At 46.4% G+C, this 288358-nt stretch overlaps 1 protein-coding gene and 1 non-coding gene across 2 annotated transcripts; one reads left to right on the plus strand and one right to left on the minus strand.

Moving 5' to 3' along the window:
• The first annotated feature begins 25718 nt into the window (after window positions 1-25718).
• Window positions 25719-25797, plus strand: LOC147715145 (small nucleolar RNA Z195/SNORD33/SNORD32 family). Its single transcript, XR_015296209.1, has one exon. It is a non-coding gene; the product is annotated as a small nucleolar RNA Z195/SNORD33/SNORD32 family (small nucleolar RNA).
• Window positions 25798-121805: 96008 nt separating this feature from the next.
• LOC147715146 (leukotriene B4 receptor 1-like) lies at window positions 121806-240864 on the minus strand. The gene is made up of 2 exons (XM_086923628.1): window positions 240295-240864; window positions 121806-124122 (listed from the first exon to the last, which is right to left on the minus strand). The coding sequence occupies exon 2, from the start codon at window positions 124094-124096 to the stop codon at window positions 123014-123016; it is 1083 nt and encodes a 360-aa protein (XP_086779754.1). The 5' UTR covers window positions 124097-124122; window positions 240295-240864; the 3' UTR covers window positions 121806-123013.
• Window positions 240865-288358: the final 47494 nt, after the last annotated feature.

Genomic DNA, 288358 nt, shown 5'->3' on the forward strand with positions numbered 1-288358 from the left:
TAAATGTATTACAGTGAAATGTATCTATTATTTGAATCTGAGTGCTAAAGTCCTGTATTTGTTTTCCACTCAACAGACCCCTGACGAAGGGTCACTGTATGAGACCCGAAATGCATTGGATATGGTGAACCATCAGATTAACATGATGAAGTTACATATGATGTGAAGGAAACATATTTGGATGATAAAACCTTTTGCTAAATTAAAGAAGGTATCGAAGAAAAAACAGATCATGTGTTGTTTTTGAAAAATTTCAAATTAAGAGAAGAAATTATTCAGTTTCAAGTTGAATGCACGCATCCTTTAGTGATAAGAATATCACACAATTCTACACTCTTGATTCAACGAAACATTGGTAACAACTTGGAGCGCTTTAAGTTTGGCTCACTGCTTTTACAATAGAAGCTGAAATTGGGATGTAGAGAATGCGTAGGTGCCATTCATTTCACGCCGTCAATAGTCACAGAGTTTGGGAGCAACACCTTGCATCGATCCAAGTCACTCTGCAAGAATTACGTGGCCCCTTTTCCTTTCGTTTCAGATCTCCTTTGGTGTATCATCAGTTCGTAACAACCAGGGGGGTAACAAAGGCCCCCGCAGCCCCCGCGGTGCGGGGGGGGCAAGCTCCAGGGGGCACCTTCAGCCTAGTACCCTGTCAGCAGAGCTCCTGAGTGTGGTCGGAGGGGGCCCCCTTCATGTACTGCACAGGTGGGCCCCCTCAAGTTTCGTTACGCCGCTGATAGGAGATCAGGCCCACGGACATGCCAATGTGCAAGATTGCCTTTGTACAAGGATATAAGTGTTGCAATGCTGCGCTTTCACAGATGAAATGGTGCAAGACTGTATTTGCACATGGATATAAGCCGATATTGTCCTTAGAGATGCCAAGGTGTAAGGCTGCCTTTCGACATGGAAATAAATGCATCCTCGATCAAGGATTTGTAGAGCAAAACAAATCACCCATGAGGGTTTCAAGACGCTGATGCTGCCCTTACACAGAAATGCTGATGTGCAAGACCGCCTTTTCACAAGAATGATGGTGTACAAAGACGACCTTACCCAGTGATGCCAATGTGCAAAACTGACTCAGCCGTGGTCTGTGCAGGTAACAGTGGTGGGGCAGTGGGGCTGGGTAAGGGGGGATTTCGCAGGACGATGCAGATGGAAAATTAAATAAATAAATAATTGTTCCTCTGCATCGTCCTTTGAAATCTCCCCTTACACGGCCCCACCACTGTTACCTGCACAGACCGCAGCTGACTTTACTCAATGCTGCTAGCTCATGTTACTGCCTGTGCTCTGGATGGCTTGTAGGCAGAACTATTTGTGTACAGATCTGCTCCTGCTGAAAGCTGCCTGTGAAAGGTCTGGCAGTATGCATGACATTCATGCAGAGAGCTGTCAGTGTGCATGGCTTCCTGCATACACCTATCTGCTTTTCTGCAGTTTTCAGAGGGCATAGAAAGGTACACAGTGCTACTAGGGCAGTTCATGCATGGAAAGGTTTTTGTCTTTGGACATGGCTGAGTAGGTGCAGCCAGGAAGGACAACCTGTGCACAGGAACGGTAGAGTATAATGCTGTTAGTGTACAGGGAGCCTGTGCACAGACTGCAAGTGTCGGGGTGAGGGGTTTGGGGAGAAAGAGGTGGAGGAGGAGAAGGAGGAGGGGGAGGAGGAGGAGTAGAAGGTGGGAGAAGGAGGAGGAGAGGAAGAGATAGGAGGAGGAGGGGAGGGAGGAGGGAGGAGGGAGGAGGTGAAGGAGTGAGGAGAAGCAGAACGACTACTAGACTGGAAGGCAGACAGAGAAGACCTAGACATATGCAGAAAGCATGGAGAGTGTATTAAACATCCAAGGGCCTGATTACGATGCAGGCTGAAACGGCTCGAACCATCGGTCGGAGCCCTTCACACCGCATTGTAATCAGCTGGTCGGATTCCTTTCCGACTGACCCATTTTGATGGAGTCCATTGAAAGGGAATCCGAATCGGATTTGCGAATTGCCTCCGATGGGCTCAACCCGTCCGCCACTCAGAAAGCCTTCAGTAATCCCCCAGCCAGCTCATTCCGGATGAGGGATTGCAATGGAAAGATTCCCACAGCCTTTCTGTGCTAGCCTTTCAGACACAGAAGGACTTTGGGAATCTGTCTTTGGGGGCCCACAGCAGGGCTGCCATGGGTGTAAGGCCGCCGAATGGCAGCCTAGGGGGCACCTATGATGCCTTACTGTTGAACCCTGCATCCGGTGGCAGGCAGCTTAGGGTGCCTGTCACCGGGTACAGGGATGAACTACACATCTGCTCTTTACAATGAGAGCATGCATTCTGATCGGAATGCATGCTCCCATTGTAAAGTATAGGATTGCGACAAACAGGGTTCCGTCGCATCCCACTTGCTGGGCTGGAACCGACGACAGGAGGTCATTCGATTCCAGTTCCCAAAGGATGTTGGACAGACTCCGGTCAGTCCGACATTTTAATCGGCCCCTAAGTGTTAACAGTGGCATAAAGCAAAATTGTGGGCTCCCTGTGGAATGTAAGGAGTGGCCCATGAGTCTCCCATGTCTCATAGATATTGATTGACCTTGGGCTGAATTGGGGCCCCTTGAAGTGCTGAGCCCCAGCTGCGCGGCTGGGTTTGCAGGGGCCTGTGTTTCGCCCCTGAGTGTTAAGGAAGAGTAATACTGATGCCAGATTAAAGTGCTCAAGCGTTATTTCTCCTTTTCTCCAGTACCACAAATGCCACCAGTTTTAAAAAGGCCATGAAGAGTAGAGAAACAACCACCGTTCTCTTTGCCCAGTCCAGTCTAAAACAGCTAATAACAACAGACATTTCAGAAAGTTCCTCTTTTGATGATATCTGCCTGGGCTTTGAGACCACTTGTGGCATCAGCACTGGTGGCCCTTTTATTAACCTCTCCACTCCCAACTGCTGAAGAGTGGAGCACTCCTGGGTGAACATTTCAAGAAACTCTCAGGTGAGCAACAAGACTCACTAGAAAAAACCGGGGCAGCGGGTGTTCAAGGGGAGAAGACTGATACACAGAGAACATTACAACACTAACAGCTAGATGTATCAAACAAAAATCCGCTCGCAAAGGGGCAGATTCGCAAAATCAGCACCTTTGCTACCGGTATTTTTGCATTTGGGATGCATCATCCCAAATGCAAAAATCGCAAATTGAGAATTCGCTAAATTGTAATTATTTGCATTTAAGGAATCTCAAATTGCATTTTTCAAAGTTTCATGTTGCGCACACACATGCCCTAAGTGTCTGTTTGACTCAGCTATACATTTTGCTGACGTTCTGCCCCACCTACACGTGAAGCCCTTGGTTGTGTGTTTCTGCTGGCGGAACCAGCGGACACTACCAGAAGAAACATGAGTTCCCCCCCCCGACTCTGAATGGACTGGGTGGGGCGTCAGTTGGTGGACAGGGTACTCCACCTGTTAGCCAAACTCACATCAGGGCCTAAGCAGGAGAGGATTGCATATAGGGGACATGTAAATTACACAGGGCGAGACTAGTGACGTGAGAAAGTGATGGGTGAGAAGAAAGAGAAGGATTAAAGAGACAATGGGAGGGGCAAACAAGGGATGAAGTTACACAAACAGGATGGCAATACATAGGGAGTAGAGGAAACTGCATAATAAGCAAAAAAGTGCATTGTGCTTGATTAATTAAAATTATTACAGATTAAATAAACATTAACGGACGCTGTTACTATGTCAGGCAAACTATAACACTCACAGACAAGTAATTACCACATTTCGTAAATAAAATGCACTCCTCTAAATTACATGCTGTTTCTCAAAATTAGTTTACAGATGTTTTTGTTGGCGATTGCTTCCTGTATATTGCAAGCATTGGCAAAGCCACTAAGATTTGAGATGTTGGCTACCGGCCTATTGGTAATGCCAGTGCACTTGTGTGTATTTATTTTTGAGTTTTTCAATAAAGACTTCCCGTTCTGCATAGCAGACATTTAACAAGGTCAAAGCCCTTCCTTACTGACTGGACCAGCCAGCACTGTGGGCATATCTAGCACATTACCTCAGCGCAGCAGTAAACGAAGAATAGTTCCAGGGGTCCCCTCCATCCTCGTGTTTATCTTTAGTTTTATAAACGCTGCTAGATGCAATGGTTAATAGTTTAGCACCGATACAACGCTGAGCATGCAGTTGCAAAACAGTTTTTGTTGCAATCACCTTCCATTAGTGACAACAACCCACTGCAGCAGCCAAGCATGTCTTTATGCGAACGATACGTTTTATACTCTGAATTAAACAACCTGGCATTGCTGACGGATTTGTTGAACGCGCTTTGACAAAGTGTCGCAGTATTAGATGTCAGTTCAGGAATAGCAAGGGGGGCCGGGACAGGTGAGGGGCACTGATAGAGCTCGGAGTGAGTTCCACTGCGGGAATAGCACGCTGCCACAGGCGCGTGAACCCCCGTGCTGTGAGCCGGACAGCAGGCGGTGCGTGTCAGACCCGAGGTGCTCACGCAGAGCTCTGCCGAGTCCCGGGCCAGGTACAGCAGGTGTGTTACACGCCAAGCCAGGAGTGCATTAGCAGAGCTGTGTACTCGTTGAATCATCAGTGTAAACATTCTTGCCGAGGGGTGTGCAGGTTTCCTAACAGGAAGTTGCACAAGCAGACCTGCTGCGTGACACAACCTGTCTTCGTAACAACCACAGATTGCGGAATCGGTCCTTCCGACCCTGTTGCCGGCTCACAGTACACAAATTGGGCATTTCCGCAACAGAGAAATAACCCTCTTGCTAAGAAGCTCTGTCGTGCTTGAAATGTGTCCATGGACTGTTTTTTTCTTCTCGCAACAAGCTGTACCAAGGCCTGGATATTCCCCGAAGATACCGCCCTCGCGCGCATTGCTTGTCTCTCTGTACATTGCTAGTGCGGGTATATTGCAGCTCTGAGCGTTAATGTCCCTACTGCAGGGATCTGCGTGTCTGTGGACTGCAGGACACACTCACAGGCCCATGTCACTAGAGGGTTCACTCATCCCTCGGGGGCGTAATGCAAGCCCCTGCCCCCGATGCCGCGCAGAGGGGCTCTCAGCCATTTAGGGGGCCCCTCAACCCTACAGAGGGGCCTCACTCGATCCCTCCCCAAGACAAATGAATATCTGAGACATGTGGGAGACCCAGGGGCCCCTCTGCACATGCTACAGGGGCCAGCATCATTATACCTTACGCCTTTGTTATTCTTCCAGTGAGGAGGACTGTTCCAAACACTATACTAAAACAAGCATTGGCAATGCCAATAGGGATGGCTTATAAACTAAAGTGCCTTTTGTGACACTGTTGGGTTTAGGCATTCAACAAGTCATCTATGCATGCATTCCGTCACTTATGTTTACATATATGTGCCCAGTCATCCATCCACTGACTCATTCTTGCATTCAACCTGAATACCACAATAAAACAAACTCAAACTCAACAACATATGCCAGATAAATTTGAAAGAATGCAAGTGGAAAAACGAAAAAGATGCTGATGTCTCGAGACGTCGAACATATACTTCCAATGGAAAAACTAAACATAGCATTGGGTGTCCATCTCGCAATGGTGTTGTCCGGAGTCTACCGTTTTTAAAGTTCCAGCATGGATGCCACCTTCAGAACCAATGTTCTGACCATCTTGGAATAGTAAATTAATAATACACACTGGCTAACAGCTTTTCATAATGGTCACCTGGTTGGGTGGAAGTGGCCCGCCCAAAGCATCATACTGTAGATGCAATGAGCGGCGAGCAAGGAGCATGTTATCACTGCCTAGGGAACTGTAGTATTTTCTTAACAAAATGTAAGATAAAACAAGAGAAGGAAAGAAATGAAAGGGCGATTATATTAGGAGAACGTTTTTAACTACAGAACTCACCAAACAAGCCTGACACTGAAGCACAGTCATAGTCAAGTGGTGGTGCACATATAACAATAAAATATCATCATTCACAGGGCACATATAGTAACTGATATGACTGAGCCATTACACCAAACAGTATGCTGTCATGGATTTAAGCAGAGTGTAAATAGCACTCAGACCTACTAATGGCAGAAGAAGTCTGACCCTATCTGTACCTATATGTATATATTAATTAATGTATTATTTAATTATTTTTTAGCACAAGATCCTGGTAAATTATGCGGCCTATCTGGTCTTCAGAAGAGAGTCTAGCAAGAATAATAACACTGCAAATCTTTTACTTCTAAGTTATGCCAATGGGAGTAAGCAACATCAAAAACCTGACATTCAAAGGTAATCTATGAGATGTAATGTAATAAAATATATGACTGTAGGCTTTAAAATGGGGCAAAAACAAGGGCTATTGGCTGTAACATATCTGTCACATAGTAAATAAATCTGCCCTATTGCAGTTGCTGTAACTGCTGTAAACAGATCAGACCTAAGTGAGTCTCAAGAACCTTTTGCTGGTGAACCAATCAGGCCTAACGCGGTTATCACTGGCTTGTCACCATAACCAATTCAGGCTTCCTGTTATGAGCTTATTGCTTCCCACAAGGCAGCCATCAGGTATACAGTATTAACATTACAAGATAATACAAAATTACACAAAAATCCTTGCCTACTATGGTAATCTGTGTAATTCCATGTGACAAACTACCTATCTGTAACCTTTAATACAAACTGACAACAATCCACCCTTAAATGCCTAGACTTTGACAAATGTTTTTCCCAATTAATTCATTAGGCCTACTGCCTTTATCCCAACTTTTCATACAAAAAATCAGACTTCTTTTCTTTTTTATTGGCTTGTCACCATAACTAACTCAAACCAATGGTGTTTCCCACAAGGCAACCATCAGGTATACCATAATAAATTACAGATATGTACAACACTTGGGTTGACAAAACGAGACAGAATTCCTCCTTAGACAGGCTAATAATGATTTTTGTAGTCCACATAATCTATCCTCATGGTATGTTTGTGTAAGTCATCAAAAGCAAAACCCTACTATGAGGGCCTAACAAGGATTCTCAAGGGTTAACCTTCTATATCCACAGTTTATCACAGGGAATAACCAACACCAAAGCCCTTGCCTACTACAGTAACCTATGAGGTTCCATGTAACAATATCCTCTGTGGGGGCTTTCATACAGAGTAATAGAATTATGCCCTTAAATGAATTAATGTTAACCTGTAGTATTCACAATCATTACATAAGGCTTACTGCCTTCAAAGTAACATTTCATAATAATTATATATCACCCCTATAGCCATGATCATTGGCTTGCCACCATAAACAACTCGTTCCTGTTGTATTGAGTATAAGCTTTGCCACAAGCTAAAAAGTACAGTGCAAGCACTCAGGGCCCAATTATATCCTCAGTGAAACCATTTTGTGACTGAAGCCAAGGCCTCTCTCTCAGCAGTACTCTGAACGTTATTTTTTGTTGATCAGAAGGCCTGGCAACAGCCGTGCTGTCAAACTAGACCTAAACAGTCTGCATCCTTATTCTATATGTGGGAGTCCAAAAACAAAAGCCCGCGGAGGATCACACAAATACAACTGGTGAAAGATTTGGTTGAGGGCATTAGTAGGGGGCGCTACGTGGTTTTAGAGACTTCAGAATTTGCCATTTTGACAGAGAATAGTCAGGTATAGCCAGGAACACAGAACACCAGGCTCCTGTACTGAGACCCCTCCTCACTTACATGTAGGTTATCATTAGAGCTGATCGTCAGTAAAAGGGAAAGAGCACCATATGTGAGAAGACACTTGGGATCGAGGGGTCAAAATATAGTGAGGTTAAATATAAAATGGGGGCACTGCAATTATGAGGCAATGGAGGACCACATTATGCAACTGGGTTGACTAAATAATGTGCCAAGAAAAGGTCAACTATGTGATATAATACAGCACAGCGCGTGATGATGCGACCGCACAGCGGACGCGCACAACGGACGCGCACAGCAGGCGCGCCGCTGGTGCGTCTAAGGCAAGCCCATCTGCGCCCGTCCGTGCCCGACCGGGTCCAGGGGCCAGAAACCCTGCATCTTCCTCTCCCAATCAGTACCACTATTCCATCTCCCAGCTGAAACAGTTTAATCGATTCCCTGGAACTGCTTGTATCCATTCCATCTCACCGGAAAACGTTCCTGAACGCTGCTCACACTGCCTACACAAATTTACACCCAACAGCTCAGAGTCCTCCCCTCTACCAGAGCAATTTAGAATTCTTCTACTAAACTGCAGATCCCTCCCTAAACATACAATAGAGATCTGGATGCTTCACAGTGATTCAGATCCAGATGTGCTGTTTCTCACAGAAACATGGCTTAACACCTGTTCCGAACCCGACATCATTCAAGCTCTTCCCCAAGGCTTTGTAATGCAGAGGGTTGATAGCACATCAGGCAGAGGGAGTGGGATTGCCATTATCCATAAGGATCCATTCACCTGCTGTCTGCTAGGGAAAGCAGTCGCAGACAGCGAGAATGCCCACTTTGATCTAGAATTCTTGTCCCTCCTATCATTCACAGGCATCCTCACCCTTGAGCGATAGGATCCTTCAACCAATCACTACTGGAGGCAGTTGCCAATTTAGCAAGCTCAGTGCCTAATTTAACGCTCCTTGGAGACTTTAATCTCCACTTCAACGACACACAAGCAACTTGCGCAGACAAGGGACATCCTAGCGCTCTAATTGACGCAAAAAATCATACAAGACACCCATGTGAAAGGTCACCTCCTAGATCAGGTGTTCTAGAGTCTAGAGGACCTCCAAGGGTCTGACCCCACCCCCCTCCCATGGTCGGACCCATTCTTGGTCGCCCTCTCCTGGTCCCCTCAACGTATCAAACTGCCCTCTCAACCCAATTGGACCCTAGGCTGCCCCTAGTCCAAGCTCCCCTTAGAGAAATGGATTCAAGAACTAGAAAGAACTAAACCTAGACCCAACCCTTGCCCAGCTACAGCCATGGAAGACTTCTCAAACTGGATAGAACAAATACTCGACTTGGTCCTTCCAAAGACCAGAATAAGAAAGTCTGAAGGATCCCACAACTCACCTTGGTTTTCCCTCGATTTGGGCTCAATAAAACAGCAATGTAAGATTAAGGAAAGGCAATGGAAGAAAGAATTCCTCCCCTCAAAAAAATCAGACTACAGAGCTGCTATTCGCACATATAAGGCAGAAACTAAAAAAGCTCAAGCCTCATACTATGAGGACAAGATTCTATCAGCTTCCAATTCGCCAGTGGCAGCTGGTGACCTTTGATAGTGGGGGGGTGTAACATTATTGTCGTACTGCATCGCTCGCACAGTACCGCATGTAGAAAAGGCCTCACTGCGCAGGCACAGTTGCAATTGGCACATATGACCATTGGTTTGTGTGAGATACAGAGAGACCAAGGATTGGATGAGCAGGTATTCTAAAATGTTTATGACACACTGACAGTGTGAGAAACTCGCACTGCCTCCCTTCAGCCTCAACTCCAGGTCTCAGTTTTGGGTCTGTTATAAACATCCTCCAGCAAACTGCTCTCATTCAGACACCTAGAGGCGACTCAGATCACAATTTCAAGAATAAAACGGTGCACGAAAAAAAAAAAACCGACACAAACACAACATCCTGGAAAAAGCCATTATCTATACACACACACAATCAGTATATTTGCACTCGGGTATCCATATAATTTGCAATAATGAGAGATCTCATGACACAAATTTTTGCCATTGCACCGTCCAGTCAACTTGGATGAATACAGTACAAAAAATGAACATACATTTCAGAGGCAATTATTTTTTTCATCTAGGCATTCAATTATATAAAGTTGGCAGGTGTCTTGTTAACCATGTTCTCTATTGAAGGCTTGATACAACTTAGGATATGCCAAATAAGCATTTCTCTGACAAAATAAAGTATGTACTATAGTATCCGACTCATGTGAGCTTAAACATGCCCTCTGAAACACAAATTCAGAGTATGCTTTTTATTACAGTTTTCAAGTAAACAGTTTTACATAAATATACAAGTGAAAGGCAGGTGTGTGCGGTTGGGGTAATAGTTGCCGCCTTAGGTGCCAAAATGGGAGAAAAAACAGTGAAAGAAGGGACACCAAAGCACCAAGCCGGAACATTAAAATAAAGCTGATGCAGCAGCTCTCGATATTGCCCTGGCTCAGGGGTGTGAAACTGAGGCTATGAGCCTGGGGCAAGCCACAGTGGCCCTCCACCACATCGAACACCTAGACTCGCAGCAAGCAAGCAAATAACACTCGCTCAGCAGAGACTTACCCACCTGAATATAGGCAGGAGGGGAAGGGGGACAGCGGCGTTACAGCTTTGGTGAGAGCATCACAGAGTCCACCACCTCAGGCAATAACTGCCCCACGCATCCAGTCTTGGGCAAGCCACCTGTATCACATCACAGGAGGGTAAAATTGGGACTCTACGCACTCGCCTAGTCTCCTACTTCCAAAGCTCCTCACAGTCTTCCCATGTAGCCAATTCCTTCCCCCATTTACCCAGGTCAAGACGTTGGTGGATTTCCAGCTCATCGCCAATTGTCATCGGGCAAGTACAAGCGCCAATTCCGTAAACATTTCTGCAGTCTTCTGGGCGTCACTGCGAGCATGGAGACCCAGTAAACAAAGCTGCAGAGAAGTGTCTGTGGTTTGGCAAATAACTTCCAGTACAGTGGCCTAGTACAGAGCCAGCACCAGCTAAGTCGGGGTACTGAATCTCAGCCTGGTGAACAGGACTCGCTGCGCTGGTATATATCCATGAGACATGGTTCCATAGCGGGTTCAGATCAGATTTCAAGGCGCTGTACAGGCGCACCGAGTTTCAACCATCTCAGTATGATCTCTGTTACACATAGTCCAGCTCCAGAAATGACCTTTAATAGTCTGGCTAAGAGTCGAATTAAAGGCCAGGGCTGCTTAAAAATCAAGGAAACCCAGAATATTACACACCCGACTGTTCACCGTCTCCCCACCCCATGTGCCAGAAAGACATACATTTTAGAACAAACAGGCCACAAATATACATCAAATAAAAACAAATGAACTTATCGTCCGGAGACTCGTCCCGACTCCCGCCTTCCTCGTTTTCAACTTCTTCAACATCCCAGTGCAGCACGTCATCAGGAAGGCGGCGCGGCAGGCAGCCTCCCTCCCCTCCACTCCACCGCCGCGTTTTTCATTGGTGCAGCCGGCTGCCCCAGGCTACATCATTTTTTTCTCTGTATGCTGCTGCTGCAGCATACAGGGAACAGGGAGAGTGAGTGGGTGCGTTACTAGAGGGCAGGGGGGAGTGGCTTGGGGGAGTGGCTTTGCCACTGTTGTTAATACTGTCTGTTTGGGCGGCCTCAGGCTGCCCAAACAGTCAGTATTAACAACAGTGGGCAAGCCACTCCCCCAAGCCACTCCCCCTGCCCTCGAGTAACGCACCCACTCACTCTAAACCAGTAAGTGTTCTGCTTTCTCACCGTGCGAGAAGGCAGAAACAAATCACAAATGGTAGTTATATAACTACCATTTGTTTCTGCCTTCTCGCACGGCGAGAAAGCAGGGGGGGCGGTGCCCAAACGCCCCCCATGGAGGAACCGCCACTGCAATTCGCCCAGAGAAACCTTTACCGTTATTAAAAAATTACTGAAAACACCCCCCCCCTCTCATTGCGGCTGACCCCTCTGGCCAACGGTGCAATAAATTAGCAAGTTTTTTGAACACCAAGGTACAAATAATTCTTGAATCACTACGACAGAGGAATGAAGAATTGGAAATTCTGGTCAATCCAGACCCACGAAATACCGAACTCACTCTAGAGACCTTCCCCCCGTTGTCCCCGGAAACTTTGCTCACCTTGCTGTCCTCCGTCAAGAGCGGATGTCCAACAGACCTAGCACCACTTAATCTCCTGAAACAAGCAGCTGCCACCCTAGTCCCTAACATAATGAACCTGATTAACGTATCATCAGCTACAGAATGGGTCCCCACTAGTTAGAAAAGGGCCATGGTCAAGGCCCTACTTAAGAAACCTAACCTAGACCCAGCAGAACCGGGCAACTACCGCCCAATATCTCTTCTGCCAATAATAAGTAAAGTGGCAGAAAAGTACGGTAATCAAATACTTTCGGGATTCCTCGAAACCCACAATCTGCTCCATTCCTCCCAAACAGGGTTTCGACCCCTTCAGAGTACCGAAACAACCCTGCTGGCAGTGGTAGAGGAAGGCAGAAAAATCCTTGATTCAGGAGGCTCCACAGCTATCATTCTCCTGGACCTAAGCGCAGCGTTTGATACGGTAAACCACAAGACCCTAATTTACCATCTGAGGAATATAGGAGTCACAGGCACCGTACTTCAATCGCTGTGCTCCTTCCTAGTGGGAAGAACCTTTCAGGTTTTTGAGGAGAATGTCCTATCTGAACTCACCCCATTAACAAGCGGGGTCTATCAGGGCTCCTCACTTAGCCCTACCCTTTGTAACATATATAGGGCCCCTCTGGCAGCCACTGTAGCCCCCTCAGGAATCCACATAGTGACCTATGCCGACGATACGCAATTGGTGGTCGCACTCAACCAGGCGGACCATAAAACCAACAATCTCCATACCTGCCTAGTAGACATCTTGAAGAGTATGGACACATCCCAGCTCAAACTTAATGGTGGAAAAACGGAGATCATGGTGCTGGGTAACCCACTCAGCTTCAATCCCAGTCTGATGTGGCCTACGGATATGGGTCCCCCTCCTGCCCCTAAAACTGAGATCAAGAGCCTGGACATTTGGCTGGATCAGGACCTGAATTTCAGAGCACAGGCCAGGAAGACAGCAGCTACCTGTTTCGGCCTGCTTAGAATGGCTCACAAAATCCTCTCTCTTCTCCCCCCTCTAGCAAAAAAGGTATTGATACAATCCCTTATACTCGCTAGGCTGGATTACGGGAATGCACTATGCCTGGTTTCCCCCTCCTCAGTTATTTCCAAACTCCAGCTACTCCAGAACAGCTCAGCCAGACTTCAAGATAATCAGCAAAACCGTCAATAAGCTCCCTTCACTGGCTCCCAGTGCAAGAACGCATTAGATTCACGACCCTGTGTATTGCTCATCAGACATTGTCAGGGACAGGCCCTTCTATTAACTCAGCCCTGATCCACCCCTACAAAGCTAATAGAAAACTTCAGTCAGATGAATTGCGTCTGGCCGAGGTCCCTAGAATAAAGAAGGCCAGAAGTGGTGGGCGGCTCTTCTCCTACAACGCCGCCAAGGTATGGAACCCCTTACCACTCCACCTGCGCACGATTCCCAATCACCAGAACTTCCACAAACAACTCAAGACTCTTCTGTTTCCTTAGCTTCACTCTCCTTCGTGTTGGTTCTTAGCGCTGAGACAATCCCGGGTAGCCATGCGCTCTATAAATGTCTTTTCATTTCATTTCACTTTTCATTTCCTTATGTGATAGGATTATTTTGCTGGTTTGCCATTTTAGCACACATTATTTCAGTCCGGAAAACGTCCCACCTCAATATTAGCAGTTTAACTTCTAAGTAAGCAATCGGCAACTGAAAGATGATAAACTGACCTTTGCCAAAGGTGGCACCTTTTAGTAATTTCTTATCTGTTCTAACTAGCAAAGTCTGTTTCTTATTGAAGACTCCCAATAATGCAGTAGATGGTGGGTTATGTGGCAAGTGTGGTAACTCCCTAATTATGCAGAAAAGGCAGCAGCTGCAGTCAGAATCACATAATTCCAGTGACACTGATATAAGAACAGCTACAGAAGCGAGGAGGAGAACTGTAAAATATAATGAGCTCCATTCCCAGATCTTCATACAGTGATTGCTAACTGAAAATGAATGGGAGTAATATGTCATGGTTCTTGAGAGGTGGCAGAAGTGGAACGCTCGAGGAGAATTTTGGGAAAGGAAGGCTAACATTGACTCCAAAGATGACAAACATTAGCGTCTTGTTTAATGGAGGCAAGCAACTACTCTTTCAAAAAGTAACAGCCAACTCTCTCTACCTCCTCCTACTCCCTCTTTCCAACAACTCCACCTAGAAGCAATGCTTTAAGGTGTTGCACATATTTAGTAAGAACTAAGGATAATCTGGTTCATTTCATGATTGTCAGAATCCCATTCATGTGTATATCGGAAGCTACACCTACTGCTTTTGTGAAACATGTTTGGTACCCATAGACTCCACGGGAAAGGTAGTTCTCAAACGTCTTGTGTTGGGTAGCGAGGAACCACACCTCCAATTATTCCTATATAACTTGTCTTTCTTTTGGGTTCCCATTCTTCATACCGAATAGAGTGCACATCATTTGTCGCCACATTTTTTATCTTGATGTTTGTGTGATGCCTTGTGGATTTGTGTTGTCTAAAGCCTCCTGAATATGGCCAACCTCTTCTGACGGGTTGATTCTGGACTGCACGAGAGCCCTTCACTTCCGGGTTTTGGACGCCAGTAGCGCGAGGGCGATTCTGCCGCAGGATCCCGTAACACACGCACCCGTGGTTACGTTCTTTGCAAATCGGGAACTGTTATTTATTGGAAATACACGGATTCAAGCTATACTTTTGATTCTAAGGATTGGATATTGGCATTCCAGAGTGTTAATTTTTAGAAAACCTGTGGCGGCTGATTTCGTGTTCATACTACATAAGGTTACCCTTCTGGGTTGGAATTATCACCGGAAATGGGCCTATGGATTTACATCTCAGCAATTAAGCCCTGAAGAGTTGTAGTTTCTGTTTATGTACAGGCCTACAACGAAACACGTGTCGGCTGGCTGTATTTAAACTATCCGATCTGCTGATCAAATAAAAGGAGAGACACACGAACCTCCAATGAAAACGACGTTGGACAAGACTTTTTCTTCTGTGCTTATTTGAATTTACTTATACATTGATGTTGTGATTCCCTTTGAGTGCGTAGGATTCTGTACTTAGCACGAGAGCCCTGCCCGTGGCCTATTTAATCTCAAAAAGAATATAATTTAAAACGTATGCAAGGGTGGGACATGGCCATAGAATATGTGTGATATTACCCGTACCCTCCAGCATGCTCTCATCTGTGATACATAGATAGTGTGGAGATGCTGTGGACACCTGCACACTATCGTGAGGGGTATTTCTCGTCCTTGAGCATGCACAGCAAAATTATAAATTGCTGGATAATTCCGTCCCACAGTTGATCCTCTAGCTGGATCCTTAATTCCCTCCCCTATGGTATTTAGACATTATGCTTCCTCTTGTGATCAGCCATATTCAATATCTTATATACAGCAGAAAGTATGTGCTTAAACCACCTGGTTTGTAATACATCCTAAAAGGGTGTCATGCACCTTATGTCGCAGCCTTGTACTTGGGAAGTAGAACCCATCGATGTATGTGAAGATAGTGGGGCATTTTGTTTCAAGCGAGCTCTGATTTGAGGGAAATATTTGATCACCCCTTTCTCATTAGGTCCCCTAATGAGACTCATCACATTTCCTTAACTGGCAGAGTTGCCTTCAGTGGAAAAATGATGGGACCCCCCATGCAGAATGGGAGAAAGGATGTAAAGAGGCTGGGGATGGAATGACATCAAATAAGAAGCAAGAAAATGATAGTGACACTAAAAGCACCCAGTGGGAATGGGCGGGCACTAAACCCACTGTAACTTTTTGGTATGATCCACTGTTGCCTTTCGCCTACAGGCATCTAAAACCTGTCTAGGAGGTAAGACCTAAACAACGGCGGCTTCACTGACGTAAGAGTGATGGGAGTACTCTTGCGTTCCAAAATGGCATTTGGGTTCCATATTGAAGGCTCTTTTAGTAAGTTAAGTCAGTTACGGTGCCAAGTGATGAACTGAGTAAGTAACTGGCTTAGTCAATATTCAGTGAAGCTCAAGAGAAGGGGTGCATTTGAAACTGAAAACACCAGGGAGCATTGCAGGCTTGGCAGAGGCCATTTGATAGGAGAGCAGAACAGGTAAATAACCCACAGGTGCATATAGAGGTGAACATAGTGCAGTTCATCGATCTATAGCTCTTGTTCAGTGGGTGGGAAGATAGAATATATTGATGGAAGCCCCAGATCGACAAATGCATGGTCCTATCTTCTAACAGGAGCAAGGGGGCAAAACCAGCAACAGAAGAGAAAGGCGGGGCGGTATCGGCCCTCCGCAGGTATAGCAGGGCACCGGCCCCCCTCCCCCTTGCCTACAATCCATGGTGTGGCACGCCTGCCTTGTCATCATGACACGGTGGGCGCGCCTCACCATCGATTGGTGCAGAGAGCTCCCAATTGACCTGGAAGCGATTAGATCGCTTCAGGTCAAGGTGGGAGCTGGGGTCAGGCCAGTTAGAACTGGTCTGGCCAGACAGGGGTTTAAAAGGCCGTGGAGCGCAGGAAGCGTTCTCTTGTTCCCGCGCTCCCAGGCATGCCCTTACCCCAGCCTTCTAGGAGGCTGTCATCTTTTTCTTTGTGCTTTGTTTTTCAGGTTGCCAAGGTGCAGGGAGTAACGACATGCGGCAGCGGAATCGAGGAGGATTGTTTCTCTTTGTCTACTGCAGGTTTTTTGTGCGGCAGTCTGGTGAGCGTGCGGGAAGAGGAGAAGAGCGACGGTGCCGGGAGGCGGATTTTCTCATTCCTGTGGACTGCGAGGGAGCTTTATTGTGTCGCACTGTGCAGCGTCTCGCCGTGAGGAGAACAGCGTGGCGCACCCCTGGGACCGGCGTTAATGGGCGTAATAGAGGTACGGTAAGGGGCGCTTCCACTGCAGCGCCGCTGTGCTGCTGGTGGCGGATTCATTGCGGGAGTGAGCTCCAGTGGAGCAATCAGTTAGCGCGATGTACTTACACTGAGCCATGCTGAGGATATGGGTTCGTGGCTCACCTGGAGTAGTTGATTAGTTTAAAAGGCAGGGAATTCCCTCATCAAGTGCAAGCGCTGGGTTCATAATTGTTTCAGGGTGGCATCGCGGCTGGCTCCAGCACGTCGACGCGGGCAGGCAGGGTTCTGTTCCCGGGGGGCGATCTGTTTTTTTAAAAAGAGATTGTGCTTTTGAACCTTAGGAATCCGTTATTAGGTTTTGACTAGCCAATGCGTACAAAGTACGCATGTGCTAGAAAAAACCGAATGAGAATAGTATATGGGGCTTGGAATCCGCCCCGTCTTCTATTGGCTAGCTCCATAAATGGAGGCTAGCCATTGGAAGACGGGCCTGTCCGTCAATGCCGGACCAGATTCGGGGGCGTTCCCGAGAATTTTTGGCTTTTGGCTACGTAACGCTACGTCAGCCAAAAGCCGGGAACGCCCCTGAATCTGGTCCGGCATTGCCGGCACCTGCCTACTTATTTGGCCGGTAGCGCTTTACTTTCTGATTTTCGAGTATTTTGTCCGCTGGCAGGAGCCCACCCTGCCAGGGACCTTGCCGCTGTTGTGGTACCCCGAGCGAGTGCCCACCTCGCTTAATATTTAGATTTAAGGCCGGTGCCCACCCGGCATTGCTCCGTGTATTCACCGCCGCGGCCCCGAGTGAGAGGAGGAAGCAGCGCCCGCCTTCAAGCCCGGGCCGCGCTGGGATTGGCCCAGCCGGCCGAGCCCCCTTCCGCGTCATCGCAGGAGGAGGAGGAGAGAGCCGGAAGGAGGAAGCAGCCTGCACCGACCGTCCCGAGGCTCCCGAGCACAGGAGGAGCCCCGGGGAAAGAGAACGTCCCTCCGCAGCCCCGGAGAGTCCCGAGGAGCGGGAGCTCTCCTCCAGCAGCCGCCGGACCCAGTGAGTGCCTGCAAGGGGAGAGGGGCGTCGGGACACATTGTCGGTGTCTGCCCCTCCCCCCGTAGTGCGATCTCGCACCCATTGTTGTTTAGAGCCTGAGAGGGCATGGAAATGTCACTTATCCGGCAGAGGAATATTTCTGGGTGGGGGTCACCGGCTTTCTTGTTTTCGTTCCTTCTCTTCTCAGAAAGTATTTTTATCAGAGTTGTTTGTCTCTCTCTGCTTCCGGCAGCTGATTCGTTCAGTCTGGGCTGGAAACAGCCACCACCCAATCAGCAAGCAGTACAATTTCATTGTTCAAATCAGCGTACAGCTGTGGTCCGCTTAGCCAATCGGCAATGAGCCGTGTTTATGCCTTTCAGACTGAGATGAATAAAAGAGGATCGGAATAAAGAGCCCAAGGAAAGGTGCGGACGGGCGCAAGACGCGGAAGCCGGTCCGAGGGGCAGAGGGTGCCCGGCAAGGAACACCGGCTAGGGAGAGGGTTAGCCCGGCCAGGAAGGAACAAAGGGAGCAGGACCAACAGCTCCATCACAGCCAAAGGTAAAGAGAGAGCAGTTAAAGGAGAACAGAGGGCAATTAGATGGGCATGACAGGGGCTGGGATATTACGAAGATAGATACCAAATATGGAAACATTGGTGTGCTGGCAATAAAAATAGCAAGTGGGCAAATGGATGACAGGGGCAATTAAACAAAGCAATTGCTGGTTTTAGGATGAGGACTGCGTGGACTTAGGACTAATGGGTGGAACATCTGTGCACTAGGATGATCGATAACTGCGCAAATGTGGCAAATGGCAGGGGCACTTATGCAATAATCCGGAGCCACGGGCAGCTACGGAGGTACTGGGGACGCGGGACGACGAGGACATCAAGGATAGTTTGGGAGATAGCAATGCTACTGGAGCGATAACGGGCTCAGGGGAAATACATTGTGGAAATAACTTTGTGACAGTCGCACGGGCACTGGGGCAATAAAATCCTAACTGGTAGGGCGGCAGGACCACGACGGCAGTAGAACGTTTGCCACAGAAGCATTGGTGCTGGTCCAATAACTGGGGTTGAGAGTATTATGATTAATAGGGGGTTATAGGAGGTAGTTCATACGTGGATATTATGAGCATTGGCAATACGTGAGAGGTGCACGGGGGTACAAATAGTTGATTGTTTTAATGTATTGAACACCATGTTAGTAGCACAGAATCTACATAATAGCAGTGAGACTTGGAACAGTAACTGTTGCTCTGTGTACGAGAGGGATGTGGTTAATAGTGTGGGACTATCACATTGACAGGAGTACTAGGGCACCAGCTCTTTCCTGCCAGGTTCACTGGGGCGCCCTGGGCAAATAGCCTGGGCTTTTGAAATAATAGCACAAGAACTAGGGCAATAATGAGTCTAGTGAGCCTTGATGGGGTGCGGCGACAATAAAAAACACACTGGGGACAAAAACTGTGGAACTGGTGAAAAAACAGATTAATGACAATTATTGAGATAATAGGCAGGGGGCACTGGGGCATTAGCTGGGCCAACGTGTACCAAAGCAGCTGTAGTGACATTAACTATAGCAGTGGAGAGAAAGGTTACAGAACCGTGGCAATATCTGACGATTGGCTATAATACAGGGGATATTCTGCGTTATGACAGACAATAAGGAACAACAGCAGGCATAATGAGTATCCCGCACCAGGGGCGGCTGGTCCATAGGGGCGTCGGATCAGCGCCCCACTAGGCAGATTCAACAAGCAAAACTGCCCACGGACAGCAAGAAATGTCAACAGACGGCAAACGAAATTCGTCTGTTTACATTTCCTGCCTGTGCTGGCAGCTGCGTCACAGATTCAGCTGCGCATGAGCACAGTCAGTCGTCATTCCACTACAAACGTGCACCAGGCGAGAGCAGCAGGAGTCCAGCAGACTCCGACTGCGCAACTGCAAGGGGCGCTCTTAATTTCAGCCCCCCGCTCCATTGACATTACATTAGGCATGCTGCGCATGCCTAATGTAGTACAGGAGCCTGAAGATAGCATCCTGCACGGGCGGTGACGTATGGCCGCCACATGCCCTGTCAACAGGCAGGATACAGTTGAGTAGCTGCCCTTGAGTCACATCCAGTCTCATGATTTGCCACTTGCCATGAGAGGACTCGGAGACAGGATGCGCGGCGGGACCGGCAGAGGAGATTCCTCACCCTGGTAAGTTTATTTGTTTGTAAAAATGTAATTAAATACACCCCCCCCCCCTCGCGCGTACCACCCGCATTCATGCCGGCCGTGACTCTCTACACATTTGTGGTGACTGAAAGAAACACGTCAGAAATATTTTGAAGTTATCTACTCTGCCACCAGATCCATTATTTTAATCCTGCCATAATGTTTTCAAAAATAACTACTGCAGAAGTAATGTGTGCTGTGTTTACACTTCGTGAAGTTCTTGTATTGGAATCGCCGGAGGGTCTTCCTTATCGTGACAGAATCTCAGTGTGATGGATTCAGCGTCCTAGAGTGTGTTCAGTTGAACAAACGTCTAGATGTTTTTACAATGTTTACAGGAATGTTATTTACGTGCCTGAAAACTAAATCAAGTCCCCCTAAGTCAGTTGTTTTGGGGGACTTGTTGGATGGATGGGTGGATGGATGGATGGATGCCTGAATGATGTATGGATGGATGCTTGCATGATGGGTGGATGCATGATGGATGGATGGATGGATGCATGAATGAATGATGTATGGATGCAGGATGGGTGGGTGGATGGATGGGTGGATGCATGAATGATGTATGGATGGATGCATGCATGATGGGTGGATGCATGATGGATGATGGATGGGTGGATGGATGGGTGGGTGCATGAATGAATGATGTATGGAGGCAGGATGGTTGGGTGGATGGATGGGTGGATGCATGAATGATGTATGGATGCATGCATACATGATGGGCGGATGCATGATGGATGGATGGGTGGATGCATGAATGAATGATGTATGCAGGGTGGGTGGGTGGATTGATGGGTGGATGCATGGATGCATGCATGATGGGTGGATGCATGATGCATGATGGATGGATGGATGCATGAATGATGTATGGATGCAGGATGGGTGGGTGGATGTATGGGTGGATGTATGAATGATGTATGGATGCATGCATGCATGATGGGTGGATGCATGATGGATGGATGGGTGGATGCATGAATGATGTATGGATGGATGCAAGGTGGTTCGGGCTCGCTCGCTGCGCTCAATCGCTGCGGTGCAATATGCAAATTAGTTTACGCCACACCACTTTCAAATGTCACCAGCCGCCCCTGTCCCGCACAAAAGCAGGAGCAATCGGCAACAAGATAAATGTTGCCGACACTACTGGTGGTAATGGTATTAATTTGGGCAGTGACAGCTCAACAGCTATCAAATTAAGCATCGGGGACAGTTGCAAGCCTGCTAGGAATAAAATGTGGAGTTGGGAGAATATAACGCACACGGGGACAGTGACTGGAGAATGGGGGCAATAACCAAGCAAATTGTATGATCCCAGCATGGGCGCTGGAGCAGGAACTTCGGCACTGGGTCGTACAGCTCGCGCTCAGGCTCGTGCACTGCCGGCCAGGCTCGTGCGCCGCTGTACCCTTGTCCCGCAGGATGAGCTCAGTCTGCAAGGCGCGCGCCGCCCGGGCACCTGCGCAGTGTCTCCCTTCCGCGTGCACCGGTTGTTCTGCGGCTCCCCTCTCTCATGCCTGCCGGTTCGAACCGGCTCCAGCTGAACAGGCGTGGGAGTCGCAGCCTAGCGACCGTCCAGCACACCAATGAGAAGCTCCGAGGCTGAGTGTATCAGCCTATGAGGCTGCAGAGGCCGATCCACTGATCTCAGGAATGCGCGTCATTGTATAGGTTTAGCTAATAGGAAAGTGAAGAAAGTAGCGCGGTGGGGCAGTAGGGATGGTAGATGTTAATATAGATAACATAGTATATTGTTGCCACCATTCCTTTCGAGGAGCATAATAACAGTCCCTATTTTTTGGTAAGAATGTTGACAATTTCGCATGCCTTTCCTTCAATACTTTTCAAACCTTTCCAACTCTGCCTTTTTAGACTGTCGCTCAAAATAATTGTATTACAACTCATTCGCTTACTCATCAAAGGGATCCCCCACCCCGTGCAGAACATATTTTGTAGAGTTATTGACTTTGGTCGTATACCTTTTCTTTGGTTTAAATGCCTATGTTTTTACTGTTTTACAAGTTATAAGGCCTGGTTTGTCATCTCTTTCCTCGCCCCTCGCCTTCTCCTCTGTATCCCATTCTTCCCATGCATGCTAATGTTTTAACACTCCAGGGTGAATTTGCATGGCATGAGAGTTTTATTTATCAACTGACATTAATGCGACTCCTGGGTACCGTTGATGTCAAATTATAAATAGGCTGAATATATCAACATATTTTAAGCAATAAAAGAGAAAAATGGCTCCCCTATTTCTGGCTAGTTCACATTTCTGGTTTCCACAGACCCGTTTAAGCCAAGAACGTAACTCATTGTGCCGAGTTGCCCTTTTATTTCTATTCTCTCATAGCTCCAATTCCCAACAGAATGGCTCTAAGTAGACTTCTACTGAAAGTGTGGAAAGTCGGAAGATTTGTAGCTGTTTACGGGAATAATACAAACAGCGACACACCCAAATGTCTATTAGTGTTGAATCACCCTAAAAAATAAAAAGTTAAAACACATGAATACCTTATTTACAAGAATGCAAACTGACTAGTTACACAGAAAAAAACTTGCAATGTTAAGGGGTTGCTTTGTTATCGTCTGGAGGTACTGTAAGGGCTTGTGGCCCAAATGAGAAGCCATACTTTGGACGTAGAGCTGATAATGGCTGCATCAGAGAGATCAGCCTTCTCACATTTGGCTTCTGATTGACTTTATTCCTGGAGGAGTCTACCATGAATAATTTGAATTAATCTTCCTTTCTGATGATAGCCTCACCTTTGTTTCATTGTCAAGTCCACACGGTTGAAATATGAAACCAGTGGACTTCATGGTGATTGGCTCATAAAAGCAGAATTCGCTTGCATAAGAAGCCCCTTCTTCTTATGCAAGCATATTAAAACATAACCTATTACATGGGAATGCCACACTCCCAGGGTACCTGTGGTATTACGTTCTTTTTTTCCTTAACAGTCAGATATGGATGGCAGATATTCCTGCAATATTCTGCTGTTTTGGTTCTATATATTTCCGGTAAAGAATATGCACATCTCTACCCCCTGTGTCTCCCTTAACATTAAGTCAGTCCACTCCATCAGCCTAACACCTTAGTCATTGTGTATTGACTCCATGAGCTGCCCAGTGATGAAGGGCGAGAGTGGGGTTTGTCATTGATGGACACAGTTACTTAGTTGGGTAGAAAACAGGCGCGTGCCTGCTCTTGAGACTCGTTGCCTTCAGCAAAGTGAGGAAACATTCCAGGGGAGGTTGAGGAACGACTATATTGTTTGCCCCTGAGGTGACCATATAATACAAAAGAGCTGTGTGCACCTACCGCCCCTCCCCCACCATCAGTAGAATTGCATTTTGAATGTCAGGTTTTGTCCGGATCTATCTGTTTTCTCTTTCTACCCATACAACTCCTGACCCTCTCTCCCACCCTGCTCCTGCAGAGGCATTCATTTTGAATTGAAGGGGTTAATAAAGGTCTTTTGTCACCTGCAGGAAGTATTGTACATCTCTTCTTGACTGTGGTGTGTGTCATAGTAAGAGTGATCAGTGGTGCTGTAGTCAATAGTGGCAGGATGAGTGGCAGTGCAATAAGGGTTTGAAGAGCAACCCTATTAAGGCTGATCTATTCTTTGTTTTTCAGAGCTACGCTGTGAAGAAAGACCCCTCTCCAAACATTCAACATGGCTCCCACACTAGCAACAGCCCACCAGCGCCGATGGTGGATGGCCTCCACCGCCGTAATCGAGAACCTCCTCTTTTCAGCTGCGCTGCTGGGTTGGGGCTGCTTGCTCATTATGCTGAAGTCAGAGGGCTTTTACTCCTGTGCCACTATCCAGGTAAGCAGGGCATCGGCAGAGCAAGCCTATGCCTGGTCAGAGCATTCTTGGGGTCATTGAGGTCACTGGAAGGGGAAGCATTTCCATAAGCAGAACACACCTGAATTTGCAGGCCCAGGAGGGAACCCAGTGACAACTGGTCATGGCGGAAAGGTCCAAGGTCTCTGCTTAGGGAGTCGGGTGCCTGGCATATTTGAGATAAGCATCTCCTCCCCTCTGAAGTGACACTGTGCCGCACTCTTCTTCTTTGTTGCTAGCCTTCCCTGTACTTTTCATGCACTGGACTCACGACCCCCCTTTTTAGGTTTTGACTAGCCAATGCGTACGAAGTACGCATGTGCTAGAAAAAACCTAATGAGAATAGTATATGGGGCTTGGAATCCGCCCCGTCTTCTATTGGCTAGCTCCATAAATGGAGGCTAGCCATTGGAAGACGGGCCTGTCCGTCAATGCCGGACCAGATTCGGGGGCGTTCCCGAGAATTTTTGGCTTTTGGCTACATAACGCTACGTCAGCCAAAAGCCGGGAACGCCCCTGAATCTGGTCCGGCATTGCCGGCACCTGCCTACTTATTTGGCCGGTAGCGCTTTACTTTCTGATTTTCGAGTATTTTGTCCGCTGGCAGGTGCCCACCCTGCCAGGGACCTTGCCGCTGTTGTGGTACCCCGAGCGAGTACCCACCTCGCTTAATATTTAGATTTAAGGCCGGTGCCCACCCGGCATTGCTCCGTGTATTCACAGCCGCGGCCCCGAGTGAGAGGAGGAAGCAGCGCCTGCCTTCAAGCCCGGGCCGCGCTGGGATTGGCCCAGCCGGCCGAGCCCCCTTCCGCGTCATCGCAGGAGGAGGAGGAGAGAGCCGGAAGGAGGAAGCAGCCTGCACCGACCGTCCCGAGCACAGGAGGAGCCCCGGGGGAAAGAGAACGTCCCTCCGCGGCCCCGGAGAGTCCAGAGGAGCGGGAGCTCTCCTCCAGCAGCCGCCAGACCCGGTGAGTGCCTGCAAGGGGAGAGGGGCGTCGGGATACATTGTCGGTGTCCGCCCCTCCCCCCGTAGTACGATCTCGCACCCATTGTTGTTTAGAGACTGAGAGGGCTCTGGGGGCAGTTCGGTACTGAGAGCCTTGCGAGGCTCAGGGGGCCACCTTGTTCTCGAGTTCGTGAAGGACTCCAACGTTACCAGCATTCTTGTGGTAGAGCCCCCGAAGGGCTCCGACGCCCAGTTATTGTTTAGAGCCCTGAGAGGGCTCGGGGGCCATTCTGAGATTCTGTACATGCACTACCATCTGAGACTTGTCCGTCTTTTCCTTGCTTCTCTCCTTAGTATCTGGGTGATTTGCATTGTTTATTTTGTTCCTTCTTCCTTGCAAGCTACCTCCATCCTCCCGCTCTCCGTGTTGTGACCTGAGGAGAAGATGTACTTTATTCTATCCATAGCGCCGTCTGGTTACAATGTAGCCACAGAAATACGGATCGTTTTTTGCACTATTTCCCCTGCCAGACAGTTCAGTGTACACGGTCCGGACTCCTCCAGCTCAGGCGGCGGCGGCGGGTGTCAGAGATGCCTAGCCCTTCTAGTCACTGTGGCTCCTCCGGCAGGTCACCGTGTGCTCCTGCATTGACCAAGCCCCGTCTGAGGTGGGTGTATGACACTTAGTGTCAGGCGTTTGTCGTTTGCCTAGGCTTCCACAATTTCGGGGGCTTATTCCTCCTGTTAAGTCTGGCTATGGTATTCTCAATTGGGAGGTTGGTGTAGTAACTGCCAAATTTACACTTGAGTGTCAGTCTTCTACATTTTATAAACATATTTGCGATTTGTTCTTTGAAGTTTGCTGTTGGCCAGTGCAGTTTCTTACAGCCATGCGAACTCTGCCATACTGGTAAGTTTAAAACTGTGTCCATCTCTTGCGACTGCACTGGTCTGTGATGGGATATTGTCAGTTTTCGAGTCTTGCGACCATGAGATTCTGTACATGCACTACCATCTGAGACTTGTCCGTCTTTTCCTTGCTTCTCTCCTTAGTATCTGGGTGATTTGCATTGTTTATTTTGTTCCTTCTTCCTTGCAAGCTACCTCCATCCTCCCGCTCTCCGTGTTGTGACCTGAGGAGAAGATGTACTTTATTCTATCTATAGCGCCATCTGGTTACAATGTAGCCACAGAAATACGGGACATTTTTTGCACTATTTCCCCTGCCAGACAGTTCAGTGTACACGGTCCGGACTCCTCCAGCTCAGGCGGTGGCGGCGGGTGTCAGAGATGCCTAGCCCTTGTAGTCACTGTGGCTCCTTTGGCAGGTCACCGTGTGCTTCTGCATTGACCGAGCCCCGTCTGAGGTGGGTGTATGACACTTAGTGTCAGGCGTGTTGTGTACTGATTCACACATGTATTGACCCCACTGATGCCGAGGCTGCAGGCATCTACACTTGTAATATGTCTAGCATGGCCACTCAAATGTACAGAAACCTGCTGTCATCACCGGGACCAACGAGCAAGAAGTACGCCCCCCTCCCACCAATCCCTGTTAGGTAGTGGAAACTGTCCAAACTGGGGTGCAGACAGCCCCTCTCACCTTTCGGCCTGGTACCACTGCACCAGCCGCACTACTTCCCTACTGACCGTTCTCCACTTCAGCCCCGTCTAAATTACAATTCATGCTTGTGACCCTTTTGCCTGCTTGTGCTTGTTTTCATGACCCTGTTGCCTGCTTGTGCCTCCGTGTGCCCCTGTTGCCTGCTTGTGCCTCCGTGTGCCCCTGGTGCCTGCTTGTGCCTCCGTGTGCCCCTGTTGCCTGCTTGGGCCTCCGTGTGCCCCTGTTGCCTGCTTGTGCCTCCGTGTGCCCCTGTTGCCTGCTTGTGCCTCTGTGTGCCCCTGTTGCCTGCTTGTGCCTCCGTGTGCCCCTGTTGCCTGCTTGTACTTCCGTGTGCCCCTGTTGCCTGCTTGTGCTTCCGTGTGCCCCTGTTGCCTGCTTGTGCTTCCGTGTGCCCCTGTTGCCTGCTTGTGCTTCCGTGTGCCCCTGTTGCCTACTTGTGCTTCCGTGTGCCCCTGTTGCCAGCTTGTGCCTCCGTGTGCCCCTGTTGCCTGCTTGTGCTGTGTGGGTGTCTGTGGAAGGCTCTGTGTGGCTGTGTGTGTGGGGGGGGCTCTGTGTGGGTGTGTGTGTGGGGGGACTCTGTGTGTGTTTGTGCGTGTCATTTGCGAGAGATATAGCTAGTGGCATTGTAAATGACAATGCCATTTATTTATGTTAAAAAAAACATAAATAAAAATAATGTCAAGAGCAATGCCAATAGCTCTAACTTTAACAAAGGCAAAACCATTGCATTGTAAATGCTTGTTTGGATTTCAATTGAAGAAAACCTATTTAGAGTGCAGGGGGCAGCAAGAGGACTAGGAATTTCAACGCATCTGAAGCTAATAAATGACTGTTCAGATCTGTACATGAAGGTTGTCACAGATTGAAAAAGCACTCCATCTATAAAAACAAGCATTGGAAATGCAATAGGTCTCGCATTAGGAAAGTTTGAGCTATTGGTATTGTAAATGACACTTTTTGTATTTATGTGTTGGTTTTGAAAGTAGCAAAATTAATAGCTTTGTCAGTTACAATGTCAATAGTTTTAACTTTTGCAAATGTGACACCTATAGCATTTGTAATGCAATGTGTTGTATTTACGTGACTTAGATGTATTGATATTACAAATAACAATGGCTTTTAATTTTGTAAATAATTAATACTTAAATAAAAGTTATTGTAATTTATAATGGCAATAGCTTAAACGTTTTTAAATAACTTTTGTGAAGATTATGTTCAGTGTATTTTATTGTGACGAAAATCCAAGAACATTGCATATGCACCTACACACACACAGAGCCACACACATATAGATGTGGTGGTGGTGGATCTGGGGGATATGGTGGGGTGGATGTGGTGGATGTGGGGGTGGATGTGGTGGTGGATGTGGTGGTGGTGGAGGTGGTGGATGTGGTGGATGTGGATGTGGTGAAAGTGGTGGTGGATGTGGTGGTGGAAGTGATGGTGGTGGGTATGGTGGATGTGGTGGTGGTGGATGCGGTGGTGGATGAGGTGGTGGATGTGGTGGTGATGGTGGATGCGGTGGTGGATGCGGTGGATGGGGTGGTGGTTGTAGTGGATGGGGTGGTGGTTGTAGTGGATGTGGTGGTGGATGTAGTGGTGGTGGATGCGGTGGTGGTGTATGCGGTGGATGTGGCGGTGGATGTGCTGGTGGATGTAGTGGTGGATGTAGCGGTGGATGTAGTGGTGGATGTAGTGGTGGTGGATGCGGTGGTGGTGGTGGATGCGGTGGTGGTGGATGTGGCTGTGGAGGTGATGGTGGATGTGGCTGTGGAGGTGATGGTGGATGTGGTGGTGGTGGTGGTGGATGTGGTGGTGGATGTAGTGGTGGTGGATGGGGTGGTGGTGGTGGATGTAGTGGTGGTGGGTGTGGTGGTGGTGGTGGATGTGGTGGTGGTGGATGCGGTGGTGTTGGATGTGGTGGTGGTGGATGTCATGGTGGATGTGGAGGTGATGTTGGATGTGGTGGTGGATGTGATGGTGGATGTGGTGGTGGTGGTGGATGGGCTGGTGGTTGTGGTGGATGTGGTGGTGGATATAGTGGTGGTGGGTGTGGTGGTGGTGGTGGATGTGGTGGTGGTGGTGGTGGATGCGGTGGTGGATGCAGTGGTGTTGGATGTGGTGGTGGTGGTGGATGTGGCGGTGGATGTCATGGTGGAGGTGATGGTGGATGTGGTGGTGATGGTGTATGTGGTGGATGCGGTGGTGGATGGGGTGGTGGGTGTAGTGGTGGTGGTGGTGGTGGTGGATGTGGTGGTGGAAGTGGTGGTGGATGTGGTGGTGGAAGTGGTGGTGGATGTGGTGGATGTGGTGGTGAAAGTGGTGGTGGATGTGGTGGTGAAAGTGGTGGTGGATGTGGTGGTGAAAGTGGTGGTGGATGTGGCGGCGGTGGATGTGGTGGTGGATGTGGCGGTGGATGTCATGGTGGATGTGGAGGTGATGGTGGATGTGGTGGTGGATGTGGTGGTGAAAGTGGTGGTGGATGTGGCGGCGGCGGATGTGGTGGTGGATGTGGCGGTGGATGTGGAGGTGATGGTGGATGTGGTGGTGGATGTGGTGGTGGATGTGATGGTGGATGTGGTGGTGGATGCGGTGGATGTGGTGGATGCGGTGGATGTGGTGGATGCGGTGGTGGTGGTAGTGGTGGATGGGGTGGTGGTTGTAGTGGATGTAGTGGTGGTGGGGGTGGTGGGGGTGGATGTGGTGGATGCGGTGGTGGTGGTGGTGGATGTCATGGTGGAGGTGATGGTCGATGTGGTGGTGGTGGATGTGATGGTGGATGCGGTGGTGGTGGATGCGGTGGATGTGGTGATGGTGGATGCGGTGGTGGATGTGGTGGTTGTGGTGGATGGGGTGGTGGATGTGGTGGTGGATGTAGTGGTGGTGGGTGTGGTGGTGGTGGTGGATGCGGTGGTGGTGGATGTGGTGGATGTGGTGGTGGTGGATGTCATGGTGGATGTGGAGGTGATGGTGGATGTGAAGGTGATGGTGGATGTGGTGGTGGTGGTGATGGTGGTGGTGGTGGAGGTGATGGTGGATGTGATGGATGTGGTGGTGGATGCGGTGGTGGTGATGGGGTGGTGGTTGTGGTGGATGTGGTGGTGGATGTAGTGGTGGTGGGGGTGGATGCGGTGGTGAAAGTGGTGGTGGATGTGGTGGTGGTGATGGATGTGGCAGTGGTGGATGTGATGGTGGTGGATGTGGAGGTGATGGTGGATGTGGTGGTGGATGGGGTGGTGGATGGGGTGGTTGTGGTGGATGTGGTGGTGGTGGTGGATGCGGTGGTGGTGGATGCGGTGGAAGTGGTGGTGGATGTGGTGGTGGATGTGGTGGTGGATGTGGCGGTGGATGTCATGGTGGATGTGGTGGTGGTGGTGGATGTGGTGGTGGTGGTGGATGTGGTGGTGGATGTGGTGGTGGATGCGGTGGTGGATGCGGTGGTGGATGCGGTGGTGGATGGGGTGGTGGTTGTAGTGGATGTGGTGGTAGATGTAGTGGTGGTGGGTGTGGTGGTGGTGGTGGATGCGGTGGTGGTGGATGCGGTGGATGTCATGTTTTTGTAGGCTCACAGCCAATTGATGAATATATCTACTCGGCAATAACTGCTTTAAATGGGTCTGGCACTCTTTTCTCATTAAAGAGAAAAATGATTCTTCCCATCAAACTGCATTAAATCAAAATTAGCAACTGGAAAAATGTGGTATTCTTCAGGATATGAGACACGACCAGAAAGCTTAAAAAAAAATACTGGACTCAGGTAAAAAAAAAAATTAAAATAAACTTCAAAGCAGCAGATGTACTTTATCGAAAGTTAATACTAAAGGTTAGTATCTGCTCGGTTCCTGGAACTTATACCCAACTACGGCCTGGAATCGTAAATATAAATAAATATGTCCTAACGGCATAAAAGAAAACACTTGCAGAAATAATGCAAATTCATTTTCAGTGGCTGTGCATACAGTAAAACACTGAATTTAAAAGACTGACAATGAAACGTGTATGCCTAATTTAATGCAAGTAGCCAACCGCTACCACACTAACAATTATTACTAACTTGTAGCTGCGATAATGGTTAGACTTTGATAAAGATGCTGGGACTAAGTGCACGAATGTTATCTAGAGCTGCCAACAGCCCACACTGGCACAACTCTTTTATATGGTAATAACATCTGCATTTGTAGTACACAGCACAGAAACTGCAACGCTAGAGCACAGCTCTTGGGTATAAATATTGCATAGTGTTGAGGTCAACGCTCTATAAACAAGAAAAGTAAAAAAAAAAGGAGAAACACGAGAGACGGCCTGTGGCCGTCAAAGTGAAAGTACAAGGAGAAATGCGACACGGCGGGCAGGGGAGGGGGCGGAGCGGGGAAAGTGGCATGAGGGTGTGAAGCAGCAGGGGCCTGAGACGCGGCCGAGAAGTTATGATGCAGGTTAGGACGGAGGTCCCAGTACAGGCACTAAAGTGTATGTCAACAGTTTGGACAGGTCCTAGTACTACAATAGGTGGGGGGTGTGCATGTCAGATCAGCTTTGGGACAGAGCTGCGTGTGCTCAAATGACTTTATCAGCATCGTTGAAGGAATGCCCACCGAGACGTACCTGTACTAAGGATGAAGAGACGACGGTTAAAAGGTGCGCATCCTTCTTTTAAAAGACCAGAGCGGGAGGCAAAGTGTGTGCGCGAGCAGGGGGTAGAATGCATATAAATGCACCCGCCCTGACAAGTAAAACGCTGCGCCAAAGGGAAGCAATTTGTGGCTCGAATGGGTGCAGGGCCGCCGGCGTATGGTTAAGGGGATGGAGACGAGAAGGGGGAGATTGAAAATATGCACGACACCGTAGAAAGAAAGGATGGAGGCTTAAGGCACGCTGAAGGGCGAGGAAGGCGAGGGAGGGAGGAGAAATGTCAACAGTTTGGACAGGTCCTAGTACTACAATAGGTGGGGGGTGTGCATGTCAGATCAGTTTTGGGACAGAGCTGCGTGTGCTCAAATGACTTTATCAGCATCGTTCAAGGAACGCCCACCGAGACGTACCTGTACTAAGGATGAAGAGACGACGGTTAAAAGGTGCGCATCCTTCTTTTAAAAGACCAGAGCGGGAGGCAAAGTGTGTGCGCGAGCAGGGGGTAGAATGCATATAAATGCACCCGCCCTGACAAGTAAAATGCTGCGCCAAAGGGAAGCAATTTGTGGCTCGAATGGGTGCAGGGCCGCCGGCGTATGGTTAAGGGGATGGAGACGAGAAGGGGGAGATTGAAAATATGCACGACACTGTAGAAAGAAAGGATGGAGGCTTAAGGCACGCTGAAGTGCGAGGAAGGCGAGGGAGGGAGGAGAAATGTCAACAGTTTGGACAGGTCCTAGTACTACAATAGGTGGGGGGTGTGCATGTCAGATCAGTTTTGGGACAGAGCTGCGTGTGCTCAAATGACTTTATCAGCATCGTTCAAGGAACGCCCACCGAGACGTACCTGTACTAAGGATGAAGAGACGACGGTTAAAAGGTGCGCATCCTTCTTTTAAAAGACCAGAGCGGGAGGCAAAGTGTGTGCGCGAGCAGGGGGTAGAATGCATATAAATGCACCCGCCCTGACAAGTAAAACGCTGCGCCAAAGGGAAGCAATTTGTGGCTCGAATGGGTGCAGGCGGGCCGCCGGCGTATGGTTAAGGGGATGGAGACGAGAAGGGGGAGATTGAAAATATGCACGACACCGTAGAAAGAAAGGATGGAGGCTTGAGGCACGCTGAAGGGCGAGGAAGGCGAGGGAGGGAGGAGAAATGCGAGAAACGTGTGAAGCAGGGGGGGGGGTAGCGGATACCTTTGAAGTGCACTTCAAAGGCTTGTTTGCAGAGCGCACGCTGGGGGATGACTGTGGGAGGGAGGCTGGTGTCTGTGCACGCGCTTTTAATGGCAATGCACATGCGCATTGAGCGAGCTTTCACGGGCACTTCATGGAATCGCCCGATCTCGGTAAGCTCTGTATAAGCCCCTTTATATCGAGCTCCCGCTCTCAATGCGCATGTGCGCATTGAGATAGGTCGCTCGACCTAACTAGTACTGTTGGGTAACAATAAACATGTTTTTCAGATTGATTTCAAGTGCAGGGGGCGGCCAAGGGACTAGGAAGTCCAACGAACTAATAAGACTTGTGTGTGACCTCCTGGCAGCAAGCCCTTCATCCTTCTGAGGTTTCAAAAAATGAGAATGGTTCTGTAATAATAAACTATTCAAGGAATTGAACACTGGTGAGGGCTCATATCTGTGCATGAGGGTTGTCAGTGATTAAGGTTGTTAGTGATTCGAAAGCACTGGGGATATTTTTACCTATTCAATTTTCTTTACAGAAGGGCGGCCAGGGGTACTCATTCACGTTGGGTCGGCGAAAAGGCGAGACAAGAACATCGCTGTAAGGGGACAGAGGCGGACCTGCTTCTGGTGGACTGCCGGGCTAGATTTTACTCGCCCAACACCCAGGCTAGCTGATGTGGCGCGGTCCCAGTTGCATGGTGCTTACGGCCCGTTTGTGTACCCCCAACTTGTCCAGGTAAGGGCCTGAGGAGGTCCTTGAGGTAACAAATAACATTGTGCTCAGGGTGTTATCACAGGTCAGGGTGTAAGTTACCTGGCAGTTGTTGGCTTAGAAAGTATGGCCAGTAAACGTGGCGCAAAGTGTTCCCGCATGGAACATATGTTGGAAGGAATGATGCATAGGATGGCGACAATGGATAGGAGATGGGGAAAGGTGGAACAGTTAGGACAGAGCGTTGCTGAGCTCAGGCAGAGGTTGGATGAACAGACTGGGCCAGCAGGCAGGTCCAAGCGAACAATAGTGCCCCCGCAACCCAGGGGGGAATTGGACCCACTCCCCAAGCGGGCTAGAGCCAGGAAGGGGAAGGCTCAAGATCCAAAGCGGCCCTTGGGGGAGGGTCCTTCAGGGGAGAGTGCCTCCAGGAGCCTAGTGCCACCAGCGATCCCTATTCCTATTCCTCAGACACCGGCAAGTATACCTGTGATCCGTGCGCCTGCCACGCCGGTGCCTACACCGAGTTCAGTGCTTTCAACCACAATCCCCCTGGTCCCATGTTCAATCCCAGTGGTGCCCCCACCTAGCCCCACGCCATTCCCGGGGATTCCTGTCTCAAGCGCAGCGGCCCCCACCCCGGTCTTGGCACCATCAGAGGTTAGTCAGGTCCCGCCGGAGCTAGCGGCTCAGATAGTGGCAGTTCTCCCTTCTCTAGGAAAGGGGGGGATTTTACTGCCCTCAGTGGGCGCCAAAGAAGTAGGGGAGGATCCTTTAGCAGAGGCGCATAGAATGGTGGCGAAGATTATGGCGGAGTGGGGCCAAGTTCTCCCAGTCTTCCCCAAGCAGCGCAACCAGAAAGCAACACCGGAAAAGACAAGATGGTAGAGCCAGCGGGTACTTGGGAAATAGGTAAGGAGGTGACATTACCATTGCTAGGGGCGGGCACACTACCCTCTAGGAGGGAGCATTTGGCAAGGCATGTAACACAGGAAGTGAAGGAATTGATTTGGGCTGGTGCTTATGCCAATATGTTTTCTTTGCTTGTGGATAACAGGGAAATGGAGTATGCTAGGAAGCAGAAGGATTGGATGTTGTCTATTGAATGGCGGGTGGAAATGGCGAGATTTAGGGTTGAAGAGACTTTGAACAATTGGATTAGGGCCTTCTTTGTATTTATGGCTATTATAGCTGAGCGTTTGCCTAACCTGCAAGCAGAAATGGTGTTTTACCAGAGCAGGATCACAATGATGCATGATAAATATGGGGGTGTAGGATGGAAGGATTATAATGTGAGTTTTAGGAAAGCTAAAGAATTTAACCCATCATTTACCTGGGACCCGGTTGACTCGATATCATTATTTAATCAGTTTACACCAGGACAGCTTGGTAATCCCGTGCAAAGCTTGAACAAAGGTTACACCCCCAAATCACCTCAGCCCTTTCAGCGCACAGGTCGGGGGCACGGCCCCTAGTGCAGGGAGAAGTGTGGGGCAAAAAGGAGTCTGCTGGGATTTTAATAAACGATCATGCACCAGGGCACAAGGCACGTGCAAATTTAGATGCGCATGCTCCATATTTAATCAACCTTCCCACCCAGAAACTATATGCCGCAGAAAAGATAACACCTTTAGGGGGAGAAAGAAACAGGACTAAGGAAAATGTACGACTGGAGTTGCATTCACCCATTGACGTTCTGGCCATGACTCCTTGGCTAAACAAGTACCCAGACCATGCCTCTGCTTGGATATTACAAGAAGGTTTTTTGTATAGTTTTAGGATCCCGGCGGTAGACTACTCAGGGACACCAAAATGTAGAAATCAGATGCCTGTTAGGACCAATCCGGAGGTAGCAGCGGCCAAAATTGCAAAAGAACTACGCCTGGGCAAAATAGCTGGCCCTTTTCATCACATACCTGTGCACAATTTTGTTTGCTCACCCCTGGGCGTGGTCCCGAAGAAAGAGGAAAGCGAGTTCCGGCTGATTCATAATCTGTCAGCGCCTAGAGGCACATCACCAAATGACGCCATCAATGAAGAAATCTGTAGCGTGAAATATGCCTCTTTTGACCAGGCAGTGGATATGCTAGGGGTTCTGGGACCAGGGGACCTGTTGGCCAAATCAGACATTGAATCTACTTTCCGGCTACTGCCTTTACATCCTCTAGATCACCACCTTCTAGGTTTTTCATTTCAGGGCAAATTCTATATGGATATGTGTATGCCCATGGGTTGTTATGTTTCCTGCGCCTAGTTTGAGAAATTCAGTTCATTTTTGGAATGGGTTTTAAGACAGGCAACTGGGCACCAATATGTCATGCACTATCTGGATGACTTTCTCTTTCGCGGGTCGGAGGGCTCCCGGGAGTGCGCGTGGGCATTGCAGGAATTTTGCGTGCTCATGCGGGCTTTTGGGGTCCCGCTGGCGCCAGGAAAGACGGTGGGTCCAGCGACAACAATAGAATTCTTGGGCATTGAATTGGACTCTGTAGAGGGTTGTTGTAGGTTACCTAAAGAAATAATATTGACATTTAGAGCAGCATTCCAGCAATGTTTGGCAAAAGACAAGGTAACACTACATCAGCTCCAACAGACTGTGGGCCAGTTGAACTTCGCACTGAGAGTAATACCCATGGCACAACCATTTTCCCGTTCCATCTCACAGGCCATGAAAGGTCTGCAGGAGAAACACCATCACACAAGACTGTTGTCTGAGTTCCGCCAGGACATGCGGATTTGGATCGCATATCTGGAGGGTTTCAATGGCAGGGTAGTGTTACTCGGTCCCCCCACTACGTCTTCGGAGTTAGGTTTATGGACTGATGCTGCGGGCAGTGTAGGATTTGGTGCCATACTCTGGAACGAATGGGTGGCTCAGCAGCAGTCGGCTTGGTGGGAGGAGAATGGTCTGACAGCCAATATAGGTTTCCTGGAACTATTTCCAATCTGGGTTGACCTGACCATTTGGCCTTAACAGTTGTGTAATCAATCTGTAATTTTCTGGTCAGACAACATGACAGTAGTGGAATTTATCAATCAACAGGCGGCAAGGTGCAAAATGATACTCCGCCTGTTGAAGGAGATAGTGCTAGTGTGTATGAAGCTGAACATGCAGTTTGAGGCTAAACATGTCCATGGGGTGCTAAATAATGCAGCTGATGCACTCTCATCTCTTCAAGATGCAGGTTTTCAGGGAACATCTACCACCTGCAGAGGCGACGCCAACACACTTCCCGGAAGCACTCTGGCAGATTGGTGCCCCCAGCTACAGAACCTCGTGGCAGCAAGCCTAGCGCCCAGGACAAGAAGCGCTTACGAAGGGGCTTTTTGGTCTTACTAAGCTTTTTTGGGGCAATATTGGGCGGAGAACTGGGATAAGTCAGGGAATTTCCTCCAGTACTTAGACACTTTGAACAAGGAGGGGCGCTCTGCCGCGACAGCTAGGCGGCATGCGGCAGCAGTTTCTTTCTTTGCACAGATCAGGGATACCAAGGACCCCACAAATAGTTTTATTGTGAGGAAGGCTCTGAAGGGGTGGCGGGACTGCCCCAGACACGAGACAACCGATCGGTTTAGAATGGCTGGCATCACTATTAACTGCCCTGGGTGGCATTTGCAGTTCGACAGGAGAGTCATTACTGTTTAGCGCTGCCTTTGCACTAGCTTTTTATGGGGCATTTAGGGTGGGGGAACTGGTGGCACGCAATAAGCAGGACGTGCTAGGTGGGCTCCAGCTCAAGCACGCAAGGGTACAGGGCGATGAACTGTTGATTACCATTAAAAAATCTAAAACTGATCAGGTAGCCCGTGGTGAAGGGCTGGTAAAATCTGGCGCAAAACAACCCATGCTGCCCAGTGATGCACCTAGCGGCCTTCCTCCGCCAGAGGGTGGGTGCAGTGGGGAGGACACTATTAATGCATGCCGACAGTACCCCGCTTAACAGGTTCCAATTTAAAAGGGCGTTGGCCATGGCAATTGATAGGACTGCTTCAAATCCAAAGGACTTTGGGACACATTTGTTCGGAATAGGGGCTGCCACAGAGGCAACTGCTAGAGGGTTGCACAACAGCAGTGTGAAAAGAATTGGAAGATGGTCGTCTAATTGTTACAAGCGTTATGTGCGGCTGCATATGTTGTGAAGGTGGCAAGACAATTAGACTGATGCCTGTCCTGTTTGTTTGCTTATATTTCAGTTTCTCGAACATGTCACACAGGGGGGAAACTGCCGTCACATCACCAGCAGGATTCTTCACGACGGCGGGCACATTCACAGTACAAGTGTGCTCATGTTGTATGGGTTATTGGTCATTCTTATGTACAGCTGTGTGAAATCGGTTTTTCTTTCAGGTAACTACAGACAGAGAGCTGAGCAAGGTTCTTTCAAGGTTTCCTTCCATGGTAAAGGGGGTCTCTGCCTCAGTCAGTTTAGGGGGTTTGTTACAGATCTGTTGAACAGACACACTCTGCCACCCACAGTTGTTATCTTGCATTTGGGCGGGAACGATCGGGTAAAATTGGGGAGAGGGGTCCCGATAGAAGAGATCATCTCTGAAGTAGGCTGGTTAGCTAAGACATGCCAGGGCTGCACTATAGTTTGGTCCCAGATGATACCCAGATCCAAATGACGGGGGGGGGATTCTGTGAAAGCGTTGAATCACTCCGTAAAGAGGATCAACAATAAATGGAGAAATTGTTTAGGTCACCTCAGCTGCAAAACATAGAGCATGGGTGTGTCAGGGGAGAACCATGCTTCTTAAAAGACGGGGTTCTCCTGACTAGAAAAGGTAACAAGATCGTTTTGGAAAACATCATGGCTTGGCTAGGGGGTGTCAGGGCAGGGCATGACCTTTCAGTGTAGGAGGGTGGGGGGCCAGAGAGTCGGGCAACTACTCTGGCCTGTGGTGGTAAGGCCATGATTGGTGAGCAGTCAATTTAAGGTCCTTAGGGGGCGGCTCGATTGTTGAATGGGGTCGCCCAGGGGGAGGGACAAGTGGTCATTCCTAGAACTCCAGGGGCGGTACATCCAGTTGGCTGGATGGGTGCAGGGTAGGGGGGAGTCACGCTTTCTTTAGGCTGGTTGGCCAACCCGCACGGGGACAATGACGCCACTAAATGGTGCAGAGTGCAAGGGTCCCCCTTGTTAATGGAGTTCATAGAGCGTACAGTGGTAACCAGGGGGGGAAAGTACCCTCTTGGTAAACGATACAGGTTAGCAACCTTGCCGTAGGCTCAAATAGGATATGCAGAAAAGTTATTAATGTGTGATTATGATTCAAATATTAGTCCCGGATAGGAAATACTTTGTATTAGAAGTATTTTAAGGTTAGCCATTTGATATCTGTCTACATGAATTGTAATCTAATGTCAAGTACGTTTTCCGTATAAATAAATGTGTAAATATTGTTTATTTCAATTTTATTTGATTTTTATGTTTTAATAAATACAGCCGGGGGGGGGGGGGGGTGTACGACCCCCCGCCTCCAAATAAAATCCTCTCTCATGTCCATTTTAATAATTGTTGGTGAAACACAAGGCGGGGAGGGGGATGGTCGGTAGTCCTTGGCCATATAAAAATAAGCACAGAAAAGCACAGAAAACACACACGCACCAGAAAAGTCAGAGAAACGTTCTAATGTGTTTCTTATCTTCCCTCAATGCCTGTGTTTCTATGGATATCGCTCCAACGAGTTGGTGTTTGTGCTGCTAATGGTCTTCTCAGTTTGTTTAGCGTAATTTGTAAGGCAGTGGTTAATTTGTAAAATAGTAAGTGCTTGTGCGCAAAGAAGCTGACAGCCCGCACTGACTCATGTGTGGATTGCTGAATACAGAGGCTGTGTGTAGTTCTGGTTGCAAATCATGTCTCTCATCTGCCTCCAGACACTCCCTGCATTTTTATCTCTCTCACGCAGGTTCGTTCCATCTCTGCTTTCTCCTCTTGCCCCTGTTTTTCCATCTTCGTCTCCGTCTTTCTTTTCTCTTTCCTTTTTTTTCTCTCTCTTGCTCCGGGTCAAAGTCTGATGAGGAAAAATAAGTGCAAGTCCCCGACAATGGGTGCTGATAGGCCCCAGCTGCAACCACAGGCTTTGCTGATTATGAAATCAGCTATTGCACGGCATTACAACATCTTTTGTGCATGGCATTACAACATCTTTTGTGTACTGTTATTTGTATTCTTTTTGCCGTTTGGCTTACATTTTTACTATTCTTATATTGAAATAGTACTAACGTGTTGTATCACAATAAAAACTCACAACTTTGGCTGGACATTCACATCTATATTGAAATTGTGTTAATTATGCTGTGCTGCACCTAGACTGCACCCTATGCCATCTCCTTTGAGGTTCGTCTTGATGGCTCATTTCTTCCCAGAGACTCAAAAGCTCTTGAAGGCCACCTCTGTTGTACTCTTAGGGAATTACTTAGACTTCGGTAGACGGGTTACTCCATCACCAACGTATTACAAGGGTCACTGAATATAATTCACGTGTAATAAGGCAGACGGGATATCCATCATGTTTGTGATGGTGTAACCAGTCCACCGAAGTCTAAATCAGGCCCTAAGTGTTCTAGATAGTTGGGAAAACTAGCGCTCTTCGTATGGTGAAATGTTTTTTCGCAAACGGTCACTGGTGTACAACAGAGGTTCTATTTGGCAGCAGTTCACAGGACACACACGCACACCCTGCAACACATAGCAGCAGAGGAATCTCCACTGCCCATGTGCTGTCTTCTTTGTATCAATCAAGCCAAATAATATCTTTTCAATACACCAAAACAGATGGCATTGCTAATGCTTTTTTTTGGATTTAACTCTCTCTATTCAACTTCTGCAGGTCAGCATGATTTGCCTCCTAGATATTATGACACAAAGGCGCGGGTGCATATTCCTGGTGGCTTACAAGTCAAATGCAATAACAATTCACTTGTTTGCTTGAGTTCATACCCCTGGTGGTATAGTGCATAGGAATTCATTCTTAAACTCTCGTGCTTGACCAGGGTGGACTTGGTACAGTCTTTCTACCGCAAACAGAGAGAGATGCCTTCAGCATTCAGCTGCAGTCGCTAGAGGCCATGGGGGTGGCCAGGTGCAACCCGCATCAGTCTCACACGTGCCCGTCCGGATTGATCTGCTGCCCCATTGCGATCTGTGTATTTCTGCAGTCATAAGTCCAGCAGCCGCGGTTCTGACCAACCGATGCAGTTGAGGCAAACCTGGTTGGGCTAATATGAGTACCTAAGCAGCTTGACTCGGCCTAGGTGAACCCCACAGCATTTGTGTCTCCGATGTGGAACGAGGAACCTCAAAGCAGTTTTATCCTAATTGGGCCAGACAAAACTTAAAGCAGTTGTAGCCACTATTGAGCCCAGAAAACCTCAAAGTAGTGGTAACTTCGATTGGGCCAGGCAAAACTCATAGCAATTATAGCAGTTCCCCCCATACATGTTATGTAACTGGGCCAGACAAAAAATACGAGCAGTTGTAGCCACTATTGGGCCTAGAACACCTCACAGTAGTGGTAGCTTTGATTAGGCCAGACAAAACTCAATGCAGTTACAGCAGTTCCCCCACAGACACTCCATAGAGATCTGGTACCTCCTGCTAACCAGGGCCCCAGGCTATCTGCTCTCTCTGTAAAATAGACTCCATGTACCTTAGGTACATCTCCAATTGGATATTGGGTCACCTTATGAGCCCCTGTAGTGTGTACTATAGGTACCCAGGGCATAGGTGCATCCAAGGCCTACCATGGGCTGCAGCATATTTTTGCCACCCCTGGCTGGCCATCCAAATTGACACAACTGGCTGATCACTCAGCTGGGGTAAGGTTGTGTAATCACCCCTTGCTTAGATATAGTATACCTATGTCTAACCTTATATCTGGACACATATACACCTATAAATCACTCCTATGGCAGGCTTTAACAATCCTGGAGGCAGAGTGCTTGGTTTTATGAGAGATGGTGCTTTAGCATGAGCTGAGCCTGTCTGCAGCTTTCGGAACCATGTCTTTTACGCATCATTGACTTCTATTGGTGCACGTGTGTGCCTGTAGACACTGCACCCACATCCTGTGGGCCTCCCACGTCCTAACTTCTGTTAGCACAGTGAAGCCCCAGCGATGCTCAAGGCCCTAGGCCTTACCATTGTTCGTGACGTGGTCCTTATACCACTATTTTAGTATATGGTTTTAGGGGCCACCCGGGCCTATCCATATTTGTGCAACTTTTGTATGTTATATGAAGTTCTTTGTTTAACGCTTGTGCTTCTGCCCTCATAAAGAGTACAGAGGATTATTCTAGTAATAAATACATATATTTTATAATATATAACTTGTGTGGTGTCCTTTCATTTGTTATTAAAGGGATTGCATATGGTAAAACAGCTGGCTTCACATGCCCTCTTTAGTTTAGCCTAAGACTGCTTTTGTCCATGCTACCAATAGGATAGCTGGTCTATAAGGTTGACTTACAACCAATCACTATAAGGATCGTTTGGACTGATACAAGGTGCTCACTAGAATAGTGAACATCACATACCAGGCCAACTTCTCGCAAACTTCAACAAGCAGAGTTCTGTCTCCGAAACCACTCTCTCCTCCGGCAATGCCAGCCAGCCCACCATCTCCTCCTGGACCCCAGTCACCACCAAAGACACTGCAACAACCATAAAAGTTATCCACTCTGGAGCCCCACGGACCCTTGTCCCCCGCACATCTTCCACAGAGCCACCGCCATCGCTCCGAAACTTTGACTCACCATCAACACCACATTCAAAACCGGCATCTTTCTCGACGAATGGAAACGCTTAGAAGTCAGACCTCTACTCAAGAAGCCCTCAGCAGATCCCAGAGACCTCAAGAACCACCGACCAATCTGCCTCCACCCCCTTCTCGGCCAAAGTCACAGAAAACACCGTCTCACAAAATTTGTCGAAGAGAACTCCATTCTCGAACCCTCCCAATCCGGATTCCGCAACAACCACAGCACCAAGACCGCTCTACTCACTGCCACAGACAACATCTACACCCTCCTCGACAAAGGACACACCGCGACCCTGATCCTATTCAACCTCTCTGCAGCGCTCAACATCGTCTCCCACCGCACACTCACCGCCAGACTCCAGGACGCCGGCATACAGGGAACTGCCCATGACTGGCTCTGCTCCTTCCCCACCGGCAGAACCCAAAGAATCAGTTTGCCACCCTTCCTCTCAGAACCAATAGAAATCAACTGCGAAGTACCCCAAGGATCGTCACTCAGCCCCCTGATCTTATACATCTACATTCCCCCCCCCTACAGACAGCACAGACTCAGAATTGTATCCTATTCTGACGACACCCAGCTCCTCCTCTCCCTCGGACCCCATCACCACCAGACTCAACTTCCAGGAAGGAATGAAGAACGTCGCATCCTGGATGAGCAGCAGCTGCCTGAATCTAAACTCAGAGAAGACAGAGATCCTTGTCCTTAGACCTTCACCCTCTGCATGGGAAAACACCAGGTGACCCACTGCACTAAGCAGCCCCCCCACCCCAACGGACCACCCCTGAAACCTCAGCATCCTACTTAACTCCTCCCTCTTCATGACCCAACAGGTCAATGCTGTCTCCTCCACCTGCTTCAACAACCTCAGCATCCTCCGTAAGACCTTCAAATGCATTTCCCCCACATCAAGGAAGACCGTCACCCACGCACTCATAACTAGCAGACTGGACTACGGAAACGCCCTGCACGCTGGGATCAAGAAGTCTCTGCTCTGCAGACTACAGACCATACAGAACACCGCAGCCAGACTCGTCCTCGGCATCCCTTAACACAAACACATCACCCAACACCTCTGTAACCTCCACTGGCTCCCCGTTGAGAAGAGAGTGACCTTCAAGATACTCACCCACGCCTGCAATTGCCTCAACAACACCGGACCTCAATATCTCAACGATAGACTCTTCTTCCACGTACCCAAGAGGATCCTATAATTCATCACCCTTGCCGAACCCTTGAGCATCTGCAGAGCAAGAACAGGTGGAAAAACCTTCTCCTACATTGCGGCCAAGACCTGTTACAAGCTCCCTAACAACATCAGATGTGCCCCCACCCTTCACATTTTCAGGAAAACCCTCAAGACCTGGCTCTTTGACTGACCATACCTGCTACCCCGTCGCCACCACCAGCTCCTTCAGACCCTCACGGGCGAGTAGCTCGCTTCAAAAATTCCCTGATTTGTAGATTGTGAAGAGCCTGGGAAACCGGTTTCAACATGGTTGGCTACTGGCTTCCCTCTTGAACCATTTCCTTTCACTGGGTGTCCCTTTGACTAGGAACATACTGAGCTTCTCCTCCTGGATATCCTCCTCTCCTGATTGTCTATCAGAGAGAGAAAAACCCTGGTCACACAGCAGTTGTTTGAGTAGTCAGTGGAGCACTTCATTTCCTGGTCATGAAGAACTGGAAATAAATGTGGGGAGATTTAGGTTCTAGTTTTATACACACTTTCTAGACAGGGGATGTGGATCAACAGTCTCAAACTTACCAATTTGTGATGATTTTTACTCAAGTGTCCTTCTTAGTCTGCTGTCCAGACACAGTCTTTCAGTAAAGTGATTCTTCTCACAACAGGCAGCACTGGGCCTGTCACCAAACTGGAGAAATCACAAGATTACAACGAAATGTCAGATTTCTGCATCTGGCTGTCATTAGCCTCTCTAAAGCAGTAGTCAAGGAATTGCAGGCCTTCACAAAGAAACGGGAGTGCCTCCATCAACCCCAACGATCTACCGAATGGCAGTACTCAGGAAGAACTAATCAGCAGTCCCTGGGTAATAAAGTCCTTATGAGCTTTCTTAAAGTAGCTTTGTCTCCACCCTTCTCACATACGTGTCCTGATTTCCTCCCTCCAGCCACAGGAATGCAGTCAATACACATTCACTGTCTGTGGAAACTGTCCTAATCCTCCATCTTGTGCCAGGGCTAACCAGGGGCAACCAAAATGGAACCCACTGGTTTCAGTACTCAGACTCATTCATGCACAGGGTCCTACTAATGCACATCAGCTATTTGCACACTACACATGCACTTAACATACACGCAGGATGTCAGGGCAAGGTTCTGGGCATTCACATAATAGCAGACATATATAATAGAGGGCAAGTACAACACACTCTCACTGACTCAGCAAAAAGTTTTGTTCACACTATCAATCTCAAAACATGGGAAGCCCATGACAGGGACTGTAGTCGTCTGTTCCTCATGAGGGTATACTTGCTGTGCCACGTTGCATCATAGAACAGTCCCTGAGCCTCACAGAGTCAAGGACAGGCGTAGGGCTGTGTGCATATGCTGGATTAGTATGACAACAGGGCCCAACATGTTTCTACTTGTGTTATTATAGGCCTGTTTCTCCCTTTCCAATCCTACTTGATCAGACATAGCAGGATCCCATCCAACCGGGACGCTAAGATCTTAGTGAAAATCTCTGCATTGAAATTGATTAGTGCAAAACTACTTTAAGATGAACACCTCTCTTTGTCATGTCTCGGTTTCAGGAGGTTCGTAATCATGGCCTCCGGCATGGAGGTAATACTCTCAGTTTCGAGAAATGAGCTCAAAAGTTAACCGCCATAATTTTATAGAAGTAACCTATATCAGAAATTGGGTTATTAATTTTGGAGGGGGTAACCCTTACAAGTTAAACACAATCTGATCAGGTCATAACTCAATTTCTGAGAAAATCTCTGCTCAATTCGTGATAGCTATTTCATAAAGGTCAGGTAATGCCAGGGTGTTAAGTTCATGCTGTACCAACAATTTGAAAGTAAAGATCACAACACAATAAAATTCCCAAACCTATTTAGAATAATAGGGAATATTTAATGAGCAAAAAGACACCAATTTTTCGAAATTGGGTACAGGTAACTGGAGCTAAGATTTTTAATAAGATTTAAGGTAAAAAAGGACATACAAAGTTAAACACCGTTTGACAATAGCACATTGCAGTTCACAACAAATAGGTATGATTTGATCCGGACTGCAATGGAATAGAGGACAAATACACCAAGCAGGCCATCCTGATCAAAGTTTGAACCTCAGGACCTGATTTATATCTTGGAGGTATTCATACTCCTTAGAAATGGCGATGGAGTAAATATAAAACCAAGGTTATGGTCCGCTCGCCAAATTTTAAAGCTTACTGGCCTTAGGTTTAATCACAGCATAGACTACTCCTTCTCCACTCTGATTAAACTCCTCCAATGTCCCTGCGTAGTAAGGGCCATCGGAGGCAGACCTCTAATTCTAAAATGGACTTTAACGAAAAGCACCTCACAACTGTGCTACAATCTTATTAGGTGGGTGGTTCGTGCACACTTCTCAGCACGTTTGCCTTTTGGTGCCACTGATCACAGATTCCAAAATATTTTCCATATAGAGCGGTGCACGTAAACAAAAATAACTTATTCAGTCTTTTCACATTTCTTTCAGTCCTTTATTTTCAAATTCAAACGAGGTTTCACCAAAAAGCAGCCAACGTGTTTCGTGATGCTCGGCACATATCCAAGAGAACTTCTTGAGGGCTCTTTGAATCACACAAACCGACCTAATAGTCCTCTGCATTAGTCAATTCACATGCTGAGCCAAATAATCATTCACCCGCAGTCTATCTTCAAACCAGCATCAAGTCAAATCAATAAGTAACAGTAGATTATTAAAGATCAAAAAGGATAAATGCCTTCAATCCCCAGTTTGTTGATCTCCGCCTTAATAAGCGGTCGTCTACGCCTTCCTGCCAGCACCATCCTTCTAAAGTAGTCTTCTTGTAGCTATCTCCTTCCTTTCTTCTCTACTCTCTTTCCTTCTCTTTCAGCTGTTCTTAATCTTCTAGCAAGTCATTAGAAAGGGGTACAGTATAACATGTAGACCATCTACCTTTAATCATGACAAGACCTGTGCAAACAGTGAACCTACACCAGAGTAAGCCATCCTATACACAATTGCTGTAGTGTTGCTGACAGTGGGGTGTACCACTGCAGCACACGCCCCCTCCCACTGTTCCTGCATAGTTTACCCCTAGAGCGTAAGGGGTCTTTGGTTCAGTCCAGTCGTAAACGTCGACACGCAAGTTAAGCAATAAAAGGCCCAAGGCTCTGGGCGTGGTCAGGTGAGTTACCGCCACCAACAGTACAACACGTGTCCTGTGTCCTTCAATTCATAGGCCCCGACTGGGACACTACAATTGCCATCACGATTCCTCAAAACTGGAGTCACAATAGCATACATTTCTATCTTGACAGGTAGCATAATTAGAAAATTCTCTTTGTCTAAATGTGACTCTTCCCAGCAGAACGTTCCTCGTTGTAGCAATGAAGGGACAGCGCACTTAAAATCAATTGGGAAACCCAGAGGGAATGTTTTATTTTTGTCTGTCTTTGTGCAAGCCACGTTATTTTCAACGGATATTATAATGCTGAAAATGTACTTTTGGGATCTAAATCACGAATTAGCCTGGAAAGGAAAACGTGCTGTAGGGTCCATGCAATGTATTTTCTCTTTAATCTGATTGAAAGATTATCCTTCGCATAGCTATGGGAAGTCTAATACCCGCATCTCCATCTTTCCTGCTAGTAAATTTGAGCTTTGTGCAAAGCCATTGCCTTTTGTTTCTGAGGTCCGACACCTCGCCTTCATATCCCTGTAAGCTTCTCTGTATTAAATAAATTCAGAACAGGACAACATAAAATAAAAAAAAAGACTGAAAGAAATATAAAAATACTGAATAAGTTCTTTTTGTTCACGTGCACCGCTCTATATGTAAAAAAAAAAGACAGCTAATTCTGCCCACCTAATCTAGATGGGCAGAATTAGATGTCAGTTTTTACTGCCCTTTACCGCCAAGAAAAAACCCAAAACCCTGGCAGTAAGGGGCAGTGAAAACTGATAAATGCCCCCCTCGCCATGGAAGAGAACTCCCATGGCAAGGGGAGCATTTTCTTTTTTATTTTAAAATCCAGTGTGAGGATTTCCTTTTTGAAAATAAAAAAGAAAACTGTTTAGTGCAGGACTCTGGCATGCAACAAACTATAAACAGCACTGACAGGAACCGCAATTACAGCAGTTCCTGCCCATGCACTGTCAGCTTGGTAGTCATTTCTAAATTTGGCAGGGGGAACCTCTGTCAGGGTGACACTGTAATTTACTCCACATTCCTGGAAATGAAACGGGCCATCCTCCATTATGTAAATTAGGCCCTTAGTTTCTGCAATGGATGCTAAAATCTTTATTTTGGGCGAATTTCAATGAGTTGCCTAACAAAGGTCTTTGAGCTCCTGCTAAAGCTGTTGGTTTTGCACTGAGTGGAACAGTCGAACAAAGTCAGATTCCAGGGTGCAGAGGGTGCTTTGATGAGCTGATAGATGTGCAGCTGCATCCTGGTCCAAGTGCCTTCAGACTTCAGGTGGAGGGCCTGATTTAGAGTTAGGCAGTCAGGATGCTCTGCCATAAATGTGGCAGAGTTAGTTCCCTGCTCGTCAAACTGGTGGTCTGCCATCTTTATTTTGAGATAGGCGAATTGCTGTGTTTCCCACAGATAGAGTCCCAGCAGGCTCTGTCATCTGACACCTCCCCCTACAGCTGACAGTGTTGGGCTGTTGGTTTAGGAGCATCACACCCTCTGCAATAGTTAAACTGAACATTCTGAGGTTCCTTAATAAATATGATCCCCACACCTGGGAAGAAAATTCCCAGGGTGGGAGGACCATTAGTTTTTTGTTTTCCCAAAAACATCCTTGCTTGAAAAGCAGAAAGGTTTTCTGAGCTGCTGCCTAAAAGTTGGCAGCCCCTCTGCAAACTTTTTTTAAAAAAACTTTATTTAGCATTTTGCGAAAAGTAAAGCAGAGCACAGAGTTCAATTGCAGTATAGATAAGGTACAGTCTTAACATAGTCATCCTGGCAAAGGTCTTTAAAGCACAGTAGGTCAATCAAGTGTTAACAATATCATATCTGTTACATACGAAAAACCCTATCAAGCGGTTCTCCATTGCGCCGATCCATGGGTTCCCTCCCCGGATTCCCACCAAACCATATATACAAAAACAACAACGGGTCCGCTTATTACATGTAGGTAGAATATGTCAAGGAGCATTTATGTGTGTATCGCATCCCTTTAGCTCACCCCAGTCGGCACTATGCCCTGTTCCTGTTGCGTGGGGGGTCTTGCTGCTGTAGTGCAAGTAAGGATTGGAAGGTGCCCCAGATGTCCTTAGGCCTGGAGGAAGGCGGGACAGTGCTAGCATACAGGTCTCTCCTCATAGAGCAGGTCGCTAGGCTTTGGATCCAACCAAGTGTCGTCGGAGCCCTCTTACCACCCCAGTAAATTGCGACTTCTCTTTTAGCCAGGAGTAGGGAGATGGCAGCGAATCTGCGAATGTTCAGGGGGAGCTGGACTACATATCCCCGGAGGGCTATCTCGGGCAAGGACTCCATCGGAACCTGTATCATTTTGCGGATTCGCTGGCAAGTCCAGGCAAGATGTGAAAAGTCAGCTTGCGGGTCTTGGCAGCGATGTCAGCTTTGCGGCCTAGTGGGATCCATCTTGTGTGCTCGGGCAGGTGTAACATAAATTCGACGTAAAAACTTAGTGTTTCAATTTATGTCTGCTGTTGAGAGACCCTGTTTTAGTAACCTTACAGCAGGCCGCCCATTGTTCGTCAGTGATTGGGTTGCCTAAGTCTGACTCCCATCCGTTACGTATTCTTTCATCATCCACTGGGACCAGGTCAGCACAATCTTTATACAAGTGAGATATAAGATTGGTCCCCTTGCTGCTACCTATCACCAATGTAAGGGGGGGAAACGAGGGAGGTTCTAGTGGGTAGTCAGGGAACCGAGCCCGCAGGGCAGAGTGTAATCTGGCTAACACAAATCTATCCATGAATGTGGCATCCGAGAAGGTAAACACATCCTCTGGGTCAAAAACCGTGCCAGCAGGAAAGAGATCTCCCATCGTGCTAATGTTAAATTTAGTGTGGGTCCTTTGAACCAGCTTTTTGCCAGTTATAGATAGCAAGTTGGCGTTGGGGAGTGGAAGGGAGGAAGAGTACAATGTCTGGATGCGGGCAATACGGCTCAGCTCAGCCCATGCCCAACTGGTGGTGGAAACTGGTTGTATATTTTTGGGATCCTTAGGGATACCAGTGGGTAAAACAGTGGCAAGTGTGTTAGGTAAAACAAAGTCTGACTCTGGGCGCAGGTATGGAACCCTGGTGTCCGGATGGTACCATGTCTGTGCAAAACTACATTGTGCAGCCAGAAAGTACAATTGAAGATCAGGGACCCCATATCCTCCTCTGGCACAGGGGAATGTCATTACCTTCCAAATCACCCTGGGTGTCTTGTTGCCCTATACTAGCCTGATTAAGTGTGACCACAGAGTTCTGAAGAATTTGTTAGTGGGTGGGATTGGTATATTGTGAAACAAATATAAAAACTTCGGGAGTACGATCATTTTTACCATGGCAACTCGCCCTGCCATGGAGAGAGGGAGTTTGAACCAGGAGTTAATTTGTGCCTCCATTTGGGAGATTGCCACTCCGTAGTTACGGCGTATGATCTGGTCTGTATCGAGATGGATGTGCATCCCCAAGTATTTTACTAAATCAGTGCACCAGCCCAATGGGAATTCCGGGACCCAATGGGTCGTTCCAGTCGTGAGGGGAAAGATAACTGATTTACGCTAGTTTATCCCCAGCCCAGAGAATGTGCCAAATCGGAGGATCTCTCGGAGTAGTGGGTCCAGGTTGGTTTAGGGGTCTCTGACATACAGGATCGTGTCTTCCGCATATAGGGAAACTAGTAGTGGGCCTGTGTTGAATTGCAGGCCTCGGTGTAGGTGTTTTTCCTGAAAGTGCCTAATCAGTGGGTCCATCGCTAAAATAAACAATAAAGGGGAAAGGGGACATCCCTGCCTCGTGCCACGTGATAAGGTAAAGGGAGCTGATAGGGTACCATTCAGTCAGAGCCTAGCTGTATGCTGTGTGTATAGCAGTGCTGTTGTGGCAATGAATCCCTGTGGCATTCCCATGCGTTGCATTATGGAAAGAAAAAAGGGCCATTCTAGGGAGTCAAAGGCCTTTTCGGTGTCTATCAGAATTGCTGCTGCTGGAACCTCTGGGTTTATTCTGTGCAAAGTGTTAAACAGGGTGCGGAGGTTGAAGGCAGTGGATCGGTGCGGGACAAAACGTGATTGAGCAGGGGATATTATAGACTCCATAAGCAGTAAGAGGTGGCATGCCAAAGTCTTAGCGAGGATTTTATAGTCTAAGTTTAGCAATGACAGGGGTCGATACGAGCCACACTGTAGGGGGTCCTTGCCGGATTTGGGGAGCAGAATAATAACTGCTTCTCGTAGGGTAGGAGGGAGCAGCTGTCTCTCTAGAGCTTCAGCATAGACATCTAATAATCGGGGGATCAGAAGGTATTTGTAGGCTTTGTAAAATTTGTCTGTAAATCCATCCAACCCGGGGGCTGTGGATGAGTTCAGAGCCGTAATGGCTTCATTTATGCTATCTGCCGAAATGGGCTCTGCTAAAAAATCTTGCATGAATCTCTCCAAGTATACCAATGCTATCTCGGAAAGATACGACTCCTTCTGACCGGTACGGTCGCGTCCCAGTTTGGTAGTGTACAGTGTCTCGAAATAAGATAAAAACTCTTTCTGGATCAACAGTGGGTCTGTGAGTGTGTTCTCTGATGTGGAATGCAACTCTGTGATGTATGATTTTGTGTAAGGAGGTCGGAGCATTTGCTCTAGTACTCGCCCCGGGCGATCTCCTTCCCCATAAACTTTAGCTTTGTGATTTTTCCCCATGTAAAGTATTTTCCTGTCAGCTACCCCCCTGTATTCCAAGAGCAGAGCTGCTCTCTTCATGTTGTATCCAGGGTCAGCAGTTGCCCTCTGCTCAGTGTCCAATGTGTTCAGCACGTTCTCTAGCCGGGAGAGTGTGCTGCGTAGGTCGCGAAGTACCCCGGAGCTCTTTGCGCTACACACTCCCCTCATGTAGGCTTTACATCCCTCCCATAACACTGCCTTAGTGTCTACAGACCCTGTGTTTATTTCAAAGTAATCGTCTATGGCTTCATGAAGTTCTTGTCTGAACACCTCGTCATCTAGTGCGCGGTACGGGAACCTCCACTGTCTTTCAAACCCTTCAGGGCAGGGGATCATCACCCACAATAAAACTGGGGAATGGTCAGAGTATGATCTGGGCAATGTTTGTATCTTGTGGAACAATCTAGAAATTTAAGGGGAGGCTAACCAATAGTCAAGTCGCGCTGAAGTGTCATGTGCGCCGGTATAGTGTGTATATGTGGTGTGATCTGAGTTGCGGACCCATCCCAAGTCTAGCAGTGAGAAGTGATCGCACATAGAGTGCAAGGCTTTATGTGCTCTCGGTTTAGGGTCTGGGGCTGTAGATGTGCTGTCGGAGACAGGATTGAAGGTGATGTTAAAATCGCCCCACCCCAAAAGAAGAGGCATGGAGCCCAGTTGCAGCAGTTTTGAGTGGAGAGCGTGGAAAAAATCAGGAGAATCGATGTTAGGACCATATATGCATCCCATCACAATTTTATAGTTAAGAAGTGTGCCCTCCACAATCACAAACCTACCGGCATCATCATAGGTGATAGAGTGGCATTTGAAGGGGAGTCGTTTATGAATGAGAATGACTGTACCCCTGGCGTAGTTGCTATATTTGGCGAAGAAACAGTTTGGGCCCCATGAGGATGCAAATCTGGACCGATCACCAAAAGGGAGCTGCATCTCTCGTAAGAAGGCAATGTCTACCCTATGCCAGATCAAATAATGCACCACCTGCCTCCTTTTGTGGGAGTCATTCAAACCCCGAACATTCCATGTAGCTAACTTGAAGGGCCAGAGTCGTGACCTATGTATGCCATAACATTATAGTGCCTGAAATATTAAAGAATAACCAAAGCTTGTACCCAGCAAAAGCTTCCGTGAACAAACATAACATAAACTCAGTGCAAAGCATGAACTTCAATACCCCTCCCACCACGCCCCACCCAGCCTTCCCGCCCAGTTGGAGAGGCAATACCAATTTTCCGGAAGCAGTGCATGATACCAGTAAACCTCGGAACATATTGAAAACCATACTATTGGGGTACATGCTGTCTTAATCAAAACAATCTCTAGGTGTACACCAAAGGTGGGGACGTACACTATCCAACGATCCAGTAATCAATACCATATGATACTTTTTATCAGTTAAATCTCAGTATTAACTATGAACAAACAAATGTGAACCAATATATAAGCAAATTGAACAGTCAGCCATGGCCCGAGTTTGAAAACAAGTCTGCGCTGGCATTCGACCCACTATGGGGGGGGAGGAGTCAGTGGCGTCTGAGGGGCGTTTGTTGTTAAGTTCGTAGGTGTGGCAGAGTTCTTGCACCTCTGTCGGGTTTTCAAATATTCGGGAGCGGCCAATGACTTTCACCCATAACCTGGCAGGATACAACATGCCATATTTTAACCCCAAGTTCTTAAGCATTGTCTTAACTCCCAGGAACTTTCTTCTGGCGTCTTGCTCCACGGCCGTGAAGTCAGGGTTTAATGACAGCTTGGAGCCTTGTCAAGAGAGTTCACCCTTTTCACGCGCCAGTCGCAATGCAATATCCCTGTCTCTAAAGTTCATTATTATGGAAATAATGGGTCTGGGTGGGCAGCCGGGGTTGGGTCTCGGACAAAGTTATCTGTGGGCGCGTTCCACCACAAAGCCAGGGATGAACACCTCTTTGCCAAAGGGATCGATCAGAATAGTTTCCACCATATTGTCCATGCGCCCAGTGGCTGTGGATTTGCGGCGACTCCTCGCTTCCAAATCCTCATTTTTTATTGCGACTTCTTTCAGCATTCGTTCCATACGATCAACCCTTTTCAGTGATTGGCCATCCCGTCCTACAGGTCGGACGTACAGGACTCCACCATGTCTAGGCGCCTGTTGTGTACCTGGATCTTTGCCCCTAGGTCTGCCATGTGTTTATCTAAGGAAGAAGACCCGGTCACTCGTTTGATGGTTCTGCTCAATTTTTATTTAGGGCAGAATCTTGCACTCAGGTATTCAATCCTTCTGTGCAATCTATATGTTTTTTTGGATATTCAAGAAAAGTAAATGCAGTGATTTTTACAAATACTGTGACTGTCCGAAGAGTTACTTACTGTCCTGCACAAGGACACATATATTTACATGTATTTACAAGCACAATTTACACATCACTTAGAAAAACACAAAAAAGAATTTGTACATTTAAATAATATATACAAGACAAACATTTGAGAGAATGTGACTCATTGAGATTAACAGTACCCTGTCCATATACTTTCTGTCAGGCCACTAAGGCTGAATATTTTTTCTTTTTCTTATGGCCTGATAGCGCAAGAGGCTGTTAGTGCAATCAATGTTCTATGTATTTATCAAAACATAAAAAGAGCCTTATGCGCCAAAAAACATTCGGACTTAAGACGAATGAAGGTCAAGAGCCTGTAAGCCGACGCGTTTCTGAGCCTGTCTGTGTACTTGGCAGGCTCGTCTTCAGGGCTTTTTACCCACATTGTGGAAATTAGATCCGGTCAAAGGACACCACAAGTGTGGTAACTGCATCTCGTGCACAAATACCATTGAAGGCACCACATTTGAACATCACAATGTGAAATGGACCCACGTGGAATTCACAAACTGCAAGAGCAAAAATGTGGTTTATGTAATCATCTGTCCTTGCGACAAACTCTACATAGGGAAAACCACACAAACAGTGTCACAAAGACTGACCCAACACAGATCTAGGATTAAACAAAAAGTTCTAAATGCCCCAATGGTCCAACATTGTATCGATTCAGGCCACACTGAGAAAGAATTAAAGTGGTCAGTATTATCAAAGATCCAAGTCCCTGCAAGAGGAGGTAGTGTAGAAGCAATGTTAGCAAAAAGGGAGGCATATCTGATTCTGAAATACGACTGCGTGAATGATGGACTGAATGAACACACAGAAAGCCAAAATCAATAACTGGGCCGCAGGCGGTACAGACCACCCCTCAAATAATCAATCTTGAAACTTCAGGACTACATGTCCCAGAAGCACTGGGTGATATAAAAAAACTCCAAACCCTCGCGTTTTTTTCAGCCTTTCTCCTATCTGAGGAACTCTGGAGTAAACAGCAGTGCCTAGCGACTCATCCACAGGTAAACGAGCATACGCGCTAAATATCAAATGGTCTAACACTCGTTAAAACGCAATCCTAAATCTCCGCTTTATCAATTGATTACAGCGCTAACTGCATCCACCGTAAACAAACTAGAAGTTGAGCAACGCCCCCTCCGATATAGACTCGACGTCTACACCGTACAAGTAGGTGTTTCACCTTTGTTTCGTGGAAATTGAATACCCATAACAGTGAAAATCCAGTACTATAACACCGCATTCGCTTAAACTTACAGCGCCGAGTGTTAAAGAGCAACAAGAGGTGTCGTCCCCACAAAAAGAAATACGGCGCCTCGCGCCCGCTAAAAGTAAGTGCCCAATGATCGGCTGTTAGTGTCATAGCGCTAAAATGTTTGTAGCGATAAACAGGATAGTGTTTGATTACTAAAAACGTCCCCGTTGACTTTGTAGCGCCAGCGTTAATTACTGCTCATATCGGAGACCGACAACCTGCTGGAAAACATCCTGGCTGTTAAACACGTGAGTGCTAAAAAAGGTTGAGTATAAATCACTAGCAGAAAAATAAGACCTTGGGAAACATACCATGTTATTGTTTCCATTACAGAAGTTAAAGAGTCCCCCATAAAAGAAATCGATCAGAAGATCAGATAATAGAGACTGCACAACAAAAAGGTAACAATAACGTCAGTTGAATAGTTTTTGGTGACGCATAAAAGAGGGTCAAAAACTCATTATGCCCTATATTTGTACTCACATAGGTACCCAGCCCCAAAGCCCTGAAGACGAGCCTGCCAAGTACACAGACAGGCTCAGAAACGCGTCGGCTTACAGGCTCTTGACCTTCATTCGTCTTAAGTCCGAATGTTTTTTGGCGCATAAGGCTCTTTTTATGTTTTGATAAATACATAGAACATTGATTGCACTAACAGCCTCTTGCGCTATCAGGCCATAAGAAAAAGAAAAAATATTCAGCCTTAGTGGCCTGACAGAAAGTATATGGACAGGGTACTGTTAATCTCAATGAGTCACATTCTCTCAAATGTTTGTCTTGTATATATTATTTAAATGTACAAATTCTTTTTTGTGTTTTTCTAAGTGATGTGTAAATTGTGCTTGTAAATACATGTAAATATATGTGTCCTTGTGCAGGACAGTAAGTAACTCTTCGGACAGTCACAGTATTTGTAAAAATCACTGCATTTACTTTTCTTGAATATCCAAAAAAAACATATAGATTGCACAGAAGGATTGAATACCTGAGTGCAAGATTCTGCCCTAAATAAAAATTGAGCAGAACCATCAAACGAGTGACCGGGTCTTCTTCCTTCTTATAATTATAATTGTCCTACCCGGCCACACCCCTTGGACAGAACCCCCTTTGATAACATGTGTTTATCTAAGGCATCGAAGTGAACATCCAGTGTTTTGAATCCTGCCCTAATCTCTAGCAGCAATGGGCCCAGCTGGCTGGAATCTTCCACCGGAGGGGTTGGCGTCTGCCCTCCTACCGCCATGTCTCTTGGCAGGGCTCGATTTGCGTCCACTATTTTTTCAAAAGGGAGTTGGCGCTGTTTCAGATCTCTGCGGGCCATGCCGCGCTAATCTTGGAGGGTATATATAGCAGGCTACTATGGGGAGTGGTTCAGAGTAGCCCATAAATTGAAGTCGGGCCGCCGATGATGTTGCCCCAGCAGTGACTCTGTGCACACCTCCGGTGTAGACTGGACCGCGCCGTCAGTGGCAGTCCGTGATATTATACATGCAAAACAGCACACGTCAGAGATTCTATGTGTTCAGCAGTTCTTTACTGTATCTGGATGGGCCGCTAACACTCTGTAAAAATGTCACCTCAGTAGTGCAGTTGTTGTGCCCTCTGAGTTAATCCATTGTTAATAGGTGGGACAGGGTTCCTGTGTAGGTCTTTGTGTTGGTGGAGGGTTCCTTATCAGAGCAGTTGAGGCGGGCGGCCCAGGGCAGTGCCAGGATGCTGCGTGGCATGGGAGAGCTCCTCTATGTCAGGGGCGCCGGGGGGGGGGGGGGGGGGGGGGGTGCGGGGAAATGGGGCCCAGCACGCGTCCAGCCGTCGGACCCAACAGCACCCCAGTCTCCAGGAGCGCCGGAGGGGCTGGTCACGCGATGCCGTGGTCCGGGGCTAGTTGGCATATACTGGCGTTAGGGTAAAGGCCCCCGCCGCTACTGCCTCTCGCAGCTCCCGGCTGCAGACGTGTACCTCGAGCCGGAGGCCCAGTGACTCTCTCGGGCCGCAGGATGCCAACCGCCGATCCGAGCGCAGTCTAGTCTTTACAGAGCTGCCGCCCCCACTCACCGCACCGCACACTCCTGGGCACCGCTCAGCTTCCCCCTTCGCTGCTAGGATTGATATCGGGAGCTCCCGTCAGGCTGCCATCTTGTGGAGCGTGATTGTGCGCTACGGTGCTTCTTCCTTCAATATTTTTGCCTCCAGGCTTCCTTGTTAGTCCTTAACTCCGCCAGATTGTGACACACTATTCCGCTAGCTGTCCTCCGATTATGGGCCGCGTTGGAGACTGGAAAATGCACAGAGGGGTTACTCCGACCGGAAGAGCTTCAGCTCAACGCGGCCATTCCAGTTGTTGGCTAAGCCACACCCCAGCCCCTCTGCAAACTTTAGGCCTGATTTAGAGTATTGTGAGCATCATGAGCAGTACACCAGTGTGGCAGAGGTCATTATCTTAGCCACGCTGGCCGTACTATCCCCCAGCATATATTGTGACCCCTGTCAGCCCTCTCTGTGCCTTCAGAAAAGCTGTCACCATGTTTTTGATTGCTGCCCAGCAAACGTTTGCATTGAAACAGGTTTCCCTGATGGTCCTGAGCCGAAAAGAAAGAACATCAGAGTGTTCGCTCCAAATAGACTAAATAGGTAATGAACTCTGCCACCATGACAAGCAGCAGGCTCCCCACCATAAAAGTCAGTCAAAAGTCAAAAAATTGATATAGCGCACTACATACCCAGAGGGTCTCAAGGCGCTTGGGGATGGGTGGGGAATTACTTCTCGAATATCCAAGTTTTAAGTTGCTTTCTGAATGCTAGGTGGTTTTGAGTGAGGCGAAGGTGCAAGGGAAGTGAGTTCCAGGTTTTGGCCGCTAGGTAGGAGAATGATCTTCCTATGAAAGAGATGACTAAAGGAAGGGGGCAGGATGAGTGCTACGTGCACTCCACTCCCTAAGTTCTCATGTGTGTTGGGCCGGCCATCTCAGGCCAACCAAAACACACATGCGCACTTCGGTTTCTCCAGCCCCCACAGACTCCATGGCTTGAGTGGAGGGTCTTTCTAGCTCTGCCAGGCCAATCCCGGCGCTGCCCTGCAGCACTAGGATTGGATGAGAGTCTGTCCCAGGCGCTGCTGGGACCAAGGAAGGGGAGAGGCGGCGCAAAGCGACGCTGGAGGGAGCTGGTAGCCTAAGGTAAGTTTTCCAAAAATCTATTATTTCTACATTACTAACACAACCACCCCCCTGCATGACCACTCCCGACCCCGTACCCTCCACCCATCCCACCACCCTTTATGTATGGCACCCACCATTGCATGGTACACTTTGTGTGTGACATTCATATAAAACATACGTTTTTCTACACGCAAAGGCACTTTTCCTTAATATGTGTTACTGCAGGCCATTTAAACTGCAGCTTGGCTAGAGGAGGTGGTGCTCCTAGCAGATGTATTTTTGTCATATGTGTGGATGGTTTATAAATTCACTATCACTCACATATGCCATTTAATTTCCACCTCAAACATGCATTTTCTGTGCCATTCACCATGGTCTTACAGAAAAGTGAAATAGACCACTTGGGTGAAAGCAATTTGTGCAGGAATATGTAGGCAACATTCAGTTCTCACATAAGCACCAACACCACATTTAGTAGCAAGAACAACATTGAGGATATTCTGTTCTGTAAAGTGACAGTTCTCTGTGCAGTTAGCTCAATGTTAATACCTCTTCTAATACATTAGCCACACTTCAAATCTCTCTGATCGAGAGTTTCGCCCCACAGTTCAGAAAAGCTCAGAAATACTACTGCAAAGCACTAGGCAGTCTGTGAAATCTTCCTCCTGCTCTTTATTTTCCTTTAACAGATGTACACACTGAGGGCTAGATGGTGGGAGGCATATAACATGATAATAAGACCAATATTTGGGTAATCATATCTAAGCTTTATTTTGACATATTCAAATAGTAATTTCCACTTTGGACTTACGATCCTTCAGATGAAAAGGACAATTTAAGCAAACAGGTTTCTGGCGATTCCACTTGTGAGTGACTAAAAGTAAACAAGACATACTTTATTAACCATCCCACATGGTGCAAGCATATATTGTGAACAAATAAACCTATGAAATGGGATTGTGAACTTCGAGTCAGAGAAAGGATAGAGTACATTGTTTCAAGATGAAATATGTTAACAGTGGACCCCGTCTTGGGGAAAGTTCTGTTTTTAATTACTTGAAGGACTTCCCAGATCCAAATATCTGGGTAGAATTGGTTAAATAATACTAGGATTCAATCATATATAGTATTTAAAGGTTTTAAGCATAATGTGAAGTTAAGAGAAGAACATGATTTATACACTACAGTCAGTCTTATGTTACTCTCAATCTCATTTATTTTTAGAGAGTCCTTTATTTCTAATGCCTTGCTATATGTTTTTGAGAACATTGATTTTTAAATATGGCAATTATTCTCAACAAAATGCCCTGTTGTTCATCCCTCAAACAAAATGTTTCTACACTGTAGTAGCTTTAAACAACTTTCCTAATATTAACAAATTTGCAACATGTTATTTTCAATGATTAATTGTACAATTCTTAATTGTATAATTTAATATTTGTTTAACTGGATTGCGCCTAAATAAATTTGAAGGTTAATGTAGAACCTTGAAAATCGAGTAGTGAGAACACAGAGAAAGGGATCATGGGCTAGATATACAACCCTTTTTTGCGCTCGCAAATTAGAGATTGGCCCCTTTTGGAATCGCAAATAAATAGTCATGGCATGTACAAATGCTATTTTGCTAGTCACTGTCTTGCAAAATAGTGTTTGCGGCTCTCACTATTAGAAAGGGGCGTCCCTTCATAATAGCGAGACTCACTGCTATGTTTAGCGACCGCATTTGCAGCCGCAAAACACTTGTAGTTTACCACCTACATTAAGTAGGTGGTAAACCACTCGTAAATGGGAGGGGGTCCCTATGGGACCCCTTCTCCTTTATGAGTGTGTGAGAAAATGTTTTTCAAGAGTAGGCTGTGATCCCAGGGACCACTCCCTGCCCTTAAAAAATGAAACTGAAAAGTTTCATTTTTCTTTTTGAAATGCACCCAGTTTTCCTTTAAGGAAAACAATCTGCATTTAAAAAACAATAAAAAATACAGTTTTATTTAAAAAGCAGTTTCAGACATGGTGGTCTGCTGACCCCAGCAGGCCACCATCCCTGGGAGTGCTAGCCATTCCCAATGGGGTCGCAAATTGTGCTTGCCTAATGAATATTGATGAGACATGCAATGTGGGACCCCATTGGCAATCGTTAACAGTGTCTATGACACTGTTGTACATTGCATTTTGCGAGTCGCAAAATGTAAGGGTCGTCCATCTGGCCCTATGTCCTTTCACTGGCAGGCAATTGCTGGCAACCACATAGCTGCTGCCATTACTTTCCTCAGCAACCATAACTTGGGTAGCAGCTGCTAGGTGAGAGCTTGGGTCTGGGTCTTGATCTGCAAGAGTACAACATGCCAACTTTTTTTACAATAAAATGGCCTAGCAGATGAAAGTCAGTGCATTATTCTCCCCTTTCAAAAGTAATCTGGCCCACAGGTACACCCCCATTGGAATAATGGGTATGTAAGAAAATAGACATTATGAAGAAAAACAACTGACAAACGCCAGAGAGGAATGAAGTCTGAGGGAGCTTCTTACTAGCAGGGTAACAGGAAGTAATCATGGACAGGAAGAGGGACTGCAGAAGCTTTATCTCCTTGGGTCTCAGCAACAGGGATGTAGTGTCCTTGCTCAGTGGGTTTCCCCAGCCCTGGAAGGTTCTGTTGATCTTTTGCAGTGCATGGTGTGGGTCTAGTAAGGCAGCCCCAAGCAGTCCACAGCTGCACGGTTCGATGAGTAGCGCCTGGAATGGTCCATGGTACCTTGCTGAAGCAGTGACTTGCGCTGATGGACTTTTGCAAAATCCCTTGTTCATTGGTTGTGACAGGCCTTGGTTGCTTCTTGAACCTGAGAATGGAAGCATTTGAGACAGCAAGTCAGTTGCTTATAATAATTCAATGCCATGTGTATACATAGTAAAACTGGAGACACTGGATGAGTGGAAGGGCGATGTATGGGTCTGCCCAGTAGCAATTTAAGTGCACACAACTCAGCTCACTGGTTAGTGATGGCTCATTAGCATTAAGACTACGGGTAAGGTGTCAGGCCACTTCAGTCCTGTTACATGTTTCAATATCTTGTTTTACAGAGTTTCGCTGCCATGCTCTACCCTGCTTATCGATTTATGGAGTAAGTACTATGAAATTGTTTTTTGATACGTAGAACTTTCATAATTCTTGAAGTAAAGATGACATAAAGTGACTCTCGTTATCACTCTCATTCTTGAGGGAAATCCCCAAACTTTGAATAACGTAGCAGATCAGTTTGTAGGCTAGTGTAGTGGCATCGGCTCTTAGTACAGAGAAAAGCTTCAACCCACACTGAAAATATACAAACCAAAATCAATGCATATTAAGAGGAAGAACTGCAGGGCCACCATGGTAGCATCGGCTTTAGCTCCAGGGAAAGCTTTCACCCTATTCAGAAACCATGCAAAAGTTTAACTAGCATAGGCAAATGAGAACTATAGCAGGGCAACTAAATAAAAATCATCTAGAATTGTACATAGTGGCCCGATGGGTTAGGGCAAGCCACTTTGGTAGTCTTAACTCATTTTCCAACTTGGTATGCTTCAGAGATAGCACATATATAGCACTACTGTTGAGCCCTAGATGGAAAAGGAGGGACAAACCATTGCGAATTAGTAGCAAGTAGAATTCTATCTCTATTAGTATACCAAATGGCATCACACAGATGGGGAAGGGTTGGTAACAAATTTCTAGGGGCCTTCTTTAACCAACCTTGTTCATTCAGAGATTATCCGGTTGCAAGAGGTACCCGTACCTTCTCCATACTCGCCTGCTCACTCTCAGTTGTATGATCCTGTAAGACATCAAGGTCATGCAGACTGGCCATCATTATTTCTCAGGCATGATCCATCAACATTTATTTTCATTCATTCATTATTGGAATATTTTTTAGATCAACGTCATACCTTGTAAGGTGGACAGTAATCATGAAACACTCCTGGATTTTGCTGTTTTAGGAAGGAGGAAACAACTTGCTTAACACAAGGTAACTTAAAAGAATGATATGTGAGATACACAAGAGTTGTATTTATATTTCAACATTTCTTTTTTTTTTTGTGTGGATTTTCCTCATATACCATGATGGACATTCTTGACGGGAAGCAACACATCCTTTCATAATTGGTCATCCTATTCCGGCCCTGGTGTTGTAGACCAATATATAGAAAAGGGTTAGATCCCTCAAGTCACTACTGTTTTCTAAGTCCACTCCATTTCACACCACAACAGGGGGCCCTGTGTTACTGTGCAGAAAAAGAACCAACAGTGCCCGGGAGAATCATTGGAAAACCAATTACCTGTTGCGCCAAGCCACAAGGGCTGCCCAGATCTTATCATAACTTGTACTGTCACACGCCATATCAGATTCGCTTATAGAGATTATGTATTTTAGACATTCTGAAAAGGTTGGAGGATTTGCATCTTTCCAGGCTCTATATATGTCGCGCCTTGCCAGGATGATAACATAGAAAATGAATTTTGTAGAAAGTTCTTTGAGAGAGATGGTAATTTGTCCTCAGTCCAGAGAAGATAGTCCTCGAGTTGACTTCCAATTGTTGTTGGAGGACATCTTCCAGGAATTCCTGTATCTTAATCCAATAATTTCCTATCTCAGGACAATCGACGAACATATGGAGATCATCCGCGGCCGGGAGCCTACACCTTGGGCAATGATATTCTATGCTAGTGATCTTAACTAGTTTTTTTGGAGTTATGTATACCCTATGCATGGTGTATAGATGGTTTCTTTTTAGAGCAGCAGGCTTAACCACTGCCTGTAAAATGGTAAAGGGATCGCTCCATAAGTCCTTAATGTTATCAGTGTTTAAACTAGTGACATTACCCCAAAGTTTTTTTAACTCAGTATCTGTAATACGCTCAGCCTCTAATATAGCCCAATACCAAAAAGAGACCTTGCGCTTTCATCGCGCTTGCATCTGCCCCTCCTTAATACTGAGTCAAATTTTGAGTTCATTTCTTCCCAAGATAGAGTTGCCCACCATTCTGATAGTTGGTAATACTTAAATCTTGTGAGTGTCCCACCAGTCAAACTAGAAAGCGACTCCCAACTTAAATGTTGCGAGTCTTTTTGAAGATCCCCTAAAGAGGCCACCAACCACCTCCCAGAGTGATCTGTCTCAAACTTCTCCACTCTGATCCCAGCACTCCTCTTGTATTACCACTCTGGTCAGAGCAGAGAAGATCCTGGACCCACCGGAGTTTACTAAATGCTAGCTTGCACTCTTGCGTTTCTGAGTGAGTTTCCTCAAGCAAGCAAATATGGGCCCCAGAATTATTCAAGAATTCACTCACTCTAGACATCTTTCTCCTGTCCCTCAATCCATTGACATTCCAGCTAATGATCTTAATCTTATTAGAAATTCTACTCATCTTAATATTTCTTTGAATAGACCAAATTCAACTCCCGCCCAAAAAAGATTGCTTTCTTTTTTTTCATGGTTATATGAGGATTGATTGTTTCCTTTTTTAACCCTCCCACCCAAAAGAATCACCCATCTCCCTCGAGGAACCCCCCACCCCTACCTGTTCTGGCGATCTTGTCGCCAATCGAGAACTCGCTTGATCCGGTCAGGATCACCCCCACTGTGGATAATAGACTACTATATGTACTATGAAGTATATTATTATTATTATTTTTTTAATTCTTTTATTTCTTTCCCTTCACCCACGCTTTGTGATATTTTCCCCATTTGAGTGTGGTTTTTTTTATACGTGTATTCATTATAAGTCAATCAGACCCCCCCCACTAATATCTACATATAGACAGCCCTATATGTGATGAGGCCTTATATCGCTATAGATTGCAAGATTCTGCTAAATCGAGTAAAGAAAGGGAGGGAAAGAAGAAAACTCTCTACTGCGAGCTTTCTTTCATTTGAATTAGAAAAGTATCGACTTCTTGGGGTGAGAAAAAGTTGTACGTTTTATTCCTCCACATTACCTTTAAAAAAGCCGGGAACTTCATTTGTACCTGTGCACCCATGCTCCTCAAGTCAGGCATCCTAGTCCCTAACTCCCACTGTCTTTGTGCTGTGACTTTACCTACATCAGAGCGAATTGAATATTTTGTTGATCTGCAATGTAGTATCAGTCAATGCTCTTCCTAATATCAGCTCCTTAATAGCATAGGTGTGAAAGTTAACTAGAACTTTTCTGGGAGCTTTCCTGTCAGGGTGCTGCCTAAAAGGATCTCTATGGGCCCTCTGAATTTCCATTTCAAGATCTATGTTCAGCCTGTCCTTTAAGACTCCTTCTCTTAGAAGTTTGCATACAAGTGATTTAACATCCCCATTCTCAGCCCCCTCTGGGATCTTCAGAAATTTTAAATTATTTCTTCTGGACTGAATCTCCAATCTTTCAAAGTCCATCTGAAGCATTCTGTTCTGAGCTTTAGGAGCTTTTATATCCCTCGCATGTATTCGTGTTACATCTGAGAGTGTGGCCACCTCCTCTTCCAGTACCCCTGTCCGTTTGCAGACATCGTCAAGTTTGGCTTCCAAATTGGAACATTTCTCATGGATTCCCCTTTGATTGGCCTCAGAGATCTCAAATTTAGATAATAGATCACCTCTAATGGACTGTAGGAGTGACCCTAACTGCAGGAGGCCACTGCCTGAATCACCCGATCCTGTCTCTACGGGGCTGTGATTATCCCTTTCCTCTGCTTCAGCATCAATAGAGGATGAAGGGCAGGAAGCTGGTAAGGGGAAGGCGACTGTGCAGATTTCATGTCTTGCCTCAGCTGCCAGATCTAGATCTAGATCTAGATGCTGCATTGAAGCTGAGATATTAGGCTCAAGCTCAATCGCTGATAAAGGTGAGGAATGGATATCTCTAAATCAAGAGAGGCCAGGTGCTCTACATCAGGTTCACAGACTAAGGAAGAGTATCTGTTTTCAACAGGGACAGGAGGAGCTACATGCGCTGTGGCCGTGGCCTGTAGAGTGAGAGATGGTGAAGGAAGCTTTCCCCCCTTGGAAACCGTCACTTGCTCCATAATTTTAAAATAAGATTTTAATGAGAGAGTAAGTTTTAACGAGGGGGGACAATTTTTTGGTAACTTACGCTTTTTGGTCTCCCCTGTCTTTGTGATTTTCTCCTTCCTCTCTTTCTTTTCCTTTTTTCTCTGCCGAGGGGTAAGTGGAATCACCACCTCAGGACCTATAGAAACCTGTGGTGGAAATAGACCAGTCTTTTGAAGGTCGGAATTAGAACGCAGCTGATATCTGTTCTTGGTAAACGGTGCTGGTGCCGACAGCACAGGCAAGTGTATAGTTTTCTCACTTTCTCCTTCTCTGCCCCCTAACACCTGAGGTTCCCCCTCAATTCTAGAGCAGGCACAGTGGTACGCATTAAGACCCCGTTCTGGGGCAATGTCCATTCCTCCACAACACAATGGCGAAAAGGGCACTACTTTTGACCGCAAGGTCTGGGGAAAACCTACCACGCTCCAATCTACTACAGCACAATTCTGAGAGCACTGCTGCAAAGAGCCCCGCTTTTCCGCTACTGACTGTATGTATATGCCTCCTCCAACCACGGAGGTTCGAAAGCTGACTCTAGCTGCAGCCGACCTTATCTGACACCATAACCTCGCCCGGCGTTCTCCACAGCCTTCCCTCTTCGTGCTGACAACTCCCTCGGCCTCTGCTTCCACCTCCAGGTTCTCCTTAGACTCAGCTCCCATTGGATAAACCGGTTACTTCAGAGTCCTAACGCCAGCCTCTCGCCTCCCGCAGCTCCCAATACAAACAGGGAAAAGAAAGCGAGCACATTTTTTGAAAAATAGCGCAGAGTGAGCAAAATATGCCGCTCTTAATTGCTCACCATTAAGAAAGTGTCATGTCATCTGATAAAGATCGAATTACACCGGGCGTTCTCCCGACCGGATCGGAGCTCTCACGGCCGGCATCAGCCCGCCGCCATGTTCCTCATCACGTGACCGAGCCCGGTGCTCCTCAGCCTTGAAAAGGTATTTCAACATTTCTCACATCAGAGAAGTGTGGCTCACTGGTTAGAGGAGGCAGACCCTGATGCAGAGGTCAGACCCTGGACCAGGCTTCCATTCTCGACGCGGCAGGGTCTTGAGCTCAAATGTCCACAGACTTGATAATTCTCACCTCTGTGCCTACTTGAATCATGGGTTCACACTCTGCAACTCTGGACAATAGCTTGCTTAATCTCCACTATGGCCCCACCGCGATGGGATGCCTGGTCTTCACCTTGGGTATTGCCCAGTAGGGGTTATCTCACAGGGAAAGCCAGGACGGGTTCCCAAAGCAAGCGCTAAGAGACCTGTTGGTGATTTGGTGCTATATAAATCGAAATTAACATAACATCAACAAGGGCTGCATTCTACTGGCAAACATCAGTGCAACAATTAAGTGAAGCATGGCAGCTGGAAGTGGTGATCCCAGGGCAAGGTTGTTTGGGATATTTAGCCAGGTGGACTTCAGCCCTTTCAATATATGTAAACATGGGGGCATCCCAACTGCAACTGAGTCCTGAACAAACGAAAACTATGCAATGTGTTTCTATTTGTTATTGTCCAGAAGGTAGATTCCATATTTCATGGCAATATAATATGAAAGGCTTTAAATAATCAAGTAGTCCTAATTGGGCTTTAAAGATACAAAAGCAGTTTCTACTTCTTAGGACCAATGAAAAACTCATGGGTGTTTCTTTTAGTGAGATCCTCTAGTGAATTTACAAAATCAGCATATCCTAAAATCCATGGTCTGCAATAACCGCCTATTCCTAAATGGATGTGCATCTTCACAACTGTAATGAAAATGAACCATAAGGATGACTTGATGAAGGTCTGCTGCTGAAATATCTTGACGTATACATTGTACACAGAGACAGAAAAATTAGCAGTTTCTACTTCACCAAGCTGTAAATTCATTACTATACCTTTATCCTCAACAAGGCTTAGTGCCCCCGTTTGGATAATACAGTGAACTAATATATTTAATTTGAAATTTAATTTGAAAGGTTTTCTAAAGCGCTCGTACACCCAGCGGTTTCTTGGCGCTACCTGTCTACTGCTACTCGGGGGGTTGAAAGGATGGGGAGTCTGACCTTTTTAAGATGGGAAGGATTGGGTGAAAAGGAAGGTCTTGAGGCCTTTGCGGAATAATGGGTACTGGGTGCAGGTTCTCAAGGAGGATGGAAGGGAGTTCCAAAAGGTTGGACCAGTGGTCGAGAACTTGGAGCCCCTCCACTTCTTCCGTTTGAAGCGGGGGACCACGAGGAGGTGGTGGGAAGAAGATCGGAGGTTTCTCGAAGGAATGTAGTTTTGGACAGCTGCGTTGATGAAGGCAGGGGCAGCGCCTGTCCGGGCTTTAAAGATGGTACAGCCTAGCTTGAATAAGGCACGTTGCTGGACAGGGAGCCACTGCAGTGAGTGAAGAAGCGGTGTGACGTGCTGTGATTTTGGTAAGTTGAAAACCAGCCGAGCGGCTTGGTTTTGTACCAATTGCAGGCGCTTCATAAGGTAGTCGGGCATGCCATTATAGAGGGCATTTCCGTAATCCAGGCGGGAAGTTACCATGGCCAAAAGTATGAGCTTGAGCGCCTCGGAGGAGAAGAACCGTGAGACTCTGCGTATTGTCCTGAGGGAGAGGAAGGCTGAAGATACTACGGCCGAGACTTGAGAGTGTAGGGAAAGTTTGTTGTTGATTTTAAACCGAAGAGTTTTAACGGAAGGAACAGGAGTAGGTGGGGAGCCTAGGGAGAGGGGCCAAAAGGAAGGTGACCAAGGACTGGAGCAACCATCTGTCAACACCAACTCCGTTTTATCGGGATTGAGTTTCAGGTGGTTGAAATGCATCCAGTCCTGGATGAAGGTCATGACGAACTGAAAATTAGTTATTGAGTCAGGGGAAGAAGAGATTTGAATTGGTTGACGGGATAAGGGATAACCAACAGGTCATTCCCATGCTAGATCAAAAATGAGCAAACATGAAGGTGAGGGAATCGAAGTCTATCTTGATGGTGAGGGTGCTACACCATACACTTACGGAGCCGGGTCCATTTTAGTTGTCTCTATTCAAATGTAAAGGGGAATAGCAATTGCCATTCAGATGTATTGTGCCTGGGAAGAGCAGAACATAAATTAACAATGGTGAAATAGGTAGTGGCATATAGTATGCAATACAAAATGATTGCAGGATGTGGAACAAGATGGGAACTGGGACACACATTAGAATTCACAGCGCTCAAATACTATACAAAGTGATATGTATTGTTTCCACATAGGAACGACAGGGTGTTACATGCCTTGGTCTAATAAAGCAGATATAACAGTGCAAATGCATTCAATAGCTGCAGAAAGGGGAATGGGGGGGGGGGTCTGGGATACATATGGGAGATTTAATGAGGTTCAACTGAATCTGAATAGGGTCATCATGGGATTCTTTAATGAGGTTCATCTGAATAAGGTCAGCATGGGAGTTTTTTTTTTTAATATTTTTTTTATTATTGTTGCAAGAAAAGAAAATTTACAGACAAACATTTCATATGCCTAACAAAAATAACTGTAAGTCATTCTGCCTTTAACTAAAACAGAAGGAACAAATACATAATTGAACAAATTTAAAAAATAGAAAGACATAAATGAAAGAGGAGAAATATCTTAAAAATAAACAATTAATTATCGAATAGATATGAGTAAATCTAGAGCTGGTCTCAGAAATTCCATTATTTGTATCACATACATTTTCCCAAAATCTTTTCGCTTTTTAACAGTGATCTACATCCTCTTAGATTGGCTAATGCAATTTCCATTGTATGTATTTCCATGACCAGAGCCCACCATTCCATGACATGTGGAGGCTGAGAGAAAATCCAAGACCTAGTTACCACCAACCTTGCACAGGCATATAGTACAGATATCAAATCTTTATGTAAACTATTAATGTCCTGTATATCTAAAAGAATCAAATGGGCTGAAAGTGGTGGAGAGATAATTTGTTTTGTCCTTAGCGCTTCAGTTATTCCTTCCCAAAAGGGGGCAAGTGTAGGACAAGAAAAAAGCATATGTTCTATACCAGCGGCTTCCATATTGCATTTAGGACATTTAGCATGTTCGTTAGATTGATTGCCTGGTAACCAACTAGAGATTCTTTGGGGAGTATAGTACAATTGGCAAATGGTTCTATATAATTGTAACCTTAAGTTTGAAGAATGAACTACCTTGTTTATTTGACAGAGAGAAGTAGATATCTGGTTAGCACTAATATTGATTCCCAATCTATTAGACCATTTAACATCCATATTTCCACATTCATCACTCTTGCTTAGTATTAGATAGCCATAACTCTCACTGATGAGTGACTTAGTACGATCTGAGTAAAAACATTTTAATAAATCTGAGTATCTAATTTCAACAATTTTCATTTTTCGAACTAAAAAGTCCCTTATTTGAATATATTTAAAGTACATGCCATCATTTAAGTTATACAAAAGCTTTAATGAAGTAAATCCTAGTAGGCCGTCAGGCCCATAGAGATCACCAAGAGTGTTTATACCGTGACCTGTCCAAAGAATCCCCGCTCCATCTGAAAAAATACCAGGCAATCAAGGATGTCCCCATATTTGTAATTCAGAATTAAAAAAGGATATCTTATCTATTATCATGATTTGATTCCAAATCTTTATAATGTCTTTTGCAGTTTTGAACTTAACTCTTTTAAAGTAGTTCGGGTCATGGACCCGCAACAGAAATTGTTTGCAATCTAATCCCAGCATGAATTGGTGGAAGAATAGCGAATTTTCATTTTTCATAAGACTACGTATTCTCCGAAAAAGTTGCAAATAAATAAAGTCTGAAATCTGGAAAGTTTAAACCTCATTTTTCAATCGGTAATTTCAAAAGCTTGATTAATCTACGTGCTTTATTATAGCCCATACAAAATTACTACAAATCCTTCTAGTGTTAAAAAAAAAAGAATTTTAGGTTGCAATGGAATAGCTCTAAATAGATAGAGAAATTTGGGCACAATTTTCATTTTGATCAGGTTAATACGCCCTGTCAAGCTAAGTGGTATCTTATGCCAGTTTTTCAAGTAGCGCGTTACTTCCTTTAGCAACGAATCGTAATTCAGTGTTAGAATTCCCTCAATACTCGCCGTCAATTTGATTCCTAGATAAACAGCATTTGAGCATAGCCCAAAAACCGGGGCCGCAGGTTTATGGTTAGCGGTTACTTGAGTCTTGCTTGTATTTAATCTATAACCTGAAATGTCCTCACATTTTTTTGCTTCATCAATAATCGCAGGGACTGCCTTAACTGCATCAGTGGTAAAGATCGCGATATCATCCGCAAATGCGGTTATTTTTAAGCTTTTCCCACCGTGTTGAATAGGGATGATATCATCTTGGGCCTCCAGTGAGTTTAAAAAGGGCTCCATAGAAAGAGAAAAGAGCAAGGGAGACAAAGGGCAACCTTGCCTTGTTCCCCTTTCTATCGGAAAATTAGAAGAGTCAGTACCTGCATAGCTGATCTTAGCTGTTGGATTATCATAGAGAGAGCAGATCCAACCTAAATATTGCCCGTGTATACCATAAGCCCTAAGTACTGCCCAAAGATATTCCCATCCCACCCGGTCAAATGCTTTTTCAGCATCGAGCATGACCATTCCGAGCTGGGTGAGATTAGTTGAAGCTACGTCAAACGCTGTAATAGCCATGTTAATGTGAGCCGTGGTATCTCTCCCTAGTACGAACCCATGCTGCTGGCTACTGACTAAATCAGGCATAAGAGGTGCTAACCGATTGGCAAGAATTTCTGCTAAAGCTTTGGTGTCTAAGTTTATCAGCGGAATCGGTCTGTATGACCCACATTGTTCTGGCGGTTTATTTTTTTTAAGAAAGAATACAATTTTCGCAGTTTTCCATGACTTAGGGGCTATTCAAGTTTCTCCGATATAATCTATTACTGACTCCAATAGGGGTAGGAATTCCTGCATAAATGTCATAAAGTTCTATAGGTAGCAAGTCATCCCCAGCCGCCTTACCTGAGGGAAAGGAAAGAATAGCATTTTTAATTTCAGTAAGTGTTATTTTTGAGCTCAGTTGTTTAATTGCTTCATTATCCCATTGGTTAGGCAAATGTAAATTAAAATATTGAGAGATATTCTCTTTGGTAGGATTATTTTCTAAGGCATATAGATTACGATAATACTTAACGAATTGGTCTAAGATCTGATCAGCTTGGTTGTAAATGAGGGAGTCAGATCCCTGAATAGTTTTAATATTAGTTCTAGCTTTTTTATCTGCCACTTTGTAAGCTAGCACTTTGCCTATTCTGTCTCCACCTTCATATTGTGACAGTTGATATTTATGAATTTTGGTACTATATCTCCCTTAGCGCCTTCTTAACTTCCGATTTCAACTTCGTTAACCCGAGTCTTAATTCATTTGTATTTGATTTTCCTTGAGTAATAGCCTCTATTAATTGATGCTCGACCGAAAGAATATTAGAAGTTATTAGCTTTGCTACTTGCTTGCTATCAGAGTTCTTTTTCAATACATACTGTTGGGCAAAACCTCTTATACTGCATTTACAAGCATCCCAAACAGTTATTATTGCAGCAGAATTCAAATTGATTTCTATAAATTCCTTGATGTGTTCTTTTAATTGCTGTAAAAACAAAACGTCTGTGAATAAGTGTCTAGGGAAGGTAAATTGTCTAACCTTTTGTTTCTTGGCAGAAATGGTAAATTCTAGCATAATGGGATTGTGGTCCGATGATATTCTCCGGCATAGTTCTATATTACAGTTTTCCAGAATTCAATTGGATGCCCGGATCATATCTATCCTCAAGCAGACTTTGTGAGGCGCTGAGTAGTAAGTAAAACCTGCTATATTAGGATATTTGGAGCGCCAAACATCATTCAGACTATGAATTCGACTAATTTCTAGCAAGGTAGTTTTTTCATGGGGATCAAGTAAATCTAAATAGGGTCAGCAGTACAGTTGCATCCTACCTCACTGGCATGTCTGAGCCAATGGAAAGCCAACAGCAAAATCAAAACAGTATTTCAGTTTCCTATAAACACTTCTCAGTTAAACCCACACTAGCAAAATACTAATCATAGCTTAAAGTAAAGAAGATCTCACCTTAAAATATTAGAAGGCGAAGAGGCGCAGTGATCAGAAATTTGACCCTGGGATACCGTCACAGGGCATGAGGCATTTGGAGGTACTCTGATTTGAAGTACATCTGCACCAATTGTCTTGTTGAGAGAGGCTAGGAAGGGAAATTGTAGATTTTCAAAGCTGATTGATTGATGCCTCTGTCACTAAGACACAGGGTGGACCTTCTTTTAATGACACATTGGATGTACTGCTATCCCTGTTCTACTGGTATAAAGATATGTCTGAAGCAGTCAGCGTCTCTCAGACTGCCTAATACTGAGGGAATTAGGGGCAGATTTACAAGCCACTTGCTCCTTTTTTGCGCTGCCGTTGCATCATTTTTGTGACGCAGCGGCAACGCAAAAGATGCACCATCGTGCGGGCTATTTACAACGTGACGCATCTGGGAGATGCATCACATTGTAAAACCCTGCGCCTTAAGGAGGCGTTCTGGTGCAGGGCGGGGGGGCTCTCCGGCGCAGGAACGCCTCCTAAAAGTGGCTGAGTGAAATCTCCAAGATTTCACTCAGTCACTTTTAGGCCAATGCTACGTCAAAACCCTGCGTCTGCTTGAAGCAGGCGTAAGGCTTGACGCAGCATTAGTAGAATTGGCCCCCCAGAGCATTGCTAGAGCTGCGTCTCGAAAGCGACGCAACTCCAGCAATGCGATACCTTTACAGCACAGATGCGTGACGCATCTGCCCCGTTTTTGCCCCATGGTGCGCCGCATTGTAAATGCTGCGAATCATGGGTGGCGGAGGCATTGCGCACAATTACTGGCGCATCCCTGCTAATTTGCATGGATGCACCAGTAATTGTAAATTTGCCCCTTAGTGTGAAGGAGGAGGAGGTGAGAAAGTAGTCTGGTAGTCGAAGTGACACATGGGAGTAGTTTGGGTAATCTCTCCTCCAATGACGCAATCGGCCACAGCTGAACCAGAAGGTGTTTTCTGGTGGGACAAACCTACCTCCTTCTCTTTCATAGCCCCTCCCTTTTCCTTTTCCCCATCACAAGCTGCCTCCATCCTCCCCCATCTTACTGCAGGTTGTAAAAACACTAACTAAAAAAATGTAGGGTCATTATGGTCATTAGGAGGGAATGGGACTATCTGAGTCTCTCATGCACTTAGTCCAAGGCTATTATTAAAAGCTGCACAGGAGAAGATTCTAAAGCTAATAACTTTGTTCTAAAATAGTGTCATTGCAGAAAACAAAGAGATTAAATAAATAATCAAAGGAATTAGTATATTTATAAGTATCTAAATAAATCTTTAAAAATAGATTGACATAGAATCCATCTCCAAAGAAAGTTCAAAGCAGCACAAACAAAAACCTGGTTCCGCTCAAAATTCCACATCTTTTATGATGTTTTATGAACAAAAGGGACGCAAATCAAAAATGTTCTATTCATGACAACTAATCATTCAATTAATTGGTACAACACCCCAAATAACCACTAATTCCTAAGGTATCTTATTAGTTAATGCTGTACATATTTAATTAAGGAGATGAAATCGATAGCTCAACAAGGCTTCCTTGTACATGTTCTTAATAATTTTACACCCTTTTCGTCCTAACTGTTGCATCTCCAATTTGACCTCAATTAAATGTTTTGAAACCCAAGGTACAGAAAGCCTTTTCTTGGTACTGAGTTTATTCACAGGGGGAGCAAGAGGCACATTTACAAGCCCCTTGCGCCCCTTGTGCTACCAGAGTGTCACTTTTTTTGAAGCCTCAGTGGCGCGCAGTGCAGACCCATATCTACAAGGCCATGCAAAGCCGCCCTGCGCTGCTTTTCATGGCCTTGTAGATAAAGTGTAAGGCCACTCTGATGAGTCGCTGCGTTGCCGTACATTGCGGCAGGGAGGTTTGCCATGGGTGTTGCTGTGGGTGCTTCCCCCACAACAACCATGGAATTTGACACTACCCCAGGTTTACAACTTGAGGGCCGATTCTGATTCGGGTTGGAAGGGCTCCGAACCATGTTCAGAGCCCTTCCGACAGAATCAGTATGTGTCGGACGGATTCCTTTCCGACCGAGCCATTCCGATGGGCTCGGTCGGAAAGGAATCCAACTCGGATTTACGGATGGCCTACGACGGGCTCGGAGAGCTCGTCTGCCATCCGGAAATCCTCAGTACTCCCCTGGTCGCCTCTTTACGATCGAGGGAGTACGATGGCAGTTTTTCAATGCCTTTTTGTGCCGGTCTGTCTGGCACGAAAAAGCTGTTGGAAACTGTCTTTGGGGGCCCCCATCAGGGCCCCCATGGGTGCAAGGCCGCCAAATGGCAGCCTGGGTGCTCCTATGGTGCCCCTCTGTGGATCCCTGCACACGGTGGCAGGCACCTTGGGGTGCCGGCCACAGGGTGCAGGGATGTACTGCACTCCTGCTTTTCTCAATGCAGGCATGTATTCCGCTCGGAATGCATACTTGCATTGTGAACGATACGAATTCGACGCTTTGTACTAGCAGGGCTGTAACCGGCCACTGCAGGTCGTCGGTTACGGCTCCTGACCGATGTAGAACGGACCGGAGTCCGTCCGACATCGGAATTGGCCCCGTAGTGTGAATCTGTGGCAAGTGCCAAAACTTACGCCTCCCAGAGCATGCGTAAGACAGAGAAATTTTCACATTTCTCCTCGTTTTTAATTCTTTCCAGATTCTGCAGCACACATAGAACAAGGAAAATCCCTCTTTTGATTTTTTTATGTGTAGGTTGGTGCCCCTTCCTCCACAAAAACAATCATGCCAACAACACAGACACCCTTGCACCATGGTGCAAGAGTGACTGGTTGGCACATGGCTGCAATTTTTGCTTCAGCTGAAAGGACAGGAATGCATCGTATCTTGTAAGTACGGTGCATTTCTGTCCATTCAAAATGGCGTTGGGCAGTGCTACAAAATGACTTGCAGTGCTGCCCTACAACAATTCATTGTAAATATGCCCCTTAGTGTCTTCCCGGTCTCATCCAACCAATTGTAAAATCACTTCAGCTGCTTCGTTCCTATTTTCTAGCACCTCCATCATCTTCTCCCTATCCAAATTGCCCCATTTTCTTACAATCCTAAATTATTTGGCCAATCTCTATTTTAACTGGGGGTCAGAAGATCAAATTGTATAAAATGGTGGTCTGACCAGACACATTTCTTTGCTAGGTAGGTTTATTTATTTTGCATCAATTTAAGGGAGGTCATAAGCTCTTCAAATTGCTCACTTTTTGCGACTACATCACTATCTTTGGCCCAATAATTAGCACGAGCAGTAGAACTTTGCACCTGCCGAGCCTTTGTAAACAGAAACATTTTTTTTAAATGTACCACAGGCGCAGGGCGGAAGCAGAAAGCATCGAATGATAGGGGAGGAGAGAGAAAAAGAAAGCAGGTGGGGGCAGCATGTAGCAAACGAAACAGGAAACACATCGTATTTACTGCAAAAGAAAATAAGCATTGGTAAAGTAAAAAGAAAAAAAAGTCTGGGCTTTTTAGGTGGAGGAGTTCTTGGCTATCCGTAGTGTGAAATGGCTGGATGCACAAACAGACAACACTCATACAGGTACCCAAATGCTCTGAGATGGGACACATATACACAGGCATCAGTGATACAGGCATGCACGTTGTCATACAACACAAAAGGACACGTATACATACAGCTTGATGTTAAGTGTGATACAACTCAGGTCTTACACCATAGACAAGTGAATATCTCTAAATCACAAAGGCCAACTGGCATTGGCTTTAGACTACAGAGCTGTGATATAAAGCATATGTCGCGAGTGTCAGTTCCTGCAGAGCAGAGTTAGATTCCAGTCCAAACACTCCTCACACTTCAAGGTTCCACAACAGCAATGCCTACTAACCAGCAGCAGAGGGCGCACAGCCTTGACCCAGATTTAGTGAAAATATAGTGGCTAAGTCATGGTATCAAGGAGAAAATAATGTTGTACATGACTGACTGAGTAAATGTGTGATGAGGTAAGAAGTTAGATTTTGTGAGGGGGGTTGTAAAATGGTGATTGTGTGTGAATGATCTAAGAAACTGATTTAATTATGGGCGAGTTCTAAGGCGAGTAGGTTGGTGTGTGGTTTTTGCTGAGTTTTGTCACACGTACTGGAGTTATGTGAATGTATGAGCTGTGGTATGAATGGGTGAGTAAGTGGAGTACATGGATGAGTGGCAAATCTTTGCAAGTATGACTGGTTGATTGTACAGGTAACTTGTAAGCAAGTGGTGTTGAGTGGCATAAGTAGATGCCTGTCTGTTGGGATGGGAATGTATTCTGAATGGGAAACAGGTGTGTATGCCAGCCCTAAGTGACCTGACTACATGTGAAACTGGTACTCTGACATTTTGTTGGACTAGGTGGCACTGGTGGATTACTAATGTAGCCTGCACACTGAGGCTTACCTTGCCCGTGGAGCTTTTAAGATCTACAACCTGTCCTATGGCCTCTTTATTGACATATACCTACTGCCCATGTCCTGAATTGTTGTGATTAAGAAGTGGCGGCAGATTTCCGAATTTGAGGATTTATGATTCTTAACAGAGGTTTTGACTCATCCCAGAGGAGTGCATGCTACCGGCTGCACTTACACAACGTTCATCAGAGATATGCCTTGTCTCTTTCACTTATAGCTGCTTCTAGAAGACTGGTGGCTGCCAGATGAGAGTCTTCACACTTCATTGTGCTCTTGTTTTTGATACTCCTGCCTGGACTCAGCGCCCACACTTCCTACTCTTAGAGCCAACACCTCGCACATAGACTGTGTCTGCACCGCAGCCAGAAAATTACATTTGGAAGAAATCACCCCAAACCTGTCCTGGATTTTAGACAGTTGATCAGCATATCCTCTCTTAAAAATGAGTATAAAAGTGGAACCCAAACCATGCCATTTGATTAGATTCAGATTTAAAATGTGCTATCAGCCAGGGGTCTCCTGGTGCTAAATGAAGGCTGAGAGAAAAGTGTAGGAAAACAAGGCAAGACAGAAAGCAGATGAAAACTGTGAGGAAAGCAATGCTGTAAGTGCTTTCCTTAATTATAAAAAATGGTGATGGTTTGGTTCTTTCATTGGAGATGGTTCCATATGTAAGGGGCTTGCCCAGACCAAGCCCTGTCACTTAGATGACTTTGAGGGAAACAAGGGATGGTTAAGGAGACAGAAGAATATATTAGTGAAACCTGTCCAAAATATTGACAGGGACCTTCTTGTGCTAAAAGCGTTGAACTATACAGAGAGACTTAAAAGATCGTCTGGTTACAAAACTGTCACCAGTGTACTTCATATAGACTAGGTGAAGCATGGCAGTAAAAAGGGACTCCTGTTACCATCCTTGCCACTTGAATTTGTGTTGCCTGAAGTCTCAAAATAAAGGATTTTTTTATGCCTAGTTTAAAACTATTGCAATGGCTAGGCATGTCCTATAATGGTTTACATGATAAACTGGTTGCCATCCTGGGGAGAGGCAGAGGGAGTGCTCCAAGGAAGCATCAATGGAATTTATACAAAGATACCACTACTGAACCTAAGCTGTCCATCTGGAGTCAGGTGTCTATTTTGACTCCCAGACTTTTTACACTGATTGCTGCAAGTGAACAAGGACCAAAATTTGGAGGGCAGAAGATATGTTGGGGGATCTAATTTCCACCAATTATCATGATTTCGTCCTTGCCGGTAATCAGCTTCAACCAGCAGGAGCTCATCCAGTTCTGGACCGCCAAAAATGTCATTCTGTGGAGAAAGATGTCATAGAAGGTGTTGCTAAGTCTTAATGCAAATTGGGTATCACATGCATAGATGCAAATTATAATGCCAAAGGTGCACACTAAAGAAGCCAGAGGTCTCCTGTAGGTAATAAAGAGATTTGGGGACAAACCAATTGAGGAACGCTACATGAACAGTTAGCATAAGTAGAACAAAATTGTGCGAGGGAGACCAGTTGAGACCTGCCTGACCCAGAACCCAAAAATGGACTCTAAATGCTAATAGAAGAAAGTTGGTTGATAAGGAGTTGGTGGTCCATAGTATAAAAAACTGCAGACAGGGCTAAACATATCAGTGCATTGCTATGACCATTACCAGCTTCTTTATGCAAATAATCCATTACAGCCAGCAACTATAATTCTGTGATGCAATTAGGGTGAAGCATGTAGTGTTGTGTGATCATGTGCAGTATGACCCTTGTGGTTCTTGCCAGACTCCTTACAAAGGTATGTAATCAGTTGGGAGGTATCTGGGTATGTCTTGGTGTGGTCACTAAAGTCTAGGACGCAGTGCGTTAAATTTATAGTTGCATGCCGAAGAATAAAGACGTATTACAGAACTCAGTGTGTCGGTAGGGGATATGTGCCCCAAAGAAAGAAGACTGCTCTCCATGAGGGTTTACGAAGTCCAGAAAAATGCTTGTGTGGGACACATGCACCCCAAGAAGCAGGCTACAGCTGGCGTATGTGGAGTCTAAGCACCAATCAAGCTCGCAAAAGGCCCTAGAAGAAGGTGAAGACCCTACAAAGAAGCACCAGCAAAAAGTGTGCCAAAAAACCTACTGGTAAGGCCGAAACAAGAGATACTGTACCACAGTGTAACACAGAGCCATCATTCATGCAAAGCAGAAACACTAAAGGTAGCAACAACCATGTATGAAGAAATTTTAAAGGCAGCAACAGTCAGGTGCAAGAAAGTGCTAGAGGCAACGACAACCAGGTGCGATGCATAAAGTTGAGAGCCGTGATGAACATAGGACAAAACCATTGCTCACCATCAAGAAAGAAGATGGCACCGAATGACAGCCTGGGCTCTATGACTCAGATGTAAGCACATGGCTGATGCTTACCACAGGTGCAGGTCGGATTGAGCAGCGACTGTCGGCGGGAGAGCATATACTCACAACATCAGTAAGCCCCAACACAGGTTATGATGCTGCTGTGTTCCTAAAACCACCACCGCCATTCGACACTGCTGAAAAACAGAATATTGGCACTAGATGGACTGCATCGATCGAAATGTTTGATTACTTCTAAGCATGGGTGAATTTTGCGAATCTGGCGTTCGCGAATTTGCGTATTTGCGAACTCGCAATCCGCAAAATCCGCGAATTCTCACGAATTTGCAGATTTTTTTTTGTGTTCGCAAGGGTTTCTGCCAGTTCGTGAGGGTTTTCTACCAGTTCGCAATTGCGAACTTACTTGTCGGCTCGCAACAGTCGCGACTATGTTGTTTCTACGTCTGGTTCATCATCACAGGTTCCCAGCACACTCTGTTTCACCACTGCCACCCTCTGTTTCACCCATGCCACCCTCTGGTACATCAATGCCACCCTCTGGTTCATCATCACTGTAGATTATGGGGGGGGGGAAAGCAAGCACACCTGCCCTGCTTCAACTGACATGAATTAATTTGGGGTTGATGTATTAATGTGTCACTGTTTTAAAATTCCTGTCTGGCACCTGCTTCCTTATCTGTAATTTGCTTTCTGTTTCAGTGCAATTTTTTTTCCAGGACCTTTGTGGCCTACTTGTAGCTATTCTATGAGCCTGTTGTGAGGGTCAGAGCAGGGTCATAGAATTGTTGCAACTAGCAACTGAACTCTGGAGGGGCCCTAGTCAGGAAGCACTACAGGGAATGGTTACTATTACTAATGATGAGTTTGAACTTTTGCACCTGCTGAGTGCTTTCAGTTTTGCAAAACTCGTTTTTCTGCAGAACAGCAACTGTAATGCCCCAAACAAACATAGGCAACTGAACTCTGGAGGGGCCCCTCAGGAAGTACTACAGGGAATGGTTACTGATGATGAGTGAACTTTTGCACCTGCTGAGTGCTTTCAGTTTTGCAAAACTCGTTTTTCTGCAGAACAGCAACTAATGCCCGAAACAAACTTACTTGTGAAAGTTGATTTCTAATCCAAAAGTGATCCAAAGAAAGTCAAAAGGCCTCAAATCCAAAAAAGTGCAGGCAAATGTCAACCTGAGGAGTTATTCTGATAAAAATCATCATTTTCAGAAGGTCTATGCTGCTTGCTAGTGGATTTCTTTTACAAAATTGAAAATTTTGTAATTTCGCGAGTGGAAGATTGTTGCTGCCCGCCGCACCTACATGTTCGCAATTGCGAACTCTTGCGATGCGTCGCCAAACTCCAGCGGGATCCCGCAGCAAGATCCAAAATGGCGCAGCACTCGCAAAATATCGAGAAAAACAACTTGCAAACGCTGAATGACGGTAAGTGAACGCTGCACGCCTCAAAATTGTATCACCAAGAAAAAAAAATCCGCTGCGTGCGAATTTGCGGATTTTCGGTAAATTTGCGAGCGTTTGCGGATTGCGAATTTACCGAAAATCCGCAAAATCCGCGAATGGAACGGATTTTACGCCCATGCTTAATTACTTCATAGATTCTCTGGAAGAGGTAGATGACAAAAGGATCCTCAAGCACTTAAAGAACCTTGCAGGTGATGGAGTGAAAGAAGTGATAAAGAAAATATCACAAGCTGATGAAATATCGTACCATCAAATCAAGGACACTTTGGAAGCCAACTTCAATGCAATGCCAAATGTTGACAATATTAAAGGCACATTTTCAACCAGGCAAGACAGCAAGCTGATGAAATGATGGATACGTTTGTTGAAAAACTTGATACCCTCATCAAAGCACGGCAAATTTGGTTAATTCAATAACGAGGAAGCCATGTGTCTTAGAGTCAGAGATGGTTGACAGGCTGCTGATATGAACGCTGGAACAACCCAGATTGTATCAGCGCTGATCATGAAAAGGAAGCAGAAACACAAAGTGGAGGCCCAGAAGACGATGTCTCAGAGGAAGGAGAAGTTGTGTTTCTAATGTGGATTCACGTTTCCACAGAAGGGTCAATGTCCTGCCATTGGACAGATATGCAGAGGCTGTGGGAGAGAAAACCATTTCATAATGGTCTCCAAAGCGAATGAGAAACTAAGTGTGGCATGACGAGAAGTGAAAATGGGCAGCAGAAAGTGCCAGAAGCATTCTAGCCAGGCCTCCAAGGCCAAACAGTAACATCAATTTAAGCAAGTAGAGACTACACAATATGGATCGTCATCAAATGTATCTTCTAAATGCTTTTCAGCGTCATTATCGTGCATCATTGAAGAAGATGGATGTGCAATGGTGATGTCGGCCACAGAAAGACATGCGCATGTAGGATTGGCTGCTTGCAAAGAAGGACACAAGTCAAGGAAAGATCGCCACGTGAAGCGACTAAACTCATTTGGCCGATGCCCCAAGATCATGCTAAAGGTGAATGGCTGCACTAAAATTTTCATTACACCTATCTTGCTGCTTACAACTGGAATAAGCTTCCCCTCTTTATTAGGGCATGCACCGAATTCTCAGGTTTAAAAAAAACATCTAAAAACTTGACAGTTCCAATGGTTGCTTCCTAACCTCTCTGTTGCCTCAATGCTGAAATGCCCCTCTAGGTGCGAGTCATAGTGCTATATCAAGTATCCATTAACATAACATAACATAACATTATAGACAGTGGTGCAGGGATCAATATCATGGCAGCAGAAAAATACTAAACAAACGGTCTCTGGGACTACGTCTAATACCATCAAAAACAAAGGTGAACACATGGGCTGCCTCTACGCCATTGTAAAGTCAATGGTCATTTGTAGCAACCATGATGCATAAGAAAACAACAGTACAAACACCAATTTATGTTCTCCAAGGTACTTCGTCAAGTGCATGTCTACTCAGTTTTAGCACTTCTGCAGAGATGGCACTAATATTCATCAACTACAACCTCAATAAACAGTCTGAAATCGTAAGTCAATTCCCTTTTGTTGTTTTATGGACAAGGTAAACTCGAGACAATGAAGGTGCAACTTTATATTAATGAAGAAATTCGTCCTGTTGCCCAGCGACACCATTGAAGTGCTTTTCATTTACAGGAGGCCCTTGAGAAAGAACTAGAAACATTATTACAGTATGACATCCTTGAGAGCTCTACTGGTCCGACACCATGGGTTTCAGCCATAGTGGTAGTTCCAAAAAAGGTTAGTGGAGGTGCGGTGCGCATTTGTGCTGATATGTGCCAGCCCAACAAAGCAATCGAGAGAGAAAGACATCCAGGACCACACATAGCAGACATGATAACACAGCTGAATAGTGCTAGCATTTTCTGCCATCTTGATTTGAAAAAAGGATACCATAAACTCGAGCTGGAAGCAAACTGTAGGTACATTACTACTTTTTCAATTCACGTTGGTATGTTCAGATACAAAAGACTTTGCTTTGGTGTGTTCTTGGCTGCAGAAATCTTTCAGGATGTGGTTTGTCGAATAATTCCACCAGTCACACATGCTTTTATCTGCAGTGATGATATACTAGTGTTTGGGGCCACACAAAAGGAGCATGGCAAAGCTTTTACATAAGTATGCCATCTGTTCACTGATGCAGGACTCCCTTTAAATGAGGAAAATTGTAAGTTTCACAAAACCAAATTCTAATTCTTTGGCCATATATTTTTTGGAGGGGGAATGAGTCCTGAAAAGGTACACGCGTTGTCATCCACCTGTTCCTCGCATGATGTAACCATGCTGCAATCCTTCTTAGGCATGGCCAGCTATTACTTCAGATACATTTGTGACATTGCCATGGTGAGTGCCCCAGTAAGAGACTTGACAAAGAAGAACATTCCCTTCAAGTGGTCCTCTAAATATGACCGAAGTTTCAAGAAAAAAAAACACGGCATTGAAAATTCAACTGAAAATGGCTCACGTTGATCCAAAAATACAAACTTAGATTGTAGTAGATGTAAGCCGGGTGGGGTTGCGCACAATCCTTGCAATTGCTCAGAGACACATTGTGGACTGTGCCAACAGAAGTCTATCTCAGACAGACCTGCTTATTCTCAGCCAGAAATGAGAGCCTGAATGTAATGGGGGCTTGTGAACATTTTCATGTGTTTCTGTACGGAAAGCATTTTACACTTGCCCTGACCACCCATGGTTACTCACAATTTTCAAAAATCCAAAAGCCAAGATGCACCCTTGCATCAAGAGTTGGGGGTTTCGCTTGCAAGAGTATGATTACTCTATTGTGCATAAGCAGAAGGATCAAAACCCTGCAGATTGCTTCTCACAAGTGATGTTAGAGCATCACAGTGCACCTTTTAAAGCAGCTGAAGCATATGTCAATTTTATAGTAAGTTCCAACACCCCTGCAGCTCTTTCCATTGAGCTGATCCTTGCTGCTACCAATACAGATAGAGATATGCTCACAATAAAAGCTATAAATGCAACACAATCATGGAAAAAACAAACCAAATCTCTCACAGAGGGATTTCAATATCCAAAGTTCAAAAATGTGCAGGGAGAACTTTCTGTTAGTCATGAAGGTATCATACTAAAATGTTTGAGAATTGTCATACCTGAGAGCTTGAGACAACAAGTCATTGAGCTGGCACACATTGTGGCATTGTAGCCACAAAGAAAGCTCTCAGAAACCGAGGCCATCATCTCATGGTAGTTATTGATGAGCACTCCCGTTTTCCCTTTAGTGGAAGATCTGTCACCGACCACACATGACAAAGCCATAGAGATATATTTGCAAAGTGGGGTGTTCCATCCATTCTTAAATCTGACAATGGTCCACCCTGCAATAGCAGAGTTTAAAGACTTTCTTAACCACTTGGATTTCAAGCATCAGAAAAGCACACCTATCTGCCACGGGCAAACGGCTGTGCTGAACAATTCATGGGCACACTGAAAAATGTTATTTAGTGTGCTGCGCTCGAAGGAATCAATCTCAAGGCAGCTTTATGTCCAGCCCTTCGTTCCTATAGAGCCGGGGTCTCCAACCGGTCGATCGCGAGCTACCGGTAGCTCGCCGAGACCCTGTGAGTAGCTCGCGCCGAGGACTGCTCAATTTAGTAGCCCATTAGTGTTGTTTGGGCTATTTAGGCTTTTTTCTTTGTCCGTTGCCGCTCTCACCCAAAGCAGCTGCTCCGATTGGCTTAGCTGGGGTGGGGCGGGACGAAGAGGATGACGTTCCTCTCCTCAGACTCAGTCTCGTGACTGTTAACGGCTTTCGCACCCCCAGTCTTTTCCTCACTGGCACCACACTGTCCATTGTGCAAGTGTGGCGTGTGCCAGTGCGGAGCTCAGCAGGCGTGGCAGGGTGGAGCATTGTGGAGCAGTTTGCAGGCCTGAAAGAACTGCCGGGACCCGCGCGTATAACCTTGCACCAGATTAGCAGCAGGTAAACCACAACCCCCTTAGTTTAGGCCCCCCCTGTAAAAAGTAATGTAAAAGAGCGAAGTCGAAGCATGTTCAATGACCCTGCATGGGACCGCTGCCCCGTTCCTCTACTATGTGCATTGTGACTGTCTCTATCGACGCCAGGCCTGATCTACGCACCCCTGGCTTTTACTTGCTGGCTTTCACAACACTCATGCATCAAAGTACTGTCGACACCCACGCGTGCATTTTTCATCATTGCACTAAAAAGTAACTCGGACAATTTGGGGTCGGGGATCTGCGCAGATATACAGCATATCTGCGCAGATCCCCGACCCCAAATTGTCCGAGTTGCTTTTTACTGCAGACTCGACGGTGCAAGTGTCAGAGGTTGGGGTGTGTTCTGATTAGGCTCCACTTGCAATTGGCCATCTGTGATCTACACCAGGGCTTCCCCTTTGCACAACACTGCTGGGCTGCATGGGGAGATGCAGGCGGGGGTCGAATAGAGAAGATGAAGTTCGGCCAAAAGAGGAGGGAAATTAAGATGGATGGATACACAAAAGGGTAAACTAGAGGTGAGAGAGGGAGCGAGTGAAGAGGAAAGTGGAAAGAGATTCAAATGAAAGAGAATAAGGGAGAAAATGGAAAGGCACGTGGAAAAATAATAAAGAGGAATCAAAAAAGGGTAAATGGGAGATGTAGGAGGAATGATCTGTAAAACAGACAGAGGGTTGAAATAAGTAAAAGAGAAAAATGAAGAACCCCCTTATCCGAAAGAAGGTGGGGGGTTCTTGCTGAGTAACATTAAGTGGTGCAGGACTTCCTTCACCATGCAGCCCTCTCGCTGGCAAGTGAAGTGCAGCCTTCTAGAATCCAGAGCACTTGGACCACATTGCGGTGGCACCTAGGGTCCTCCTTCATGTTGCAAGCAGGAAGCCGAGCTCTTTTGCGTTGTCAGCAGCACACACAGTTTTAGGGTACTCAGTGGTGCAGTGAAGAGGTGATTCAACTAAGTCTTTGCACCCCAATTCATCTCAGACTTAGAGTTTATTGTGCGCCACCATTGCCACCCTGAAATCTTGTTCGGCCCCTCAGCCACACACACTTGACTGCTTCAGTTTCACTGGGGGAGCAATAGATACCCGCTGGCCCTGGTCACAGTGTACTCCTCCTTACCATCCCCCGTCCTCCACAGTTACACTCCACATTGGCAAAGGCCACACTGAGTCCAAACTCCAATCCAGATACACCCACCCCCAGGCACCAGAAACTGTTCAGTACAGGGCCATCAAGCCACCTGAGCCTGCACCTGGTCTACCTCCTCACACAGCTCACAGTCCTTAGCTTCGTCACCACTTTGTACTCACTGGCCACTGTGCGCTCTTCAGGGACACAGGCAGTTCTGGCTTTCCAGCTCCGGCCTCTCCACAGTGAGGCCTTGACTGCTCCATGGTGTTGTGTGGCCACTCGGGATATTATAAATTGGTTGTGTTTTGGGCTGTTTGTGGGACGATTTTATTGGTTGGTGGTCTGTGCCAATGCTTGTCTGGATTTTCGGCTATTTGTGTGCCGATTTTATTGGTAGGTGGGCTGTTTTGTGTTGTTAACACTGCACTGCATTTAAATTTTAACATAATATGATGCATTCGTATTCTTTCCCTGTACTGGCACACAAACTGCTGCCCCCTAGTGCCAACACAGGCACCCCTGTGCCATGGTGCAAGGCTGCCTGTGTTGCAGACAGATTTGTTTTTACACAGGAAGGGGCACCCATGCTCCAATCACGGAACTCTTTGCTGGGGTAGAGAAGTGACAGTTATTGATAGGTCCTGATTTTTATGCTATTAATTGAAAGGTCGTAAAGCGGTTTGGCAACAGCACACATGCAAAGTCTTTGCTTTCAGCGTTATTGTGTTCAAAACACAGTATGGGCTCTGAAGAAATAGGCTTAATGTCAATTAAACTGGGCGGGTGGTCTCTCGGAAAAATGCGCGAGTTGCTTGGGGTTTAGTAGCTCACGGCGATTTTCACTGACCAGAAGTAGCTCTCACTACACAAAAGGTTGGAGACCCCTGCTATAGAGCAACTCCCAATCCTACAACGGGTGAAAGCCCAATCACCTTCCTGTTTGTGAGAGCCATTGGGACAAAGCTACTGGGCAGAGTAGGAGACACTAATGAGATTTGTGTCATGGACACTTTTTGCAAAAAGAAGATGAAGGCTTCTGCAGATAATCGTGATACACTCGGACACAGTTTTCAAGAAAGGAGACTGGGTACTAGTTATACAAAAACAGAAATGCAAGACTGACGTTCCGTTTGATGCTGAACCACTGAGAGTCGTGACAATTAAAGGATATATAGGGTGGCCAATCAATGTCCGGAAAGTCTATTACAAGAGACTCATCACATTTCAAGCATCTGCCTCAATGTTCGTCGGCTCCAGACCTTATGAGTGAGACAAGTCCACCTGAGTGTCCAAGTCAAGCATCTCAATACACATCTATGAAGCCAGATGAAAATGCAACTCCTTCACCTAGTACGATTCAATCTGTAAGACTGGTGCCACCACCTTGATGACCAAATGAGGAACTCTAATGTATATATGTTGCCCATCATTTTATTTAACAATAGGTGAGATATAGTGTCTTGTGATCATGTGCAGTGGTGCACTTGTTGTCCTAGGCGGACTCCTTTGTTCAACCTAAGTTGGCAGGGTATGACCAGACCTGGGTCCCTTGCTCACTTTGCCACTGGATTCAAGCTAGCCTGGCTGATGAAGGGTGTTACCCCGAAACCGGTCCCAGAATGCTTGTTTCCGGTTCAGGGAAGACCTGGTTTGGCAGTTCGGGCTGGACTGTTCCCATGAGGCACATGGTCAAGACTGATTTGCATATAGCTGGGTCTGAACTGAGGTGGCAAAGTGAGCTAAAGAATGATGATGGATTCAACCCAGATCTGTGACTTGGGGTGAGTGTCTGAAACGTTTCAGCGCTCCATCCATCATCTCCTTGTGTTTGATTTGTTCGCCCCAAGTTGGCAGGGTATGCCCAGATTTGCGTCCGTTGCTCACTTTGCCACTGAATTCAAGCTAGCATGGCTGATGAAGGATGTTACCCTTAAACTGGTCCCAGGATGCTTATTTCCGGTTCAGGGAAAACCTGGCTTGGCAGTTCGGGCTGGACTGTTCCCATGAGGCACAGGGTCAAGACTGATTTGCATATAGCTGGGTCTGAACTGAGGTGGCGAAGTGAGCTAAAGAATGATGATGGATTCAACCCAGATCTGTGACTGGGGGTGAATGTCTGAAAAGTTTCAGCGCTCCGTACGTCATCTTCTTGTGTTTGCTTTGTTCACCCTAAGTTGGCAGGGTATGCCCAGACCTGGGTCCCTTGCTCACTTTGCCACTGGACAAGTCCACCTGAGTGTCCAAGTCAAGCATCTGAATACACATCTATGAAGCCAGATGAAAATGCAAATCCTTCACCTAGTACGATTCAATGTGGAAGACTGGTGCCACCACCTTGATGACCAAATGAGGAACTCTAATGTATATATGTTGCCCATAAATTTAATTTAACAATAGGTGAGATATAGTGTCTTGTGATCATGTGCAGTTGGGCGCTTGTTGTCCTAGGTGGACTCCTTACAAAGTTATGTAATCAGTTGGGAGGTATTTAGATGTGAACAAAGCAAATAAAAAGAGATGATGGACGGAGCGCTGATACTTTTCAGACTCTCACCCCAGTCACAGGCACAGGGTCAAGACTGATTTGCATATAGCTGGGTCTGAACTTAGGTGGCAAAGTGAGCTAAAGAATGATGATGGATTCCTCCCAGATCTGTGATTGGGGGTGAGTGTCTGAAAGGTTTCAGCGATCCGTCTATCTTCTCCTTCTATTTGCTTTGTTCAACTTAAGTTGGCAGGGTATGCCCAGACCAGGGTCCCTTGCTCACTTTGCCACTGGATTCAAGCTAGCCTGGCTGATCAAGGGTGTTACCCAGAAACCGGTCCCAGAATGCTTGTTTCCGGTTCAGGGAAGACCTGGTTTGGCAGTTCGGGCTGGACTGTTCCCATGAGGCACACGGTCAAGACTGATTTGCATATAGCTGGTTCTGAACTGAGGTGGCAAAGTGAACTAAAGAATGATGATGGATTCAACCCAGATCTGTGACTTGGGGTGAGTGTCTGAAACGTTTCAGCGCTCCATCCATCATCTCCTTGTGTTTGCTTTGTTTGCCCTAAGTTGGCAGGGTATGCCCAGAGGTGGGTCCCTTGCTCACTTTGCCACTGGATTCTAGCTAGCCTGGCTGATGAAGGGTGATACCCAGAAACCGGTCCCAGGAAGCTTGTTTCCGGTTCAGGGGAGACCTGGTTTGGCAGTTCGGGCTGTACTGTTCCCATGAGGCACAGGGTCAAGACTGATTTGCATATAGTTGTTTCTAAACTGAGGTGGCAAAGTAAGCTAAAGAATGATGATGGATTCAACCCAGATCTGTGACTGGGGGTGAGTGTCTGAAAAGTTTCAGCGCTCCGTCCAGCATCTCCTTGTGTTTGCTATGTTCGCCCTAAGTTGGCAGGGTTTGCCCAGACGTGGGTCCCTTGCTCACTTTGCCACTGGATTCTAGCTAGCCTGGCTGATGAAGGGTGATACCCACAAACCGGTCCCAGGATGCTTATTTCCGGTTCAGGGAAGACCTGGTTTGGCAGTTCGGGCTATACTGTTCCCATGAGGCACAGGGTCAAGACTGATTTGCATATAGCTGTGTCTGAACTGAGGTGGCGAAGTGAGCTAAAGAATGATGATGGATTCAACCCAGATCTGTGACTGGGGGTGAGTGTCTGAAAAGTTTCAGCGCTCCGTCCATCATCTCCTTGTGTTCGCTATGTTCGCCTTAAGTTGGCAGGGTATGCCCAGACGTGGGTCCCTTGCTCACGTTGACACTGGATTCAAGCTAGCCTGGCTAATGAAGGGTGTTACCCAGAAACCGGTCCCAGGAGGCTTCTTTCCGGTTCAGGGAAGACCTGGCTTGGCAGCTCGGGCTGGACCGTTCCCATGAAGCACAGGGTCAAGAGTGATTTTCATATGGCTGGGTCTGAAGTGAGGTGGCGAAGTGAGCTAAAGAATGATGATGGATTCAACCCAGATCTGTGACTGGGGGTGAGTGTCTGAAACGTTTGAGCGCTCCGTCCATCATCTCCTAGTGTTTGCTTTGTTCACCCTAGGAATTTAGGTGAGTCTGGGTGTGGTCAATAAAGTCTATGACGTAGTGCGTTCAGTTAATGGTTACATATCAAATAGTAAACATGTGTTTTACAGAGCTCCCTGTAGGCGTAGTCATTTGTGTGCTCCAGAGCTGGGGTGGATGCTACAAAACCCATTTGAGAATCATCCAAAATGTAATTGATTCACGATAATGACACATTTGTTTTGCGACAGATCTTTCCAGCATTTTTACAATGATTGGTAGTAAAATCAGTTGCCTGAAGTTCGACTTTAGTATAGGATCAATGTAATTTTTTGTTTCAAAAGAGTAATGACGATGCGTCTTGTAAAGGCAACAGGAATCATATCAGTGGAAAGAGAAGAGTTGTTGACGTCCAGCAATGAAAGGGCAAGAAATTCCTTCAGTAAGAAAAAAAGTTTGATCGAAATGGGATAATACTTCGAAACCAGAGCAAAAGTGGTCTAGGAGATTCAAAACCGAATCTGAATCAAGTGGTGATAAAGATGACAGCGATAAAGTAGCAGGTGCCAGACAAATACTAGGTGTGAGATCCAGGTCAGATGTTCTCGCAAAAATAGGTAGCTAGATGATTGAACAAGGATTGTGAGAACAGAGGCTCGTTTATGGAATTATTTAAAACAGAAGCTCACTTCCAATTTTAAAAATCACTTTTTGCTAGTTCACTATAGGTATGAGCATTATAAAACCAGATAATGAAAAACGAGCTCTGTATCCATAACAGAAAATTTGTAATCATGAAGAGAGGTTTTTTAGGTCTCGCCTGTCGATGCGCATGCGCATCGAGCTTGCGAGACTATGGGGGCTTAAACAGACTTTAATAAACTTGCAAGGAATCGTGGCGATTCCTTGCAGTGCCCGTGAAATTCAAGCTCAATGTGCATGCGCATTGAGCTTAAAAGCTCGTGCACATGCCCCCAGCCGCCTGCGTTGCATGTATTTTCCCTCAGGCGCACTCCTCCCACACCCCCGCTCCGCCCCCTCCCCTGCCTGCCGTGTCGCATTTCTTCAGTTCCCTCAGCCGCACTCCAGGCCCCTGCTGCTTTCACACCCTCTCCCCGCTCCACCCCCTCCCCTGCCCGCCGTGTCGCATTTCTCCCCCCCCCTCCCCTTCTCTGCCTTCCCTCCGTCTTGTTTTTTTTTTTACCCGCTCTGCCCCCTCCCCTGCCCACCGTGTCGCATTTCTTCTCCCCCCCGACTCGCATTTCTCCACGTTTGAAATTTCACTACAGGGGCTTAAAAGTGGAACATGCGTTGGGTGGAGCAAGAGGCATATAACTGTTGTTTGTCCTGTGTTAGCCAGGAAGGACGAGGAAAGGCTCTTCTATTTTCTTTAACATTTTGAACCAGCACTCTCCAAAACAGCTGTGATTTCGTGCTTTCAGTTTCAGGAGCGCTGCATTTTTTTCACGGCCGGCCTCTGACCGTGACTCGCATTTCTCCTTAATTTGAAGGTGGGGATTTAATTCAATCGACTGCATGTTTGAAATTTCACTACAGGGGCTTAAAAGTGGAACATGCGTTGGGTGGAGCAAGAGGCATATAACTGTTGTTTGTCCTGTGTTAGCCAGGAAGGACGAGGAAAGGCTCTTCTATTTTCTTTAACATTTTGAACCAGCACTCTCCAAAACAGCTGTGATTTTGCAGGAAATGCTGACAAGCGCTCATGTGCTCTGTGATACCGCCCTGCTTTATGTGGAACTTTTTCATCGCTGCTTACATACTTTTAAATCTCTACCAAAAACTATACTTATGTCGCAATGCTAGCGTTGCAACCAAAAGGGGCATTTATATTTCTATAATTGAAATGTTTGTTTTTAAATTAAGTAGCTCTTGCCGCACAAAGCAACTACAATGGACAAATAAAGACACGAGGTAAATTCCGAAAAAGCTGCTCCTGTTCTCTCCGCTCTCCCACTTCTGAAGCTGTGGAGTTGTGCAATTGTACTAGTTCTCTTTGCTCTTGTGGTGGGTAAAGGGCGTGGCTGGCCTGCATGCTGGATCTTTGGTGTTCAAATGTTTCTCAGGAGCTGGAGGGAGCGGTACAGCCTTTGTGGTAGTGGATAATAGGGTTTAACATTCCGAGCAGCTTAATTTAATAAAAGATAGATTGTTGTTAATTTTTTTCTTCGTTCATGCCACCTATATTTCAGTATGCATGGATCCTTGCTCCCGCCTATCTTTCACCCTCCCCGGCATCGACTCCAATCTCCCTTTCCCCTTCACCACTGACCCCCTCCCCACCCCCCTTGAGCACGGGTTCAGACTGTAGCCTTTCCTTTCTCCGGTAATGGTATTTTCTCCTCTCAATTTGTTTGCACTTACTTTGATTTTTTTTCTATCGCCCTGTTCTTCGATTACCTCCCCCCATCCTCCAGCACACTCCAATCTCCCTTTCCCCTTCACCACTGACCCCCTCCCCACCCCCCTTGAGCACGGGTTCAGACTGTAGCCCTTCCTTTCTCCGGTAATGGTATTTTCTCCTCTCAATTTTTTTGCACTTACTTTGACTTTTTTTCTCTCGCCCTGTTCTTTGATTACCTCCCCCCATCCTCCAGCCCCACCCCCCTCCCACGCCCGCCATCCAGGAGTAGCTTGCTGTTTTTTCTCTCTTCCACATCTCCAACACCTCTATTCCTCCTCCAGCCACTCTCTCCAGCACTAGCTCGCGCTCCTTCACCCACCCTTCCCCTCTGTCACCACATCTCCAGCCCCGCTCACCCCGACCAGCACCTTGAGCACTGAGTCTCTCTCCAGCACGTATACTCTGCGCACCCTGCACTGCTCTAGCTTACCCTTTCTTCTCTTTTGAACAAATTGGCCACATGCCGCCCCCCGTCTCCCCTCAATCACTGTCAGTTGTTTTCGGCCAGATCCCGGTACTGAACGATGTCATTGATGACCCGCAGGGTGGGGAGGAGACTGACAAAATGCTGCAACTCCGGGCCGAATTATCCGACAGCGCTAATATGTGGCTTTGAAAAGCTAATTATATGGTACATTGTGAATGAAACAAATTATGCGCCACCTTTTCATCCACCACCACATCCACCACCACCACATCCACCACCACTTCCACCACATCCACCACCACCACCACATCCACCACCTCATCCACCACCACCACTACCACCACCACATCCACCACATCCACCACCACCACATCCATCACCACCTCCACCACATCCACCACATCCACCACCACCTCCACCACATTCACCACCACCACATCCACCACCACCACATCCACCACCACCACATCCACCCCCACATCCACCACCACCACATCCACCATCACCACCACCACCACATCCACCACCACCATATCCCCCAGATCCACCACCACCACATCTATGTGTGTGTGTGTGTGGCTCTGTGTGTGTGTAGGTGCAAATGCAATCTTCTTGGATTTTCGTCACAATAAAATACACTGAACCTAATCTTCACAAAATTTATTGACAAACGTTTAAGCTATTGCCATTATAAATTACAATTTTTTTAATTTAAGTATTAATTATTTACAAAATTTAAAGCCATTGTTATTTGTAATATCAATACATGTAAGTCACGTAAATACAACACACATTGCATTACAAATGCTATAGGTGTCACATTTGCGAAAGTTAAAACTATTGACATTGTAACTGACGAAGCTATTAAATTAGATATTTTCAAAACCAACACATAAATAAAAAAAAGTGTCATTTACAATACCAATCGCTCACACTTTCCTAATGCGAGACATATTGCATTTCCAATGCTTGTTTTTTTTGGGAAGTATTTTTATGGCTAAGGCATACGATTGTCTCTGTAGGCGTTCACCCTGCATGTTTTTTCTTTAAAACATTTAATTAGGCCTGAGCCTATTTCTAATTATTTTGGCCTAATTGGCATAATTCGGGCTCTTTTGTGTAACAAAAATGTATGTTTAATTACCAGGATTATGCCATTACGTCACATCATGTAACAATACTCCAGTTCAGGGAGATATTGTGAAGCAAGATGCAGGGAAACAATGCTATCAGCATGAGCACTAGCAGCACTGACCCAACTCCTTTAACGTGTGTCGACACACATGAGATGATTTTGAGTAATTACACATCATTTTGTGTGATTATGCAAGAGCAGATTATGTGAATTACAAACACCTCTACTTTTGTGATGAAATCAGGGCGATGCATTAAGAATGTTTTACAATTGTGTCTTTTCATGAGCTCTTATGTTCACATTTGCATAGATGGGGGCATGATAGAAAGCATATCTTGGGCCAGATGTAGGTAAATGGCATTTACCGATTCATAAATACCGAATTTTACCGATTCGGTATTTATAAATCGGTAAATGCTATGTAGGTATTTTTACCGATTTTTTTACCGAATCTGTAACATACGTTAATTACCGAATCAGTATTTACAGATTCGGTAATTGCCATTGATTCCTATGGGCCTTGAGGCCCACAGGAACCAATGTCAATTACCGAATCGGTAAATACCGATTCGGTAAAATTACCGAATTTACAAGGGGGACAGGGTGTCACTTTGACACCTTGTTGCACCCTTGATTTTGGCTTGTGTGCCATGTGGCACACATACATGCCCTAAGGTATGCATGTACACAGGAATTCGTTATTTACCATGCAATAGTATTACATGGTAAATCACGAATCGGTAATGGCCTGTGGCACTGTTTGAAGTGCCACCTACATCTGGATTTACCGATTCAGTAAATTTACTGATTCGGTATTTTACAGAATCAGTAAATTTACTGAATCGGTAAATATACCGATTCTGTAAATATAAGGCCACCTAAATGTCAAATCCCAAATACCGGTCGGTAACGGCCGGAATCGGCCGTTACCGACCGGTATTTGGTGACCTACATCTGGGCCTTAGAGTATTGAGCAAGGTTATTATTAGCAATTGGGCTTAGGTCATGCAAAACCTGGAGACCGATATTGGTAGTTGAGATTTTACTCCAATCGCCTCGCTAGACTTTGTTGCAATTTTTATTGAAATTAGTGCCTAAACACTAAAAATTAGATTTCATAATATGATGATCTGAACATCCTGAAGGAGGAATGTCTAATGACCTGGTAGCGGGGGAGATTCATAAGTTTAATACATAGCAAGCAGTATTTGTAGCTTGTAGAACTAGTTGACTTAATGAAAATGTATGTATGGACTGTAAGAATTGCTTAGCATAGGTATCCGTTTATTCGTCCACATACAGATTAAAGTTGCTGACAATAATAGACAATTTATGACGTGCACATTGAACAATAAGCATTTTTGTTAAAATCAGTAAGAAAATTGTTGTTCACGCCTGGGTTCTCTGTAGTTAATGGTAAGTGAGAGGGATTGCTGCAGAAAAAGTTAAGGTGTTACATAAAGTGCATCCGATTCACAAAGTGTGGAAGTGGGGCCAGAGTGATAGGGAGAGGCGTCTTTAATAAATAAGAGCTGTGCCACCCTAAACAGTGCAGTCAGTTGTAATAGATGTAAACACAGGAAAACTTCAATTAATGCAGTCTCAGGTCCAGATTTAAGCAAGCAAGAACATTAGACCTGAGGCAAACCAAGTACTAACTCTCAAAAAGGAGATTCCTAGGCCAACTGCTAAAACGTTGCTATTAACTGATCTAAAGAATGCAGGCTAAAAGAAAGCAACCCCTGAGTCAAAGCAGAGCAAGCCTGTAACAGCAGAAGTACAAAATATTAACTTGAGTTCAAATTGGTTGAGAGTTTTGTCAACGCAGAATTTGCTCTTCCATTTGTAGGGGTGCATTATAATCATGGATAGTTTGCGCCAGCATTTAATCCCTTATTTTGTTAACATTAGGTCATTAGAACGTGAACTGTAATAACATAAAAAGTGAAGTGTTGGGGTTATTACAATGTGAACCTGAAGAAATTAACATTGCAAATACGTATAAATAGTCGAAAACACTAACACACAGAATTTGTACCTGTAGCTAAAGAGTATTTACACAATTGATGTGCTTATGTGACGTGTTAACTTAGACGTGCTTAGTAATAATGTCCATTTATGCGTGTGCTTTCATGTAGCTACGTGCCATTTCTCATGTTGACCAAATTATGTAGGCCTGGATTGTATTTTTACCCTGGATACTCTCCCATTAGACACGTCGGTGGATTTCATGTGCATGTGGAATTTGTTCTTTCTCATGTTTTTTCTGCCTGGAAGAGAAATTCATCCTTGGTAGCCGGAATAATTTCTTTGTTTTAGGAGTTAGATTTAGGGAAAAGAGGATGCATTGAACAGCGATATCTATACTACTATAATAAAGGAAGAACTTTCAGCCTTTGAGGCGGGTAAACTCAGGAACCACAGCACCAATCCACACACCAGATACACCGTTGGAATCGTCAGGGTGTGTAGATGGTTATAGGCTATATACATTTTTTTTAAAACTTTATTTAAAACATTTACATAAAAAAGTAGTCCCTCCGAAGTAGCGCCCTCCGCGACGTGCGTGCTCATGTCAGGAGCGCGGGGAGGAGCGGCGTCCAGGAGCGCGACAAGGAGCGGCGGACATGGCGCGGGGGTGGAGCGTTGACGTGAGGAGCAGCGGACAGGCCAGCGGCGGTGAGAGCAGCGGACAGGCTGGAGGAGCGGCGGCTGAGGTAAAGGAGCGGCGGACATGGCACGGGGGAGGAGCGGTGACGTGAGGAGCAGCGGACAGGCCAGCGGCAGTGCGAGCAGCGGATAGGCGGGAGGAGCGACGGCTGAGGTAAGGGGACCCATGGCAAGGCAGGCGGGGGACGGGCTGGGCAGGGGACGGGTTGGGCGGGGGCCCGGGCTGCAGGAGAAAAGAGAATGATCCCGTGTTTTTATGGTGAAACAGCAATCATTAACACACCTCTAGGCCAAAAAGATTAGCTATGATGTAAGCTTTCCCAGCCAATGTACTCTCTGTAGAACGGATTCGTCAGCTGTACACCTCTGCAAAGAAGAACAGACATATTTAAAGCAGTATATCAGCAGCGGACTGGCAGGAGGAGCGGGGGCTGAGGTAAGGGGACCCATGTCGGGGCAGGTGGGGGACGGGCCTGGCGGGGGCCCCGGCTGCTGGACAATGTCGGGGCGGGCGGGGAAGCCTGTTGCTCCCGGACAAAGTCAGGACGGACTACTGGTTGATTATAAAAGACTGTCGTACTTTTTCACTGGAGTGGGCCTGGGATTCAAGTTCATCTAGCCAAGGCCTGGGAGCATTGCGGCCACTTAAAAAGTTACCTACAAGGAGGTGGCTTGACTATTTGGTGCGATGTTGCAATGCATCTTGGGATATTACTTGCAAGTTCATGTATTGAAGTTAGTGAAAGTGCCCAGGAGACTTCTGCCTTGCTTTGAGAGAGAGAGCATCTTGGAATGAGCTCTGTAGCTTCATGCGCCTAGATCCAGTGCTGACACCTTTTACCGATCTTGCCTTGGGAATTGCTAAGAAGGGATGCCACGTTAGTGGTAGTATAGGGACAGAATAATACTTTTTACCTGCGAACCTCCAATGAAGGGAAATCTAGACATGAGAGCCATCATTTTCTGTATCCTGATTTTGGAACTAGTTATTGTGTGCATATTGCACTGCCTTAATTTCACCAGTAGGTTTGGCTTTGTATTAGTTCCAATGTATTTCTACACCCTCATCTTGGTGCTTGTATGTCCAATTGTTATTGGCTTAGTAATAAAATAACTAAACTTAATTAGGAGTCTGTGATTCTTCGGAGTCATAGTTCATTGAAACTGTAATGATTGGTTGGCTAACGATTTGCGTCCCCTCCACTCTTTCATGCAGGAAAAAATATACATCAGCCCAGGGTTCCAGAGTAGATCTAGAATGTAGGACCCGGCTCCTTCAGTTTATATTTGTGAATTGTAAAATTAAAACAATTCCAGGTTACTGACACTGTAGTCTTCTTCCCAAAACCATGCCACTAGGTTCCAGTTCCAAATTCTTCTTGACCTAGAAATGGAGTGGCCCGCACTAGAAGAGCGGTTGTGATCTAGGGCTAGTGTATATATGACAAACAGTCTGTCAGAGATGACAGACATCACCTGAAATCTGTACAACTTGCTAGAGGATCTGTGGTCTGCCAGACACCAAGAATTCTGCCTGCCTGCACAGAGAGGAAAGGAAAGTGCCTGGACCTGGAGGAAGGGAGACTACCAAGGAGAAGAATCCCAGCCTTTATGGCAAATGGAGGACCAAAAGGAGATGGCCTGTAACAGGACTTGCAAACATCAACAACACTGCTGACATGGAGGAGATTCCCAATGGTCTGGAGGACACAGCTGCTGAACACAGGTGACCACTATCAAGGCCTGCTGTGCTGTCCATTCTCATTCACAACATCTGAGAGGCAGGCTGCTGCCTGAGATCCTGTGTCCGCTGACAGTGTGACCACGAAGACTGCACCACCAATCTCTACTCCGTTCTGAATCCCAAAGAACAGGAAACACTGGACCGAAATTCAAAGATTGAGAGATTGTATCTCGAACTTTTATTTATTTATTTATTTGCTGGTTTTTATAGCGCTCGAATCGACTCCAGATGGAGTATCTCTGCGCTTGGTGCCGACTAAACAGAAGATGTGAATTGGAGCAGATGCTAGATCTCATTTTTAAATAAGACGGTTTTCAGTTGCCTTCTGAATTTTAAGTGCTCAGTACACTGTCTTAGGGACAAAGGGAGTTTGTTCCATAATGTGGGTCCTGCAATTGACAGCGCTTTATTCCCATGCCTCGCTTTCTTGGCGCGGGGCACCACTAGGAGCAGATTATTACTTGATCTTAGTGTTCGGGATGGAATATAGGGAATAAATTTGTTTTCCAGATATGCAGGCCCTTGTCCATGGAGACATTTGTGTATTAGACAGGCTATCTTGAATTTTGTTCTTTGCCGGATCGAGAGCCAATGTAATTGCTCAAGGAGGGGTTTAGATGGAGTTCTTGGCGGAGCATTCAGAACCAGGCGGGCCGCTGTGTTTTGAATGACCTGGAGCTTAGCCAACACGCCTTCATTGGCAGAAAGCCGCAGGCCATTACATTAATCGATCCGACTTAGCACGAGTGCCTGTACTAGCGTCCTCCTAAAGGAATCTGGCAGTAAAGGAAAGACTTTCCGCAGCAGGCTGATGGTATGGAAACAAGAACCCGAGATGAAGTTGGAATGCTGTTTTAGTGATAGTTCTTGGTCCAGACGGACCCCCAGGTTTTTCACTATCTGCTTGGGTTCTGGGGCTGCTCCCAAATCCTGTGGCCACCAATCCGGGGCCCATAGCATCTTGGCTTCTCCAAACAGCATGACTTCCGTCTTGCTGACGTTGCACTGAAGGCAGTTGGAGGACATCCAGTGCGCCACTGCCTTCATACCTAATGAGAAGGAGTTTCTTACTTCAGCGGAGAGGGTTTTAAAGGGGAAGAGGAGCTGGGTGTCATCAGCGTAGGATACTGGGATAAACCCGTACCTACGCATCACTCTAGCCAGGGGTGCCACATAAATGTTGAAGAGGGTCGGGCTTAGACACGAACCCTGGGGCACCCCTTTTGATATCTCCATCTCCGCTGAACGATATGCACCCATGGTGACAGTCTGGGTGCGATTGGATAAAAAACTCCTTAGCCAGGCAAGGGCTTTGTTCTTAATGCCAGCGTTCGACAACCGCTCAGTCAAGATGGAATGTGACACGGTGTTGAACGCTGCAGACAGATCTAAAAGAACCAAGATTACTGAGATGCCCTTGTCCTGGTACATGTGCAAGTCATCAGTGACTGACAGAAGGGTGGATTCAGTGCTATGTTTGGGTCTGAAACCTGACTGAGAGTAGTCCAGAGCCCCAGCAAGTTCGATGTAGCTGGAGAGATGGTGGTTGACATGCTTCTCAGTCAGTTTCCCTAGGAAAGGTAGTAAGGAGATGGGCCTCAGATTAGCCAATTCGGTCCACGGAATCGCAGTGTTTTTCCTGATTGGTCTAACAATGGCTCGTTTCCATTCTCTAGGGACATTGCCTGTGCTTAGCGAGAGGTTTACCAAGTCTCCAATCATGGGGCGGAGTTGGTCAGCTAAAGCGGGCATTATCCTCGCTGGAATAGTATCGTCTGGGCTACCACTTTTTAACTCAGGATCTTAACAAACTGACCTACTGGTTACCCAACATGGTAGTTGCTGCGACAGCCTGATATTGAGCATCCAAGCTGTGCCTGTTTCTCAATGTGGCCTCTCATCTCTGGTAGATGCTGTAGATATGGTGGGCATTGTAAGAGTTGCATTAGGGTCCTTTACATGGAAAGATGAATGTCGTGGAGACCGGTTGATGTAATTGTGGAATCTGCACCTGAATCCTCATTAATGTCTGGTGTATTTCATTTTGCTCTGATATTAAAGTACTTCTCTTGTTATTTTTTACAAGCACTGGCCTAGACCGTGAGTTTTGGGGCCGATTCTCAAACTGCATTTTGAAGCATGTGAATTTGTACTATAGGACTATTTCTCATCTGTATGCTGATACGGTATGCACATTGTACTGTGATATATATCATTAAATGTGCATCTGTAGTACCTTAACATTACCTTAATGGATTCAAAAATAAGATGCTCTGTAAAGAAATGCTCTTGTCTTTGCTATCAGTGCCTTCACAGGTGGTATAATTTTCATATTTATGAGGGAACACCCTGCAGGTTAAACCTATCATCTGCTGCAACTTTGCACTCCCGAAAGGACTACGCTAACAGATTTGTTTTTCTTTATGACTTGCAATTGAAATTTCCTACCTATACCCACACAATCAAGCAATGGCTGATGAATCTAAGTTTATCATATCCTTGCTCCTGTCTTCTGAACTACTATGGAAAAAATCCAACCTGATTCCAGATATATTTGTTTAGATTTTTGAAACAGGCAACTGGCACTTAGTGGTGTCCATTGGTTTTAGTTGCATTTTTTTTACCAGTAGAAGATCCCCTATCTGTATAGTTAAATATCAAAAAATCCATACGCTCAAATTGTTTATGCCATGGCAGTCAAACTAAATATGGCTAAATAACACATTATTTGAAATAACTGTGCTAATGCATGTACTTTCACACATTTTTTAATATAGTTAAAGTTCAAATTTGAGTTTATTACCACAGTACAATACAATCAGAATGAGAAAGAACTGTTTCTTGCCCCCAGGTTACATGCAAAGACTACTTTACATGGGGAAACAACCCTAATAGTCTGGAGGGCTCTTCAATGTGATTTTAGCTTACTGCACAAATGTAATTCTTCGCATCCTGGTTTTGGTTAAATATCTTTTGATAAAACACATGCACATGATACAAAATCTATGGCATAAGTCATAGATGCAAATATGTAGATTATAACATGCTAATTATTACCATTGTCAAGGATGCTGAGAAGCATCATGACTCATTCAAGGCTTCACCTCTCATGAGTCTTGGCCCCTTGCCACACTCCACAATGGAAATACATAGTATATTACTCTCAGAAATCTTGCATATGTGCCTTTTGAAGTTTGTCAACTGGAGTTTCCAATAAAAGTCAATCAGTCAATAGAGTTTTAAACCTGATTCATATGGTTTCAAAAATTAAATGAAGATCTGTTTAGAAAAGGCAGCTTTCAATAGTTTTTCTGGTTGAAACTACAGAAGTGAACTAATGCAGAGGGGCATGCCTGTCTGTCTGCTAGTGCTATATGACATTCTGCTGATGTAATAACTGTATCTTTTTAATAATAAGAATGCACTGATATAATATTGAAAACATTTTAATACTGACACATTTTTTTATTTAAGTGTTCGGTTTTTTAAAACCATTACACCAAAACAACATGTTTTACATGCATAGAGCGTCCTGATAAAAATTATTAGTAGAAGGTTAAAACCATTACTACATTTAGTGAACTAAAGTTCAATTTTATTGCCCGTAAAGTACTTCAACCTTAAAAATCATCTTAATAATAAAAACAATTAGTAAGATTTGTAATTTCCATTAATTCTGAAAATTGGTTTGGATTTCCTCTGGAATTTGACTTAATTATTTTTTTTGATAATCAAGTTTATTAGTTTTAAAGAAAAAAACACAAAATACAATGGCAGCGAAATCAAGCACATTATTAGGATAAAATACATTTGAAAGAGAGCTGACAGAGACTTGTAAGGCTTGTAAGGCACAATTTGGGTGAATAAAACACTTGCATTTGGTTATTCCTGTACAAGACACAAACGTGCCCCTTAGGGCAGTAGATTTAGCCATTTTCCCCATATCTTGCCAAAAAGCTCGGGCAAGCCCTGGGCCTCAAAGAGGGGTCCTATTGAGTTCCACATCAATCTACTCCTGTCTTCATTTCCGTATAGTAGGGGGCTTGGCCTGATACCAGAGTGCTGCTATATCGCGCTTCGCTACCATCACCGATGTTCCTAGGAAGCGCCTATCGGCCCAAGAACCATTAAGGCTGTCAAGCACACTTAGGACCAAGCGTAGTGGGTCATGGGGAAACATCCACCCCAGGGTCTGTGTGAGTTCCCGTTCCACCCACGCCCAAAATGGTGCAAGGACAGGGTATTGCCAAATCATGTGGTAGAAGTCCGCAAGGGCATGATTGCATCATGTGCAGGTTGGGGAGCGCCACATACGCATGCAGGAGTGAGGTAAGCAGTATGGAGGTAATAGAGTTGGACTAGACGCAACTTTGAGGAGGTCATCAAGGTCTTGGGTGCCATGAGAGAATCTCTCCAGTCCACGTCTTATAGGGGACCCCAACAATTCTCCCAGCGGGCCCGTAACAAGTCTAGGGATGCGGGAAGTTACAGTCTTCCGCCACCCCCTTCCCCCATAAAAACCAGGTGAGTGTACTGTCAATTTCATGAAACCAGCTCCCGGGAGGTGGAGAGTAATATTTTATAAGATATATAAAAAACGGGGGAGGACCATCATTTTAAAAAGGGCCCTTCTGCCAAGCGGGTTGAGAGGGAGGGATTGCCATTTCCTGAGGTCCGCCTTGGCCTTGGTAACCAAGGGCATAATATTCAGGGCCCATTTGAGTTCTGGAAGGAGGGAGACCCACACCCCAAGTACTTGAATGTTTGCCTGTGCAGGGAAATGGTTGTCTGCCAGTCGAAGCAAGCCTGGGATGGATGGAGGGGAACCAGAGTGGATTTTGCCGGGTTGAGCCGGAGGCCGGAGACCCATTCAAAGGCAGAGAGGGCGTCCAAGCACTTTGGGTCGGATCTCTCTGGGTCCGCCAGGAAGAGGAGGACGTTGTGGGCGTAGAGGGCGATCTTATTGACTTTATCGATCTTATAGCCCATCCTCGGATGTGGGGGTCTTGACGTATGAGAGAGGCCAGGGGCTCAATCGCTTACGCGAATAAGAGCGGCAAGAGCAGACAGCCCTGGCAAGTGCCCCGCTGAATGGGGAACGTCTCCGAAAGTACGCCATTAATTAGGACCCTCACCTTAGGATTGGAGTATAGAACACGGATAAGGTGCCGAAATGTGGGGCTGAAACCCATCACCTCTAAAACGTCTCCCAGGTAGCTCCAATCCAGTGTATCAAATGGTTTTTCAAAGTCAAAGAAGAGCATGGCCAGATACGGGCTGAGATGGTGGCGTTGTGCAAGGGCGAGGTGGAGGCGGCGTATGCAATTGACTTAATTATTTTAAATACAAATGTAAAATGTTTACCCCACTGCAAACTAAGGGGATCGAGTTCCCACCTAACCAGGTGACTATGGCTTCTCTGCATGTTCGAATGTTCATGTTTATAAATATTTCTTTTAAAAACAGAGAATGTGTTATAGAGATTCATGTTTGTAATCACACAGTCTGCAGTCCCGATTTTGATGCTGGTCTTTCCAGGTAGGGATAAGATACTTTGTTTCCCACATACCAAAGAGTAATTTATGAAATTATGTTTTAAGGCCATTGAAAAATGAGTTGATAAATATTCCTAAGGTTTCTTTGTACCATATGATTTGTTCACCATCCAAGCATGATGTCTTTGTAATAGAATGTTCTTGTCTGTTGAATGACACAGGAGTTTTGTTATTAGGTTAGTTGCTTTGTTGAAAGCCTCTTTCCTATTTCAGGATTACCAGATGTCTTGAGCACACAAATTCTCTATAACCTTGATTAGTTAGCAAACCCAGGAGCCTTGTGTTTTATTCTCTTTTTGTGGATCAATGTCTTTCCAGCACAGGTTTTTAATGGAACTGGTTTTGGATGGTCGGAGCCTCTCACATAGTTTAATAAATACGCCTTTGCTCCTGAATATTTGGTTAGACAAGCCAAACTCGAGCCTGTGCTGCTGATTGCTGAATATGGATAGTATTTAAAGTTGGAATTTCATGAACTCTCATTATTTTAGTTTCATAGGTCACGGATGGCATTAGCTGTGCGAGCATGACGGATAGTAGATAGACATGTGATGGACAGCTTACTTTCTTTTTTGATAATTTAAAGCCATATTTGGGATTTTGGGGTTTTGCCCACATTGTTGAAAGCTGTTGCTTGTAACTCAGTTTTTGTTTGACTTTAAATCTGATTTATTTATATGAGGCAACTGCCTCAACTTTTTTTCCATCCAAATACTATGTGTGTTTCTTGTATTTGGCATCTACTAACCTTACTACCTTTGTTTTAGATACATTTAGTTCTAGACCTTGCAGTTCCATGTACTTGGCTAGTGCACTCATGCTACTTTGTAGCCCAATCGGGGTTTGGCTTAATAGCACCATATCATCAGCATCTTGAAGGCACCCGATTTCCTCATTGGCTAACATTGGTGGAAGACTGTTTACTTCCCAGAGAGCTTCTTCAAGATTAGTTAAGTACAAGTTAAAGAGACTAGGGGCTGGCACACACCCCTGCGTTCATCCGTGGTGGGCATCAATTTTCTTTGTTGCAAAGCTGCCATCCCCTTTTTTTACCTGAGTCCAAGTACCTATGTATAGTTTTTAATGGCATTCAATAGGTTGCCAGTGGCCAGCAGTTTTTCCCATAGATGTCTTTGGGGCACAGTCGAAGACAGACTTGATTTCCACGAAGCAGGTGTACAGCCGCTTGTTCTTGTATTTGGCATTATCGGCTAGTAGTGTTAGTGCCGTAAGATTTGTTACTGTACCTACACCAACCATGAACTCTGTTTGGGTCTGAGGGATCTATTTATTGACTTCTGACCAATTTTTTAGATGTTCTAGCAGACAGGCTGCCTATAGCTTAGCTTCAACATCTATTAATTACATTAGTCTGTAATTGGTTGGCTGGGTCGGATTTCCACCTTTAAAGATTGTACCAAAAATACTCCCCTTCCATGATTCAGGATTCTATTTGTCAAAAACAGCTCATCAAAGAATGGAGTGAAGTAATGCGCCCAAAACGTTGCTTCTCCCTTAAAGAGAGTGTTTGGGATTCATCTTGGGCCTGCTGCACCTTCTGTTTTAAATTGCTTTATGATTTTTGTTATTTGTTCTATTTCCATTACCTCAAATATGTTTTACTCAGGTGGGCAATGTGCATTTTATTCACTTCGTGACCCCTGGGGATGTCTGTGTTGCTGGCAAAGGGCCCCTTCTCCTTTCGGTTATTGTATCTAGAATATCTGACTTTGATTTGAGCTCTGGTTCTTTATACATTGCTCGAACATGAGCTTCCCAAATTTCTGCATTGATCCCTGCATTTTGTTGTCTGGTTTTTCCAAGTGTCAGGGTGTTTATCAGCAGCCAGAATTTTTTTTCCATTCGGTTGTTTACTCACCAAAAGATGTTTGTTCCTGATGATTACATGGTGTTTTTTTTTTTTTTTGCTTCTCAGCATCTTTTCTTATATTGAATTCTTAATGTGTTTTAACTTACATTTGTCTGGTCTTCCTCCTCATTTTAACTGGTTTGAGACTATTCTAATTTCTCGCAATATTAGGCGTGCTTGCTTGCGTAATTCGGTACTGTACGAGGGTTGGTGGCCATTTCCCCGGTCATGCTTCCTGTGGAGGTTTTGGTACGATTCCTTCTTTTTGTGTGGGAATTTTTTCAAATAAAGTGGCTTTTAAAGTTTCCCAGGCATTGATATAAATAGCACCTCCAATCTCCATCTGCTCATGTTTTGCTGAGCGCAGGTGTTACTATCAACAACTCAATTGCAATTGCTTAATTAACTTTGTAAAAATGGATCTTTAAGTGGGGGTGTAAACATTTGCCCAAAAAGAAATCAGTGACCTTCTCAGAGTAAAGGAGAGCTGGAAGGTATTAGTCACTCCTCACATACCGAGTTATGCTCTGGTGTGTGGGAGTTTTAGCTGTCAGAAAAACATGTCAGAGATTCTCTTCTCTGTAGGTGGCTTGTATAGAGCCCCGGATCTACACCCGAAAATCAGTACACATACACATTGATTTGTATTTTACAATATATTATCATTTATAAGACATAATTAGTCTGCAAATCATGTGCATTGGAAATTGGAATGATCTAAACATTATAAACAACTTGGCAGTTATTGTACAAATTAGGATAAAGATTAAATAGGCCCCAATCATATTTCATCACACATCCCTGTAGTATTAGTCTAAAACCTATTTAACTTGTGAGCAGCCTCCTAACAGATGTTATATTAGTGCTCTTACATATGCTACGCTATGTGAAGCCTACACACACCCTGTGCATCAGACCGTAATCTCATATTTCCCCATTCCCCTGGGCAAGTGGTCTGCTTGTCCCCCACTCCAACACTGATACCTCATATACCTTTAATATGCACGGTATTCTATAGAGCAAGGAGGAGTTCGCGCATGCTCAGCTTCTGTAGCATGAAACAGCATACTTCAAAAATGCTTCGGCACAAAATGCACACGGAAAGTCTCTGCTACTTGTAGTCCGTATTCCTGTAAAACAGAGAACTAAGGTCACCCCTCTTGATGCAGAGCTTGGCTTCCACCACAATCACACTGCGTGCATCAGAGAGTAGAAATGGCCATTCTCTGCTATTATAGCATAAATATGAATAAAACATATGATTCCAATCACAAATCATATTAGCAGCACAAAAACACGATAGCCTGCTTCCTTATCCAGGCACTTTGAATAAACACTTAATTGATGTTGTACAAAGAGTAGCCATGTTAGCATACAACCAGGCTTTTATGGTATGTAACATTATAAAGAAATCTTGCTTCACATATCAATCCAGCCCTTTAATGACGACACTTTTCTCTGACCACTTAACAGAGGGAGGGGACTTCCTACTAGGGTCAAACCCTTGCTAAAATGGCACCTACACGAGGAGATATTATTCATTCTTTCAAATGATACCTCCTGAGCTGAACACCGTGCAGGCAGTCTCCTGGTAGACATCTACAGGCAGATGCATCAAAGAAAATACCGGGAGCAAACGGGCAGATTCTGAGAATCTGCCCGTTTGCTCCCGGTATTTTTGCATTTGGGATGCATCATCCCAAATGCAGAAATCGCAATTTAAGGAATCTCTAAATAGAGATTCCTTAAATTGCTCTTGCATTTAAGGAATCCCAAAATGAGATTCCTTAAATGCAATGCATGAAACCCAAAAAAATAGCGATTTCGCTAATAGGGGGAGCAAATTACCATGAAGTTGAACTTCGTGGTAATTTGCTAAAACTTTGAAAAATGCACTTTTGTGCATTTTTCAAAGTTACATGTTGCGCGCACACATGCCCTTAGGGCATGTGTGTGTGTAACATTTGTGCACAGGTCCATTTCAGGGGTGCAACAGGGTGTCCTTTGGACACCCTGGCACTCTTGAAATAGCGGAACATTTGCGATTCGGTAATAGCTAATCGCTAATAAGGAATGGCTTCCCCATTCATTCCTATGGGCCTAAAGGCCCATAGGAATGAATGGGGAAGCCATTCCTTATTAGCGATTAGCTATTACCGAATCGCTAATAAGGAATCTTAAGGAATCGCTAATAACATTGCGATTCCTACATGCATCCCGTTTTGCGAGTCTTTAATAGCGATTCCTTAAAATTCGCTATTAAGGACTCGCAAAACATTACTTTGATGCATCTGCCAGCTAGTGAGGTATCCGTGCCTCACTAGCTATGGCTAGTCTGGAATGGAGTGAGTGGACTGTACCTCATGCAGGTAACGCCTCGGGGTTTGGTTATGGTTCAGTACTTTGCTTAGTGCATCTGGACAGGTTAATGATTATCAGGGTTCTCTATAAAAGTAATGTTGCTGCATTAGCAGGGGGACAGACAATTGGTAAATAAGCAAGTCACAGATCAGGGCGTCCAGCCTTCCTTTGGGCAGAGTTTAACCCATCCGCTTTGTGCCTCGTGAAATGGGATTTTTCATACCTGCAAGGAAATCGGTCCCTGGGTGCAGCAATTGACTCCAGTTCTATTTCTACCACCATCAGCAAGCCTCACAAAACAAAAAGACAGATTTGTAGTGACAACCTTTATTGCCATTTTCATAATTTGGGGGAGGCCATGAAAGTGCTGTTGCCAAATTGGACTGTGATGGCAGGCATGACGGTGACATTCAGAAAAATAATTTCATAATTTTATCATAGCATTATTTTCGGGTAGATGTGGTCTTGAAGAATACTTGAAGTATTTAATCTGATGTTCTCTTTATTATAAAGTGGTAGATTTGTCAGCAATTTTTTACTGCAATGAAAGTAAAGTGCTGAATCTTCTTCCTCTTCATGGTCCAAACACATTGAGTTGAGTCAAGAACTTGGAGGTAGGCAACAACTATTGCCCTCTAGCCCAAACCTGTAAGTAATATTCCAACATTCTAAGCAAACGGTGTAGGCCCTTCCCTCTTTGGGTCTTGAACAGTTCTTATTCACCCAGGGACTCCTGTTATAGTCCAAACAGCATAACTCGAAGTACAATATTCCAATAGGATGACGCTAGAGTACAGCCACTGAATAGTAAAATCCAGTAAGGGTTTCAGCATATCACAATGAATATGTATAAAGTACAACTGCATGGAATTCATTTTCTTGGAGATTTTTTCATGTTTGTTGGTCATTCTAAAATCCCATCTGGATTTTAATGTTTAATGGTTCAATTATCCCAGCTGTATACCAGAATAGATAAAAAGCAAGACGTGTGGTGAGGAAATTCTGGAGTTGGTGTAATTATGATTACGGGTAAATGCACATCATGATGCCACCTCCTCCCCTTTTCTCATCACAGGCTTTAAACATTGAGGAAAAGCCAAACCGTGGCATGTTCCCCAAACACACCCTATCAAAGAAGAAGCGAAGACCGAGGGGCAGATTTACAATAACTGGCGCATCCCCAGGGATGAGCCAGTTATTGTGCGCCGCAGCTCCGCCACCCATTATGCGCCACATTTACAATGCGGCGCACCATAGGGGAAAAAACGGCACAGATGCGTCACTCAACTGTGCCGTAAAAGCAGAATGGGGCGATCATTCTTTTGCCACTTTTGCTGCGCTCAAGTGCCGATAACTTGGCGACAATTCCTTGAGAATCTGCCCCTTAATTGCTTAGGACTTGGGAATCTGTGTTGAGATTAATCAACAAGGGAACAAGGAAAAAACAAGACTTGTTTCATTTACTGCAGCTTAATTCTGCTGACGTAGGTTTAATATAAGGAAATCAATTTTCACTGCTTCTTGCAGTTCCTCTATGTAACCCCCCAAGGAGCACATTTGTGTCAAAAATGTGGGCCATGTAATATATTGTACACATTCTTCCACTCCCCTGCCAAGCCTCTTGCTGGTAACCTCATTCATTAACCTTAGGATCAAAAGAAGGCTGTGGGATATTCAAACTATCTCACACAACTGGTTGCCTAATTTTCTTTTACGGTTGTATTGCGTGCAACCTTGCCAAAAATTGGCTCACAAAGCTGTTGAACAATAAAACTGAAATCTGAATGACAGAAATAAGGAGATGGCCTAAGCAGTGGTCAATAACAGTTAATGGTTCAATAATATTAAAATCATGAAAGACAACCAAAGGTAGAAAGTTAGTTTTGAGTTAGGGCAGCAGAGCAGCTTTAATATTAAAGCCCAGATTCTCAGTTGGGGGGAGTTGTCCGACTTCAATGTCGTAATTCAGAATTGAGTTGGGTGGTATTTAACCCACTATTGGGTGTTTTCAATACCTCACTGGTTGTTACATTTCAAGGTTAAACATTCCAGAGGTTAACAGGACAAAGCAATATGGTATTTACCATGTCATGCATCAAAGTCCATGTTATTTCCAAAAAACTTCTAATATTAAATAGCACCTGATCAATTCTGAACCCGGGGAGTCAGATTTTATTGGCCGCAAGAAATAGCACCTACTCCGTTGCCCAGCTCTAAATCAGGGCCTCGGACTTCTAACCGCAATGAGTCTTGGATCTTCAAGGGCTTAGGTATGAATGGTGTAGCAGGAGCAGTGGCACTGGAGACTAGGATTATGAGAACCCAAGTCATCTCAATTAGTGTTTTTTTAACTCCCAAACCAAGGAATCAGGGCCCAATTTCCTTGCAAGCATTAGGACCCAAGGAGCTCTTGTAGTGTCAATGTTCTGAATTGAAAAGTGATCTTGTTGTGTTTTTCGACCTTGACAATAATTCTTCAGTGGATTTAATGACACCTTTTTGCAGCAGGGGGGCTCATTTAGAGAAGCCCATACAGTGCTTCGCAGCACCCGCCAGGTGAAAGCTTATAAGGGTTTGAGCTACTGACAAGACGAAAACGTATGGTTCATTTTAGCAAGCACAGCTGATACTGAGCATTGTATACCTTTTTCACAAGGTGGTCACCACGAGTTGATAGTTTCAATCAAGCAAACTATGTAAAATCCCAACCTGGCAAGAGTAAAGAACCAGAGAAACCATAAGATTTCCTCTGTAAATCCTACAGAAACTCTGTGAATTAAATAGGTCACTTGCATGTAGCATGTAACTTTCATTCACTGTAAGGCAACTAGTCAGGTGTTGTACATCTGCCTCAAATGATACTTATATTTACAGATATATGTACAGATATATCTAAGGCATGCTGATTGTCAGATATCATACAATGGCTATCAGATCTCCCACGAACTCTATATTAAAGAATAGGTGATACATATTGTTAGAGCTGGCCTATTTTTTCCCTTTTCTTTTTGTTTCTGACCTCCTGTTTTTGACTGTGTGCTACCTTCCGTTTTTTGCTGGTTTGGAACTCTGCTCACTTTACCACTGCTGACCGGTGCTAAAGTGCAAATACTCCCTGTGTAACTTATGATTGTGATTGGTTATCCATGATTGCCAATACTTGATGTACCGGTAAGTCCCTAGTAAAGTGCACTGTGTGTGCCATGGGCCTGTAAATCAAATGCAACTAGTGGGCCTGCAGCACTGTTTGAGCCACCCATACTAGTAGCCCTGCAAGCATGTCACAGACCTGCCACTGTATTGTCTGTGTGGGCAGTTTTAAACAACACTTTGACCTTGCAAGTTCACCCACTTGCCAGGCCCTAACCTAACCTATTACTACATGTGGGGAACCCCTAAGGTAGGCACATAGTACCCCCATGGTCAGGGTGCAATATATGGGAAAGGTAGGACATGTACTGGTGTGTTTTACATGACCTGATAGTGAAATACTGCCAATTTCCATTTCCACTATTGCTATTAATAACTCTCTCGTAGGCTATCATTGGAGTTGCCTATTAACATTTTACAAGTATAACTTTCAATTGGGAACAGCTGGAAATTTGGAGATTGGACTTTCTGAGCTCAGGTTTTGAAAACACATCTTTCAGTGAAGGTGGTTTTTAAATTTGAGTGTTTGAAAATACCACTTTTAGAAAGTGCTGTATATTTGGGGTTAGGGCCCTTTTGAAACAGCTGGATCGGGCCTCCTTTAAGTATATATGAAAACAATTATCCTAGCTGGTATTGTTAAAAAAATCTCTTTAAATTTAAGGTCAAGGAAATTAATTGTCTTAACCTTTGTATTTATTTCCAGTTAATTCATTATCTTCTGTGCAAGTTCCTATACACTTACATATGTCCGTTAGACCACATTCAGACAATCAAAAAACACATTATTGCACTATGCATCAATGTATATGACTTTAACATTACTAATACTGTGATAACATGAAATTCTAAATGTGGTCTTATGATCAGTTTGATAATATACAAAATGCAGAGGTTGCAATTGCTAATATACTATATATATGCAGTGTCCCTCTTGCTATTAGTGGCCCTTGGGGGGTTGTAGATCAGTTCTGTTACAGTAGACGTTTGAATTCTGAAGTCTATTTTGGAGGTCTTGTGTATGACCTTCGTCCAAGGAAGACACTCCCAAAGTTTTCTGCCAACATGTTTCAAACCTCTTATTTCCCTTGAGTTCTCCTTAGGACCCTGACAGGTTAAATTCTCGTTCTTTTTACATTAGTACTAATTTATTTTGCTTTGCAAGGATTCCTCTTCTATATTAAATTGGTTGCCTTCTGTCCACATATAAATAGCTGGCAATGGGAGCGTGGCTACGCCTTGAACGGGATGGCGGCACAGAGCTGAAGGTCTCCCGGCTGAAGCGCCTGATTGTCCATATCCCGGTCCCATATGTGAGCCCAAAAACCCCGAAATGATGAGGTGCAATCCTTGAGGAAGTGAAGATGACCGCGGCGGCGTGCTGAACGCCCTGGCAGCTAAGGAACGATGGCAGACTGCCTTGATTCACTCTGGAGCATCTACACAAAATGGTGGCGGGTGGATCCTGGCAAGAGAGGCGCCCACGGCGGAGTGAAGAAACCACCCACGAGCGACACGGGGGCGGGGCACACCGTAGAGCTTCCGGGGCTCAGCGAACACCCCCGGCAGTCTTCTCATGGCGCGGGGTGTCCATCTGACCTCCCGAGCAGCGCACTCAGCTGACCCCGGGAGTGGCGGCCTCACAGTACATTGCACGCAGGGCTCTGATTCTGGTCCTAATCTACACTTGTCTGCAGCACTCCTGGGGGCGAAGAAGCAGCGTGGATCTTCGGCGCCTGTGTGTATGTGCGGCCCTCCCCCCCACCTATGAGTCCCATGCCTGGGAACGGGGACCCTCTCCACTGCGGCCTGCCTTCTACCAGGCTATACAGCCTGATCACGCTGCAGGCTTCTTTTCCAGCACGGGCCCGCCTGAACGTGCGCAGGCATCAGACCCCCTGAACCCCTCCATACTGACACTGGGTAGACCCTCCCTTCTCTTCCTGCATGGATGGTGGAATTTAATCCTGGTTCCACCAGGGGCTCATTTGTCAAGACATTGGGACTGGTAGCGACTGCCACGTACCTGAAACGGCGGTGGGGTGATCCCGTGCACTGCTTACTCCATGGAGAACCCCCTGCAACACCCCACAGGCTACCTCTTGGACTAGTCGCTCTATTGCCACCACAAGTGCGCCCGCCAGAGAAGCTGCGGCATGGGCCGCAAAGACCCAAAGCAACGCGTACTTCCCTTCGAGAAACTTGCAGACCCTTCTAGAGACCAGCCAAGTGACATGGCGGATGGTGGGCAAACTCTTTCCACCTCGACAGAAGACTCAAACCACTTGCTCCCACTGCTGTTGGTAATGAGGGCCGGGTTCAAGGTGCTAGTTGTCCGCTTTGACTCCCTGGACAAGCACATAGCAGACCTAGGTGCAAAGCTCCAGGTGCATGATCGACGTCTGGATACTGTTGAGTCCGACACATCAGATCAGAGGATGGAATGGCACAATCAGTGAAGAATATAGACCGTATGGAGCGGATCCTAAAAGAAGTCACAACGAAAAACAAGGATTTGGAAGCACGAAGTCATCATAATAACATTCGCCTGGTGTATGTGCCGGAGTCCAAAGCTTCAGGATGCATGGATAACTTGGTAGAGACGATCCTCACCAATCTGTTTGGGAAGGGAGCCTTTACTCCTGGCTTCGTGGTAGAACGCGCCCACAGATCTCTTGGCCCCTGCCCCAACCCGGGCTGCCCACCCAGGCCCATTATTGCACGAATAATGAACTTCAGAGACAGGGGCACTGCACTGCGACTGGCACGTGAGCATGGCAAACTCTCTTGGCAGGGCTCCAGACTATCTCTATATCCGGATTTCACGGCTGTGGTTCAAGATGCAAGGAGGAAATATCTTGGGGTGAAAGCAACGCTAAAGAACCTAGGGTTGAAATATGGTGTGCTGTACCCAGCCAGGTTGAGGGTGGAGGTGAATGGACGTGTTCGAATCTTTGAAAATCCTACAGAAGTACAGGAATTTTGCCGCAATTATAAACTTAACAGCAAGCGCCCCATGTAGACAGACATCCCTTCACCCCCAAACAGTGGCTCAGCTGTCAATGTGGATTTGTTTTCGAACTCTGGGCATGGCTGACTGTTGGTCACTTGCTACCTGCTACTATGCTGTGCATTTGATATGTTAATATGACAGACGGGATTTAATATGTTGAGTATAATTTTTGTTGAGGCTGCTAGGCCGTTGGAAAGCGCACTTTGGTGTACACTTAGAGATCGTAATGGTGACGACAGACTGAACCACATTTGCTCACTTGTCATTTATTTTTGAGATGCCATTGGCACTATTGCATGTTTTGGTAAAGTTGGTATTGCCTTTCCGGATGGGCGGGAAGGCTGGATGGGGGAGAAGGAGGGAGGGGTATTGTTTGTATTGCACTGCACTGTTGCTATGATCCTCTTGCTTGCGACCACAATAAATGGGTACAGCGCTTGGTTACTCTCTGCTCATAAGATTCCCTTTCTAGGACGGAACAGTTAGGTTATAAATCTGGTCCATCGAATATCACACTAGCGACGTGGAATGTCCGAGGCTTAAACAATACACGCAAAAAGCATCAGATTGTCCGTTATTCACTCAGACACTGGGTAGATGTGGCCTTCCTGCAGGAGACGTACCTTCCCTCCAGCAAACAAGCCGGGTTCGCCTTCTCCTGGGGCCCAAACAGATTTTTTGCTAATTTATAGCAACTATGCAAGGGGCACAGCCATCCTTATACACAAGCAACTTCCCTTTAAGCGTCACTCTGTTACCTATGACACTGAGGGCAGAAATGTGATAGTAGTGGGTACATTGCTAAACCAAAAGATAGCGCTGGTGTGTATATATGGCCCAAACAACGACTCCCCTGATTTTTACTATGCGTTACTATCCAAATTGCTACTACTAGGCCCCAGACCCCTTCTTTTGGGGGGTGATTTCAATATTGCCCTGCACCTGCCGACTGACAGTACCTCTACTGCCCCAGACCCCATCCTTGAGCTCGTAAAGCTTTGTGCTCTCTATGTGAACACTACTCGCTCCTGGACATAGGCCCTGCTCGAGACCCGAGTCATACCACCTACACCCATTCAACGTATCCCCATGACACCTTGACCAGACTAGACTATTCGTTGGCAACGCCGGACATTTCCGATGGTTCCATAAACTTCCAATGCTACCCAGAACATATTCTGATCACTCCCCTGTATTGCTATCCCTGAAGATCCCATGTCCCGAAGGCTTTGAAAGGCCCCCCAACCGAGCTCTGGATGATGAGGTAATTAGACATGAGACTTATTGTGCGGCTCCTATCGTCCCTTGTCCCTCCTAAACTTAGACTATAAAATACTTGCTAAGGCATTAGCATGCCATCTCTCGCTCCTGATGAAATCCATTGTCTCTCCGGCTCAATCGGGTTTTATACCCCATCGATCCACGGCGTTTAACCTCCGCACATTGTTTAACACCCTGCACAGAATAAACCCAGACACCCCCGCAGCAGCTATCCTGCTAGACACCGAAAAAGCCTTCGACTCCCTGGAATGGCTTTCTCTCCTCTATATAATGCAACAGATGGGTATGCCGCAGGGTTTCATAGCCACCACAGCCCTATTATACAGTCAACCCACAGCTAGAATCCGACTCAACAGCACTCTATTGGCACCTTTTCCTCTCTCTCGTGGTACCAGGCAGGGATGTCCGTTATCCCCTCTGTTGTTCATATTGGCAATGGATCCACTAGTGAGGCACTTCCAGAAGAAACATCTACACGCAGGTCTACAATTCCGTACGGGTCCGCTGCTAGTCTCTCTATATGCAGATGATACGATCCTTTATGTCCGTGACCCCCAGACTAATTTGGATCCACTCATACGAGAAACCTTGCGCTTTGGCAACTATTCCGGACTGGGGATAAACTGGCATAAATCCGTAATCTTTCCTCTCACAAAAGGTACGACCCAATGGACACTGGAATTTCCGCTGAAATGGTGCTTGGACTCAGTGAAGCATCTGGGGGTGCACATTCACCTTGATACAGATCAAATTATTTGCCGCAATTATGGCGTAGCGATCTCTAAATTCGAGACACAAATAGACCATTGGTTGAAACTTCCTCTTTCCATGGTGGGGCGAGTTGCACTAATTAAAATGATAGTCCTCCCGTAGTTCTTGTATTTATTCCATAAGATCCTGATACCCCTCACCAATAGATATTTTAGCACACTTCGCACCCAGTTAACCAGACTGGTCAGGGGCAATAGGACGCCCAGAGTAAAGTGGCAGGTCATGACACTCCCATACGCAAGGGGAGGGTATGGCGTCCCAAATCTGCAGCTGTACTATCTGGCGGCACAATGCAGCTTTGTGCAGACGTGGTATCATCTGGACGTCAGGATCACTTTTCTGAGGCCAGAATCGGATTTTGTCCTTCTGGACACATTGGCCGCAGTTCTGCCCATTGGTATCCCGCGAGACCGCAAGGACATTCAGCCGGTCTCCACAACCAGCTGGACGAGAAAAGCAGGGACAACTCGCAAACACCCAGATGCTGTATTCCTCCGACATGCCACTCCCCAACACTAAATTGCTGCCTATAAAGGGGGAAAAGCTGGTACAGAAGACCTACACGAAGTTCAACATTGTCAAAATGGGAGACTTTTTCCCTGCGGGCCACATATTTGACCCGGAGGGCGCGTCTATTTTTCCTGATGCGACGTTCATGGACAGGTTTGTGCTTGCCAGGCTTTGGTCAGCATTTCGAGCCAAGTTCCCTGACTTACCACTGGAGTCCCCGTCCTTCTCCCACTTACAGTGGTTATAGGTAGTAGCAGAGGGGTCCATTTGATCTCGCAACTATATAGAACATGTGCTGACTTGATCACACTAGATGATATTTAATGTTATGTGAATTTTTTGATGAACTTTTATGATTTTAATTAATCGAATAAAGTGGTTTGACTGACTGACACTAGATGATAGTAGAGTGCGGAGTGCGTGGGAGGCAGATTTGGGCAATCCGATATCTGATGAACAATGGACAGCATGCTGTCCAGAGACTAAAACAGTATCCATATGTAGCAGACACAAGCTGATCCATTTCAAGTTTTTACGCAGAATATATGTCCCCTCAGTCAGAGCACACAAGATGGACCCCAATAGACCTCATCACTGTCGGCGATGCCAGTCCCCCCAAGCAGACTTCGCATACCTGGCTTGGACATGTCCATGCATACACGCATACTGGGTGGACGTACACCACACATTGAGCAAGATTATATAGTTACAGGTAAACCCCCTGCTTCAGATTGCACTCCTGGGATATGTCGTTCAACTTCCTCTTAAAGTTCGACGATTTGCTGCCATCGCCTTGCTATTGGCCAAAAGAGAGGCAGCGATACACTGGGGGGGTAAGAGAGCTCCCACAAGTCAGAACTGGCTCCAGAGCTTGGCGTCCTGTTCTATGAGGAGCGATCAGTATGCAGACACAATCCCCCCTCCTCCAGACTTAGGGACATTTGGGGCCCCTTCAAGGCTTACCTTACAGCACAGCAACAGGAACACCCCACACAACAGGAACAGTGCCTTGTACCAACTGGAGTGAGCTAAACTGCCGCATACATAGCATGTATTGCTTGAACTCTGATACACTCACTATATACGGCTTTCGACCATTCCTGCTCCATAGGCAAACAAATAGATGGAGGGTGCAGGTGATTCCCTGGCAGCGTAATTTGGGGCATCAACTGAATTGGGCCGTAACTGTATTGTTTGCATATTGTATTGTATATCGTATGACCTGCTATGTATTGAAGATAACTAATGCTGACTTACCATATGCATGTAACCAATATGCCCTTTTATCTGAGTTCAGTGCTTTGCTTTGTCTTTCACAAACTGCTAAATAAAGTTAAAAGAAAATAACTGGCAATAAACACAGAGTAAGACAATTCATTTAATTGACCATGAAGTTAAAGAGATTTTTTTTGTTAACAATTACAGATAAGGTAATTGGTTTTATGTATACTTTTAGAAAGTGGACATTTTCTTGGTTAACTATCTTGTGCCTCTGCATGCCTGTGGAGTCAATGTCTGATTTTGAATGGCAGGAGCTTGTTTGTGCATTCACTCTAGACAGTCACACAAAGGGAGTTGAGGTGTGCCCTGCATATCCTGATGGCCCATCACCAGGCGGTCACATACACCTAAATAGGGCCAGGCAGGACAAGAACTTGTGCACTGCAAAGACAATCCTTTGGAGAATGCCTACTTCAAAGTCAAAAAGGGGTATAATTATTGGGCCTAAAAACTCAGGCTTTTAGAACACTTTTGATCCAAGAGGAGACTCTGCCAAGATGAACAATTGGAGAGCTGTCAGGAGGAGTACTGCCCCTTTGCTGTGTTTGCTTTGCTGGGTTGGCCTGCAGTTTATGATTATGTTTTGGAGACTAAGGACTATATTTTTGCTTTGGTATCCTGCTTGAGAAGATTCTCCAATGGCTTGTGTGTGCTTGCCTTCCATTAAAGACTTCACCTGCAACTCCTGAACTCCTATGCTGGGCTTTCAGACCTCCCAAGTGGGGCCAATAGGAATTCTGGGCACTTGGAGGTGCTTTTGCTTGTTTAAGAACCGAAAATTCACTCATCTGCCCTTTATCGCTGTTTTTCCTGCTGCAAGCTTGTCGTGCGGTTGAAAAACCAATGCATGGCGCAGCACCTGTTTGAGGCCAGAAGAACCACCACAGTCCCAGTCCAGAGCACCGTGTCCCAATGCCCGAGACCCCTGCTTCAACTCTGATACAGGCCCTGCTGTGCGGCTGAAGGAATCAACACATCACATGCTCGCGGCTGGGAGTATCGCCACAGCCCCTGTTTCGCCACATTGACCGGTGCACCAAGTCTATATCAATGCTGGGGTTCAGTTAGAACGGAGGCCATGCATCCAGAGAAACAATGCATCACCTTCCCTCACAGTAAGGAACCGACACATCACCTACCCTACATAGCAGTAAGGAACAGAATCATCACCTCCCATGGGAGCAAGGATCTGACGCATCACCTCCGCTGCAGGTAAGGAACCAATGCATTGCTTGCATCACCTTCCCTGCGCCTGTTTTCATCTTAGATTTTGACGCATTCCAGGTACTTTGTGCTAAAAGTGGTGCACCCATGGTTTCCTACGGACTGAACTGTTTGGAACCTTTTAAAAGAGATATCTTAATTTGTGTGTGCTGCATTTTTGTGGTTTTGGTCTAGACAAAGAGTGGTTATTTTTCTGAACTGGGGTGGTGTCCATTTGTGGTGTTTTCATTTTGTTACTGAGTGTTTATATACAAATGATTTACACATTGCCTCTGAGATAAGCCTGACTGCTTGTGCCAAGCTGCTAAGGAGGTGAGCAGGGGTTATTTTAGCCGTGTAATCCCCTTACTCTGACCAGAAGGAAGAGTCCCTACTTGGACAGGGTGCAAGCCACTACCAACTAGAGGCCCCCATTTCTAACACATATTTTCCTCCTAGGGCTTTGAGATGATGTAGTGAAGAGGAGTTGGAGACCTCACCTTCACAACAGGGAGGAGCTGGATTTAATTCCAAAGCTGCTACCTCTGACTGCTCAGTCATTTCCTCAAACGTTGCGAGGTCCTTTGCTACCATTCTTCTCCTAGAATGGGATGGCATATGCTAGCAAGGCCACATACACAAAAGAGGAGTAAGAGCACAGAAAAACAAATGGCTGGTGTAATGGCGGAAGAACCAGGCTATGACTAGGGACGACAACGATGTAAGCATCCTGGACACGTAATCGCAACGTAAGACCACGTAATGGGAAGGAGCACGTAGAGAAGGATTGCCATGGAAAAAGCCCGACACCCTCACAGAGTGCAGAAAGAATTGAAGAAGTGGCTGTCTCACCTTGATGAAGTAAGGAGTGGAGGGATACTGTCCACCACTTGTGGAAAAGGGCTGCAGGAATATTGACCCATTCACTTAAACAGAGGTGCTCACGGGCAAAGGTAACGCCTGGTGAGTTTATAATATTTTCAATCATTCTACTATATAACCAGCGTTTGACTACAGGTAGCCGCCCTCGATCCCTTACCTTTTTGAGCAGCAACCACAGTGAAACTCTGAAAGATTTATGGAATAGAATTTCTGTGTGTCCCATCCCACAAATGACTTATTCTACTAGCCACAGGTGTTTGTTTGATTTCTTACTAGTAAAAATAACAGACTGCAGCATTTCATAATGATGGTTAGCAAGGCCACCTAGAAGCACAATTTTTAGGTGACGAGTTACCAAGGTCCTTAATTAGGTAACACAAATGGAAATAATTAATGATTGGCATGATCGTGTTTATATTGAATACATGCACGCAGAGTTGTTAACACACAGAGAGATAGTTCTCTCATATGTACAATTGATTATGACTGTTACATTTCCATTTACAGGTATTACCGAAGGGTGAATAGCAGCCCCCAGACCAGACTGGGTCTATCCTCAATCTACTAAATGAAGGTAGGAAATTAGGGGTATTAAAGGGATCATAGGTCCTGACGAAAGCCGAAAGACCCTTTTAAGGCTATAATAAATCAGCTGAAACATGTTGATAAGCATGCAGATAGGATGGATGTGGGGCTACTAATACTCCCCAACACCACCATCCTATAATTATTTTAATCCTGACCAGGAAGTCCAGGAATAAAAATGTAAGCGGGCATTCCTAGGCCAGTTTGAAATTTATATTTCTGCACCACTATTTTTTACATATCCCTATAACTTTGTGTTTGTGTTGTCTTTATCCTCCCTTTTTCTCCACCCCAGGTGCTGGTCTGGGTAGGGGTGTCGATAGCAAGCCCGATGATGAAGCATGCCACAATTTGTGGGTGATTATACCAGGGGAAACCCAATAGACCCTTGTAGGCTTGGGCAATGATTCTTTCAGGTCAAAGGAATGCTACAAGGGATTTGTTTGTATAATGTTCTGGCTCAGTTGGGAGTCGTATCAATAATATCTAACTCCAGTGTACCAAATATCACAAAATGACAAAGAAGGAATTAATCAATGGAAGGAGAAGGAAACACGGAGAAAGTATAAAATATGTTATTCAAATTTTTTATATAGATTCAATAAAGTAAATTGCAATTCAGAGTATGGGGAGACATACATACAAAGCAACAAAGAAGTGAAAAGGGGTATATGTAACTTCACCACATCAGTTCACAACTTGAACATCAACTCCAGTCAGTTAATAACAACAACCACAAGAAATTAATTAGTGATGGTTGTGTGCTTGTGCACAAGCAGCATAGAAGGAGATGATGAATTTGTGGGTGGCGGCAGTTTTCAAGTGTGTGCCACAAAAACACTAGCCATTTGTTTTTCAGGACTCCTACTCCTCTTTTGTGGATGTGGATATTTGCTGGGGAGGTCGGTGCAGGAGTGTAACCTCCCCCCCCCACCCCAGTTATTTCTGATTAATATGATGGCGAGTGACAGCCACTAAGTATCTCATCTCCAAAAGGTTGGCACTCCTAGGATGGTGAACATGATTCCAACGCCTGAGTACAATGTTTACTGACGCAATGCTGCTTGTTGAACACCTTCATAAGACCCTAAATCCCATTGTTAGCCATACCCAGAGACTGCAGAGATTGACGCTTAGTCTTTCTCATGCACATCACAGAAGTAGCTTAAATAATTTCATTGGGCAGATGATAGAATCTAGTTCGAACCTAAGATGCTACCTAAGGTCTTATTCACTTACTTCACCTTTGGACAACATTCCTTGTATTCCTTTTCGCACCACAACCACTATGAGCTCTAACAAAAATACTTACCTCTGTGCGTCCTCAAGTAATGAGAGTCAACCCACAGAGAAATGTGGGCCAACGGGTAAGAACAGCAACAGTGTTGCTGGGATATGCCTGCTTAGCATTGCCACTGCCACCTAAACTGAGAAGAGGACCTCCCACCCATCCTAGTGCAAATCATGGAGGACTCGACGGTGCATCTGCTTAGACTCTGGGATTGAGCACCTTCCTGCCCTAATCAACAACTAACTGGGATCAAATCCCTCAAAGCACTTAGTTAACTTGTATTAACACCTATTAAATGGGTGGAAAAGAATTCATGCCAACAAAAGGGCACTTAAATTGTTCTTGAAAAATAATATAGTTATTCTATGTAGTCTTGTGTCCGCTACACATGGATACAAGATATCAGAGGTTTCTGAGTGAGCTGGAGGAAAAGACCTAGGTTGCTATCTTAAGAAAGAGGACAAAGGGAATGCAACCAGAACTATTTTCATGGTTAGGTTAGGGAGTGAAGGTGGTTGTCTCTTAGGGATGGAATTATGCCAATGTCTAAGTCCAATACCAAAGAAGAGAGATGATACGGCAATGTTTGCAGAGATGTAGGATCCCCGCTAGGGCCCGAGGTGTGGCCACTATGACCATATAATGTAGTAATATGATGCCACCCAATCTATCTCTTTCCTTCTCCTAATGTTTGTTTGTAGGAATCATCCTGCTTTTTTATGTAAGCAATTAGTCCACAGGAAAGAAGCATCTGTGTCTGATAAAGCAAAATCACTCACTCACTCATGATTCTGGTCATCCAAAATCTTATGCGCGGTCTGTACTCATTCACTCGTGGTTCCGGCCATTCAAAATCTTATCTACAGTTAACACTCATGCACTTATGATTTCGGCCATGCAAAATCATAGGTGTGGTAAGCACTGCTCCAGGATCATAAGACAAGGGAAAGTCAATGTGTGCAAATCTGTTGGAGAGACTCTGCAATTGGATCTGAAGCCGCAAGAGTTCCAGTACAGGACCTGCCTGAAGCTGCTCTGGGGACACAGTTTGGGCGCCCATTCAAGAAAGTTGCAGGAATCCATCATCCGAAGGTCATATCACTGTCCTACACAGCACTGTGCAAGACACAGCAATTCTCAAAATTTCCCATCGTTCTATCTAGGATCGGTGGAGTGGAAGGGATCTGCTATTGGTCCAAGACATGTATTGTGAGATAATGTGATTTTTAAGAGAGAACATCCACTATCATCAGCATTCTAAGTTAGACAGAGAACAATCACTCCAGAGGAAGGCCATTGCCTGGTACAATGTTTGTATCCCACTGTCCCTTGGTGCATATTATGGCATGGTCAATTTTAAAAGGCTCAACAATTCTGTACAGGATTTTGCTATCCGTATCTCAGAAGAGATAGCCCTTCCAGTGACAGACCATTGGTATATTCTGGCATTTCCCTTCCACTTTCTTAGGCGAAAGTGTTAACTAATGTCCGTTTTTCCAGCCATAAATATGCAATCAAGGCTTTCACTGTCATTACATCAGGTACCATAATAAGTTAAATCTCTCTTTGAAAAAGGTCCACTTAACTCTTTCTCAGACACATACTCAACTTTTCCATGTTGATGAAAGAAAATGTTTTTGGCATTTATCTCTGTCTGAGATGAGAAAGTTGTGTGATGGTTCCCATTAGTGTTGGCTCTTCAAGCTGGAGGAAGTTTGGGCGATGAAGAGGTGTCTAGTATGTTGTCTCTGTTAAACTCCTGCGATTCACCTCCCTTGCTGGCATCGTTGATAAAGTCCTTTTCCAGGTCCCTCTGTGATTTGGTTCTCCGGTGCAGCTCCCCAACTGTGCCCTCAAGCAACTTGACAATGAAGTTCATACCAAACACCCTGATGAAGTTGCTGGCCGCAAAGGCATAAAGCACTGGGTTAATGCTGAAGCTGATGAAGGCCAGAGTGGTGGCTAAAGCTCGGCTTGCCTTCCATGCATGCTTAAGCTTCTCTGCCATGTTCCCTGTGGCCACTCGGGAGGCCACCTGAATAACATTGACCACATGGTAAGGCAGCCAAAGCAATGTGAAGGTCAACACAATGGCCAGGATTAGTTTTTCAGTACGGATCCGTCGTCGGAACTTTGTGGCCTTCAGTTTCCGTATGATGAGAGCATAGCTCGTACAAATAATTGCTAGAGGGACTAGGAATGCTACCACAGTCTCGAAGGAGTAGTGGAAGATGGTGTGGCGGCTAGAGGGATGGCAAGGCTCACAGATCAGCATCTTGGTGTTTGCTTCTTCGACTACTTCGCGGTAAGCAAAGGCTGGGATGGACAGCAGCATGGATGCTACCCAAATACCAAGCAAGACTTTCCTGGCCACATGCTTCTTGCGGATTGACTGCACTATCCAGGGTCGGGAGATAGCCAACAAACGATCAAGGCTCATCAAGGTGATGATGAAGATGCTGGCATACATATTGACGCAGGCGAGGTAATAAACAATCTTGCATATGACACGGGTGAAGACCCACGTCCTCATGATTAGGAATGTGATGAAGAACGGTGTCAGTATCAGTACAGTGCCATCAGCCACGGCCAGGTTGAGGATAAGAATACAAGTGACAGACTTTTCTTTGCCCCTCATCTTCCCAAGGATGCTCCAGATAATGAAGACATTGCCAGGTATTCCAATGAGAGCAGCGAGCAGCAGTACGACAGTGCCTGAGATACTGGAGACAGACGAGGTGACCAAGGTCTCATTGTCAAAGCTTTTCACACAGTGGTTCATGACTGTGCCTGGTGCGTGTCTTCTTCCTGCAGTAGAAAGGAAGAGAGAATAAGGAGGCATTAGAGAAGCTACGGCATGAGTTGAAGAAATTCAGAATGTAAGGTTCAAGTGAGAGAAAGGTGTACAGGATAAGCGGAGGAAACGTGCGATCAAAAAGAAAGGAACCTGCCAGGGAGCGACAGTGCAGTAGGATGGTCTTAAAAAAATAAAAGATTTTGGTGTGGCAAACACTACTTCAGAGACAGACCAACATGATAGGCTGAGCAATTCAAAATCAAGAGGGTGACCCTGTAGGGGAGAGACAGATCAACAGGCTGATCAGCAATGAAATCAGGATCAAAAAAAGGGAGACTGCAGAAGACAGACAGGGTAACAGGGTAAGCTGAATCGAAAGCAGACGTCAGATGATGTGATTTTGCATAAAACGAACAGAAAAACACCACAACCTTCAGCACTCTCCCATTGGGTCACTAATATCACTAATATCAATCCCCGATGCACCAACATGAGTTCCAAGCACACTGCTGAAAACACCCAACCTTACACCCGCTCACAGGTTGGTACATCACTCTCTGAAGCAAAACCAACAAACCCAAACCCTGAAACACTGGTACTGTCGAGAAGTGGCCTCTGATAAAAATAGATCACTGATCATAAGAGCACTGGTGCATTAAACAGACACGCACAGAGACCTCACCACTCTCAGTGCAGCAAGCTCAAATTGAAAATGTGAAATCACCCAAGCCAAATTTGACTTTCATTGGCATACAATCACAAGACAGCAATCAAACTGTTCATGCCATCCTGCATGAATATGCAACTAGATCCTGCCAGTACACACTCTCTACAGAAATAAACTGCCTTCAACAAATACGTCATTAAAACAACATCAACCGTACCAACAATAAAACTGGCAACCAGACCTCACCAAGTCATACCAAAGAGGCAAACATTTAAGCCGTTGTCAATAGACAACAATGAGTATGTAAACTCCCTTAAAGGTACCACGTATAAAGTCATCAAAATATCTACTTCCATCATCAAACTTCTCTCACCAAAACCACTACAACCAGGCCTGAATTCACCATATACATATTCCCGGCTAATGTGTCAATACAGCATGAGATATCGAATAAGTGTTCAATCACTGACCTCCTTATTCTGGGAAAGACGCTGGAAAGAGGCATAGCATTATAAGAAGCACATGTCAACCAGCATCAAGGCTTCAGACCTAATTGTCTGGTCTCTTTCTTCCTAGCAGCAAGAAATAAAAACTATCCAAGCAATTGTTAATTCCTCAAATTCACTAAAAAAGTAAACGCGTTTCTACTTCTTCCCCCAGATCTACCATCAACATTCACCCTGTTTGCAGCAGACTTATGGTTGTTACCTCTTCGCCCTTCCTTGTCCCAGTCCATACTTATGAGGTTCATAAGTGCACAGTATCCACATATATTACCAAAATTAAAATGAACTGCCCTGAGGCTAGGAAACCCCTCCTGCGCCTCCAAAAAACTGTATGAAGTAATAACCCATTCCTGTTCCTGTTTTTTGCTTGTGAACATACAAAGGTATGACCTTTACCTATCTCAAAGTAAGCTCAAATGTAGCGTTCTTAGATAACTTGTGTCGCCCTCTGAGAGGCCGACACAGCAGGACTGCTTCTCCTGTTCCCAACAAAGGGGAGGTCCCGCGAGACTTTGGAGGGCTCCATCCTTGCTTTCCATGAGCAGGAAGTGCTCACCCCGGAAAACTCGGACCACGCCAGTCCTTGCAATATCAGAAGAAGAGTGCAGAGTTTTAACATTTACGTAAGGCTGCCAGGAATGCGCTATCAAGGGAACGGAAAATCATTGAAGAATCTAATTTTCCAGGTTTTTGTCTCACTGCTGCTATCCAATATGTCGCTTTCAGGATGAATTGCATGTGTTAATTCAGGTTGATTCCCCAGTGGGATGACTGGAAGCGCAAGGGTCTATCATCCCAGATAAGAGAAAATCACTATGGGCCATATTAGCAAGAAATTGCGAAAAATATCGCAGAGCGCGCTTAGCGCAAATATTTCCATCTCCAGCTATCGCTGGAATATATCGCCACGCTAACGTTGTATTAGCAACAATGAGCGCTATGGTGATATGTATTCCAGCGTTAGCGGGAGGGAAGGGCCAACATCGTGTCAAAACCAGCGATGTTACATGGGGAAGGGGGAAAACCCTGCTGATACGACCCTGTGGTTGTATCAGCTTAATCCACCCCCCCCCCCCCATGTTAGGTATTGCTAAGTCATGAAAATAGCAGGTGTTAGAAAACCAGCGATGACCCCGGTTAGCGCAACTTTTGACGTCGGTAACCGGGGCCAGGGCCTCCTTGCTAATAGGCGATAGGCCTGTAAGAGCCTGTTTCTCAGGTCTGTTGGTCGGAAATGCCTACTATGCATGTCATTAGCGATAAATATCACTGACATGCAAAGCGGCACCCAAACCGGTCGCTTTCATCAGAAAGCTGTCGCTAACTGCTGTTAGCGACAGCTTGCTGATAGGGCGATAAAAAAAATCGCTGCTTTAGCAGCAAAAAGTGCCGCTAAAGCGGCGATAAGGCCCTTGGTAATATGCCCCTATGTTTCATGAGAAGACCGCAGAGTGTAGTGTAGTTCCTATTTTCCCAATAGGCTCTGCACATTGTATTGTATTGTATTGTATTGTATAAATTGCTTTATAGCGCGCACTGTTACTTGGGAGTATCCTGGCGCGGTGGGAAAGAACAAAGAAAAAACGTACAAGGATCGTCTTATGTCACACTTCTAAACAGGTGGGTTTTTAGATTTTTCTTGAACTGGGCTACAGATTGACTGGAACGCAGATGGAAGGGGAGAGCATTCCAGGCTCGAGCCGCTACCACTGCAATGGACTGGCAACCTAGCCTTGGAATAACATAAGGGTCATGGAAGGCCAGCCAGTGGCCCAGAACTGAGGAAGAAAATTTCAAGGTCTGGGGAAAGGTAATCAAGGGTGACAACACTGATTCAAGGTTCATGATGAAAGACACTCTGGGCATTTCAGGAACCAACCAAGACACTGCCACCTTGTATCTGATAACTCCTAGCAGCACGGCTATACTCTAGGGTAGTATCAGCGCTCTTACACCTTTATTGCACTTCCTCAGCAGGTTGTTATATGTTTTCATGTCAGGGCACAGGCTGCTATATTTTTATGATCCTGAAACGTAACCCATCTGACATCTTAGCAATACTGAAGCGATGAGAGCAAGAGAGGAAGGGGCGGCTCGATGGTGACAAAGCAGCAGGGTCAGTATGTTGGGAAGGTCTATGCATCCCTCGGCAAAAGTGATGTTTTATTTATTTTTAATTGACCAACATATAAAGTTTAACCCCTTGTTAAAAAAGAGGACCTTGGCAACAGAGAATAATGATAAAAAGCAATTTGGGGCCATGGCCTCCAAGGGTGCTGGTCCTCGTGTTTGGCAAACGTGTAACACAACTGTTCAAGGTCTCATCCAGCCATACACCTGTTCTGAATTTTAATTCTGTAATAGATCTAATAAGGAATCTCACAGCTCACTGTGTGTGTGATCACAGGGGTTTACATCCAAAATAGTGAAGAAGAACACTTTATTGCGTGGGGTCATCTGAACCCCTTCACTGTGGGGGTAATTCCCCCGCTGTGCTGGGGGTCTGGGGACGCGCACAGTGCCCCCATGCTCATGACGAGCTCAGCTCGTCATGAGGCACAGTCCTCCTGTGCTCATGACGAGCTGAGCTCGTCACGGCCGCACCCGTTTCGTGGAACGTTCAGCACAGCAGGGGAATTATCCCCGCGTGTTATCGTTCTTCGGCTCATGACGAGCTCAGCTCGTCATGAGCACAGGAGCACCGTACCTCATGATGAGCTCAGCTCGTCATGCGCATGCAAGGTGTTAATCCAATTACACAATGCAACCCTTCAAATTTTATCAATCCCTGATAAGTGGCCGAATTTATTAATGGTTTAATATTTAAAAAGGAAAAACACACAAACCATACTGACTACTTTTCTCTGCTGGTATAGATAATTTGCATATATATGATATGACAAGATCCATTAGTATATTGCCACTAAAGATCTCTTTCGCCTGGCCAAATCTGGCTTTCGAAAAGGGGTGTCAGTGATACTCAATACAGTGGCGCTTGCACTGTGGGCTGGTAACCCTTTGGCCGGAGATTCAGTGCCACTGTCTAAATCCTTGATACCATTTACTGTGCCATAATTGAGGAAGTTATCTGATTTTGAAGTAACGTACCTGCTGGTCTCCATTTTGAGTAGTTTGCTTTGTGAAAACTGGGCCATGATGTCTTCACCAGATATTACTGATGGGAACACTCATATTCTTAATAGATCGAACTTATGAGATGGATGCACCCTCACTCGCACTTTATGTACTTTATGGGTGATTTAAACCCATTGATTGCTGTTAAAAAATCTCCCTAAAGCTTGTCCCTAGTAAAATTAGAGCGTTATACTATTCTGATGACTTAGGGATCTGCAACAGAACTGCCTCTGACTAAGTCGGGGAGGTGAACTCTGCTCCGCTTGCTGAGTTTGCAGAGTTTTCCACAATCCGCGTTACACGGAGTTTGCAGAGTTCTGAAAAAACTAGTGTAGCGGAGCAGAGTTTTGTTAAAGTCAAGTTGGCGAGCGCGAGCTAGGAAAACCCACCTCTCGGAGAAATTTTTCCTCATTCACGATCATCAGCATCAAGTTGGCGAGCCTGGAAAATCAACCCCCCCGGCGAGATTTCTCAACGTGGGCGATGAGATTTCTCGTTACGAGTGGTTGCGTATGCTCGCAACCACTCGCATGGAGAAACTGTCCATTCGCGTTGAGAAATTTGTCGCTCGAGTAAAAATCTACTTGAGCGGCAGAAAGGAAGAAGTCCCCCCTTTCGCTGTGCATGGTGCCATTCACGATGATTGCACAGTGCGGACAGGCATCTGGCACTGAAAATCACCGTTAACTGCATTTATCTAACGCACTCCGCAGCTTGCGGAGCTCAGCGTAGCGCAACAGAGGTTTTTTTGCACTTTGTGGAGTTCCACTTAGTTGAACGCTGCGTAGTCGGCCCAGGCTTATCTCTGACTTCATACTCATACCTCAAAGAACAATCTTAAATTCAACTTACAAAAGACACAATCTATGGTCCCCGGTACCAATAAGAAACTAAAGGGAAATAGTATAATGCTGACCCAGAAGTTAAAGTGATGACTGTGCAACATACTTACAAAACTTTCAAGGGATCACATCAGAAACATGCACCCAGCACATCACAGAAATACCATGCAGTTATTATCACTGTGCCCACAATTGCTTTGACCATACAGAAACAAAACACCCAACATCCAAAAAACGCAAGACAGAACACGCTACTTACACCAAATACACAACTGGGGCCACATCACACATGCAGCACATTTTCATTGCACTCTGCGTACCTTTTAAAAGGTGTGTCTGGTGCAAAGAAGGCTAATGCACCATATTTGGATGAATGTGCCTCCCCATGGCAGCGCACTCATGTGAAAAAGAGAGCGGCTGCTTTGAAGCCATATTTGGATGAATGTGCCTCCCCATGGCAGCGCATTCATGTAAAAAAACAGAGCGGCTGCTTTGAAGCCATATTTGGATGAATGTGCCTCCCCATGGCAGCGCATTCATGTAAAAAAACAGAGCGGCTGCTTTGTTTCACTGTGCACGCAGCACCCGCCTGCACTTTTAAAAGGGTTAAGAGATCCTCTTGCAGGTGGGTGCACTGAGTGACTGCACTTGATAGGATGTCTGGGGGTCCATGGGATCCCCTTTCCCCCCTCCAGAGAACCTGCATTAGGGGGCGCACTAACAATGCACCACCTTATAGGTGGCACACTGTCAGCATGCCTCCTGACAGATTCTTTGTCTCTGCACCCGTATCTATAATACAGCACAGAGGCAAAGGGATGTCCTAATTTCCATGGGGCCGTGCCCCCATGCAAATGAGGGGACACCCTCTAGTGATGGCGCTGGCACTACATGTGTTCCAGAGTTATCGGTATTACAGAAGGGGGCCACACAAGCACTTCCAGCCCCTTCTGTAATACCAAAGTGTGCTGAGGGAGCAGAAAGTGGGCGCAAACGCCCGTTGCGCCCCAGGGGCACTTGGGTAATAAGGCTGCTGGTATTCCATATAATCCTCTGTCTTGTGGCTCACAGTAGCACTACTCACAAAGAACAACACACACGGTATTCAAAAGAAAACATAAAATTGAACACCACAGACACATCCAAGAGAGAGGTCAAACCATTTTATTGTTTGAAAACAAGCCACACTCGAATCTACAACAACCACATTACATAGAGCTCCTGGAGCCTATCCATTGTAATCAGGATAGGCTAGGGGGTGGCTACCATGCCTGGCAAAAAGTAACCACCTCACTAACATACTATATGACGCGGAATACACATGTAAGATAGTCCAGGCAGCAGCCACCTCCCTCACATACCATCTGCCATACAAGATATCCCAGAGCACACCCAACACTATAATAAGACCTTTGACCACTCTCATAAAATATTTTACCCACTGACATATGAACGACTTAGACAAGCTTACTGGAAACAAAAGAATAACAAATATCCAACGATGATACAGTACACAAGTCAAATCAGACTCCACTCTACAACAGGATCTTCACAACTAAGGTTAGAAGGTTCCCATATGTCATTAGCATTGGAAGGTTCTGCAAATAGCATTACATAATGAACCATTTAGGGGGATAATACATGACAGTTTATTTGTAGGCAGCCTGAAGAAAAAGAAATCCACCTACTTCACATAATCTCTTTTCCTATGCTGTGTCTCACACAGTTCAGAGAACATAGGGTGACCATCTCCCTCCAGGTCATTACCAACATTGTTTACACTGCAGGACTTTTGAGTGGTAGTCTCATGCATTTCGGGTCTTCCAATAACATCAATATCATAACACCTATACCACCAAAGGAATACTTATACTACCATCACCAATATTACCACAATTAAAATCACACCAATGACACACAACACAAATAATACTATCAGCATCAATCCCACCACTACCAATTACCATCAATTTCAACAACAGTACCTTCACCACCGATAGCACCACCAATACCAATATTACTACTACTACTAATACCACTAGCACCATTAGCACCACCGCCAGACATCACCAATACCAACACCAATACAACCACCAACAGTACCACCACTAAAACCGCCACTATTGCCACAAATACCATCACTGCCTATTCCGCCATTAACTATATGACCACCACAAATGGTACCACAATTATGCTACCACTGGCAATACCACACCACAACCAATATCAGTGCCATCAATACCTCCCCAACAAAGCACTACTTCCAGCACCAAACGCCTGAAAAGCCAAACCATCTGTGCTATCCCAAAGAAAAATATAATTTCTGCACACTTGTGGTTGCATATTTAATTACATTGAACCCAGATCTCCTGGCTTTGCCAATACTTTTTTTGAAGTGCTCACTCTTCGACACCTAATTCAGTACTTTGAATTATACAATGAGTTTTTTCTCTCTTGGTGCATCAGTGAGAAACGTTGACGTCTCATGCCATATTTGATCTACTGCAATGTATACATATATTTTATTGTTTTAAATTATCATCTATTTCATATTTTATAAATATATTGGCCACAAGGCTTGACTAGATGATCTTGCCCTTGAGGCTCTACACATATCTGTTACTTACATCTCTGTTGCTGTTACCACAACACGTTCATCAGTAGTAGACTGGTGAGCTGACAGTGTATTTACCGACCTTTGTAAAACTCACACAGAAGTAAAGCCATTAAATGACTCGTTGAACGTGTTCATACATTATTTGCTGAGGGAATGACAGCTTCATCTCACATTTAAATATGACATACTTGCTTTGCTCATGTAGTGCATAAATAAAGGTAACAGCACACTGCCCTTGAATAACTTTAAAGTGTGGTGTGTTGATCCTTAAAATGTAAATGCTTCTGCCTAGACTTCTAAGCTAGGTACAGCGGATCGTGTACAACATAATCAGAAAGGGACTAATGAAAAGGGATACATTTCAGTAAATTCAAACCTGCAAATCTATCTTTGAATATATATTGATTGTATTTGGTTCTGAACAGATCATCATTTATTTATTTATTTATAAAGTTTTATATAGCGCAAATAAGGATATCAGAGCGCTTTACATTAGGAAGGAGGGAAGGACAGTAATGCAAAATCAACATCAGGTAGGAGTAAAAATAGGAATGATCGCAGATTACAAGACAATTGCAACACAGAGGGTTATAAAAAAAAGTTCTACATGGGTAGGGAAGGGGGGCACATTATGTGGTCAAGAAGGGTAGTAGTAAATGATAGCACCATGGTAGTAGGAACAATGTCATCGAGCAGGAGAGCCTAGCCCACTTACGGCAGGAATATAATCAGATTTTATGTTGATCGACCAATTTACTGATAACTGCCAATATATCTCAAACGTGTGGCCGTAAATGTATGTTTACAGTCAAAATTAGCTCCATTTACACATTCTGCCACATTCCGGAGTCAGTACCTAATATGATCTAGAGCGTGGGATTTGTCTGGACCGAGTAAAATCTGCTGAATTTGTTCTGGTGTAATTTGAGATCACCGGGACAAAAATCAGTGGACGCCTCGGGTTTTTTGCTTTCTGTTCAGAGCAGCAATGTGCAGGATCAAAAGGTGTTTCTGATTTTAGATTCCAGCTGGGCCCAAAGCAAAGGCCAAATATAATGGGATATCAGCCCTCCTTTTGTTTGAGTTTGAGCCTGGCTAGGGCGCTATCTAGAGCCTATCACCTAGGTGCCAATGCAATGGAGGGGGAACAAAGGCACACACCTTTTTAGGTCGAGCCAAGCGGCAGCGGGGATGCATTACTCACTCTGCGAGACGGCTGTAGTAGAGTATGGGAGAAAAGCCAGCGCACACTTTCCGCCCATATTTTTCATTGGCTTTTCATTGTCTTTCGTAAATGCTACCTTTGGATTCGTTAATAGGCTTGTTAGTCCCTCCTTAGTATGGCCGTGTCTTCATTAGCCATCTCCCAGGGCTACTGGCCCCTTTACTTCGGTTGTTACACGGGACCTGTGATTTAGACTGTATAAACTATTTACTTTATTGAGTTTCTTTTACTGCAGGCCGGACATACGCTGTTTCAGCTGAAACCGCTTGTGTTTTTTTAAGCACCACGGCCGCCCCGTAACACAGGTGCCCGCTTTCAATCACTTTAACCCAGCATTATCTTGTGTCTGTTTCAACCCCCGAAGTAAAATTGATTCAGAAATGATTAGCAAAATAAATCATGTCAAGGTTAGGTGCGAGTATACGTTCCTTTCCTTTGAATGAATGAATTGGTCACTTGGTAAGGATAAATCCTTTTTGTCTTTATTTTATCCTAGCAAGAGCTGTTGCAACGTCCATTCTAGTCCTAAATAATTCATTTAATTTTTATTAGGGTTATTCAAAAGGTTATTTTATTTGTTGAACAGAGAGCAAAGACAGCCGACACGTGTTTCACCCTATGTGGCGAATAGCGCCAGGGCTTCCTCAAGGCTAACTAAATTTGTTCACATCATTGTCTAACTTTTATTTGGGTTTTCCAATGCACAGTAGCACAATTGGTTTGTTCCACATTCGATTTTTCAATAAGGATAAATCTCCAGATGATGCAGGGTCCTCCGGATATTCCGGAAATTAAGTTATGTGAATTCCTGGTAGCACATAATCGTGTGCTAATGGGCTGAAGCCGACAACAGCACACCAAGAGACTATACAAAACACAGATCTTGCGAGCAAACTGCCTTAACTACTGGGGTTATCTTACAATTATTGTTATTCCCTAAGATATATTTGGCACCCAAAGCTCTTCGTAGTAGGGCATTTAACACATAATATATTTTAAAATGCAGTCTTTGTAACCAATTAAACCAGAAAAAGTTTACTGTTACAATTCTCCTTTTGCCAATCTATTTGTGCCCGAGTTTTAATAAATGTATATGTTGACTGTCCGGCTATTTTCCATGACTACACCCTCCTTTTGTTGCCACACCTTCCTCCCAATTTATGGATTTTTTACAAAAACATGTTACCAATTCCAGCACTACAGAGAACACAACAAAGCAAAACGTAAAGGCAATGTATGAAAAGAGGCTTTTCCACCTGTAAAATTGTTAGCAACATGCATACAACACAGCATTAGGGAAACAGCAACTCTGATAAATGTCACATTGCTCTCCCATTTGTAAATCTTAAAACCAAGGCCTGGTACAACTTACCAGGCACACTACTAGAAATGTATTGATACTTCTCAACTAACTCTCCTTTGGTAAGTGACACCTAGACTGCCAAGTTATACACCGCAAGTCTCTTTTATTTTTAGTTTTCTTAGTGCTTCCTGCATTGTAAACAATAACCTAATTTATGGTACTAAATGTATTGAATTTCGGAACAATGGAAGACAGAGCAGTGGTTCAAACTTGTGGGATTCCAAGGATGGCCCCTGAGGGAAGTGAAGGTCGCAGACTAGTCTTCCCTTGGGGTGCTTCAGGCATGGGCAACAGCAACTTAGCCATAAGACAGGATAGGTTAGGGTTAAGGGGAAAGGACGGGATAACCAGTTCTATAAAGGAGTACAGGTAGGTGTGTAGGTCTACGTGTTATGACAATGCAGGTGAGGATGGCTGGTGCTGGACTATGACGATGGCAGGGATAAGCGGGAAGTAGGTGAGCTGTGTGATGATGAGGGTGTTGGAATGTCAGAAGCAAGGCAGAGAAGGACAGTGTGGGCAACAGGGAGCACAGTTGGTGTTCTTCCTCAGAGTTAAGGTGTGTACAAGGGACGCCCCGCCGAGCAATGGAGGACTTCCAGGGACAAGAGACAACAGGGACAGCCTAGGACATCCATTAAAATGGAGGCCATGGTACATGGTACATGGTACCTTGGCTTTCCATATACCCATACAGGGAGACAGCTTTGCTGCTGGAGTGCAGTTTCACTGAAGGATTCCAGGTTAGTTACCAGTGTCAGAGGCGGTTAAGGTGTTTAGATAATGTGAGGTCTGCCAAAGAACTGCCTTTGGTGGTGGCAGCGAAATTAGAAAAAGAAGTTTCAGAAGGGAGGATATCATGCCCATTTGTAGAGGGACCTCTTGATCATCTTTCCACTGGGTGTAGTGCCTAAGAAAGGGGCGGGGCATTCTGACTGATTCATCACTTGTCCTGGCTGGAGGGAGCTTCGGTAAATGATTTAGTTGCAGAGGATGACACCAGGGTGTTGTGTACATCAGCGGACGACATCATTCGACTGGTAAGATAGTGGGGTCAGGGTGTCGAATTAGTGAACGGTGACATCAAATCAGCCTTCCAACTCTTGCTGATTTACCCCGCTGATCTCTCCTTGTTGGGCATGGAAGTTATGTAGACAGGGTCTTCACTAAGTCAGTATGTAAATGGGGTAGCAAAAAGGTCCAAGGATTTCAAGGCTTAAACAACGCTTGAATAAGTTGTGTTGGTGAGTGAGTGGAGACACACTCCAAGCTCTGGACCTCTTGGGCTTCAAGTAAAGAAACAGTTTTGAAAAGTGGTAACTGGGATTCAACCCAAGAACCACCATGTCGAAGGGATATTAGGAGCAGGGGCATCAGCCTAACAAAAACATGTTTTATTTCTGAAGAATTATATTTTCGCACTTGGGACACTGTAATTATATGGAAACCACAACCATTTACGTCATAAAGCTAAACTAGCCTTGAGAAAGCCCCGGCGCAAATCGCCAAGAGGGGGCGAAACACGTGTCGGCTGTCCTTGTCCTATGAACAAAAATAAAGACACTTCACTGCAATTAAAATGTCTCTGTCCTTCATACTACGATCTGGAAAGAATGGATACTAATCCTGAAAAATTGATGTGAATTTCTGTGGAGAACACACTTACCACTTTTCAAAACTCTTCACTAAGTCAGTGTCCTATGTTTTTGCAGTGCCTTTGGCCCCGGAGAAGATGGAGGGCCATAGCGAGGTTTTGACATTCTTCAACATTGAACTTGAGACTGTGCAGTTGGTGGCTTGCTTGGCGCAGGCGAAGGTACAATGCATGGATCTCATAGGCTGTCAGGGCACACCTTTGCATTTGGAAGACCTTCTTGGAAGGCTTCAATGGTGTGCACATGTGTTTTTTGGAGGAGAACACTGTTTGATAAGTCTGGATTTTTTTAATGCGATAACAGCCCAGGGTTTTGGTCTGTTTTGGGATGGAAGGTGGTATGTGGAACAGTGGCTGGCACATTGGTCGAGCCAATGATGCAGCATCGCTTTTCTTGAGTATTTTCGATTGTTGGTGGCATTGGCAGTGTGGCGTAGTGAATTTGCGGCGAACAGGACATGATGTTTATTGTGGACAACATGACAGTGGTGGGCTTGGTGAACAGGTAAAAGGCAATGGATTTGAAATGTCTGCATTTGTTGAGGAAATATAGGTTGGTCTGTCTACATTTGAACATTGTTTTCAGGGCTAAACATGTGCCAGGTGTCAACAATGACATTACAGACTCATTATCCCGTTCACAGTGGCATTGATTTTGCAGACTGGCAACAGGAGCAGAAGTCAAGACACGGTTGCCCGCAGACATTTGGGCCTGGGGGGAGCAAAAGTAGTGGGTCTGATCCAGAGATCGGTGACTGAAGCCACGGGGAGAACCTGCAGCTGACATGGAGTGAGTTTGGGCAGTTTGAGGGTCCCTTGCTGGAGGAGTTGACACAGGACCACAAGGAACATGAAGGTAGAGTGTTAACGTTTTGTGCTATTCTGTATTGATAAGACTTTGTCACCCACGACTATTGCAGGCAAGTTAGTGGGTGTTTAATTCTATGGCAAACTGTGTTGGGGTTTTGACCCAGCCAGGGTTGAGATTCTGGGATGGGTTCTGAAAGGGTGGGGTAGCGAGAGGGGTGCAGGGAAGTCTGTATTGAGGGAGGCAATTATAACGTTTGACTTACTGCTAAACTTGTTAGCAGTGTTGCCTATTTGTTGTTATGACCGTTTTAAGATGTCTAATTTCCGGTTATTCATGCTCTGGATGTTTAATGGCACTTTTGATTGTCTATGATTTTGGGGTTGGTTAAGGTGTTGCATGATGAGGTGCGCTTGGATATGGGGTGACTGAGTATTTGGCTGCTGCATTCCAATACAGATCAGGCAAGGATGTTGCAGTGGTTGGTTAAATTGGTTCAGTAGCGGGGTTGCCTGGATATGCTCTTGATTCATCTGGAGGAGAAGAATTTGGTTCACCATTCTGGCCTGACGCTGCTTCAGTATATGCAACAGGACTTAGAAACTATCAAAGCAACTTCTCAGGGACATGCTTGGTTTGAACTGAATTTGTGCCATGCTGGGTTTGGAGATGAGCATTGAAACATGCTGCAATCAACAAGGCTGGCAGGAAGCTCAACAGAGCCTTGAGGGCCAAGGATATTACAATGATGTTGTATGGAAGAGGAGCAGTGTCTTTCCCGGGATGACCCAGTCTCTCCTTCACTTGCCCTGCCAAACACCCTCCAATGAAAACTCTTTCACCAATAACGGTGAAAGAGTTTTCATTGGAGGGTGTTTGGCAGGGCAAGTGAAGGAGAGACTGGGTATATGGAAGGAGGTCAGTGAGCTCAATGGGGAAGAATGAAGCAAGGCATGAGGGATTGGGGTTGAGAGCTTGTGTGAGGTGTGAATGGTTCGGGGAGGGATTGGAGTTTCATATTTTGAAGTTCAGATGTTACTGTTTTAAAGGTTAACAAAGTTAAATAATTGTTTGCAATCCCATCCTAATAAATGGTCTTTTATGCTATAAATTATGACATGGCATGTGTTTATTGCATGATTACCACTTTATTTATGTAACGTTGAGGTAACCTCCAGCACCCTGAAGAAAAGTCTGGAGTCAGTCTCACGTGCCCCTTATCTCTACTGTGGCAACTCAACTTTGTTATGAAGGGGCTGTATCATCGTTGAGCCACCAAGCTAGCGATGTGATGCCCTCAAACAGCGATACGATGCCATCGAACTGAGGCAGCAATGCAATGTCCTCAAGCAGCGAAGGGGGTGCATTGGTTTCAATTGGCACAATAGCAACGATGAGAGGAGTTTTTTGGTTTTAGCACAGAAAACCGACCTCCAAGGGACCAGGTCTGGTTTGGCACCACTTGGCAGGGTAGGACACACAGACGGCAGAGTCCAGGTGGTGTTGCAGGGTTTCTGAAAGACTTCAGACAAGCAGACAAGTCGTTGGAGTCACTCTGGGTTCGAGTGGTATAGGTCCAGTCCTTCTCACACTGGGAGAGGGCGGCAGGTAGGTCAACACAGCAGAAAAGTAATTCTTCCAGACCAGCAGAGTGTCAGTCCTTCTTCCTTGCAGAGGATCCACAGGTACAGAAGTGTACTGAGTTGATAGGGTCAGAAGTCTAGTTCTTATACCCAGTGGTGCCTTTGAAGTGGGGAGACTTCAAAGAGGTACTTAGAAGTTCACTGATGCCCTCCCTTTCTGCCCTAGCTCGATACACCCTTCAGGGGGTTAGGCAGTCCTTTGTTTGTGAGCAGGACACAGCCATTCATGTGTGAGTGTCAGCTCCTCCCACCCATCCTGCCCAAGATAATCCATCACACACCTAAGCTCCCTGTGTGAGTAACTGTCTAGAGGGAATGCACAAGGCCCAGCTGTCACCGTCTCCAGACGTGTATTGGAGACAGGCAGCAGGCACACAGATCTTGAGAGCAGAAACATGGTAACAAGGGGTTGGGACACTTTAGTGCCAGTAAGGCTAGGCCACTACCAAAATATAACAACAATAAAACGCCAATGCAAACTCAATTTCACCGATATCGTAGTTAAAGTTTTGTGGTCACACAACTTAATTACTGTGATAACGATTTAATGTCATTGCTATTCATAAGAATCATTCAAATGTACATACAACTGTCATGGACAGTGGAGCAACATCACAACGGAATAAATCACTTGACATTTATTTTGCGACCCGCCTCTTATGAACATCAATACATAATCACAACTATAAATCAATAGACAAATTAAACATGTAACAATGCATATCCCAGTTCTGACTTTAACAACAACCAAGGGGTACTAAAGCAAAGGAAAAGCCCTTCACAAACCCCTGATTGCTAATAACCTTGGGGTGGCAACCAAACCTTTAAATTAATTTAAGGCTTTGAACAGGGATATTAACGTTGAATTAACTGCATAAACAATTCTGTGTATGCTTATAATTTCCTCTTTCTGTAGACACACTCCCTAGTTTAAGCTGCAGACGCATTTAGAACCGAGCTTCACTCCGGGGTTCTCCTCAGGACTCAGAACTGTAGAACAATAGGTAGCAAGAATGGTGCATCCTGTAACTGGATTCCTCTTTGGTTTTCTCTCTGAAAGTAGTTTGGATAGCAGATCAAGTCATGGCACTTTGATGCCCGGGCGCCATGCCCTGCAGTGCCAGTGCCCTCCGTGCTTGGGAAGATGATTCGCACTAAGGGGCAGTAATGGTTCTGCACAGTAGGTTTTTAGGATTCTGCACTAGCTTTCTTTACCAAGAGGCTGTGGCATGGTGCCAACCAAGGCCTCAGACCAGGACATATTCTGGTGCGCTGGTGTTCTCAGGTGCCATTTGTAAACTTTAAAGCCTACTAACTGTTAGGCCTCTTGGCACGGCCCTGCATGCCATGAGGTAGAACCCACACTTCCCAGGTTTGGATTGATATTTTACATTTGTACATTCCTTGCTTGGGTGGCAGCTGCCTTTGTTTTCGGGATTAGGTAATATGGACTATAAATCTAACTACGAATTGGCGAGATGCTCCCAGCCAGGAAAGTATAACTCCTTTTCAGGCAGTAAAACAACCATTTAATGCAGTGATGTTAGAACAGTGAGGAAAGATCATTATTTTAGACTTTTCCCTATAGGAAAAGCCTGCATCGCCTCCCCCTGTGCAGTACACAGACCGTGAACTAAGCTTGGGTACTCCAGACTGTGCTTAAAAGATCTGCCCTAGGCTTGGCACACAACGGGCTCAAGCTCTCAATGTTGTTTCTTTCTACAACTTTACATCCTCTGATTCCATGCTATCTCAGAAAGCCTCCTTCTGCTATATGATACTAAACTCCTACTTGAGAAAGTTACCTTGACTTATAATTATGATTGATTCCTCTCTCCTCCTTTCCTTAGAGTTGCTCTCCCCTTACCTTCCATGCTCTGCTTGTCCCCTCCTTCCGAGTGCAGCCTTCCCTCAGTCCCTTGCCTGTCTGCTTTAATTTCTATTTTTATTTCTGCAACTCACTAGCAGCTTAGTTCATTGCTCACAATCTCACCTTCTTTAAAACTCCTTCATTGCAACTGAACAATACGTAACTCCTCCATCCTACCTTTTAATCTCACTAGCCATTACATGAAGCCACGTAGTCTACTTTTGGAATCACCCTTAACTCCTGTTTATTTAATCTGTCTCAAAGAAACAGAAGTGAATGCTTGGCATGGGCTCCTGACAGCATATGACTAATCCTAATAACTAACAATAACCACTTTATTAACCACTAATCTTGGATTCCGGAGCAGCGTGCTACTCGATGTAAAGTGCTTCAACCACCAGACAAGGGAAGCAAGCACTAGATAAATACATTTACAATTAAATGTACAATTACCTTATGTTGGTACATAAATGGTTTTGTGAATTTGTCCCAATAACATCGAAGTTGCCTTTTAATCTTTGTGTAGTTAGTGGTACAATGTTGCCCTCTTGTGGTCTTTTGAAATACCAGGTCACAAACATTGTCAATGTCACATCAAATAGACTGGGCACAAACATCCACTTGAAGTGTGCAATAGCAGTTGGTCGTCCTTATAATGACCCACGTAAAATGTCTCCTTTCTACTGCAGGTAAGTTAGGTGGGGTTTATGTAAATTGTAAATTAACCTTTGTGCATAACTAGTTAGCTATAGGAAACCAAATAAAAAGACCATAGTTCAGAATTTCAAATTACTGGGGAGCAGCTTGACCCCCAATAGAAAATGGCCACTCGCTGAGGGGGCTCAGTGGTGGCTCGGATGGAGTGGCGGCATTTTCCTGCAGACATCTGCCGCTTTGCCGGATATCGATGAAATCCTCCATTGAATGAAAGTCTCTGGACGTCCTTTTTGATATTTCAAGGTCCGGGTGAGCCTTCTCTCTCCTTCAATTGCGTCTGGAGCGTTTCCCTCACGGGGTTCGCGACCACGATTTAGTTTGGTTTTTTTCCTCAATTGGTCCGCATTTCAGTGAGAGACAGAAATGGGAGCATTTACAAGATGGCTTAGCGCCCGCCCCATACTCCCAGGATTAAAGGGAAATATTTATGTCTAACTGGAGGACAAGCAACATAGCCTATATTGCTATTTATGTAAATTCTCATTCAATCTTAGACTGCCTCAATTACTTGCAAAACTAAGGTGAATGACATTATGTGTATTATCTACCACAGTAAGTCTGGTGCTGTTTTGGCAACTAGTTGTGACTGGATTTAATTGTTTTGAACGGTACCAGGTTGCTGTAGGCGATGCTCTCCACATGGGTTTTTGATGCCAGTCAAAGTCTTATGCCAAGCAGGAATGAACCATAAATTAGTTGAATCCATTATGGCTTACAAATATTATCCAGTCTAATTTCTGCATCTCCAAGGAAGTTTCTTGTTGTCATTTCAACAATGGTTCTCTTTTGGCTACTACAATACATCACTTTTGTGTTCCTACACTGAGCCTTTACTTCATATTGTGTATGGTCTCTCTCTATTTTCATTATCTTTAAATCCAATTCCAATTCCAAAAATTCTTTATTTCGGCCGCATGGGCCATAAAAGATACAGTAAAATACAGTACATAAATACACAGTAAAATGGAATGCATATATTACACAATATTTACATATAAAAAGGCTAGAGGGTCTGCATGAGGTAAGGAAACACAGTGGCACCAATTCAGGGGGACATTTTCTTCCTTATTAACCAAGCTGCCATTAGGAATTTTGATACCGCAAAGACAATGTGTCCCAGGGTATTGGTTTTCATAACCCTGTATGCTTGTAGGTATTCCCGAAAACCCAGGTTTCGGCACAGCGGAGCAATCCAACGCTTCCTGGGATTCTGGTATGCGTGGCAAACAAACATTATGTGCAAATCATCTTCATTCTTGGTTTTACAACAAGGACAGAGTTTGTCACCCCCAGTGAGCCATTTGTGGGTAAATACTTTGGTGGGGAGTGTGCCAAACCTCCATTGCAGGAACAATTTCCTCGCCAAAAGAGGAAAAATAAAATCCATAAAAGGTTCAAAGAGGTAAGAATTTTTGGACTCCATAAAACGACTCGTCAAGGTGCCGGTGCTATGAGCATTGTCCATGTCAGCCAAATTTTTGTTTTTGTACAGCTGGGCAAGAGTTTTGCGTGTGATCCTTTGACAACCCTGAACTGGATCATCCCAGAGGTCTGGCAAGTTCAAACTGGACAATTCTGATTTAATAAAAGCCAGCCAGGGGATTTTGTTACTGCCATTCAACCTCAGTACATGGATAAGGTCCTGTCTATAGTGATGCAGTTCCTCAGTGGACCATATCCGATGCCAGAACTTCACGGGTTTGGATAAAAGATCTTCAGCGATGGAGTGTAGGCCCAAATCCAATCTTAGGGGGAGGAGTGGCGTTCCCTGCGGGAGAGCAAGTAGGCGTCTCAAGAATGTATTTTCCACCGCTAACAATGCCTTCCCTGCTCTGTAACCCCACAGCTCGCTGCCATACATGGCTGCTGCCTTCGCTTGAGTTCTATAGGTTTCAAGGGCCGGGCTTACAGGCTTAAAGGTGGATTTATTTGCCACCTTCAGGAGTGCGCCCGCTAGCTGGGATAGCTTCAGCCTTGATCTCGCTATCTGGCAGTCCCAGGCCAGATTTTCTTGTAATGTTACCCCCAGATAGACAAAGGTCGAGACCCTCTCAAGACTAACTTCCCCCAGTTTTGGGTTGGGTCTGGTTCTGGCAGGGGGATTAAAGATCATAAACTTAGTTTTTTCTGTGTTGACCTCCAACCCGTGTTGCCGACAGAAAAGGCCAAAACCATTTACAATCCTCTGGATCCCCATGGGGGATTTGGAAAGCAGGAGGGTATCATCAGCAAACATGATTGCCGGAACCCTCCTGCCTGCCAAAACCGGGGCGTCATTGTCCTCGACAGTGTCAAGATGTTGAATGACACTGTTAATGAAGAGGCAGAAGAGGGTTGGCGCCAGGACACAGCCCTGTCTGACTCCTCTAAGGACAGGGAATTTGCCCGAGAGCTTACCATCCCTCCCACACCTTACTTGGGCATAGTTGTTCTCGTGGAGCCTGATGATAGTACTAAGAAGGTGTGGGGGCACTCCTAGCTTCTGCAAAACCTCCCAAAGTTTCCCTCTAGGGACTAGGTCAAAGGCTGACCTCAGATCCACGAAGACCATGTACAGTCTTCCACCCTCTATGGTGACAGTCTTCCAATATAGGAGAAGAAGGCGGAAGATCTGATCCATGGTCGACGTGTTCTTTCTGAAGCCAGCCTGAAGGGGGGTCATGATGTCATTTTCCTCCACCCAGTCCAGGAGGTGATTAAGGATGAGGCGCGCAAAGAGCTTTTGGGGGACATCTATTAGGCTAATGGGCCTGTAGTTGGCGGGGAGCAGAGTAGATCCCTTCTTGTGGATCGGAACAATCTCTGCCCCCAGCCACGACCCGGGGATTGACATACCTCCTAAGATGGCATTAAAAAGAATAAGGAGGTATGGGCCCCAGATGTCCAGGTGGTGCCTAAACAAATCCCCAGGTAGCCTATCTAGACCCGGCGCCTTCCCCGCTGGTAGTTGCTTCAGGGCTGCCTCCACTTCCCCCAGGGATAGTTCCAATTCACAGTCCTGTGTGCCGCAAGGCGCAACCAGAGCTGTGACAGGACAAGGATTGGTATCTTGATAAAGTTCCCCGAAATGGGCCTCCCAAACCTCGGGGGCAATATTGGGTTCTACTGCATTTTTGAGTTCCCCTGTGCCATTATTAACAAGGGCCCAGAATTTACGGGAGTCCCTAACTTTTAGGGCATCACAAAGATCATGCCAGTGGTTCCAGTCCCACTCGGTCCTGGCAGACGCCATCACTGTTTTATAGTGTTTCCTATGGGCACGCACCTTGGCCTTGTTTGACCCCTCTTTTATTGCAGCAATGAGCTCAGACTTTGCTGCCCTACAAGAGGAGGTATACCAGGTGGGAACATGGGTCTTTTTCTTTCTATTTGGCACCAGCGGGTGGAATACCTCAGCCAAATCTCTTACAAGACCCTGGTGGATATCACCCAGTTTCTCATTGTATTCCGGGGTTCTTGGTGCGTTTAGCAGTGCATCCACCTCCATAAACCTTGGGATTGCCAACCCGTATAGTTTGCTAATGGCCTCTTCTGAGCTCACAAGTTTTCCCCACTTAACCCGTCGCCTGCTGGTTGTGAGGACCAAATCCCCCTCATCTCCCCCTGAGTCTTCTACCACTTTTCCCGCTACATGGGGAGGCCACTGGATATTTAAACACAGGGCATTATGATCGCTATCTGACCTGTTTATTACCCTGAAATCGTGGACTTTAGGCCAGAGTGAGATATCCACCATGATGTAATCTAGCCTCGACTCATGACCCTTCCTATTAAAAGTGCACACTGAGGGAGTATCGGAGATGGTGCGCCCATTACAAGCCCTCAGTGCGTAGTTCAGGGTAAGGGTCATGAGCTGTATTGCAAGGGGGGACCAGGCTTTAGGATATGGGGAGGACGAGGGTGGGACTCCCCAGTAGTCATCTTCAGCCGTGAGGGCACCCTCCGACATGCCCTCAAGGGGTTCAAAGTGGCAGTTGAAGTCTCCTCCAAGCACCACCTTGAGGTCTCCCGGCAGCTGCCCCAGGAAGGAGGAGAGGTCGTTTAGGGTGGGGGATTCGTCAGGCGCGGCAACCGGTCGAGAGTAGACATTCACAATGGCCCAAGATGGTTTGCCAGGCCATGTGAGCCGAACACACTGGATGTCCTGCGAGGACGTAAGTACCTGTTCCGCCTGACATCCGGTGTGACTCGCAATCCAGATTGCCAGCCCGCCTGACGGCCTCCCCCTCCCACCCCATTTGGCAGGAATCTCAAATACATCAAACCCATTCCTGATTACAGTGTCCCGCGCCCACGTTTCTTGAAGGAGGAGGATGTCGCTACTGGCCACTAGATGGTCCCACTCCGGTGTGCCTTCCTTGTTTGCAATACCCGCTACATTCCACGAAACAATTCTCAGGCCCTGATCTGTGGGTAGAGCGCCTTGACCCACAGTGGGGGATTGCGTAGGGACTGTGGGTGGATGAGTTCCTGGCACGATGGTAGATGGACCAGCCAGCTCGTCCCCCCCGGGTTGCAGGATGTGGCCAGTCCCGGTGTTGTGAGAAGTCCCCTGTAAGCCCAGACTGTCACCGCTGTTAGGTGGTCGATCACTAGCGTTAACCTGCGGGGCGTATTCTATTGCGGGGGCTACAGTCATTCCCACCCGACTTTGCGCTTTGACTTTAGCATTAACCTGGGGGCCAGGTTCAGCTACAGGGGCTCTGCTCTCTCCCACCCCCCTGAGAACCTCATCTACCATCTTTCCCGAGCCAGACGACGTGTCACTGATTTGTAGTCAGTCGACCTGGTCTAGGCATCTTTAAATCACTCTCAGTATTTTATGGGGAGAACCAAGTCCACTCATCGTGTTATTTGTCCTTCTCCACCATTCTCCTCTCTGGCAGACCACAATCCTTACTCTGTTCGTTCAACAAACATGGAAAGCTCTGAAAGCAATTCATCTCTTTCCAATAAGGACACATTAATAGCATCATCTAGTATTACACTTCCTACTAACAAACTTACTCCTAAAGTGACCACTTCGTCTACATTGACCTCTGGAAAACGCATCAAAAAAGACCCTCTTTCACCTGCTACGTCCCCTCCACCAAGTACTATGGATTTACTTCTTGAAAAGATACAGGCCCTTTGGCCCCATATTGAGGAAACAAATAAAAGACTCCAAGCTATGGATGACAGGTGGTCTACTATGGAAAATAGGGTTATGCAAATTGAACAGCGAGTAAATTCTGTTCAGGTTGTGGTCAACCAAGTTCCTTCAAAGAAATCCGGAATCTTACTACTTAAAAGCACGTGGGAAATTTGGGGAATCGCAAGGCTTGGAAGGCTGACACGCCATTTCATTTTTCATATCATTCCTTCCACAAGTGCTTGGTCTACCTAGCTCTCCTATCTTGAGCATTGAAAGAGCACAACGTTTAGGTCGTTTTCCAACTATGGAAGCCTCTTCAGCCAAACCTAGAGGAGTAATCATATACTTCTTGGAGTATGCAGACTTATTGAGGATTTTACAGACAGCTAAACTTAAAGGCCTTATTTCATGCCAAGGATCTAATCTCTTCTTTGCTCAAGACTATGCCAAAGGAACAGCAGATCTGAGAAAGAAATTCCTGGATATGAGGCCAGCACTTCGCAATCTCAATGCCAGATTTGGTCTCTTCCACCCATGACTTTTCAAAGTGACATATAAGAATAAAACCATGAATTACGAAGATCCTACGTTACTACAACGGTTTTTGGAACAGGTCAGAGAAGAAGATATGGACATATCCTGACATGCTACTGTTTAATCTTGTGATGTTATTGATCTAATATGCTCAGTTGTTTAGACATTATTGTTGTTTGTTCTCGTCCAGTTCAGTTTCCCGGATTTCCCTATGTTTTACTTGCAGCATGCCATTCATACATATGCTTGGTCTGCTTGGATGATGTCTTCCCACCCCAGTCCACCCTGATTTACCTGGTTAGGTGTGCCATTTTCCTAATGTGGCTTTACCACCCTCATATTTTTCATGTTTTTTGTAGTCGAATATTATGTTTTCGTAATTTTATGGTATATGTTTATTTTTTGTTTGTTGTATTTGTCTTATCTTCTCTTCTCCAATTTCTCTATCTTTTTCAGATATCTTTTTCACTTCGCTAATGACTTTTCATTTTCTTTCTTTACACTTTCTCCTTCCTCCCACCTTATACCTATCTCTCTTATTTTCTTGATTTTTATAACTACTTATTTCCTCCTTTATGCTACTCATCTTTGCTGGTACCATTTTGCTAATTTTGGGTCACCATTTTACTTATATTATCAAATTTTAATTGTTTTAATTACTGTTACATAATTTTTATGTTTTATCGATTAGTATAAATGACTTTAAAGGTTGTTTCATGGAATGTTAAGGTTTAGGGTCTCCTGTAAAACATCAACGTGTATTCTCTCATTTATCTAATTTAAAATGTGATATAGCTTTATAACAGGAAATTCATGTTTAGAAAAAGAAATTCTGAAACTTAAAAGGCAATGGGTCGGTCATGTTTTTGCTTCTCCGGGTAAGTGTAATCGTAATGGTGTAGCCATTTTATGTCATAAGCGTCTTGCCTTACAGATTCTTTTACAAGATGCCGATGATGTGGGTAGGTGGGTTTCTGTTTAGCTGTTATTGAATAATATTCCCTTGATGCTTTTTAATCTGCATGCACCTACTGCCCAAGATGTTGATTTTTGGACTACAATAATGTCTATATTGGTGTCATTTCAAGATGAATACTTGTTAGTTGGGGGGATTGTAATTTGGTTATGGACCCTATTATTGGCCGTAGCTCTCAATCTAAATGTATCCCCTCCCCTATGCACTCCCAATTCATATCCACTATTCAAAAAAGATCATTAATGGATGCCTGGTGATTATATAATACTACACTTGGAGAATACTCTTCCTTTTCTCCAGTTTACTCTTCTCAATCTCGCTTAGATTAGCTATTCACTTCAAAAGCACTCACACAGCCTAATATTCATTCTGATATTGGTTCCATAATAATTTCTGATCATGCCCCAGTTACTTTAGATTTAGACCTTCTTCCTCCTGTTCAGGGTACACAGGGATGCAGATTCAATAATTCCTTTCTATTAGACCCCAAGTTTACCCAACAATTTGAATCCTTTCTCACCACTTTCTTTCTTGAAAATGAAACTCCACTCATGTCTCTGCAGATTATCTGGGATGCTCTTCAAGCAGCCTCTAGAGACTTTATTACTTCCTTTGTATTCCAGCAGAAGAAATCTTCCTTACTTACTCTGCAATCACTTACAGCACGCATTAAACAATTATAGCATTCTTTTTCCCACACAATCTCTAAAACTTGCTTGGATGACCTTAAAAAATCTAAATTCAAATTCAACAAATTATCTACTGAAAACCCTAACTCATTTCTGCTCAAATCCTCAGTCAAATACAATGGAGGCTAAGATAAAGAAGGGAAGCTATGGGCCACTTATCTAAAAATTAAAAAAGAATAAACTAAGATTAGTTCTAACCTTTCTATTAATAATCACATATTTTACGAAAATGAAGATATTTTATCAGAATTGACAAAATTGTTCCAAACTCTATACACCTCTGAATCCTAAGTACCTTTGTGGAATTGTGAGAGAGAAATCATGGATACCATGTCAAACACTGTTGATGCGGAATGCACATGCAGCTGATGGGGAAACACCTGGCATTAGTACACTATCCCCACTATCCCCCGTTCTGAAGTGTGTAAACCTGAATGATGCCACAATAGCGCACCCGAAGGTATTGGTATTTACCTTGTGTTATCTTACCTTCTGAGGTTGCAGGAGACCTCTGGCGAGGCCTTTAGAAGAAAGGCGAGAGGAGGAAGGGGAGGGAAAATGAAACACAGTTGGGGGGGAGGGAGTTTGTGCATAACGTTTGGGTGTTAATGCACTATGCATCAACTAAACCTTCTATACATAACATTAATCTAACCATCCCAAGTGACACACAATCATCCATTTTACATTTTTTTTTGGGGGGGGGGGCTATGGTATGGAAAGATCCCTTAAAAACTGAGCTTCAAATGTGGTGTTCCCCGTGCCTTGCTGATGTTTTGATTGAGGGCGGCTCCTCTGTCTGAGCGGAGGAATGTCACCCCATTTAAAAAATCCCCCCGAAGCCTCTGAGGTGAAAAATAAAATTTTAATTAAACATCATTTTAATTTTTCATCCCCCGTCCAGAGCTGACCATCAGGACAGAGAGGGGGGGCACTGCTAAATGGCAGCAGCAGGGAGCAGGGTGGGCTGGTATTGCACTGTTTAAAATACGTATGTGTTTTTGCCCGGCCATCTTGCAACGGCCAACCACACATGCGCACTTTAAACATCTCTAACCCAGGTGCCTTGAGACAGCTGTGTTAGAGGAAGCCAAACTGTCCAGAGCGCTGTGGAGCGGCGAGTGAGGTCACTTCCACCAATCCTAGCGCCTCCCTAATAAACAAACAACAGTTGCTTGTTTAATGACAGACGTCAAAAGCAAATACAGTAAAACATTAAATAGCATTATTAATGTACCCACCTCTTAAACCCGAAACACATTTGTGCTCTTGCATCAATAATAGTGCAGCCTTAAAAATACTGATTAAGGGCAGCCTTAAATTAGGAAGCAGCAACTTTTGTGTCTACTTTGTCGATCACCCCTCAGCTTTTAACAAAATAAAAACGGTTTATGGGTTAAACTGCAGTCTTGGGGGGTTGACAGCGCACGACTACTGTTCCTTATTGATTTTCATATGAACTCTTGGATGCAAAAAAAACCTATCAAGTGGTAGAGGTCTCTCTCCAAAGATACGTACCCTGAAGGCTTGAAAAGGGCTGCATTTTGGATCCCCTTAATTTTCACTTTACATAGCAGACCTACCAGACTTCCTGGACCACAATGATGGCTCAGCTCCGAAACTGGGAGGAAAAAATCTAAATAATTTAGCTTACATCGATGCTCTTGCACAGTTATCCTTGCACAGATTGCTCTTGAATACCAAATGTACATGAGAGTAATACCACTAACTAAATTGTCTTCAAAATAAATGCAGTATAAACCAAGATAATGTGTTTTGGTAGCAAAACATAGAAAATGGATTCAAATCTTGGAACACAACACTAGGTAATAATAATCCACATTTGTAAAGCGCACAATCACCCGTAAGAGTCTCTAGGCGCTGGGGGCCGTCGGGAACATTAAGCAAGCTATTGCCCAGAGTCACATGGTGCTGGGCTAATCTGCCGCCGGTGCCAGGGATCGAACCGTGATCCCCAGATTCCGGAGTCAGTCGCCCGAGCCGCGGCACCAACCCTCGTACCATTATATGGGTCTGAGTATTAACAATAGAGCATCCTGGGATCTGCATTTGGCCAATCATAAACACGGAAGAAAGGAGATTACTTTTGCAATCAAAATATTCAGAAATAAATAGAATGCAAGGGCAATCCGTCGGTCAGTTGATGCGCTTACGCATAAAATCGTGTCTGTTCTGCTCCATGGATTTATAGTTTCCCCATTACACAAAGTTTTCAAACTTGAGATTGTATTTATGTAGTTGTTTATTGTTAAACCTAAGACCCTCCACCCGCAGTGTATATTGATTTGAGTTTTGTTAGTTATTTTCTCTTTATAAATGCCAACCAATCACTTATTTTTGCAAATGTGCTCAGCTCAAGATACCATAAAGGGACTGCTTACACTGACATATTGTCATCTTGCCATGATTTTGTTTTTCCTGTGTGTGAAATTGAATATCAATCACCATCTCTGGTGGACATGTCCAATCTGACAACGCCTTCGGGCAGATCGTTTTTAAAGTCAAACGAATAAAAAACAGTGTAAAGTGACCTGGAGGCCTTGATGGAAGAGAAGTTCTGCTGCTATATTCGAGGCTCCCACATGAACAACCGACAGCATTATATTGATTCCAACGTATCCTCTTAGACGAGAAATGTATTTTAATGCTGCAGACTACTTCATATTTAGTTTATAAATTTAAAAATTCCTGTCCGGGACCACTGTGATAATCAACTAAACACCTAATTTGTCCAAAATTACTTCCCTTGAGAAGAAAACGTCTTGGATTGATATCATTGAAAGCGAAAGCAGGGCAAGTTCTGAGACCACATCTCTGGTTTCTAACTCCATCAGAATTCAGAATCAGACACATCAGTAGTTCTTTTTAAGACAAACAAAACTTATGACCATTTTTTATTGAATAATGTTTTTCTAAACCGTGCACTTTTTTGACTTAGTTTTGATTGATTTGTATACCAAACGACTTTTGTCTATACAGTAAATCTATATCACTACTGCATTTTCTAAAAGGAATTTTTTTTAAAAGCAGCCCAGGTCCCATAAAAGAACATTTGCTATTTTAGAAAAAAATATTCCCATTTGGGAAGTCATTGCAGGGTGCAGGTAGTGGTCTTCTGGACCACTCTCTCCTCCTCCTAAGGCCATCCAACACAATTCCCAAAGGAAAAGCTGTCCACTAGGGGCAGGTTCCCCATCATGAATCAGATACCTTACTTGCCCTTTGAGGTGTTGGTATCTAAGCAGGGGGTTGTCACTGCAATTGCATTTATCATGATTTTTTAAAATTTGTTTTTATTGTTGCATCATCGAACAAGGGTACAGAGTGGATCATCTGCTGGCATGGCGTCAACATTCAGCCATGGTCAGCCGTGCGCGCAACATTTCTGTACATAAACCTGTGCAATGTGGCATTTCCTCCATTGAACAGTACAGACCAATCAGGCAAGTATTCAGGCTGGGATACAGGTAACGATCTCCGCAAGGGATAAAGGAGATTAACAGTGGACACGTGAATTCCCGCCATGAGAGTGTTGGATCGGGGCCTGTACAGGTCGCACAGCAGTGTTACCAGGTAACTGGGGGGACAGAACTGTGGGGGGGAGCATGTAGGCGTTAGCAAGAGCATAGCAGAAGGAAACATGTGTCGGGCGTCAGGAGGCAAGGGGGTCCCCAGTATGCACTCACAGTGAGGTAGAGTGGCCAGAGGGTGGAGGCATCCCATGCATGTGAGTCACAGGACGGTCGACATGGGGGTGGGGCGTTGACGAGGGGGTGTGGAGCATCGGGGTCCGGCACATGGAAAAAGGGGGCATCAGTCAAGGATTATGGGCTCACTCGGGTTGGGGAGGGGGCAAATGGTCGGGCCGGTGTTGGGGGGGGGGGGTGCAGGTGTAGATGGGTCTTCAGTGTGCAAGGATTGCCGGAAGCTATGAAGGAGCATGGCCCATTCCATGGAGATGGGATATTTACGCGCACCCCTGGCCTCCTCCTCCCTAAGGGCTTCTTCCTCCGCCGCCGCCCATTTACAGACTGCCCCCGTCCATGCCGCTATGGGGGGACCTTCCGGAGATCGCCAATGCATGGCTATACACCTTTTCGCCAGCAGCATCGCCAAGGACACAAAGCATCTGTGTACCGGGTCCTGTTTAGGGATGTGAAAAATACCTAGTGCGCTGGATACCCAGGAGGCTAGGGTTGTGAGGCCTGTGACATCTGTCAGTGTGTCCTGCACCATTTGCCACAGGGAGTGGAGGTCGGGCAGCTCCAAAACATGTGGCGGAAATCTGCATCGGGGGAGTTACATCTGGGGCATAGTAATTGTGTTGCAGGATAGAACTTTTTCAGTCGCGCCGGAGTGAGGTATGCCCTGTGCAGTATGTAGTATAGGATGTTTTTGAAACAGGCGTTCCTAGAGACGCGTTTCGGGGCCTCAAGCGCCTTGGTCCACTCTGAGTCATGTAATGCGCGCCCGATGTCTACCTCCCATGTGGCCCGCAGGGTCGCCAAGGGAGCGTACGAGAGTTCTCGTATCGATTTATACAGCCAGGTGACCAAGTGGCGTCCCACTCCCATGCGCAGGATAGTGTGTATTACTGGATGCGTGTCAGGTTCGCCGGCCTGGAGATTATGGTAAGGACGGAAGCCCTCGAGTAGCTGTTGGTATCTGAGGAATTGACCTGGAGGGAGTTCGAACTCAGCGACCAGCCGGTCGATTGGTTTCATCTGACTCTCCTCAAAAAGCGACTCCATGTCCGTGATGTCACAGTGCGTCCATTCAGCGAGCATAGGAGCCGAGAAATACAAATCCTGTCTGGGGCAGCCTACCAACGGTAGTAACGGGGAGTACGGGGTTCTCCCGGGGGATATCCGGTGGATCCGCATCATGCATTGACACGCTATCGCGACTTGAAGGGGGTATGTACGTCGGGGTCTGGTGCCGGGGAGGAGAAGACGGGTGAGTTCCGGGGTCGTGACTCTGCCGGTCGGGGTAGAAGCCTCCTGGGTATAACGGTCCGCCGTCCAATACGACAGACATTGGAGCTGCGCCGCTAGGAAATAGGACTCAAAGGAGGGAGCTCCGAGCCCGCCCTGTGTTGTGGGAAGTTCGAGGGTTTTCAGGGCCACTCTGTGTCGGCTTGAGCCCCATATAAGGGTGCTAAGGAGCGAGTTGAGGTCTCGGAAGAAGGACCTGGGTGGCACCACTGGTAGGTTAGTGAAGTGATAGAGAAGCCGGGGAAGCATCACCATTTTAGCCAGGGCTGTCCGCCCTATCGGGGCTAGTGGTAGTTTGTTCCAGAAGGCAACAGTCGGGCGAAGGCTAGCGAGCGCTCTACGGTGATTACCGTTGAAAATGTCAGCCGGAGAGTGATACAGGCGGACACCGAGGTACCGGGGGGCCTCCGCGGACCATGAGAGTCTATGAGTCCCCAGCCTGACGTCACGGGGTGGCAAGCCTGGTGGAAGGGGTAGATCGTGGATTTGTCCCAGTTCACTTGGAGTCCCGAGGCATCTGCAAACTCAGTAAGCGCCACCCCTATGGGGGTAAGGTCAGCCTCGATGTCCCGGACGTATATGAGGAGGTCATCTGCGTACATAGAGATGCAGTGTGTGACGTCCGCAAGCGGGATTCCCCAGTGTATTCCCTCCTGGCGCAGTCTGACCGCCAGCGGCTCGACGGCTAGGGCAAAAAGAAGAGGTGACAGGGGGCACCCTTGCCTTGTGCCTCGCCGGACCTCAAATGCAGATGAAATGTGTTTCCCAATCCGAACTCGCGTTGTCAGATCGGTGTACAGAAGGCGTGTGCATGCCATGAGTATCGGGCCAACGTTGAGACGACGTAGGACCGAGAAAAGGTACGGCCAGGTGAGGGTGTCGAATGCCTTTTCCAGATCTAAGATGAGGCAGGCGGCGCGGGGAAATCTGTCCCGTACCTGGTCCTGGACATGGAAGACTCGGCGGATGTTCTGTAAGGTGTTCCTCCACGGAACGAATCTGCATTGGTCAGGGTGGACCAGTGGGCATATGACCTGGGCATATCTGTCAGCCAGTATCTTCCTGAGGATCTTGCAGTCTGCCGATAGGAGCGTGATGGGGCGATACGAACCCATGTGGAGTGGGTCCCTGTGTGGTTTGGGAAAGGTAACTATCACGGATTCTCGCAATGAACGGGGTAACATTCCAGATCAAGGGCCGCCGCGAACACCCAAGCCAAGCGAGGGACCACCAGGGGGGAAAACGACAAGTAGTATTCTAGCGGGAAGCCATCGAGCCCCGGGGCTTTATTACGAGACAGGACACGCAGTCCTTGGGTGATATCTGAGGGTGCTATTTTAGCGTCGAGCGTACGCCTGCATTTATCATGACTTAATGTGGCTGTATCAATACAAGTCATTGCAACTCGCAATTAGGATCGCATGCGCCTTTTGTTCTCCCTCCTGATTGCGAATCATTATGGCTGGCAAAACCAGTTTCTGAATCACAATTAGAATTGCGTACATTTCAATACATTTTTTTCTGTTCGCACGTTTTATGATTTTGTGAACTGAACATTTTGCGAATAGAAAATTACTCCTAGATGGATGGAACTCAAGTGTGTCTCAAATACTACACGCAAAATGGATCAATCCTAGCAGCCATTATAGTCAAGGTGCATGTGATCAGGGATCGCAATCTCTCGCCTGCTTTTGACAGTCATTGTATTTGGGTCACATGGCTGACAGCATTGGGGATGCAAAATGTTGCTTCCTTTTTAGGTTTTGACTGGCCATGCGCTTTGCGCATGTGCCAAAAAACCTCTTGAGTTGTGTGTGTGGCTTTGGGTCGGCCCTCGTCATTCATTGGCTGGCTCCATAAATGGAGCCTAGCCATTGGACGAGGGGCCTGTCCGTCAATGCCGGACCAGACACGGGGGCGTTCCCGAGATTCTTTGGCTTTTGCCGACGTCACGCGACGCCGGGAACGCCCCCGAATCTGTCCCGGCATTGAGCCGGCACCCTTTCCTGCTTGCGTGAGTGCTTTGCCGTCCGTGTCCCCTCCCGCCCCCCCCCCCGTGTCCCCTCCCGCCGTCCGTGTCCTCTCCCGTTGCAGACTGCAGGCTGCAGGAACACGGAGCTTCCCCCGCCGCCGAATACACGCAGGCAGGCAGCAGGAGTCTGGAGGCTAAAGGCTGGATGCTGAGTCGCTTCTCACTAAAAGCGAAGGTGAGTGAGATGGTGTCCTCCTCTCCCCACCTCTCCTCGGCTCCTCAGCTCCTTGCCTCGGCTCCTCTGCTCCTCTGCTGGCCTTTGCTCCCCTGCTCCTCGCCTCCGCCTCCTCGCTCCTCGCTCGTTCGCTGCTCTGACCCTGCACAGCAAGTATTGAAGAAAACAAGGGCAACCGACCGCCGTCCGTGTCCTCTCCCGCTGCAGACTGCAGGCTGCAGGAACACGGAGCACGGAGCTTCCCCCGCCGCCGAATACACGCAGGCAGGCAGCTGGAGTCTGGAGGCTAAAGGCTGGATGCTGAGTCGCTTCTCACTAAAAGCGAAGGTGAGTGAGATGGTGTCCTCCTCTCCCCACCTCTCCTCGGCTCCTCAGCTCCTTGCCTCGGCTCCTCTGCTCCTCTGCTCCTCTGCTGGCCTTTGCTCCCCTGCTCCTCGCCTCTGGGATAAACTAAAATACGCTTAATGTAAGTATAAAAATTTACTTAGCCTGTGGTTATCGTAAGCAAGTAATGGCTCTGTCACGCCTGTCAAATATTTCACTCGCATGGTGTAATGACATAATTTGTGATTAGATTTGTACTTAATTTCCATTAATGTTACTAGTTGCTGCACGTCCTATTATCTCGCTGCCATGGAACAGTGCCTCAGAGACAAAGAAACAGCGAAACGTTTTTCATAAGTGCACATCGGATTGTTGAAACAATGCATCTCTTAGCCCAATGAGTGAGTTGGTGCCTCGCTCTCCTTTTCTACCTGCAAAAGAAAGCACAGCTTGGTGCAAAAAAACGAATAGGACTTTTGTATAGCAAAACATATTTGTGCGTGGTGGAAGCAATGGATAAACTGTTGGGGGCGTGATTATGTGGTGAAGCATCAGACTTTAATTTACACACATGCATTCTATCATGAGTACATTCTATTATAGTACGAACAACCCAAACACCAACGGCGAACTAGTTAACTGCACCTCACACAAAGTTCCAACCAATTAGGACCTGGTGTGCTTCTTTTCCAGTGCCCGCCTATATACCGCTGCCAAGCAGAAATCGATTTTCACAAAGAAGTGGAATGGTGCTACTTGCAAATACATAGTTCTGTTGCATGTTTGTTATAGTTTGATTTGCCAGTAAAGATATCCTAATTAATCTCATTTGTGCTTTTCTAAGTATTCTTAGGCAAATGCTTTTTCTCTTGAAGCGTCTCGGGTATTCATGGATTGAAGTGTAACGCTTTTTCCCGTAGACAAGTTAAATGAGACAGGGCAACAGAATGCATTTACAGCACATCATTTTGCTTACCTGAATAATTGCTTCATCTGCCTCCTTTATAATGGCACACTCTATTTTCTATTCCTCTTTTCCATACGTTGAGTCTTGTATTAAATGGATTCCGTTATTTGATGTGAATTTTTTTATGTGCTAGTGAGATTGTATTACAGTGATTTTAACCTGGTTTTTGAAGGCTATCTGCTAATGCTAGTCTGTTGTCCCTCAACATGTTTACATTTAGTTAGTTGGTCTCTTCTGCTTTCTGCTTTTATTGTGCTATTTGCTTATCTTCTTGTGCTGCCATCTTGATGGGTTTCAGCTTTCTTGTACTGTTCCAGCTCTCCAACCTGCAAGGATATAATAGTGATGTGTGGCCAACTAGTAGGTCTGCTAGTGGCAAGCACGTCTATGTTGGTAGGGGGCACATATGCTAGCTGTAAGCCCTTCAGACTGGAACTTCTTGCTCTGTCATCAGATTAACACCAGCTTGTTACCCAAACGTCAAAATATTAATCCATCAGTTAGGGAGGTGGAAAGATGTTGGTTTCTCAGGTACGCTATAGAGATTCTTTCAACTTAAAACAAGCCTCTGATATAACTAAAGATATTTTTGCTGTTCACTATTTTTGATAGGTTCCTACGTGATGGAATCAATTGCAGTGTACTAAAAAAAACAGCGAATACGCGCTGCTCCAGGGAAATGGTGCTACTTGGCCAGTTGGTGGTTTGACAAATTAGACCATAAAATCCAGCGGTCATGTCTGAAATATCTATGTTTTCAGTGCTTTGCTTTTTCCTAGATTCATTTGTATTGACTAAAGGAACTAGTCAAGTTCCAACCTCTATTTCCATGGGTCATCAATCCTCTTGGGTGGAAATGAGCATGAGTGCGCTCAAGGAGTACTGCTTTAAAATCTGTACTTAACGCAGCCTTCCCACAGTTTACATGCTGGAATCAACTTTTGCAGTTAGACACCCCATTAGCCTCATGATTACCTACATTATATATCAGAAGTGCAAAGAACCAGAACAGTTATAAAAGCCTTCAAGGGGTGTGATCAGTTGTACAACCTGCACCTTCCCATTGGGGGTCAGACTCCATGTTCAGCTGTCTGGGGTTGTATGGGGCAAGGGAGATGGGTACGGGTGAGTGGAGGGAGGAGAATAGGGAACTGCAGGAATAGATGTTGATAAAATTGCTGTAAGAGTGTACATTTCTCCAGCAGCTCCCTGATTGCCTTTCTTAACCCCCCTCCCCCTCCAATTATCCACAAAGGACCCAGTATGGCCTTGGTCTACTGTGTCTTCTGAGGGGAAGCTGTGTGGGGGAGGCTCGCAGTGTGTGGGGGAGGCTCGCAGTGTGTGGGGGAGGCTCGCAGTGTGTGGGGGAGGCTCGCAGTGTGTGGGGGAGGCTCGCAGTGTGTGGGGGAGGCTCACAGTGTGTGGGGGAGGCTCACAGTGTGTGGGGGGGGGCTCGCAGTGTGTGGGGGGGGCTCGCAGTGTGTGTGGGGGGCTCGCAGTGTGTGTGGGGGGCTCGCAGTTTGTGGGGGGGCTCGCAGTGTGTGGGGGGCTGTGTGTGGGGGGGCTCTGTGTGGGGGGGGCTCTGTGTGGCTGTGTGTGTGGGGGGCTCTGTGTGGGTGTGTGTGTGGAGGGCTCTGTGTGTGTGGGGGGGGCTCTCTGTGGGTGTTTGTGTGTGGCATTTGCGAGAGATTAAGCTATTGGCATTGAAAATGACAATGCCATTTATTTATGTTAAAAAAAACATAAATAAAAATAATGCCAAGAGCAATGCCAATAGCACTAACTTTAACAAAGGCAAAACCATTGCATTGTAAATGCTTGTTGAAAGACTGCACCCAGGTAGTGGTGCTGTCTGGTTTTGATCAGTGGATGTTTGTGTCTCTCCCAGAGAGTGTCACCCTCCCCGATTCTTTCTAACCTTTATTTTCAGCCTTTTGACAGGTGGTTATATTCTTTGAGTTCAGGCAACGCTGATGATACCCCACTTAGCATCAGATTTGGTCGCCAGTCTGAGAGCGCTGAAGGGAGCCGTCCATAGTTCGATCTCCTCACCTTTGGTCTTTTTGTTATGGGCTCAGCTCCCAGCCCTTTTATCAAAGCAAAGGATTTACAGCTTATCATAGATTATGACCCCTGGCTGAGTGCACAAATTCAAGCTGCCTCCTTGGAATGCTTCTTTCAGTAACATAACATGTGTATTTGTAAAGTGTAAGTTCACCCCAAATGGGGTATTTTGGTGCTGAATAACAGATGTTTATTGTTACCCAACTCAATGGTACTCATTTTACTGACCTCAGATGGATGAAAGGCTGAGTGGATCCACCAGGATTTGAACCTTTGACTATGAGGTCGATCACAGGCCCTTGCAGTTGACTCATTAGTCCACTGGGCCACCAGACCCGGCTAATGCCTACTCCACAAAATCCCCACTTTCTTCTTCTGGATATCCAAGTTCCCTGAACTGGAACACAAGCAACTGGCAAAACTGATCCTGGGTCGCTTGCATTCTGGGTCAGGGAGGACCTGGCTTGGCAGTGGTGGGCTGGACTGCTCCCATGAGGAGCGGGGTTAAGATTGATTTGCATATGGATGAGTCCAAACAGAGATGGTATATTGAGCAATAAAACGATGGGTTGGAGTGCTACCTTGAGCTTTTGCCAGTGGTTAGACTTATTGCAAGCAGCCTCCCATCACCTTTTGCATGTATATGACAAAGGTTCCATTTTGAAGAACACCACACACCAGTGTCTTGGGAACCATTTGAGAACTTGGCCCCAAATCCATGGCTGCCATTCGGTTCCTGAGGATAATGCCATTGATAGTGTAAAATGCTAACAATAGATTTATAAAAACCTCCTGTTTGCTCAGGTTAACAAAACTACCCGAGGAACAAGGCATTCTTTGGGCTAGCATAGTAGTCCTGAAGGCTGTCCTATTGACTCACTAGCAGGATCAAAATGTCAAAATAAACTCCTGAGGTATTATAATTATAATTATAAATTCCTTTATTCGGTATTTCATAATAGAAATCCTTAAAAGCATTTTTGTACACATTATATCATAAAATGAAAAAAGAAAACAATATTTGCAATAAAAGTTTACACTAAAAATTTTGAGAAAACATGCTTTGAAAATAATTCAGTTCTCTTTACATTGAATACATTTCATTGTGTTGTAAGCAGTTTTCTATCAAATTATTTCTATGTTTAAAAATACATTTCAGGAAATTAACCATGTGATAACAAGTAACTTCAGAATCCGAAAATTGAAGGCGCACCAGGGCGACATTGTCTTAAGTTCCACGATTTCAGCAATGGTACCAACCATATTTTGTGATGGACATGATAGAACTTACAGAGCAATACTGTATGTATAGTGGTCTGTACAGATGTATCATCGCAAGGACAGTGACCTAAGGTTTGTTCCCAGGTGTTTCTTATGGGGAAGGCTACTAACCGGTGGAAAAGGTTTAATCTGAATCTGGTTAGTAAAAAGCGATCAAAAATGCCAATTTCAAGCGTTAGGTAGGGCTGAATTGTGGGGACAAAATGGACCATGATTGCATGATGGACGGAAGGTTTCCCTATTTCACTTGTGAGTCTTAGTCCCTCTAAGTGGCTCAAGGCCATTTCTTTCAACTCCTTCTTGGATATCTCACAGATCTTTTCTGGTGTATTGTAGTATGCCTCCAGGCCTAAGTCCATAAGAAAGTTTCTGATATAGGCGAGCAATTTTATTTTTCCAGAATGATCTAATGCCATTGAATCTGCCACAATCCCTTTTGTTAACATGTTTTTATCTGAGGTCCATATGCGCCTCCACAATAGCAAAGGTTGTGTTTTTGCCAGGTCCTCAATGTGCGGTATGCCTAATTCAATGTGGGATGCATATGTGGAGATTCGCCTTGGTGCCACCAGAAGAAATCTTAAAAAGGAATTTTCTGCCACCTGTAGAGCACTAACCTCCATGTGCCCCCAAACCCCAGCCCCATACAGAGCTACTGTCTGGCATTTCGCGTTATAAATTTTCAGTAGTTCCACAGGGGACCGTTTGCCCAATTTTTGTGAGAAGGACATCAAAGCTGCTATTGCCCTCTTAAAAGAATGCTTTCTAGCCTCAACTGCCGCCTTCCAATTCAATTTTTCATCTATTGTTTTGCCTAAGTAAGGATACTGGGCCGTCAGTTCGAGATTTTGGTTATTGAGGGATATGTCTCTAAATGCTTTTTTCCCTTTGCCTGCCACCATTACAAAGGTCTTTTTAATATTAATGTGGAGGTAAAGGGTGCCCATAAAGTCCGCGTACCTGGTCAATGCCTTTTGTAACTCACGTGGGGTACGGGCTAGGATGACAGCGTCGTCTGCGTAGAGCAGAGCGGGAATCAGGCGATGTTTTACTTGGGGGAGGTCTTGAGCCCCCCTCAGAAGCTCCATCTCCAGGCTGTTTGTATATAGGGAGAACAAGAAGGGGGCCAAGACACAACCCTGCCTGACTCCACGCTCGACTCCAAAAGATGCAGTCAACTCACCCCTAACACCGTAACGTACTCTTGCAGATGCCTTGGAGTATAGTTCCCTCAGAAAGTCTAAAAGTGAGGCCACGCCCCTTTTTACACCTCTCTGCAACGCAGCCCCCTGGCGCATACTGGAGGTTCCTGGTGGGCTACTTGGCCCCCAGGGACCCCCAGTATAAAAGGGGAATTACTTCCCCCTCTGCAAACGTGCCAGGGGGCGCCTTTGCAAAGTGGTGCAGGGAGGGGGCGTGGCCTCCTCCCTGATCCTGGTTTTCTGTTTTTTTTTGTTTTTAAGAAGGGGAGCTGTGTAGCCCCCTTTCTTTTTCTTTTTTTTGGGCCCTGGGGACCCCATCCCCAGGGCCTGACCCCAAAAATTATTATAATTTTTTTTAATGGGAAGGGGGCCGCGTGGCCCTCCTCCCGTGGCTAATCCAGGCCCCGGGGACCCATCCCCCGGGGCATGCCACATTTTTCTTTTTTTTTTTTAAAGGAGGGGGCTGCAGCCCCCCTCCTCAGGCAACTTAAGGCCCCGGGGACCCATCCTCCGGTGCCTGGCCCTCTCCGTTGGGGACCGTGGGGTGGTCCCCAAGCCCCCCACAGTCCTTGCCGGCTCCCCGCATCCTGCGGGAGCCAGCATTGCTTTTCTGCTTGGGGAGCAGCTAACATGCTGCTCCCCATGCAGAAAAAGCAATAGGCTTTGGTTTTTGAAAGAGAGAGCAGGTTTCCTGCTCTCTCTTTCAAAAACCATAGCAAACGGCAGTGACCCGGGGTCGGGAACCCTGGGACACTGCAGGAGCCGGCCTTGGGGGGTGGCGGTCCCCAGGGCCACTACAAGGCTCTAGGAGGGGGCGGCGCGGCCCCCTCCCAACATTTAAAAGCCCTGGGGGGTGGTGGTCCCCGGGCTTGGGGGGGTCCGTCACGGACCCCCCTATTTGAATATTAGAGCCCCGGGGAGGTGGCGGTCCCCCGGGTGTTTGGGGGGGCTTGAGCCCCCCACACAGGTTTTTTATTTTAATTTTAAAAAGAAACCTCAGGGGTGGCGGACCCTGGGGCTGCAGGGGGGCCATGAGCCCCCCCTCCATACTTCATATTAAAACCTTGGGGGTGGCGGTTCCCGGTTCTTGGGGACCATAGAGGCCCCATCATTGTACAGTTAAGCCCTGGGGGTGGCGGTCCCTGGGGCAGTGTGGGGGGGATTGGGTCCCCCCACACTTTATTTGTAGAAAGCCCCCGGGATTTGGCCCCCGGGGGCTAATTTACATTAAAGCGCGGGAGCCACGCTTCGTTTTATTTGTATCGGCAGGATACGCGTACCCTACGCCTATCCCGCGATTTAAAAAAAAAAATTGGGGGGCCTTGGGGGTCCTTTAGGGAACCCCTAAGCAGGCCTAGGGGGTCAGGGTGTTTCTACCCTGCCCCCTTTTCACTTTTTTGCGTTTCTTTTTCTGTTTTCTTGTGCCTTAGTTCTAACGAGGCACAAGATGGCTGCCAACACTTCCTGGTTTGGAGTGTTGACAGCCAATTAGCATAAAGCTCGTGCTCGGAGGATAGGCGTACGGTACTTCGTCTATAGATATATCTATGATTTTACTTTTGGTTTTCTCAGGAACTACTGAACGGATTTACACCATTTAACAAAAAGCGTAAACTGCGAACCAAACTCAACCTTTTTGCCAAATTTGGTGTAATTCCGTTCAGCAGTTTGGGCTGTAGCCTCACTTAAAGGTCCCTATGGAAAATTGCATGGGGAAAACATGTTTTGGGACCCCCTTTTTTCTCGGTCACCGCTTCATGAATCACCCCCAAACTTTCGGGAAAGGAGCAGAGCGGAGCAGGCCATCTTCTTTGAGAATTTCACGCACATTCATCAACCAGCGCCAAAGTTATTCCAAATAGAATGTTGCTGATTTCCTATGGAAACTAGGTCCTAACTATAACTACCTACTGGCGACCGCCAGTAGGTTATATATATATATATATATATATATATATATATATATATATATATATATATATGCAAAAAGACTCGAATCCAAACTTCCAAAAATCCTTCGTGATCAAGGACACCACCGGAAAAGAGACGAGAGACGACCCAGGATATGCAGGTGTGAATTGTTTTTATTTAGATTTTCAGCAGCCTGCCAGCATAACGTTTCGGCCTACCCAGAGGCCTTGGTCACACAACGCCATTAGAGGAGCAGGCGGGTTTTGAAGTGCAAAGTGCAAACAAACCCGAAACATGATTGGTTGATAAAATGCCAAGTGCATGGGCAGTGAAAAAAGACTAATGGGTTAAAACAGATGTTAAAAACCACATATTTATAATTAGACAATGCACATATATAAATAAGTTATTTAAAAAAAAGAGAGCAGTTGAGGCAATCCTTTAAAACAATTAATTAACGTATAAAAATATTACTGAATACATTTATTGAAAAATACATTTCTAATATGTGCAACGTGAATGCAACTGTGCAACAATTGGAGCAGCTTGCACACACAATAACACCCAGGTGGGTTAATTTATGACAACATCCCTTATCCTTAGAGTTAGAGACAACCATGCCCATGAGGCAATTTAGTACAATCAGCATGTACAGTATGTGCAAAAAGAATCCAAAACGTGAAAGAGAGAACTCTAATTTTAAAAATCCACTGTAAAAACATACGTTTAAAAACACTGAACTGTGCGAAGAAGACAGTCTGACACCATAGCCCTTCCCCTAATCAAGATGTCTTAAAAATGGGGAAGTTTTCGAAAAATTATTCAGCTCACAATGGTGCCACTGTATAGGGGGTTTGTTGAAACTAGAGACAGGTATGGAAGTCTTCGTTAGCATTCAGGCCGAGAGGGGACTTGCAATCTAGTTCCACAATATACCTTGTTTGTAGAGCTCATAGAATAGCCTCACGATTACCTCCCCTTCTAAGGGGGTGACTGCATCTATGACAAAGTATTTTAGCAAGTGACTTTTGTTGTCATGATGGTCCTTGAAATGACGTCCGACCGGGCAAGCGGTGTCTCTAGTGTTGATAGCCCTAATGTGCTGGAGTATCCATTTGTGAACCTGCAACTTGGTACTCCCAACGTATTGCAAGCCACACGGACACTCCAGCACATACACTGCGAACTCAGTCTTGCACTTCAACTGTTTGTGGATAGCGCGGGGGATATCAGAGAAAGGTGTAATATACTCTGTCCAGCTCATCCCATGTTTGCAAGCCTTACAGGAAGAGCACTTTCTAAATCCCTTACTAGCCTGCAACCAAGTTGTATTCGTTGCCACCTCAGGACTGGACTTGACCAGAGCATCGCTCATAGAGCGTGCTTTTCTGTATGATATTTCTGGTTTGACTGACATAGAGCTGCCTATAACCGGATCATTACGCACCAAGTTCCAATTTCTGTTAAGAATCTTGCGTAGAGCTTGGTAATGTCTGTTATATATGTCAGTATAAGCCTCACAGGTTGTCTGGCCGTCTCAGGGTCTGCTACCAAGGTTTTTTTATATAGCAGAGCCTCCTTTCTAGGGATAGAATTTGCCTTCCGGATAGCCGTATCTATTGCTGTGGCTGTGTACCCTCTGGACAAGAATAGTGTTTTGCTGGCCTCCTGAGCTACCTTACATTGAGATGCAGTGCTGCAGATGCGTAGCATCTCCCAGTAGGGAATACTGCGTATCAGATGCGCCGGATGGTGACTCTTGGCGTGCAGCACTGTGTTGCCCGCTGTGGGTTTCCTATAGAGTGCCGTCTCTCGTTTGTTATTGCTAACAACAACCTCCACATCCAAAAAACAAATCTTATCCTGGCTGATATTGGAAGTGAAAGCAAGGTTCAATGCATTGTTGTTAATCATGTCAATGAAATCAATAGCCTGCAATTTGGTACCACGCCATATTAAAAATATGTTGTCGATGTAACGGTACCAATGTACCACATGTTCCACGAAAATGTCGTGGTATGTGCCGTGGAGGACCTGCTCCTCCCAGTAGCCAATATACAAACATGCATAACTGGGAGAAAAGCAGGCCCCCATAGCAACACCCCTAATTTGCTGAAAATACTGGTTGTTGAACATGAATAAGTTATTATGCAGGCAATAAGAAATCATAGCCAGCAGCATCTTGTTGTGTTCAGACATTTGGATTGGTCTACTGCCCAAATAGAGCTGGATAGCCCTCAACCCATCAATGTGCTGGATGCTCGTATACAGGGCTGATACATCCAGTGTAATTTGCCAACATTCTGAATCCCATGATACACAGTCCAATTTCCACAAAAAATCACCAGAATCCTGTACATAGGATGGCAAAGTTTTACCAAACTCTTGGAGGAAAGAGTCAATGTATACAGTAGTATTTTCCAACAGTCCACTGCGTGCAGAGATTATAGGTCTGCTGTTTTTTTTTTCCAGATTGTTGTGGACCTTGGGGATCAAATAGAAGACGGGCATTACTGGATGATCCTGTTTAAGGACTCTAAACTCATCCTGACTCAGCAATCCTGCACTCCTCCAACCCATCAGTAATGTCTGGAATTCTGCCTTATGCTTTTTTAACCGTCCAAATGTCACATCGTTTGTAGCAGAGAGCATCATTCAACTGAAGGTAAGCCTCCTCCAAGTAGAGAGAACGACATTGCCCCCTTTGTCGGATTGGGGATAATGATGTTGTTGTCCGCCTGCAATTGTTTTACCAGATTAGCATTGCAATTGTTGTGTGCTGTATGCTTGCGTTTCTCTCTTAATATTGTCGTGTAGAGTTGTTTGATCCCCGTGACAGTCAGTTCATGAAAAATATCAAAGTTGACATGTAGCATTAGTGGGGTGAAGGTGGATTTGGGTTTAAAATGAGTGTAGCCTGGTGTATTTACAACGAATTGTTCTTCTGAAGATCCTGAGCTAAGAGATTCATTGCGTAATGCTGTCAGATCTTGTAACAGTTCCAAAACATTAGCAATCAAGCCAGGTGACAAGTTAGTAGAAGAAATCAGGTGCGCTTTTGGCTGGAATTTGATGCACATGAAATGTTTCTGCAACTTCAACTTGCGAGTGTATTTGTAAAGATCAATCCTGGTCTTTGCGTAGTTGAAGTCACTCGCCGGACTGTATGTTAGTCCCGGCGAAAGAGTTGTCAAATCGGCTGGACTGAGAGCAACCTTGGTGAGGTTGATTACAGAGGAGTCATATATATATGATTAACCATATTTGGGCCACCGAAGCTCGCAGCACAAAACGTGTGTGCTGAGGGAGACATGTTTGTCCTGCTGAGCAAGGATTGGCATCTTCTTTGACTAGGGGGACAAGGTGGCGCGTTAGCTGTTATAAGACAAACAACCCTTCCTGCTTTGGGAAAACACATGTCCCACCTTTGTTTTGGAATTGCACATCCCTGCCTTGGTTTGTTTGCTATGTGCCTTCGCTTCTTAGGGTGCAGCAGGTCAGTTAAGGGCTTGCTCTGAGCTGGCCCAAGCTTGCTTGTTTGAGTGCCCTTGCTTGTCCTTGAACTGGGGGTGTCTGGGTGTGGGGGTTCCTTGCTCCACAACCGCTGTCTGCATGTAGCTGACACCGAAGACCTCTCGGTAGTGTAAGAATAACTGTGGGCAGGTGCAAGTGTGCTTCATTGCCCTTTAGGGTAATGCTACCCCAGTGTGGGGCTGGGGGCAGTGGGTGTTTGGCAAAGTCAGAAGCGAAGACAACAGCAGGTGGAGAAGCAGAGGCTGGAAGCGTTGAGAAATTTCCGATCAGAAATACAAGGGTAAGATTTTTGCAGGTATTTCAAGAAAGCTTGAGGCCCCGAATAGCGCCCTCAGTCATGCCCTGCAATGCGGCCCCCGGGGGAAGCGAAGGTCGCAGACCAGTCTTCCCCCGGGGTTTTCGCGCAATGCGGAAGGACAAGGTGGAGGGCGGGACTACTGGGGTTAAAGGAAGGGGTGGGATGGGGGAGGGCATATAAGGGTCAGGAGAGGAAGATCCGGCCTCTTCCTGACACCTTAGCACCACCGGGAGGGTGTTGTTAATTTTGTGGTAGCCGTAGGGTAGTTTGGAATGGGGGGGCCGATTTGTCGATCGGCTTTGTGGCTGGCCTTAGCGATTTTAGCCCTGCGGCTATGTGGAGATGCCCCTGGGGATTTTTGCGGCGTGACCTGGGTTTTCCACCCCGAGGAGACTGCGGAGCTTGGGCTGGCCGAGTGGAGAGGCAGCTTCGGGCACGGCCCCTGGCCTGGGGGTCTACCCGAGTAGTAAGTGGTGCGCGTGCGGGGGAGTGGCCGGGTGCGGAGGCGGGGGTCGGGACTGCGGCCTTCCTGCTACTGTGCGCGCCGGTGGGGGCTGGTAGTGAGGGGTTTTCCTGGCGGGGAGCGGGCGGGGGCCCTGCGCCGCGTGTGCCTGGTTAGGCTTTCACTAGGCTTTCCCTGAGTTTTTCCCGGGTTTTGGGTGCTCTGCCTTTGCTCGGCGGGGGACGGGTGGGGGGTGGCGCGCGACCGGTGCGAGGCCGATGGGGGCCCCGCAGCGGGGGCGGGGGGGGGGTGTGCGTGCTTGCGTCGCCGGCGGCCTCTGGGGGGTGATTCCTGCTGGGTGCCTGGGGGGCGGGAACGGCCCCAATTTGGCTGGGGGGTGGGGGTTTGGTACGGAGCTGCCCCTTGCCTTTAGTAGCATTCCTTCCTTCGGCAGACAGGCGGGCCTGAGTTTGTGGCGGGCATTTCTCGGCGGGGGCGGGGGGGGCCGGGACCGGGCCCCTTGGTGTGTTGGTGGGCGGCACTGTGTAGGGTAGCGGGGTCACGTGTGAGGGACGGCCATGACGGCTCGAGGCCCGGTGGTGTTGGGGCTCACCTGGTTCTGGCGACCAGGTGGAGGAGGCGAACTGAGGATGGCGGTCCGGCTCGGCAGCGGGTGTGACACCAGTGGGGCGCACTACGGCTTCCTAACGCTGGTCCGAAGTAGTAGGGGGGTCCGCGGCGGCCTGCCCTCCGTCGTGGGATTCGCGCAGCGTCCAATGCAACGTTTTTCTTTGTCCAAGCAATGTTTACTTATGTATGGTGTGACCTGTTCGGTTTGCGGGTGTGGGAGTCGGTGTGTTTGGCGTGATAGCAGTGCTGGGGGTCGGTGGGTGTGATGGTGTAAGGAGTTGTGGGCTCTGTGGGAGTTGTGTGGTGGGGATGTTGGGTCGATTGGAAGTTTGTGTGAGCGGGGCTGGGGGCCGTTGGGTTGTTTCAGGGAGAAAAATGGTGGCTGTGCGGTTTCTTTATGGTGGCGGGGGTCATGGGCGGCCGTGGTAGGATCCGCGGGCACAGCCGAGATGGGACGGCGCCCAGGAGCAGAAGGGCGTTGTGCTGGAGCACCTTTAGGTACACGTTGTGGCTGGGGCCTGGGGATAAGGTATGATCCGGGGGGATCATGGCGCTTCTGCTGCAGGGCGCTGCAGGAGTGGGGGTGCCCTGGGGGATGCCAGGACGGCTGCTGGATGGAGTACTGACGGGACCCGGGTTGGTGGCGAGCTTCACAGTGGATAGTGCAACAGCAGGGTTGACGGGGATGGCCGGTCGGCTCCCATGTGGTCTTTTGGTGATATGGCATTTGGTTGCTCGGGTTGGTGGTGGCTCTGGGATGGATGTTTCTACCACGGAGAGTCCTCCGCGGGATACAACGCTGCCCTACTCATGACGGGCGGGCAGGCGTGGCGGCGTCACGCGGGCGCCAGAGTGGACTGGAGAAGGTGGAGGCGGGGCCTGGATGCTCCTGGGGTGTTGGCCAGGTTTGGGTGTACCATGTAGGTGGAGGACTGCTGCACATCTTGACTTAGCGGATGCGCGAAGGTGGGGCTGGCCGGGGGGGGGGGGCTGCTCGCGCACGGGCAGGGGGATGGTTGTGCAGGGCTATGCCGGAGGTTCAGAGGTTTTCGTTTCAGGTTTTTGGTGGTATGGCATTTGTGCTTGCCTAACTGCTGACGTGTTCTGGAATGTTTATGTAGTTCCTTTTGTGGTTGAGATATAAACTGACATCCCGCAACTTTCCTTTCGACTCAGTGCAGTCTGGCAGGATTATAAGAGAATTACCTTTTCAAAACGTCTCTACCTTTGCTATGGGATACTGACATGTAAACGCAAGGGTACTTGTTGATAGGATAGCAACCGAACTGCGAGAATTTTGACCTCTATCATAGCCGGGCATTTTCACCTTTGTCCTTCAAAACACAGCAACTGTGGCATGGTAAGACCAAATTATAATGGCCTCTTTAGTGATCATTCAGTTTCTGATCTCCGACATGTTTCTTTTGGAGTTGCTGCCCCAGTTTCCGGTGGCACTACATTCATGTAAGTTTCACAAATCGGAAAGCGCGCGTTCGGATTCCAAGTGAGTCTATAGTCTGTGACAGGAGTTAGGTGGGTGTGCTGGACCAGGATAAGGTGCAGTGTGAATAGAGTCCGGAAATCCCAGAGGTATGACGGAGGTTAAAGCCAGGTGTAACCTTACTCTCTGAAGTTGTAGCTTGGTCGAGCAGTGAGGCGGTGCCAGGGGACGGTGTACGCATTTGTCGTGCGCACTCAGTCAGCATAATGTTTCGCATACAGACTGGACTCCAGGCCAATTGTTTTTGTATCAGAAATAGAGTTGTTTTCTTTCTAGACCCAGCTGGTATCAAGCATATACTGTTCGCAATTTGGGAGGTCTCAGTGGAGTTATTTGCGGTAAGCCGATGCACTTTGTAAAGGCAGTAGGTACAGGGGTTGGAGTAGGCAACACATTTCTGTACGCAATTTAGTATTGGGCTCAATGGATTTCATTCTATACACACAGTTGATTGCTTTGTAGATTATTTTGTTAATTCCAGACCTGGCTCCGGGGTTGCATATCTCGGGACTATAGAAGTCGTCTGTACGAATGGTAAGAGTGTCTTGCACATGATTATGGGAGTCTTGCCGGGTCTGCTCTCTGTTTGACGCAGGCAGCGATTTTCCTACCTGCTTCCTTCTATGTGACTAGGCCGTAAAGGGGCTGGGGGATCACCGTGTATTTCTTATGGGACTACTTTTTCTTTTCTACCAAGGGGTCAGGAGGTAAGATAGGAACCAGGTTTGATGCCTGGATGGGATGGGGGGGGGGGGTTTCTCCTAGCGGGTGATCAACACAAGAGGTGCGCTAGCGAGGTGTGGACGTTTTGGGGGCAGGTTCCCCGATGATGGGGTGGTGGACGGTAGGAGACTGGGGCGAGGGACATGGGTAGGTGTTGGTGCCATTAGGTTTGCCATACGGCGCAGGGGATGTGCGGTTGTGTTGATTTGGGGACACGTGCAGGGGGATGGTTGCTGGGGTGTGTCAAGCTGGCAATATCCTGAGGTGCTTGGCAGGGGAGGTGTTTCCAAGGAACGGAGCATGGGGCGTCCTGGTCGGGCGCAGGGTTTGGGCTTGGGGGAGACAGTTTGGTCGGCTTAGGATTTGGAGGTCCAAGACATGACGCTTTGGGTGATGGGGACGGTCCGGTGTGACTCGATGATGCGGGCCTTTGGTCAAAGGGAGCCGCCTGTCATGGTCCAAGAATGGTGGGGACTGATGCTCATGTACATGGGGGTGATGGTACTGGCAGTGGATGGTCGTCCACGGGGGGGGGGGGGAGGGGCGCCTGCCATGGCCAGGATTGGCCTGAGTTCATTTTGGGTTTGGAATGCAGGCACGGATTGGTGAATGGCCGTTCACTGAGTGTGGTGGGAGCCGCAGTAAAGTATCCGATGCATGGGGAAATGAGGTGTGCATGACCGTGCAGGATTTCGGTTATAACAATGATCGATTTGGTTTGATGGGGGGTTCCTTTTTGGACCGCGAGCGGTCTACGGATGCAATGGTTTGCCGAGGGAGGCAAAAGAGGGGGGTGTATGGGGTGGATGGTCGTTCACCTCGGACATGTGAGGGGGCACCTTGGTTGCCTAATGTATGGCCTGGACCGGTGGTGGTCTTTGTGAGCCAAGGACGCGTGGTGGTCGGTCGTTCACCACGCGGGGGGGGAATGTACGACTCGCGTAGATATACTGGATGACGTGAGGGAAACAGGCGGGCCTGTTTTCTGCTTACCTACGTGCACAGTTGTTTTCATTGGCATCACTTGTGCATTTGATGTTCGCGTCACACTCTTGGCTGCTTTTTGTCTCCATGAGCTTTTAGGGCTACTCCTTCTGTTTAGAAGTGATGCACTGACATATGGGGGGGAACATATGGGGTGGCATGTGCCTCGGCTTTTGGGGGGGCTCCTTTTATGGGCCAAGGGCGGTCAGAATAGTTTATTGGCTGCCGGTGGGGTAATGGATGGTGGCGCCAGGGGTGGATGGTCGTTCACCTCAGAAAGGGGGGCGCATTGGATGAACGATGAGTGGTCCGGAGCGGTCGCTTGTCCTGCTGGACATGAGTACAGGTGATGGAAGCAGGCCTGGTGGTGGATGGCCGTTCGCCACGGGGGGGGGGGGGGGGGGGGGGGGGGGGACAGTAGTCGGTTCACAGGATTGTGACCGGACATGTGGCTGGTCTATTTGGGAGGTGGTCCAGGTGGTAGATGGCTGTTCACTGAGTTGTGGGGGGTGCTGTTTTTTCCGGCTGGGGAAGGCCCTAGGCGGGGTTTGCTTGCCCGACACACAGACACAGGTGGGAGTGATGGAATCTCACTGCATTGCGACCAACATTCATGGTGGGGTTTTTTGTCCTGGGGACGTTCCTGCCTTGCAGGGGACGCATGTTGGGTGGACGGTCGTTCACCGGGTGCTGCTGTGGGAGGCTGCCTTTCGGCAATGAAAGGACGGGCGCGTGGGCCCCTTCTGGAAAGGGCACCTTTCGCGGTTCACGTTGGCAACGAGAGTGGTGCTTTGCTGCTGGACGCAGGGGGAGGTAGTGGATTGTCATCCACTGGGTGGCTGCCTGGTCGCTGGCAGGAGGCGAAAGGTGCGCAGGACAGGGGGGGTGGGGCAGGTAACCGCCCTCCGGGGGTTCCCTGGGTGGCGGTACTTTGGAGGGGTGGGGAGTCACATACGGGCAGATCCACCCCTCGGGTGGGGGGAAAACGGTACACAGGTGACTGATAGTGGGGCATGGGAGGCAATGAGCAATAAAGGCAAAGTCAACAGAGGATGCTTGGAGGGCAAGTGAAGGTGAGAATGGGGAAAGGAAGGAGGTTATCGAGTGAATGGGTGAAGAGTCAAACAGGTGAGATGGTTTTGGAAAGGCAGAAAGGAGAATGTGTGGGTATGGGATGGAAATGTATATTTCATGCATTAAGGTACTGTTAATAAGTCTAAATGATTATGGAAATGTATATTTCATGCATTGATGTACTGTTAATAAGTCTAAAATGATTGCAACCTTGTCCTAATAAATGGCCTTTTACACTTCAAGTAACAGCGTGGAGTGTAGTTATTGCGCGATGCGGCCCCCGGGGGAAGCGAAGGTCGCAGACCAGTCTTCCCCCGGGGTTTTCGCGCAATGCGGAAGGACAAGGTGGAGGGCGGGACTACTGGGGTTAAAGGAAGGGGTGGGATGGGGGAGGGCATATAAGGGTCAGGAGAGGAAGATCCGGCCTCTTCCTGACACCTTAGCACCACCGGGAGGGTGTTGTTAATTTTGTCCACCCGCCCACCCTGCAGATTTAGGGTAGGACCGGGGGTGTTTCAAGGGTTGGGGTGCCAGTTTAGGGCAGGTTGCAGAGCAGAGGCTGTACGGTACTTTGGAGGGGTGGGGAGTCACATACGGGCAGATCCACCCCTCGGGTGGGGGGAAAACGGTACACAGGTGACTGATAGTGGGGCATGGGAGGCAATGAGCAATAAAGGCAAAGTCAACAGAGGATGCTTGGAGGGCAAGTGAAGGTGAGAATGGGGAAAGGAAGGAGGTTATCGAGTGAATGGGTGAAGAGTCAAACAGGTGAGATGGTTTTGGAAAGGCAGAAAGGAGAATGTGTGGGTATGGGATGGAAATGTATATTTCATGCATTAAGGTACTGTTAATAAGTCTAAATGATTATGGAAATGTATATTTCATGCATTGATGTACTGTTAATAAGTCTAAAATGATTGCAACCTTGTCCTAATAAATGGCCTTTTACACTTCAAGTAACAGCGTGGAGTGTAGTTATTGCGCGATGGCCAGTCACCCCGATCAGCGCTACGTCCCTCAGATATCTGCAAGGTCCCGAAAGGAAGCGAGCACAGAGCCTGCCTGGGTCCAGACACTGCCGTCAGAAGGATGCTCGGCCACCCCCGGGGGGAGGTGGGCTGGAGGGGGTGAGGGGGGGGGGGGGGCATAGATGGCGGTGTCCACGGCTGGGGTGGTGAGAAAGGGGCGTAGGTGGAGTCACTAGTGAAGCAGGAACCTTGTAGGTAAGGAATCAGTCAATAGGGAGCCTGTTGCAAAAGCGCCACTGACTGCTCTCATCATGGCGGAGTATCGATTGACCCACACAGGATCCGTCTGCAGCTTACAGCTAGGCCTGGCAGTGAAAGAGTTAACTTGCAAGAGGACAGGAAGTCACGAGGAAGGATATTGCGATGATACTTGTCACTTCCACACTTCCTGTGCCCTATTTTTTAGACATTATTGCGACATATGTGCCCCCCTAGAAACCAAAATGGAAAGGTGGCTGGGAAAGGACTGGAGTGAGGAACAAATGAAACAGTTAAACATGCAGGGCGGATAACCGAACGCAAAGTAAAGCTTTCTGGCAGAAATCCTTCCATTTCCAAAGCACACAGGAGGCTCCTCGAGCAGGTAGAAGTACGGTGCACCGGCACCTGTTGCACCATTGATAGGTACACCCCTGCCTGCAAGGACAGGGCGGCTGAGGTATCACAGGGCCCCTATGCGCAGTTTTCGTTGGATGATGGTTGTTAAACACCGCTCATCATCAGACATAGGGACAATTCTTTGCATTACACCAGTGATGTGGTCCACATCACACAGACCTTGAAAACATAAAAAATACAGGCAAACCTACAGGCCAAGTATTCTATCTTTTACATTCTGCCTAACATCAAGACAGTCGTCCTGCCACCTAGTAACAATAACAATAAGCAGCCACGTGGAGGTTAAGTTTAAGTTTAAAGAGATACACTGATTTAAAAGTAAACTAAAAGAACAAGGTTAAGAAGGATTAACAACACAGTCTGCCAGAATATAGTTTAAAAAATGGTGAAAGAGAAAAAGAGAAATGAAAAAGAAAAAATGTAGAGCATTAAGCAAATACAGTAACTTCAGCAAAACCATCATCTCAGTCACATTTGTTAAATCCTTAGATTTAAATTAGGAGAATCGAAACACTGGAAATCATTTTCAACTTGAATAAGTAATTTAATGGCATGGTCCTTCAGTTACATGAGCTGCGTCTCTGAATTATAACAAGCAAATATTTAATCTCATTTTGCCCCCTATATTAGTATACTCAATAAATGTCCTTCACACAAAGTGTAGGTATTCAGTAATACTGTAGTGTTATTCCAGTAAACTTAATGTCCCACTAGGAATTAAGGCTCCTGAAAGCCCTCTCTCACATAACACCATTGGGAATATTCTCAAGGAGCTATAGCCAAGTTAACAGCACTTTATCGCAGCCAAAGTTGCGATAAACATATCGCCCCATTCTTAAACTGGTGCTAACAGACGACAACACCAGCCGTGAAAAACATCGCCACAGATGACCCCAGCAACTATTGCTAATGAGATGCAGAGTAGGCGTTCCCATGCCAAAAGCCACCACAATACCACTCCACAACATTCTCAACGACCAGCCAAATCGGCGAAAAGACCACGAAACATGCGATAAGGCGTGTTAGCAGCAGAAATTAACACCTGCTCTGACCTGGTGTCACGAAACATGCGATAAGGCGTGTTAGCAGCAGAAATTAACACCTGCTCTGACCTGGTGTAAAGTCGGACGGCAGCCGGCAACAGAAAAGGGAGCCCAACCCAGAGCCACACCTGAAGGACAAAAGGTGTCATGGAGCCACTGAACATATGTTCCGGACACCCAAGAGAGCCACAACACCCACTGCCACCACCCCCAGGACCCCGCCACCCCACTGGACACCCACTGCCGCCCCCCAGACCAACATTGAGGCAGCGCAGACAAAGATAGCGACCCTCAGAAAATGCACCAACCTCACAGACCCAACACCAGAGAATGTCATTGCCCACTACATGCTCAAAGGGACAACCCTCCTCCGCATCCTAACCACCATTGTCCACAGGCTGATGGTACCAAAACAGTGGACAACCAACATCCTACCTCAGGCAAAGCTGCTGGCCGTGCTGCACGCATCGGCCTCTGGTACCCTCCAACCAATATCCGCCTGAGATGGAGGAGTCACACAGCCAGGCCAATCCAAGTCCCTCACAACGGTCATGGATGACACCATCAGCTTGGTACCTCACTATCTATACTTCTCATACACTGCGCAGGAACAGCCAGAGAGCAAGCAAGGCGTCTATGCCACAGCTGGCTTCCCGCACATGTCAGGGGGCAATTAACTGCACACATGTCCTACTAGTGGCCCCTGGCAACACTGCACACAATAAGCGCAACAGAAAGCGCACATATCCCACCAATGTGCAGGCAATATTGGACCACCAGGGAATCTCCACCAACGTCGCCACCAACCACCCAGGCAGTGTGCATGATTCCTACACCTTCTGACAGTCCATCATCAACCTGCGTTACCAGGATAGGACGCACGGAAATGCACTACTCGTTGGCCAATACCAAATGCACACACCACACACCTCAACTTCACAATCATGCAACTCACAACACAGGAAATGCACACGTCACAAGCTCACATACAACATACACACCCACCCTACACGACAGCACAAGTCACTGTGGAAACATGGGCCAGCCATGTACATTAGCCATCAACGGCGTGGCACCTCAGCCACACAATAGCAGAATGTCGGAAGAGGTGGGGCATGTGCGAAGGAGGTTGGATTGTTGTGGACAGTGGACGCAACCGTGTCACCCCAGCCAATAGATCACGGAAATGTAGCTTGTTAATTTCCCCCGTATGTGTGAGCGGAGTGTGCTGGCCGTACATACCCCAGGCCAGCGTAGGGGTGTGAATAAAAGGCACGTAACTCTGAACGTGGTCCTCTTCTGGAATGCCCAACTTCTCTTAGCCTTCTTAGCCGCCCCTACGCATCCAGGCCTCAATGCCCACCTGCCGACACCGGTGTGTCAAAGAGGGCCCACCACGTGCCAGAGCAATCTCCAAGCCTGAGGGCCGCGACCTTGGCAGCCTCCTCAGACCATCACAGCCTCTGCGACACATGCCTGCAGTACTCCTTTCTCGTTGACATACTCTACCGGCAGACACAGCGGACAAGTATGTCACACATTTGGAACTGAGTCTTGATTACACCATGGCAGAGCACATTAATTATGGCTGAGTCTATGTCACTATACTCCCTTTGATGTGGTGCCACCAGGTCTTAGTAGTACATCACAACCGCAAGATTCTTTGGGCCCACGCAGACTACTACTCTCGGCCTCGAGTAGGTCACACAATTGGAACTGAACATCGATTATTCAAAGGCAGAGTACATATCATTGCATGCAAGGAGAGGCCTAAGAGGATGACGCGTTGCATTTGGGAGGAAAAAAGGATCATCATTACGGAGGTGATCAAACACCACCATCAACTGCCCTGGTGTCACTAACTCTGTGCATCGCGAGCCTACGACACGTGGCTGTGGGCCACTGCTGACCACTGCCTCCGGCCTACACTGTGGTCCAGTAGGTCACAGAGTCTTGATTTAGCAATGGCGCAGTTCATATCAGTGTCCTGGCATCATTGCAGACTGCATTCCCTCTCAACCCCGGTGCCACTAAACGTTTTTTAAACCAATATTGATGAACAAAAATGTTAGCGGTTGTCAATCAGCTTATTTGTAATTGTGAACTGTCCAAGTATGTCATGCGATAATTTCCTTAGTTAATCACTCAGTCTATTATAGAAAATGCCTGAAACATTTTATCTATTTTGCACTATGAAGAAGCCCTTTCTCCTACAAAAGACTGTATATTGTAATTTTATTAATTTTTATGAATTTTATGTTTGTGTGCTTTTTATGGTCAGTTTTATGAGCCGAATAAAGCTTTTTAGAGTCATTAATGATTTATACGAACTTTTAGTAACCAAATTGACTGTACGAAGTTATTTATTTTGAACTTCAGGATTTAATAATGCAACAGTTTCAATCCCACTTATAAACTGGGTGAAAGCTTGTTTCCAACCGTGTAGCAGCGCCAGAGAAAACCAGTCGTGGCACGAGCCTGAATGCAGAGGGAGCTTGAGGAGCTCTTACCCATTACTGAAAATCGACTGGAGTTGGTGGGAACAGTCAAACTGTTTGATATGTTTTTCTTAAAGCCGATTCTAGGCATTTGTTGTTACTAAGAATAAGTGCTCCCAATTCCCCATTTCTTAGTATATTTAGATCCCCTCTAAATCAGGACTTAAATTACAATATGTTACTTTTCTGGCCTCTGACTTTTGTCCAGAAGCCCTGAGATCATTTGTATTTCCATCTAGTGAAGGCTCATCAGGCACCCATTTTGTTGTCTGGGTTTGACACGCATAATATACATGCTTTGTGGTTCTATCACAAAATACTCAGTGTTGTTGCCAAGGAAGGGTAAAGAAGGTGATCATATTCAGAAGAAAGATGATTCATTTCTTTCACCATACATTTCACATTATTTTATCTCTCTGCCTCCATAGCATGTCTAGCGAAAATATAAAACTTGTGAATGCCATGATAAGAGCTTATGCATCACTGTCTTAAAACACAGAGAGAGTCATCAAGGGCGCTTCTTATGCACACAAGGTATAGTACATCATTTCAAATGACAACAAGGGAACTGGTGCATCTCTGCTGTCTCCTAATATACCTAAATTTGCATACTTTCAAGAGCTAATCAAACCCCATGTCAGACGCCTTCCTCTAGGAAACAACCAAATCTGACATTTACTCTGCTCATGCCTCAAGTCTTCTCCCCATTTAAGGTCTTTGACTATACAAAGCTTTAGCGGTCCATAGTATACTTAAGGTGGGGTTTGAGTCAGTCCATTGCTCATGAGTTGATGACTTGGTTGTCTACCTAAGTTCCCTGCTTCCGATTCAATGATTATCCTCTCTTTACTTGTGTTTGCCACACCCAGGAGCGTGTCAGTGTCATAGTGTGCTAATTGGATGAGTTGTATTCTTTCTCTGTTGACCTCAATTGATGCTTTATTTTTCTTGGCCTTTTAGCAGTCAATGGGAGTGCATGTCTTTGTTGTGTCTCTCCTCCACTTTATTTTATCAGACATACCACGACACCCGCCTTCATCTTTATTCACTACCCTCACCTGCTCATCCTTGGCACACCGTTTTCTCCTGTTGCCTGATGCTTCCTGTCCTGATCCACCCACTTCTGTTGGTCGTGTTGGAATGGTAAACTGAAAATGGTAAAATTGCCACTGCTGCATCATGACACATGCATGTGCATGCATCAGTGGCCATATTAGTATGGCTTTATGGTCATGCATGCTTCAAAACACAGACAGGCGTGTATCAATCAGCTGCCATCTAGGAATTGATTTTCTTTCAATAGAAAACACATTCTTACATGCTACTCGTGTTTCTGCATGCATGAATGTTCATGTGCTGAGATATAATGGTGGTCGGTTTGCCATTAGGCAATGCCAGTGTAAACAAGCATTGGCAAAGCCAATAGCCAAGCTTTTTGAAGTTGTCTTATTGGTTTTCACAGTGCTTGTTTTAATACATGTTGAACCTTTGTACTTTGTCCAGTTCATTTTTCCTTCTGAATCCTAAAACTGAAAGTAATGTTTTGAGTTAATCCTAAATAGTACAAAGCAGCACCTTCAGAAACTCCATAAACTAGGGGAAAATCTGTGATTTGGACCAGAGACCTGCATGGAAAGGGTGCCACTCCATCATTACCTCAAATCTCCGTCTGAAGTGGATAACAAATGTTGAGACATAGAGACGTGTTATAGGATTAATTAATTCCTAATTTTTACAGGATAACTAAAGAGGTTTCCCTTAGATAAAAGGCCATCAAAATGCAATGTCGCTAGAATATATACTCAGACACCGTAGCAGTAGGAAAATGCGTAACCAGAAACCTAGCCATTGGGGGAATGAGGGACTCACTTACTCCAAATCATTCACAGGTTTAGGGATGGCAGTCGGCCCGCTGTACTAGCCTGCACCTTTTACGTTCTGGGTCTCTTGGCCTCGGTTTTCCCCAGTAGCTGTCACATACCAGAGGTGAATGTTGGATCTTATTTTCTCCTCCCAGGCCCTGTTATGTTGATTTATTCCATGGACTCCTTTGTATCTGGACTGGAGTGAAACTGAAACATGGCTAGGACACGTTTCAGCTGGGCGCAGTATATGGAAATATGGAAAAAATGTACTTAAGACATATATTTATATATATATGTATATATATATATATATATATATATATATATATATATATATATATATATATATAGTTGTATAATATGGTTAAAAAATAACCGGTTATGAAATAAAAGAAACAATTAACCTTAGTGAACTTCATTTGAGTGAAAAAATTGTTTAAGGAAAAAGAATATATAAAGCGAAAGCTATTGTCGCATACGTTAGAACTATCCAAATTCACAGGAAATGTTTTGCTAGAAAGTGTTCAAATCATCAGAGCTGGTTCATCAGGCACCAGTTCATGATTTCCGTTTGGTAGTTCTTCAGTCCTTTTTTAGGTCTCACCTAGCGATGCAGCGAATGCGCTGCTCACCATGGCGAGACCTATAGTCATTGGTTTTGCTAGCAAAGTGGGACAGGAGATGTGCACGCGCCCGGACAGGCGTGCACGCATGTGCCCGGACAGGCGTGCATGAACGCCCCCGGACAGGCGATGAGCATGCATGTGGCTCGCACGACAACACACGCATGGTGCGCTTGACCTTTCACTTTTCCACTTTCATTCAATGCTGCTGCTATTTCCTGGAAAGGATAATTTTTGCTAATTCATCCCCAGCTCCGTCTTTGCTCTTCTATGAGAAGACTGTCCCGTGTCCGTTCCAGCACTTCCGTTTTCCTTTATAAGCAATGCCAAAAGGCGACAACATACATTTATTAGGTTTTTAATCAAGAACTTGTGATGGCATTGGCCCAGGACCAGGAGGTTGGAATCGATCCTCTCTGTCCTTTCTATTTGTGCAAGGATTCTTCTAATAATTTTTCAAATATACAACTACGAATCTTCGCAGAACTGTCATAGCTTGAGTCACACTGTGTCAGCACACAAAGAGTGAGAAGGAAAATGGCGAATGCTGGGAAATGTGGCAGTCCAGCTTTGAAGAAAGAAGCATCAGTGGGCAGAAGGCAGATAGTAATATGTGAGACTCATCATAGGCCCAACCTGACTTCACCGTTTATCCTTCTGAGGTTCGGAAAATGAGTACTATTAAGTTTGGCAGGAAGGGACTCTCAAACACCATTAGAGAATTGTGTTTGTGATGTACGATATGAAATAAATACACGGCTTATGAAACTGAGTATGCTGCAACCAGTTGTGCATTGTTAGAAATGGGATTTCTGGTTGGCTGAGGCTTGCGCCAAAGCCAGACACCAACCAAAAATTAACAGAGAGTCCAGCTTGAACAATGTACCTATACATACAGGAAAGGAAGTAATTTTAACTAAAACGAGTTCCCATCAGTCCACCATCGAGACCGCCCTTCATCATTTGGGATCTCTTTTGCTTTAATAATTCACAATCAGGGGTGAAAAAACCTGTGTTGGTGCTTAGTTTCCATACACAGGAAAAACCCAAAGTTAATGCTGATGTGAAATTCTGATGTGAGTAAGATAGCGTTTCTAGTGGTGAACTGAATAGCAGTGCTTTAGAAAAAGTGAATTGTGAGAGATAGATAAAGAAATCTAAAATTAGGTCGTGATCGGGAAAACAATTTTAATAAGCACCCTCACACTCCTAAGTCAATAAAAAACAGTGCTGATTAGTGGTTTAGCAAATATCCACTAAAAAGGATATAAGGTCGACATGTTTCTGCAGACGAATGAGGTCTAAAGATCCCCTGCTGCTTCCTCAGGACCATTAGAGCTACTGCTAGATTAAATTAAATAAGTCATATCACCTGAAGTGTATGTGTAATCATCTTCTCATCCAAACTGATGAGAAGGAACAGCCCCACCTCACCTGGCTCGAGCTCAGGTAGTGGATGCACCGCACTATCCGTCGGTGCACCGGTCGTCCCTCTAAGCTCTCTCGTAGAAACCACCATTCTAGTCAGGGTAAGCGCGAAACACACTGTAGATAACCCCTGCTCACCCGCTTGGTAGCTTGGCACGAGCAGATAGGCTTATCCCCAAGGCAATGTGTAAATTATTTGCAATAACACCCACAGTAACACAGTAGAACACCACAAATGGACACCACACAGGTTATTGTAAAAATAAATATATATCTCAAATTAGGCAAAGCCAAAACAACAAAACGTCTGACATACACAGCGACTCTTCTCTTAGAATGTTTTTGGTAAGGTTCTTGTGACCAAAAATAGCTTGTAGTAGTAGTAGTAATCCTTTCTATTGACCAGAAGATTGTGATAAACAAACAGACTCCACTTAAACGAGCACCAGTCAGTTCCCCTAAGCACCTGCACACGATGCTCCTACGGTTGGGACACTTTCCTCCACGAGCCTGCTAGTCCTTCGATCTATGGTGGTGGTTAGTATTCCCCCCAAATGGTGAAGCAGGCCCCTTGGAGCGGACCATTGTGCCGCTGCTCTTCTGCTGTGCAGGTACGGGCTGCACTGATGACTTCAAGAAGGGGGTGTTACCTCAGTCAGCTGACTCTGGGGTCAGCGTGCCACCATATGCTACATACAATACTGCCTCCGTTGTCAAGTGCCCTGTAACGTGCCCTGCAAGAAATATCGCACCCACCGGCCCGGTACCGCCACTAGCAGTGGTGCGAGTACAGGCCGGCTGACGCAGTCCCCAGCAACCAGGCTCACTCCTCAGAGCACCGAAAATTACTCCGCTGGTCCATGCAGTAACGGGAGAAGTCCTTTCAGCAGCGAGACCGCTCCCGCAGACCCGCAGCACTCCTACCAGAAGAATGTCGGGCGCAGGTCTTTACCTGTGGCGATGACGTCTCGACTAGGGTTATTCTTGATTACGGGGAGTCCTTTCTGGTTGACGCGGCACAGGCTTGAGTGCAGCTCTGCTCTCGGTGCCAACGTCACGCTGGGTGATTCCTCTTTGATGCCAATGAATACTTCAGCGCTGCCCCAGTTACTAGGCTCACGCTTTCTTTTTTCCTCCCAGAGAGCTCTCTCCGTAAACCCGGCCGGCGGCGATAAAATCGGATAATACTTCTTGGCGAATGGAGGCCTGGGTGAAAGGCTTGCAGCTCCTTGTACAGTATGGCTCGGGCTGATGATAACAGCAGCGCTACGTGGATCACGCTGCGACTCGCAAAGGTGGGGGCTAGGCTGTCTCCAGTCACACAGCTACAGCACATGCCCCACGGCCATTCCAGGTGGCAGATAGCACACGCAGCTATCTTTCTGAGACAGTAGAAGGGCAAAGCACTTAGTCAGAAAGTGCGAGCCTTTAAATTTTTTGAAATTTTTGTATCTCTTTATTTTTCCAGATCAGGAGGCCAGCTCTGCTCTGGCCCTTGGCGACTCTCAGGACACAGCACACAGCAAAGTCCTTGGTTTTCATGCCGGGAGGGGGGGGGGGACACAGCACACAGCAAAATCCTTCAGCCTCACCCTCCGCAGATTCAGCAAAAGTGAAGGCCAGCCCCAGAACACACAGCAAGGGTAGTTTCTTCCATTGATCTCTTTGGGCAGAGGTCCCTCTTGATTGTAGAAGTCTAATTTTACTGGCCTGATTCTTGTCTTCTCCTGTCAGATACCTTCTGACAGTGGTGAGTTTTTGGATACCGAGGCAATAGCCTCATTACTCCATATTCGTTTGGAATTTTGTAGTCGCTGTTTAGGTTGTCTTATTGGTGTGTGACGCTTTGTCACAGTTGAGGTTGTATCACATGGTTCTTACATGTGTGAGGGATCCAGGATCCAGTCCAAACCAGTTCTAGGTGCCCTCTGCCAGGGCATGTCTTCTTCCTTTGAGAGTGTAGGCCAGGGCCATCAGACGCACCATCAGGAGGTGGAGCCAGCATTGTGGGAGACAGGCACAGCCCTAGTCAGACCCAGGTGCTACTCCTCCCCACCACTCTACATGTAGATGGGCCTATTTAGCCTAGTGCTGACTCACCCAGTCCCCCGGAGCCACCCCAGCCCCTGTCACTCACAAACCAGATAGTCAATACACAAACAGGCAGAGGCACACAGAAAGTTGAACAGGAAAATAGCCACTTTCTAAAAGTGCTAATTTCAAACACGGAATTAAAAAACGATCTGTTATAAAAGATGAGTTATCAAATTCTGAGTTCAGGGATACCAGACTTCAGCTTCCCATCTTGCTCCGATGAGGAGATATGTAGGTACACATGGGACACAGCATTCCCCATTCTATCCTATGGGCAAGATGGCCATTCAATAGTGAAAAACTAAATTGGCAGCATTTCACTATCAGGACATGTTACCCACACTAGAACATGTCCTACCTTTCACATACACTGCACCCTGCCCAGGGGGATACCTTGGGCCTATCATAGGGGTGTCCAATGTTTAAGAAAAGGGAAGGGTCAGGCCTGCCAAGTGTGTACACTGGCCAGGACAGCATGACAGTTAGCAACTGCACACAGGCACTGCGGTGGCAGGCCCGAGACACCATTTTAGGGCTACTCATGTGGGTGGCACAATCAGTGCTGCAGGCCCACTAGTAGCATTTGAATTACCGGCCCTGGCACACTCAGTGCACTTTACTAGGGACCTACAGGTAAAACAAATATGCCAATCATGGGTAATCAATCACAATAACAATTTCAGGGAGAGCATATGCACTTTAGCACTCATCAGCAGTGGTAAAGTGCTAAGAGTCCTATAGCCAACAACCACAGGTCAGGAAAAACAAAGGAGGAAGAAGCAAAAGGTTTGGAGATAACCCAGCAAAAAGGGCCATTTCCAACATGCATCAATTCTAACTCTTGTGTACTAAGCAGAATGGCAGTTCTGATCATTAAAAAACAAAACATTACTTGTAAGCTTAGCAATATTGGTACCGCAAATCAAAACGCAAGGTGACTTCCTTAATAAAAATATATACAATACACCAACTACCGCTTGAAACGTCGACCCAGCGGCATACCAGGAAGTGCATCTTCGTATAAAGTGTGTTTGTTTAGCGCCCCGTTTCACAGTGATGAGAAGAGCACGGCTGTGCACTGCGTTGTTCGGAGCAACAGAAAACCACCATCGGTAGAGCGTGGGCTACAGGGGCTTTCAGACCAATAGCCAGACTAGCGAAGAGCTGCGAGTTACTACAGGCAATAAAAACAAACAGTGGAAATAGGTGTCCAAACCATTGACTGGCTATGTTACTGTAGCAAGATGTGCACTTCTACAGCACATAATTCAGCTCTGAGGCCCTTTACAGATTTTGTGACAGGACTCCATTTGTAAGGCGCATAGTTGACTATTTTAATGAGCTCAGAAAGATAAATTCTGATCCTGGTGAGAGAGAATTCAAGCCACAGAGCTGCAAGTTGCACTCATCTCTGCAGCACAGGTATGAACCCAGAGAACCTGCTGCTTGATTCATCAAAGACACGTTTTGCGAGTCTTTAATAGCGATTCATAAGGAATCGCTGTTACAGACTCGCAAAATGGGATTCATGTAGGAATCGCAAAATTAATTGCGATTCCTACACATTCCTTATTTGCGATTAGCAAATTGCTAATCGCAAATAAGGAATGCTCCTTATGGGCTAAAGGCCCATAGGAATGAATGGGGAGTATGCCTTATTTGCAATTAGCAATTAGCTAATCGCAAATAAGATAGCGATTTCAAGGGTGCCAGGGGTGTCCAAAAGGACACCCTGTAGCACCCCTTAAATGCAAATTTAAACAGGTGTTGCGCACACACATGTCCAAAGGACATGTGTGTGTGTAACATGCAACAGAAAAAAATGCACTAAAGTGCTTTTTACTATTTTTCCACTATTTACCACGAAGTCAGTCTTCATGGTAAATAGCGACCAAATAGTGCGAATTCGCAATTTCCAATTGGTTAATGAATTGCATTTAAGGAATCTCTAATAGAGATTCCTTAAATCCAATTCCTCGCAAATATGCGATTTCGTAAATAGCGATTTTTGTATTTGGGATGATGAATCCCAAATGCAAAAATTGCACTCGCAAAGGGCCAGATTCTCAGAATCTGGCCCTTTGCGAGCGCAATTTAGCTTGATGAATCGGGCTGCTGGTTCTCAGCCGTACCCCCAGTTCCAATACACTTCTCCATCAGGTGGTCGGCCAGAGGCATAAACTGTAGCTTGTTACGCTCCAACACCCATTTTGCTTCCATCCACTATTCTTCTTGATCTGGTAATCTCCCATTGACCCCGCCCCTCTTCCTACCTTCACTCCAGCTTCTTTTGCAAGCTTTCTGACTGCACATCACTTCTCTTTCTGCCTCACTCCTCTTTCAGACTCGCCATCGGCTCTCCGCCACCCCTCTTCTCTCTCCTCCCTCTCTTTCCCTGTGCACTCTATCCCCTTTCCCATGCATGTTACTGCAATATTATGTATACCAGTTTCTCCGCAACTGCCCTGTGAATGCCGCCACTTGAAACGTTTCAAACTGGCATGTGCTGGTCTCCAGCAGCATCCCTCTTCACAGGTTTTCTAAGTGGAATGAGAAATCTGTGGGGTCTGTCAAAGGGACGTGCTCAATGTAATTAAGGGCGTGGCTTAAAAACACTTGAGCTAAACATCTTTGTGACGCCCGACTGGTATTTTGCTGCTTTTGTTACTGCATCCAGATGCATGGTACAAAAAATAACACTGCACCTACAACAAACCAGGACTATTGTTTTTTTAGTTGCATAAGATTAATAAGCAACAACTATGGTTTTGTTGTATAAAATTTTGAAAATGCTTCAGTTCTGAAAGAAGGAGACTGTGAAAGAACTATAACAAGTCTCTTTGAAGCTACGTCAAAAGCAGAGAAGGGTGGCACTGCAGTGCTGCAGCGTTATGATTTGTTTTTTCACCCTGAGGGTAAATGCAAAAATAGAGAGCCCGACAGGGACCCGTCTCAGCCTCTGCTATCAGTGGTGTAGGAAGGGGGGTGCGGTGGGTGCAGGCCGCCCTGGGTGTCATCAAGGAGTGGGGTGACGAAATGGCAAAAATTTGTTTTAAACATATATTTTTGCCATTTTGTCAAGCCAGGGTGACAAGACATGTTCCGCACCGGGTACCACCTTACCTAACTACGCCACTGCCTGCTTTTCAGAAATCCATGCCACTGGAGTCAAGCTATCCTTGCTGAAGAGGGCTGAAAGCCCGAAACCGGTCCTAGGATGCTTGTTTCCAGTCCAGGGAGGACCTGGCCTGGCAGTTCGGGCTGAACTGTTTCCGTTGGGCTCAGGGTCAGGACTGATTTGCATATGGCTGGGTCCAAACTGGAATGGCATGGTGAGCAAAAAAACGATGGATTTAGGCCAGATCTCTGTACTGGGGTGAATGTATGCAGTGGCGTCACTAGGGTTGGTGTCACCCGGTGCGGGTAACTCATGGTGTCACCCCATCACGCTTGTATCCTGGGAAACTGCGAGCTCAGAATAACTGATTCATTTCCCCTCCACCGTCTTTACAAAACCAACTTGAAAGTGCCCTCTTATCTATCTTATTTTTTGCACTGCGTGGTTTGAGTAAAAAAGAAAAGAAAGTTATATTTACTAAAAAGCTGTGCCACAATTATGCTGTCTTGTGGAATACATGTATTTGCTCCAGAAAATACATGTCTGCGTGGAAAGAGTAAATGCACAGATATGGTCTTTCAGTTTACCATAGATGTTTTTCTAAAAACACCCACATAAAACTAAGAAGCTTCACCCCAGATGCAATACATTCTTGCTTCTTCGCCTACCTGAAACGGATAGAGTATGTCTCTCTGAAAGTCCTTAATCCAGACCCAGGCCGTTTCCTCACCTTAAGTTGTGGCTGATTTGTTACCACTCTTGAGAAGATTTTGCTTTGATTGGGGTGGAGTGGTTGACGTGTGTCAGTAGTTCAATTGATGGTTTTTCTCAGCAATGTGTTGTACAGCAATAGGGTAAAAGTGGCATATGCCTACTGGGAAATCTAAGGCTGAAGGGCAAGGTAAGGCTAATTTAAGGCTCTGCTAATATTGAGAGCAAGATTAAAGGAAAGAGTTAAGGTTAACAGAGAGGCGTTAGGATAAATGGATGAGTTATGGTTAATGGGATAGATAAATCTAAGGCTGAGAGTTCAAACTAACAGCAAGAGTTAAAGATGGCAATGGATAGAGTTAAGTCTAATATGAAGAGTTAAAACAAATGAGGCAAGTTTAAGCCAACACTGGTATGAAATCACTAAGATTTACCTAAGAATGAAGATAAGGTCGGTGAACAGGGAGCGAGAAAGCTAATCACACAAGAACTTTGGTCAACAAGGGTGAGGAGGACGTCAAGAGTTGAGTTTAATGGTAGAGTTAATTTAACTGGAATGTTCAAGTTAGCTTGCAGAGATGGAGCAAACTAGGAGAGTTAAGGCTACAATGGAGAGTTAAAATTATCAGTTTGAATTAAGGCTAGTTCTGAGAGTTATATTTATCCGTGAGAATTAATACCAGCATGATGGAGCAATAAGGTTAAATGAACGTTCCGACTAATGAAAGGAGATACAACTATTGTATCAAATTATGAATAATAAAAAGAAAGCTAATGGGGCAAGTTAATGATAATGGGGGGGCTAAGGCGAATGCTCAGAATTATGGCTGATGGGGGAGATGCTGAGAGGGGAATGTCCGCGGCATCGTTTTGTAGTATGTGCACACCTGCCCTGATTTACTCATGACATGTACCAAGTCTGCAGATGCTTTTTAGTTGCATCTCAGAACCTATGGCCATCAAGCATGAGCACTAGCGGTCTCAGTGTAATGAAATAAGGCAGAAAGAATGGTCCTGGGGTCTGGAGGAGTTGTTTACAGCCAATGTCTCAGATCCAGAATTGGTGCTCATGACAGCCAGTTTCACTGCCAGTTTAGGGAACATAACCTGAAGAGTGAGGAATCCCCCTGGAAGCATCGAAGATCTCCCACAGGAAAGGAATGTTCCCTTGCTTCTGGGAAGAGAAGTATTCGATATGCCTTTGCATAAGGAAAACTGGCTGAAGGGGATCCCAACCCAGCTGCCTGGAAGAGATGAAGCTAACCAGAGGAAGGTTACACTTGAATCATCTGTGAAACACCCGCACAGCAAGCCCCCGGGAGAGGACCGGTTCTTCAAGAACTGTGGTGACCCTAAGCGTCCTTGTGACTCCCCATCTGAGCTTAGCTGCCCCCATGTGCACCTTGAGCTCGTTAGCCATTCCTCCCTGGTTAGGGGGGTGCTGAAGAACTGTGAGTGCAGTTTGCAGCTCTTAGTCCCACTGAACACGTTACAATCTGCTGATTGACTGTGCCCTGCAAGCCATCCAGGTTCTTGACTAAGCTCCCTGAAGCATGTGGTAATGTGAAACACAAACCTCGACATGCATTTTTCCAACTATCTGTAGGAATCGTGTGCAGCACCAAGGAGTGTTTCTGACTGGTGGCATTTCCCACTTCACTGCCATTTCTTGGTAGGGGAAGGCACCAGCAGGGTAGTAATTCAGCAGGGTAGTAATTATGTTGTAGCAGCCAATAATGGCAGTATGTTCCTGATCCAAAAATCTGAACTGCAGGGGAAGAGGACTCTCCACAGCTCACCAGCTCTGACACTTTGCTTCTTGACACAGCGGTCTTCAAAAAACTAAAACTTGATATAGACCTTCTCAAGCTGTGCACATAGAGTCTGGAATTCTAACCCACCTACATTCCGGACTAAACTCTGTCTTGCAGCTTCTAAAAATGAGAACACAAACAAATCCTTCTTAACTCTTACTTCCCCATCTCCTTCACGTTAATACCTCACATATATGTTGAGGTAGGATACATCCCTGGGCTTGTGATACTTCAATCGGGTGATTAGCTACGCTCTACAAATTCACGTAACATAACAATGCACACATCCTATCTTATACATAATTTGATGGGTTTCTCATGATGCTGGTACTTTTCGATGGTTATCGCTCAATACCTGAACGGCTCACCTATTCAAAGCAACCTTGATGCGTGCTTCCTACTACTTTGCTCGCTTCTTGTCCTCCTGGACAGAGTCCATCTCATCTCCACGCTTTCGTGTATGGCTTCATCGTCTTACTGGCCAGGTCACAATAGGCATTCGCCAAAAAGAAAGAACAAGCACACAAAGCCCTGCTTCTGACAAACATTCCTTTGTGCTGATGCAACAAGTTCCCTCTGATGTCCAGATGAAATATAATCTTTTGGCAAGGGGATCAGTATCAGGGTTTGGGGGATGTCAGGGCATGGCAAAAGGTGCCATGTGTACAAAATCATATTCTCAGGTCAACCACCAAAAGGCACAGGTTCCTAGCACTTCACCACATAGAAAGAGTGGCTGCAGACAAGAAGAACTGAACTTGTATTTCAATAGGAGGGCGTACTCCTATTATATGGGATCATTGCAATTTCAAGACAGTTGTCATTGCAAGACCAAAGATGGCCAGGCCACATAACGTTGGTTTAAGGGAAGACAGAACAGTTACATCAACCATCAGTTGATCAAAGTTCTGCAGAGCTACAGACAAGTCTGTAACAAGCATAAACAGGTTTAGGTACTGTGTCCTCTGGAAGGACTCACGTCTGGCTAGGGAAGAGTGTGGATTCTCCAAGATGGGTGTCAGGGCACTGTGGAGGGGCTCTGTGTGGGGGAAGGCAAAATCAGAAGGTAACCTGGAGATAAACTCCAACTTATACTGCACTCACCGGCTAACACCACAAAAGAACACGCTAGTTAAGGAGAAATCACTAGTTAAGGGAGAGTCTAGCATATTTTACAGAGTGGCTGTCAATAGACTCCTCTCCTGAAGACACCAAGGATACCAGTAAAAACCCTAACGCTTATTTTATTTACAAGCCCCTTGAGCCGCCGGTGCACCACTTTTTCCCATATTAAAAGTGATGCACTGGTCGCGCAAGGGGCTTGAATATAAGCCCCCCTGTTCCACTCACTAGTCATAGCTGCCACGAGCTAGCTGCCTGTCTCCCTTAGACTGGTGAGGGGGCACTGTACCAATACCCCAGCGCCGCGGGCTTCAAAAACAACAAGGAACACGTCCATTGAGATCCAAGATAGGAAGCCTTTCGTACGTCCTTACAAAAAATCTGCTCTGCCTCCAACCCCTCCCCCCCCAAAAAAACCTAATCTAGTTGGCTCTGAAATGTTATGTGTTTTGGCGAAGGTACTATGCCAGCAGTGTTCTAACAAGGCGCCATTTTATTGTTGTTTTAAAGCAATATATGGTTTGTGCACTCATTCTCATATAATTCACCCACATTGTTACACTCGCCATCAGCCCTAGCTTCCCGCTCAAATCGTTAATCTAATTCTTGTTGGCCCTTGAAAAAAAACGTTCCTGTTTGGAAAAAAAAAGCGAAAATGATGGCACGCACGCAAGTATTTCAGCATCCAAATTGTTGAAGCATCCAGAAGTTTCCTTCAAGCTACAAGCTTGTCTGGCTCCTGCTGGCTACATATACCGGAGCACCCAGGCCCTGACACCGGCCAGCTCCTCACACAGCATCGTGGTGCAGGTGCTGCTATTTCAATGGGGGTTTTGAGTTTGGTAGCACACATTTAGTGCCTGGACATGGTGGTGCCGCCTGGTTATATTTAAAAGGGATCGGATATACAGTGACCTTCAGTACCAAACCCGACCCCCAAAGAGTAGAAAGACAGCAACGCATATAAATAATGAAGCGATAGCGAGTACCAGCTCTGAAACCATTAGATCGCTCCTTGACACGTCTTTAAAGCTTCCTTTTTTATAGCACTGTGACTGTCTTGGGCCGGCCTTGGGGACTGGGAGTCTAAAGCGATTGTGATCTGATTGTTGTGTGCCACATAGGTCTCTTGAAAAGGACTTCTAGTTATGCTTCCTTGGTCACTACCTTTTACAGACTACCCACCTTTTTCATCCCAATTTAAAGGACTGCTGAATATAGAGTAAAGTACAAGTTGTCCAAAAGGAATGGCTTTCTTTTGAAAACGTTTAATCCACTAGGAATATTTCAAATATGCCTCTGCGTAAAACTACTGTTCATTTAACAAATGTGAAATCCTTGGTCCCCAGCCCAGAGCTTGCCACTCAGTTTAAAACAAGCATTGGAAATGCAATAGGTCTCGCAGCATTAGAGTTAGTGCTTTTAGAATTGTTTATGGGTTTTTTTGTAAATCTTTAGCATTTTTGTTTCCTGTAGCCAATGCTAAAGAATTAAAAAAAAAAACATAAACATTTCTAAAAGCTCTAACTCAAATGCTCCGAGACCTATTCCACTGTGTGAGGGTGAGGGGTTGAGGGTGAGTGAGGGTGAGTGAGGGTGGGTGAGGGTGAGTGAGGGTGAGTGAGGGTGGGTGAGGGTGAGTGAGGGTGAGGGGTTTAGGGTGAGTGAGAGTGAGGGTGAGGGTGAGTGAGGGTGAGTAAGGGTGAGGGTGAGTGAGGGTGAGGGTGAGTGAGGGTGAGGGTGAGTGAGGGTGAGGGTGAGTGAGGGTGAGGGTGAGTGAGGGTGAGGGTGAGGGTGAGTGAGGGTGAGTGTGAGTGAGGGTGAGTGTGAGTGAGGGTGAGTGAGGGTGAGGGTGAGTGAGGGTGAGGGGTTGATGTTGAGGGTGAGGGGTTGAGGGTGAGTGAGGGTGAGTGAGGGGTTGAGGGTGAGTGAGGGTGAGGGTGAGTGAGGGTGAGGGGTTGAGGGTGAGTGAGAGTGAGGGTGAGTGAGGGGTTGAGGGTGAGTGAGGGTGAGGGGTTGAGGGTGAGTGAGGGTGAGGGTGAGGGGTTGAGGGTGAGTGAGGGTGAGGGTGAGTGAGGGTGAGGGTGAGTGAGGGTGAGTGAGGGTGATGGGTTGAGGGTGAGTGAGGGTGAGTGAGGGTGAGGGGTTGAGGGTGAGTGAGGGTGAGTGAGGGTGAGGGTGAGTGAGGGGTTGAGGGTGAGTGAGGGGTTGAGGGTGAGTGAGGGGTTGAGGGTGAGTGAGGGTGAGGGTGAGTGAGGGTGAGGGGTTGAGGGTGAGTGAGGGACCGCAAAGCTATGGGGGGCAGAAATACCACAGGAGGGGGCTATAGCATAAATACCACTGGGAGTTGATAGAGCGGGAAAACGGCCAGAGATTTGCAGGGCAGAGAGAGCACCACAGCGAGACAGCAAGGTGCGAACTGTGTGAGATATTGTGACCGGCGCACGGTGGGGCATTCCCAGGGTAGAAATGCACTGGGACAGTGGCAGGACAGAGAACCCGCGCGAAGCTGGAATGGCAAGAAGATCTCTGGGGTTGGTATGGGTTGAGTACCACTAAGGCTGGTAGGAGGGGTGTACCACGTGAGACTGGGGAGTGTGAAATAGGAGCAGCTTTGTGAAAAACGCCGGAGGGTGGTCCGTGGAGAATTTGGAGATTATTGAAAGCATGGCGGCGCCCCCAGATGTTCTTGTTCTGCGTACAGTGTTGTGGACGCGCAAATAGCCGGAAATACGTGAATTGCTCACGGCAGCAGAGGCGGTGTTGCAGGACTCCTGCATGGTGCTTGCCAGAACTTGGATAACTTCAGAGAATACGGATAAAGTACATTTCAATGCACGCAGGAGACTCCAGGAAAAGGTGCAAGGCGCACCGAAAATGGAACTGCCTGACAGGATGCAGATTTAGAAGGTCGCGTGCCAAATGCAAATAATTAAGACAGTGCTGCATTCCGTAATGTAGCCCGTGAAGCAGCATGCTGGAACAATGACAGAGGGATCTGCTTAGCAAAACAGTCATTCCAGGGAAAACAGCATGACCAGGCGAGAGCAGAATGCTGTGACGCACTTAAAGCAGGCATGGAAATTCTGCCAGGCTAACTCAATCTATTTTCGATGATTCAAGTCTCTTCTGCAGGTAAAGATTACGAAGCGGACGGCACATGAGCGTTTGTTATAATGCAAACCGCTCGAGCTAACTCGACAGACGTCTGAAGCAGGACCAGGGCGCCTAGAAGACCACCCGAGGTGATACACAGTGGTATGCAAGGGATGGCACCCACTCATTCGATCTCACGCAGGTTCACATAATAACAGCTCTCTAACACTCTAGGTCAAATTTTGAGGTGCATATTAGGGAGTCAGGGAGGAGATATGGTGGTGGTGGGGGGGAGGGGGGGTAGTGTTGCTAAAGGAGATTTTGAAAATCGTCAGGTCATTTAAGATATAAATGCGCGAGCGATAAGGATTAACACAACCAAGAATGGGGAAATGAAGCAAAATACACGCAGAATGGGGCAAGTGGCAAGACAAACTTGAAACAAAAGGGGGAGGGTAAGGGTTCGTAGGCATGCTATAGATGCCGATCCTGCCACGCCTCTGTAGCAAACTAGAAACTATATGGTAGGCAGGGACATTCGGAAAGATGTCAGCTACTTTAGGCAGTGTTCTATCTACCGTAACAGCATAAAAAATGTTTTAAAAAACGGTTCGACTTAATGGTTTGACGGTAAGAGCTGTAATTTTAAGTACTGAAAAATAGAGCTTGTGCAAAATTCCATGAAAAATAAACTGGAAATCTTTAGATTTATACAGCAGCTGAGGAAATTGCCCACTTATTTTCATTTTTTTCCATTTCAAAATACTTATTTTTTTTCACGCTGCATACAGACATGTAACATAATTTTGTTAAAGATTTGATCCAAACTTCAAGTTACCGGCAATATTTTCCATTATACAGAAAACCATGGCAGTTCACAGCAGCTGTGCTTTAATGTACAACAAATCGGGAATCTTTTTTTATTCCACTGATACATTTGCCTTTTAGCGGAATTGGAAGTAATTTTTCTTAACAGCTAAGGTGTGTTTAAATTGTGCCTGTGGTGGTGGGCCCGCACACTCGATGGTGACCCAGAGCTAAACAGAGAAAGACAGAAAACGAAGAAAGACCGAGGAAGATATAGATAGGAAAACAGTCACAAAGGAAGACAACAAAGATGAAAACAAGACGGAGGGAAGAGAGGGGAGGGGGGAGGAGAAATGCGACACGGCAGGAAGGGGAGGGGGCGGAGCGGGTACAATAAACAAGACGGAGGGAAGAGAGGGGAGGGGGGAGGAGAAGTGCGACAGGGGAAATGCGAGACGGCGGGAAGGGGAGGGGGCGGAGCGGGTAAACAAAGACGGACGTGCACGCGCTTTTAAGCTCAATGCGCATGCGCATTGAGCTTAAAAGTCACGGGCACTGCAAGGAATCGCCACGATTCCTTGCAGTGTGGATAAAGAGCGGATAAGTCCCAATACTCTCGCCTTGCTCGATGCGCATGCGCATCGACAGGCGAGACCTAAAAAGCAGCAGACTGTTGTTTAGAGAGCTCAAAAACTTCAGTGTGGGCCCAGAGTGAACGGCCATACGTGCTCGTACTGCTGAAAATAAAATGCATTCTGTAAATGCCAGAGTTGCATTGGGGTCGAAAATAGGCGCAGGCATGCTACAAAGTTGCCCACATTTGCGGATTGCCTTTCCGCAAAACACTGCTTCGGCTTAGTTTTATGAAAAGAAGGGGGCGGGGGTCTCTAACAGAGGAATATTTTCCTATTTTCACTTAGATAAAAAAAAAAAAAATGCCTGGAGGAAAACAGCATAAAGGGACTGAAAAATAAATCTAACTTCTGCCCCACGACTACAGAGATGCTCCGCTAACCATCACCTTCGGGAAATCTATTCCCCGAGATGTAGACTTATTACACAAGAGAAATCCTTTTGTTTGAAAACATCTTTGTCTGTTTCAATATGATGGCCTCTTTTTAACCAGGTAGGCTGACTGCCTTTGCTAAATAGAGTTCTGCTTCCGGGGTTTGCCCCTTTCATTTAATTTTAACCTTTATGAATCAGTTCCAAAATGTGTACATGCCACCATCGCTGTGTAATGCGTAAAGTTCCTAGCAAACTTCAGGAACGTATTTGCAACCTTAAAGCCTTGTACAATGAATACACATATGAATACATGTGTCATGTGAGACGACTTCAGCTCAGGCGCCCTGCCGCCCTCAATCAATCTGCATATATTAAGGGCCGGCCCAGCGAGGGAAAGGGTGTGACACGTAAACTTCATAATAATATAAATTATATTTCTTCTCACCTCGGCCTCCACAATTACCGGATGAAGGGGAGGGAAACGACGGCGCTCGTGCAATATCAAACACCAACAGAGGTGTTGGTGAGTGTGACAATTCTTATTCCCTGACTGTCTCTCCACAGACGAGGTGTTGGGGCGCGACCACCGTGACGCGTCAGAGAAACACAGCGCGCGGGGGCTGTCCCAGGGCCGTCATTGGTAGCGCTAAAGATTGACGGCCCTGGGACCCACAAACTGATTACGCCGCCGCGCATCGCACCATAATCACATCACCACTATAGTAGGTGGTGCGTGCGTGCGTGGCGACGTGCACTGCAGTATTTTAATCTGTAAGCATTTGCGTGCGCTGCGCACCGTGCACTATAATAAAGCAGCAGAAGTGAGGCTGCACAATGCACGGCAGTGCAGAGCTGTGTTTGTTTAACACAGCGAGCGTAACCAGATTGGTGTCACCCCATGATGGGGTGACACCCGGTGCGGTCCGCACCCCCCGCACCCCACTAGTGACGCCACTGAATGTATGACATAGCTCTGCATTCTGTCCATCAATTGTTCTTTTTGCATTTGTCACCCCGAGTGGGACGGGTATGCTCAGACGTGAGTCCCATGCTCTCCACACCACTGGAGTCAAGCTATCCTTGCTGAAGAGGGCTGAAAGCCCGAAACCGGTCCTAGGATGCTTGTTTCCAGTCCAGGGAGGACCTGGCCTGGCAGTTCGGGCTGGACTGTTCCCATTGGACTCAGGGTCAGGACTGATTTGCATATGGCTGGGCCCAAACTGGAATGGCATGGTGAGCAAAAAAACGATGGATTTAGGCCCAGATCTCTGTACTGGGGTGAATGTATGACATTGTTCTGCATTCTGTCCATCAATTGTTCTTTTTTCTTTTTAGAACTGTCGGTGCTGAGCACCGGCAGGATCCGGTCAACTTAAAGCCCTTCTCTTCCACCATATACATGTCCTGTGCATGCCACGGTTGCCCCTGCATCGAATGGCATTCTGCCCAAGTCCTCTGCACGATTCTGGCCTCCTGCACTATTCCTGTCGCCTTGATCCTACCACCCTGTGCGCTTCCTTCTGGTCTGTACCTGCTCCTCTGCTTGTTCTTCCTCTCCTACCTTTGCTCTCAGTACACACACCAGGTTTGTGGTCTCAAGCGGCGTTCATGGCATAGCCTCTGTGCCCTGGAGAAGCCAGGGTTTCCTACCAGTGCTTGCATGGTCGGCCTTTTGTATAGGCACTCGTCATTCTATGTAGGTACACTTAGTTCTTTGAATACAGTCCAAGCCCTGTGCATACTACCTTCACCGTGAAAGCTACCCTTAGTATGCAGGTGGCCCTGCTTATGTTCCCTTTACCCTCTGTGTAGTACTGTATTATTTGGTCAGCTTTCGTTCAGCAGATACTGCTCTATGCATGCTCACTGTGTTCTATGCTTGCTTCTCAGCTGGCTCCGTCTTGTGCATGATCTGTACACGTTATTCTCCCATTTTCACAACGTCCGCTCCTATTGGTACCACCCTCCACCACCTTGACTGGAGGCAATGTATTCTGGTACAGTGCTGTGCCTCCCTGCTGCTCTCCACTACTATGTGAATGCTTGTTGTCAGGGCTTTAAGTGGGATGAAAAAACGAAGGGGGAGGTGGGAGGGGTCTCTCAAAGGAGAGTGGCCAATGTAATTAAAGGGTTGGTTTAAAAACATGTAGGCTAAAAATCTTTCAGATATATGATACAACAAGTAACATCATACCTACAACAAGTCAAGGCTATTGGCTTTGTCAATGGTTGTTAGTTGCATAAAATAAATAAGCAGCAACTATGGCGTGTTTATAATATTGAAAAAGCTTTCACTTAAAGCCCTGGTGACACCACGACAATGTTGCTGCTCCTGAGTTTAAAAAAGAGAAGGCAAATCCAGAGAGAAAATGACTCTCTTTAAAGGATATCCCTCTCCCTTCAACGCACACCTGGCATGACGTCATGCCATAATTCTCCACAAGTGAGAAGTGAGCAGTGTGAGAACGTGCACGTGCACGTCGATGTGCCTTCTATCACTGCAGTCTGGAAAAAAACAGACCGCCAGGGCACTAAACCGTGCCTGATAGAGACCCGTTTTGAGGCTTCTTTTAAACAAGCATTTGCAATGCAATAGGTCTCGCATTTACGCGAGTTTAATGTATTAGTATTATAAATGGCATGCCTTTCATGTATGTTTAAAAAACCAAAACAAAATTAAAAGGGATTGTCATTTGCAAGATCAATAGCTCAAACTCGCTAAAATGCGGGACCAATTGCATTGCAAATGCTTGTCATCTATTTAAGCAGCCTTCCCCTGGTTGGAAATCAAGCCGCAGTTTTAAAGGGTAAAACGAGCCGGGATTGGTGCTGGCCCCTGAGTGAACGGGCCTAAAATGTCCAAGCTTCCCCCTCTCACATTTTACCATAGTGTTGTCATTCCTGTCATGGGCATGTGCTGTCAAGTAATAAGCTATGTTGTAGCCTCTTTCACAACATAAACCAAGCATGATGGGTGCTTATCTCCCTTAAACAGAGCCCTCCCAGATTCCTAAATCCACTCTAAGTCCTGTTTCTCCTACCAAGCATTGGCGACATTCCTGCTGCCAAACCTCCAGATGTCTCGGGCTTTATGGGGAATCTGGATAGGAGTGCTACAAGAGTGACCCTGTAGAGCTGGCGTGTACCACCCCTCCCAATCTTGCAGTTGTTTAGATTCCTTTTGTTCTGCCAGCTGCTGGCCTCTGGCTGTCATAGGCATGACGTAGGGATAGCTAGCAGGTGACAAAGATGTATATGGCTTTTGTTATCCACTGCTGAGCATTTAGACAAATTACAAATAATATTACCAAGGGATATACCACTAGAATATTGGCAGTAAAATATTGTTTTACAAAACTATAGTGGAAAAAATATTGCATACCAAACAATTGTGAATGAAATTCTATAAAAGTACATGTAGGTTTAATATACTTAGCTCCATATTCATGTAGCTAGATGATATGCATGATATCTATATCGTTGAAACAAAGGCTCTAGGGCGGTGCTACCGCTGCCACCGTATGGGTGCGGACTTCAGGTGGCGCTGTGTTGGCAAGTTTATTTTGGTTTTAAAAGCACCTGCTACTGGGTTCCTTGCCTCCAGCAATTTCCAGGCAACAATAAAAATGTCAAGATAACTCTGCTGATTAATGATCTTCCTGGAGATCAGCAGCCTCTTGTTGAGGTTTAGACTGATCATAATATAGTACAGAGGGTTAATATGCCTGCTGCAAAGAATGTGTACCACGCAGATCACAAAGTGCATATAATGTAAATAGGTCAGTAGGTTATTGCTTTTCTAAGAGACATCATTTTGTTACTTGCAGTTCGTAAGTTAAAATCCTAATACAGCACAACGAATTATTAACTGTCAAAAAAGAATGGCATGCACACTGCAAAGTATAGATTAGAGCAAAGATAAATATTGTAAAATGGGTTCCTTTGGGTAGAATTCGATTCTTATTATTAAAGAGATCTCCCAACTCTGGTGTTCCGTTTTCAATTCTGAGTTTGTGCTTCTCCAGACCAAGCACTCTTAAACTATACTGCCTACCAGTATGGATGACATGTGACTCCTACACCTTGTAGCCCTCTGGCTTACGTAACAGTTCATATAAGCTGATTTACACACGTATGAGTGATTGCCTCGGTGTAATGTGTGTGTGATGCAAAGTGCGTTGACACCCTACACTGGTATGAGTGGCACTATATAACTAATTAAATGCATCTGAAAGAGAGTGGTTATGGACATTTGAGTTGCGCTGTTAAAAGGTGGTGGTGAGGGAATCTGAGGTGGAGGTGGGCACCAGCTCCACCATGGATGGATGCGGGGGCAACATACGTTGTCGCACTGGGCGCCACCAGCACTAAAGCCGGCCCTGCTCAGATGGCATCACCTGTACAGTTATTATTCAAGGGTTACAATCACTCATATGGTTTTCCAGGCCTGGGTACCAGGGTACTCAACAAGCTACAGCTCACAGCACCTTTTTTGTACTGACCGCGAAGACCGAACCTCCTTTGAGAGTCAAGAGGTTTCCGAAGGATGAAGGGCGCCGGAATATCGCACCTATTATACTCCAGTTTAGTAATGAATTGCTGCTAAGTTCTTAAATACTTGCTGTTGTTCTTACCTAACTCGTTGGTGCTCATATTATCGCCATCAAAAGGATGTAAAGCTGCATGACCCTGCATGGTAATCAGGGTTTTATGCAACAGGCACTTAACCTAATGAGCTTTCTTAGGGGAAGCTTTTTCATTTCCTTTCGTTACCGGCGATTTGTGTTCCTTATTTCCCATTCAGCGGAGGCGCTCTTCAGCAGGTTCCTCACTGTAGTTCTAGCCCCTCTCCTACCTCGGCCAATGTATTGTCCTACCCTTCAAACTGGTGATCTAGTTCTCGAACTCTACCTTATGTCTTCCCCTATGCGGTGGCTGGTGATTTCTGCCCCCCTACCTCCCCATGCTGTTGAATTTTGCAAACCCCTCCCTACTTATACCCCCTGCGCCCATGGCTCTTTCATTGTACGTTTTCCTTCTTTGCATGTGAAGTGGTGTCCCTTATTAAAGCCCAAACTTTACTGATTAAGGGATGCACATTCACTATTAACAGGAAAAGGTTCTTTCGAGGGCCACCAATCAGGGGCCTGGACACAAATAGACTCCAGGAAATGCCACGACCATATCAACAGAGTAGTTCATCCTGCTGCCCAGGAGCAGGCTGGCGATTTCACTGTGAGAGCCATTAAAACCAACCCTGGCAAGGGGCAGTATGTTGGATTTTTGTGTACGGCTAGCACATAGGCTCATAATATCTACATATGTCCTCACATAGATAAAAACTTTTCATCAGGTCTCATTACTGTAATTAATGGCGGTTCCTATTATCCTTTCTAACAGTGCTCTGTTCCCCAAATTCACAAGAACTGAAGGTGCCATTCGTCTTGCTGGCACTCACACGTGAGACCTGCACACCTCAGCAAACATCACTGGAACACATTTAGCTCACTGAGCAATCCTGCTCATATGACGCACATCTGCAAATATGTAGACAGAGCAACATACAGATAGCAATGCAAACATACACGCCAATGGCTATGTACAAATAGGCACCCACGTGCACAGACCCAGAAGCAAACATGCACAGAGGCACTCTCAATTACTGCTACCCAAACGCACAGGCCAAGAGGCAGGGGTTATGTTGCATACTTGCCTTACGCGTTATGCTTTTTTATGCAGAATAGTTTAAAGGATGAACAAAGACTGGGAACGAAGAAGGGGTTTTGTGAATGGAAAAATCTTCCCCAAAATGGAGCGGCAGAATGATGGTGGTTGAGAAAAAGCTAAGTAAACAATGGGCATATAAGGCGTGCGTGTAGTTTGTTTCAAAACATAAGGACAGAGCTTTGACATTGAAATTGTTTCTTTTTTAGATTTACTGTAGCTACAAACTGACTGTCAAATTCTGTGTTTTTCAATTGTACACTGCAAGCTAGTGGACGATGACAGAGAGGCATACATTGAGTCTATGCAAAATGTGATCGAAGATTTTAACAAGTGTTAACACTGTCATGATAAGGATGATTTCTGCTTACCTGTAGCTCATATGTCTAAATAATAAAACTGAAGATTACTCCTGACTGAGGAGCAGTCAGCTGCTGCCTGCGCAGGGGGTAGATGCTCTCATGTGCAAAACATGTTTGTAATCCCTAAATAAAATGTACTAAATAGAACCGCATTAAGATGGCACTCAGACAATCAATCATGCGATAATTTACAAATAATTGTTCACCTGTTAAATAATATAAGGCCGAAAAGAGGCTTGTTAATCAGTTGTTGGGTGAGTGCCCTACTGGGCCAGTTGTGGTCCAGATTAGCAAAGGAGGCGATTCCCCAATGTCCTGATATCCTTGACAGTGAAAACACTGATGGATTTCTCCACAAGGGTGGGTTAACAAGGACTCACTATTAAAGTGGTCCATGTTGGTGAGGCAGCGCCTCTTTACCTCCCACGTTCCACGTAATTTACTTCCCTAGGATCATCTGCTTTGTCCAGGATGCTGTTTTCTATAGAATTTCCATGCAGCATATCAATCTTGTGCAGTAGGTCGCCTGGAGGTGTCTGGGAGCTCAGGCTGGGACTGGGTGTTGTGTTCATAAGGTGCCACGACCGAGCGCTCTGGAGTGCAGGCTCAAGTCAGTTCGATGTTCTCCCAGTGTCTGTCAGTGGTGTTAAAAATCAATGCTCATTCAATCTTTGGCCCCTCTGCAGAGTGCGAATTGCAATGGAGACATGTGCCACTTGTAGTCGTCAGTATATGTGAACGTGTGTAGGAGGCGTGAAGATGTTGAAATATTAACAGAGGGAAAGTAAAAGAAAATGGAGTGAGTGTGCATGGATTTGAAGTGAAGGAGACACAGGGAAGTACATGCAGAAGATGAGTAAAAAGGGGAGGTAGAAGAGGAACTGGAGGAGGTGAGGAACATGCTGAAGGAAGAGTTCAAGAAAATGTGGGAAGGTAAAGGGTGTGAGTATCTTGCAGCAGCTGCAGAAGAAGGTTGCATGAAGGGTAGAACAGGAGTGACTGAGACACTCTGAAGACCGCTACCCATACCGCAGACCTCGGTAATGTTTTACTGACAATATATTTTCAGAATTGAAATATTTTCAATTCTAATTTGTCATAATGATATCAAAGTTATTAATTTATCTGATGTTGCTAAGAAGCATTGGCAAAGCTAATAAGTCTAGCCTGTTTTAAGCACATCTCCGCACACAATATCTTCATTGTGTGATGTGTCTGGATACAATAACAGAACACTCACAGAGAGGTCCTCAAATACTGGTTACATTTTAAGCCACATCCTTAATTACATAAGCCACATCTCTTGGAAAAGATTTGTAGTGCCGCCCTATGGGAAGCACCCAAGAGTGCTACTCATCTATCTTCAGAAATCAGCTCTTATCTCCTAAACCGAAAGGGTATGGCCTACTTTGGCCATACCCTTTCAGAGACCCACAACAACTCCATCTTTTTTCACCCCAACAGTTAACAAATTATGGTTGCGATACGAATACCTCAATTAATTGAAGAGTGCAGCAGTTTCTTTAATAAAGCTGTGCATTCTTTTCTATGTAGAATATTTTTAGATTTCAGTTACTAACTCATGAACATTTCAGTATTTGAGTTGATGAGTGGTGAGTTACTGGTGTTCTGGAACACAAAGTTATCATCTCTAAGCTATGCCTACAAATATTTATAATCAAAAAGACTATTTTTAGATCTAGGCTGCGAGAGATATTGTATACAACAAGGGGCTTACTAGTTAGTTAACATTTGTTGGCTTCATTGTCACTCTTATTTTCTGTCTTCTAATTGGCCAGCCTGTCCTGGCTTCAATTCCTCTTCTTTCAGCTGGAACATGAAACAAGTACTGATTGGTTTGTTGGATTGCTATCCTTCCACTGAACATGCTGTGACTGAGGCACTACTTTTATTTTTTTATTTTCCCTGTCGTCCTTGTCTCACCTCTTGCCATTTGTAGCTATGCTTTACTATGCCACAAGCACTTCAGAGAAGCCCTTTTCTCTGATAAGAGATGTTATCTGCTGTTATTGTGACAAGAGATGTCATCTGCTTCCGAACGTATTTTCCCTAGGATATGGGCATGGGCGCTATTGCTTTCTTTATGTGACCAGATTGTGTTTGCCAAATGTCTTATGTTTTTCATGCATGAGGAGGTTAACTGATCTGCTCAGAATCACATGGGTGTTGTGCTGGGACTAAAAAGCATTGCCAAAGTCAATAGGTCTTGCTTTTGAGATTATTGGCTATGCCATTGCCTTTTGTTCATGCTGTACAGCAAAGGCATTGCCAACTCTAGCAATGATTTGTAGCCATGCTGTATTGTGCATCATGGATAAAAATAATAATAAAAATAGAACTATGATTCATACAGCAATAACGAACTTAGTTTTTGTAAAACTAGTTTTAGCCACACTGCAAGGCCACAAAACATTCTCAAAGGAAATACTTTCATAGGTGAGACCCGTTGGCTTTGCCAATGCTTGTTTTATTTTTAAATCAGTTTCTAGTGTGTTTTTCAGTATAACATGCATGAACATCATCAGCATTTGCTTTCGCTTCTTGTGATATATTTAAGAAGGAGAAAGTCTCATACAGTGCTCAAACAGCATTATCCCTTTCACGTGGGGCTAATTCCCCCACGGTGTGGGGGGGGAGGGTCCGCGCGCGGCACAACGTTACTCATGACGAGTCCAGCTCGTCGTGCTGCACAGTGGAGCTGTGCTCATGACGAGTTGGACTCATCATGACTCCGCCCACTCCAATAGAACGCCCGCACAGGCGGGGAATTAGCCGCGAGTGGGCGGGTCGCGGCAGTTATGACGAGCTCAGCTCATCATGAGCACAGCTCCACTGTGCCTCATGACGAGCTGAGCTCGTCAAGAGCATGGGAGGGGTTAAACTGTGGGCTGGGTCAATTATCATATACATATTTTACTATATCATTATTTGGTTGATCCTCCTTTATTTGGTCCATAGTGTTCAGGTGAATATGGTACATAGCAATAAACAATGTTCCTTTATGAAGGGGTTCTTACCAATCATGCATAAGGAAGCAATTTACCCTCACCCCTCCTCAACTATACCTCCACTAGGCCAAGACTCACCTGATTTCTCAAAAAAGAGAGCGGTCGTCCCACCACCCACCAGCAGAATTACCTGCCCTCGCTGTGTAATTCAGCTAAAACTATCTAGTATCTCTTTCTCCAACAGGAACACTTTCTTGGCGATTGGTATCTGTTTTGTTTCTGAGAACGTCCAATGGATGCTGGTGAAGTCAGGTAGCAGAAAGGGGGTGGGGGTAAATTAACAAAGGACACAGCACTGTAATCTCGCTGGAAGACAGGCCTATAATTAAAACAATAAGGAATGGGTGGTCTGAAACATCTTTTCTCCAAAATGCAACAAGGTCTGTCATCTCAGAGGAGAACTGTAACAATAAAAGAAAAGAACAAAGCGTGTAACCCCTTCACTGCGGCGGCTATTCCGCCGCAGTGCTAAGGGGGCGGGGCGGACGCGCGGCGGCCGCATGCTGGTGACGGAACCGCTCCGTCACCAGCGTCGGTTGACCTGTGCTTGTGACGGAGCGGTTCCGTCATGGCCCGCCCCGCTCAATAGAACGTCAGCGCAGGCGCGCCGAGCGGGCCGTGACGGAACCGCTCCGTCGTCAGCAACAGGTCACCCGTAGCTGATGACGGAGCGGTTCCGTCATCAGCACTCAACGGGTTAAATCACCAAAAGAAAAAGGAAGCTCTACAGTAAAAACGAGAGTGAGGTAGGAAAAGCCTGAAGACTGAGAGGGTGAAAGACTTAAAAAACATCACCTATATGAACTACTAAAAATAACAGAAGATATGATGTTCGAAGAAGTGTTGTATCCTAGAAATGAGTAAGAACAGAAGATTTTAAAGAATATACTCTCGGGGAAAGCATAAGATGACTATAAGCTAAGTGGAACATGGAATGCCATCTTTGTGAAAAACAGGTATCACTGAAGCTCTTAAGAAGTAGGACATATCATCGTAGTAAATGTAATATTAGTACTTTCATTCCAAGCAGTTAATCTAAGTTTTCTTGCTGCCCATATGTAAAACCGATGTCAGGATTGTCAGTGATGGATTGCTGCAATTATACTTTTCGGAATGCATATTTCAGGTAGCTTGTTAAGACTGTTGGATCATGTTTGTGCTTCAGATCAAGCAATGTAGTGTCGGGGGATGGGGGAAAAGTAATTATTCTGTATGCCCCCCCTTTCAACATGTATGAGTGAATGTACAAATGGAGAGGTATTTGACTGCTGCAAAAGCACAGGCAGCTGAGCACAGGCAAGTCATTTGTGTGGAAGCCTTTGAAGTTTAGGTTACATCTCCTCCGGGAAAAAGGATGATGCAAGCAAAGGTGATGTAACTGATTCTTGGATGAGTGACAGGAGCTGCGGGTGTTGAATGAGAGCGTATGACTGGAATTTGGAATTTCCAGTCGGTCTAGGAGATAAGAGCTGATTTCTGAAGATAGATGAGTAGCACTCCTGGGTGCTTTCCAAAGGGCGGCACTGAAGAGAGAAGCCATGACCCCCTGTGGGAGGGACCATATGTCAAGGGCTGGATGCTGAGAAGGTCTGATGCATCCCTTTCACACCAGAGAAGAATGAGAGATTCCTTTGCTCGTTTTCCCACACAAATCAATCCACTACACACAAGTGCGAAGACTGTACTGCAGTTAGTCCTATCTTTGAGACCTACTTAGACTTCATACAGGGCTATCGTATATATATTGGAGGAAACAACTCAGCCATCGTATGGCAGCATGTTTCATCATAGGTGCCTTCCCTCACCTGGGAAGGTATATTTCCACCTGAATTGGCTCAACCGGAGAAGACTAACTCTGGGAGTTTAAGGTAAGATAGTACTCTGGACAAATGCAGGGTTCCAGCTAAAAATGGCTGGGGGTAAAACCTGGATTTACCTTCATTCAATGGTTACCTTTGCCATGATGTAAACAATTGTTCTGGGTTTATTATAAAAACATAATGGTTTTCCCATCCACTCAGCTTCTCTTGCCTACATGTTACAGATGAAATTACTTTACCCTACGGGTCATTCGGCTTTCTTAAGGGCTAGCAATTCCTTGCCAGTCTACAGCTTGTGCTAAAGGAGTGTGTCTAATAAGGAGGCATAAGGTTCTCCCGCCTGTCACTGTAGTACTCTAGAACCCTAATTGGTTCTTGAGCTAACTCTCTCATATTGAGCCAAAGGGGGCATTTCCCTGAAGTCACACATTCATCAAGGGTAAATGCATCTACATATTCCTAGGTCCACCAAGGTGCAGAGTTCATAGAGGAGTTTTCAAACCCAGAAACACCCAATTGATATATGGATCTGAACGAAACTTGATATGGCAAAATTTAGCTAGAGGAACCAAACAGTTGTAGATTTATGTAGTGTGGCTTATCACCCATGAGGGTATCAAGGGGCTATCCATGGTCGCGGGAAGATTAAGCGATTTGCCAAGCGATTGCAGATTCATCAAACAGGACCAAAGTAGACCAAAAAATAATTTTCAGTGGTGACAGCAGATGATGTGATTTATACCTGATCTGATTGTGGTTTGATTGTGTGTCTTCATTCATTATTGCTTTATATTCTGGTAATGCAAATGAAAAACTGATTCGAGTCATCCTCACTGCAACTGACTTCTTGTGGATTTTTTTTTATCCACTCTGCTTTTTTCAGATTCAGTGGCTGTGCGACATCACTTTTCTGATGTAATCAGGATCAAATGCACTGCAATGTCACCATCTGGGACTTCAACAGGAAGACAAAGAGCATCTGTTATCACGTCAGCTGCAGCTATGACTGTGGAGAACTGGTGCCAATGGGCATGTTCGATTATGGATGACACAGACTGTGCAGGAAAAAGGTTCAAGACCATTAGGAGACCTCCCATCACAAGAAGGATCTTTACTTAGCAGAGAGTGATGCAATCTCTAACAGATAACACAGGTGCTAGACTTCAACAGCTGAGCTCTTCCTTAGCTCTTCCTTAGATTGTTAAGAATATTCAAGCTCCAGCTGCCACAGCAGAGCAGTGCGCCCTTCCTCATATACAGTTTACATACTTGGACTTTCGGCAAAGATGAGCTGTCCCTCAGATTACACAGAACTCATAGTCACAACTTTGACTTACATGAATTACATCCTACTTCAATGCCTGGATCACTGCCGGCACAGATACCCCGACTCCTCTCAAAGCCAACAAAGCCACGACAATCAGATCACAAACAAGCTGGTACATTTAAGAGTTGAGGCTCACCAAACACCTCTGCAAGCAACTTGAACACATATGGAGACAAAGTAAGAACACCACCAAGCGCATCTGCAAATCCACCCTCAGATGCTACTATTGACAAACCAGATCCACTAAATGCTCCGCACTCACCAGGTAATCTTTGCCATAGTGAAAGACTTCAACTTTCCGTCAGCAAGCTTCCCTGGCATCGCCCCTTTCAGGACCGCTGCACCTAGCTGTCCCTATTTGTCAGCAACAAGATCACCAGCATCTACGAAAACTTTGAGGCCCAATCAGGCCCTTCCACCCTCCCAGCCCTTCTGCCCATCTCTACCAACACTGAAGGACCACACTAACCACTTGGGCCACCATCACTCCTCAAACTGCAAGGACCAAGCAGTCCATACACTCCAGAGAACCATAAGACCTCTGCCCTCACCATGTCTTCATTGAAGGACTGGACCCAATAAGCGCAGACCTCACCCCGATTTTGAATGACTCAATATCACAGCCACCTAACCAGATGCCTGGAAACACATAACAGCGCCTTCCCTCCTCAAGAAGCCAGCCGATCCAAAGAATCTAGCCAATTACAGGCCTATATCCTAACTACTCTACCAGGTACAAGTCATGGAATAGATGATTTAAAAAATGCGTAGCCACACTCCTGACTGACAACCACCTTCTCAACACCACTCCATAAGGATTGAGGGCCAACCACAGTCCAAAGACCACCCTCATCGCTGCCAAGGATGACATCAGGATGATTATAGTCAGAAGCGACACCTCTGCCCTCATCCTACTTGATCTTTCTGCAACCTTCAAAACCATACCCCACCCTATCCTTATCAAATGACTGCACAAAGCTGGTATTCAATTTCCTTCACTTTGCTGGATTTGCTCTTTCCCAAAAGGCTACACCCAGTCGGTCAGCATGACCACTTTCCCTTCCAATGCAGCAACCTTAGTTCTACAAGGATCCTCACTCAGCTCCACTCTGTTCAGTGCCTACATGACACCACTTGCCAGCATCATCCATACCCACAGAATCAACATCATATCCTGTGCTGATGACACCCAGCTCATACTTTCCCTCTCCGGCAAGTCTCCAAACACCTGGACTGCCTGCATGACCGAAGGCACCAGATGGATAATGGATGAAAAACTTCCTCAAGCTCAACACGGATAAGATGGAAGTAGTAATCTTTAACAAAGACACCTTGCTCTGGCACCCCACATGGTGTCCTGCCTAACTCAGACCCACACCCTTCCCAGCCACCACACAAACAGCCATCAACAACCAACTCACCATGACCAGCCACGTAATGGAGTCTCCATCTCCAGCTTCCAAGCAATCAAGATGCTCAAGAATATATTCAAGTGGCTCCCCACCAACACTGGCAGAACGGACACGCAAGCCCTCATCACCAGCAAGCTGCACTATGGCACTATGGCAACACACTCTATGCTGGAATCAAAGCTCAGCTGACCAGAAGACTCCAGGCCATTAAAACTCAGTGGCGAGGCTCACCCTCAACCTTCCATCCCGCACTCACAACAACAAGGAGCTTCACTAGTTCCCAATCCACAAACGAGCACTCTTCAAACTCCTCATGCAAACATAGAAAGCCTTATTCAACATTGACTCAGAGTACTTCAAAAAACACCTTAACTTTCACAAACCTACAGACACCTCCACTCAGCTCCACTCCTCACACACCCACGTACACGCAGAACCAGATCCAATGATTGTGTTCTCTCATACCTTGCTGTGACAGCCTGGAATTACCTGCTCCTGCACTTCAGAGCCTCCACTTCAGTTCTTGAATTCAGAAAGAAACTGAAGGCTTGGATCTTCGCCTTGCCCCGACCCGTAATCATCCCATACAGCTCCTGCGTCAGGGCCAGGATACCCTCCTGAGTAGTGCTCGATAAAAATACACATAACCTAACGTAATATCCATAATCACATTTCATTGAGCACAGTTCATTGCATCAAAAAATGCACTTTCTGTTTCATGGTCAATTTCAGAGTGACCATTTTCAGCCAATTCAAAAGAAAATTATTTAAAATGTACTGATATTTCCCAAAGGCCACCCTTCTACACCACACAAGTTCTACACTGTTTATTCCTACAGACATATTCATATGTGCATGCCATAAACTCTACTTTTTTTAAAGAATGTTGTGTTTTTTTATTAAATATGTTTTGTTATACTGCCCTCATCCCAGAAATACCTCCTCTGTATTTAGGGAGATAACTGAGCGCTTCACAGTAGTTCATGAGCATTTTTTTTATTTCTGAATCTGCCTCTTTTACATCTTTGTTTCACAAACTCCACTGAATTGGTAAACCATTATCTATATATATATATATATATATATATATATACATATATATATATATATATATATATATATATATATATACACCAATTACCTCCAAAGATCTGAAGTAAGCCAGGACACACGGAGTACGTTGCAAAATTTAATGGCAGAGTGAAAAAGTGCGACGCGTTTCGCCGATAAGGCTTGCTCACGCTCGTCTTACAAACAATGACGGCCATTTTTAAAGTGTTGAAAACACACCCCCAGTGTAAACATATCTTAACCACGGTATTGCAGGGCTGCCATATTGTACTGATGTTGATAATACTGATCACTGTCCCACATGATGTACAAAATTACATGGTATAATACAGGGGCTGAAAATGTGAGATATTTCTTGTTCCACAACAATTGTCCGTATGAGCGCGATAATAACACTGCGTGCAATTTCATGTTGAATATTATCGTGTATAACATCAAATCAATTCGTAAGACGGTAAGCATAATTGATCAAATGCATATAAAAATTAAACGCAGGTGTATTAGACATACATATCTCGTCTAACTTCTAACATGAAAATAGCGATCACGTGTTACCCTTCAGCACGTAATCTACGCGTTCATTGGATGCTATAACGCTCACACATGTAATGCCCCATTTGATTGGATCCCGTTGCTGGGAGACGGGATATCAACAATCCACTGGTTGTACCCGTGTGACCAACTGAACAAAGCCCAAGTGGGCATCTGCGGTCGCTAAACATCACATAAATCGTTATGCCTGCAACGAAGCACTCGCCCAAGTGGGCTATTGCCACAGTAGATTATCAAACCAAAATATGAATATGAATGAAACTAGTGCCGCCCCAGTGGGCTATAATCAGTCTCTGTTCGTTCAAAAATTGGTTGAGTTTATAGTTCAGAAAAAAAAATGTCGTCATGTATCGCCAGTCACAGGGCACGGCCATGGGAACCTGCTTCGCCCCCAGCTACGCGAATCTATTCATGGGCTGGTGGGAGGAGCAGGTTGTCCAAGAGATGGCGGAATTCAACAACGTGTCCCTGTGGCTGCGATACATTGACGATATTTTTTTCATTTGGAATGGCGATGAGAAATCGGCTAAACAGTTTATAGACAATCTCAACATCAATACGTTGAATCTGACTTTTACTGAACATATCAGTAGGACGAAGATGGAATTCCTGGATGTGGAAGTGGAAGTGGTCAACAACATCTTGACCACTAAACTTTTCAGGAAAAGCACATCGGGAAATAGCCTTCTCAAAGCTTCAAGTTGCCATCCCAAAAATCTTGTGTACAGCATCCCCTATGGGGAGTTACTGCGCCCCAGGCGCAATTGCAGCACACAAGAAGGGTATAAGAAAGAGGAAGTTGTGATGTGCCAGAGGTTTAGGCAGAGAGGATATGGCAATAGAGTCATTGCCAAGGCTATAGAACGCAGCAACAGCAAAACGAGGGATGAATTACTAGCTCCCAAACCACCCCAGACACAATCTGAAACTATTAGATTCATCACAACTTTTTCTGGTCAATCTCAGGATGTGAGACAGGTATTCAAGAAACATTGGCATGTTTTAAATACTGATGAACATCTAAAAAAATATCTAGGAGAAAATCCTCAGATTACGTTTAGGAAAGGCAGATCCTTACGGGATGAGCTTAGCCACAATTACGTAACTGACAAGAATTTATCTGATCATGCCACTAATGCGGGGTTTGCATGCTGCAAGAAATGCAAGGCATGCAAGTTCAGTAGAGATTGTAAAACTTTATTGATACAAGGTACATCCAGAAAATTTACCATCAAAAAGAGACTATCTTGCAATACCCCATACAGTGTGTATGTGTTAATCTGCCCATGTAACAAATGGTATGTGGGCAGCACAAAACATGAGGCTAAAAAGAGGGTGTTAGAACATCTGCGAGCGATATGGAATTATAACAAACAGTATCCGGTCGCAAGACACTTCTTTGATTATCACATGCAGGATGAAACAAAACTACGTATGGTGGTGATTGATTGTGTGGATCTAGGTGTACGAGGTGGCAATTATGAACTCTCTATGAGGAAACTTGAGTCTAAGTATATAATTGACTTTCAATGTCTAACTCCTATGGGGTTGAATACCAGTGAGGAATTGGCCGTCCATTTGTATGAAGAATAAGCATGAATATCCTAATTGGTATCATTATATATGCTGTCTGTATTTTAATCATTTTAAATGTTAACAGTTTAATTGCATAGATACATTTTTTTCACAGGTCATGTGGGGTACTGCTGGATACAATGAATTGATTTGAACCTGAACACTGTTTCCATTGGGACACAATTTGGAAGTATGGTATACATGCCCACTTGGGCTGGGACTTTTTTTTTCTGAACTATAAACTCAACCAATTTTTGAACGAACAGAGACTGATTATAACCCACTGGGGCGGCACTAGTTTCATTCATATTCATATTTTGGTTTGATAATCTACTGTGGCAATAGCCCACTTGGGCGAGTGCTTCGTTGCAGGCATAACGATTTATGTGATGTTTAGCGACCGCAGATGCCCACTTGGGCTTTGTTCAGTTGGTCACACGGGTACAACCAGTGGATTGTTGATATCCCGTCTCCCAGCAACGGGATCCAATCAAATGGGGCATTACATGTGTGAGCGTTATAGCATCCAATGAACGCGTAGATTACGTGCTGAAGGGTAACACGTGATCGCTATTTTCATGTTAGAAGTTAGACGAGATATGTATGTCTAATGCACCTGCATTTAATTTTTATATGCATTTGATCAATTATGCTTACCGTCTTACGAATTGATTTTGTGTTATACACGATAATATTCAACATGAAATTGCACGCAGTGTTATTATCGCGCTCATACGGACAATTGTTGTGGAACAAGAAATATCTCACATTTTCAGCCCCTGTATTATACCATGTAATTTTGTACATCATGTGGGACAGTGATCAGTATTATCAACATCAGTACAATATGGCAGCCCTGCAATACCGTGGTGAAGATATGTTTACACTGGGGGTGTGTTTTCAACACTTTAAAAATGGCCGTCATTGTTTGTAAGACGAGCGTGAGCAAGCCTTATCGGCGAAACGCGTCGCACTTTTTCACTCTGCCATTAAATTTTGCAACGTACTCCGTGTGTCCTGGCTTACTTCAGATCTTTGGAGGTAATTGGTGTATATATCGAAGGCCAGTCGGTGGCCTATCCAGGACCGCGCTACGACAGCCCAACGTGCGCATACCGGCACTGGAGGAAAGAAAATATATATATATATATATATATATATATATATACCTTCTCTACAAATAGTTTAAGTTCGCTTGTTTTTAGTTTAATTTACAACAAGAATTAGGTAATTTTTTACTCTTCATTTAAAAACATTTCAGAGCTGATACCATTTGCACGGAATTGGGGATGTGTTGTGACCCGGTTTTATAGTTTTTGCAGGAAAATGGGAAGCAATGTGTGAGTTAAAGGCTTGGCTTTGAGATTGGCAGGGATGGGTATGTAACGAATTTGAATCCCTGGAGATCTTCCTTTCAGTTGTGTCGATAATTCGAGCACCAATATCTTGGTTAACATTAGCAACTGTTGTTCACCGCGCTTAGAAACGAAAGAGTGTGGTATAAAGTGCTATATCAAAGACAAGTAGGTAATATAATGGAAGCAAACACAGCTGACCCTATTGTGTGCTTTGTTGTGCCCGTTTCGAGCCCGGGTTTTACACTGGCTAGCAGCAGATTGTAACTGAGCAGTAATTCATACAGAAAAGGCGACATTTGCACGCGACAAAAAATTAGCCAATGTTGGTACACTGCACTACTTTTAAATGAGCCCAACATAGAGAATAGCTGTGTCGGGGCTGACGCAGAAGACACACCCTCCATTAACAGAGCTCTCAACCTGAGACTGTAGTGCTTTAGATCAGACAGATTTCTCCTCCTCAGACCTTAAACAGCACCGCTTTCACGCTCAATACAAAAAAAATCTCTTAAGCAACAACAGAACTATCCCTGACATGAAACATCCTCAGGCATTAAACAGAACAGCAGCACTATCCTTGTGGTTGCAAAGCTTGCCCATTGTCAGATTTTAGGGAGCAGAGTTGCTTCTTCACAGGGTCACAAGTATGAAGGCGTAGGGATGAGTATTGTTTGGTTTCAGAGCCCATTCCATAGCTGGCCTGGAGTGAACGGCACCACTGCAAGGAAGGGTGTGGGTTTCCTACATGGTGCCCTCTACAGATTGCATTTGCTTTACGTACTAGGTACAATGAAGTGCGTAAATTTTGGTTTGCATGCAAAGTGCTGAATCGAGTGCTGAGGGTGCGGACGTTGAGCACTCTTAAGTATCTCTGACATTCTTGCAAAGTGTAACTAACTGCCCCTAATGGTGAGAGTAGAGGTCCGAATTCATACCCATTCAACGTTTGGCCTCTGCTAAGTTTAAAAAGAAAAGCCTATATTGTGGCCAGAGTGACTTTTTTTGGAGTTAGTTGTGTATGAAAGCATGTGTTCGACACTCGAAAGAATCATTGTACTCCGTCGAAAGTTTGCTGTTTCAGCGCTAAATTTCTAAAGGATTTCAGATTTATTTTCAGGATATAGCTCAGAAAACGCATTGAACTACGTTGTACAGAGTGCAATAAAATGTTATTTTTTGGGGGAGAGGCCGGGGGATTTTGGAGAAACACAACATGGTACATGCCAAGTATTTCAGGAGGAAATATGCGCAATTGCTAAGCATTTTGAAACAGATTCGTGACTGTGAAAAGTGCAGAACCCCTTGGTTGTGAATTACAGGCTGCGGTGTTGCTTTAAGAGTTGGCTAGCTCCATCTCTTCCAGTGTGTACATCAGATGAATATTTAACATGTTTCTGCTCTGATGCAGCGAGTGGCTTCCTTAGAAAACTGGCGCGTCATGCCTGAGCAGTGTCTTACAGACCTGCACACCGGTGTATCCCCGGACCCCCAGATCCCATTTGACCTCGGGCTACCTTCGCACCTAGAGCTCTTCGGCCTCTCCACCTTCTTGACCCTGGGCTCAATGACCCCTGTGGCCAAGTCCCTGGCTCGAACTTATCGTGGTAAGTGGGTTCCCCATTTTCTTTAGCTGCATTGGCGAGCACCCCAGCTCAGCTGGTCTGCAAGAGGCTGGTGAGTCGTGGGGCAAAACAGTGTCTTACTAGTGCTTGTATGTGTTTCAGGAAGATATTATCGCTTTCAATTGCAAGATTTTCTCAAAAACTATTCTGAATCGTTACTAATGATGTTTTATCTCCTAGATACACTGCATACAGATCGTTTTGTTTGATTTTACACTGCAGCACGGTTTTATGTTTTATTTGAGGCTCAAAATGCATGCCAGGCATATTGGCTTTGCCAGACGCCAGTGCTTGTTTTGCTTCTGCATGTGCTTGACGCAAATGTGTTTTAAAGGAGCTCTGCAGGTCAAACACATAGTTGTCGCTAGGATATCCCTGTGGTGTAATGTTTGCAAGACTGTAATTCCTTCAGGTTGGTGTTTCTTATATTTTATTTTCCTCTTCTGTACTTGCACAATTTTTCTGTATCTTCTGAACCTGTGTGTCTGAATGTTGATTTGTGTAATTCTCCTTACACAAGCCTGCATGTGTTAGTGGTCTGACAGTGGTGTGTGTCAGTGCGTCTGTCTCAACGCCTCTGCAAGTTAACAAATGTGCAGGGCCTGTCGGTGTTTGTGACTTGGCAACCCAGAAATTCTCTGAAATAATGTGTAAGTTTTCATTTATGAATGCCTAGACATACTGAATTTTTAGTCCATTTATCACAGAAATAGTGCTGACAATCTCACCAAACAGATGCCAATTTACCAAAAATATTCCCTGAGCCCCCCTTATTGCCATCAGGCTCGCTCACATACTTTCATTCAATCTGCATACGCCTCGCCACTTTCAAATTCCACCAGCCGCCACTGGAGCAGAGCTGTCACTTAGATTGCAAGGTTGTCTCCAAAAACTCAGATCTCTGGCGTCGACAGCAGCGCTATCCTTAGCATTACACAGATGTGGCTGTGCCATCACTCGCGTTGGCACGAGGCCGCCTGCACCTTTGCCTGTAGTTTGTTCTCCTCCTACTTACCACTGATGTGCAAACAAGTCTTGATTGCCTAAGGTGTGTTCACTGGAAGCCAAAGACAAATCACTGCGGAGTGAGCGAGCACATGAAAACAGAGAAAACCGCAGCCGACAAGTCAGAGCGTGGAGTTCCAAGAACAGCAATTAGGAATGTAATGACGCCGGGAGCCGCCACTCAAAAGGGCAGGCTCATGTCCCGCAGGCAGCACGGGAGTGTATCCCGAGGACAGCAAGGGCGCTAAGTGGGGCGGGTCCTGCCAGTGCTCAGCACTAGTCTAGCAATAATGATTAACAAGCATTTGCAATGCAATAGTCTCGCATTTGCGAGACTTAGAGCTATTGGTGTTGCAAATAACATATATTATTTTTGTGAGATAATATCCCAGCAGTAGCATAAGTCTTGAAACAAAATCCACAAAGAAAGGAAAGGGCGAAGTGTAACAGGCTGTTACTAGGTGTCCCTGTGGAGTTGTAAAGGGATCTCCAATAGCGAAATAAGGTACTGAACCCGTAATCAAATAGGATTAGACGCAACGCTTGGGAAGTGCGGCAAAAGATAATACTACAAAAAGTAGAAGTGTTGATATGCCTATGGCTTAAGTATAGTACAGCTTAGGCAGTGCACAGCTGGCACAGGGATGCACAACATGACACAGGGCCTGCAGACCAAGGCTTTATAGTCTCAAGTGGATAGCACATAGACATCAAAAGGTTCATTTTGGCTAGTATTTATTAAATGTAGTACATCATCATCATGTGATTTGTCCTGATGATGTGATCATCATCAGAACAAGAGGTTATTTAAATGCCTGAGAGAGCATACATAGTGGCAAGGAAAGAAGGAGGGGAAAAAGGGGAAGCGAGGAGGGGGGAAAACAAGAAGAAACAGGGTTAGAAGAGGGAGGTTGAGTAGTCACAATATAATATAAGATCATGCGTCTGTGGGTGAGTAATGAAAGACCAGAATGGCAGGCGTGCAATACATGGCCAATTGTGAAAAGGTCCTTCTTTTTTTTATTTCAGTAATTTTTTATTGAAAATTATATTTACATGGTGCAGAGGATATACATGGGAGATAGCTGAAAAAAACACAGACAAAAGAAAACACTTTTTAGCAGGGATCGAAACATCGTCGGCACCCACACGTGACTCCAAATGTATAATAATCTATGTGGAGCAAAAGTTGTCTTTTCGCAGTGTGACTGTTTTAAACATGTATTGCGAATGTCATTTTTAGAAGTGAATGAATGAGGTCTGCTTATTTCCATATCCTGCTACGTTACCCACGATACTGTTAATGAATTGTTCCTTTTACTGTATGTTTCATAAACACAATCCTTTCCATTTGGATACACTAACACAGGGCTTTTCGCAGTTCTGTGCTTATACTTTTAAGTTCTTTGGTAGGAGCCAATGTCTCTAGTAAAAATACTGAAAAGAAGCAGGACTGCAAAGCTACATTGTCAAATAATTGTGTAATGACTTTGGGGCATATTTACTTGCCCCTTGCGCCTCTTTTGAGTCACTTTTAACATGGGAAAAGTGACGCAAAAGTGGCGCAAGAGGCTTGTACATCTGCCCCTTTGTCTCCGCTCAGACAGTGATGCTTTTACTGCTTTATCCATGTAATTTTACTTATGATAACAAGCTAGAATGTTCTCAGCAATACATTTCATCCACCTACTCACACAAAATCATGTATTCAAATATTATACTGTTCTGCCATATTCCACAGTAATAACGAGATGATTGCAAATAAATTTACACTTGCGCAATATGGGAACAAATAGTGTTTCACAAGTAGCCCCTGACCGCCCGCGTCTCTGGGTAGGGTGGGTTAACAGCTCTGAGCTCTCAGGGGTCACTGGAAACCCTTCTCACACTGGTGATGCTACTGATGGGTGAGTCTAGGGTACTCGTCACGACAGTCCCTGAGCTCTGTACAGAAACTTGGTGATCCTGATTCTTAGTAAGAACAAACTGGAGAAACAAATTAGTTGTGGCAGGGCAGTGTCCACACGTCTCTGTTGTGTAATCTCTAAATTAAGAAAGTAAATAGTAATTTAGCTCTCGTCTCTGTTCTCCTCTCTGCCCTTGAAAGTTTGGACGTCCTTCTGGTAGAAACACAGCTCATGCGGGTGATGAAGTGATCACAGGTAGAACCCCAACTGGCCTTCAGTGTGTCCTGAATGTCAGTGTGGACGTCAAAGCGTTCATCTCTTTAAGTAGGACCCTGGTCCTAGCTTTGGGTAAGGCACCGAGCATCATTCCTGGACCCCAGGCAGGACCACTGTACCTCAGGCGGGGCCCTGCATGAGACTCGAGGGTCTGGGTCCCCACAGATTGGGCCGGGGGTTTCATCAACAGGCCAGAGAAAAGAACATTAATACTCCTGCTGAGGTCATCGGGACTGAGCTACAGTGGAAGGTGTGAGGCACTGTCTGGCTGCATGGGAAGGTGTGAGGCAGTGTCTTGCAGTAAGGGAGGGTGTGACTTTGAGGCACTGTCTGGCTGCATGGGAAGGTGTGAGGCACTGCCTGCCTGCAGGGGAAGGTGTGAGGCACTGCCTGGCTGCATGGGAAGGCGTGAGGCACTGCCTGGCTGCTGGGGAACGTGTGAGGCATTGTCTGGCTGCATGGGAAGGTGTGAGGCAGTGTCTTGCAGCAAGAGAGGGTGTGACTGTAAGGCACTGTCTGGCTGTATTGGGTGGTGTGAGGCACAGTCTAGCTGCAGGGGAAGGTGTGAGGCACTGTCTGGCTGCAGGGGAAGGTATGAGACAGTGTCTGGCTGCATAGAAAGGTGTGAGGCAGTGTCTGGCTGCAGGGGAAGGTGTGAGGCACTGTCGGGTTGCAGGGGAAGGATTTGAAGCACCGTCTGGCTGCAGGGGAAGGTGTGAGGTGGTTTTTTACAACAAGGGAGGGTGTGACTGTAATGCACTGTCTGGCTGCATGGTAAGGTGTGAGATACTGTCTGGCTGCATGGGAAGGCGTGAGGAACTGTCTGGCTGCGTGGGAAGGTTTAAGGCAGTGTCTGGCTGCAGGGGAAGGTGTGAGGCACTGTCTGGCTTCATGGGAAGGCGTGAGGCACTGCCTGGCTGCATGGGAAGGTGTAAGGCAGTGTCTGGCTGCAGGGGAGGTGTGAGGCAGTGTCTTGCAGTAAGAGATGGTGTGACTGTGAGGCACTGCCTGGCTGCAGGGGAAGGTGTGAGGCACTGTCTGGCTGCAGGGGAAGGTGTGAGGCAGTTTCTTGGAGTAAGGGAGGGTGTGACTGTGAGGCACTGTCTGGCTGCATGGGAAGGTGTGAGGCACTGTCTGGCTGCAGGGGAAGGTGTGAGGCAGTGTCTGGCTTCAAGGGAAGGTGTGAGGCAGTGTCTTGGAGTAAGGGAGGGTGTGACTGTGAGGCACAGTCTGGCTGCATGGCAAGGTGTGAGGGACAGTCTGGCTGCATGGGAAGGTGTGAGACACTGCCTGGCTGCATGGGAAGGTGTGAGGCACTGTCTGGCTGCATGGGAAGGTGTGAGGCACTGTCTGGCTGCATGGGAAGGTGTGAGGCAGTGTCTTGTAGTTAGGGAGGGTGTGACTGTAAGGCACTGTCTGGCCGCATGGGAAGGTGTGAGGCAGTGTCTTGTAGTTAGGGAGGGTGTTACTGTAAGGTACTGTCTGGCTGCAGGGGAATGTGTGAGGCAGTGTCTTGCAGTAAGGGGGGGTGTGACTGTGAGGCACTGTCTGGCTGCATAGAAAGGTGTGAGACACTGCCTGGCTGCATGGGAAGGTGTGAGGCACTGTCTGGCTGCATGGGAAGGTGTGAGGCAGTGTCTTGTAGTTAGGGAGGGTGTGACTGTAAGGCACTGTCTGGCTGCATGGGAAGGTGTGAGGCACTGTCTGGCTGCAGGGGAAGGTGTGAGGAACTGTCTGGGCGGCAGAGAGTGAGATTTTCTTCACGTGCTGTGGAGATTTGAGCTGCCCTGTTGACTACCGAGCAAGGCGTAGCACAGTCTATCTAAGAGTGAAGGGTCAGATCTACAGACTAGGCAACCTGCTAGGCAGTGCTTAATTTGAAAATATTAAATGCCAGGACACTGACCAGGAGGCCACTGCAGCTTGCACAACCCATCGCCCTTGTACAACTACTAACCATCTCTCGCACATGTAAATGCGACAGTTCACATTATTTCAGGGCCCCAAAGCTAAAGGAATGGCACGAGAGACAGGTATTAGTAATTTTAATGTATAGTGTAGTCTTAAACTATGGTTATTCTGCTCATCTCTACATTAGATGAGCAGCGTCACCATGTGGTGGACTGTTCCAAGTATGGTGTTAACAATTAGGTGCCAGTGCTGAGCACCGGAAACTAATTAAGTGCCGGTGCTGAGCACCGGAAAGCACTGGCTCAAATTAAGTACTGATAGGGCTGTGTGGCCCCGTCTGGGCTGCAGTGAAAGCGTAAACTGTAGTCTTGGCAGCATGAGGAGTTGTGAGGCTATCTCTTGATTAGGGTACAGATGTAAGACAGTCTGGGCTGCAAGCGATGTGTAACACAGTCTGGGCTGTGGGCAATGTGTAATGCAGTCTGGGCTGCAGGCGATGTGTAATGCAGTCTGGGTTTTCAGGCGATGTGTAACGCAGTCTGGGCTGCAGGCGATGAGTAACGCAGTCTTGGCAGCATGAGGAGTTGTGAGGCTATCTCTTGATTAGGGTACAGATGTAAGGCAGTCTGGGCTGTTAGCGATGTGTATCCCAGTCTGCGCTGCAGGCAATGTGTAACGCAGTCTGGGTTGCAGGCGGAGTGTACCGCAGTGTGGGCTGCGGGCATTGTGTAACGTAGTCTGGGCTGCAGGCGATGTGTAATGCAGTCTGGGCTGCGGGCGATGTGTAGTGGAGTCTGGGCTGCGGCCAAGTGTAATGCATTCTGGGCTGTGGGTGATGGGTAATGCAGTCTGGGCTGTGGGCGATGTGTAACGCAGTCTGGGCTGCGGGCGATGTGAAACTTAGTCTGGGCTGCGAGGGATGTGTAACGCAGCCTGGGCTGAGGGCTATGTGTAGGCAGTCTGAGCTGCGGGCGATGTGGAACGCAGTCTGGGCTGCGGGCGATGTGTAATGCAGTCTGGGCTGCAGGCGATGTGTAACGCAGTCTGGGCTGTGGGCGATGTGTAACACAGTCTGGGCTGCAGGCGATGTGTAATGCTGGCTGGGCTGCAGGTGATGTGTAATGCAGTCTGGGCTGTTAGCGATGTGTAACGCAGTCTGGGCTGCAAGCAATGTGTATCCCAGTCTGCGCTGCAGGCAATGTGTAACGCAGTCTGGGTTGCAGGCGGAGTGTACCGCAGTGTGGGCTGCGGGCATTGTGTAACGTAGTCTGGGCTGCAGGCGATGTGTAATGCAGTCTGGGCTGCGGGCGATGTGTAGTGGAGTCTGGGCTGCGGCCAAGTGTAATGCATTCTGGGCTGTGGGTGATGGGTAATGCAGTCTGGGCTGTGGGCGATGTGTAACGCAGTCTGGGCTGCGGGCGATGTGAAACTTAGTCTGGGCTGCGAGGGATGTGTAACGCAGTCTGGGCTGAGGGCTATGTGTAGGCAGTCTGAGCTGCGGGCGATGTGGAACGCAGTCTGGGCTGCGGGCGATGTGTAATGCAGTCTGGGCTGCAGGCGATGTGTAACGCAGTCTGGGCTGTGGGCGATGTGTAACACAGTCTGGGCTGCAGGCGATGTGTAATGCTGGCTGGGCTGCAGGTGATGTGTAATGCAGTCTGGGCTGTGGGCGATGTGTAATGCAGTCTGGGCTGCAGGCGATGTGTTACACAGTCTGGGCTGCAGGCAATGTGTAACGCAGTCTGGGCTGCGGGTGATCTGTAATGCAGACTGGGCTGCGGCCGATGTGTAACGCAGTGTGTGCTGCGGGCGATGGGTAATGCAGTCTGGGCTGCAGGCGATGTGTAACGCAGTCTGGGCTGCAGGCGATGAGTAACGCAGTCCTGGCAGCATGAGAAGTTGTGAGGCTCTGTCTTGATTAGGGTACAGGTGTAAGGCAGTCTGGGCTGTTAGTGATGTGTAACACAGTCTGGGCTGTGAGCAATGTGTATTGCAGTCTGGGCTCCAAGCGATGTGTAATGCAGTCTGGGCTGCATGCGATGTGTAATGCAGTCTGGGCTGCGGGCGATGTTTAACTGAGTCTGGGCTGCGGGCGAGGTGTAATGCAGGCAATGTGTAATGCAGTCTGGGCTGCGGGCGATGTGTAATGCAGTCTGGGCTGCAGGCGATGTGTAACGCAGTCTGGGCTGCGGGCGATGTGTAACACAGTCTGGGCTGCGGGCGATGTGTAATGCTGGCTGGGCTGCAGGCGATGTGTAATGCAGTCTGGGCTGCGGGCGATGTGTAATGCAGTCTGGGCTGCAGGCGATGTGTTATGCAGTCTGGGCTGCGGGCTATGTGTAAGGCAGTCTGAGCTGCGGACGATGTGTAACGCAGTCTCGGCTGCGGGCGCTGTGTAATGCAGTCTGAGCTGCGGACGATGTGCAACGCAGTCTCGGCTGCAGGCGAAGTGTAACGCAGTCTGGGCTGTGGGCGATGAGTAACGCAGTCTGGGCTGCAGGCAATGTGTAATACAGTCTGGGCTGCGGGAGATGTGTAACACAGTCTGGGCTGCGGGCGATGTGTAATGCAGTCTGGATTGCAGGCGATGTGTAATGCAGTCTGGTCTGCGGGCGATGTATAACACAGTCTGGGCTGCGGGCGATCTGTAATGCAGTCTGGGCTGCGGGCGATGTGTAATGCAGTCTGGGCTGCAGGCGATGAGTAACGCAGTCCTGGCAGCATGAGAAGTTGTGAGGCTCTGTCTTGATTAGGGTACAGGTGTAAGGCAGTCTGGGCTGTTAGCGATGTGTAACACAGTCTGGGCTGTGGGTAATGTGTAATGCAGTCTGGGCTGCAGGCGATGTGTAATGCAGTCTGGGTTGCAGGCGATGTGTAATGCAGTCTGGTCTGCGGGCGATGTGTAACACAGTCTGTGCTGCGGGGGATGTGTAAGGCAGTCTGGGCTGCGGGCGATGTGTAACGCAGTCTGGGCTGCAAGCAATGTGTAATGCAGTCTGGGTTGCAGGCGGAGTGTACCGCAGTCTGGGCTGCGGGCATTGTGTAATGCAGTCTGGGCTGCAGGCGATGTGTAATGCAGTCTGGGCTGCGGGCGATGTGTAGTGGAGTCTGGGCTGCGGCCAAGTGTAATGCAGTCTGGGCTGTGGGTGATGGGTAATGCAGTCTGGGCTGTGGGCGATGTGTAACGCAGTCTGGGCTGCGGGCGATGTGTAACTTAGTCTGGGCTGCGAGGGATGTGTAACGCAGTCTGGGCTGCGGGCGATGTGTAATGAAGTCTGGGCTGCAGGCGCTGTGTAATGCAGTCTGAGCTGCGGACGATATGTAAAGCAGACTCGGCTGCAGGTGATGTGTAATGCAGTCTGGGCTGCAGGCGATGTGTAAGGCAGTCTGGGCTGCAGGCGATGTGTAACGCAGTCTGGGCTGTGGGCGATGTGTAACACAGTCTGGGCTGCGGGCAATGTGTAATGCAGTCTGGGCTGCAGGTGATGTGTAATGCAGTCTGGGCTGCGGGCGATGTGTAATGCAGTCTGGGCTGCAGGCGATGTGTTACGCAGTCTGGGCTGCGGGTGATCTGTAATGCAGACTGGGATGTGGGCGATGTGTAACGCAGTCTGTGCTGCGGGCGATCTGTAATGCAGCCTGGGCTGCAGGCGATGTGTAACACAGTCCTGGCAGCATGAGAAGTTGTGAGGCTCTGTCTTGATTAGGGTACAGGTGTAAGGCAGTCTGGGCTGTTAGCGATGTGTAACACAGTCTGGGCTGTGGGCAATGTGTAATGCAGTCTGGGCTGCAGGCGATGTGTAATGCAGTCTGGGTTTTCAGGCGATGTGTAACACAGTCTGGGCTGCGGGCGATGTGTAATGCAGTCTGGGCTGCAGGCGATGTGTAATGCAGTCTGGGTTGCAGGCGATGTGTAATGCAGTCTGGGCTGTGGGCGATGTGTAACACAGTCTGGGCTGCGGGCGATGTGTAATGCAGTCTGGGCTGCAGGCGATGAGTAACGCAGTCCTGGCAGCATGAGAAGTTGTGAGGCTCTGTCTTGATTAGGGTACAGGTGTAAGGCAGTCTGGGCTGTTAGCGATGTGTAACACAGTCTGGGCTGTGGGCAATGTGTAATGCAGTCTGGGCTGCAGGCGATGTGTAATGCAGTCTGGGTTGCAGGCGATGTGTAATGCTGTCTGGGCTGCGGGCGATGTGTAACGCAGTCTGGGCTGCACGCAATGTGTATCCCAGTCTGGGCTGCGGGCAATGTGTAATGCAGTCTGGGCTGCAGGCGGAGTGTAACGCAGTCTGGGCTGCAAGCAATGTGTATCCCAGTCTGGGCTGCGGGCATTGTGTAACGCAGTCTGGGCTGCAGGCGATGTGTAATGCAGTCTGGGCTGCAGGCGATGTGTAGTGGAGTCTGGGCTGCGGCCAAGTGTAATGCAGTCTGGGCTGTGGGTGATGGGTAATGCAGTCTGGGCTGTGGGCGATGTGTAACGCAGTCTGGGCTGCGGGCGATGTGTAATGCAGTCTGGGCTGCAAGCAATGTGTATCCCAGTCTGGGCTGCGGGCATTGTGTAACGCAGTCTGGGCTGCAGGTGATGTGTAATGCAGTCTGGGCTGCGGGCGATGTGTAATGCAGTCTGGGCTGTGGGCGATGTGTAATGCAGTCTGGGCTGCGGGCGATGTGTAACTTAGTCTGGGCTGCGAGGGATGTGTAACGCAGTCTGGGCTGCGGGCTATGTGTAAGGCAGTCTGAACTGCGGACGATGTGTAACGCAGTCTGGGCTGCGGGCGATGTGTAATGAAGTCTGGGCTGCAGGCGCTGTGTAATGCAATCTGAGCTGCTGACGATATGTAACGCAGTCTCGGCTGCAGGTGATGTGTAATGCAGTCTGGGCTGCAGACGATGTGTAATTCAGTCTGGGCTGCAAGCGATGTGTAATGCAGTCTGGAGGTGATGTGTAATGCAGTCTGGGCTGCGGGCGATGTGTAACGCAGTCTGGGCTGCGGGCGATGTGTAACGCGGTCTGGGCTGCGGGCTATGTGTAAGGCAGTCCGAGCTGCGGACGATGTTTACCACTGTCTGGGCAGTGGGCAATGTGTAATGCAGTCTGGGCTGCAAGCGATGTGTAATGCAGTCTGGGCTGCACGCGATGTGTAATGCAGTCTGGGCTGCGGGCGAGGTGCAATGTGGGCAATGTGTAACGCAGTCTGGGCTGCAGGCGATGTGTAACGCAGTCTGGGCTGCGGGCGATGTGTAACACAGTCTGGGCTGCGGGCGATGTGTAATGCTGGCTGGGCTGCAGGGGATGTGTAATGCAGTCTGGGCTGCGGGCGATGTGTAATGCAGTCTGGGCTGCAGGCGATGTGTAATGCAGTCTGGGCTGCAGGCGATGTGTTACGCAGTCTGGGCTGCGGGCTATGTGTAAGGCAGTCTGAGCTGCGGACGATGTGTAACGCAGTCTCGGCTGCGGGTGATGTGTAATGCAGTCTGGGCTTCAGGTGATGTGTAATGCAGTCTGAGCTGCGGACGATGTGTAACGCAGTCTAGGCTGCAGGCGATGTGTAACGCAGTCTGGGCTGAGGGCGATGTGTAATGCAGTCTGGGCTGAGGGCGATGTGTAATGCAGTCTGGGCTGAGGGCGATGTGTAATGCAGTCTGGGTTGCAGGCGATGTGTAATGCAGTCTGGTCTGCGGGCGATGTGTAACACAGTCTGGGCTGCGGGCGATGTGTAATGCTGGCTGGGCTGCAGGGGATGTGTAATGCAGTCTGGGCTGCGGGCGATGTGTAATGCAGTCTGGGCTGCAGGCGATGTGTAATGCAGTCTGGGCTGCAGGCGATGTGTTACGCAGTCTGGGCTGCGGGCTATGTGTAAGGCAGTCTGAGCTGCGGACGATGTGTAACACAGTCTCGGCTGCGGGCGATGTGTAATGCAGTCTGGGCTGCAGGCGATGTGTAATGCAGTCTGGGTTGCAGGCGATGTGTAATGCAGTCTGGTCTGCGGGCGATGTGTAACACAGTCTGGGCTGCGGGCGATGTTAGTGTAATGCAGTCTGGGCTGCAGGCGATGTGTAATGCAGTCTGGGTTTTCAGGCGATGTGTAACACAGTCTGGGCTGCGGGCGATGTGTAACGCAGTCTGGGCTGCAGGCGATGTGTAACGCAGTCTGGGCTGCAGGCGATGTGTAATGCAGTCTGGGCTGCAGGCGATGTGTAACGCAGTCTGGGCTGCAGGCGATGAGTAACGCAGTCTTGGCAGCATGAGGAGTTGTGAGGCTATCTCTTGATTAGGGTACAGATGTAAGGCAGTCTGGGCTGTTAGCGATGTGTAACACAGTCTGGGCTGTGGGCAATGTGTAATGCAGTCTGGGCTGCAGGCGATGTGTAATGCAGTCTGGGTTGCAGGCGATGTGTAATGCAGTCTGGGTTGCAGGCGATGTGTAATGCAGTCTGGGCTGCAAGCGATGTGTAACACAGTCTGGCCTGCGGGCAATGTGTAATGCAGTCTGGGCTGCGGGCGATGTGTAACGCAGTCTGGGCTGCAAGCAATGTGTATCCTAGTCTGGGCTGCGGGCAATGTGTAATGCAGTCTCGGCTGCAGGCGGAGTGTACCGCAGTCTGGGCTGCGGGCATTGTGTAACGCAGTCTGGGCTGCAGGCGATGTGTAATGCAGTCTGGGCTGCAGGCGATGTGTAATGCAGTCTGGGCTGCGGGCGATGTGTAGTGGAGTCTGGGCTGCGGCCAAGTGTAATGCAGTCTGGGCTGTGGGTGATGGGTAATGCAGTCTGGGCTGTGGGCGATGTGTAACGCAGTCTGGGCTGCGGGCGATGTGTAACTTAGTCTGGGCTGCGAGGGATGTGTAACGCAGTCTGGGCTGCAGGCTATGTGTAAGGCAGTCTGAACTGCGGACGATGTGTAACGCAGTCTGGGCTGCGGGCGATGTGTAATGAAGTCTGGGCTGCAGGCGCTGTGTAATGCAATCTGAGCAGCGGACGATATGTAACGCAGTCTCGGCTGCAGGTGATGTGTAATGCAGTCTGGGCTGCAGACGATGTGTAATTCAGTCTGGGCTGCAAGCGATGTGTAATGCAGTCTGGAGGTGATGTGTAATGCAGTCTGGGCTGCGGGCTATGTGTAACGCGGTCTGGGCTGCGGGCTATGTGTAAGGCAGTCCGAGCTGCGGATGATGTGTAACACAGTCTCGGCTGCGAGCGATGTGTAATGCAGTCTGGGCTGCAGGCGATGTGTAACACAGTCTCGGCTGCGGGCGATGTGTAATGCAGTCTGGGCTGCGGGCGATGTGTAATGCAGTCTGGGCTGCAGGCGATGTGTAAGGCAGTCTGGGCTGCGGGCGATGTGTAACGCGGTCGGGGCTGCGGGCTATGAGTAAGGCAGTCTGAGCTGCGGACGATGTGTAACACAGTCTCGGCTGCGGGCGATGTGTAATGCAGTCTGGGCTGCAGGCGATGTGTAATGCAGTCTGGGCTGCAGGCAATGTGTAATACAGTCTGGGCTGCGGGAGATGTGTAATGCAGTCTGGGCTGCAGGTGATGTGTAATGCAGTCTGGGCTGCGGGCGATGTGTAACGCAGTCTGCGCTGCAGGCGATGTGTAATGCAGTCTGGGCTGCAGGAAAGTGTAATACTGTCTGGGCTGCGGGAGGTGTGTAATGCAGTCTGGGCTGTAGGTGATGTGTAATGCAGTCTGGGCTGTAGGTGATGTGTAATGCAGTCTGGGCTGCATGTGATGTGTAATGCAGTCTGGGCTGGGATGTCAGTCTGAAGCATGGTCTCAGTTGTAGGTGGTGATGAGAGAGCCGTGAGTTAGATTCTACTGTATATTTTGCTAGATAAGCCCAGATCTCTGCCGCTGGTGCCCAGTCAGCTGGGTGTTATGGTCATTTACAGAGAGAGTAAGGGCCAGATTTTTAAACCAACCCCCTGGAGGCCACCACTAGTATGAGGTCATGGGGGCATAGGTGGGTCAAAGCTGCCCACCCACTGTCGCCTGCAGCCCACCAGAGAGTGCCATAGTGGGAGAATGGTGAGTATGCCCTGGAAGTGTCGAGCGAGAGGCTGTGGCACAGAGCATCCTTGTTTAAGTGGGTTCACTTGGGAGCTGCACTAATTAATCCGTCTCTAAGGACACTGTCAACAGTATCACTTTCATGGAGGATGGGCCTAATGTAGCTGGGCGTTGCCTGCCCGAAACGGTGTGAGGGAGGAGTGATTAACGAGGGAGTCAGTAGTGCAGTGCTTCTGGGAATGCACAGCCAAACTGTGGAGAGCAGGAAGGGGTTACACAGCAGTGGCTCCTGGAGGGAGTACTGCCGGGTGGTGATGCAGGGCAGGGGAGCAGGGGCGCTCTAGGCTCATGGTGGCCCTGGGCAGGGAGCATAGGTAGGGGGCCCCGGAAGAGGGGGTTCGGGCGGGGCGAAGCACAGAGGTCAGTAAAGAGGGGGGGTCAGTGTGTTTTGGAAGTGGAACAGAGCAGGAGGCTGCCAAATCCCTGCCAGGGGCCGCCACCAAATATGTATCCACCCTCAGAGGATTATTATAGTAAGGATATATATTGGCGTGGTGGCCCCTGGGGTTTGGTGGCCCTTTGCAGACTACAGCTTGCACATGCCTAAGGCCGCCCCTGGGGAAAGGGGCAGGGTGGGGGGTAGAAAATTCCGGATTATGGCTGAATAGAGGTAAGTATACAAATAAATACAGAAAACGAATTTCGTTGCTCGCGCTGACACGCCAAATGCCATGCAGCATGCACAATAAAAATCATTGGGGTAACAGTGGCGGAAATGGTGGTAAAGGAGTGGAAAGCAGTGTTAGGGGCGTGAGTGAGAGGTGGTAAAGTTAACTTAACAAGCATTTGCAACGCAATTGGTCTTGCATTAGGAAAGTTTGAGTTGTTTGTCTTGCGCATGACAAATTTGTTATTTATGTGTTATTTTTGAAACTTGTGAAATTAATAACTTTGTCATTTATAATGCTAATACTTTTATTTTTTGACAATGTGACACCTATAGCATTTTTAATGCAACATGTTTTATATTTACGTGAATTAGAAGTATTGATTTTACAAATAACAATGTTTTTTTTAAAATAATTAATACTTAAATAAAAGTTATTGTAATTTATAATGGCAATAGCTTAAACTTTTGTAATTAACTTTTGTGAAGATTATGTTCAGTGTATTTTATTGTGACTAAAATATAAGAACAGAAGGGAAATATCAACATTTTTGTGACATTTGTAATAAAGCTTGAAACATTGAGAGACCAGATTTGAAAATGAAAATGCAAGCAGAGCCTACATGCAGGATGCACTGTTCCTAGGAGAATAATTATTCTCACAAAGTAAACTGATTATAAGACTCTATTAACTCAAAAGTCTGTAAATTTGTATTGCCAACATTAATTTTATTTTACAAAGTAATTATTCAAGAACTATACTGAGTTCTTAAATCATTGTAAATCATACGCTAAGGACTTTTCATCAGTCTATGTAGTTCATAGCATGAAAGAAAATACAAATATATATATGTCCATATATGACACTATATTACATGGTTGTCCATTTGGAACAATAACAATATGTATGGTCTCTTGCTGTCGCCCGATGCATTTCGGGAAGCCCTGTTCCCTTCTTCAGGGGCGAATACCAGATGGTGGGTGGTGAAAAATGCGATAATGAATTTTCACTGGTATCTATGACGTTTAAAAATGGTTGTCCATTTGGAACAATAACAATATGTATGGTCTCTTGCTGTCGCCCGATGCATTTCGGGAAGCCCTGTTCCCTTCTTCAGGGGCGAATACCAGATGGTGGGTGGTGAAAAATGCGATAATGAATTTTCACTGGTATCTATGACGTTTAAAACTGATGCCGAAAGGGAAAATTTATGAAGTGGAAACAGTGACTCGTGCTTTAATCAGAGTAGTTCTGAAATATGCGTTCAATGCTCCAGGCGGTAAATGTAGTGGACTTTTCAAAAGTGAATATTCCCAAAATACTGATGCACGTTTTCGCAACGTAGAGAAGAGACCAATAACGCTTTTTCTGATAACAGTCACCTTTTGTGGGATTAGGATCTTCAAACAGGCAATTGCAGTATAATATTGTTCATATGTGTCTCGAATGGACCGTATTTCCAAAGATTGTAAACGTAGTGTCTCAAATTAACGCCGTATAGATTGCGGAGCTTGCATGTATAAAATTTCCTTATTGTGTTGTTTCATGAGCCGCCAAGTTAACCGATATAAGGCACATGGGTCTAACTGAAGCCGTTTGTCCCACGCATTGACTTCTAAACAGAAGATAACTGTTGGTGTTTAGCGGCTAACACGACAAACCATCTAGCTTACGGCGGATTATAACGGATAAAGACGTCCAAACAAAGGATGGCTGTTGGCGCCTCAAGGCTATGATGCGGATATATCACATTTTGAGACCAGATTTGAACCAGTTGTTGTTGAATGTTTGCACAGATTGATACTGTGGTGGCGCTGAGTGATATTGTGGTGGCCACAAGTGATGCTGTGGCGTTCAGTGATGCTGTGGTAGCGCATAGTGATGTTGTGGTGCCCCTGAGTAATGTTATGGTGCCCCTGAGTGATGCTGTGGTGCCCCTGAGTGATGCTGTTGTTGTGCGATAGATTTATAGATAGATAGATAGATAGATAGATAGATAGATAGATAGATAGATAGAGTGAGGGCGATAGATAGATAGAGTGAGGGCGAAAGATAGATAGAGTGAGGGCGATAGATAGCTAGAGTTAGGGGGAAAGATAGATAGAGTGAGGGCGATAGATAGATAGAGTGAGGGCGATAGATAGAGTGAGGGCGATAGATAGAGAGAGGGCGATAGATAGAGTGAGGGCGATAGATAGAGTGAGGGCGATAGATAGAGAGAGGGCGATAGATAGAGAGAGGGCGATAGATAGAGTGAGGGCGATAGATAGAGAGAGGGCGATAGATAGAGAGAGGGCGATAGATAGAGTGAGGGCGATAGATAGAGTGAGGGCGATAGATAGAGTGAGGGCGATAGATAGAGTGAGGGCGATAGATAGAGTGAGGGCGATAGATAAAGTGAGGGTGATAGATAAAGTGAGGGTGATAGATAGATAGATAGATAGATAGATAGATAGATAGATAGATAGATAGATAGATAGATAGATAGATAGATAGATAGATAGATAGATAGGAGTGAAGGCGATAGATGTCTGGTTGTGCGTGTGTGGTTGTATTTGCGTTGTTGTATGTGTGTGTGTGTGCATGGTTGTATGTATGTGTGTGTGCAGTTACAGAAGGATGTATGTGGAAGAGAGCAGCAGATCAGCATATTATAAGGAGTAGAAATGAACAGGGAGTTAAAGAAGGAGGCAGGTTTTAGAGAGAAGCAGATCAGCACAGGTGAAGAGAACAGGGAGTTAAAGAAGGAGGTGGGGGGAAGAGAACAGCAGATCAGCACAGGAGAAGAGAACAGGAAGTTAAAGAAGGAGGTGGAGTGGAAGAGAGCAACAGATCAGCACAGGAGAAGAGAACAGGGAGTGGAGGCGGGTGGAAGAGAGCAGCAGATCAGCACAGGAGAAGAGAACAGTGAGTTAAAGAAGGAGACGGGGTGGAATAGAATAGCAGATCAGCACAGGAGAAGAGAGCAGGGAGTTACAGAAGGAGGTGATGTAGAAAAACAGCAGATCAGTAGAGGAGAAGAGAACAGGGAGTTAGAGAAGGAGGCGGATGGAAGAGAGCAAAAAGATTATCACAGGAGAAGGCAACAAGGAGTTAGAGAATTAGGTGGTTGAAAGAGAGCAGCAGATCAGCACGTGAGTACAGAACATTGAGTTAAAGAAGCAGGCGGTGGAAGAGAGTAGCAGATCAGCACAGGAGAAGAGAAGAAAACAGGGAGTTAAAGAAGGAGTTGGGGTGGAAGAGAGCAGCAGATCAGCACATGAGAAGAGAACAGGGAGTTAAAGAAGGAGGCGGTTGGAAGAGAACAGCAGATTAGCACAGGAGAAGAGAACAGGGAGTTAAAGAAGGAGGCGGGTGGAAGAGAACAGCAGATCAGCACAGGAGAAAAGAACAGAGTTCAAAAAGGAGGCGGGTGTTTGAGAGCAGCAGGTCAGCACAGGTGAAGAAAACATGGAGTTAAAGAAGGATGTGGAGTGGAAGAGAACAGCAGATCAGCAGGGGAGAAGAGAACAGGGAGTTAAAGAAGGATGCGGAGTGGAAGAGAACAGCAGATCAGCACAGGAGGAAAAAACAGAGTTAAAGAAGGAGGCCGGGTGGAAGAGAACAGCAGATTAGCACATGAGAAGAGAACAGGGAGTTAATTAAGGAAGCTGGTGGAAGAGAACAACATATTAGCACAGGAGAAGAGAACAGGGAGTTAAAGATGGAGGCAGTTGGAAGAGAACAGCAGATTAGCACAGGAGAAGAGAACAGGTAGTTAAAGAAGGTGGTGGGTGGAAGAGAACAGCAGATCGGCACAGGAGAAGAGAAGAGAACAGGGAGTTAGAGAATGAGGCGGTGTAATAGAGTAGTAGATTAGTACGGGAGAATAGAAGGGAACAGGGAATTAGAGAAGGAGGTGGGGTGGAAGAGAGCAGCAGATCAGCAGAGGAGAATAGAAGAGAACTGGGAGTTAGAGAAGGAGGTGAGGTGGAAGAGAGCAGCAGATTAGCACAGCAGAAGAGAACAGTGAGTTAAAGAAGGAGGCGGGGTGGAATAGAATAGCAGATCAGCACAGGAGAAGAGAGCAGGGAGTTACAGAAGGAGGCGGTGTAGAAAAACAGCAGATCAGTAGAGGAGTTAGAGAAGGAGGCGGGGTGAAACAGAACAGCAGATCAGTACCGGAGAAGAGAAAAGGGAGTTAGAGAAGGAGGTGGATGGAAGAGAGCAAAAAGATTATCACAGGAGAAGGCAACAAGGAGTTAGAGAATGAGGCGGTTGGAAGAGAGCATCATATCAGCACGTGAGAACAGAACATGGAGTTAAAGAAGGAGTTGGGGTGGAAGGGAGCAGCACATCAGCACAGGAGAAGAGAACAGGGAGTTAAAGAAGGAGGCGGTTGGAAGAGAACAGTGGATTAGCACAGGAGAAAAGAACAGAGTTAAAGAAGGAGGCGGGGTGTTTGAGAGCAGCAGGTCAGCACAGGTGAAGAGAACAGGGAGTTAAAGAAGGATGTGGAGTGGTAGAGAACAGCAGATCAGCATGGGAGATGAGAACAGGGAGTTAAAGAATGATGTGGAGTGGAAGAGAACAGCAGATCAGCACAGGAGAAAAAAACAGAGTTAAAGAAGGAGGCGGGTGGAAGAGAACAGCAGATTAGCACATGAGAAGAGAACAGGGAGTTAATTAAGGAAGATGTTGGAAGAGAACAACATATTAGCACAGGAGAAGAGAACAGTGAGTTAGAGAAGGGGTCGGGGTGAAAGAGAACAGCAGTTTAGCACAGGAGAAGAGAAAAGGGAGTTAGAGAAGGAGGAAGTTGAAAGAGAACAGCAGATCAGCACAGGAGAAGAGAAAAGGAGGCGGGTCAAAGAGAACAGCAGATCAGCACGGGAGAAAAGAACAGGGAGTTAGAGAAGTAGGCGGATGGAAGATAGCTTAAAGATTATCACAGGAGAAGAGAACAGGGAGTTAGTGAATGATGCTGGAGGAAGAGAGCAGTAGATCCGCATGTGAGAAGAGAACAGGGCGTTAGAGAAGGAGGTTGTGGAAAGGAACAGCAGATCAGCACAGGAGAAAAAAACAGGGTGTTAAAGGAGGAGGTGGGGTGGAAGAGAGCAGCAGATCAGCACAGGAGAAGAGAAGAGACCAGTGAGTTTAAAGAAGGAGGTGGGGTGGTAGAGAGCAGCAGATCAGCACAGTAGAAGAGACCAGGGAGTTAAAGACTGAGGAGGGTGGAAGAAAGCAGCAGATTAGTACAGGAGAATAGAACAGGGAGTTAAAGAGGGAGGCGGGTATAAGATAGCAGAAGATCAGCACAGGAAAGGGAAGAGAACAGGGAGCTAGAGAAGAAGGCAGTTGGAAGAGAGCATCAGTTCAGCTCGGGAGAAGAAAAGAGACTAGGGAGTTGGAGAAGGAGGTGGGTGGAAGAAAGCAGCATAACAGCACAGCAGAAGAGAACATGGAGTTAAAGAAGGAGGGGGTGGAAGAGAGCAGCAGATCAGCACAGGATAAGAGAACAGGGAGTAAAAACGGATGCGGGTGTAAGAGAAAAGCAGATCGGCACAATAGAAGAGAACAGGGAGTTAGAGAAAGAGGCGGGTGAAAGAGAACCACAGTTTAGCACAGGAGAAGAACACAGTGAGTTAAAGAAGGAGGCGGGGTGGAAGAGAGCAGCAGATGAGCACAGGAGAGGAGAACAGTGAGTTAGGGAAGGAGGAAGAGTGAAAGAGCGGCAGATCAGCAGAAGAGAACAGGGAGTTAAAGAAGGAGGTGGGTGGAAGAGAGGGGCAGATCAGCACAGCAGAAGAGAACAGGGAGTTAAATAAGGAGTTGGGGTGGAAGCGAGCAGCAGATCAGCACAAGATAAGAACAGGGAGTTAAAAATGATGTGGGGTGGAAGAGAACAGCTTATCGGCACAGGAGAAGAGAACAGGGAGTTAGAGCAAGAGGCGGGTGGAAGAGAACCGCAGTTTAGCACAGGAGAAGAAAACAGTGAGTTAAAGAAGTAGGCGGGGTGGAAGAGAGCAGCAGACTAGCACAGGAGAAGAGAACAGTGAGTTAGAGAAGGAGGCAGAGTGGAAGAGAGCAGCAGATTAGCACAGGAGAAGACAACAGTGAGTTAGAGAAGGATGTGATGTGGAAGAGAGCAGCAGATCAGCATGAGAAACCAGGGAGTTAAAGAAGGAGGTGGGGTGGAAGAGAGCAGCAGGTGGCTAAAAGAAGAGAACAGGGAGTTAGAGAAGGGGGTGGGTGGAAGAGAGCAGCAGATAAGCACAGCAGAAGAGAACAGGGAGTTAAAGAAGGAGGTGGTTGGAAGAGAGCAGAAGATCAGCACAGCAGAAGAGAACAGGGAGTTACAGAAGGAGGTGGGTGGAAGAGAGCAGCAGATTAGCACAGGCGAAGAGAACATGGAGTTAAAGAAGGAGGTGTTGTTGAAGAGAGCAGCAGAACAGGACGGGAGAAGATAACAGGGAGGTAGAGAAGGAGGTGGGTTGAAGAGAGCTGCAGATCAGCTCTGGAGAAAAAAAAGTGAACAGGGAGTTACAGAAGTAGGTGGGTGGAAGAGAGCAGCAGATCAGCACAGGAGAATAGAACAGGGAGTTTGAGAAAGAGGCGAGTGGAAGAGAAAAGCAGATTAGCGTAGGAGAAGAAAACAGGGAGTTAAAGAAGGAGGCAGGTTGGAAGAGAGCAGCAGATCAGCAAATGAGAAGAGAAGAGAACATGGAGTTAGAGAAAGAGGCAGGGTGGAAGAGATCAGCAGTTCTGCACGGGAGAAGAGAAGAGGACAGGGAGTTAGAGAAGGAGTTTGTTGGAAGAGAGGAACAGATCAGCACAGCAGAAGAGAACAGGGAGTTAAAGAAGGAGGTGGGGTGGAAGAGAGCAGCAGATCAGCACAGGAGAAGAGAATAGAATAGGGAGTTAGAGAAGGAGGTGTGATGAAAGTGAGCATCAGATCAGCAGAAGTTAACAGGGAGTTAAAATGCAATGCAATATGTTTCTCATTCGGAAAGTTTGAGCTATTGCTATTGTAAATGGCCAATTTTATTTTAATGTTTTGTTGTGAAAAATAGTGAAATTAATTGCTTTGTCATTTACAATGCTAATAGTTATAACTTTTGCAAATGTGACACCTATAGCATTTGTAATGCAATATGGGTTGTATTTATGTGACTTACATGTATTGATATTACAAACAACAATGGTTTGGATGTGGAGGGTGGAGTTGAAAGGTGGAGTTTGAGGGTGGAGTTGGCTTTTGAGTTGAAGGGTGGAGTAGGCTTTTGATTTGGAGGGTGGATTTGGAGGTTGAAGTTGGAGGTTGGAGTTGGAAGTTGGAGTTGGAGGGTGGAGTTGGAGGGTGGTGTTGGAGGGTGGTGTTGGAGGGTGGATTTGTAAGGTGTATTTGGATGTTGGAGTTGGAGGGTGGAGTTGGATGGGAGAGAGAGTGTTTAAGAGAGAGAGTGTGTGAGAGAGAGAGAGAGAGTGTGTGAGAGAGAGTGTGAGAGAGAGAGTGTGTGAGAGAGAGAGTGTGAGAGAGAGTGTGTGAGTGAGGTAGAGAGAGTGTGTGAGTGAGGTAGAGAGAGAGAGTGAGGTAGTGAGGGAGAGAGAGTGAGGTAGTGAGGAAGAGAGAGAGAGGGGTAGTGAGAGAGAATGTAAGAGAGAGAGTGTGTAAGAGAGAGTGTGTGTAAGAGAGTGTGTAAGAGAGAGAGAGTGTGTAAGTGAGAGAGTGTGTAAGAGAGAGAGTGTGAGAGAAAGAGTGTGTGAGAGAGAGAGTGTGTGTGTGAGAGAGAATGCACAAGCAAGATCATTTGTAAGCCAGGACCTAATGAATTTGAGATCTGTTATGCTCACTTTTGTAAGGACGAGCTTTTTCTTTCCAATAAAGACATTTTTTTAAGTATCGAGGGGCCATAAAACAAAGATACAACAAAACAGTAGGACCCAAGGAACTCATCAAGTTTGGTATAACTTAGTGCCCGATATCACAAATTTAAAAAAACACTTGAACATGAATATCAACGTTGTTTATACAAGATACATCACTTCCTTAGACACATTATTCATGTAACACAGAAGCTCCACAGTGAGTGGAAAGTAGGTGTAGATAGGGGCACTCCTGGATAGATCAGAGAAGAATAAGAATTACGAGTGAAATCATATATAGTGTATAAAATGATTTCATATTAAGACCGTCTGACAATATTCTTTCGAATCCGGCCACAAAAAATTAGATAAACTTTATGAATGCTGTGTTTATATGAATTTGGAGAAGTTTTCGGTCACGGCCATAAGGGTTGAAATGTCGACATTTCGACCCCAAAAACATTTTTGGGGGGAAAAGCATTGTACTGAAGGACCTCCAAACGGAAAGTAACCAGCTTGGCAAGACCAGGGCGAGCTCCCAGGCAATTCCGCGCCACAGGGGCTGCCAGCAACTAAACAGATTCGGAAAGTTTGTTCATGAATGAAGTAATTAGCAGTGCGACTGTAAATGTAAAACAAGTCTTCGGAGGAGGGCTGATTCTGCGGAGCACATGAAGTGGCAAGCTCTGGCATTGCTTAGAGGGGGGCCTGGGAGAGCAGTCCTTTGAAATCTGAAGCTCTCTGCATTGCTGTGGCGGGTCTAATGCGATGATGCGAGGCACATGCTGAGGCTCAGGGAGCAAATGACCAGCGCGTGCACGGAGCACATGCACTGTTCGTAATCCGCCTGCCAAAGCCCCGTTGGTAAGCTTTCCTGATGGACCTCTATATGTCTCGAGCTGCAATGCGCAAGCTCATTGGCAGGTCGAGACCGAAAACAAGCACTAGTAAATGCATTAGGTTTCGCCTGTGTGATTATCAATAAAAAAATATTTATTGGAATTATGCACTTTTGTGAGTAGTTGTGCAATGTAAGTTACTGGATAGATAGATAGACAGACAGACAGTCAGACCAACCAACCGACTGACCAACCGCTAAATGTTCACAGCCCCTGAAAGTTAACAGTATAGTTTGTTCTCCCAAATACATTTTTCGTTCTCCAAAATATATTTTTGGGACCTCGTTTCGTTTCTCTAATTATGTTTTAATAAATAAACACAAATCGATAGTAAAATGCCTTAATTTGAGCATCTAACTAAGAATTTTCTATCACAATCAACGATATGTTTCGTTCAACAATAGAAATGTTTTTCTGAGTCTTCTGCAGGGCAACACAATAATATTTAAAAGGCTCAATGCACATAGACCATAAAAGTAAACGGTATGGATCATTTAAAAAAAAAAAGCGAAAAGTGCATTCGAACCAGAAATAACCAGACAGGACTTCTGTGCCTATAATGGGGGGTGGGGAGGAGGTTTCACACAGCCTCTAAAAGTAAACTGTAGGGCAAAGTAGCCCTAAATCTTGCTAACAGAGCCACAGAGCAGCACATGTCGCATGCCGGCTGGTTCCCGCCCATGGCGTGATGGTGTAAAGTGTGAGTACACACTGAAGTGTAAAAGTTCTGCGTCGTGGTCTCCCAGGAACAGATACAGGATGCGGCGGTGGAGCAGAGACCCAGGCACTTCCCACCCTCGCCTCGCACGACTAAAGGCTCACATTTGAGATGAGGGAGGGGTAAGTAGCAAGTTTAAATGAAAGGAGAGCAGACAAAGCGCGAGGGCAGAAGTTGTTAGTCTGTAATAAAGAAGTGCTGAGGCTGCCGTCATAAGGCAGCTTGCACCAGCCCGTTTGTCCTCCTAGCGCTGCCTAAAATAGAAGCAACTAGTGACCATGAAAGTGGGGAGAGGATGCGGGGTAATGGCTAGGGTTGCGGTCTTCGGAGCTGTGGGAACCAGTTTCGAGTCTCTCCTTCGGCTCAACATCCTGTCATTCTGCGCAAATCGATTAATCTATCGAGCCTTGCTAATAAATGAATGTGTCCTTAACTGGTGCTCAGAAAAGCGACAGTGTTGATGAAGAAGTGCCGGTGATGAGCACTGGAAACCACCGGCTCAAATTGAGAACTGGAGGAAAGGACAGGTGGCACTGGGTGTGCAAGAGGGCGGGATACAGAAGCGTAAAGAAAGATGGTAGGGGGGCGAGCAGCTGAAGACTGTGGCATGGAGAGGAACAGGAGGTGAGCGAGGAAAGGGGCTTGGGAAATTATGCAAAACGAGATTAGAAGGGGCGAGGGTGCGCTACAGTGGGGATGTGCTAGAAGGAAGACGTTTTGTTGTGGGGGTCATTTGGTCTGCTCAGGAGACAGCTAGCTGCCAATCGGCAAATTCACACTTTAATCCCGTCTCTGAAATGTTTTACCTAGTGGGAGTTACCCCAGGAGGTGGCCCGTCAAAAGGGTGTGTGCAGAGCTCTCACATTTTCCAAGTCCAGAGTGAGCAGCACACCATGGCTTCGTTTTTTTTTTTTAAATGTGATTTCTGGGACTTGTAATCCTGGTTTTATACTTGAATCAACACGATTACAAATCACAGGAAGTGCATAAGAAAGAGAGGACTGGGTGAACTGCTCAGGCATGGAAATGGGAAATGTGCGAGCTCTGCTGGGTGGAAGCCCCCAGGGCATCCTTGTGGACAGAGCTCTCCCCCGGTATTGGGACAGAGTGACTTTATCACTAAAACTCCCTCCCCAGTGGCCGTGACCGTAGAACTCCGAAGTCCCGAATTATGTGCTTGCCTTCCATCAGCCCAGGAAATCCCCAGTGATGGGTCTTCCGTATGTGGAGGGTCAGAGTCTATAGGGCAATCTGGAAGCGCTTAAAGGAGAGGATTGACAGGTTAGTGGGTGGGATATTTTTTTTTTTTTGGGGGGGGGGCTATCTGTACATACTTTCTGGTCTGCTAGGCCGGTTTTTACTGTTAATTTCCCTGACGTTGCCAACAACAGTGCTTGTATCAAATGCATACAATCTCCCATATCTAGCAAAACACTTACACAGTATATTTTTACAGGTTCAAAGGTGCCCGGATTTGCAGATGTGGAGACCTTTGTTAGCTACCCGATTCGCTAGGGTGCCAGTTTTATTTTGGCGTCCGAGCTCACGTTCTGCCCCAGTCTATCTAACCCTGGGTGCCAGTTGTTAAACAGGCCCTGGGGGCCGGGGCGCGCCGTGGACAGGAAGTGTGCGGTGTCCTTGCCAGCAGTGCTCCACTGAGGACTGCATTATGTTGTACTTACCACGCGGAAATGTATTCTTTGATCTGGCTCAGCTGTCAGTCATAAGCGCCGTCGCGTGGAACCTCACTGATTAGTGCCTGGTCCTTAATTCTAGCTCCTTAAGTCTCCGTCCAGGGCTCCCAAGGCGCATTTTTCGCTCTTTAATGCGAACTCCTCTCTTCTCCCGGACGCCTCTCCTACCCCAGCTCTGGCTTCTCGGCTGGAGTAGCCCCTCACCTCTCACTCCTTGGGTCTCCGAGACACGTCCTCGCTTCTTGGCGCTAGCCCTTTAGGTCTCACTCATTGGTTCCCAGAGGCCAGCTCCCAATCCTTGTTGTAAGCGCTCAGGTGTTAGTCCTCTGCCTTCCACGCGCTGCTCTCGCTCATTGACGCTCCTCCTCCCTCCGCACGGGGTCCTGGCTATAACCATTCACGCTCCTCTTCCCCTCTAGCGCTCATCTCCCCTCCTTGGCGCTAATCATCAGGCCTTAGTCCTCTGTTTCTGTGGTTTTCTGCAGGCCTCCTCCCGTCCATTACGCGCCTCCATGCATTATTGAGTGCACTTTCCTCTTCGTAAGGCGCGGAGGCCCCTTATCTGCCCTAGCTGCGGTCTCGGGAGCTGGGTGTGGGGGTCAGAGGGGAGGGAGCAGAGCAGGCGTGTGTGTGCTGTGGGGGCGGGCAGCGCCGACTGACTGACTGCCTGCCGTGTCACTCACTCTTTGCGCTCTCCCAGTCGGGACTTGCAGCCGCATTGACACACCTCAGCATCGCCTGCAGCGGGTTGGATCAGACATTCCAGGCGCTCTGAGGGCCGGCCGGCGTTCTCTCTGCCCTTGAGATCTGCCTGTCCCTCCCTGAGGACCCAACCACTCTAAATACTCTCCTTAAAGACTATCCCTCCAAACACTGCCTGTCTCGCTCAAAAGATGGTCACTCTGAAGGCAGTCAGTATGTGTCACTCCCACGGCTCTGTCTGTCACGCTAGAGAGTGCTTCACTCCGCACACGACATGTCAGCAGAAGTAGTAACTTTCTTACTCTAGGTCTTACTCTTTGCAATTAATATTAGACTTTTCACCTTCATTTTCTCGGTCTTTTTAATCACCCCTCTCCCTGCGGCTTCCTTCTGCTGTCGCGCCCTGGCTCTCTCACTAGCAGCCATTTCGACTCTCAATAATTGTAGAGTAACTATCTCTCTGTGTGTTTTTCTGTTGCTCCCTTCCTGTGCGCATTGACAGCGCATCGATGACTGTCTCTCTCTATGCTTGCTTGTGTCGGCAGATTGTTATTGCGAGGTCTTTTTTGGGGGCCCTGGGGCAGTGCTTATTATTAGTGGGCAGTATCTACTGTCGTTTATCGCTGGTGTCCCAGGGCCGTAGTATCGCAGCCGCGGCACTTCAATTGGACTCCGCTTGGACATTAAGGGGTGTCTTGGCTGAGAGCCCCTCGTCAACTGCCCTTGCTTGCGCTGCCGGCATGGATGACGCTGGCGACCCTACCGGGTCTTGGCGCTGTATCCTGGGCCTCGCTCGGCCCGCTTCATCCTCACCAACCCCGCCACCGACGATGCCCCCTCTGTGTATCCACTCCCACTTTCGTCTCTCCTGTCGTCTCTTCCCGCATCCTTCCCTCTATTTTTATTTATTTATTTATTTTTTTTTTTTTTTTAAAGGTTTTATATAGCGCTGGCTAGACCCGGAGGTATCAGAGCGCTTTACATGAGCATCAGATCATAGTTACAGGTTATATCGTTACAAAGGTTGCACAGTTATTAGAGCATGGCAACATAGTTACTTGTAAGGTCAGGATCAACAATAAGCTGTCTCTCCTTCTCTCCTCTCTCAATGTATTGAGACTGAATTATTTTGTCTGAGGCCCGATGGAGCTACCTGGTTTAGCTATAGGGGAGATAGGCCGTGGATTCCCTCCTTGGTCGTCACCTACCCAGTCAGTCTTTAGACAGACTTCCGTTCTTCACTCCTTGTTGTCTCCTCCCTTATCCTCCCTTTCTCACCTCCCCTTCCCCCTCCACTACTTTTCTCTCTCGTTTCTCTCTAATGTATTGCCTATTTTTTGATGAAATGTGTAAACATTGTTGATTCTCATGTAAAGCGCTCTGATACCTCCGGGTCTAGCCAGCGCTATATAAAACTCTTTAAGTAATAAATAAATAAATATAAAATCTTTTGCTTTGTTCCGCTTTCCCTCTCCCCTCCTGACCCCCATCCCCCCGCCCTCCTCCCGGCTCACCCACCTTCTCCCAATTGTTCCAGATCCCTGTTTCCGTGCTATATGTTCCGTTGCACTCTTTGACGGCCTAAGGGTGGTAGGGTTGTAGCATTGTATTCTTTATTGCATCATGTTTCTGGGTCAAAACTCTGGACAAAAATTCAGGACAAAAGGTAAGTTTTACAGACACATCAGAGAAGGTTGCACAATAGTATATAAGTAAGTAAATAGACAACCACTTAAGTACAAGTGAAAATAAGTTTGTATTAGGTTGAGATAATTGTGCACTTCATGGTTTGTCAGTATGCACACTGCTTTAAGCAAACGTGCAGGTCTGTTTGTGGTAACAAAACCGCCCCCACTTTTCCAGCTGCCAGAGAAAACGCCTGATGCCCGGCCAGTCTGGCCTTAATACCACCCTCCAATGGTGCCCCTCATCTTCACATAGATCCTCACTCATGTGTATTTAATTTCTTCTATAGTGCTACTCATCCCAAGTATGGGGGGCAGAGTGTTGGAGTCCGTTACAACACACACATATTATAGAGAGACAATCACTCATATAAATGTGAAAGTCAATGTATAGGAAATGTTGCTTAAGATAATGGGGCTTACAATGTGTAATCATACTTTCATCCATCATTCAGTCTTTCACCATTCATTGTGTCCTTCCATCTGTGTGACCACCCATGTCCATATTCATCCATTTACAAACCTATACATCACGTATCCTTTCATCCATCATTTCACTCATCCATCCCTCAATCCATCCTTTTACTCATCCATCATCCATCCATCCGCCCTTTCACCCTATGCATCCGTACACTCATCCGTCCACTCTTTCACCCATCCATCTATTCACTCATCCATCCAGCCATTTACCTATCCAGCCATCCTTTCACTTACTCATTCATCCATCCAGTCACTCATCCTTCCACCCATTCTCCCGTTCAGTCATCCATTTACCCATCATCCTTTCTTTTTCAATTCCCCTTTCCCTTAGCCATCCATCCTTCCATCCACCCACCCTTCCACCTACTCATCCACTCATGAATCCATCCATTGAACCTCTCATTCATCCATACTTTCACTCATCCATTTATCCTTTCTCTCATCCATCCATCCATTCACTCCTTCACTCATCTATCCATCATTTTGTCCATCTACCTGCCCTTTCACTCACTCATCCAGCCTTACATCCACTCTTTCACTCATCCGTCCATCCATTCACCCTTTCACTTATCAATTCATCAATCAATCCATCATTTCACTCATCCATCCACCCATTCACTCACCTGTCATCCACCCTTTCACTCATCCATCCATCCGTTATTTCACTCATCTATCCAGCCATCCATCCACCCATCCCTTCACTTACTCACTCACCTTTTCACATTAATTATGAGACCCATCAAGAACTCCACCCTTACTGTTGTTTCTAAAGCAAGGGGTGGGGTGGGGCAGGATTCACTATTAAAGAATTTGCTGCTGCGGGTTTAGTATGTACAGGTATAGGGGCGCTCAAACAGTGCGGGTAAGGTGTGGTGATGGGTGAGGATAGTGTAGGACGGTGCAGACAGTATAGAGGAAAACCCTATAACCTCTAACTAATGTTTGAGCAAGTGATGCTAAAACACTATAGACAGTACAGACAAGAACTGTGCACACGTCAAGTAAACAATTGTGTCAACTGTATTTTACAGGAAAAAAGAAGATGAAACTGTTGATTTGAAGAAAGCTTTATAAGGTTCTCTTTATAGAGTATAGACGCCAGCCGACACGTGTTTCATCAAACAGGACAGTGCCTGTGATTCATCAGGGCTGTAATGGCGTGACGGGGTCATCAACTGTTACGGTAACGTTGTTCTGCGGAAAGTCTTCCGTGTTCTGGGCATTGGCCGGATAAGGTTTGGCGGGAGCAGTCGGGTACGACTGACATCCGAATTCGCATGAGCGTGGAAACGGGTCGCTTCCGTGGTCCGTGGCTGCTCGCAGTGTTCACTATTACCCTGCACATAGGCAATATAAAAAAGTGAAAGGCATGCGTCATGATGCACAGTGCCTGGACGTGGTGCGACTGTGACATGGTGTTGTTTCCAGGGCTTTAAGTGGGATGTAGAAACTAGGGGGGTCTCTCCAAAAGGGTGTTTAATGTAATAAAATGCGTGGCTTAAAACACATAAATTAAAAATTTGTGCTTAATATAATGTGCCGCCAGACTGACATTTTATAATGTGCCGCCAGACTGATATTTTTGTTGCTTCTGTCATTGCATCCAGATATATAATACAAGTAACATTACTCTAAGAACAAGTAACATTACACCTACAACAGCCAGAACTATTGGCTTTGTCAATGGTTGTTAGTTTAATAAAATAGAAAAGCAGCAACCATGGCTTCTATACTATAACTATAATCCCTTCCTTTCAACTTCTTTCACCGCCTTCCTTTGGTTAACTTGATTCTCACCTAGCAGCAGCAGCATGGGCGTTTTTGCACATCCAGGTGACAGAATGCCCTGCCCTGTACTGAGGCTGGAGGAGGTCACCACATGCTGTGCCAGCCCAGACTGCCCCATTGTCATTCTGTATGTGGTTATCAGCTGCAGACAGAATGACATTTGGGTTGATCTGCTCTTGTGCTCAGAGGAGTGCCTGGCGGCCCAATCAGGGAACTGAGGCCTGTCGCAGGGGAACAGCTCTGTTCCCCTGCAATGCCTAAAATTACAGACCAACAGCGTCCGTAAAAAGGATCCTCACCAGTGGTCGAAGTGGGGAAAAGAAAGTAGGGGAACTGTGGGCGAAGCATCAGGGGGTGGGAATAATCTGAGTGGGCGGAGTCAAAGGTGTGGCTAAAAAAAGCAAAACATCCTAATTATTTTTATGTTTGGCATTTCACTGACCAGTTACAGCTTATAAAGGTTATTTAATGCAACCAATAGATACACGTTTCTTTGAGTTTTAATAAGACTTATTGACATTAAAATACATTTACAATGTGGGATACGTTTTCAATCATAGAATATCACAAATACGCATATAAGTGGGATCATAAGCCATTTGTGTCCAAGCCATGCAGTTTCTTTCATCAGCACTTCTCTTCCCTTTTTCTAACCACTTCTGAAAATAAAATTTGGCTTTAGATTCAACGACAGGAGGCCCCACGTGTTGGAGAGCACTGTTGAATACATCATTCTGTGCCCCTAGGTCATTGCAAAATTGTATTCCTACATTTTTTACATGCTTCACGCAACATGTAATGAAGCCAGCATTAGATGCCTCTTAGTTTTCTGTTATTGTATCTAGACATAGACAACCTGTTAGACGGACCGGGAGGGTCGGCCGAGATTACGGGGAGAGGTCTCCAGGGAGAGCCGTCTCCAACGACTGTACAGATAAGTAACTTCCCCCCCCACAGACGGACACCACACAAGGTTGAAGGTTAACGAGACTTTATATGCAATTCTTAGGTTACGATAGTACGATACAAGGAGGTCTGGACTCAGGGGTCCCCTCGGTTCTGATCTCTGGTTGAGGTAAAGGGTAGCGGGACAGTCTTAATTACCAATGAGGTCAAAATAGCTCACAATCCTCGAGCTCGGCGTTCTTAGATGGTCGGGCCGTGGAGGAGCCAAGCAGGTCCCGAGGTAGATGAAGGGCGACGGTCCGCGGCGGAGCCTGCAGGTCCCGGTGAAAGATGACGGTTACAACGGTCCGCGGCCACGCCAGCAGATCCGGGCGACGATGAAGGATGAAGGTTACGACGGTTGTGGCAGCGCCAACAGGCAGGACGATGGTGCACAGGACAGAGCTACGGCAGCGCCAGTAGTCCGTCCAGGATGAGTTCCTCTTTACGTCTCTCGACTCCAAGATACAACTGCCTTCCTGCTCTGGAGCTGCCCCAGTTATAGGGCTGGTGTGCTTTGATGTCCGGACCCTCGCACTTGGAGGTCGGGAGGTCCGGGATGAGGGAGTCCAGACACCCAGCAGGGGGGTGGAGCCAGCGCCCGGGGAGGCGATGGGCGAGCGGCACTGGGCGGGGGAGAGCCATCGGCACCTCTTTCTCCCATTGACTTGCCAAGTAGCCCGCTCACCTCCTGGGTGGAGGGTGGTGCCGGAATGTCTGAGGCCGGGCTAGGCCCAGGGTTGAGGTCGATCGGGGGCCAGGCGGCCTCGTGGCGAAGTGTCCAAGATGGCGGCCCGGGCTGGGCGCATGGGCCGGCAGTGGATCGGACCCACGAGGTTATCATGCTCGAGGGCAGGGGTCCCTGAGGGGACGTAGGACGTGCAATGGTGGTGTGAGGTGCTTGCGTGACGGGGCTCGGGCCTGGTCGAGCCGGGGGAGAGCGGCCCGTCATGTGGCCTGTCCAACATGCGTCCCCCCCAGCTGAAGGCGGGGAGAGTTACCCATCCTCTTGGGGACTCTCTTCGTCGAGGCGGAAAAATCGGGACAGGCCATCCGCGTTGGCGTGGTCGGACCCAGGCCGGTGTTCGACGGTGAAGTCCATGCCTTGCAGGGAGATGGACCAGCGTAGCAATTTTGGGTTCTCCCCCCGCATATGCATCAACCACTGCAGGGGTCGGTGGTCAGTCTGCACCCGGAAGTGGGTGCCAAAAAGGTAGGGCCGGAGCTTCTTGAGGGCCCATACCACAGCGAAGGCTTCCCTCTCTATGGTGCTCCAGCGTTGTTCCCGTGGTAGGAGTCTCCGGCTGATGAAGGCCACCGGTTGATCAAGGCCTTCGGTGTTTACTTGGGACAGGACCGCCCCAATGCCCTGGTCGGAGGCGTCCGTCTGGACGACGAACTCCCGGCTGTAGTCTGGGGCCTGGAGCACAGGAGCGGAACACATGGCAGCCTTTAATTGTTCGAATGCCGCTTGACACCCTGGGGTCCAGTTCACCTTTTTGGGCTGATTTTTTGACGTGAGTTCGGTGAGAGGCCCCACGATGGTACCATAGTCTTTCACGAACCTTCGGTAGTAGCCCGTGAGGCCCAGGAAGGCTCGCACTTCAGTTTGAGTGATAGGGGGTTGCCAGTTCTGGATGGCGGCAATTTTTAGCTGTAAAGGGGCCACTAGGCCGCTTCCCACCTGGTGTCCGAGGTAGGTCACCGACCCTTGTCCGATTTGGCATTTGCTAGCCTTGATCGTGAGGCCAGCTCGCTGAAGGGCTTGCAGCACTGCTTGGAGGTGGTGGAGGTGCTCGGTCCACTGGTGGCTGTACACAGCGATGTCGTCCAGGTAGGCGGCGCTGAATTCTTCGAGCCCCGCCAGGACCTGATTGACGAGCCGTTGGAAAGTCGCTGGGGCGTTCTTCATGCCGAAGGGCATGACCGTAAAATGATAGTGGCCATCGGGGGTGGAGAAGGCAGAACGTTCTTGTGCTCGGGGTGTGAGACCGATCTGCCAATAACCTGCCGTCAGGTCGAAGATGCTGAGGTAGCGGGCAGCGCCCATTCGGTCGACCAGTTCATCTGCCCGGGGGATGGGGTGTGCGTCCGTTCTGGTGACCTCATTCAGGCCCCGGTAGTCGACACAGAACCGGAGTTCGGGTGTGGTTCCGGGGGCGGCTGCTTTGGGGACCAGTACGACCGGGCTGGCCCATGGACTGTCTGAGGGCTCGATGACCCCGAGCGTGAGCATCTTAGCTACTTCCGCCTGGATGCAGGCCCGTACCCGATCAGGTACGCGGTAGGCCCGGTGGCGGATAGGGGGGCTGTCTCCGGTGTCCACATCGTGCACACACCAGGAAGTGACACCTGGGGTGAGGGAGAACAGACTGGCGAACCGGGATAGGAGGGCTTGGCACTCTTGACGTTGTTCTCTGGTGAGGGTCTCCGAGAGTCGGACCCCATCCACGGAGCCGTCTTGCTCCTGGGTCCGCAAGAGGTCAGGGAGAGGCTCGGAGTCGTCTTCAACCCCATTGTCTGTGGCCATCAGTAGGCTGAGTTCTGTTCGTGCAAAGTGGGGCTTCAGTCTGTTGGTGTGTAGGACTCGGAGTGGATTCCGGGAGGACTCCATATCGATCAGATAGGTGGCAGGACCTTTGCGCTCGATTACCTTGAAGGGTCCTGTCCATTTGTCTTGGAGAGCGCACGGCTCTGTGGGGGACATTACCCAGACCTGTTGCCCCGGCTCGAATTCGATGGATGAGGCGTTCTGGTCATACCATTTTTTCATGTCCTCTTGACTGGCCTCTAGGTTGGCTTTTGCTAGGTCTCTGAACCGCCGGGACTGGTTGCGGAGGGTGAGGAGGTACCGGAAGACATCTGGAGGGTTCTTTGCCGGAGGCATCTCCCAGCCTTCTTTGATCAGGCTGAGCGGCCCCCGCACTGGGTGCCCATAGAGCAGTTCGAAGGGGCTGAAGCCTAAGGATTTCTGTGGGACCTCCCGGTAGGCGAAGAGGAGGCACGGCAGCAGCACATCCCACTGGCGACGGAGGGGCTCTTCCAATCCCCCGATCATCCCTTTTAGTGTGCGATTGAACCGCTCAACAAGTCCGTTTCCTTGGGGGTGATAGGGGGTCGTGAAGCGGTAGGTGACCCCACACTGTTGCCAGAGGGACTTCATATATTTAGAAATAAAGTTCGTGCCTCTGTCACTGACGACTTCTCGGGGGAACCCCACACGGGAGAAGATCCCCATCAGGGCCCGGCCGACCACTGGGGCTGTCACGGTCCGGAGAGGAATAGCCTCAGGGTAGCGGGTGGCGTGGTCCACTAGTACCAGGATGAAGCGATGGCCTTGTCTTGTACGCGGGTCCAGGGGTCCCACAATGTCTATCCCGACCCTCTCAAATGGGGTCGTGACTACTGGAAAGGGTTGCAGGGGGGCCTTTAATTTGCGGCCGCTCTTCCCACTGGCTTGGCACGTGGGGCAAGATCGGCAATGCTGGTGCACATCGTTTCTCATTTTGGGCCAGAAGAAGTGGGTCACTAGGCGGCTGTAGGTTTTATCTTGTCCCAGGTGCCCTGCCAGGGGGACATCGTGGGCCAAATTTAGCAGGAAGTCTCTAAAGCGGAGGGGCACCACTAGTACTCGGTTGGCCCCCAGCTCGGCGATTCGTTGCTCGCTGTACAATAGATCATTGTCCCAGTAGACCCAATGAGTTCCGGAGGTGTCCCCTGCGCTTTGGGCGAGCGCTTGTTGTCGGAGTCCCTCAAGGGAGGGGCAGGTCTTCTGTTCCTGACGAAATTGTTCTTGTGTGGGTCCCCCTTCTTGAGCCCACTGGTCAAGATTAGCAAGGTCGGAAGGTTGAGCAAGTTCGAGGGGGGTGCCATGGTCGGGGGTCTCGGCGGGGGCGACCGGAGGCGGTGGCGCCGGCCATTCGGGTTCTTCCGGGTTGGCACGGGCGGCCATGGACCGGGTGGTGACGCACGCCCAGTCTGGGACGCCCAACATCCCCAAGTGTTCTTTTCGCTCCACGGCTGCCCACGGGGAGCTTTCCAGATCATTTCCGAGGAGGCAGTCCACGGGGGCGTCGTCTCGGACCGTTACCTTCAACATGCCAGAGACCCCTCCCCACTCAAAGGGGACGCAGGCCATCCGACACAGACTCTCCGAGTTGTCGGCTGATCGCACAGGGCAGAGAATGTTCGGTAGATATTGTTCTGGGGTCACCAGATGACAGCGGACGGCTGTCACACTGGCCCCGGTGTCTCGAAGGGCTTCGGCCCGTTGTCCATTGATGCTCACCCATTGGCTGTACTTCTGGGTGTTAGCGGGTAGGGGGACCCGCGGGACCATGTCTCTTCCCCCTAAGCACGCGAGAGTCATGGCGGCTGGCTCCCACTCTGGATACTCTTGCTCGTCTGTTTCTGGTTCCTCGGAGATCTGTTCTTCCCCTAGTGCCGCGGCGGCCACATGGCGGGGTTTTGGACTCTGATACTGCGGGCAGCTTGGGTCGTTTGCATAGTGGCCGACTCGTTGGCATCGGTGACATGTAACATTGGCTCTGTATCCCGGTCGCGCCGGGGTGCTGCCCCGGTTGGCCGGGGGGGTGGTGCTGGTAGTGGGGGCGGCCGGAGTGTTGTCTCTTCCTCGTCCTTGGCCCCCTCCTCCTCCTCTGGGTCGGTGGTGACCATTGTTGTTCCTGTTCTGCTCGTAGGACCCATTCCGGCCCACTCGGGTGATCTCCCACCGGTCAGCTTCGGCTGCGAGCTGCCGGGGATCGGTTAACTTGCTGTCGAGGAGGTGTTGGCGCAGTTCAATGAAGCAATTGTTGGACAGATGCTCCCATACCATCAGATTGAATAGCTGCTCGTAGGTCGTGACGTTGTTCCCTCTGATCCAGCCTTCGAAGGCTCGGCTAAAGTACGTTACATAGTCCACCCAAGTTGTACCTGGAATGCGTGTGCAGTCTCGGAACCTCTGACGGTACATCTCGGGCGTGAGGCCATAGCGGGTGAGGAGGGCCGCTTTCATATGGTCGTAGGAGGTCATCTGGTGGTCCGGGAGCTGTAACAGAGTGTCGCGGCCTTCATTGAGGAATTTGCCCCATAAGCCGGCTCCCCAGTCGGCTCTATCGATCCGGTGCGCAGTCATCGCGATTTCATAGGCCTTAAACCATTGCTGGATGTCGTCTTCTCGAAAATATTCCCGGACCACATCCTTGGGGATGTGCACTTTTTTCTCCGTGGTCCCTGGGGTGGACGGTCTGTCGGGCACCCCTAACTCTTTATTTTGCTTGCGCAGGTTGATCTCGGCTAGGTTCCGTTCGTGCTCGTACGTTAGTCTTTTTTCCTCGAGCTCCCTTTGCCTCTGTTTCTCCTCTCTTTCTTCTCGGAGGCGAAGGTGCTCTAAGTTTATTTTTTGCTCGGCCAATTTGAGTTCTATGTCCATCTTGAGTCGGGCCATTTCGAGTTCGTGTAGTCGGGCTTTTTCTCTTTCTTGGATCTCGTCTTGCGAGAGACTGGTTCTTCGCCCCTCAGGGGCCGTGTTGGTATTTTTCGTGGTGCTTTGCTCAGGGGCTTCGACATCCCCGGTCTCTGCCCAAGATTCTAGGGCATGCTTAAAATCGTCCTTGGTACTTAGTCCGGTGGTAGCGATACCTAGTTCGATGCAGAACTGCTTTAGTTCACGATGGCTGTATTCCTCTAGTTTTTCCATTTGGAACTTCTCAGTTGATCCGCTCTCTTTAGTCGACATTGTTGTTCGTTGTGGGGTGAGCTACTCTCTGTACGTTATGCGGTGATTCGGATCGCGCCGCTGGCCACCAATGTTAGACGGACCGGGAGGGTCGGCCGAGATTACGGGGAGAGGTCTCCAGGGAGAGCCGTCTCCAACGACTGTACAGATAAGTAACTTCCCCCCCCACAGACGGACACCACACAAGGTTGAAGGTTAACGAGACTTTATATGCAATTCTTAGGTTACGATAGTACGATACAAGGAGGTCTGGACTCAGGGGTCCCCTCGGTTCTGATCTCTGGTTGAGGTAAAGGGTAGCGGGACAGTCTTAATTACCAATGAGGTCAAAATAGCTCACAATCCTCGAGCTCGGCGTTCTTAGATGGTCGGGCCGTGGAGGAGCCAAGCAGGTCCCGAGGTAGATGAAGGGCGACGGTCCGCGGCGGAGCCTGCAGGTCCCGGTGAAAGATGACGGTTACAACGGTCCGCGGCCACGCCAGCAGATCCGGGCGACGATGAAGGATGAAGGTTACGACGGTTGTGGCAGCGCCAACAGGCAGGACGATGGTGCACAGGACAGAGCTACGGCAGCGCCAGTAGTCCGTCCAGGATGAGTTCCTCTTTACGTCTCTCGACTCCAAGATACAACTGCCTTCCTGCTCTGGAGCTGCCCCAGTTATAGGGCTGGTGTGCTTTGATGTCCGGACCCTCGCACTTGGAGGTCGGGAGGTCCGGGATGAGGGAGTCCAGACACCCAGCAGGGGGGTGGAGCCAGCGCCCGGGGAGGCGATGGGCGAGCGGCACTGGGCGGGGGAGAGCCATCGGCACCTCTTTCTCCCATTGACTTGCCAAGTAGCCCGCTCACCTCCTGGGTGGAGGGTGGTGCCGGAATGTCTGAGGCCGGGCTAGGCCCAGGGTTGAGGTCGATCGGGGGCCAGGCGGCCTCGTGGCGAAGTGTCCAAGATGGCGGCCCGGGCTGGGCGCATGGGCCGGCAGTGGATCGGACCCACGAGGTTATCATGCTCGAGGGCAGGGGTCCCTGAGGGGACGTAGGACGTGCAATGGTGGTGTGAGGTGCTTGCGTGACGGGGCTCGGGCCTGGTCGAGCCGGGGGAGAGCGGCCCGTCATGTGGCCTGTCCAACACAACCCAAACCTGGTGGTTTTGCAGATGCTTTTAGCAGTATCAGATGCATGAGATACAAATATTTTATTAGTAGCTTGTGTAATTGCTACTCGAGTTAGTTAGTGTGAAGAAGTACACCTCAATTGAAGGTTGATAACAGATGGTTTTATTCTTATCAGAGGAAGAAAGGATCCCATCCACAGCAGAGATAAGCAGGCAGCAACTGTCTCAGCCTTGGACAGATTAGAACTATAACATGACTACATCATCAGATTCTAAGGATAACATTCTAGTAAGGGTGAGATACAGATGCAAGCAAACAGGGAGAAGGATACCACACACCTTCCCCTGAAACACAAAAAAAACAAAGAAAGAAAAAAACAACAACAACAAATATTTCAAAATATAATCATTTAGAGCAGTAGGAGCATGACATAAACGTCTACTTTTCCTGGTGGGAACATCAGACACAACATCAGATTTAGGATGTACACATTTCTTGGCCAGATTGTTGTTCGTAGCTTGTCTCCCAGTTGAACCTAAAAAGGGAGCAATGCGATTCAAATTCCAGATTCTTCCATCATTTAATTTAACAGCATTACGAAACAATTTTGAAACAACAAAAGGAGAGGAAAACTTCGGACTTGAGGATCTGAGTGGAAGACGAACTCTCACCTGATCCCCAACACATACCTTGGTAGAAGAGACAGCATGTCTGCTATCAAAGTTCTCCTTTCTCAGTTCAGATTTCACCTTTTGCTTTAGGACTGGATCCTTGTTAAGAGTACTAGTTTCCACCCCCAAATTCCTCATCCAAGTCTGAAATAAGGAAGTGTTCGGAGTGCGACCACGAAAAAGTACAAAAGGTACCTCACCTGTGGAGGAATGTGGTGTAATTCTATAGATCATGACTCTCTCCTTAAGGTTATCCTTCCAATCTGAACCCTGGTCTTTAGAAATCTGAATGGATTCCATAAGGACACGGTTGAACCTTTCCACCATACCATTACTTTCCGGATGGTAAAGTGAACAACGCTTGTGTTTAACACCTTTACTAGCCAAAAAATCTTCCATCTCTTTTGATACTAACTGTACCCCATTATCAGTAAGGATGGTTTCAGGAAACCCCTCCCTGCTGAAAACCTCACGTAAAAATTTTACAACATCTTTAGTCTCAATGTTTTGAGTGATTTTTATTTCTGGCCAACGTGAGAACATATCTACCATGACCAAGACATAACGTTGAGAGTTCCCTGAAGAAATGGGACCTAGGATGTCCAAAGCAACATCCTGCCAACAACGCACAGGGGCATCCCTAATAACCATCGGCTGCGTTCTTGTCTTACAAACCTTATCAGAGGAGTTACATTCAATACAATCACGAATCATCCGTTCCACAAGAAGGTCAATACCCGGCCACCAGAAATGCAATCGTATCCTTTCCTTAGTTTTGGATATACCTTGATGTCCTTGGTGAGCCAAGAGGAGAATTTTTTCCCTGATCAAAGAAGGTGGAATGAGCCTAGTACCTCTCCACAACAAACCATCCTATAAAGATAGCTCATTTTTGACGTTCCAATATCTCTTGGCACTATCGCTCAGATTCTTAAGACATGGCCAGCCATCACTCACCAACTTACAAACTTCCTGTAACTCAGAGTCTGTACATATTGCATCCCTCCAATCACACTCCTGAACAATTCCTTCAACAATCTCACACACCTTAAACTCATCAATCTCCCATGAATCCTCAGATGATTCATCATTCTGGTCATTTTGTTCCACAACCAACCTAGAGAGACAATCAGCAACCTTATTGTTCACCCCCGGTAAGTACTTTACCTCAAATTCAAATTCTTGAAGAGCAATAACCCATTTACAGATACGTGAGGAAATGGCATCTAAACCTTTTTTATACAAGACCTCCTTCAGTGGTTTATGATCAGCGTGAACCACAAAAGAATTACCCCACAAGAACTTCTTCAGTTTCTTAATGGCCCAATAAATATAAAGCACCTCCTTTTCAATCAATGAGTACGACAATTCTGGACCAACTAAAGATCTTGATAAGAACAAGATGGTAACCTCTTTCCCATCTCTCACTTGCTTGAGCACAGCTCCTAACCCCCGGGAACTGGCATCTGTGACCAAAATTGAACTATTGTCAACATCAAAGCTATGTAATGAGGGAGCCAGACTTAGATCCTGTTTAAAAAGTTCATACTCCTTTTGACAAGCCTGAGACCAAGAAAATGTAATTCCTTTTTTTAACAAAGCCCTCATGTTGGAAGTCTTATTGGCAAAGTGTGGTATGAATTTATTAAAATATTCTGCCATGCCCAAAAAGGTGACTAACTCTTCCCTAGACTTTGGTGTAGGCAAGCTATGTATGGTCTTCACTAACTTATCTTTAGGTTTGACACCACCAGGGGTCAAACGATGACCTAAATAGTCAATTTCAGTCAAATTAAATCTACACTTGTTTTCTCTCAAAGTCAAACCTCTGTCTTCAAATCGTTCCAGGACTGATCTAACTCTTAAATCATGCTCACCCTGCGATGACCCAAAAACGAGTACGTCATCTTGATAAATTTTGACTCCTGTAATACCTTTCAATACATCCTCCATTACTCTCTGAAAAACGGAGGCTGCAGATATTAAGCCAAAAGGTAGGCGAGTAAACTTAAACGTTCCTAAAGGCGTGATGAAAGTAGTGAAACCCATGGAAGTCTCATCAATCCTCACCTGATGGTATGCAGCTCTCAAGTCCAGAGTGGAGAACATGCAGGCATCACCTAACTGAGTCAACATGGTGTTGATATTAGGAAGAGGGTATCTATCTGCCACAACCTCCCTATTGAGAGCCCTGAGGTCAGCACAAAAACGAATCTCGCCTGAGGGTTTACGAGCTAAAACGACAGGCGAAACCCATTCACTCGCTTCAGTCTTTACAATAATCCCATCATTTAAAAGCTTGTCCAACTCTAACCGCATTGGCTCCTGCATGGCCAAAGGGACATTACGCACTTTACATGCTACAGGAACAGCATTTGTCTTTAAGACAATGTTATGAACATAACCGGAAAGACAACCAAGTTTGTCACTAAAGACCCCTTCAAATAGTTTTCGCCAATCAGGAAAAGACCCAACACTCTTACACACATCAGAGGCTTTTTGGACCGATACCTCATTACAGCCAGATGTACACGGAGTCACATCCTTTAAGGAAGGAAGATTGTCCCCAGAGTGAGAGACTATATCCCTTAAAACAATGCAAGGGTCTTCACCAGGAAGTAAGGCAAGATGTAAGTCAGCCTGATGAAACCAACTTAAGATGCTGTCACCCCTACATGAGATGTAGATTTTACCTGCAGTGAGTCGTCCCTTGTAGTCAATATAACCAATGAAGTAACCCACAATTTTTATAGGTTTTCTACCATAGGCCAATGGCCTTATGTCAGGTTTAAAAACTTTTACCTTTCCAAACAGTTTTTCATCAAAGAAAGTTTCAGGAATTAAAGTAATCTTTGCCCCAGAGTCAAATAACATCTTGACTTCGCAATTATCAATGTATACAACATCAACAGCACCCTTACATTTTTTCCCATCGGATAAGGATACCTCACCATAGTGTAGTTCATTCGAATCAGGATCATAGTCATCATCAAATACAGAAATTTCACCACAATGTAAGTCATCTGAATCAGAGTCAGAGTCATCATCCACCAATATCTCCTTCACTTGCTTTTTCTTTTTGATCACCTGGGACCTGCAAGCCTTTGAGTAATGCCCTACTTTACCACAATTATTGCATTTAGAAGACAAGGCAGGACATGACTTATCATTGGCTAAATGATCTAAGGCACTGCAACGAAAACACTTTAACTTTGAATTAGTAGAGGTTCTTGAAAAATTATGAGAAGAAGAAGGTGTATTGTACACTTTCTTAGAGGTCTTAGATGTTGATCTCAGGTCTGATCTCTCTATAGATTTATTTTTATTAACCACCAAGACCTTTTCCTCCGAGATCTCCTTCTGTTTCTTAAAAACTTTCACGCACGCATCAGAGTGCTCTAGTCTTTTGGCTATAGCAATAACTTCATCCAAGTTAGGATCATCTTTTTGCCACAGTTCGTCCTTAATTTTTTCTAAACAACATCCTAGCATGAATTGATCACGCAATCTTTCCTCTAAAGTACCTTCAAATTTGCAAGTGGCAGCTAACTTTCGTAAGGCCGTGACATAAGTCTCAATAGACTCTTCCTCTTTCTGTATGCGTCTGCCAAAGTGGTACCTTTCTAAAATGGTACTCACTTTTGGTAAATAGTGTTTGTCCAGTTTTTTAATGTTGACCTCAAATTCATTTAAATTGTCAGCCTCTTCAGTAGTTAACTCAGGCAAATGCTCAAATACATCTTGCCCTTCAGAGCCTAAGCAGTGCATTAGAAGTGCGGACTTCCTTTCTGCAGAAAGAGAAGTGCCACATACTCTCGCATAGTTTAAAAATACCTTTTTCCATTTAGACCAGCGAATAGGAGGATCCCCTGGTTTTGAAAGGAAGAACGGCGCAGCTGTAACGTTCTGCATAACTTTAGCAAATAAAAGGAATAAAAAAAACTAAAAGAGAAATCAGTACACTATGCAAAATAGATGACGTCAACTCAAGTATTAATATAACTTAAATATTAAACGTAAACATACTATGCAAAACAAGATGACATCAACTCAAGTAAACTTGAATATTAAATATAACCATACCCTGCAAAAAAAAACATATATTAGTAGCAGAGATTGTAAAATAAACAAATGATCATGAAAAAATGTATTAAATGTCAGTGGAGGTAAAACATATGGAAGAAGCTGAGTGTGTCAGCGCAGAAGAAGCTGAGTATGTCAGCTGAGGTAACACACGTAGAAGAAGCTGAGTGTGTCAGCGCAGGTAACACACAAGGAAAAAGCTGAGTGTGTCAGCGCAGAAGAAGTTGAATGTGTCAGTACTAATATTTAGAAAGACTTGCAGATGTCTTTGAGTTTCCAACAGCAAACGTTATTTTAAAAGTAAAACTCTATTACCTCTTTACTTTCGTTTTTGAAAGAAATGAGCGTAGAACAAAGTGTTCCTGAAGCGAAGGGCTGCTGAAATCTGAATGCCAAGGATTAGAAGCGCTGTTATGAAAGGAGACTTTAAGCGCCGGTGAGGAAAACACTCGACGATCCTGTTGCTAAGGAAGAGCAACGTTGCTAAGTACTGAAAACACTCGACGATCCTGTTGCTAAGGAAGGGCAACGTTGCTAAGTACTGAGGCTCACTGTGATGTCAGACGTAGGGACGTCTGAAGCGCAACAAATGAAATGCAGCGATACTTAAAACGTCGGTGACGCGCGACCAGAAGCGTCACTGCGTGTCACGAAGAGAAGGGCATGCCGGTGATGGAGCAATGGAGCGTGAAGGCGCGCAGATGCCGGTGTTTACATTTGAATCAGTATACACGCTGAGAGCATGAGAGAACATTTAAGAGGCCCCAACCGTTCTTGTGTTGAAATGGAGAGACGGTAAGCAGGCACTGTATGTAACAAGCGTCTCAATCCAGTATTTCACGTATTTCACTCGCAATGAGCATTAAGCATTACAGACGGCAGGCATAAGACTTCACTTCAATAAACAGTAGAGCGCATTAATAAAGAGTCAGTGAACTGGCGCTTCTTGGCGCTTCTTGCCACTTCAGCTACAGAGTCAGTAAAATACCGCTTCAGTTTACAATTAAATGAGCAAATTATACGAAGAGTCCAGCACAAGAATAGACAAAGTAATCCAAGTTTCCGCAACTTTGAAGAAATCTGCTGCTTTAAGTCATATGAAGAGCAGACAGATAGTATCAAGCCTCAGGTAAATGTATAAATTAAGCCAATAATTTGCAACGCTGCCAGGCTTTAGAGTTAATATATGCCAAAAAAAATACCTTGAGTTGAGGCTTGGTGTTGAGATCCTTTTCTGTGATCTTTTCTGTTAAGTGACATTTTCCTAAATAAAGACAAAGTTGATAGTAGTAGGGAACCTTCATCAGCATCCCACCCTCGTCGCCAATGTGAAGAAGTACACCTCAATTGAAGGTTGATAACAGATGGTTTTATTCTTATCAGAGGAAGAAAGGATCCCATCCACAGCAGAGATAAGCAGGCAGCAACTGTCTGAGCCTTGGACAGATTAGAACCATAACATGACTACATCATCAGATTCTAAGGATAACATTCTAGTAAGGGTGAGATACAGATGCAAGCAAACAGGGAGAAGGATACCACAGTTAGCAATGAGAATTACAAAAGCATCAATTCTGAAATTATGAGACTCAAACATTGATAGAGTCAGAAACAGGTAGTGGTCCTTAGATTATCTCAATCAGCTATTTTTTCCTCTTCAGACTACTATCCTCTGCAATCACTATTCGACACCTTCGTCCATTATCTCTCCACGAGCACTGTAGGCGTCTAGAAATACCACCCAACAGAACCAGCATGAGAGAAGTTTAAACATGAATGGCAAAATATCCTAGTTTGCAAATGTTTTCCTCATAATTATAACTCTCCCGTGTTTGCCACATAATGCACCATCAGCTGCATAATCTGATGATTTTAACTGAAAAGAATTGTAGCTCACATGGATCAAAACAACGTGACTTGTGTTGCTGTGAAATGGAGGGTCCCTTTACAAAGGTTTACTGGTCATGTTCTCAGTGCTGGACTTGTTTGTTAAACTGCTATTAATGAGGCAAAATCTTTGCCGAGACTGTTAGTATTTGTAAAAATGTCAAAATAATAAAGTTTTAGGAAATGTACAACTTTACGCTGCAGCTTTTTTTGCTGCATGATTTAGTCAACACCACTGTTCCCAAGAAGCTGCGCGGCCGCGCGCGCGCACTTCTCTACCCTCAAGCGCGCAGTCCCATGTGTGGAGCGCGCACAGAGGGCACAGAGGGCACATCCCGCAAGAGTATTCGCGAAAAGTGGGCATTTCCAGACGGCAGGAGATGGCGGCAAAAGGGGCGGAGGTAAGTGTTTCCATGTGGCCCCTTGTGTTATGTATTTTCCTGAAGCACCTGTATTGTTTTGATAGTAACGCGAGGCTGCGGGGGAGATGGAGTGCTTTTATTTAAGAATCCATGTTAATTGCAGCCCCTTCACGAGTGGCGATTAACATGGATATTTAAATCAAAGCACTCCATCTCCTCCGCAGCCTTGCGGTTCTATCAGAACAATACAGGTGCTGCAGGGAAATACATAGCACAAGGGGCCACATGGAAACACTGACCTCCGCTCCTTTCGCCGCCATCTCCTGCCGTTGGGTGGCCAGTAAACCTGATTGAGACACAAATGGAAGTCTGCCCCTGAATAAGGATTACTAGTAGATGAAAAATACTACACATTTTCACATTGCCAGGTTGAACTGAGCAGTTTGTGCGGAGAAAACGCTATCCCCCACATGCATCAATGTAAGGTTTTGCGATTCCTTATTTGCCAAAATTAGGGAATCGCAAATAAGGAATCGCAAAACGGGATGCATGATTTAAATCGCATAAAATTTGTGATTCGGTAAAAATCGCAATTTTTATCGAATCGCAAATATTATGCGAATTCCAATTTGCGATTTCGCAATTCCCATTGATTCCTATGGGCCAAAAGGCCCGTAGGAATCAATGGGAATTGCGAATTCGCAAATTAGAATTCGCAAAATTTTAATGCATTCCATGGGTGCAGGGGGGGGTCCAAAGGCCCCCCCCTGCACCCCTGAAATGTATTTTGAAGTGCATGTTTCACACACACATGTCCTAAGGACATGTGTGTCTGTAACATGACAGTGTGTGAAAATGCAATTTTGAGCATTTTAACACATTTTCGCAAATTACCATGAGGTTCAAGCTCGTGGTAATTTGCACCCCCTAATTGCGAATTCGCAATTTTAAAAGTAATCATGCATTGCTTTTAAGGAATCGCAAATTTGCGATTCCTTAAAAGCAATCGCATTTTGGGAATTCGCTAAATATAGCGATTTTTCCAAAAATGTTTGATGCATACTAAAAAGATATTTAGGAATTGCAAACGGCCGAGTTTACCGAATCGCACCCTTTGCGACTCCTAAATACCTTGATGCATGTGGCCGTATATTCCTTGTTTGATATCGGATGAAGGCATCTGGTATCACTTATCCCAGTTTAGTTCTCATTCTGAGACTGCACACTGCAGTATCTGTTTTTTCCGTTTGCAGTATTAACACATCAAATAACCAGGCACTCGGATGAGGCCCGAAATGTTTAAAGGCTACTGCTGCAAAGGAATAGTAATTGCTACCCAAGATATAAATTTGCTTCAGAAAGAAGATCACAAATTCAAAGGCGTTCACAGAAGCATGGACACAATTTTTCAATTTTTATTCTCCAGACTACCACTTCTGTTATTAAAAATTCACCGCCCACAAAATGTTCACCGCAAAAGTTATTTTCTAAAAAGTATGATGTGTGGAAAAAAGCAAAACACATCAAAATTGGAGGAGGGTCAGAGGCCAAAGTTTAACGACTCAGCAGGATATACAGCCCCAAACTGACATCAGAAAATACAAAGAATATCCTGCAGTCAACAACTATAAAGACAAAGAATAACCATACGACTACATAGACTGATTAGCAAAAAATACGCAAAATTTGTATGGATTCCCATCAATCACCGATCCCGGTGACATGCTTCATCATCTGGATCTCCTTTTTAGGGCTAATCAGTCTATGTAGTCGTACGGTTATTCTTTGTCTTCATAGTTGTTGACTGCAGGATATTCTTTGTATTTTCTGGTGTGGAAAAAAGCACCAAATCTAGAAGGCATATAATTAATATGGAATTCCTTTTTAGTGGTTTACTGACTAATTCATGTGTGAAAATAATGAAATAAAGCGCACTACCAGAGGCAACTCGGACACAAATTGCTACTACATGAAGTTAAAATTACAAAAAGCACAGAAAATATCTAAAAGATGTCAAAGCACAAAAAATCAAGAAAGTGAAGATCGAACTTGCTTACATTAAATTGTGTACCTTGTGAATGCCTTAGTACATTTGTCAGGAGCTATCTTTGCACTGTTTCTGCTTTGCCCCGTATGTGTTTTGTTCTCAAAAACTATTTGAAGGAAGTGGGACACCACAATTCGGTGGCTGGCTGCTAATGTATTTATAGACAAAAAGGGCCAAGGGGGAGATTTCGAAACCAGCGGGTATCAGGTTCCCACAACATGATTTAGACACACAATAAAATACCTGGGTCTAAAATGATACATAAATGCGAAAAACGAACCCAGGAGTCTTTGAAATTATAGTTTTTAAGGACGAGAACCCTCATCCACCAAAGGTGGCATGCTTCGTTATAGGGTCCCTCCTCACACCACCTTTTTGTAGGACCATATGTGACACAATAATGTAGGTGAATGATGCTGTGTGTATGAAAATAAAAGAATAGTTGATTAAAAAAACTAAATACCCCACAGGCACTCTGCTCTATTCTTGTCTGTTGGGTGTTAGGATTAAAACCATGCAGAAGTGATTCCACTGGGAGGAAAAATTATTTTGTTGATATGGTCAACATGTTTCTGCCCCTCAATTGCCCTAACCTTAGGTGTAGGCGAATTCATTAGGACTTAGCAATACAACACTTCTGCTGCATAGTGCTAAAAAATGTGAAAGTAAAGGGAAAAAAATAGCATCTCATTAGGTGGTCACAAATGCTTTCTAGACGAGCCACTTCCACTGGACCCGCAAAAGTCAGGTCTTGACATTAGCCCTGGCAGGGTACTCAAGGTCCTCACTGTAGCAAGCCTCTCACTCGCCCGGGGTCGAGGACTTGTCTGCTAATGTAGACAACCTATGTCGTTGGATGTAAGAGCCTCATTGTGAGTTACTCAGAATTATAATTTGGGCAAAAGAAGGAGTTTCTGCTTGAATCAGGAATTTTGAGTAATGCATTAATTTTGCATGCTGTATTACAGGATGCATTATTACTTTGGGTATTTTCAGTGACACATTTATGAGGTCAAACTTGGGTTCCTGCTCTTGTTCAACCAGAATTTGGCAATTACTAGCTGAAACAGTAATGTTGATTTCTGTAGAAAATCTTCATTCCACAGGACAATATGTGATCGTAAGGTAATTCCGAAATGTAAAATTACTAATAATTGCAGCATTTGAATTTTTGGACATGAAATGATTGAATCAGGATTGTTGATGCACTTATAATGAGGACCTCACTGTATACACTATTTTATTTCATTGTTGCAATAAATTGGCTCATCTACTTTTTTTCGTTGAGTCATTGACCAACAAGAAATTATTTGAAGGAAGTAGCGGCTCATGAGTGTGTTTCTGTTTTCAAATGTATTGCTGGATCCTTTTCCAGGCAGTTTTCCTAATTCTGGGTACAAACCGCTTGCATTTTTCACTTCTTCAGAGCAGGCAGAGCATGTCAGAGGGATGGCCAGTGAGGGATGGAGGCATGCACTGGGCACCAGTGAGGGTTTCATGCTGGAGGAAAGGAACATGGCAGCAGGTGCTTTAAAGAATATAGTAAACTTGCAAATACGGCACCCCCAGGAAGCCAGCACCCGGTGGCAACATGCATTGCTATAAGGTAGCCTAACTGAGTGCTCAGTGCTAACCATGGGCCCTTCCAATCCACTTTCACTGCTGCTGTTGTTCTCTACCCCAGTAAGTTTTTTCCTTCCCTGCCCCCTTGCACCAAGGTTTTCCATTTCTGCCACCTCCTGATCTGTGACTGCATTACTTCCCTACCCTTTTGTAGCAATGTTGCCCGTCCCTGTCACCCCCTGGTCTGTCACTGAATTTCGTCCCTGAAGCAATGTGTTGTTTTCCTGCCAGCTTTCAATTTAATTTAGCTGAAAGCCTTACGCTGTCTGGTTTGCTAAAGACATTTTGGAGACATTCAGAAAGCTGTGATAGAAATGCATTCTGCCCATTGCTTATCGATGGCTAAGGGGTTTGTAACTCACATTGACATGCTTTCTATTTGCTGGATTAATTTGGTTTAGGCTGTCCAGCTTGAGTTTGTCTCTCCGGTTGCCCAAACTTTGATTACTATATTGTTCCACAAACTCACTGTCTGTAAACAGGCCTTTACATCTTGGTCTTATCTTGTCACGTTTGCAGTGCATTCAAAGACGAGGTCAAATGTCAAGCTCTCGCTTTAGAGGGGGCTTGGTGTTTACTTTCTTGCTCTAACTTCAAAGTGAAAGAATTTATGCGACAATCCTGGTGAGCAAACATGCAAGAGGAGAGGATGTAGGATTTTTTTCCTAGTACATAAAAACATTGACTGTTAAAACATTGACATGGCAAAAGGGAAAGAAAATGCAGGAGAGTGCTTGGATTGTGTGGGGAGGTGCAGGTAAGTTTAGCCTAACCAATGCTAATAATTAAGCACTGGGGCACGTGCCTATTTGCCTAAACTGGAATCCCAGGTAACTAGTTGGTTGTTTTTCCTATTGGAGTATCTGGGCCAGTCCCATTCATTGTTTGAAACTCTTAGAGTCTTTACTAACCATCTTGTCTTCAATTACAGGTTTGCAGTCTGTAAGGTAGTTGGATTTGAATGGTCAGGCGTGAGTACCCACAAGGTTAAGGTCATTCTGTTTATGTTCCACATTGGATTTGGGGGGTGCTGGGAAAATAGATTCACAATCTGCACCCCTTTTCTTTTGCAGCTTTGTGAGACCGTGCTACGAATACAGTTGTACAGGCAGACGTGAGTACAGGCAGAACAAACGGGTAATTGTTTGATAGAGTTAAACTGTGGCGCATCTTGTGCACTGTAGTATAACAACATACCTTACCCATGTTTTCTTGTGTTGTAGGTTTCGCAGACAGTACCCCACACATTTGAATGGGCATCCGTGAGTACAAGCAGAGCAGGTAATTGTTTGGTAGAGTTAAACTGTGGCGCATCTTGTGCACTGTAGTATAACAACATACCTTACCCATGTTTTCTTGTGTTGTAGGTTTCGCAGACAGTACCCCACACACTGGCGTAGCTAGGGAGGGGGGCTGGGGGGGGGGGGTGGGGTGGACCGCCCCAGGCGGCACTGTTTTTAAGGCGGCAAGCGCGGCACTTGTGGCCCGTTGCGGCGGCCTTTATGATTTATTTGGGGACATTCACTGTCTGACACTTTGTCAATCAGTGTCCCCATCCCCCAAATAAATTATAAAGGCCGCCGCAACGGATCAAAAGTGCCACGCCCGCCCCGCGGCACAGTTTGAAGTGAAAGCAAGCAAACTCACCTGCTTTCAACTGCTGCCTGTGCGTATGCACACTACACGCATGATTGGGAGGGGAGGTGCAATGTCAGCGCGTTACCGCAATGTGCGCAGCTTCCAGCTGGCCGGCAGCCGGATCTTCGTCAAGGGCTACGTCCTGCGAACCCACGAACTGCAGGTAACCAACCTCTCTTTTGTAAATTAAGCCCGAAGCTCTCTCAAATTTTGAAATTGCGGGGGACGTCATCAGTACAGGCGTGCGAGTCATTTGGTTGTACTGCAGCAGTTAAGGACTACAGGTCCCACAATGCACTTGTTTGTCACATTAAAACCTGTTGATGGCTGCATGCTGGCTTCATGTCACCGGTGAGAATTCGGTCGGAGATGGGAGGAGGGAAGCAGCACAGACATTCAGCTTACTAAGGGCATTAAAATGAATGAATGCCCCTGAGGTGGGTGGGTCAAAGATTATTTGCAACACTAGCCCTGATAGTGAGGTGGGGCAATTGCTACGGATAGTCAACCTCACTAATGGCATAATGAACGTGTTCTGGGGGAAACGCAGGTTGTTTTTGTAGGTTATGGGTTTTTATTGGAAGCGGTTTGAAGTCTGTTTTCCTTGTTCGTACCGCGAACAGAGCGAGAGAAGTAAACGGGTGTCACCTTTCCGAGTGTCTGAGAGGAAACAGACCAGCGGCCTTCTAGGGGGGAAAACAAGTTCCTGCATTCCTCTCACCGCTTAGAGAAAGAATAAATGAGCGCTCGTTTATCCCACCGAGGCCGCTTCGATGCGCTAGCAGCTCCGGGTGCTATAGCCACACGCCATCCGGGACAGGCAGGCTGCAGATAAATTAAGTTGGTCAACAGCCTGCTAAGTGCTGGGCAATGTCGCGGAGAGCGCCTTAAAGCAGCATGGTAATGCGATCCCTCCTGGTGACTCGACCCATGACCTCAGGCCTACCTGTGGCTTATTCGAGTGAGGCAGGCCTTCTGAGTCGCTGGCGAACCTGTGCAGAAGTCTAGGAGCTGTCTAAGCTTCTCCCGTCATGGCACCTGTGCGCCTGATCCGATGCACAGCTGCCACAAGAAGTCCTTCATCTTCAGGAGTCAGTATGAGTGACGGTAAGGTATGTTTTAAAGCAAACATTTCTGTGCAGTGCCATATGTATTTTTTAGGCTACCATATGTATTTTTAAGACTACTTTTACAGCCTGCTGCATAACACGCACTGGTGCAAGTACTCTTAGATAGCGCAGGCTTTTTAAGGCTCACTTTCTCAAAAGTATATATATTTGAAATAAAACTGCCTACAGCCAAGTTGTGACCCCTAGGCTATGTGTACTTTAATCAATCAATTGTGTCTCAATGTTCCTGTTCTCAATGATAATTGCTTAGACTTGCAATGCAACGTAACTTCAGCCTCAGGTTGTTAATAGATAATGGGCGGCGCCGCACACCCTGCTATTATCAGTGAATTAATTTTTGATCAAATTGCTCAATGTGTCTTTTTGAGATAAATTACAGTCTTCAGAGGGTTTGTGACCTCTAAGCTATGCGTGTACCCTTCCATTTCCAGTACTTTACTGCAGTTTTAAAATCTTCTTACAGTTCTCTTTGCTCAAATGGGTGTAATTTCTGATAATTATGTTTCCGTTGTTTTTATTGCATGATTTTGTTGTTGTTGTTGAAATGTCACTCATAATTACGCTGACATTATAAAAAATGTCACACTTAGCAATCTGAAACCTTGGCAGCTATGACTTCCTTTATGTCCGGCCTGCTGTTGTTACCTGTACTTCCGGTGCCAGCTGCGCCACTCCACGTGCACAAACCAGGAGCTGAACATTGCAGGCATTGCCCTGCAACTGCAGAAACGTAGACATGGCCGCAGGTTGTACAGTAGGGTGTTGGAGAACATTCTATAAAGTATAGAACTCTGCGAATGCTGGTAATTTCTACGTTTTTATTTCTTTATTTGAAATTTTATATCACACACAGACGACATTAAAGTACTCTACAGTTATTTTTTTACAAAAAAATGTGAGAAATGATTCCAAATAATAAACATACATATTTACAAAGAAATTTTCAGGATGACATCATAGCATTTTGCAATTTGTAGATACATATTCTGAGAAATGCATCCAAGTCATACAAATCCATGTTAGCAAAGATGTGTTGTCTTATAAAGAACGTTAAGTCGTCAGTTTGTTCTTCACGCTACAATATTTGATTTAACCCCTTCGCTGCGGCGGCAATTCCGCCGCAGCGCTAGGGGGGGCCGAGCGGCGCTCACATGCTCGTGACGGAACCGCTCCGTCATGAGCCTCGGTTGAGCTGTGCTCATAACGGAGCGGTTCCGTCATGGCCCCGCTCGCTCAATGAAACGTCCAGCGCAGGCGCGGAATTCGCGTCGCGGAGGCGCGCTGAGCGGGCCATGACGGAACCGCTCCATCATGAGCACAGCTCAACCGATGCTCGTGACGGAGCGGTTCCGTCACGAGCATGGAAGGAGTTAAGAATTGCACTACATATGTGACGGAGCAGGTGCTGGAGAGAGCTGCAATTAAATTTCACAAACGTAAGTGTTAGTATGGTGGCAGTCTGTGTGTTCTCCTTTGTACTGCCGGTCACCGGTGTATTTAACTGTGTAACCTTGGACCGTGTCATGTATGTGCATGTAACTTGCATGATCGAGGCAGCTATCAGTGGCGATACTACGTGTCTCTTGGTCCTTTATCCCCAGCCCCCTCCCCAGGGGCGGTATTCTGAGGGATAGCCCCGGGCGCCACAAGCTCTAACTATGCCTCTGACCCCACACATTTGAACGGGCATCCGTGAGTACAGGCAGAACAAACAGATAATTGTTTGATAGATTTAAACTGTGGTGCATCTTGTGCACAGTAGTATAACAACATAACTTACCCATGTTTTCTTGTATTTTAGGTTTTGCAGACAGTACCCCACACATTTGAACGGGAATCCGTGAGTAAAAGCAGAGCAGGTAATTGTTTGGTAGAGTTAAACTGTGGTGCATCTTGTGCATTGTAGTATAACAACATACTTTACCCATGTTTTCTTGTGTTGTACGTTTCGCAGACAATACCCCACACATTTGAACGGGCATCCGTGAGTACAAGCAGAGCAGGTAATTGTTTGAATAAGTTCCCTTATGGTGCACATGGTACATTGCTGTATCACAAATTCACAATGTGCTGAAACAATCTTTACTTCTATTGCAGGTTCTAAGGACAGTGCTACATTTAAGTTTGGCAGGGCAGTGGACAGAAAAATCCAGGTAATTACACTCTACGTTTTTTCAGGGATGCCTCCGTATTATGTGACAGGTTGCACTCATGAGCATAGGCATCAACTTCAGCCATGTTCCTTTATTTTGCAGGCTTTGTGGCATAGCAGGTTAAACCCAGTTGTCACAAATATGTTCAAGCGCAAAGCTGTAACTTCTGCAGAGTGTGATGCTTCACCACAAAGGAAGAAATGCTGCCTTGTATTCAAGGAAGAGTGGATGAAAGAAATTGTGGAGGCTGAGACACAGAAATCACAAAGCAAGATTTGCGTGCTACTTGGGGAACTATTTCAATGCAGTCCAAACGTGGGCTTGATTTGCAAAGCATGTGCCAAAGCCAAGATTGTTGGGGACTTTTCTACAGGGAAGAAATGGAGTGATGGCTGGAAACTTGATTACCTGAAACGTCATCTAATTAGCAAAGTTCACAAGTCTGCCATGGTGATATTGAGAAACAGAAGAGCTGCTGCCAGGTTTGGTTTTGGAGTGCGGGCAATGCTGACAGAAACTGCCACTGACAAAGCAAATAGAATTGAAGTAGTTGAACGACAAAGATACCTGCCTGAGGAGATAAAGATTCTCATTAACAATGTGTTGCTGGCAGTCAAGATGAATACTTCATTGTTATCTGTACAAGACATCCATGACCACCTAGCTTTGTATGTGAAGACACCAGACAGCTGGAGGAGCAAGAACTATGCCCTTGAGTTCCTTGAGGCTATCAATAGCGTGATACACTGTGAAGGTATGGCAGAACTTCGTAACGCTTTGTATCACACATTGATAATTGATGGGAGAACTGATTTTCTGTTACAAAAGTGCTCAACCTGTACTTCAAGTTCCGACCTGTAACCTCAACAGAGCACAAAACACTGTTTGGGGGCATAGTGAAGCTGACTAGTTGTAATGCTGAGGCTATCACTGCTGCTGTGAAAGAATTCTACACTATCAATGAACTGGACCTTATGAAAATGGTCATGTTCACATCCGATGGTGCGTCTGTGATGCTGGGTAAGAGTAATGGTGTTGATACTCGCCTTAAACAATCCATTCCCCATCTAGTTGAGAAGCAATGTGTTGCTCATCAAGAAGATTTGGGAGTTGATGATGCCTGGAAGAGGGTTCCAATGATTAAAGAGATGGAGACCTTATTGAGGACTGTCTGCACTGTGTTCTCCAGATCTCTTGCAAGGAATTCCAAGCTGGATGAAATGGCATCGGCCACTGATTGTGAAGTGGCCTCTTTTCAACCATTGACTAAAGTCCTGTGTCTTTCAAGGCATTTTGCAGTTGGTGCACTAATTCGGAATTACGAGGCTGTTCTTAAGTACTTTGAGCATGAGAAAGTTGAAGAGAATGATTCAGTTGCTAAATATTGTTACAAAAAGCTATCTGACTCTAACTACCATATTTCCCTTGCAGTACTTAATGACATTCTGAGTGAATTTGCATCTTTGTGCAAACTATTCCAAAAAAGTTCTTTGACTACTGTTGAAGCTGTCCAGTATGCAAGAGCAAAGATTGGCCAAATTAAGGAACAGTATTTAGAGGACACTGTCTTTTGGAGCAGCAATGTAAGAGATATGATATTGTTGTACAAGGAAAGGCAAGAGTTTGACAGTGGGCCTATTTTGTCTTTTGTTTCCCTTCTTTGTGAGCACATGCCAAAAAGGTTCCCTGAAGATGAGCTGAAAGAATGGGCACGTTTTGAAATCCAGGCAATAGCAACATAATCACATTTTGATTTTGGGACTGAGAATATACAAAGACTTGTTGAAAAGTATAAAAATGTCTTGGTCCTGGGTGATTGTGAAACACCAGAAGATGTTGTCCGACAATACAGAGACTATAAATATGTGGTGGCAGAACATGTAAAGGGTGGGTTATTTACCACCTTTCAAGACATGATGAATTTCACTGTACACAATACTGCTCAGTATAGTGTGGTGTCTCAGCTTGTTGATGTCTGTGCAACATTTCAAGCAGCATTGCGGGCTTACCATTCTGCCTGTGATACCGCCAGAGCTAATCATGCCAACATCACCATACTCAATGCCCAAAATAGACCTAAGGCCTTGTTCAACTTGGTAAAAGATCTTTCAGGCATGTCTTCGGCACCTAAAGACCCCTGTCTGGACACAACTCAATGTAATGCCCTGGCAAAAAAAATTCTGGAGAAAATAGATAAGATCTACGCTATTTTTAACGCTACTCCCACTGTTTCTTCCACTTCCGTGTCTCATTTACCCATTCCTGGTTCCATCGATGCATCTAATCCAACTCCCACTGCCCCCCTACTTCACTCCTGGGAGCCGATCTCGCTCTCACTCTTTCAAAAATATCTTAATGAAATGAAAACTGGTTCTCCCCTTGATCCTATGCCTCCACAAATATTGCGAACTTTGGATCCAATCATACTCCAGATCATTCTGAATCTTCGAAATGCTTCATTGGTTGAAGCTACGGTCCCTAACGAATGGAAACACGCGATGGTGGTTCCATTGTTAAAAAAGGCCAACGCGGACCCAAATAACCCTTCCAACTTTCGTCCTATTTCTTTGCTCTCTTGCTATTCTAAGGTTCTTGAAAAAACACGTTAACTCTCTTCTCACTTCTTATGTTGAATCCTCTAATCTTCTTCACTGTTCTCAATCTGGGTTCAGGGCCGGCTTCTCTACTGAGTCCACGCTCCTCGGTGTGTCTGAGACCATTAGAAGACAGGTGGACAGCGGGGAAACAGTGGCACTCATTCTCCTTGACTTGAGTGCCGCTTTTGACACCGTCTCCCATCCCATCTTGCTGTCCACCTTGAAATCCGTGGGTATTGATGGTCCCGCCCTGGCCTGGATCGCTAGTTTTCTTTCTAAACGCACTTTCCAAGTCTTCTCTCCCTCGTCTGTTTCCTCCATCTTTTCCTGCCCTCACGGTGTGCCCCAGGGGTCTATTCTTAGTCCTCTCTTTTTCAATCTTTATGTGAGACCTCTTGCCTTCCTGGCAGAGCAAGCAGGCCTCACGATCTATTCTTACGCAGACGATACACAAATCGTCTATTCGCTTTCCACCAATAAACATCTCCCCACGTCTTCCCTGCAGTCCGGGTTGGAACAAATCGCTAACTGGATGCACAGTCATAAATTAAAACTGAATTTATTTATTTATTTATTTATTTATTTATTGACATTTGTAGAGCGCGGCGAATACCCGTGGGCGTCTCGGCGCTAGTTAAGGGATGGATCAGCAACTGGGTAAAGAAGATATACAAGGCTATTGGTCAAATAACCACGTCTTTAGCTGTTTGCGGAATGTGAACCGGGAGGGACTTGCTCGGATATGTGCAGGAAGGGTGTTCCAGAGTCTAGGGGCGGCAACCAGGAAACGCCTGTCGCCCCAGGTGACTGTTCTAGTGCAAGGCACAGCCAAGAAGTTCTGAATAGAGGAACGAAGAGATCGGGTTGGGACATGATGGAGAAGATTCTGTTTGAGAAAGTGGGGACCTTGATTATTGAGTGACTTGTAAACAATACACAGCGATTTGAATTTGATACGGCTGCGTATCGGGAGCCAATGGAGATCCCTAATGATGTTTGTAACTGGTGCGAACTTGGGGATCCCAGCCAGCATTCGTGCGGCTGCATTTTGGATTGACTGCATCTTATTTGTCACTCGGACTTGGGCATTTAAGAATAGAGCATTACAATAGTCCAAGGAGGACAGGACTAGTGAGCTGACCAGTGTTTTCCCGGCCGTGTTCGGTAGGAAAGGTAGTATTTTCCTAATCATTCTCAATTTCATATGAGCTGAGGCCGCAGTTTTATTCGCATGTGCCATAAAATTGAGGCCAGCATCGAAGATGACGCCTAGATTTCTCACTTTGCTAGCTGGACTCGGCGGGGGACCGAAAGATGGTGGCCACCAGACAGGTGACCAGCCCGGGGAGAGGTGACCGAAGATGACCACTTCAGTTTTTTCTGAATTGAGTTTCAGACAATTCGTGGCCATCCAGTCACCTATTGCCATCATTCCTCTCGTGAATCGATTGGCCACTTCCTCCCCGTCCCCTTTGATAGCCAGTACCAATTGGGTGTCATCGGCGTAGGAGGTCAGGCTCATCCCAAATGCTTTGATGACATTTGCAAGGTCCGACACGTAGATATTAAATAGTGTTGGACTCAGGGATGAGCCTTGAGGGACCCCACACGGCAGAGACACCTTCGATGATTGGTAGGGTCCTAGAGATACTGCTTGTGATCTATTGGCCAGAAACGATACAAGCAGATCCAGAGCAGTTTTCTGGACCCCCAGTCGTTCGACACGGTCGACTAAGATCTTGTGGTCGACCGTGTCGAAGGCCGCCGAAAGATCCAGCAGTACCAGGAGTGCTGTCCCCCCCTGGTCTCGTATGGCTCTGATGTCATCCGCAGCCTTTAGAAGGGCAGTTTCCGTGCCATGACATTTGCGGAATCCGAACTGGGTGTTATCAAGCAACTGGTGCTGCTCCACAAATTCCGACAGTTGCTGATTCATGGCTTTTTCTATTACCTTAGCCAGGAAAGGAAGACTGGCTATCGGACGATAGTTTTTCAGGTCATCTTTATTCAAATTGGCTTTCTTTAAGAGGGGTTTGACCAACGTATGTTTCAGAGAAGCCGGGAAAATTCCGGAGCTAAACATAGTGTTGCAAACATGAGTTATAGCCGGTATCAACGTATCCATAACTGGCATAAGAACTTTGAGCGGACACGGGTCTAATGCAGAACCTGATTTGATTCTTGAAATAATACTCCTTGTCTGATCCATAGTGAGCTCGACAAAGCAGGTCAGTGTTTTATCCCGTGAGGTGGAGGACAAGGATAGAGGCGTAGAGTCCGTGTTTAGAGAAAAAGCCTGATAGATGTCGTTAACTTTTTTGAAGAAAAAATCAGATAAGGCGTGATAAAACATAATAAATATGACATAATAAACATAATAAATGGTGATAAAACAGAGCTACTCCTACTCGGCCCTCACACCTCGCTCTGGGGCCCCAACATTGGCCTCATCAGATGGGCCCCACTCCTACCCCTTCAGCCTCAGTTCGCAACCTCGGGTCCTTTTTGACAACCAGCTGTCATTTAAGCAACATGCTGTAAAAGTCTCTGCCACCTGCACTACCATCATAAGGTGGCTGAGAAAAATCATGTGGATGCTTCCTGCTGACACCCTGAGGACAGTGGTCCAGGCCCTTGTCACCTCACGCATGGACTACGGGAACATTCTGCTTCTGGGTGCCTGTAAGGAGGTAATAAAGAAATTTCAGTGGGTTCAGAATATGGCAGTCCGCCTTCTCTGTAACTTGCCTGCCAGGTCATCGGCCTCCATCCATCTGCGCAAGTTGCATTGGTTGCGCATTGAGAGCCGAGTAAAATTTAAAGCTCTCTGCATAATGCACCATATTAAAATGGGTAAAGCTCCTAAATACCTATCCTCTTTAGTCCAGCATTATGTTCCCTCCCGTACGCTGAGATCGTCCACACAAAACAAGTTTCTGATCCCTCGGGTCAACAGAGCTAAAATGGGAGGCCGCTCGTTTGCTCTACTGGCACCCTCCTTATGGAATTCCATGCCCCAATCCTTGCGATCGGAAACCTGTCACTTGACATTCCGTAAAGGAATTAAGACTTGGCTTTTTAATACTTAATTTGCGTGCTCATTCCCTCTCAACTTCACTCACTTTCTGTTTTTCTTTAGCGCCGGGAAACCTCCGGGTAGCTGCGCGCTCAATAAATGCAATTATAATAATAATAATAATAATAATAATATTCTAGTGCAGATTGTGAACAAGGATTCAGCCTTATAAATACTATCAAAAGTAAATTGAGGAATAGACTAGAGCAGAAGCATTTGGATATGCTGATGAAGACAAAGGCCTACCTCCTGAATGGGAAAGTTGACCTTGATAGAGTTTATCAGCACTGGAAAAATGGCAAGGATCGCCGTGAGATGCAACCCTGTCACCCATCTAGTGATGCCACTTGACGTGTCTGAACGGCCCTCTCCTCCAGTCCATTTTTGCCTGGATGTCAGAGTTTCACAAACTTTCTATGATGGTATAGCCCAACATTACTCAGTAGCTTTCAGATCAAATTGTAAATATGTTATGTAATTGTGTAACTTATTGTGCATATGTGATATTGTATAGGCTCTCAACATTTCCCCACCCAATGAACAGTGCTCCAGTTAAGAATATTTAGTAAAAATCTTATGATTGCACCACCATTGGAGTCTTGTGCTTTTCTAAACCTAAAGTGTACTTGCCTGTGTAATCAATTCATGTCATGGTGTGTTTATCCAATTTGCAAACCGGCCTTAAGATCGGCCTTTTCACTTTTTTAAGTAAACGTTTAGAGTGACATTTGGCGCTGCACACGCGCGTCTGGTTCCTGGCGCACATAGCCATGGTTGCAGCGCACAGGGACCCTCCACTGCCGCACACAGAGGAAAACAATTAGAGGGAACATTGGTCAACACTGCAACATAATTTTGTCTTCCATTGCTGAATAATTGCAGTGGCCTCAAAGCAGGCAGTACATGCTAAAAGTGCTTGCGCATGAGGCAGAGACCGTGAAGTTTGCGAAATATGGGGCATATTTATCGGAATGGTGGCGTAGGTCAGCGCAGCAAGTTATTTTGCTGCTCTGCCCTGCATCACAGGGAAAGGGCAGGAATGCACCTTATTTATCCAATATGATGCATTCCTGTCCTTTCTCCCTGTGCTGATGCCATTTTGGTAGCATAGCGCCAACGCAGTCACGCTTGGCCCATGGTGCAAGGTTGCCGCCATTGCAAGCAGGATTGTTTTGTGCAGGAAGGGCACCATCCTGTACAAAAACAATCCTAAGAGGCTCTTTCCTCTTTCTATGTGTGCTGTAGAATGCAGCAGCGCACATAGAAAGGGGGAAAAAACAAGGAGAAATAACATTATTTCTCCTCGTTATGCCTTCCCTCTGGAGGTGCAAGATTTTGACGCCATCCCAATTTTAGAAGTCCTTGTAAATCGTGAATGCGTCAGAAACTGTGGGAGTTGTGTGAGGACTTTTATTGTTGCAGGAAAACTAATGGGTTTACAAGGAACTCTGCAGTGATTTATGTAATTTTTAAGAGTGAGTCATTATGCTGCACCGTTCTGCTGGTTTTGTTACTGGGGGCTCATTTTGCAGCATTGCTACAAAATCGGTCCCCAGTTACAAAACCAGTCTCCCAGCCAACACCCACCGCAACACCTCCTTTGCGCACAGTAAGGCAACGTAGCACTTTGCTCTGCGTTGTATTACTCCATATTTATGAAGCCATTCAAGACATGCAAAGTGGCTTTCCGTGGCTTTTAAAATATGACTTGGAGCTTTGCGTTGTGCATGTACCACGTTGCATGGAGCAAGCATGGCGCTAGGCCCTTGTAAACATGCCCCTTAGTCTGGTGTGCATGCAAATCCTGCATTGCCAATCCCTGGTGAGTTGCATCAGTATTGCTAGAACAAAGCCAATGGAGGCACCAATGAGTGAGGGGGACTGGCCTCACGGGTCATGTGAACTCAGTGACACAGTCACTTCTGCTCTAGGGTGTGCTACTTTTTAGGCCTGCCTGCAAGACTAGAGGTGAACTTCAGTATGGATTGTGGTGGACAGGCCTTCAAGGTGCTAAGATACCAGGGCTTCTAAGGCCTAGCTGGGTCGTCTAAGGTCTAGTAGGGGAATGTGCTCCCTCAGGAGGGGAACATCCTTTACAACGCAACTTTTACCACGCAGTGCCTTTACGACACAACTTTTACAACGCAAACCATTACAACGCATTGCGCTGGGGGCACTCTAGGATAGGAAATAAGTTTAATGTACTATCCAACACCTTCCCTACTATCCATGGGGACTGGAGTTGGAATAGTAAATTAAACTATTCACTATCCAGCACCCCAAAGCACTATGCGTTGTAAAGGCATGCGTTGTAAAAACTGCGTTGTAAAGGCATGCGTGGTAAAAGCATGCGTTGTAACATCATACATCCCCCTCAGGAGAGTGGTCTTGTGGACTACTCATGAAGGCCGAGCCAGGTTCCCCAGTTCCAAATTCGATAGGACTGGCCATAATGCCACATACTATCCCCCCCGAACACCCTTCTGCCCCACTGAGAGAAACTTGCACTGTCTTCAGCTACAACCCAATTCTGCCCCATTATAAACACCTGGATGTGACTCAATTCAAATTATGCACTGCCTGAAGACAAAGAACATCCTGGAAAAAGCAAACACTCATAGGGAATGCATGATTATGTAAAGCATGCTAAATATAAGCAGGAATGAAATGCTTCTTTAACGCTTTTACACTCATTGTTCAGAAAGCAATGAGTAATGTTTGTCTCAAACGTTGAGGACATCAATACAAGGCTCCTACTGTACACAGGTGTGCATTTGTTGCATTCCTGGACAGCAAGGAAGGGGTTAAGCAGGGGTCAGAAGAGAAAGGGACTCTTAAGGAGAATCTGATCTGACTCACGGAAACCCACCAGGACTCCTCCACATTCATGTCAGCCAGCTAGCTGCTCAAAAATAGGCATTATGTATTCAAGTGTCCTGCAAAGGATACCTTTTGAACTGTCCGGCTTGGCTAACTCTTCTACTCAAAACAAACTTGAGAGAGAACTTGACAGTAAAAGGCAAAATTATATTTTTATTCGGGAAGTGAACAAAAAGCAGTAACCCACTGAGCTGTCTACATAAATTATTGTTCTTTGATATGCATGGTACACGTTCTTTGCATCAGGCGTATTAACCATCTGCACTACCTTAGATGCGTCAAAACAGCTATTAGACAAAACTCCCTCCCATCTCTCTCTTCAGGTACATTGATCACCAGAGTTATCTTGACACTTTTATTGTTGCCTGGAACCTGCTGAATATACAAGGAACTTTGCAGTGTTTAAAAAAACTCCTGCACTTCTACAAAACCGGTCCCCACTAACTAAGTCGACCCCCTATCCTTCCGGACACCCTGGGCAACGTCTGATGTCCGTTACAGCCAGTCCAGCCCAGTTACTGTAAAGCCTTTTTCAATCCACTATTGTAGATATGTATGCCTATTTGATATAAACGTCACGGAGCACTGTTAGTGTAAGACACAGAGTCTTTCTGAATATCCTTTGAATTGGGTTCCTGCTTGAATGATACACTTGAGCAGTTTTGTACAAAGATTCCTGCACAACATAGCATCACAAGAAGGCCTCTGGGTAGACCTCTGAGGTAATCACATTAATGTTATTCCTAAGGAACCTCACAAAGGACCACTTACCTTTTTGACCTTCCTGTACAATTCCTGCCTATGCTTTACTATGCAAAAATCTTTTTGGCAGAGAAGTCATAATACTATCCCAATTTCTACCATTCATCTCTCATATACAAAGCACCAACCATTGACAAAACTAACCTGCTATTTAGCTATTGATGCCGATTCTGGTTGGTGCTTGACATTTTCTAAGCAAAAACTGAGAAGTATCAACAATGGTTAATTTATCTTTATGCATTAAATAATATGAAGTTTCTAAATCTTTTGTTTATTTCACAAAAAATAACTATTCTTTAGAGGTCCCAATAAAATATAGGTTTAATCATCAATGAATTAATGACAGCCACAAACTACAGATCTAGCTTTCCGATTATTTACTTCGAACTTTGGAACATTAAATACATTTCAGCCATCTGTATGGTACACCTTCTTTGCAGCAGGCATATTACCCCTGTGCGTTACATTAGATGAGTCAGAACACGAAACTGCCAACGAGCAAATCTCCAATCTTTCTCCAGCAGGAAGATAAACAATCAGAGATATCAGTCTTAACACTTTTATAGTTGCAGAATAACTACTGGGTTTACAAGAAACTCTGCAGTGAGTTATGTTTTTTTAAGAGATAGTCATTTTGCTGCACAGTTCTGCTGGTTAGGTAGAGCCTAGAGCCAGCGCGAATGCTCTGCTCTGCGAGGCGTATTGTACAGGAGTACGGAGAAGAAGCTCTGGAGTGCGGAGTAGAAGCTCTGGAGTACGGAGTAGAAGCTCCGCCCACTATCTGCCCATATTCGCCATTGGCTTATGTCATTGTCCGTCCTAAATGCTGACTTCAGATTTGTCGATAGGCTTGTTAGTCCCTCCTTAGTATTGCCTCCTCTCCATTTGTCACCTCCCATGGTGACTGGCCCCTTTACTTCAAGTATTACATGGTAGGTGTTAATTTAGACTGGGAGCACTATTTTTGTTAATGAGGTTCTCCTACTCCACTCAGGACGTGCTTTGCTGCATTCTGTACCCTGCCTTGCCCCGCCCTCCCTCCCGTTGTCCGTGCTTTTCACTCCCCCCTCTCTCCTATTGTCTGTGCCTTTCACTCCTCCCTCCCTCCCGTTGTCCGTGCATTGTCCATGGATTTTACTCCCCCCTGCCTTCCCTCCCATTGTCCGTGTGTGTTGTTGATGCCTTTCACTCCCCCGCCCTCCCTCCCATTGTCCGTGCCATTCACTCCTCCACCCTCTCCCATTGTCAGTGCCTTTCACTCCCCCGCCCTCCCTCCCATTGTCCGTGTCTTTCACTCTCCGCCCCCTCCCGTTGTCAGTGCCTTTCACTCCCCCGCCCTCCCTCCCATTGGCCGTGCCTTTCACTCCCCGGCCTCCTCCCGTTGTCAGTGCCTTTCACTCCCCCTACCCCTGCCCATTGTTTGTACCTTTCACTCCCCCGCCCTCCCTCCCATTGTCCGTGCCTTTCACTCCCTGCCTCCTCCCGTTTACAGTGCCTTTCACTCCCCTACCCCCTCCCATTGTCTGTACCTTTCACTTCCCGCCCTCTCCCATTGTCAGTGCCTTTCACTCCCCCGCCCTCCCTCCCATTGTCTGTGCCTTTCATTCCCCCGCCCCCTCCCGTTGTCAGTGCCTTTCACTCCCCGCCCTCGCTCTCATTATCCATGCCTTTCACTCCCCTGCCCCCTCCCGTTGTCAGTGCCTTTCACTCCCACTACCCCCTCCCATTGTCTGTACCTTTCACTCCCCCGCCCTCCCTCCCGTTGTCTGTGCCTTTCACTTCCACATCCCCAGTTGTCCATGCCTTTCCTTCCCCCGCACCCTCCCATTGTCCGTGATGCCTCTCCCCTACCGTCGTTCGTGATGCCTTCCCCCCTCCTATTCTCAGTGATGCCTCCCATTTGTAATGCAATAGGTCTCACGTAAATACGAGACCTATTGCAGTCCAAATGTTTGTATTAAAGAGTTTGCGTCCTGTTTACACGTGGCTGTGCCCTGCTCACAGCGGCAGGCACACAACCAGAGGGCTTTAAAGCACATTACATGGTCACCAGTTACTTTATTTAAGGGGTTATAACTTTGTAACAAAGACATGTGGGCATTAAATGGTTTCAAGGTCGTTTTATTTTTTGTTTATGAACTTAAAAATTAACTCTTATTAAGGAGTGTATACTGCCGTAAACTTCAATGACTTACACCCTTTTTGAGAAATTGTGTGTAGCTGTGCAAGCATCACTTTATATTTAGGGGGAGATTTATGAAGGGCTTGCGCCACGTTTACGCCGCCGTTGCGTGACGCAACGGCGCGGAAACGTGGCGCATGCCTGCACCCTATTTACAACGTGACGCATCTAGGAGATGCGTCACGTTGTACAGCACTGCGCCATGAGGAGGCGTTCCTGCGCAGGGGGGGGGCGTTCCTGCGCAGGAACGCCTCCTGAAAGTGGCTGAGTGAAATCTATGAGATTTCACTCAGTCACTTTCAGGGCAATGCTGCGTCAAAACCCTGCGCCTGCTTGAAGCAGGCGTAAGGCTTGAGGCAGCATTGAAAGAATAGGCCCCCCCAGAGCATTGCTGGAGCTGCGTCGCGCTTGCGACGCAACTCCAGCAATGCGTCACTTCTACGGCACAGATGCGTGATGCATCTATGCCGTTTTTGCCCCATGGTGCGCCGCATCATAAATGCGGCGCACCATGGGTGGCGTAGCTGTGGCGCACTGTGGCGCATGTTAACTGGCGCATCCCTCGGGATGCGCCAGTTAACATAAATCTGCCCCTTAGTATGGAGAACATTAGAACGGTTTTGTACAAATTCAATGCGATAAGAAATGTTTTTTTTTTTTTTCACAGGCCGCTGCGAATTCATAGTACAAAACAGCCATTTGAGTCTTGGCGTCGCTTTCACATATAGTGATCTGGGGCAGTTCACAGTCCTTAGGGTTCATTAACTTTGTCGACTTCAGAATTCTTTATTGCACAAGAGAACATCTTTGAGATTAAAATGCCAAGCTGCTACAGTCTTGCAACAGAGTTTTGTTTCAGTCTTCTCACCTTGAGGTGGTAACTCTGTGATCTATTAGAACACGAATGTACTGTGTGATCTTGTGTAAACATTTTAAATGCTTTTTAAAAGAAGTGCATTTATTTGTTTGTTTTCCGTATCTGCTTTACGTTTTCTCATCCTGGTATGTTTGTGGTCTACACACATTCTTGGGAGGGCTTTAAACAAGCATTTGCAATGCAATAGGTCTTACATTTGCGAGACTTTGAGCTACTGCCATTGTAAATGACAACCTTTTATCTATGTGTTGGTTTTGAAAATAGAGAAATCAAAGGCATTGTCATTTACAATGCCAATAGCTTAAAATGTCGGAAATGCGAGACTTAATGTATTGCAAATGCTTGTTTTGTTACTGGAGGCTGATTTTGCAGCACTGCCGCAAACCCTGTCCCCAGTTACAAAACCAGCCTCCCACTCCTCCAATCTCTTGTCCCACGCCCGGTATGGCCAGTCTGACCTTGGTGCCGGGCCTATTTATTTTCACAGCCTGACCCTGGATGGGGTCTGAAAGGGGCTCTGGTGTTGGGGGTCACAGAACTTGTGCTGCTTATATGCAATTTTTTTTTTTAAAAGGTCAACAGTATGTTTATAAAAGACCACATCCCTGAACACTGACAGAGCAGCCGTACACTTTAAATCTAATATTATAAGACACATTAAATAAAATAACATCAGGAAAAAAGCTGAGTAAGACATTAAACGTTTGTAAAAAAAAATGCACCAAGGTATTCTTTAATGTTCCCAACTTACATGATGATGATTTACGAGTGAGCGTGGAGTTCAGAGGCAGTACAGACCCTCCTGCCGAGGGTAGGCATGCAGAATAATTTCCAGGAGAGGCTGGTGGGGCTGGGTCAGCTAAGGGTCTCTTCTACAGCGGCCCCCTTCCTCCTATTTTCCAGCTCTGGCTGGGTGGAGAGCAGATTTGCAGCCAGCCAGGTATTCCTCACTGAATCCCTTTTCTTCTTTTTCAGGAGGTGGTGTCCGTCAGTCCGGGTGAGCCCGTAAATAATGGGCATATTAGGTCAGGGCGGGTCACCAAACCTTCCTGATGTGACTATTGTTTTGGTCACAGTGGGGGCAGCCAGGTAGCATCGCAGTAAATGAGCTGTAAATCACAGCACCATTAGAGCCATCAGGCGTAGTAGTTATCCCACTGACGGCCCTTTCAGTGTTGTTTTTCTGGCCCCAGTCCCCAGATACAGAGGGGAAGGGGGAGGAGGTCGTGGGTACTGCTGAGGCCTTCCTCGATATGCATCAAACAGGGGACACGGCTGAATGATTGAGCATCATTTTAATATGGCCCATTCCTGGGACGCTTTTTTAATAAAAAGAAGTAGGGGAACGAACTGTAACAAATTTAAAAAGTAGGGGCACGACGTGCCCTTCCGATCCCGCCCACTTCTAACACTGATCCTCACGGACAACGGACGTGAGGTCCAATTTACGGACAGTCCGTGAAATTTATGGACGGTTGGTCACCCTAACTGTGATCCTGGTTTTTGGTCAATCCACACACACACCCCATGAACGCGTGTGCACCTAGCCCCATGTCTTTTGACAATGATAGGCTCTTGCCCTTGTCTTGAACCAAAGGGGCGCTCCGAGTGCGCCCTCATAGAGACAGCGGGCTCCCATCCTTGTTGCTGGACTCCCGTATGGAGCACGGTGGAGGCATGTTTGGAGAATTATAGTCTTCACACTAATGAGGTGAGGTAGGGCTAATGCATATTACATCTGCCTGTGGATTCTGAGCAGATGTGGTTCTGGGAAAACAAGACCCTCGCCCACGTGTTGTTGCATGCTTCAACATCCGATTTCAGTATGTGTCCAGGACTCCAGGTGGACTCAACCACCCAGTGTGGGAGAGGCGGCTTCTTTATTATGTGCCAGAGCGATAGTGATTAAATCAGTCTAGGGCTATCCTTACTAAGGGCCAGATGTAGGTCGCCAATTACCGTTCGGTAACAGCCGATTTCGGCCGTTACCGACCGGTAATTGGTATTTGAGATGTAGGGGGCCCGATTTTTACCGAATCTGTAAATTTACTGATTCGGTAAATTTACAGATTCGGTAAAATACCGACTCAGTATATTTACCGAATCGGTAATTCCAGATGTAGGTGGCACAGTTTGCAGTGCCACAGGCCCTTAGGAATTCTTATTTTACCACCCAATTCTATTATGTGGTAAAATACCGAATTCCAGTGTACATGCACATATGTGCATGTACACCTATGCCATGTGACACACAGACATGCCCTTAGGGCATGTATGTGTGCCACATGGCACACAAGCCTGCAATTGGGGTGCTACAGGGTGTCAAAGTGACACCCCGTTCCCCCTGCCAGGATTCGGTATTTACCGATTCTGTAAATACCGAATCGGTATTTCCCATTGATTCCTATGGGCTTCAAGGCCCATAGGAATCAATAAGAAATACCGAATCGGTATTTACCGAATCGGTAAATACCGAATCTGTAAGATTCGGTAATTCTAAAATAAGAATTACCTACATATGCCCCCTTCCTATTTACCTACTCTTAAATACCGAATCGGTATGATTTGGTATTTAAGAGTCAGTAAATCGGAATTACCTACATCGGGCCCTTTATGTTTATTCAGGACGTCGGGGTGGATTGAATGTGCTAATGGCTTAGTGGATGGATGTGGGATGTTAATACCCAGCCTAAGGAAGCTGAATTACAATACACATCCTCAATCCAAGTAATCCACATAAAGATGGGAGTCCTAGACCTATCAGTGTTCATCACTGTGGTCTCATCTGGAGATGAGGGCGTACTTCGCAGAGTATTCAGGGACTACTAAGCAGCGAAGGGTTGGTGTCTCACTGAGAGAGCAAACTTCTCAGTGTTGAGGGAACATCACCTGGAGTCCATTCTGAAGGAGGAATTAATGGACTGTCCGAGGAGCCAAGATATCCTGTCTGTGATTAAGGTAAGGAAGCGCCAACCCTGCAGGAGGAGTTAATCATAGAGTGGACTGCCATAATTTACTCTGGCATAGGGTCCTTCCAACAGAGGCTTGCTAAGGAGGAGAATTTAAGGAATCTCTACACTGCCAGACTGAGCAGTAAGATCTTCAGCATTTATTCCTGGTGTAGCTACATCCACACCTGGAACTGTGTGCCATCATGATTATCCTGATGAAAGCCTGAATAAGCGCCTGCTGGTAGTCCCTGACCCCCACCCGCGGACAGCATGACTGCGGCACTGCCAAAGTGCGCAGGTGGGATAGAACCAGTCCTGAAGAACAAATGATCTGAAAGGTTCCCCTGGGGTGCCTCATGAGTAATAAAGGTCATCGCCTCGTGCTGAAGATAGCACTTGGCGACCACTGCACCCAAGAGCAATCGTCAGCGTGTGTGTTGTTGCACTCAAGAAGAGTCTAGTACTCACCAAAGTGAGCCATGGAAGAAGAGGCGTTCTACTGCTATCCTCCAGGACGAGAGCACGGAACAGAGGCCTCCGCTCCTGCCATGACCCTCTGAGTGGCAAACTGCGCGGCCGGCTGCGGCTCATCTCTTTTGAAGACTGTGGTGGGCCGCCTGGCAACTCACTGCTACCAGTGAGGTTCCACTGCTGCAAGAGGGCTCAACATAGCTCGGCATTGCTCCTATGAACTAGGTGAGAAAGTAAAAGGTCCCAAGCCCGAGAGCTACGACTAAACCAAGTGCAAATCATAGAATTTCCATTGGAACTTGATAGTTTCCCTCCACTAACATTAATAATCTCCAGCAAGGGAGGGGATCACCTTATATCTCAGCTATACAAAGCCAGGAAAGCCCTAGTCCCCAGCAGGGATATCAAGGTTCATGAGGCGTGAGAGTGGGACCTCGGGTATTCACATTGAGAATATTGTTGTACTCAAACCAGGAAGGCATCCCTTAACAATAGACATAAGTTAATTCACTTTAAATTCTTATGGAGGGCATATATATCACCTGCAATATTGCACAAAATCGACCCACTCGACCCCAACCATGCCCCAAAAGTTGGGCGCAACACGCTGATTTCGTTCACATGACCTGGAATTGTGACTGGTTTAATGGGTTTTGGCGGGGCGTTTACACAGCCTTATTGCAAATGGTACATTTTACAGTCGAACCTCAACCTGGAGTGGTGTTGATCGGAAATGTGAGGTAGATCCCTAAACCTGTGTTTAAGTTCACTGGGATAGCCCTACTATTGGCAAAAAGGTAGGTAGCGATTCATTGGGTCAGCAGAGTAATTCCTTTGCGTACGGTTTGGCCCACCATTCTGATCCATTGTAATACAAATTGTGAGCTATATGCTATGTTACAATGTGTTGCATTTAGATCCCGTGACATTTGGCAACCCCTTAAACAATATCTTCTTGACATGGGCACTAACCCTAATTCACAACAGCCAGTAAGGGGAGAACCATCCGGGGACGGGTAGCTTCGCCCATTCATGCCATCATCAATGTGTTAACTCTAATGGGTTGGCGTTGAAAATGGTAATTGAAGAATACCAGCATACTTGATTGTTTGTGCTAAAATAATGTATTTATTTTATTTATTTGAAAGGTTTTATATAGCGCTGGCTAGACCCAGAGGTATCAGAGCACTTTACATGAGATAGGACATTGTTTCAGGACATTGTTACATAGTTACATCAGTTACAGTTACAGTTGCTGTTACCAGTATATGCTTCGGAGAAAAACGTGAGCTTACACAATAATATAAGATATTAGCTCGTAGCATATCCAAGACACACGTCTTATGGGGAATAGAAGATGGTGGGGGAAAGGTAAAGAGGGGAGAGGAAAGCCAGCAGAGTCAGGAAGACCTGAAGGGGGAAAGTACTGCAGGAGGAACAAACCAGTCAAGCAGTTGAGGAGAGAGACAGATAAAACCGTGAAGAACCTTGAAAAACAATGTCCGATGTCCGGCTGGGTAGATGACAGCCGAGGGGGAGACCCAGAGCCAGACTCCTCTATAGCTGCATAGGAGAGCTCCACCAGGCAGCGGCCAAGGGTACTCGGGCTCCGCGGTAAGTACAAGCAGTTTATAGTTTCAGTCCCTGGGGCATCGTCATAGTTCCAAAGAAGGCATCAGTCCTGGTATTACTAAGAGGCACCATCCGCCTCATCCTCGAGCTCACCCTAAGGTCGGAGGACATAGTGGGAGATCACTGGCAACGTCAGAGGAAAAGGTTCCCTGGCGTAGGAAGTAGTTGAAACGTCTCACTCAGTGGGGTGTTTTGTATGTAGAGGGACGGTGCGTAGCCACAGCCCTGGACCTTAAATGGATCAATTAGTTATATGCGCCATTTCTTCATAAGTTGTGGTAAAGCACTCTTCCCAGGAGCATATGGGTGAAATCTAACAATAGAGTATGAGCATAGCTATCTATGCAGCAGTTACATTAAAATAAGCCATGCTTGGTCCTCCCAACACGCAGGCTCGCTCTCCGTCGTTTCTCCAATTCTTTGTCCTGCACTGCACTACAAAAACAGGCCCTGCAGCTCACTTGCGACTCTAATCTGCTGCCGCCGTGTGTGAAAATGAAGCGGTTCATCTACGCCCTTTCATTGCAGTCCCTGGAGGGCCGCCATCTTAAGGTCAGGCAACCGTGTCTGCCTGCCCCCCTCATTGCCACCCCGAGATCAGTGCTTCGGCCGCTGCCTGACCCAGGACCCGGTGAACAGTCTGTTCTCCCTCCCCTTCTGAGGTAGGTTACTTACAGCGATGCCTTCGATGCCGGGCGCTTTAGGTCCGAGGAGCAGCCCCGAATGCTGGATGGCAGCCACAAGCGGGAGGAGGATCACACTTGGTAGTCCCCGGAATCTCTTGTCGAATACCTTGGTTCTTCTCGGCAACCTTGCTCAGTCTCCCCTGTGTGTCGCTGCCTTTCGTCTAGCATTTTTAAACATTCCGTATTAAGGCGGTCTCGAGATTTGCGGCCGCCATCTTGCCTCAGCGACCGTGTCTCGCTTGGTACTCTGTACTTTGACTCTAATGTAAGAGTATGCTTAGAAACTGATTATGGTGTATGCTTACATATAGAACTATTAAAAAATATTTGTGTGTGAACAATGTGTGTTCAACATGACAACCTGATGTATGTTATTATGAAAATTATAAATTAAGTTAAAAAAAACTTTGCTCTAATCTGAGCTTCAAGAAATGGAGACTTATGGGAGCATATTGACTCTGTGGGGACCAGAGTGCTAGAAGTCGAGAGCACAGTGGATGTTACAGAAGCATTTAAAGCAAAAGCCTCCTGGAGGATACTGAAGGACACTTAGAGTTAGCCCTCCAGAAGGCAGAAGAACCAGAGATCGAAGAGGGAGAATCTGCACAGTAGAGGCCAGGAGAAAGGAGTGGAAGGCCCTGTTCTACCAATTATTTGAAGGAGGATGTTCTGCAAGTGGGGAGGAAAGTAATGAGGTGCCCTTGCAATACTTTCTTTGCACCATATTTAAGGACATTTCACAAGCAGTTCCTTAGCAATGCGCGACCTCCAAACCAATCACTGAGAAACTCAGGGATGAAAAAATTGGATATAGATGGACTTACCCCTTCAGAATAACCTTAAAACATGGGTAACAAACCTATCATTTTGGTGGCAAACTGGCTGTAACAAGTGCCTTGAGACTTGAACTTTCTGCAGAAGACAATGTACACAAAAAACCCTGGATTGATGCAAACCTGGGGTCCACAGGCAGGAAGTCAATCGAAGACTGGAGGAAGCTAAACCTGCAAAGAGGAAAGGGCTGCTCACGGTGACAGTGTGCGGTGTCACAAAGACCATTAGAAGGAGAAAATGAAAGAAAGAATTCCAAGCCTCACAGAAGTCATGGATGGCTCCACACTGGTGAGAGAAGGAACTGTGGTCAAATGAGGAACGGAGGACATTAGTGCACCCAGGGAATACTGGCACAATAAGAAGCTGGAATAATCTCCTGCGGTGGGTGGGAAGAGGCAGATGCAGGAACCTGGGCAATGTAAGACTTACCAGACTTAGATGAAGGGGGATGCGCTAACCTGATGTTAATTAGGCCTGGGCAGTGAACTCCGCTCTGTTCATGGAGTTTGTAGAGTTTTCTGCACTCCGCGCTCTGCGGAGCACACAGAAGGGCAGATTTATGTTAACTGGCGCATCCCCAGGGATGCGCCAGTTAACATGCGCCACAGTGCGCCACGGCTCCGCCAGCCATGGTGCGCCGCATTTATAATGCGGCGCACCATGGTGCAAAAACGGCACAGATGCGTGACGCATCTGTGCCGGAAATGTGGCGCATTGCTGGAGTTGCGTCGCAAGCGCGACGCAGCTCCAGCAAGGCTCGGGGGTGCCCCATTTTAACAATGCTGCGTCAAGACCTACGCCTGCTTCAAGCAGGCGCAGGCTTTTGACGCAGCATTGGCTTAAAAGTGACTGAGTGAAATCTCATAGATTTCACTCAGCCACTTTTGCGAGGCGCACCTGCCCCGGAACGCCCACCCTGCGCCAGAACGCCCACAAGCGGCGCAGGGCTTTACAACGTGACGCATCTGCCTAGATGCGTCACGTTGTAAATCGTTCGTAGGGATGCGCCACGTTTACGCCGCCTTGCGTGACGCAACAGCGGCGTAAGTGGCGCAAGGGC

The sequence above is a fragment of the Lissotriton vulgaris genome, chromosome 5 (assembly GCF_964263255.1).
Source record: "Lissotriton vulgaris chromosome 5, aLisVul1.2, whole genome shotgun sequence".
NCBI classification, from domain to species: Eukaryota; Metazoa; Chordata; class Amphibia; order Caudata; family Salamandridae; genus Lissotriton; species Lissotriton vulgaris.

Excerpts from the sequence above, each read along its gene's own strand:
- LOC147715146 (XM_086923628.1), bottom strand. The coding sequence starts at position 124,096 with ATGAACCACTGTGTGAAAAGCTTTGACAATGAGACCTTGGTCACCTCG.